The following is a 285,445-nucleotide window of genomic DNA, read 5'->3' as shown; positions in this document are numbered from 1 at the left end:
TCTTTATATTGATTTTCCTCTGCTTGAATTACTAATGTAGTTTCTGTCTTTTGATATAATGCAAGGGTTTGCAGTCAAATGCTCTGCCACTGAGCTATACCCCAGGGAGAAGCAGGTACCCCACTGAGCGGGGAGCCTGACTTGGGGCTTGATCCCAGGACTCTGTGATCATGACCTGAGTTGAAGGCAGACGCTTAACCAACTGAGCCACCCAGGTGCCCTAAGGGTTTGAAAAGAAGGGGTAAGTGAAAATCCTCATATTTGAAGGTGAGAGCCTCAGTTTCCTTCCTTCCTTGATGCCCCAAACACTAGCATCCAGGATTACATCCCTCAGGCAGGAGGATTCCCCCATCAAGAGACTGATAGGCCTGGGACGCCTGGGTGGTTCAGTCGGTTACACATCTGCGTTTGGTGCAGGTCATGATCCAGGGGTCTGGGATCGAGTCCCGCATGGGGCTCCCTGCTCAGCAGAGAGCCTGCTTCTCCCTCTGCCTGCTGTTACCCCTGGTTGTGTGCTCTCTCTCTCTCTCTCAATCTAACAAAGAAAGGAAGGAAGGAAGGGAGCTCCAACTATACCTGTAACCAGCTTTTTGTTCCTTGTTCATAAATACAAATAGATAACTAGAATCACCAGGCACCTGAGGAAAGTTTTCTCCCTAAAAGACAGGTTTAGTAACAAAATTTTAATAACAAAGGGACAGAAAAAAATAAACTGGAAGAAAAGAAAACATCCTGGACTTATCACCTAAGGCATGAGACATTGCATCCGTCAAGGGGAAAAAGCAATTAAATGAAAAATCAGAAAATGAAAATCAAAATTACAATAACGAACTTAAAAGCTCAACAGTAGATGGGAAGACAAAGTGGAAGAAATCCCATTGAAATTAAACAAAAAGACAAAGATAGAGAAAAATACAAAAGCTAGAGCATCGATTCAAGAAATGAAACTATTTTAAAAGGCATTCTGGAGAAAAATAATAGAGAAAGTTGAATAAGAAATTTTTTAAAAATAGTACAAGAAAATCTCTTGGGCCATTGAAAAGGGCCCTCTGAGTTCCCGGAAAAGTGACTCAGAGACATGTCCTTGCGAAATTTTAGACAATTGGAGAAAAGATAAGATCCTACAATGAACTGAGTGAACTGAAAACCAGTTAGACTTCTAGCAATCCTAGTCAGCGACCCAAGAAACTAGAGTACAGGGGAAGAAGAACGCCTTCAGAATTCTGAGGAGAAATGATGACGAACATGGAATTTCTACCCAACCAAACTATCAATCAAGTGTGAGGGTAGAGAAAAAACATATTTCCAGACACGCACGTCTAAAACATTTCACTCCCTTGTGCCACTTCGAAGAGGCTACTGGAGAATGTGCTCCATCAAACCAGGAAACAGGAAAACATGAGAGCATAAAACAGGGCATCCAACGCAGGAGAGAAGTGAAGAGAATTCCCAGGTGACACACGCACAGCAGGAGGAAACAGAGAGCCCTAAAGGGACAGATCAAAAAAATAATCATAATGAATAAATGGAAAGGACAAATTACCTCATGTAGTTGCCTTGCTGGGAGGAGTTTTAAAATGTTGACAGAGAGTTTAGAGGAAGAGTTAGTGATCGCACAAATAAAAAGACACCGTACTTATCACCAGGACATTTTTGAAAAAGTTGTAGAAGAAAGGAGATGAATCATAGTACAGTCATAGTAATACAAACACTGAATATTGATTTTTTTTATCAAAAATCATCCCTCACCCCCAAAAAGTTCTACGAGGATGAAAGAAGAGAACTTTTTGTGGGTGTGTTGGTGGTTGTAAGATAGTTAAATCCTCATTTTCCATAGTAGAAGGGCAATAGATAATAATTAAACTTGAAAAATCAAGAAATTTTAAGTATAAGCATATGTATCAATACAAATATAACTATCAGGAGGTTGGAAATGGCTCCCTATAGGGAGTAAACCGAGGTAGAGGTAGGAGGTGAGTAAGACACTGCCCTTCCGTATTGAAAACATTCTAGCCCTTTTGGCACTTGCTGTGTTTTAACTCTCGGTGCAAGTATTCTGTGAATCAATAATTAAATGTGAAACACAGAATTTCAGTGACTTGAAATCCATCACTATTATTTTTGCGGCATTAGGTTGGGGTCCCCGGGGCCACCTCTAGGTCCGGTGATTTGCTAGGAGGGACTCATAGGACTGAGCATATATCCAGTTGTACTCACAGCGATGCTTGTTACAGCTAAGGGAGCAAAGTCAAGTCAGCAAGGAGAAGAGGAGCAGGAGCAAAGACCAGAGGAGGCCAAGCACAAGCTTCCTAGAGTTGTCTCCCAGTGGAGTCACACAAAACGTGTTCATTCTTCCAGCAATGCCTTAAGACAACACATGTGAAATACTGTCTACCAGGGGAGCTCAAGAGAGACCCCATGTTCAAGGTTTTTACCTGGGACCCGTCACATAGACACCCTCAGCCTAGCACAGAGGAGACAAAATTCCAGACTCCGGGAAGGAAAGTAGTGTCCCGCACAAGCCCCATTGTTTACACAGTTTGGGCTCAACGAGCCAACTGTTATCAATCAGGGAAAATTTTCTATCAGTCTAGGGAAGGGTTTATCATTTAATTCCCAGTTGCCCACCGATGTTGCAAAGCAAGTGTTTCCAAGGACCGCCGTCTTCAGCTGCTACGTTAACTCCTCTGCACAGGCATTACAAGTCACTACAGATTTTCTTACGACACATGAGGAAAGTGCTGAGTGAACTGGAAAGACTCCCGCCTGCTGTCAGTCATCAGATCCCAGTTCAAATCTCATGCAGGGCCTCAAATGGTCATGAGATGTCAAGAGAGGAACTGAGACTATTTGAGACTTACTTTTTCCATAGCATGAATGGAAAGTTTGAAGGATATTATATGTAAAAACATGTGCCCGAGAAATGTTGACCATGTACGGTTCTGTGACTTTGCCTGAGTTTTCTCCCTTTTACACTTCAGCCTTCTCATTCAGCCTCCTCTACAGTATTTTTGCAGGAAAATAGGTGTATTCTACCCCAAGGAGTTTTTCAACATTTCCTTCACATAGTTTGTCTTTGCTACATAGAAATTCCTCCTAGCCTTCTTGTGTGCTTACCGGAGAGGGGCCGTGCAGCTTCCCCGGCTCTGGGTGAAGCCCTTTGATGGGTCCCTTACCGAGGAAAACCACATCAGTGTAACCAGCTTCGAGTGGGTTCCGCAGTGGAGACTCCCAGTGGCTTTCTTCCGTGTATCTCTGGTTTGCTTTCATTCACAGCAACGTCCTCCAGGGCTGAAGGACGAGGGAAGATTCCCCTGGTTTCACCATTCCTCGGTATGCTCCCGGTGCAGCCCCTCAAGGAACGTGTCTGTACAAAAGTCAGGGAGCCCATTGATGAGTTATGACTGTTCCCCTTCTGTTCGTTCCTATCTCGCCTCCCTGAATCCGCTGGTGTCTCACCACCTGCTCTGACGTAACACCACCAGCATCTTCGGTCCACTCTCCATCTGGCCTTAGAAGGCGATTTTCTGTATCGTAGGATTGTTCTGAAGATTATGTGACACAGGGAGTATGGAAGTGTCCTAGCAAGTGTAAAATGAGTGAGTCATGAATGTCATTTTCTCATGCGGTGTGAACGTTGTGCAGATCTGCTTGTTCAATGACCACGAACAGCACGTAAAGCGCCCCCAAATGACACAGTCGGGGTCCTGCAACCTCAAAAACTCCATGGCCAAAGTTTATTCCACTGTTTAAAAATATTTTTATTAGCAATAAATTCTTTTTATCTCCGTTAAATTCTTGGTCTGAATCCCTAATATTTTATTGGGTTAAGTTTTTACTTCAAACACATACCAATTATGTGGTATCAAATCAGTGAAAATGAGGCTGTTTTGATGAACACAATAACGTTAAATCAGAGATTATGGATAACAGTTTAAATCTCACATTAGCCAACTGACCCCTGTGTTTTGTTCTGAAGGCATAACATTGAGAAAATCCTAATTACACAGAATAGAAATCACAAAACATAAGTTTTTTTTTTAAATAGCTTGCCCAAAATCTAACAATGCTCTTTAATTAACTGCTCGAGAAGCTTGAAAAGGGAATAGAGTGTCTTGTGACTGTCTCAAAATTGAATCGTTAACAGTATCTAATAACCGCTGTCATCTTTAATTGGTTATTATTCTATGTGGACAGCATGAATGAGTGGACTCCTCAGATAATAGAAGTCTCCACTACTTGGAAGAAAATACATCTTAATTGTATAGTCACTTCCGATATTAGGATACTTTAATCTATGACCTTTTCCAAAGTTTTATATAACTTAGTTCTTGTCTCTGATAGACGTGTACACAGCTGCAAAACAGCGAAGCTAATTTATTTTTCATAGTGACTCCACGTTTGCTTTGGTTTATCACTGACACTTTCTGCAGCTAAAAGCCCAGCGACATTATTACTGGACAGTGCCACGATGACTTTATTGAATTTACTAAAAATATTAGTGAGATAGGCAAGCTTGCACAACCGTGTTATATTGCGAAGAGATTTAGCTAAAGGATGCATAAAGCTAAAGGATCGCTTTATAAGCTTCCCCCGAAGTGGTTTCTTGACTCATGCGAATTATTTGTACAAACATCCTGTCTCAAACTTCATTATGAAAACCTACAATTTCGTACTCACGGCCCACAGCATTATAAACAATGATGGAAAATCCATAGAGTGAGGAATATACCTTCATCAGGTCAGACCATTTGTGTGGAATGAGCCAACACTGGGACGTGGCTGCGTGTCCCCGTGGCACATAGTGATTCATTGAGCACCTTTCAGTGGCGACGTTTCTGTGTGTCATGACTTGTGCAGTTTCTCTATTACTTTTGTGCTCGGTACGTGCGGCACTGCTGCTTGGCCGGTTTACGTGCTGGAGTGTTAAAACTGATCCCCAAAAAGAAGTGTCTTCTGCTGTGATGTAGGAGACCTTGCGTGTTTGTACCCGCACGATCACATGACATAAAAACAATCACAAGGGTGGGACCCACGGCGTCCCTCCTCACTGGCCACCATTTTCACTTCCAAGTACAAACAAACTGTGACCGTGTTGAATTATCACACAGCGAATGTCTTCGAGAGTCTTAGGCTTACAATAACGGAGATATTGTCACTCTCGCAAACACCCGAAAGGAGCGCTTAGTAGAGAAATTGCTGAGAGCGTTCTCGGAAATCTTGGGGTCTACTTCCTCCAAGAAGTCAGAGAAACAGGATGCAGTGGACTTTCAATGAGTCATTAATCTGACAGTCATTGGCCCTTTTGTTGACAGAATTTAGAAAAAAAAAAGTGGTTTTATTTTCACGGCCGCCACTAGCACAAATTCTAGGGAGGGCATGAAATGCAGGGCAGCTGTCTAGAAAGCCCGGGCGACACAATCCTGTGCCCTCTCCTTACCAGTGGGGAGAGGGGAATGTGCTGTGCCACTGTAAATCCAATAGGCTCTCAAGAGATTTGAATTGACCCTCAGTCCTGGTGTCTGGAAATCCATCATTCTACATAGACGCGGGGGCTTGAGCGGAATGAATAATTAGTACGGTTTAGAGAATTCAATTCAACTAGTATTTATTGAGTGCACTGTGAACACACAGTGTTCGGGGCCAGGTGCTGGAAAAGGCAGCACACAAGGATGGAAGAAAATATGCCACGATATATGAAATGGCTCTAATCCTCGGGAGCTTTCAGTGTTGAGAGAGAGGCAATGCACACTTTAGGAGTAATGAGAAAATTCTAGAGACGGTGTCTGAGAGTTAAAAGCATATTCTGAATATAGATGAGTGTCAAGAGCATTCTGGGGGCTCGGCGTGGGACATGGGTGGGATGGGGACCGGGGAGGAAGGAGACCATCAGTAGGCAAATAACTGGTACTGGGAGAGGGGATGAGGCCGTGGGAGGGGAAGGCAGGGAAAAGGACAGCATGGTGATAGTGACAGAAGCGTCAAAGGGGGTAACGACTGGCATTAAAACCGAACTCTTATTTTGACAATGGAGATTTCTGCCAATCCTCCTAAAAACATATTTTAAGAAATTCTAAAGTCCTTTTCATCTCAAAGACAATCTATTTTTCCGGAGCCAATTTCAACTCTACTATTAGAACTTCAAGAAAAATCAAGTATAGCACTTCTCATTAGGATACTTCTGGAAATGATGGGATTATCAAAATAAATGAATTTCAATCTCCCTAAAATGTATACTTAAGCTGAGTATAGTTAGGGATATGGAACAGGACTATGAGGAAGAATAGGAAGGAGGGAGATATTTTAGTGATTAGTGATTACAATAGAAATCCTATTTTATTTTATTTTATTTTATTTTATTTTATTTTATTTTATTTTATTATGTTGTTATTTCTTAAAGATTTTGTTTATTTATTTTCCAGAGAGAGATCACAAGTAAGGGGAGGGGCAGGCAGAGGGAGAAGCAGGCTCTCCTCTGAGGAAGGAGCCTGATGTGGGGCTCGATCCCAGGACCCTGGGATCATGACCTTAGCCGAAGGCAGACACTCAACTGACTGAGCCACCCAGGTGCCCCAGAAATCCTATTTTGAGAGCATGTTTGTGGTCGACATTATTCTGTTCTCCAAGGGGTCTCCCCTCCTTTCGGACCAGTGGGAAATGATACTCTCCCGATCCTTCGAAGTCAGCCAGAGCCATACCCTGACTTTGAACGGTGCTGCCAGCCACCAGCGTGCTCTGGCCACTCCGGGAGGAAGCTTTAAGGACTGGTGGGCGGTGCACCGTGCTCTCCTCCTGCCACACTCACGGAGAAGTCACAGGCTGAGCTGGGGCAGCAAGCATGGCAGGCTTGCACTCCCTGAGGCATCTCACGGGGGACTGCTGCCCCGAAGGGCCGCCTGCCGCCTCGCGGATGTTGCACAAATGAGGTAAGCCTCGGCTGTGTTGCACCACGCGCTGTGCGGTGTTCGTTATCACATCACGGTGATATCCTCGCCTGGTGGGTACACTGTTTGATTTTTCCTTTAATTTTCAGTTAAAAAACCAAAACGGAATCTGGCTTAGGTAGCTCATTGGTCAGAGGACAGTGCTAACAAGGCCACGGACACAGATGTAATCTCCAGGCCAGTCAGTTAACTTCACGGAGAGGAAACTTTTTTGAGGAGCCTGTGGGACTCCAGCTTTGCGGGCCTTCTCAGGTTCCCTTGATCGCCTCTTTTTTTCCCCAGAGTCACTGCTTGCCTCCCTAACCGTACCATCACCATCACCGCTCCGCTGGCCCCTGCCAAGATTTCCGAGCCATCTGGAGACTAGTTAATACCAGCACAGTCTCCCCATCTCGCATACCAAGCCTTATCTGCTCCAAGTCACCTTTCCACTTCGGAAACCTGAATGAAATGATACACCACGAAGCCTAGAATCTGGTTCTCTGAGCAGCTGAGTGACGTCACCTAAATGTGCGGGGGGAGTGAGCTCCGCCTGGGGTCAACCTTGACCGGTAGGAAGCAGAGGCTGGAGAGAGCCAAGCAGACCAAATGTTCCCTTCTCTTCTCCCTTCCATACAATGCAAAGATCTGTTCCCCTTGGTAATGAAGCACATCACCCGACTTCGTTTTTTCCCTCCCTTCATTTCCCTTTGCCTCACCCCTAACACCGTGTGGGCTGGCGTCTTCTGGAAAGGAGGCAGCGCTTAATTTGCTTAGGTTCTGACGATGCATCACAGTCTCCGCTCCAAAGTCCAGATAACAAATTTACGAAAGGAAGCCCCGAACCTTTGCAAGAGGCCTAAATTAGAAAAGGTGGAAGAGGCTCCTTATGCTTCATTTTCTATCTCTGACTTCCCACCCAGCCTGTTTCTTGCTTCTTCCTGAAATGAACATATTTGAGATGTTTCTTTGGTAAGGAGCTCTCCAGGTTTGTTTGTTTGCCTGAAAATATCTTTATTTTAGCCTTCTCTTTGGTAAGTAATTTTGCCAGGTGCATTTCTGTTTGCTTTTTTTTTTCTTTTTCTAAGTAATCTATGCTCAACGTGGGGCTCGAACTTAGGACCCCTAGATCAAGAGTCACAGGCTCTTCCGACTGAGCCAGCCAGGTGCTCCCTTGCTGGGTACATTTCTAATTGGACTGCTTTTGTTGTTGTTGTTATTTGCTTGTTTGTCTTAGCAATTTGAAGATCTTGCTTCACTGTTTTCTGGCTTACTTCTCACTGTTGGCAAGTCTTCTGACAGTCCTTAGTGGGTAATCTGTCTTTATCTTCTAATTGCTTTTAAATTCCCTTCGTTTTTGGTGTCCCACAATTTTACTATGGTGTGTCTAAGTGTAGATTATTTTTTATTTATCCTATTCAGCATTTATTATGCTTCATTGATCTAAGAATTACAGTAGTCATCAATTGCGAAAAATATTAATTATCTCTTCAAATAATAGGAGGAGAGCCTTTGAAAGTAATGATCCTGGCCCCTTTTGGTCCACTCATCCTCTCCTCCCCTGGGTGGGAAGATGACTCATCCAGGAGGTGAGGCTGGGCTCCTGTCTGAGGTTTGCTCAGCCACGCCTGTTGTGCTTTTCTCTTTGGGAGCTGGCTATGGGGAGTACCTGCTCCTTTCTGTTCCTCTGCGTTTAAGTTTTTCAGGGCAGATCTTGTGAAGGAGGGGAAAGCAGACAGGGTGTCAGTTGTCCAGCACTGCCTATGATGGGGTGGGTAAGTTTGCTTAATTCTGAGATACAGAATGAGGAAAGCTACTAATGCATATTTATTCAACAGTTCCATCAGTAATAAATCTGGCATTTCTGTCTCCATCTGCCTGAATCCAATATACCATTTTCAACTGGTTCCAAACACAGTAGAGAATGGAATGTCATTTATTGGCCTTCCTCTAAAACTCCAATATCCCTTAATCCTACTCTCTTATTCTGGAATTCTTGCTTTTTTGTTTTTTTGTGTTTTGTTTTTAAGATTTTATTTTTAAGTAATCTCTACACCCAACATGGGGTTCGAACTTACAACCCCGAGATCAAGAGTTGCATAGTAAAAAATAAATAAATAATAAATAAATAAATAAATAAATAAATAAATAAATAAATAAATTGCATGGCCTTCTGATTGAGCCAGCCAGGTGCCCCAGAATTCTTGTTAATCACACATTAGACTCATTCTATGTCCCATGCTCCTTAACTTCCCTTGTATATTTTCCATCTTTCTGTCGTACTCTTTGCATTCTTGGTAATTTCTTTCAGTTCACCAATTCTGTCTTCCGCGGTATATAGGCTTTTGTGTGAGTATACATTTTTTTTGACAATACCTCCTTTTTTTGACGATCCCTTCTTCCTGGCTCACGTTTCCAATTTCTCTTAGCATTTTAAACTGTACTGTAATTCTAGTAGCTGAAGTCCTAGGTGGTCTCACTCGACTGTTTGCTATTTTCACTGACTCTTGCTTGTCACGGCCTATTTCCTTACGCCCTTTATAATTTCAGGATACAACCTCGTGTTTGGCTGAACTATATTTGTGGGGATCCCGAGAGACCTGGGTTGAGGCTATGCCTTCCAGAGGCAACCCGTGTTCCTTTCTACCCCACCACATACCCTACAAACGTGGAGGCACATCACTAAATTTCTCAGCTTGTGCCTTCCTGGCCAACACAGGCAGTGTACCACCAAGTGCCAAACTCAGAGTTTTAGGAGAGACTTTTTTTTTCCCTAGCCAGCTTCAGCACAGGCTGAACAAAACCCTGAATGACTCACTTTGCTTTTAAGCAGCTTTTCTATGGACACCTTGACTATGTCAAGATTACGTGGGGGTCTCTGTTCCAACTCTCACCTGGACCCAGGCCCAACACTTTAACCTTGGTCCTTACGCAACCCTCAAACCCAGAACTCTGGGTTACAGAGATCAGCAAGTCTCCAAAGGGAACCTACAGCTTCAGAGTCAGCTGATCTCCATGTTTTCCGGCTTCAGTTTTGTTTTGTAGATATTTCACTATCTTATTTGTCAAGGTCAGTGATGCCTTTCAGAGGAGTTCTTGATAGATTTTTTCTAGAATTCCTAGATGTCTTACAGTGGGGTATTTTCTGAGGCTGTGTGGTTTGCAGTCCTGCCAGAAACAGAAATCTCCAGAATGCGAAACAAATGAACCAGAATTTTATGTCAACCAACTTGACTGAGAGAGCACCACGGCACATGGCACAGATCCGTGTGGAGGGGAGTTCTGCCGCGCTTTGGGGCCACCCCCATGTTATCTGAATGGCTTCCTGCGTTTGGGGGACCTCCCGCATTATGGACTTACATTTCCCAAGGTGGAACCCCAAACTCATTGCCCCAGCTTCCCATGCAGGTGTAGGGGGCAGGCCTGCTACGTCACCTCTGCTTGTCTCGTGCACAGTACGAGACTTGAACTTGGAAAGGAGCAATGTGAAGAGCAGAACACCTGCAGGTATCTTGGGCAAGAAGGGCAGCAGGATGTCACTTTTCCGGAGGGCAGTGACAGAGCTTCTGTGCAGTGTCAGCGTCCCCAGCGGGCACGACAGCGCTGCCTGTGTGGTCTCTGCCCGTACAGAGCCCTGGTGTCATACACTTGGCAGTGGAGCTTCCAAGCCCAATCCTCTTGCCTTCCCAGAAAGTCTGCATGACACCTGATAGCCTGTAATGAATTCCCTCTCTGCCTAAACCAGCTAAGTGGGGGACAAGTTTGCAGTGAAGAACCCTGACTGATAGCTTGCGGATAGAGCAATGTACAGAGGTTAGTTATGAAGACTAATTCTGCAGGCTACATGCAGAAATCAATATTATGTAGAGCCCTGCCTCATTGAACTCTGTGTACTAATAAGGGGAAGACTCACACTCTCAGATTACTGGAATAAATTTGCTATTATATTTAGAAGAGAAATGTAATTTAGAATTTAAAAATATACCTTCCTTACCCATAATTCATGTTCAATGGCTGTTTAAAATTTCTTGAATTCTATTGTCTGGTTCAAAATTCGGGGTATATGTGGCGTGTGCGTGTGTTTCAAGTTTGGTTTGATCTACGGTTTAGTTAAAAATAAGAAATGAATATTTGGTTCCAGTTGGGATTTTACGTAAGTTCCTGCCAAGGTTATTATTACAAAGAGGCAAAGAGGTCAGCATCATGGAGATAAATAATCACACTGATTTTCCACATGATATCCCACGACATTCCTGATAAATAAAGACTACACATCTCATTTCCATTCCTATTTCACCTCTGCTCCCTCTGCCTGGAACTTCCTCCCCTTCTGTCTCCACAGACCTAGATTATAGATGTCCTTTAAGGCTCCTTTTTAATAACCTTCCCTCTGTCAAATCTTCCTTCCTTCACAGCAGAAGGTATTAACATCTGCCTTCCCTGAACCTGGGAAGCACTCTGTGAGACATTCTTTCCATTTCTGGATTGGTCAGTTACTGGGCCCACGAGTCTTCTGTGGAAGGTGGTAGCCCCACACAAGAATGGCCTTTGACCTGTGGGTCAGTCGGATCCAGGAAGGGTCAACTTCAGCTCCCCATTTCCTGTCTTCCCAGGAGTATGCTGGCCAAGGAAGACTGGGAGATGGGGTGCAATGAAGGGTGATTTATACAGGCATCGTTTGGTCAAACGCATAAATGGAATCACTTAGGATGTAAAACCAGCTCTTTCCTACTGTCTCAACCCTATGCTCCAAAGCATGCCCCGTCCTGACCCGAGCGCTAACCTTAACCCGAACCCTAACCCCTAACCCCTAACCCTTAACCCCCAACCCTAACCCCTAGCCCTAACCCTAGTTTACTTCACCTAATTTGTCTACACTGCAGGTCACAGGCAGAGGCCTCTCTGTTCAGCCTCTGGGCCTCCCTGCCTGTCTGTAGAGCAGCCTCTGTGGGGGGCCAGGTGCCCCCCCATCTTTCTGCTGTGGTCCCTTCCCTCCCAGGCAGTTATTTTAACCCTTTCTCTGCCCAGGACCACCCCAAGTCCGGCCTCTCCTGGGTCTGAGCTTCTGGAGACCTTGTTGGTTACTCTCTCTCTGTCTCCTGCTCCTGGTGTGGGGGAGAAGGGCAATTTTGGATGCTGAAGTAGAAAAAAGGGGAAGAGATGGTGAGGAAATAGAAAAAATCCTCATCCTTCCATCTATCACCTCCCTGGGCTAGAAATTTAGCATTTTGAGAGACTGAGCCGCTTCCTACACATTTCTCAGTCCTCGCACAGAAGAGATCAACACATATTTGTTTAAAGGACGGATGGACTACGGAGGTAATCTAGCAGAGAAAATGTCACGTTCTGATGTTCAATGGTACGTGACTTACACTGTCGAGACCTTTATACCCTCCTCTAATAAGACATGGACTACACAATCTTTATTTGTCCGCACAGCCCAGCGGGGTTGGCCCCGGTCAGGGGCTGAAGCCGGGAAGTTTGCTTTCGGCGTTTCTGCCCATCTTTTTGGTCCCCCAACCCCCAGAAATCTTCCCGCCCCCCCCAACCCCCCCGGGTCAGTGCCTTCCTACTTCTCAAAACCAGGAAAGGTCTGGTATCATATCTACTTTGACTGAAATTGCTTCAGGTGAGATAAGTAGATGATCCCCAATGTTGTCGATGCTGTCTTCCCCACATCACGGAAGAGTGACAGCCCAGAGAAAGAAGGTGCGGGAGCACAGGACTTGATCTCAGAGCCTAGAAATCTCGATGGACACAGGAGGCTGGATTAGGAACCAGGGCTGTGAGAGCCCAGGCCAAGCTCCCGAGCCGCAGCAGGAGCGGGGTGGCAGGGCTCTGTCTGGGACTGCAGGGATGATGCCAGCACCCACTCTAGCTCCAGGGACGCTTTGTCTCTGGGACTCAGAGTGGGGCTCGGAGTCGAACAACTGCTTGTAGGGCTCCCCTGAGTCAAACACCATGGCACTCGTCACTTCTGCCCTGTTTATCCCCCAGGCTGGTGAGACTCGGCAAAGAAGTGTTTGGACGCCCCAGCCGGATGGGGTGGGTTTTCCAGGCTAACTGTAATATTTTTCCATCTTCTCATACCAGGGCCTGATACAGTGCCTGGCATGATAGACGTTCACCATAAAAAAAAATTACCGGAGGGGTGGATGGATGAATGAACAACCGAAGGAACAGCACGTCTTACATTTTCCACGTCCTCCGAACTGAAAAATAAATAGAAATGAAATTGGGAGAGGAAGGAGGCAAGGTAGCTTCCAAAGGAGGCTGGGCAATTTCCTGAACTTTCTAAGAGATTTTATGTGTTCGTTAATACCAACGGAAATTCAGAATTGCCTCCTGTCACCCTCCTTCCCCATAGTTCAAGGTCTGGTCGTATTCATGTGGTCACAGAGCTGTCTCTCCACCAGTTCTGTGTGCCCAACGGGAGGCTCTATCTTGCCGAAGGGGGGCTGGGAGCAGGTCTTAGGGAGAGATGGACAAGTACTCTCTCTAACTCCCTTGCACGGCTTCATTGATTATGCATTTACTGACTAACTTCTGCAGGCAGGAAGGAAACAAGAGTCACTCAAAGAGCCAAGAGTCTGTCTCTTACATATATGGCAGGTCCAAGGTGGTCTTCCTGATTCATGAAGACATGTATGGTTGCTACAAGTAGTTGTGAGGCAGGGGGGTGTGCATAAAGAGTGAAAACACAAGGGACTGTCCTCTGTAATATATTTGATGGTGACACTGTACTTGAAGAATATACACACCCCATATAACGATGAATGTACTGCGTCTTCTCCACCTGACCTCGCGTCCCAGAATTCATTCTCCATCCTTCTCCATCCATCTGTGCATCAGGAATTTGACTGCTGTGGACTGTGTCACCTGGGTTTCCTCACCACTTGGCTGCTGGTGGGGCTGCCCAATGAGAAGCAACAGGAAGGGGAGAGAGGTTGGGGTTTCTTCCCCACTCCTTCCCTGCTTGAGTGCTGTGCTCTGACGGCAGCTGCGTCCTCCTGGGACTACTGCTCCCTCCTGGCGCCACCTTCCCCGCAGCTCTAGCTTTCATGATCCCCTGGTCTTTTCCAGTCTAGGGACTAACAGCTTCTTACAGTTCGTAACCTCTGCATACCTCGACACCCCTACTGGCTCTCTCGACCTTGCCCACACATGGTGAGTGGTCCCTTCCTTGGAGTCTCTTCAGTTGAGCCATCTGAATGGAATTCGACTTCCTGCCAGCGCCCAGCCTGGTACAGAGAAGAACGTGTAGAAGGCACATAAAGAGTAATTTTCCACGAAAAACAAGTTCTTACATTGTACTTGTTTTTTATTATTCAAAAGAGATTTCTGACTTTTCAATACCTTCCTGCCCAACCTGTTTTCATGAGGTCTTTTCACCGCGGCACAAGTACCGACATCAGCAGATGACACACGTGGTTTAAGGTGGATGTTCTTGAGTGCTCCTGCCTGCTGGTGGGGGGAGGGGAGGGGAGGTCGGGTTCCTGGGCAAGGGTTATAGTAGCTCCACGGTGCAGGGCTCCAAGCCAGGTAGTCTCACGCCCAGGGTAGCAGGCAGAAGAGAGGGATGATTACCTGCTCTCAGTTTCTCCAGGAGCCCTAGACGGGTGTAACACCCGGGACCACAGTATGGTTTGAAGAACAAAGAGAAGGGTTCTCAGGCAGTTCTTGCTGTGTTCCTTAAACCCTTGCTGACATTCTCAGAGGACACCAGGTTTCTCCATTAATTGTGCATGGCCTGGTGAGGGAAAGCATTGCTGTGAATGTGTGTAACTGTTTTTCAGTCAGGGTGTAAATGACAGTGTCTGATTCTGTCCTGCTAGGAAGCAGGAACTGATCTGGCTCGGAGAAAATGCTCCACGCTGAGGGGGAAGGGTAGAAGGGAAAGAAAGCTCCACTGAGAGGAGCTACCCCTGAGGAGAGTGTCCCTGAGGACTGCTCCCCCTGCAACACGCTTCCCCTGAGGACTTGCCCTAAGGGAATTCCCACCCCCCCAAAAATGCTCCCCTACAATGCATGCCCACTGAGGAGATCACCCTGAAGGACACTCCCCTAAGGACGTCCCCCTGGAGGAATGCTCCCCTTACATGCATGCCTACTGAGGAGATCCCCCTGAGGGATGCTCCCCCTGAGAAGTGTTCCCCCTGAGGGCTTCCCTGCTGAGGAGTGCTCCCCCTGAAATGCATGCCCACTGAGGAGATTCTCCCAAGGGATTCTCCCTCTGAGACGTGTCCCCCTGAGGAGTGTTCCCTCTGAAACACATGTCCACTGAGGAGATTACCCTGAGGGATGCTCCCCCTAAGCAGTGTCCCTTCAGCCTGAGGGCAACTCCTCCAGAAGTGCACCCCTGAAATGCATGCCCACTGAGGGGATCCCCCTGAGAGATGCTCCCCCTGAGCAGTGCTCCCCCTGAGGATTTTCCCCCATGGCTGCTCCCCCTGAAATGCATGTCCACTGAGGAGATTCCTTCTGAGGGATGCTTCCCTGGAGCAATGTTCCCCTGAGGACTCTCCCCCAGGAGTGCTCCCTCTGAAAGGCATGCCCCCTGAGGAGAATTTTCCCGAGGATGGCTCCTACTGAGCAAGGCTCCTTTGGGCCCTTTCTCACAGATTTTCCCCTAAGCTCTGGGTTGAGAAAAGACTCTCCTAGAACTGAGGATTAGCAGAGGACAGATTTCAGGCTTAGCAGAGGACAGATTTCTCTTTCACCTTCCTGGCAGCTCTTGGAGGCTACCAGTGGAGGCTCCATGGACCTGATGGGGGGCTCTGGAGAGCATCAGGCAAGCTGCCCCGCTCATGCCACCTCAGGCCCTCTGCTCTGGGGCTCTGAGGCCCAGAGTGTTCTGAGCAAGGCTGGTCCTAGGCAGAGTTCTGAGGGAGGAAAAATTGCCCCAACCCCCTCCCCACATTACTGTTCTCCCCTTATACACCCAATTTTATCTTACCATTTTCACGCCTGCAACACCCGGCCAACATGCTCTTCCTCCCACACAAAAAGGCTGTGCTCTTCTGGGAGGACTTGCATTCTTGCAGGGTTTGAACCGCTACGTCACAGGTGAGTGACCTTCCTTGTACTCAGGAAAAATGAAATGCACAGGGCCCCAGCCCATTTGCTTCCCATTGAAATGAAAGTATAAAAACAAACCAACAAATCAAAAACCCCAAACAAAATGCAATGTGTGATCTCAAGACCAAGAATACCTACTTTACTGATTAAATGATTGTCAGGGAGGAAACCTGCATGGCTCTTTATTCACTAAAAGGTTTGTGTCTGGACATTCATGCCAGTCTGACGGCTCTCACATGTAGGTCTCAGTCCTTACACACAGAGCTTTAATAGCGAAATTTCAGTTATCAGCCAGTGATGGGAGCCATCTACGGGAGCAGTGGGCCTTTCTAACCCCTCAGAAATCACACCAGTGGGCTCTCCTTGCCCTGGCTCTAAGACACGATCTCTGTGACGCATTGAAGGGGACTGACTTTCCTCCATGTTCTTGAAGCTTCGCAGGAGACCCCTGCCCCCCAGAGGTGAGTGGTATGATTACTTAGGATAGGAATTTCTATGGCTACCTGTTTCCTCTTGTATTCAGAGAAACATGTCTCTAAGGTATAAGCAACAGTCCCACTTGCATCCCTTTATCAGCTCTGCGAGGGCCGGTATTAATGCAGTGACCAGTCTGGGTCACAGACACCTTGTTCTTTCCCATCAAGGCTTGCCCCCCTTGATGAACACGCTGATGTAGGATCTATTCATTCGAACATTTATCTAGTGGTCTTGCTTGGGTCACTCTGGCATCTTCGGGCTGTTGCTGGTGTTAGCAAGTGAAGACCCATGTTGCCAACTTCGCCCAACAGCATCCTTTCAAGTCAGCTTTGAGGTGGGAGCAAACCAAAGCAGCTAGAGTCTTTGGGAGCTACTCACGGGCTCTGAGACTTCTGAGTCTACCTGCCTTCTTTCAAAGCTTCCCGAAGGTTGATGTTCAGTCGGCTGACACTGAGGGTGGAAGGACAAGAATATTCACACTGATGTCTTTGTTTTCCGGGGACTGTTTCCTATTTTCTCAAGTTCACTCCCTGAGGGGACTGCATAGCATGAGTGGGGAGCCTGGGGCAGGTCCCTGGGCTCGTCGTTGGTTGCCACCTGCCTGTCCCTCACAGATGGTGCCAGGCATCTCCTCACCTGGAGACACGGCCTCTGCCACCTGGCGCCGACTCGGGAAGCACCTACCACATGGATTATGTGAGACTTCACGTCCGTGATGTGGTTCCTGAGAGAGACCGCTGGCTCCCGAACCAGTCACGCTCATACAAACGTGTTTTAATGAATAAGTGGATGAACTTGTTTAAAAATCTTTAGGGAACACTGGTTATGTTTCAGACACCATGCTAAGTACTGGTGATTCCAGGCCAACCAGACAGACCCAGGACACATAGCCCCGCATGAAGGCAGACATGAGTAAGGGAACGCTCTAAAATGTTAGGAAGGTTGTAGGAGGGGACAGTCAGGATGTCATGAGGAATTCAGGAAGGGGAGCCTAGGACTCTAAGAGTTAGGGGAGATGTTTGGAGTTTCAGGTAAGAAGAATGATGTTTAATACGGAATACATAGAAGATGGCCACGTAAGATGGTAGGGCTGGCCTGTACAAGGCCGAGAAGTGAGAGAGTTCACATATGTTTAGATAACTGAATAGAGCTCAATATGCCTAGAACTTAGTGATGGATGTGAGCGTGGGAGATGCTTGAGAAGCAGGCAGAGTCGGCTTGAAGGGCTTCAAAAATGGGCTCCTGCCTGGGGCTGTGATTGTCTCGGCAATCCTTGGTGACAGTCCCGTCAGCTTGTGGTACAGAGGGGGAGGGGAGCTAGTCTGAAGGCAATGCAAAGAGAAAAAATAAACACTTGCACAATCAATTTTCGTTACTCATAATACTTACGCTCTATAAAGGCACCATGACACTGAATTGGCAAATAACGAGCCATCGCTCCCAGGAGAGATACAGGGTCGGTTCCTGTGAGCTCTGGTCACATTTTCAACAACTGACCAACACATAACCTGGAGTTGATTTTTTTTTTAAAGATTTTATTTATTTATTTATGAGAGAGAGAGAGAGAGAAAGTGTGAGAAGGGGGAGGGGCAGAGGGAGAGGGAGAAGCAGGCTCTCCCGCTGAGCAGGGAGCCTGACTCGGGCCTCAATCCCAGGACCCTGGGATGATGGCCTGAGCCGAAGGCAGACACTTAACCAATTGAGCCACCCAGGCCCCCAACACATAACCTGATTTTACTTTTGTTTCTGTTTAAAGACACCTTCTGTAAGATGCATGAACTAGAACTTATGGCCCACAGAGCTCTAACTCATGCCTCGGTGAAACTTATGTAACACACACATTTTCTCCATAAGGCACACCAGATCTCGTCTTTAGAAATACTAGATAGCACTTCAGCACCGTTACGGACGGTTTCATCCTCCAAAATCCATATGTGGAAGCCCTAATCCCTGTGTGACTGTATTCAGACATAGGTCCTTTAAAGGAGGCAATATAAGTTAAATGAAATTCAAAGTCTCTGACCCTAATCCAATAGGACTGGTGATATAATATTAATAATAAGAAGAGACACCAGGAGTACACAAGCCTGGAGAAAAGGCCGTGTGAGGACACAGTGAGGAGGTGGCCATCTGCGAGCCAGGAAGAGTGCTCTCACCAGGAACCAGCCTGCTGGTGCCTTGATCTTGGACTTCCAGCCCTCCAGAACTGCGAGAAAATACATTTCTGGTGTTTTGGCCACCCAGGCTTGTTGTGACAGCCCCAAGCTGACTAATACCGACAATAAGCTTTGGAGGCCATTTTAAATCATGAAATCACCAACAAGAAGCACGAAAGAAAAATCAAAGAGAGGGAAAGGAGACAAATTTCACCACTCTGATTTGGCTCATCTGGGAAACCATGCCCCACGCCAGCCAGAGCTCCCACATCTTTTATACTCTCGCGGCATCTTGCTTTTGCCACTCTTCTGTTTCAGGATGTGGTATCCTGGGATTGAATTCCGGAATCCTGTGTTGTTTCTTGACTGAATTCTCCACACAACTGTGTTTCTTTTCTGACATGGTCTGATTTCTCCAGCCTGAGGTCCTCTTGGGTTCCCATTTATATATCCTCTTTATATGCTTAAAAAAAAATCTGTCTTAACTCTTCTTCTTTTTTGGGTAGACTTAATTTTTATTTGGATCAAGATTTAATATGCTTATAGTTTTGAGTCAAGAAGTTCCACAAAGCTTATTCCCAAAAAGACTATGAACATTAATAGTAACCTCCTGATACCCCCTCCCTACAAGGCCCACTCTCCAGAGAGAACCAGCCTCACATTTTAAAACTGATTCTTTTGGGGGCGCCTGGGTGGCTCAGTCGTTAAGCATTTGCCTTCAGCTCAGGGCGTGATCCCGGCGTTCTGGGATCGAGCCCCACATCAGGCTCCTCCGCTGGGAGCCTGCTTCTTCCTCTCCCACTCCCCCTGCTTGTGTTCCCTCTCTCGCTGGCTGTCTCTATCTCTGTCAAATACATAAATAAATAAATCTTTAAAAATAAACAAATAAATAAAATAAAACTGATTCTTTTGGTATTTACATGCTTGTCTCTAAATATGATTGTATAGTTGTTTCTCGATTTTTTTCCATTTTAGGCATGATGTATGGACTCTCCACCCCTAATCCTACCAGCAAAGCAACATTATAATTTGGGATAGATCAACACTCAGTGTTTATATTATTAGTGGGCATGTAAGTGATATGCACTGCCAAGTGATATGGGATGCAGTGATTTGCTTTTCTGTGCAAGTTATTATTTTTCCTATGGTTAATTATTGTCTTTTGTTTGTTGAGTAGTGTGCTCTGTACTTATCCCTAATTTATTCTCAAACTCTCCCTCAGAAATGTAAATCTTTTCTCAATATGCTTAAATATATCAGATGCTTTATTAATTTCATCTTCTTGAGTAATTCTCTCCTGGTCCCTTTCTCTGTTCCAGTCAGGGCTTCTCTCTCTCTCTCTCTCTCTCTCTCTCTGTCTCGTCCTTCCTCCCTCCCTCCTTTCCCCTACCTGCCATTTTTGGTCCTGGTGTTCTGGAGTTTTATAGCTTGTTGTGGATTTATTTTCTTTCATGGTGCTAGGTCCTTAGTGAGCCCTTTCCCTCCATTCCAGAAATGTAAACTCCCTCTGCTTCCACTGTTCTCTTTCTGGATGCCCATTACTCAGATTTTGGACATACTAGAACTGTTCTCCAATTTAAAAATCTTTTTATAACCATTTTTTTCTTCTTTGTCCTTTTGCTCTATCATCTGAGAAGATTTTCAACATTATCTTCCAGTGCCTTTGCTGAGTTTTTCATTTCTGCTGCTATATTTGTAATTTCCAAGAACGTGCTATGTTCTCGGAATATTCTTTTTTCATAGCACTCTGTTCTTTTTTCAGGGATGTAGTATTTTCTCATCCCTTTGAGCACAATAAGGGTAGTGTGACTTTTGAGTTTTCCTCCCTCACCTCTAATGTTTATGGTTGGTTTTTTTGAGTCCTTGTCTTTCATATTGGAGGCTTTCCTCATTTCCATGGGGTGCTTGACAGTCTGCTCATATTTAAGAGAAGAACTGTAAAGACAACTCTTTGTGGGTAAGAGGGGCTTAGTGACTGCAGACTTCACTCTAGGGTCATCTAGCTGGGTGGTTTCATTGGGAAACCCTGGATGTTAGTGTCAGTCAGTCTTTTTTGGAAAATAAGATCTTTTTGATGAGATTTTTTTTTTGAGGTGTTAAGTCTTTTCTAATATCCTGCCTGAAAAATATAAATATTCTACTTGTGTCTGTAAGCTGGGTGGGATAGGAGCTCAGTCCCAACGTTCAGTAGAAATCTTTTATTGAATCCTCCTGTTTTTAATATAGTCCCCTTCAGTGAACTGTTCTTGGCATCCCCCCATCCAGAGAACAAACCTGTGGACCTCTGCTGGGCAGTAACTGATCTGCATGGAGTAGGGGTTGGAATCCGGGATCTAACCGTTTCTTATGTAAATCTTTAACCAGCCTTTCGGTTTTAGCCTCACCCATCATTCCTACTTCTGGAGATAGCTCGTGCCACCAATTCCTATGCCTTTCGAATATTTAATGGAGCAAATCAGTTTGCACCATGGCTTTTCCCATTGCTGCCTACAGGTTGTTGTAACTTTGAAGCCTTCTTAGTCAGCCACTGCCCTTCCCTCTGCTTTTTCCACTCCCCAAATTATGCCAACGGATTTTTTTTTTTTTTGCTGTTCTATTTATTTTTGTGGTAATGTCTTTTTTTTTTTTCTTAAAGTAAGCTCTCCACCCAACATGGGGCTCAAACTCAAGACCCTGAGATCACGAGTTGCATGTTCCACTGACTGAGCCAGCCAGGTGCCCCTACTTTTGTGGTTTATGTCTTTTATTTTTGTGACGGTGATGTTACTATTGTTGGGTTTCAGAAGGCAGTGAAGGCTGATGCATGAGTGAAGCTGTTACCCTTAACTAGAAATTTCCCTACCTTGTCCCGTCGTGGATAACAGCCTCCTGCAATCTAGGTATTGCCTCCCCAGTGCATGTGGCCGGGCTCAGTTGCACCAGTTCCTTTTGGACCTCCAGGACTGCCTGACTGCTTGAATCCATGAAGGTTGATTGCCCAACACAAACATTTGCAGTAAGCACCTCCCCTCTGCTGGTCCTGACCAGGGGGTAGATCTCACGTGGACGGGCAGGCTATCAGAAAGACCAGAATTTCCTCTGTCTCCCTCTCGCCTGCTTTGAGTTGCTGGGAATGAGCCACCAAGCTGTCTTATGGAGTCCAGATGTGTCATCAGGGTGGCCCTACTTAGGGGGCCGAGGAAGTGACAGCCAGGCTGGTGGCTCAGTCGAGGCTTTGTGGGGTGGTCTCACAGATCTGATCTTTAGCTTTTACTACATCCAGTATAGGATTTTATCCAACTGTCCCGTAGGGCCCGACGTCAGGAAGCTAACTCAGGTGAATCCAACTCCCAGCACAAGTCACCTTACTGGGAGCTTATTTATTGATTTATAATCCACTGCGTCTCTTTCCAATAAGTGGGCCATTTATATCTGCTATCCGGGGTCTCTTGCTCAGGTATCAAGCCAGGGGGAAAGCCCAGTTATCAGATGTCTTCTGCCCAGCAGGACACACCAGTTCCATTTACATACATTATTTCCAATGAATCCTCACTCTGACCCGGTGAGCTGTTCTCCCCATTTGACAGATGAGAAAACCAATATCCAGTGGGGCCGAATCCATTACCCCAGCTCTGATACCCTCCGCCTTCTCCCGCTCTGAGCTGGATGACCACAGAGGAAGTCGCAGAGATGAAATGGTCTCCCAAGCTCACGGCAGAGCTCGGGATCAGGTAAGGCCTCTCTAATGACCTGGGGTTTGAGTCCTGAAAGAAGACTGTGGACAGGCGAGCAGGCGAGGAGCCAGGGGAACCATGTGGGCAGAGGCTCTGAAGTGCAGGACGCATGACCAAGCAGGAGGAGCCGTGTGGCTGCAGCATGGGGCAGCCAAGGGGCCCACAGAGGATACTACAGAGAAGGAGGCTGAGTTCACTGCTGGGGTCCCTCAGAGCGAAGCTGGCCCGGCTGCTGGGGTTAGACTGCTCTTTAGGGAGGGCGGGGGACACAGGGGGCTATCAGAAAGATCCAATGTTGCCTAGCTTCACATGACACCTGAGGTTTTCCCATCCTTCGAATTACCTAGATATTTTTTCCGATTTGGTGGACTTCCTTGTATTGGAAATTCCCTGTGGAGGCTTATTTAACCATCACTGTTTTTCCTCCAATGTTGTATTATCTGTAAGTCCTCAAGTTTGGCCAGCCACTGATGAGTAATAATTTGAGGACCCAAAGACCTGTGGTTCCCCAGCTTGAAGGCCTGTCAGAATCACCTAGAGAGGCCGTTGAAAACCCAGGGCCTCGGGCCTCAGCCAAACCTACTGAAGCATTAGTATTTCTTTTACAAGCTGCATAGTCTGTTTTTTTTTTTTAACGTTTTTTATTTATGTAAGGATTCTTTACACACAGCATGGAGCTCGAACTCACGACCCCCAAATCAAGCACCTCACAGTCCTCTGACTGACCCAGGCAGGAGCCCCATTTGTTTTTCAAATTTTTTTATGCAGAGTCTATTCTTATGCAGCTGACCCGATCATTTCTCAGAAAGTCTGTGCTCCAAACAGGGTCAGTGGCAGGTCACCCAACACCGGACATGTGGGGTGACTGCAGCACAAATCTCGAGCAAAGCCCATGTTTTCGGCCTCACAGTGGAGATTCTAGAAGGGAGAGGATGTGTCTTACATCTGTTGATGCCTCATATGTCCACTGCCCTTCCCTTGATAGGGCTGTCCTCACCCATTCCGTCAAGTCACTAGTGACATTTTCAGTGCACGACGCTGAGAAATAGTCCTTGTCCTCAGAAGGCTTTCACTAATTCTAAAAAAGCATTTTTTTAATTTTTATTTTTTACATTTTAACATCTCAGAAATGGGGTCATACCTAAAAACTGTATCTTAGCACTCATTTTAATGCAACGAAGAGTGTTTTTTTCCTTGCGGTATGGCAAATACTGATGCCCCTTGGTATCAATGGTATCTTCAAGTTGATGACACCCAGTAGTTGAAAAAGGAATCGTATACTTGGGTACACAGGGAGCTGACACGAGCCTTGCTCGAGCTGGGCCCTCTGCACGGGTGATTCTGCCCAACAACTTCACCAATGCTACTGATTTCGTCTGACTCGATTCAAATGCCAACTCCTCCAGGAAGCCTTCTAGGTCACCCCAGTGCCCCCCACTCAAGGCAGATTCAAAGTCCTTCCTCTGGGCTCCTGTACTTGCCTCTGACCTCTACTTCCCAAGCTATGTTGCATTTGTCTGGTTATTGGTCCATCACTCTGTAACTAGACTGTAAGCTGAGTCTAGGCGGAGACGCAGTTGGACACCTCTGGGTTCCTGCTCCCTAGGAGAGGGTCCGGTACATCGACGTTCAGTGAATGCTGAATGACTGAACGATGAACGGTGGGGCATTTACAGGCAATATACATATATAATATGTAATATATATGTATGTATATATGTATACAGGCAATATACATATATAACTGCACTCAGGATTTCAAAAGAAAGGCAGAGCCTGGCCTGGAAAGGCCAGGGAAGGCTTCATGAAGGGCATTGGGATGAGCCATGCTGGCAGGATGGCTGATGGCATCGTTCAGGACCACTGGGAGGAAGGAGAAGGGGCAGTGCCAAGACCTTCATGTCTCCCACCAGGTGGGTCCTGTGATGACTGTTACTTGGCCGGATTTCGTGTTTGAATTTCAGGAGCCTGCGGGCCCTCATTCATGCTCATCCTTAATAATTAACTCTGGGTACTAACACAATAGACCCAGGGGTTCAGAGGCAGGCACGGTTCCGCCCTCAGTGAGCTCTCACAGGAAGTCCTGAGCATACATAGATGTTGTGGTTTAGACCTCAGAGCTTCCTGCCAGATCTTGACAAGGTTTAGCAAGTCTAAGAAGCCAGGAGAAAGAGGGCGGACGGGACCACAAACATGGCACCAAACATTTCAAAGCAGGTGCCTGCTCACCGCCTATTGTTTCAAACCTTAACTGAAAACTGTTTTGTTTTTCTTTCCACTTCCCCCAGTTCAGCTAGCGTGGCTGCTGGCTGGGGGTGGGCGATGATCTGTGCCTAATGGCCACTGAAGACACTGGGGATTTGATGCCCGTGAGGGGGCTCTCAGCCTGCCCTTCCGTGTTGTTTGATAGGCTCCTGGAACCTCCAGGAATCACAGATTCCTTTCTTTTCGAGGATGATTCTGCAGATCACTGTGACCGTGTCTGAACAGTCAAAGAAGTGAGACCCGAGCAATTACGTTTGCTGGTGCCTCTTTGTCACAGTTTGCACATAGAGGTTTCAATTCAGTAGACAAATCTACAAATAGCTTGTTGGGCGAGCTTTACATCTGAGACCTGGGGAGCATGTTCTGGTTGCTCTGGGGTGGGGGAGGGGATTCAGTGGTCCAGGTGAATTGGGGTGACCAAATTAGATACTGCTGTCACACCACCCAGCCTCTTTCTCATCCAGCAGCTCGATGCTGGGTTTCTTTCTACAATGAGCAGACACTGGGTCAAATCAAAGCTTTTATTTCACTTCTACTCCCAAGATGGTGGGCAAGTGTCCACCAGGCACGTCAGAAACTCGAGGGTCTCCTGAGCAGGTAGCCGCTTGCAGCGAGGCACAGGTGCGGCGAGACAACTCATGTCTGCGTGTGATCGGAAGGGGAGGCGAGGAGAGCTCTAGAACTTTGTGCCCGGTGGCCCATCATCCTGATGCTGGCACTTGGATGGCTAGCCCTTTCTGGCGTGACAAGGATCTGGGAGGAGGCCAGGGGCTCCAGGTGCTAGGGCACTTGAAGGAGCTAGGAGATGCAGACGTGGCCATGGCCCCCGGCCCAGGAGGTGATGATCTTAACTTGCAGAACGCACTGCATGAAAGCAGAGGTGCGGACCCCCCGAGTGGAGAAACCCCACTGTGCCTTGATGGGAAAGAACAATTAGAGAAAGGGGACGACCACATCAGGAGACAGAGTTACGAGTTCTCAGTGGCCCCATGGGGAGGTTTTGGTTGAACTCGAGGCCTAGGGAGGGGAGGACCTTTCTGCTGGTGAACTTGTGCGGCCGATGGAGGAGGAGCCTTCTTCTGCGGATGGTGCTGGACACGGTGGCTAGGAGGCGGGGGCCGATGACAGGGGGCCTGGAGCCGATGACTAGGTGGTGGAGGAGGTTGGGACACAGCTGGGTTTTGAGGAGCTGGTCCTGGACCCTGGCGGGGCTTCCGGTGCCTTTCCTTGGCGGTTGCTCGGCGTGCTCTTATCTCAAGCTCCTCATCTGCAAAAGGAAAACCTCTGAGAGCTCTCCTGGTGAGAGAGGGTCCGCTAACCAGAGCTCTCCTGGTGAGACAGGATCCGCTATTTATCGAGCATAGCGCTTGCATGCGAGAAGTCACGCTAGCTGTTTGGGGCGTGCAGTGAGGAGGCAGAAGCCACCTCTACCCTCTAAAATTTCCAGGCCCTGTAGCAGACACAGAAACGCCCACCAGCAGGGGAGAGTGAGAGCCCAGGGCTTTCGGGAACTCAGGGAGCCCGAAGCAAAGAAGCAGGTAGAGGGCTTGGTGCCTGGGTGTCCTGGGCGTGGAGAGGGCACTCAGACCTCAGAGCCCTGCCTCTGGGTGACCCTAGAGACCGTGCCCTGAGAGCACCTGGTGGTTAGAGCCCTTAGGACAGGAGATTCATCGTCAGAGGGGACGTTAGCAACCACCTGCCTTCAGGTGGGTTTCCCTGTTAGCTCTGCCTTTCGTCCCGTTCTCACTCTAAGGAAGCCCACATTCTGGTGAGGGGTTGGAAGACATGCAAGGGGCCTTTTAGTCCGCAGAAACTTACTAGTTTCTCGGAAATTCATAAGCCAGCCCCATTCTCTTGGGCTTGGAGGGACAAGGGTTTCTCGTCCTATCAGCCCTGTGGGATTTTCCATGATGTGTGACAGCAGTCCGTGGAGACAGGCCCACGACTCCCAATAATGTGGGTGTTCCTGCTGTTTTAAAACCACACAGGGAAACTGCGAGGAGGCTCAGCTTCTCCAGGCCTGAAGGGCCCCTCTGGCCCTCAGCCTTCTCTGGGCTACAAGGGCGGTGTCCCAGTCCCTCTGTCCAAAGCCATCCTTGCAGGGCTCCTGAGGGAGCTAGGAAGGGAACATTCTCCTGGGGCCAGGGAATGGCCCTTCACGTTGACATGGGCATGTCCAGCTTAGGAAGCCCTGGTCCCATCTGAGCATGGCCCTGTAACTTCCGGTGAGGATGGCAGGGGAACAACCTCCCCTGAGGGCTGGAAATCCTGGCCTCAGGCAGCTTTCAACGTGAAGACTCAGATTCCAAAGACGTGGATGTGACACAGGAAGGGCCAGAGTGCTCTAAGCACAAAAGGTAAAGGGTACGGAAAGAGAAGAACACGTCCTCGGTGCCATCTTTGGTGGCCCGAGGCAGCTGAGGCCGAGCCCGGAGGCTGTGGAGAGGACTTTGGCCAGAGCCCTGTTCCCAGCTGGGCGGTTTTGGAGAGACCTTTCTCATCCAAGCTCGGGCTGCCCGTTGGCTCAGCAGTCTGTTCACCCACCGTTTAGTACATTTGTCCTTCACACACATATTCCCCATCTTCTGGCTCTAGGTGCCATTGCTAAGTAGCAGCGATGGCTCAGATCGAATATGGTGACAGGACAAGATGCTGGCCCTCGGGAAGCCTAAAATCAAGGGACCCAAACCAGGACTGCAAACCACAATGTCAGTGTCTGGTAAGAGCCCAGAGCCACCAGACAGCTACAGACAGAGTCCCAGGAGCTCTGGGGGGAGGAGTCGTGTGCAGCCAAGTGGCCGAGCCCCCAGGCTGCCTTGCACAAACAGGTGAGCTGTGGCTCTGAGCTGCCTGCCTGGCAGAGCAGGACTGGGGGGCCCAGCGTGCCCACCCCCATCACTGTAGCCACTGCCCAAATGTCTGCTCCCGGGAATTCCTCCAGGCTCAGTGTCCTCCCTAATCTCCCCTCCTGATTCGGCACCCAGGGCCCAGGCCAGGGTGAAGCGAGCAAGGCAACCAGGGCATAGAATGGAAGGAGCCCTCACTCTCGGGGTTGAGCAAGGGCGGGGGTGGGGGGTGGTGGCAGGAACCCTGAGGGTGACGGTCTCCTTAAATTGCACAGAACCCCTTGCTTGTATCACCCTAGTCCTGACTCAGCCCACTGGCCATAATATTTGGGGGAAATCATTTAACCTCGCTGAGCTTAAATTTTGTCATCTGCATAAATATTATCTATCTCATAAGATCACTCGGGAAGTTGGATACAATAATGAATGCAAAGCATTATATTAGAGAGGTTAGTGCCTGGCCCAAGGGACTGCGTTGTCAACATGAACTACCGTGTAGAAAGCAGGGATTGCCTCGTCATGGGCTGGCATGTGAGGCCCACCTTGGAGGACTATGCGATCTTTGACCATCCAGCAATGGAGAAAGGGCCTTTGCAGGGGGACTTAGACAGAAAACAGCCTGAGCAGGGCACAGACGTGAGAGAGCCATGATGCCTATGGGACTCAGCAAGCAATTCTGCTCCATGCAGGCAAAGAGTGCTGGAAAGATGGCGGTGGAAACATGGCACCACGCTGGGGGCAGTGGCCTGAAAGGGACCCAAGGTAAGAAGTCTTAAGTAAGGAAGCCAAGTCCAAAGGGGGCCCAAGGCCACCCCTGCCTGGGCAGGTTCAGCCCAGGTCCTTGTTTGGGTGTGCTCCAGGCCACGGGCGTGGGCAGCCGGGCCCTCTCTGGGGAGACCCAGAGTGAGAGGACTCAGTCCTACTATAAATGTCAGATTGCACCAAACCCGAGGAGCCTGCTTACCTGGCTGCGTGTCTTGTTGTGGGCTGGATACACTTGCTGGACTCACCTGCAGCATGGGGTCCCAGCACCCCCAGAGCCCGCAGAGATACCTCATATGCCATTATCTCAACTCACTGCCTTGGGTGGCCTGTGCTCCTTGAGCCAGCTCCCCACTTACGAGCATAACCCTTCCATTCTTGCTGGGTTGTTGGACAGGCCTGATTTGAGGAAAACCAGTCCCAGCACTAGCATATCCCCTCTGAACCACAAATTGGAAAAGAGGGTATAACTCCCTGGTTTTAGACCCCATGTGTCCTGCGGGTCCCTGAAGTTTCACCTGTGTTCTACGAGCGTGGTTCTGAACATACCTCACTGCCCTCCACCCCCTGCCTCCACAGAGGACGAGATGTTTGTTCATGGAGATGATATTTTGAAGCTAATCATTCTACCCACGTAGAGATGTGTGGCTCATTCAAAATATGTCCACGCAGGCCTTCCACCGAGTCAGCCTCGGCGGTGGACTCCAGGGCCCGACCAGGATTCGGCTTCTCAAAGCTCTCCCACTGTCACCACTGAGAATTTGTTTTTCAAAGATGCAGCTAACCAGAGAATGGAAAAACCTGTAACCACTGGTTAGAGCCCTGACATTCTGAAAGTCCCCGTCTCCACTGTTCTCTTTCCAGACTCAGTGTCATCCTCATGAGTTGTTTCCACGGGGATTTTGCCCGGGGCCTGTGGGGGCACAGAAGCAGGGGAGCTTACCATGTTTCCTACTGTTCTGTCTTTTTCTCTTGTTGATGTAGAAGATGAGTAGTGTCATAAAGCTAATGAAGATGACGCCTCCTCCACAAATGCCAGCAATGAGATAGATGTCCAGACCCTTCTCTGCAAAAGGAACAGAAATGGATGCAGGCGAGGGGTCCTGGGCCGAGGGGTCATTTCATGGCTCTGGCCAAGGACCCCTGCATGAAGCAGATAGAAGAGCCTCGTGGGGCTTTTCAACCTCAGAAAAGCCGAGCTCGTGGAGGCTGTCGGTTGTGTCAATCTCTGGATAAGCCCCCCAGATGGCTCCTGGGGGGACTGCTGCTCTGCACAAGAAATGCCGAATTCTTCACGTGCCGCCCCCCACCCCCTCCCCAGTCAAGGAGCAAGTCACAGAAGTATAGCTCTGAGAAGGAGTCTGGAGACAATGTAGGGTCCCTTCTAGTTTCACAGGCCCAGAGAGGGAGGATGGGTTGCCTGAGGCCACAAAGTCTGTTCCTGAGTGGGGCCTTTAAGCAGCCCCTTGCGTCCATGTTTCTGCTCTATGAATCCACCCTCTTCTCTGGCTGCCCTCCTACATCAGGTGGGGTTGTTTTGTCTTGTTTTTGTCTTGACCAGGCGGTTTCCACTCAGGGTGAATGCTTCACTTGTCCAGCCCACCGGTCAGCTCCCCCTCCCAGATTTTCCCTGGCCTATGAGAGAAACTCAGACGTGCAGTGAGTTAGCGGCAGCGGTGGATTTGATCTTCAGCTCGCAGACCTTCAGTCGCCACAACGCAATGAGGATAACTGCTCAGTGTTCAGAGAAATGGGTTTGAATCCAGACTCTTCTAGGCAAGAGTTGTGTGACCTTGGGCAAACTACTGCACCTCTCTGAGCCTGTTCCATTCGGCATGAGAAGGAGATAATGAAACTTACATCACAGGGTGGCTGTTGGAGGTCAATCAGATAATGGATGTGAAAGTGCTTTGTAAACTGTAAAACAACACACAGAGGCGAGGTCTGGCTCTTAGCAGAGCTCTGTGTGCTGGCGTTTCTGGGAGCTGTGTCCCCACGACAGGGACTGGGCCGCCTGCCCATGGTGAGTCAAGGGCAGTTAGAGAGGCCGTAGCTGGGGCCGGGTGTCAGGAGACTCGTGCATCTGGAGGACAAAGTGGAGCTCGGCCAGCATCACAAGGGAACCCTTTTCCAGCATCCCTAGGAAGACCCTGTTACATGTGAAGCCCAGGATGAGCCCTGGGAGAAAGCCAGAGGACCAGAAACTAAACTGAAGAGATTTTCTGACAGCAACAGTCAGTTAATGCTTTCTTTCCTCTCTGCCCCACTCTCGGCCTGCCGGTCACACAGCCTCCCCTGCTCTGCGGACAGAGGTGCTTCCATTGGAACATTCCATGAGACCAAGAAAGCATTGGGGTCCTTGAAGGCTCCACGGGCTGGAGCCAGGGGCTGCTGGAGTCCCTCTCCGGCTGACCCTCCCAGGGTCTGACCCCGTGGGAACAGGTCAGGGAGCACGGGCTGAGCCATGCAGCCACCACTCAGCTTCTCACACGGGGTGTCCCACACCTCTCTCTGGGGCACTCATGGAAATGGAGGCACGCCTCACACTGTCCATTCACAGATCTGTCCAGCAGGGCCCTCCGAGTCACCTGGGGTGCTCTCGGCAGGGAACATTCCAGCTTGCCACAGAGGCAGCTGGGGCTCCATCATTCAAAACCACGTCCTCACCGTCTCTAAACCCAAGCATACCGCTTCCCACATGCCCTCGTGGAGATGATGTCCCCCTAAGTTCATGAGAGGCAGTCCTTCTGCATCCAAACCTTCTCCCTCCGTGTTTGAGTATGGTCGCTTTTTGCTGAGCCAAATCAATAGTCCTTTCCATGCCCCTCTCTGGCTCAAACCTTAAAGGTGATCCCTTGGAGGGTCTTCAAGAGCACCTGCCCCTCCCCCACCTCCCCCCGGGGATCCTGTCCATCTCTTCCATGGCCCTTTTCTAGACCTGCACCACTGGGTAAGGGACGTGAATGTTCTACCTTCGGACCTTGGCTTCTCCTGAGGCCCTTGCTGACTCCCTCCATCCCCGATGCACACACTTTTCTACACTGGCAGGATCTGGTTAGAATAAACATGAAGAACACGGCTGCCAGATAAACCACAGGAAATACAGTTACATTTGAATTTCAGATAAACAATGAATAATTTTTAGTAGAAGTACGTCTTTCCCAGAAGGGGGAAAAGAGGTCGTGAAGTCAAGGAGGGCAGCTTCGCTCACTGTGCCTTCGCGATGGGGGCTGTGGAGTCATGGCTGGTGGACCGATGAGGGTGAAGTGATGCCCATCTAAGCGTGTGGTTGGCAGCCTCTATGACGGTCCCCAAAGCCCCCCGCCCCCTGGTCTTCCCATCTTTGTGTGATCCCCTCCTATACATGCAGGCTGGGCTTACTGGGTGGCTTCTGAAAACCAGAATATGGCAGAAGTGATGGGCTAGTACCCCTGAGACTAAGTTACGGACAGATCCTGGCATTTGCCTTGGGCACTCACTCTTGCTCTCTCTTAGCCTGCGCCTGAGGGCAGCCAGTAGCCATATTGTGAGGCAGCCCAACAGTCCCCATGAGCAAGGCCTGATGTGGGTCCTCCCCCAGCAGAGCCTGGACCCAGCCCACCTGACTGTGGTCCCTGCCGGTGTCCTGACCGCAGCCGCATGTAAGAGCCACAACCACCCAGCTAAGACACTCCCAGACTCATGACTCACAGACACTGTGAGCAAGTCACCGGTGTTTCAAGCCACAAACAAATGTCATTTGTTATGCCTGGCAGATAACTCCTTCAACACGTATATAAGAAAGCCTCACGTCTAACTTCATGCCAGTTCAGGGCTGTTTCCTGAGGTAACTCACCAGCCATAGTCCCCATAGAATCTCAGGGCCTCTGGCCAAGGAACTACTTTTCTGTGTTCAGTCTCCCTTCAGAGGGGTTAAGCAGACAGCACGGGAAAAGGTAATCACAGAGATTCAAATGAGGAAACTGAGGGATTATGGGGCTCGTTCTCTTTGTGGACCAGGAGGCTGAAGCCCAGAGAGGCGAAGGAACTCTGACAAGGTAATCCCACTGAATTTGGACAGATGGGAACTAGAAGCCCAGGCCTCTGGTTCCCAGAGCTCCCCCTACAGCAGGCTGCCTCTCAAACATTACTTCCTGGAGTCATGTCAAGCAGGGACTCTGAGGGAAGAGCTCACACTCCTGGGGTTTCAGGACTTCCTGATGCGGGGCTGTCAGCTCTATGGCAGAAGAAACATTTCCTCACCATGTCCACTGTCCTTCCTGGCCTTGAGCTTATCCTCTCTCCATGCCCCCAACTTCTGGATTTCTACCTTGGCTCCTGATAGAAGGTACTGCCCATTTCCAGTCCAGAAAGTAATCTTTTTTGCTCCCTTCTCCATCATTACCCCGGGAGTACAATCCTGGTCACTGACTAGCTGAGGGACCTCGGGCAAATCAGTTGGCCTTTCTAGGAAATGGGGGTTTGCACGAGATAACCTCTACGGCTCCTTCCACCTTTTCAATTTGGCAATTCTTTCTCTCAGAAGAGGATCTTTGAGGGCGCCTGGGTGGCACAGTGGTTAAGTGTCTGCCTTCGGCTCAGGGCGTGATCCCGGCGTTATGGGATCGAGCCCCACATCAGGCTCCTCCGCTATGAGCCTGCTTCTTCCTCTCCCACTCCCCCTGCTTGTGCTCCCTCTCTCGCTGGCTGTCTCTATCTCTGTCAAATAAATAAATAAAATCTTTAAAAAAAAAAAAAAAAGAGGATCTTTGTAATTGCCTGGGGTTACACTGTGCTCTGCGGAAGGATGCCCACGATGGGTAACCATAGAACACCACCTTCTCTCTCCTCCAAGTCTTCCCTTGGAGGTTTCCAGGAGGAAGGAGGTGTGTTTTCAGTTCTCACCGTAAGCCAAGGCTGCCTCTCAGCCCGGGGAGCTGGCGCTGGAGTGAGTCTCTGCCCCGGACCTGGCAGGCTGTGTTTGCCAAGAGAGCTCGGGATGTCTGACCGGCACTCGCCACGCACCTGAACAATTGATGGTCATCCCTCTGCTTTGCTCGCTGACTTCGTTCTTTGCCGTGCAGTTGAATGACATACTCCGTTTGGTCGTCCACTTTTTTGGGGCGATCTTCTGAGAAATAGTTTTAGATACAGCCCTACCTAATACTGCTCCATCTAGATACAGAATTAATTCAGGGTTAGTTCCATTCTTTATCTCACAGGTCAGGTTTCTGTTGCTACAATTCCAGAACATATCCAGTGTTGAGATCTCCTCTGGAAAAAAAAAAAAAGATCCAATTCGTATTAGCCAATTTTCTGATTTTAATAGACACAGTTATTAATAGAGGGGGGAAGGGAGTTAGTTTGGGACCGAGGAACAATTTCCAAGACTACTAGCTATTTTTGAAAATAATTTGTATTTTCTTTTTTTTATACAGGACATTCGGCATAAATCTTTTTCTGGTGAAGTTCATAACTACATTACATGAGTGAAATACATACATGTGTGTGTGTTTATGTGCTATTTCATACCTTAAAATGTTTTCACATACATGATATCATTTAATCCTAACAAACAGAAGAGGTGGACGCTTTCTTGCCATTTACAGAGGACATACCCAAGACCTGAGAGGGTAAATGGTGGACTAAGGGCATCTACTAATAAATGACAGATCGGGGAGGAGCCCACTCTTCCAAGACCAAGTTCAGTAGCATGAGTAAGACAGTTAACACATGGGGGGTGGGGGTGGGTAATGCTTCAAAGCAGCCAGGAACCCGACCCTGGAGGCATTGTTCCATGTGTGGCCTGGGACCTCGATCACAAACAAACCCCACCCCCACCCATCTACTGGTCCTGGGAGCAGAGGGCCGGGTGTGCAGCTCAAGCTCTGGGGTGAGTGGGCACCAGCCCCTTTCCCCACTCGAAGCTGCTTGGTCCCTCACTGCGCCTCACTGGACCTCATCTGTAAGAGACGGGTAAGAAAGACATGCCCCACCTGTCGTAACAGGGCCAACATGTGACAGAGCCCTGGGCAAATCATTAGGTACTGACATTATTGGTGGCCGCTGTTACGTTCATAATCATAAACTCAACTCCCTGCCTCTCTTTTTCTGACACATAAAATGCCAAGGCTGTGGCATGAAAGACAAAGCCCTTAGCTTCAGATGGGGCCGGTCCAAATCCTAACTCCACCACTTCTTAGCTAGCATGACTTCCTCCTTTTTCTTCTCTTCTGTTCTGGATCTCACCCTTACTCTCCCTGGCTTGCCACCTTTCTCTCTCAATTTCTCTCCATTCGTTATGCAGCCAGATGGCTTCTTTTCCAATGACTCCCTCCCTCCCTGCTTCCCAGACAACATATTTTCTCCACGAACTTTCCCGTCAGATTTCATTTCTGCCCTAGTGTATCCACATGCGGAAATTTTCTTCCCATCCCAAGATTCTGTGTGATCCAGAATGAAGAAGATGGCAGTCAGTGTAGAGAGTAGGGGTCAAATCAAAGTGTTTACTTGCCTCTTCAAAATGGAAAAAATCTTTTTTCTATTTATAACAGTGACATCCAATCATTGTAAAAATTGATCGGATGCAGCAAAATATTTCAAGATTAAAAATCACATGCAAGGGCGCCTGGGTGGCTCAGTCGGTTAAGTGTCTGCTTTCGGCTCAGGTCATGATCTCAGGGTCCTGGGATAGAGCCCCACATCGGGCTCCCTGCTCAGCAGGGAGTCGGCTTGTCCCTCTCCCTGTCCCCCTGCTTGTGCTCTCTCTCTGTCAAATAAATAAAATCTTTTTAAAAAAATCACATGTAATTCTACTACCCAGAGCCAATAATTATTAATATTTTTACATATATCCTCACCAGGTGATTTCTATACAGAATACCTATATAAATAATGTTTTAAAAACTAAAACTGGATCATACGATTTTGTAGTCTGCCTTCTTTCTCCTTACTGATGATCTATTACGAAATTGTTTCCTTTAGGAACATCGGTAAATATCCCTCTCTACCATCTTTTTAAATGATGTACTCTTAATTTAATGAATAAGGTTATAACTGCTGGGGACTTTGCAATCCTTTCCAGTATTTCACGAATAGAAACCACACAGTGAGGAGCAGGGTCCTGAAGCCATGTCTTTGGAAATGCCGCCTCTGTAAGGTGGCTTCCCGGAAGAAGCATGGCTAGACCAAGTGGGGGCACATCACATCGATGAGAACTCCTTCATTCTAGGTTGCTAGGATTTATTCTCCCCCTAACACATGCTTCTAAGAGGGCTTCCAATGCCTCTTCAGCCAGGGGGAGCAGTGCCCTCACTAAGGAGATATGGGTGCAGAGACAGAAGCTACGAGAAGCATGAAGAAACGGATGGGGGAGGGCATTAGCACTCTGCAAATGGGTACTGGGTCCCAGGTGCTGCAGGGCACCTTTGCTTAGTTGTCTCATTGAATATCCCATGGAGTCATTATTACAAAGATCAGACTCAGAGCAGACAGAATTCACCCAAAGCCATGTGGCAAGTAATGGGGACCAGACCACACGCTGAATTAAGATGCTGTGTGACACTGACACGCACACACAGACACACACTCAGCAGGCGGCTGTTGTGTCACAGAAAGATCTGCTTTTTGGCCAAGGAATGTGGGGTTTATTGTGGGGGTAATGCAAATGTTCTAAAGTCAATTGTGTGCTAGTCGTGCAAGTCTGTGAATATACCAGAAGCCATTGAATTGTGCACTTTAAGTGGGTGAACTTCTGGTATGGGAATTCTTTCTTAATAAAGCTGCTTGGGGAAGGGGGGGATTGTCACCATCCTTGTTAAGAGAAGCCCTGGATTTGCACCCTGACTCTGCTCCTGTCAAGCTGTGAGATTTTGGGGAAGTCGCTTCTGTGTCCCTATAGATAATAAGAGGATAATAACAACTAGTTCTCGGGATTGTTGGGAACCTTAACCTGACACCGAGCTGGACAGCCGTTATCACTGCATCGCTAGACAAGACACAAACACAAGGCTCGTGTTCAGAAGGGAACACTTGAGCCCATATGGACAGGAGTCATGAGATCTGGGTTCCCGGAGCTCAAAAGCAGAGACCCCTCCAGCTCCATTCTCAGTCCTACCCTATTTCTGGAATGTGCTCTCCATTCAAGGTTGTAGGGGACGAGGGTGTGGAGAGTTGTCGTTTGCAGGGAGCTGGCACATCTGGGATTGCTGCAGTGGGGGGCTGCTGCCAGGCTCGCATGCTGAGAGCAGGGCTAGAGGGTGATCCTGGGGAGGGGGAAGGGGTCCTGCCTCTGCACATTTCCTGTGTGAAGCACAGAAATTCTGGTTTATTTGCCCGCTGAATCTCTGGCTTGTGCTCATGCGGGCGTTCCTGTCTTCCTCTCCAAGCCAGTTGCTTCTTCCCTTTCTCACTTCTTATCACCCCTTGCCAAGTATCACCCCTTTCAACTTCAATGTCATTTCAATTTCACTTTCTCTTCCTAGTCTCCTGCACCCAAGCCATCTTGCCCATCCTTTCTCCACCCAGGACCCTCCACGTACTCTACTTCCTCATTTTGCAGGCACCCCTTATCGATTCTGGGTGCCCTCAAATCTGGCTGCCCATTAGGTTCAGCTGGGGAGCTTTAGCACCTGCTGATGCCCAGGATCCATGACAGGGAATTCTGATTCCATTGGTCTGGGCTGGGACCTTGGCCCCAGTAACTTTTCCTAGTGTCTCCGTTGACTCTAACAGGCAGACTGAGTTCAGAATCCCCAAGCAGCACCCCACCCCCAAACCCCTCACTTGGACTGTAGCAGCAGCTCCCTGGCTCGTCTTCAGGGTGCACTCCAGCTCTCCCAGGGCATCACATACATATAGCCACACCTGGTATATTTTCTACAGCTGTAGAAAAATTATCTTCTGCTTTTGATCACTCTGATGTTAAGCAGATCTTAAACAAGGGCTGTTCATCTTTAAATTCATTACTTCCAGCCCTTCCCTGCCATATAACTATTCTTTCAGAGCATCCTGGCTTGAAATGTCTCTGAAAATGGAAGACCCACTGTTCTCTGGTGAGTCTGCCCCACACACAGCTTGCTCTTCATCGTCCACCTGAAATGACCACTTTTCTCTTCTGCCCACCTGTTCCTCTCCTCCCGATTGATGCCACCTTAATCTAGGTTCTATACGCAGTCCACATCCCCATAACCACTGAAGAGACCGTTTTAGGCAAAGAGAATTGAGGTTCTATCAGCTGTGTACTTCCCCACGTGGAGACTCCGTCTCTTCCACAGGACGGAGCCTTCACTGAGCTGGGAGAGATGCATCAGCTCTCCTTTAAGGCTTCCCCACGGCCAAGGTCAGGCTGGGGCTGTTCCATAAATGCTCTTTCCCAACTTGCTAAATAGCACCCAGACTGAGATAGAGGGGTTTAGGGAACGAAGACTTACCTTGAATCTTCAATTGAAATGTTTTGTCCAATACGTTCTTCCCATCGATCTTATATATAACCACCCTGTATGTATCACTGTCCTCTGTCTCCAGATGTTTAATTTTCAGAGCTCCATTTGTTGATACATTGTATCTTTCATCTTTAAGATCTTTAAGCTTGCCCTTTTTGACTCGTGCAACTATGGTTTTGTCTTTTTCCCATCGTATATCGTCTATATTATCATCCATTTGAAAACCAGAAATGTTCAGGTCAAAGTCATGACCCAGGGTACCCCAGACAACATTGTTTTCAGGGGCTGCACCTATAAAAAAGCAAGACAGTTCCTGAGATCTCGAGACTCACCACCAGAGAAAGTTGGGTTATGACCTCTTTGACTCCTATGCTCACATTAGGGTCTCCAATGTAGACCCTCACCAACTTACCTTTGGTGGAAACGATGAAAATCAGAAGGAAGCTGGCTAAGATTTGACATGCGAGGCTCATCTTTGGGGTTCGTTTCCTTGTTATGATTCTGAGCTCTTCCTGCAAAAGGAACTGAAGACAAACCAGTGGAATCCACCCTCTAAGAGCTGAACCACGTGCCTCTTTTTTGCTTCTTTTACAGTAGCATAAAACACACACACAGACACACACACACACAAACACTCACGCTCGCGCACGCGCTCACAGCAAGCCAACCCTGCTGACGGGCTCCTTTATCAAAGCAAGTGTGTTTATCACGCATGGGTGTCTTCTTATCACATTTGAATCCTCACAACAACCTTGGGTGGGTTTTATTACCCCCATCAAAGAGAAAAGAAACTGAGAGGCTAAATCACTCAGGATCCCCCTTTGGTTAACAAGGAGCCAAATTTAACCATACAGACTGCTTCTATCCATTCTGCTATGCTGCCTCTCACAAGACCACACAGAAATAGATGTTCATAAGAGAAGAGCAGCATACAAATATTTATCCTGTGAGTATAACTATCGGAGAATGTGTACATGTGAGAGAATTAGGAAAATGGATTTTTTTCTCTTCCTCAACAAGTGTTCTTTAGGTTCTAAAATTCTTTGTGATTAAAAAGAAATACAAGTTGAGTCTCAGCTGTAAATGCTTGAAATCCCCAGATCTTATGTTCGGCACACGTGCTACGACTCTGTTGAAACTCAGGTAAATAAAAAGTTGTTCCCAAACAAACAAAAATGCATGGAGTCTGTGGAATACTATCAAGCAACCAAAACGAATCATCCAGTGCATTTCCAATGGTTAATACCACAGATGGTTAAGGAAAGGAAGAGATAAAGAGAAAAGGGGAAGTAAGAGAGGACTCGGAGGGAAAGAGGAAAGAAATTTGTGATTCAGGGACAGAAAAAAAAATGCACTGAGAGAGCCTGCCGCAGAAAAAAAGGACACCCAATGACAGACCTCCAAAGTCAATGTCCAGTTTTGTGCTTCTTTAGGATAGAGTGAATAAAAATCTTAAAAATTATGCTTGCTTGCTTTTTTTTTTTAATTTAGGCACAAGTATGGATATTATCTCTCAGAAAGTTGCCCAGGAAATAAAATTAAGTCGAAGCAATGGATCTCAACCACTGGGTAAAGGGAAACCTACATAGAATATTTACTTCATGGTTGTGTAACAAATTCCTAAAGCGTATCATCTGCAAAAATAAACTATAGTTGTGTTACATCCTTAAGTGTTGGGATGGTGCTAAAAAACACACGTGGAAATGTATCTTCATATCTTTGAGTATGGAAGGCCTACCTACATAGGTTTGCCCATATATATTTGTATGTATATATATATGTATATATATATATATATATACATATATATATACACACATTTGCCCATGTATATATGTATGTATATATATGTATATATACATATATATACATATATATATGTATATATGTATATATACATACATATATACATACATATATATTATATATATACATATGTACATATATATACACATATATATATGCATACATATATATATATATTATAATTAGTGTATGCATGGAAAAAAGTCTGGAAGGGTTCATGCTGAACTTTTAACAGCGCTCTTCTTTCAAAACTTAGATTTCCAGGAGGCTGATTTGAAATTTGCACTTTTTACATTACCAGCTTCTGTGAAGTCAGAAATTCTGGTAACAAACACATTCTTTTTGCAATGAAAAGTTTTTATTTATTTCTTTAAAATCAAGGATACTTCAGGCACGCACGCATGTGTTTTTGAAAGTGTAAGCAGAGTCTGAGAAGCCATTAGCCTCTAGCGTCCCATTTGCAAGTGGCCTGCCCTCTAGCTACCCGCCCAACTTCAGACAGGTCCGGTCCGGACCACATCGTAGTGACCATTGCGTAACTTGCCTCAGCTTTTTTTTTTTAAAGATTTTTATTTATTTATTTGACAGAGAGAGACAGCCAGAGAGAGAGGGAACACAAGCAGGGGGAGTGGGAGAGGAAGAAGCAGGCTCCCAGCAGAGGAGCCTGATGTGGGGCTCGATCCCAGAACGCCGGGATCACGCCCTGAGCCGAAGGCAGATGCTTAACGACTGAGCCACCCAGGCGCCCCCTTGCCTCAGCTTTTAAAAGCAGTTCCCTCCCCTCCTTCCTCGCGTTTTTCTGATCATTTTTCCTATTCTTTCATGGAGCAAAGGGACAGCGGCTTTCTGTTCTTCTTTTTGAAACAACAATTTTCCCTCCCATCTCATTCAGTTCTGGGTAATGAGCATGGCTTCAAGGGCAAGAATTGCGAAAAAGGAAGGGATTGACGGAACTATGTAAAGTTTAAAAGTTTTGTACATAAAAACCCATAAGAAACATTAAAAGACAAAAGACTAAAAGGGGCAAATGAATTGCAAGATTAATATCCTTAAAATTAAATTTTTTGGGTAGATGTAGAAAGACAAGATGTTAAAAATGGGTCAAGGTCATAAGAGGGACAATTCACAAAAGAAGAAATACAAGTGAACAATAAGGCCATGAAAAAGTAGTCAATTTCATAATTTAAAAAGTACATTTTAACTTAGATTTTCATCTTTCATTTTAAAAAATTGAAATGTACAGTGTTGATGATGGTGAAAATAGACCTCCTTGTGTATGACCAGAAAAAATGCAGACGGATCTAGAATTTCCAATGGCCAATTTGCCAGTTTGAATCAGAAGCATCAAAAATACTGATATTTTGACCAAACAAGTCCACAACAATGATTTTACCCACATTTGTACACCATAGTATTCTTTTTACAAGTCAAAGTGGAAGCGATTTAAACATGCAAGAGGAGGAAGTTGGTTAAGCAACTCATGACGTGGACAAACTGAATATGGGGGGGAAGTTCACAATAAACAATATGATCCTATTTCTGCTTCTCAAAGTGCATTGGGTTTGTGTTTCGGAAGGCTGTCCACCAGGGGTTGATCCCTGCGTGGGGGCATCATGGCTATTACTCTGTGGACCTTGGTTGTTGTACTTCTAATATTTCTCACTTGAACAGATATTGCTTTTCAACTGAAATTGCTTTTGACTTTGAGATTCAGTGAACTCCTAGTTTGGTAAGATTTCCAGCACCGTGGGTGGGCTCGGTCCCTGTCTTCGAGTGAGAGGTTCCGGGAAAACCTGGCCGATGACTCAATCCGGTTTCTCCTTCACCATCCCCGCTGACATCTGGGGTTTCTCTCGTTCTATCTTCATGGACCCTTTTTCTTACCCAGCTAATACTCCTGAGGAAATCAACTAAAGGGAAGATGCTAAGAAGCGGATCAGGAGGAAGACGAAGAAAACATTCTGAGAGGTTGTTTTAGGACCAACTCCTACGCCTGACCAGTGCCATGCCTCCGGCCCTGACCCCCACCGCCCTCTCTCCAGGTCAAGGTAACACACCAGTGAGATCCAGGCTGTGGTGACTCTGTGGCAGTTCACACCCAGCTGAATGTTGTCAGTTGTCAGACTTCAGAGAAGAAGGAAACCCAGGGAGGGATCTGGCCTCCACATTTCAGTGGAGGGGCCTGCGCCCAGGTGGTGCAGGTCAACAGCCGAATCCCCAGCCTCTGGGACTCTGTCTGCTCCTTACTGAGACCTCAGCGTCACCTTGGCCTCCCTTGACTTAGGGATCCCTCAGTTTGGTCCTGCCTTCCTTCGAGACCTCAATCTCCTCCCTTTGGTGCTTCCCACTGTCCCTCTTCACAGCTTCCCGCAAGCTCAGGGGAGAGGTGTGGAAAAGGAGGCCGCATGTAGCATGTTCTAAAACCCGAGGGTGCCATGGCTTCAGGGACGATACAAAAGGCCACACCCCGTGTGTGTTGGCAGCCCGGACCTGCCCATGTCAGCTTGGTCATATCTGGACAGTCACGTCAGAACCAGCGTCGGCGTCAGCACCGCGGGCACTGAGTGGGCGTTCTCGCTAAGGAGGCCCCTGAGGCATATTCGTGGGGGGGACCCCCGTCTCTGAGAGCCTCTTCATCCTCGGGTAGGTATTACCTCCTCCAGGGTGAAAACTGAGTTTTCTTATCTTTTTGTGTCTTCCGCCCACGCAGCAGGGAGGACAGAATCAGCCCACGGAAACAGTTTCTGTGTGAAGTCTGGGTTCCTGAGATGAGAATCACCAGCCTGGAAGTCCCCCAGGGGGTAAAGGCTTCTAGAGCAGGGGTACCGGTGGTCGGTGGCCAACCGTGTAATCACGTGATTGCAGAGAAGTGCACTCTGAGCCAAGCGGACCCAGCCCACCACCTATCAGACACACGGACCCAAGCGTGCTGCTCGAGCCGCCAAACCTCAGTTTCCACATTTGTAAAAGGACAAAAGCTTCATTCTCCAGCTCAATTTGACAGTCAAATGAGGTGACGTGTTTGGCATCCAGGGAGGTGCCTGGCCCCAAAGAGACCCTCAACAAACATCAGTTTTCTTTCCTGTTTGCCACCATGTTCCTCATAGAGGGGCCTGCTTAAGTGAAGAAGCCAGGGGACAAACTTGAGAAGCTTCACCTTCAGAAATAAGCCAGGAAAAGCTCTCAGGGCCTCTGAATTCTCGCCAGCAAGCAAGTCGGGGATTTTAGACCAGCAGGAACTAGGAAACTTGATAAGATTTCTTAGGCATGGATTACTTGTCTCTGCTTTTGACTTTTGTAACTTTCCTTCCCCTCTTTCGTCCTCAGGGTCATTTAGCTGGAAGGCCAGCAGGACCTGGGAGCTTGTGATCTAAGGAGCTGTGAGGCAGGGGACACAGGGGGACAGAGCGCCTAGGTGGGGAACACAAGAGCCGGACACAAGGAGGAGTAGAGACAATAGACTGAGGCCTCCTGGTGGGAGCAGCATGGAGCTGGGGGAAGCGGGGTGTCCAAGGTGGCTTAAGTGGCCAAAAGCCCATGCAGTGCTCCAAAAAACAGCAAGAGCCCAATAAATGCTGGTTGTGGGGACAACTGAACAGAGAAGGTGAAGAAAGTGTTGGTGTGATGGAATTCCAGCTGGAAGACCCGCGGGTAAGGTTTGCTTTCTAATTTTTCCCACTTGCCAGCTGTGCGATCTCCAAAGTGTGAGCCTGGATCCTGTCTCAGATGGTGAGGTGCAGGAGGCGGCATCACTCTGCCTGCTCAGCTTAGATCAAAAGGTCGCGGTGAGGGCCAGATCAAGTCATTGATGAGAAACCTACACTGCGCCCCGGAAGGGTTTGAGCAGTGCCAGCAGGGCGGGAGTGGCTGTGAGAAACGCGTGGGGAGACCATCCAGGGCAGGTTTCTGGGATTGAGTTCAGCCTTGGCCAGATCCCACACCGGGAGAGGGGCTAATTGCTTCAGGGTCAGCTGCAGGAAAGAGAACCATCACCTCAGGGCAACCCAGTAAATCCACCCCCTTCCGGAGGCTTCTAGGGCTGCTTGATTTCTAAGGACCTTGAGGCAAAGTCCCTGCCTGTTTCTGCCACCCTCTGGTCAGAATCTGAACTGCACCCTTGCTAATTTCTCTGTCGATGGTTAGAACAAATAACCTTTGCCAACAGTTCCTATTTGCATAGTGTTTTCAGGTTATACGCATTCCCCCTCCCCCTTAAAAATGACATTCTGTCATTTTTGCAAAATATCGTTGCAGTATAAGCATTTTTATAGGTGAATAAAAGCTTGGGGAAGCTAAATGCATTTCTAGGGAGACTCACTCAGGAGATGAGCCCAGAGTCTCTGACTCCAAGACCTATGTTCTTTCTACTGTCATCAGGGTTGTGTCAGTTGGCTCCGCCACTACTCTGGCCATTGTGAGTCTGAGCATGGTGTTCTCCCGACCTCTCCCACCCCTTCCTCCCACCATGGCCCCCAGCTCCCATACCCCATCTGTATCTGAGGCTGCCCAGGGGCAAGGGGTGGTGTATGCAGCCCCCTCCTCCTGGGGACCTAGGACGGGGGAAGGGAGGGAGGAGACAGGCTCCCAGGAACCCAGGTACCGGTGAGAAGCGCTATAGACTGGTTCAGGTGGAATTCCCAGGTCAAAGGTGCTCCAGCTGGGAGAGGTGGTACCTGAGTTAGACCTTGAGAGACCAGCAGGATGCAAGTTCATAAAGAGGTCAATGAAAGAGAAGGAGGCACAGGGCTTAGCAGGCAGGCAGCACAGACATGAGGGAGACTTTGGGGGGGGGGTCCCTTTGGTTTAGCAGAGGAGAGAGGCAGGCAGGGCAGCCTCCATGGAAGGCTGTGGGGGAGGATGACACTCGTCGTATTTTCTAAAGGCTGTCCATTGTTCTTGTCTTTCACTCACTCATCTAAGAACTACGGACTGTGACAGGCACGTATTTGTTTGTTTCTAAGGATAACAGCAAAACTGACACTTGGTTCCATAGTATTCATGTATTTATTTGATGAGTATTTATTAGCTGGCTGCTGTCCTTGTGCCAGGCCCTCCCAGGCCCTGGGGGTGCATCCCCCCACACCGAACTCACCCTCTCCAGGGGACACAGAACATCAACAACATGGGCAAGTAACATCGAAGTATTTAGGCACTGATGACACGGGAGGAAAATGAGGTAGGAAAGGAGAGTGGAGTCCAGGCGGGGGCTTTGCTCTTTGAGAGAGGACAGCCACAGAGATGGTCGTGAGTGAGGACTGAAAGGAGCTGAGAGACAGTGGAGTGGGGCTATGGGGGAAGGAGTCCTCCCGAGCATGTGGGCAGAGTCCTGTGGCGGGACCATGCCTGGCGTGTATGGGGGGACAGGGAGGAGTAAGTGGGGAGAACAGGGAGGGGAAGGCAGGCCGGCCAGATGGGAAGTCACAAGGGGCTTTGTTCAATGCTGCCTTCCCTGCAGTCTGGTGCTTTCTGCAGAGTTGAGAGCCACAGGAAAGGAGGCTTCTTTGCAGTCTACTCTAGATTTGACTGAGGATGTGGGGGGGAAGGCTGGGGGGTCTGGAATGTACAATAAGCCACCACGAATGTAGTGGAATAAAACCACCACCACAGTATCGTGCTTGCAGAACCCGTGGGCGTGGCTCTTCCTTGCCCCACCTAGTGGAGTGACACTGGTGACTTTTGTGGTAGGCTCGATGCCTGCCTGCACTGGGAAGGGGGGGGACCGTGGACCGCAGCAGCCCGCGTGGTGTCCACATGGGCTCAGGCTCCCTCACAGTGTGGGGGGCTTTGCCCGAGAAGGAGTGTCCAGGCAGGAAGGCAGCAGAGAGCCAACATTCCAAGAGGAGCTTTTTGTGACTTAGCCTCGGGAGTCCCATAGCACCACATTTAAGGACGATTATATGGTATTTGTCTCTGTTGGGCTTATTTCTCTTAGCATCATGTCCTCAAGGTTCATCCATCCTGTCACAAATGGCAGGATTGCCTTCTTTTTCATGGCTGAATAATATTCCATGGTGTGTATGTACCACATTTCCTTTATGCAGTCATCCATCGATGAATGGTTGTTCCTGTGTCTGGCTAGTGTAGACAATGCCGCAATAAACGTGGGGTGCCTTTATCTCTTCAAGATGGTGATTTCATTTCCTTCAGATAAATTCCTAGAAGTGGAATTAGTGAATCACATGGTGGGTTTTTTTTTAATCTTTTGAGGAAACTCCACGCCGTTTTCTAGAATAGTTGTACCATTGCGTCAAGCGTTCTTATGACAAAAAACAAAGGGACACAAGAAAATTTTAGAAGGCGTTGGATACTTCTGTTCCTTTGATCATAGGATGGTGTCATGAGGGTGTTTGCATATGTCCAAACTCAGCAAATTGTGTACCTGAAATATGCATCATTATTGGTATATCAATTATACATTAATTTTTTTTAACAACAACAAAGAAGCTCTCCAGAAGGTCCCAGGAAAGAGGGCTGCCTCCGAGGCCTCCACCCCCCTATGGGTTTTGTCTGTAAACTTACAACTAATCCCTCCTCCCTCCCCACGGGGGCCGGGGCCGGGTCGGGTGCCAACGCGTGCCAAGCGTGTATTAATAAACTCTGAACCATATTGGCAGCTTTGTGGTTTGCTGCAGGCTTTTGCAGCCTGGAAAACGTTTTCCAATGAGAAGTCCCCGCTGTTTTATCTATTACATGTGAAACTGAAGAAGTCTCCACATGTCCACTGGGGGTTGGCAAGTAACATCAGAGTGTGCAGTGAGGGGAAAGGAATTAAAAAAGGAGCTAATGTTGTCCTCGGGGAATAGCTGGGGAGGGGGAACCACTCCAGAAGAGGAGAGCAGAGCGAGATTTTGCCGTGTATTATGGCCACTCGAGGCAGGAGAACATGTCTGTCATCCACGCCCCCAACATGTCAAAGGCAGCTGTAAAGAATGTGGTGCCATGGGCTGACTTACAGGGGGAATTTTTTTAATCATCTCACAAGGCAGATTTGATTTCCTGAGAGCCATATGCTTGCTTTTCTTTTTCCCCTCAAGTCCACAATCTCATGTGGGAAAAATTCAGTTTTATTGGCTTTCAGAGAAGAGGGAATTGGAAATGTTAGATAAATAGAGACCACATGGCCCAGAATTTCACAGCACTCCCCCAAGGCTGTGGGGGGTATGTGCTGCGAGGCTGCGGATCTGTGGACAGAAGTGCAAAACTGAGACGTACGAGGGAACAGGAAGAGTGACATCTGGTCTCTGCTCTATTGCTGAACACCTCCAAACCCCACTTTGCCTGGAATGTGAGGCAAGGGCCGGATTTGCCCCGTTTATCTGGCAAAACCAATGGGAGTACCTAAGGGAGTCTTGGGACTCAAAAGGGGCCGTCAGGGGCCAGGAATCGTTATTGTAGGAGATATAACTTACAATCTGACCAACACTAAGGTATTCATTTGTCCGCTTTTGAAGCAAATACTATTTAAACCATGTGTTAGAATACTTTATCTGCAAGTGGCACAAAGCCAACTGAAAATACCTTACTCAAAATACTTGAAGGGGGTCAAAGTGAGTGATAAAATAAATAAGTCATGGGGATGTAATGTACAGCATGGTGACCAAAGCTAATAATACTGTATTGCATATTTGAAGGATACAAAGAGCAGATCTTCAAAATCCTCATCACAAGAAAAAAATAAAACCTTGTGTGACTGTGTAGAGCGAAGGATGTAACCAGACTTACGGTGGTGACCATTTCGCACAATGTATCAATATTGAATCAGTATGTTGTACACCTGAAACTAATATAATGTTATATGTCAATTATACCTCAATAAAAAATGTTTTTAAGAAGGCTAGACGTAAAGTTACCATATGATGTAGCAATTCCACTCTTAGGTATTTACCTTCAAGGATTGAAAACATAGGTCCGCACAAAAACCGCTAAAGTCATACTTAGTGGTGAAATATTGAGCACTTTCCCTAAAAAAAGAAAAGACCTTACTCAAAATAGGGAGGTGATTAGCTCATTCAGTCATTCATTCAGTCGGTCAGTCAGTCTGTAAGTTGACGGTACTTTATTGAGTATCTGCTATGTGCCCGTTGCCGTTCTAAGAATTGCATATACGACAGCATTCAAAACAGCCCCAGTTTCTCATAGGATGTCTATTCTAATGGGGGAGATACAGGTAATCATAGCCACGCAAATAGACACATTTTCAGGTGGTGATAAGTGCTATAAAGAAAAATAAAGCAAGACCAGGGGATGCAGAATGATGCGGAAGTGCCATTTTAGGGCAGAGGGTCAGGGATGGCTTCACTGAATAGGCAACAGTGGAGCAGAGCCCTGCAGGAAAGGAGTCCGTCATGCAACGGCCTGAGGAAGAGCATTTCAGAGAGAGGGGACAGCAAGTGCAAAGGCCCTGAGGTAGGAGTTAAAGGGCTAGTGAGGATGGACTGGGCTGAGCTGGGGTAAGGGTGGTAAGAGAGGAGGTCAGAGGGGAAGAGGCAGATCAGGAAGGGCTTGAGAGTCAAGGTAAGGATCGTGGGATTGAATGGAGAGTTGTAGGGGGTTCTGAGCAGAGCAGTGGTATTATCTGACTTAGGGTTTTAATAGGGTCTCTGGCTGCATAAGGGATAGGAGTGGAGGCCCTGTGAGGGCTGTGGTGACAATCTGAGCCAGAGGACTAGGAAAATATCAGCAGGCACACAAGAAGGGGTTGCATTAGGGGCTCATCCAAAAGACAGTGCTGGTGGGATTTGCTTCCGGACCGGATGTAGTGTGGGTATGTAGTGAATGTAGCATATGATAAATGTCTAGGAGAGGTTTGGGCACTGCTAGGTCCATGAGTTCAAAGAACGAAATTAGGACTCTTTCTGTATCTCTTGGCTCTGCTTTCTTCTGTATTGTCTTCATTTTCAGGTGGGCCCTTCCACATGATGGTAAAGATGGCCACCAGCACCTCATGGCCCACTTGCGGGGCCTCTCTCAGAAGAGCAAGGAAGTCTCCAAGAAGTGTCCCTCTCTTGCCTCATTGGTCTGAACAGTGTCCTGTACTCACCGCTGAACCAATGAGAATAGCCAGGGGGTGGAGCTACGTTGACCGGGCCGGGCCTGAGCCACATGCCCTGTGCCCAGAGTGCCGGGTGGTGTTGGCTTCCCTTCAGCACCTGGAGAGATGCAGGGAATGGAAAGAAAACCAAGAGTCATCATTGAGAGAAAGGGACTGGAGGTGGGTCACCACCAGGGTCTGCTGCTGCCAGGGAGCATTTCACAAGGGCATCCAGTGAGAAAGGAAAGGGGTACACAGCAAAGATGCAAGCCGGTGAACTATCACAGATGGAGGCTGAGGGAGAAGGGAGGCGGGAGATAGTTCTAGAATAGTTCAGGCAATGATGCTAGTAGAAGTGGGTCCGTGGGATGCGAAGCCTGTTTCCGTTGCAGAGGGGTGAGGTGATGAGAGATGGGAGAGAGAGACACGTAAGTGGCTAACCACAAGTCAAGGCAGAATAAAATAGATGCGAAGTATGAAGAATAAGGAAAATACACGGGGAAAGTTCTAATTGTGATGCCTGCGGGTCAGAGATGGAGAGACAATAGTCAGGTAGACATTTAGACCTGACTCTTGGCAGCCCAGGAGTGGAGTTGCACTGTCATTGATAATGAGCACTTAATTATCCTCGGCCGTGACCCCGCGAGGTCTGGAGCATTATTTCAGTTGTTAGCTTCACCATCAGTCTGTGTACGGAGCGGCTAATAGATAGCCCGGCCGACTGCGCCGGTTGCCGCTTCCTTCTTGCCCCAGGCACAACCTTCTGTTCCAGCAGCGAAACAGCCGGGGGTAGAATTACCTGCCACTGAGGGGCAAAGAGCACTGGGTTTGACTGCGGAGGGAGGACTGGAGAAAGCTGGATGGTTTTCAGGGAAGACCCGTGTAGCATAGGGGGAGTCCCCCCTCCCCCATAATTAAAGCCCAACCCAGCCCAGCACTTCTTCTAAAGGAGAAGCAAAATGCAATCAGTGCAACTTCCCCAAAGACTGTTGGAAAGCTCTCGAGAAAGAAATACTCTCCTGTCTGCGGAGAAAAAGAAAGAGAATGAAACAAGAATCTGCGGCATCAGTTAAAGCTTCCCGGGAAAAGATAAGAGTGGCAAAAAAAGTCAGAATTGGATCACACCAGCCAAAGCAATTAAGGAGAATAAGATGTGCTTTTACAAATATCAGGGGAAAGAAGATTATGGAGAGGAAATAAGACTTAATAAATGCAGAGGACCATGAAATTAATGATGACCACAAACGGCTGAAATACCCAATTCATTCTTTGTTAGCCTTTAACTAGGAAAACAAAGAAAAGAAATGGAACAATTACAAAGTGAGGACAACTTGAGGAACGAGTGGGGTAGATGCTGGCAGGGAGGAGGGGTCTGCCCCCGTGCTTCTGAAACTTTGCGGACACCTTCCTGGGACCCGCTTCTCCGGGCGTGGGGCTGGGGGCTCCTGAAACTGTCCGGCCCTGTGCTCATGCTGGGCTGCCCAGCGTGATGCCCCATTTCCCGAGTTTCATGAATCGACAGAGCTGAGCAAAGCAAGTAGAGGGAGGAGAGGTGGGAAGGACAGACCCAAGCTAGGCACCCCTTGGCCGTGGTGAGTTTGGAACCATCAGCATGGCCCCAAACTAAATCACAGGGAGCTCACCTGGTCTTCAGCGTGGCCCTCTCTGCCGTCCTTCCCTATCTCCCTGTCTCCCTCTTCTCTAGCGCTGACTATTCAGTGATCAGTGGCTTATTCCCTGTGAAGGGCTCACCCACAAGGTTGTCATGTTTTTGAGAAATTGAGCATACGCTAAGCAAACAAGAGTGGCTCGTTCTTATTTGCTTAAGTGAGGAGATCAAGTTGATTTGTATGGCCTGCTACCAGAAGTCCTGACCGATACAGCCAGGTACGTGACAGGCCCTGGGGATAAAGGTGTGAGGGTAAGGGTGTTGCTCTGAAAGAGCTCACAGCCCAGTAAGGACAACATCATACAGACAGAGCTTTGCAAGATGATGTGATAAGCACCATAACGGCAGACGTACCGACAAGGAGTCCCGACAGCTCAGAGGACGAGGAAGGCACTCTGCTAGGGGAGGCCAGTGAAGGCTTCTACAAGCCTCCCGTGCTTGCTTCTGCTGAATGACTAGGATTTTGAGAAGAGACAGAGGAGCACATTTCAAGCAGTGGAACCACATGGGCAAAGGCCAAGAGGCACCAACAGTACGTAAGTCAGTCCCTTTCCTTTCTAAATCTTCCCAGTGTCTCCACACTCTGCAGCCTAGCACTCTTTTGTAAGTCAGACGTTTCTTGCTAGAGAGAGAATTGTAGGAATAGATTGAACTGTTGGCTAAACTCAAGCGTTAGGGACACTCTCACCTCCCTTACTTGCCTTACAAAGAAGACTGAAATGTGAGGACAAGGCTCAGCCAAGGAACAGACTTTCGGACTTGGTAGTTACAGAGGTTTGGGGGTGGTGGGGGAGGGGATCCAAGGGCTGGAGCGCCATATTGATGATAACCTCCTGTGTCTAGATGGCTCTTAAGCCTCTGAGAGCCACTGGAAGCACAGAGTACCTCACAGAGCTCCTGTTCACTCATTCATTCGGGGAGTTCCATGTCAAGCACACGGGCATGGCTCCCTCCATCCCAGAGACGAAATCCTCACAGAAACAGAGGGATACCTGTAAATGGGAGAAGTTCTGGGGAGAAGAGGTGTGAGCACTGTGGTCTTGGATCCCAGGGGGACATGATCTGATTGAGAGGGTGAGGGAGAGCTCCCTGAGGAAGCACCACTGACCTGGGATGGGAAGGACTGGTGAGCCTTTACTAGGCCAAGGGGGTGGAGGAGCATTTGCCCAAGGCAAGGACAAGAGCAGGGGCAAAGACCCCATGTGCGGAGGACTCATGAGTGAAAGAATGTCGGTGTGAGTGGGTTGAGAGGGCAGGGGCTGGGATGGGGGCATGATGTCAGCCAGACCTGGGGAAGCACACGGGTGCCTGGATAAGTAGGGCTGAGGCCAAGATTCTTCATCCCAGCAGTGGTGGGAGCAGTGGGGAGATAGAGGGGTTCGGATTTGCATCAACACATTGGAGGGAGCCCACGGGGCCTGGGTGCAGGTTCGGATGACAGATGGGGGAGGGGCTTGGAGAGCACCCAGGTTGTGCAGATGGATGGGAAGTGGGCAGGACATGGTGATGGACTGAGTATAGTGGGGTGGGGGTACAGAGAGGGTTTCTGGATGGGGAGAAGCGCCATTAACCAAGATGGGGACCCTTAAAGAGGACACATGGCCCCACTCCGCCTGGGCTGTCCTTGCTCTTACACGTGGAGCCACCCAGGGACCATTTGGAGGTCTGAGCGCTGTCCCCATCACCCTGACTGGGTTCCAGACGTCGACTTTGATCCTCAACAAGCCACATCGCCTCCTGCCTCGCCAGTGGAGGGAACGCGGCCCGTGAGATGACAATAAGACCTTGACGTTGCAACTCTTACTGTCATTCCACATTGTTTTCGCCAACTGCCTTTGTTCCCCCTCCCTTTGGTGGAAAGGGATGAGGCTAATGATGGAGACAGAAAGCCTAAAAAGGAGTATTGACTTGGTAAAACAGACCGAAAATTACAGGATCAATCAATCACACAGTGTTGGAATTGAAAGGAAACTTAGTATAAAAAACGAACGAAAGAAAGAAAGAAAGAAAGAAAGAAAGAAAGAAAGAAAGAAAGAAAGAAAATCTCTTCCAAAGCAACTTTGACAGGTGTTAAAACACCCCCTGCTCCAGTGTTTCCAATCCCTGGGAGCAAACTGTCTCAAAAAGCGCAGGTTCCATTGTCAGAGGGCTCTGATAGCAGGAGATAGGCTCTTCTCGTATTGAGTCAGAATTGATCTCTGAACAACTTCCACCCATCTGTCTCGGTTCCATTCTCCGGAGGCAGAGCAGGTCAACGTCCCTTTTAAAATGTGGTGCCCAGAAAGCGACACGAGACTCCCAATGTGGTCTGATTCAGTTCAAGCCCTGTGGGGAATTCAGAGGGGGAAAAAACACAAAGCCACCGAGTTAACCAGCTTTAAAAAAGTGACAGTCACAGAAAGGCCCGTGAGTGGACCCTTAGAATCCTAAACTAAAGGGAGCCTTTGAAAATCCCCAGCTGGCCCCTTCCCCCGAAGAGGATGAGGAAAAATAACACATAAGCCTGCCCAGCCCAGAGAAGGTGACCTATTTTTTAAGTTCTCTAAAAGCAAGAGTTCCATGGCTATTTACTGCAGAGGATTTCTTACCGATCCATCATTATAAAATATTTTCAAATCAGTGTTTTCTAGTAGACTAATTTGTTTTTACGTTTTCCCTCTCTCTTGCTATTATCTCTCCTACCACATAAATTGTCTTCCTAATGAAGCCGCTTATTGTATCATATTGCGGGAGTGCATGTGCTTCTGCTCCCTGTGTGTTTCAGTTTCTACTGCATTAATTAACCACACTTCCTCTATTATTTTCCTCTTTTTTGTATGGGACCCATGCTATTTATCCTTATATTGTTGCCTAATGCTTTGGGCGACGGATGTGTTCTCGGAATCCTGTGTAAATCTAATGTCTGCAAATTGAGTCTCTCTTCGGTTGAGAAGTGCCTTCCAAATGCATTTCGAGTGCTCCGTTGTTTCAAGGAGCTCTGTGGGAGGTGGCCGGGCAGCACCGGGAAACACGGGGCCTTTGGAGCCAGACATCTCGGTCCTGGACTGGATGCCTCACCTGTCTGAACCTTGGTTTCTCATCTGTGAGATGGGCATGATCATTCCGCCTTAAAATGTTGTAGAAAAGAATTCAGCAAAGCGAAATTCCTGGAACCCTAGGAAACAGATGTGTCTTCCTCTCTTTAAAGTGAAGAATCCATTTTTAAAGTGAATCATCTCAAAAGTTTATTTTGCCCCTCCAGATGTTTCTGATCACTCATTCTTCAAGCAGGACGCAAGCACGGATCGATTTCGCTCTCTGACCTTGGAACCTTTCTACTAAACGTCTTCTTGGGTTCCCCACTCTTGCACCCCCCCTTGTTCTGGGCACACCTGCTTGTCTGGATCAGAACAGAGGCTCACATCTGCAGTGCTTCCGGCTGCCTTGCCGCGTTCCTGCTTTCATCCACCGCGCATGGGTTCTCGAAACTTGGGTCACATTCCTGCCTTTCTCACTTACACATCTCTTCTGAATATCTTCACCTGCCCTTTGCCATGGTATCTGGGTCTTTGTGGTTCTCCCAGAGCTCTTCTCCAGAGGGGTAGAATTTTGCACGCACTCAAACTCTCCTCCCTCCTACCTGACTTTGAGCTCCTTGAGACAGCGTGTCTGGACTTTGAGCCAAGCAAGTGCAAGAATAAATGTCTAGTGACCCTCACTGAGAAGTTTTTTGGGATTCCATTCATCATCTGTAAAACGAGGAAATACAATGATATCAGTGGTTTCCAGGCTTGACTTCCCAGTCCTTAAAGATTCACAGTGGGAAAAATGGAGAAATAAAGTAAGCAAGACTCAGTGCTTTTAAAAGCTCAAAACAAAGCATACAGTTGGGGCTGCTCTGGTTCCTGTACAGTGTCTCCCCATCGGGCTGCAACGATAGCAGTTCTGTGTCGCATCACAGGTACAATCAGGTCGCTCACCAGGAGCATCAGTCAGGATTCTTGGTTGCAAAGAATAGAAACCAAGTCTGATCGACTTGAGCAAAACACAGCGCGTTGGAACGATGTCAGCCGGCTCCAGAAGAAAGAGAGAAGCAGGAGGGCCAGGCTCTGGAAATGGTCAGTAAGCAGAGAAAGCTGAGCAATGGGGCGCTCAGCCAGGGTCACCCCACAGCAGCAGCCTGGTGGGAGCGCCGCTGGGCACTAGACCCTGAGCCTCTGGAACCACCACTCCAGGGCACATGATGCTGCTGCACGAGAAATGAATCCGAAACCATGGCTGGTGCTCTGGGCCCCTCGCTCCGGATGCACGGCCCCAGGTCAGACCATCCAGCTGGCTCGTCTTCAGCCTTCTGTGCTCACGTCCGGCTCATGACAGGGACAGCAAGTGTCAGGTCCTCAGGAGCTCTATTATGTTAGAATTCCCCAAGTAGAGAAAGAGGATCAGCAGCTGGACAGCCCCCCAAATGACAAATGTCCATGATGATGGTTAAGTGTTTGTCATGATGAGTAAACCAATTATAACTGAATCAATGGTGGGGGAGGAGAGTGTATTTTGAAACATTGGATTGATAGAAGAGAAAAACAGCAAAACATTTGATGATTAAAAAAAAAAAAAAAAGATTGCCAGAATAGAGGACTTCTAATGTTGCAGGGGGCTTAGGTGCCCCCTGCAGGCGGAAGTAGGAAACAAGGACTGAAATGCTCTCGAGCTTTCTTTCATCAAATAGATGCCATCGAAACCTAGACTTGTAGAATAAAGCACTGCTCAGGAATAATTAGTCACAGCTGATATTAGGTTCGGCCACATATAAGAAAATAAAAGGGATAATGGCATAAACATGATACAAAGTTTTCTTGTATGTAAGAGAAATCTGGAGGTGAGTGGTCCCAGGCTGGTGTGGTGGTTTTATAGTGTGCATGAACCCAGGCCTCTTCTGTTTGCGCTCTTCCATCTTTAGTCTTTCTTCAGGGTTTTCATCCACAAGGACAGCTCCTCAAGGCTGCTGGAGCTCCAGCCATTATGTCCCCATTCCCAATGGAAGTAGGAGGAATGGTGAACGGACAAAAGACAAAAGGGCACGTACAGACTGAGGCCTCTAAAGACTTCCTAAAAGTCACAGCTAATATGTCTGCTTACATCTTATTGTAAGCAGGACAGCCTGGGAAACAGGTCTTTTAGCTGGTCACACTGCCACCCAAAGATTGAGAGAGCAACTAGCAGTCTTTGCCTCCTCAAAGATGACCAGAGGGAGTCAAAGGTCTGGTTTGGTGGCCTCTGGCTCTCCTTCTGCCCCCACCCCCCCTTCATCTCTCTCCCCAGTCAAATTTATGTGGAATCATGTGAAACCAGCACAGGTGCCTTAGGAGCGACCTTTCTGAAACATCTAGAAGGTGGGTATGGGTCCTGTGAGGAGCTTCCCAGAGAATAACAAACACAAGAAGCAGCAACCCCGTGTTCACCTTCTGGCAGGCGCTGTGCGAAGTGCTTTATCGCCACTCCCTCACCTCGTGCTCAGAGCTCCTCCACGAATAGGCACGATCGTACCCAGCCTGCAAATGAGGAAGCCAAGGGTAAGTGGCAGTAAGTATCCGGCCTGGTCACAGTCAGAGAGGGGGACGCCAGCACTGAAGCCCGGGTCTGACTCCCGCATTCCTAACCAACACACTGCAGCGTGCTGTCCCGCCCAGTGCTCACTGGCCACCAGTAGCTATGCATGTTTAGATACAGGGTCATTAGAATAGAATGTGGGGTTTTTTAGAGATCTTATTCATTTGAGAGAGAGACAGAAAGCAAGACAGAGAGAGCATGAGTGGGGAGAGGGGGCGGGGAGAGGCAGAGGGAGAGAGAGAAACCTAAGCAGACTTCCCTGCTTAGGAGAGGGAGCCCAATGCGGGCCTCGATCCCAGAACCCTGGGATCAAGACCTGAGCCAAAGGCAGACGCTTAACTGACTGAGCCACCCAGGCGCCCCTAGAATGTGGTTCAGTGGCCCAGTCGCACTAACTACATTTCAACTGCTCAGTAGCCACACGCAAGGGCTAGAGGCCATCCTACTGAATCGTGAAGATACACAACCTTTGCAACAGTGCCGAAAGTTCTGTTGGACAAGCCTGGGCCACACGAATGGATTGTTTCTGGCTTCCATTCCTCATCATAAATGAGGCGAGGAGATGTTCTCTTCCTTCCTCCGGCCTCCTTTTGTGTCCCCCAGTTGCTCTGCACTGTACAACTCGCCGTGGAAAGAAGTGGGAGAAATTCTGAGAAAGAGAATACCCAGAAAGTTGGAAAAGCGGCAGCTTGCGATGTTCTTGCTGCTACCGGACTGCAACTTCGGGGTGGGGGGTGCAGAGCAGGCTCGGCACTGAGGCTGTCCCCGGAGTCACAGCCAGCTCGGCTCACGGGGTGCCCGCTAGACTGGCAGGAAGGCCTGAGCACCACGCTGCCGCCCCCTTGGCCTTCCACTCCTCTCTCCAGCTTCTACTCTCCCCTTGCCCCGTCCTGGCACCTGCCGAATGTGTTTCGGTTTCCACTTGCTCTTCTAGAAGGTTGCAGAGCTCTCGGGGCTGCGAAGTCAGAGTTTTCAGAGCACATTTGCATCTTTTCTCAGTGGCTGCCTTAATTACACATAATAAAGGTATTTAGTTATAGAAGACTAGCTGCTGAGCGTGAGCTGTAATAAAAAGGGCTTGCCAAAAGCCATTTCCTTTGTCAAGAGAGAACTTGCTCAAAGGCAGTGGGAAGCCGTGATTCATTCTTACACCACAAGCGTTACTACGAGAAATTCAGTTCCCGGGGAGTGGCTGTCGCACAAACTTTCAGCAGCGACAGAGCCCTCGGTCACGTTCTGCACCCGCCACCGCTGCCTCGACCTGAGCATAGGACAGGAGAAGACTGGCACCATGGGACTTGGTGCGTCGGGGTCCGCAAACGTGGCCAGCTGACTGCCCGTTTTCGTAAATAGCGCTGTACTGGCCCATGGCCATGCTCGTCCATTTACATATTGTTTACGGCTGCTTTCTCCCAACAGCAGCAGGGCTGAGTCGTAGCAGACACCACGTGGCCCAGAAAGCCTAAAATACTCTCTGACCCTTTCCCCGGCCCCTGGCTGAGAAGGCAGGAGTAGGAGTCGATGAGTAGTCATAGTCCTGTCCTGTTTGGAGCTCTTTCTAGGAGGGTCTGCACTGCCCCTGCCCTCCCACCTGGTCCACGACTGCATCATCTCGCCCCCACAGGACCTCTGTAGACACTTCGAGACCCTTCTGCCTACCCATGCCCCCCCCCCCGCCCCGGTCCTCTGCAGTCTAGTCTGCACACTCCTTTGAAATATATGCCATTTCATGCCACTGCCTTGCTCCAAACCCTCTGAGGGCTTCCATCTCATAGAGAATAAAACCCAAAGTCCTTTAAGTGACTACGTCATCTGCTCACTGCCCATCCTGTTACCTCCCTGACCTGTTCGCTTTACCTGGCTCCCTCTGCCCCAGTCCCACCAGCCTCCTTACTTCACCTTGAACTGCCAGGCACGCCCCCCGCCTCGTGGGCAGAGGTGGCTAGCTGGCCCCCCCAGTATGCCCATCCACACTGTGGCCTTGTTGCTGGTAGGCAGGGCCCAGCCAGACCCCTGGAGTTTGGGGGGGGGGGGCTCCTGACCGTTTCCCCCCTCTGGTGCGTTACAGAAGTGCGGGAAGTGGGGCTTGTCACTTCCACCTGGAGGGGGGTGCACGTCTGAAGGACCGTTTGTGCCTTCTCTGCTCCCCATCTGCCCACTTCACTGGGGGGTCTCTGAGGCCCTTGGAAATGGGAAAACCACAGGAGAGAGGGCATGTGAGTCTCTGGACCCAAAGGAAGGACCCATCCGCCAGCAGCACCACTGGGCTGGAACATGAGCAAGGGATAAACAGTGATCGTGCCAGATTTTTATTGTCAAGTGTTGGGATTTGTTTGCCACCACAGTTAGTGTTACCCAAACAGAGGGCCTTTGCACTTGCCATTCCCTCTGCCTGGAATGCCCTTCCCCGAATATCTGCATGAGTTTTTGCATCCTTCAGCTCATTTGAAGAAATGCCATCTCATGGAGAGGCTTTCTCAGACATCCCTGAGTAAAAGAGCAGATCACCTGCTACCCCGGCTCCACCTGCCCTGCACTGCTTTAGTTTTCTTCATAATACACACCACCCCCTGCCATGGTCTTTATTTACCAGCTTATCGTCCAGTGCCTGAGCTGTCCGCCATCTTTCTTACTGCCCTGGACTGGAAATTCCCATGCACTCAGCACAGTGTCTGCTAAGTGTAAATGTTTGATGAGTGAATGAATGAATGAATGAACAGATGAACAATCCCAAGGGTCTTTAAGTAAAGTATCATTTGATAGCAGCGGCACTATGGGCACCAGACATGTGGAGCCCCTGCTGTCCTGGGAGTGTGGACCACAGGCATCAGCACACGGTGAGAACCACTCTGCTCTGTTGCAGGGAGCCCGGGCTGCTCAGAATCTCAGGGGCCAGGCCTCAGAATTCGCCCGAGGGGCCCGGGGACGCTTGCCAAAGGAGGCAACACCCAGGAGGGACTGGCTGTGAGAAGAAGCCAGGAGAGGTGTGTTCCTGGCCTAGGGGAGACCAGGAGACGTGCCACAGCCTGGTGGGTTTGCAGAACCCTGAGCCGCTTGATACAGTGTGAACCCAGGGCAGGTGGGAAGTGGGGTAGGGGAGGGCAGAAAGGCCGGTGGGGCCAGATCATGACCAGACTTGCTGGTTCAAGTGCTAAGCCGCTTGAACTGTATCCTGAAAGTGGTGGGAACCAGGCGGGAGAGGGGTAAGCAGGGCAATGGCATAATCAGGGGTGCGTTTTATGAGGCTCTTTCTGGCAGCAGCCAGGAGACGGGGTTGGCATGGGGGTGAGATGAGTGGCCAGGTGAGGCAAATATATGGAGACATCCTGGGGGTAGTACAGGACCCCAGCGCCTCACCGTCGGAAAACAGCACACCCCGTGGAGCCTCGCTCTAGCCGGGGGAGCCTGGGACGCTCTTCCTACTTTCTTCCTGCCTGTGCCAGGTGAGGAGGTGGGTGCCAGCCTGGTCTAGTTTCATAAAACCGTGGGCTCCAGGAGAAGGCAGTGGTTTCAAAAGCAGATCTCCGAGGGGCACCTGGGTGACTCAGTCGGTTAGGCGTCTGGCTCTTGATGTCAGTTCGTCTTGATCCCCGGGTGGTGAGTTCAAGCCCCATGTTGGGCTTCGTGCTGGGCATGGAGTCTACGTAAAAAGAAAAAGCGAATCTCTGAATCTTTATTGAGCTCTGCATTCACCTTCTCTCACCGTCCAGCAGGGACCCTGTGGAAACAGGGGATACTAATGGATCCCTCCCACCAACCAGGGCCCGTGAATGCACCAGGGGCCTGGAGCCACCGCTGAAGGGAGGATGTTTGGGAGGTCCAGGCATGAGGTCTGTCATGTTGTAACTTACCTGTTTAGGGTCCTGGCACCTGATGGGTATCCAGAGAGGGGACATGTAGGGTGTATAGACCATGCTGCTGGATATCAGATAAGTGCAGTTGACATTCTCCGGTGAGGTGAGGCCCAAGGAAGACAGGAGATGTTGGTGACGGGTAGCCGTAGCCACCCACATGTCAGCAGTGGGCCTTCCCAGACTCTTGGTAGCTTCCATGTGTTGGCGTCCCCACAGCAGCAGAACTCGTGACCCCTTCATTTCCATCATGCCCCAAGCTCCCCACCCCCCACCCACGGAGCACTTGCTGAGGATTCCAGGAATAGGAGGAGGGGCAAGTGGGGTCTTGCAGGGGTGCAGATAATATGTGGGGCTGAGCAGTGGGTGAACTCTAGGAGTCTGGCTTCCAGCGATGGGTCTCGAAAGCTGGGAGAGGAGTAAGACAACCCTGTTTCTCCTGTCGTTTGTGCCGTAGGAGAACCGACTGCCTTCAAGGAGCTTCGAAACGTTCTGAGGACGAAGGGAGGAGTGTGGGTGGTGGGTGGCCGGGTGGGTGGGTGTGGCTGGAAGCATGGTGAGCGTGTAGCGGAGCTGACAGGTACCCACAGCAGAGGGTATTCCTATCCAGGACGGGCTCTGACAGGCCCTGTGTGGTCCTTGTTCGGCAGGAGTGGAGTGGGGGGGGGTAAGCTCTGAGCTTAGATGGGCTTGCAAGCTATGCAGCTGGAAAAGGGTGGGGGGGATGGTGTAACTCGGTGATGGGCATTAAGGTGGGCACGTGATGGAATGAGCACTGGGTGTTATAGACAATGGATGAATCACTAAACTCTGCCTCTGAAACTAATAATACACTATATGCTAATTAAATTTAAAGTAAAAAGGTGGGGCACCTGCGTGGCTCAGTCAGTTAAGCATCTGCCTTTGGCTTATATCATGACCCCAGGGTAGTGGGATTGAGCCCCACATCGTCGGGCTCCCTGCTCCGTAGGGAGTCTGCTTCTCCCTCTCCTGTTCCCCCTGCTTGTGCGCTCTCTCTCTGTCAAATAAATGAATAAAATCTTTTTAAAAATTAAAAATAAATTTAAAAAAAGAAAGAAAACTGCAAAAAAAGGGAAACTGCAAAATAAAGAAATAAATAAAGTGGGCAGGTGGTGATCCGTCTCCCCAAAAAGGGGGAGCCAGCCTTCATCTCCAGCCATTTGTTGCCATGGGCCTGGGGGCCCGTGTCATCCATCTTCCGACTCTTTAAGAACAGTGAAAGATTCAGATTCTTATGGGATATCTGCTCTGTCGGTCAAGTTCTCCAGGTTAGGGCTGTAGTAACAAACAGCCCCAAATATCAGGGGCTTATACTAGTAAAGGTTCATTTCTGTTCCTGTTGCGTCTTGGCAGGAATGGCTCTGCTCTGAAGGGTTGCCCCTTCCCAGGGTCTGGGCTGAAGAGCAGGCCCCATCCTGGATGTGCCCTCTTGTGGCAGAGGGAAAAAAGGGCCTGCAGACCCACGCGGTGGCTCTTCAAGCCATGGCTCCCAGGTGGCACGCGTCACTGGCGCCCGCACTCCGTCAGCCCAAGCAGGTGCCCTGGCCAAACCCGAGAGAGGGGAGAAGCCCGAAGGCCTGCTTCTCCGCCTTTCCCGAGGAGACACTGCTGATCACATGGCCGCTGGCGGGCAGGGCTGGTGGGGGTGGGCAGGGGACAATGGGGACAAGAATACGACCTACCACACAGCCTCTTCTTAAATGTTGGCAACTGAATCAAAAGCATCAGAAATGCTGGGCAGAGCCAAACAAAACACAGGGCACCATGAGCTGCCAATTTACAACCCCTAATTTATTTATAGGGTTAGGGATGGAGTGAACAATCTTGCTCTCTTCCTGAAAAGCAGACCCCTGTCTCAAAATCCCCTGAGCTCAGTAGTCCTCTCAAAAAGCAAAGAATGGTTACCAGGCCTTAACATGATAGGTGACTCTGTACGGGCTCCTAGAAATCACTATTTCCTTTGATAAGTGCTCAAAAATTCCCTTTCAACAGTTTACTCATGAATATTAACCCAGAAGCTAGGTTGCTTGTCGTTCTGTACTCTTCAGCTTTCACCCTCTTCCATTGTTTGCACTCAGGACCTTGGCCTGGGTCTAGTCTTACGGCACCAGTTTCGCTCCCCAAATCCCTTGAAGATTATTATTGGCAGAACTCAGCAATGACATTTGCAAGATGTCTCTGCATCCAAGGGTTAAGATAGTTTCAGGCCAAGAAACTTGTCCCCATTTCCAATAGTAAGACGCTCTTTTAAATTCCCATCGTTATTTCTTTGTGATGGGCATGTCCTGGATGAAACTGACACCTGCCATGTTCTTTGAGAATCCTGTGTATGGATAAAGTCTGAGGAAATTACCATTCAAACCTGTGTCCATCTTTGTCCAGAAAGAAGACAGTGGGTTGAATCCATCTGGACAATCAACACTTTGGTCACACTTTATGAATCATTTTGTTACACACACACACACACACACACACACACACACACACGAAGCAAGTGCCTTGTGTGTGCTCTTTGGAACCATTAAGTCATTATTAGTCTGGGTGGTGATTTTAGGTGTGGATGATAAATGTTTTGTTTTGGTGGTGTCTGTTTTTGTCCATGCTGACGTCTGAGCTCAGTCTCTGTGATCTTGCTTTCAGAGAAGGGGAAAAATGTTTCTTAACTTTGTGCAAATGCTGGGAATTACAGTGTTTGCTTATTCTTGCAGAGTGGAGAGAATTTTTTGCCTGAGCAATTGTTTGCAGCAGCTGAGGGCCCAGAAGACTGTCAGGGACATTCAGGCAGAGTGCTAACCTCTCCCGGAAGAGACACTGTAAGGAAAACGAAGGACACTCAGAACAGCATGATCGGGGCAGACAGTTCCCGTCCTCCACATGGCAGGACGGAAAGCCCTCTGGACTACTGTGTTCTGGACTGTTCTACTGGTCACCGCAGGACAAGATCGCAGACCTCAGATGAGGGCTGGTTTCCTGGGGAAATGGATGCCTATCACCAGGCACCAAAGAGCAGGTGCCGAGACAAGATATGAGCGCAGGGAGGCAGGCCCGAGAACCCCTTGCCCTTTCCCCACCTTGGATGGGGTGGGGCTGGCATTCTAGGCAGAGCTGGCCTGACTGCAGGAGCCTTGCAAACAGGCAGCTGTGTTGGCTCCTGCCACACACTGGCACGCCGGGAGCCCCGTCAGAAGTCTGCGTCTTGTGCACAGAGCGCAGGTGCCTGGCCAAGGGGTAACACCAAGCCACATGTCCAAGAACGGGGCTGTCCACTCCGTGTGGGGCAGCCCCTGCTGGGAGAAAGGCAGGCCTTATCTTTCTTCTTTTTTTGTTACTTCCCCTCTTTTTATTTGTCCTTCCCAAATGTAAAAATGTGTGCTACGTGTTACAGGCTTATCAAAATCATTTCATCAGGAACATCGCCATCATATCATTTTCGTAAGAACATTACATATAACAATGATAAAAGCCATGTCAAGTTTCTGGGGCCTCAAAATATGTCTATTTCTTCACCCAGCTGGAGAAGGTGTGTCAAATATAATTCACGACACCCGCTCACAGGGAAAAATTCTCCATTGTTTTAAGAGGCAGTCCCACCCTAATCGTTCCATGTTTTGGTTTAGCTGTCGCTCAGCGCTTTCTTTCTTCTTCTTTTTTTTTTTTAAGAGAGAGAGAGCGCGCGCGTGAGTGGAAGGGGGGAGGGGCAGAGGGAGCGGGAGAGAGAGAATCTTGTAGGCTCCATGCTCAGCATGTAGCCGGGCAAAGGGCTCCACCTCACGACCCTGAGATCATGACCAGAGCTGAAATCAAGAGTCGGCTGCTTAACCAACTGTGCCACTCAGCACTTTCTAAAAAGGTAATCAGCAGCTTCAGGACACTTAAAAAAAAAAAAAGATATTATAACATTGTTAGCACATATTTCACCTTATTTTTTTATTTTTAAAAAATTTTAAATCCCGTATAGTTAACATACAGTGTTATATGTTAGTTTCAGGTGTACAACAGAGTGATTCAGCATTTCCATACATCAATGGGTGCTCCTCACAAGAGCTGTCCTCAATCCCCATCACCTGGTTCGCCCATCACCCACCCACCTCCCCTCTGGGAACCAGCAGTGCGTTCTCTAGAGTTAAGAGTTTTCCTCTCTTTTGTTTCACCCTAAAGTCATTTGTTCTGTTTCTTAAATTCCACATGAGTGAAATCATATGGTATGTGTCTTTCTCTGACTTATTTCACTTAGTATTATACTCTCTAGATCCATCCATGCCATTGCAAATGGCAAGATTTCCTTCTTTTTTGTGGCTGAGTAATATTCCATTATATCTATTATACCACGTCTTTTTTATCCATTCATCGGTCGAGGGACACTTGGGCTGTTCCATAATTTGGCTACTGTAAATAGTGTCACAATGAATACAGGGGTGCATATATCTTTTTGACTTGATGTTTTTATATTCTTTGGGTAAACATCCAATACTGGAATTACTGGATCATACGGTGGTTCTAGTTTTAATCTTCTGAGGAGCTTGCATACTGTTTTCTACAGTGGCTGCACCAATTTGCAGTCCCAACAACAGTGCACAAGGGTTCCTTTTTTGGCACATCCTTGCCAACACTTGTTGTTCCTTTCATTTTTGATTTTAGCCTTTCTGACAGGTGTGAGGTGATGGCTCATTGCGGTTTTGAATTGTATTTCCCCTCTTGATGAATGACGTTGAACATCTTTTCATGTATAGTTGGCCATCTGTATGTCTTCTTTGGGAAAATATGTGTTCATGTCCTCTGCCCATTTTTAAATTGGATTATTTGAGGGGTTTGGTATTGAGTTATATAAGCTCTTTATATGTTTTGGAGACTAACCCTTTACTGGATATGTCATTTGCAAATATCTTCTTCCATTCAGTAGGTTGTCTTTCAGTTTTGTTGGTTGTTTCCTTCCCTGTGCAGAAGCTTTTCATTTTGATGTAGTCCTAGTAGTTTATTTTTACTTTTGATTCCCTTGCCTCAGGAGACCTATCTAGAAAAACGTTGCTATGGTCAATGTCAGAGGAATTACTGCCTGTGTTTTCCTCTAGGATTTTTATGATTTCAGGTCTCACATTTGGATCCTTCATCCATTTTGAGTTCACTCTTGTGTATGGTGTAAGAAAGTGATCCAGTTTCATCCTTCTGCGGGTAGCTGTCCAGTTTTCCCAACACCATTTGTTGAAGAGACTGTCTTTTTCCCATTGGATGTTCATTCCTGCTTTGTCAAAGATTAATTGACCATAAGATTGTGGGTGCATTTCTGGGTTTTCTTTTCTGTTCCATTGATCTATGTGTCTTTTTTGTGCCAGTACCATACTGTTTTGATGACTACAGCTTTGTAATATAACTTGAAGTCTGGAATTGGGATGCCTTCAGGTCTTTTTTTGTTTTGTTTTGCAAGATTGCTTTAGCTATCCAGGCTCTTTTGTTGGTCCATACAAATTTTAGGATTGTTTGTTCTAGTGCTGTGAAAAATGCTATTGGTATTTTGATAGGGATGGCATTAAATCTGTAGATTGTTTTGAGTAGTATACACATTTTAACAGTATTTGTTGTTTCAATCCAAGAGCATGTCTTTCCATTTGTTTGCGTCGTCTTCAATTTCTCTTATCAAGGTTTCACAGTTTTCAGAGTACAAGAATTTCACCTCCTAGGTTCAGTTTATTTCTAGGTATTTTGTTATTTTTGGTGCAATTGTAAATGGGAGTGTTTTCTTAATTTCTCTTTCTGCTGCTTCATTATTAGCGTAGAGAAATGCAATGGATTTCTGTATATTGGTTTGTATCCTGTGACCTTACTGAACTCATTTATCTATTCTAGGAGGTTTCTGGTGGAGTCTTTAGGGTTTTCTATATATAGTATCATGTCATCTGCAAATAGGGAAAGTTTTACTCTTCCTGACCAATTTGGATGCCTTTTATTTCCTTTCGTTGTCTGATTGCTGAGGCTAGGACTTCCGGTACTGTGTTGAATAACAATGGTGAGAGTGGACACCCTTGTCTTGTTCCTGACCTTAGGGGAAAGGCTCAGTTTTTCACCATTGAGCATGATGCCAGCTGTGGGGTTTTCATATATGGTCTTTACTATGTTGAGGTATGTTCCCTTTAAACCTACTTTGTTGAGAGCTTTTAACATGAATGGATGTTGTACAGTGTCAAATGCTTTTTCTGCCTCTGTTGAAATGATCCTATTGTTCTTATCCTTTCTCTTGTTGGTGTGATGTATCATGTTGATTGATTTGCAAATACTGAGCCACACTTGCATCCCAGGAATAAATCACTTGATTGTGGTGAACGATTATTTTAATGCACTATTGGATTTTGTTTACTAATATTTTGTTGAGGATTTTTGTATCTATGTTCATGAGAGATGTTGTCTAGTAGTTCTCTTTTTTTGTAGTGCCTTTATCTAGTTTTAGTATGGGGGTAATGCCTCATAGAATGAAACTGGAAGCTTTTTTCTTCCTCTAATTTTTGGCATAGTTTGAGAGGAACAGGTACTAACTTTTCTTTAAATGTTTGGTAGAATTCCCCTGTGAAGCTGTCTGGTCCTGGTCTTTTGTCTATTGGGAGTTTTTTGATGACTGATTCAATTTCATTGCTGATTGTTGGTCTGTTCAAATTTTCTATTTCTTCCTTTTTTAAAAAAAAAAAGATTTTTATTTTATTTATTCGACAGAGATAGAGACAGCCAGCGAGAGAGGGAACACAAGCAGGGGGAGTGGGAGAGGAAGAAGCAGGCTCACAGCAGAGGAGCCTGACGTGGGGCTCGATCCCAGAACGCCGGGATCACGCCCTGAGCCGAAGGCAGACGCCCAACCGCTGTGCCACCCAGGCGCCCCAAATTTTCTATTTCTTCCTGATTCAGTTTTGCGATGTTACATATTTCTAGGAATGCATCCATTTCTTCTAGGTTGTCCAATTTGTTGGCATATAGTTTTTCATAATATTCTCTTAAAATCTTTGTATTTCCGTGGTGTCAGTTGTTATTTCCCCTCTTTCATTTCTGATTTTGTTTGAGTCCTTTCTCTTTTTTTTATGAGTCTGGATAAAGATGTATGAATTTTGTTGATCTTTTCCAAGAACCAGTTCCTGATTTCATTGATCTGTCCTATTGTTTTTTGGTTTTTATTTCATTTCTTTCTTTTTTTTTTTAAAGATTTTATTTATTTGACAGAGAGAGAGAGCACAAGCAGGGGAGCAGCAGAGGGAGACGCAGACTCCCCACTGTGCAGGGGGCAGGATGCCGTGCTCAATCCCAGGACCTGAAGATCATGACAGGAGCCGAAGGCAGATGCTTAACAACTGAGCCACCCAGGTGCCCCTATTTCATGTATTTCTGCTCTAAGTTTTATTATTTCCTTCCTCTACTGGTTTTGGGTTTTGTTTGTTCTTCTTTTTCCAGCTCCTTTAGGTATAAGGTTAGGTTGTTTGAGGTGTTTCTTGCTTCTTAAGTTGGCTTTTATTGCTATAAACTTCCCTCTTAGAAGAGCTTTTGGTGCAACCCAAAGATTCTAGACTTTCGTGTTTTCATTTTCATTTGTCTCCATGTATTTTTTTTTTATCTCGTCTTTGATACCCTGGTTGACCCATTCATTGTTTCATAGCATGTTATGTAACCTCCATGCATTTGTGCTCTTTCCAGATTCTTCCTTGTGGTTGATTTCTAGTTTCATGGCATTGTGTTCAGAAAAGATGCATGGTATGACTCCAATCTTTTTGAATTTGTTGAGACTTGCTTTGTGGCCTAATGTGTGATCTATTGTGGACAATGTTCCATGAAAATAATGTGTAAGGGTGCCTGGGTGGCTTAGTTGGTTGAGCTTCCCACTCTTGATCTCAGCTCAGGTCTTGATCTCAGGGTAGTAAGTTCAAGCCCCATGTTGGGCTCCACGCTGGGTGTGGAGCCTTCTTAATTAAAAAAAAAGAGAGAGAGAGCGTGTGCGTGTACTCTGTTTTACAGTGGAATGTTCTGAATATATCTGTTATATCCATCTGGTCCAATGTGTCATTCAAAGCCACTGTTGCCTTATGGGTTTTCTGTTTGGATGATTTATCCATTGATGTAATTGGGTGCCTTACTATTATTGTGTTACTATTGATTACTTCCTTTATGTTTGTTATTAACTGCTTTATGTATTTGGGTGCTTCCATATTGGGTGCATAAGTACTTACAATTGTTATATCTTCTTCTTGGATTGCTCCCTTTATGATTATATAGTGTCCTTCTTTGTCTCTTGTTACAGTCTTTATTTTTAAGTATATTTTGTCCAGGGTTCCTGGGGGGCTCAGTCGGGTAAGCATCTGCCTTCAGCTCAGGTCATGATCTCAGGGTTCTGGGATCGAGCCCCACATTGGGCTCCCTGCTCAGTGGGGAATCTGCTTCTCTCTCTCCCTCTCTTTCTACCCCTCCCACCCTTCCCCCCACCTCATGCTCTCTCTCTCCATCTCTCTCTCAAATAAATAATAAAAAGTCTTTTAAAATATAAAGCCTGGGGGCGCCTGGATGGCTCAGTCAGTTAAACATCTGCCTTCAGCTCAGGTCATGATCCCAGGGTCTTGTGATCAAGCCCCGCATAGGGCTCCTTGCTCAGTGGGGAGCCTGCTTCTCCCCTGCCTGTCACTCCCCCTGCTTGTGCTTGCTCTCTCCTTCTCTCTCTGTCAAATAAATAAATGAAATCTTAAAAAACAATTAAAAAATAAAAAATAAAGTCTGTTTTGTCCAATATAAGTATTGCTTCCCAGCTTTCTTTTCACATCCATTTGCATGATAAATGCTTCACCATTCCTTCGCTTTCAGTCTGCAAGTGTCATTAGATCTGAAATGAGTCTCTTATAGGCAGCATATAGATAGATCTTGCTTTTTTATCCATTTCATCATCCTATGTCTTTTGATTCGAGCATTTAGTCCATTTACATTCAAAGTAATTGATAGGCATGTATTTATTGCCATTTTGTTACTCATTTTAAGGTTGCTTTTGTAGTTCTTCTCCACTCCTTTCTTCTTTTAAGGTAAGCCTGATTCTTTACACTAAGTTACCACCTACCAACCAAGCTCTCTGCCCGCGGCCATGCCCACTAAGTGGGGTCTCCTTCTAATGTACCTGGCCACCTGGCAGCAGGCAGAGGGGAAGCATTTTGTCTATTTTGTCAGGCCAGCAAACCCTTTGCTTTCCACGAAAGCATTTTCTTCATGCAAAGCCATGGGCCTGCTCAAGGGGGCAGGGGGACTTTTTATAATTTGTACAAAGGCATTCCTAAATTTGGGCCTGAGAACCCCCAAATTAGCAACATCTTTTAGCAGTTGTTGCTTATTCTCTATCTCACCTTTAATTTCGGAATATTTAGTAAAGACTGGTTAAGAGTTTACGATTTCCTGAGCTCCTGCTATCTGCCAGGAGCTGTTCTAGACCCCAGGGGGTACATAGCAAGGGTGGTGTGGGGTCCAACAGTCTCCTTGCCTTTGCGCAGCTTGTGTTCTAGAAGGAATGTCAGTTGGTGTCAGGTGGTCTCAGCTGTGCTCTGGGGGGCTGAGGGAAGGCTCTCAGCACCCCTCATCCTGACAGCAGGTACTGAGAGCGGTGGTAGGCCTGGCCGGCTGGGGCCTGCAGAAGGCTAGGCTCGTGAGTGTCATTAGCAGCAGGGGAGGGGATTGGAAGCGGTAGACAAGCCTTTGGAGACTGGCACCCTGGGCCTCCTATCTGAGGAACAGTTGGAGGGGGCTAAACCCTGCCGGGCCTTTAGGTATTTACTGAGTGTATGAAGTCTGCTCATGGCACTTTTATATGTGGCTTCATTCCCTCTCCCCAGAATTAATTCTGCCTTTTCCAGTCTGAAGATCCAGCTTCCTGACTGAGAATTTGGAAGTAAAGTACTATTGAAGTTCTGCTTTCTTGCTCTCATTGGTTAACAAAATACAATTAGTCCCAATTAGCCCCAATTAGCCTCCCTTCCTCTAAAACTGCGTGCTCACCGGGAGTCTCTGCTCGAGGAGACCTACTCTGCGTATTTCTAACCCTTATCTGGACATTTCTAAAACCTGCTTTCCCAGGGGGTTCAGGGCCCTCACCGGGTCAGGCCCTGGATGTCACCAGCTCTTTCGAAGGCTGGCTCCCCTCAGAGTCTCTGTCACGGGACGTCTACAGAGCATGACGCCCAGAGTCAGGTTCAGGGGAGCACTTCTTCTTTCTTTAAATTACAAAAGAGGAAACAGCGGCACAAGGAGGATTGATCAGATGCCCTGTGTCTAGTCAGATGAGATTTTTCTAGGTGTCTCCACTGATCTTGCTGCCGAGCCAGCCAAGGAGGTCATCTGTGCCATCGGGAGGCCCGCTCAACCCCTGGGCCCCACGGCAGAGCCACGCGCCTATGGACAAGCTGGCATGAAAGCAAGGCTTCGGCGCAGAAGCCACCTGCTGGAACTGCACCCGAGCCTTTGTCTGCAGCCCAGTGCCCGCTCGCCTCGACCACATGCACCCTGGGACCTCGCCACCGTCTGCCCCTGGGCACCTCCCTCTACCACTGTCTGACTCTTATGCTCTCTTTCTAGATCTTACTCACGTCACCTGGCTTCTGCCCTTAGATTGACCTTGAACCTGTATTCGTCTGCTCCCGAGTCCATTCATTTGGTGTCTAGGGTAGTCCGTGCCCCAGAGTACGCGTGCTGGCTGCTTCCTGGAGCGGCTCGCTGTGCTTTTAAGCCCCGTCCCTTGCTCCCAGGGAGTGAGCCCAGCACGCAGCCTGTGATGCTGCTCAGAAGCCCGCCGCCCCTTCCTTACCTCTGGCTTTCTAACCGGGAGCATGTGCCACAGTCTCGTTTCCCTTTCTGTCCTCGTCTTCTCCACGACCGTCTCTACCCTCGTTCTGTGTGTGCCGATGCACATGTCCTCATCTTCACAGGTGGTCACCCTCTCCTCCCCTGCCTACCAGGAGAAAGGAGCTCTTCTGTTGCTGCCGTCCCATCCCCCCCCAAGGCTCGCAACACCCACCATCACGTTTGTCTTCCTGAGCGAAAATTCCAAGGTCCCTTTCTTCAGATCTATACCCTGTACCCTGAAGTGTATGTGGATTTCCAAGACTGCAAATTTGACTGCCCCCGCCCCGGGGCTATTTTGTTCCTGGGAATTACAACATCTCCTCCATGTTTCTTGTTGTTCCATTTCCTCTATTTTATCGAGCTCTGTAATTCTGCTGCCTTATTTAGTGCTTTGTTGAAGATATTTTTGGTCTAAAAAAATGGGAGAAATTGAACTTTGACCAGCTCAAACCACACAGAGAATTTGTGGAGCCGTAATCCAAGCAAGAGGGGCAGGAAGAGGGTTGGCATCAGTGATCGGTAGAACTGGAATGTGGTGGTTCTCAGGGACCTTCTTGCCTCTCTCTCCTGCTTGCTGCACGGTAACGTTGTGCTCCTCGAGTGGCTTTCCTCTCAAGGAAGGAAGAATGGCTGCCAGCTCCCCAGCCTCACGTGCTCCCAGCCGTGCCATCAGACAGGGCGGGGCTTGCCTCCCGGTTCAAAAACCCCTGGAAGCACCAGGTTGCCATCTTGGATGATGACGTCATCACTGAGACCAAGGGCAACACTGGCCAAGGTTAAATACAAGGTCAGATGGCTCTCACCATCCCACATCTCTTCCCCTCTGAGTTCTCTTCCCCACGTCGGAAGGTCTTCTGGCCCCAAAGTCTCTCCATCCTCAACTATCATCATCAGAAGCATACTGGGTGTTAGAAATGCTTTTTATTGGTGTCGTGAGTGATGGTCAAGAGAAGAGGATTAAATAAAATATTATAGAGATGCGTCCCACCTTGCAGGGACAGGCTCTAAGAATCCAGCAAGTGCTTACCTCTCCCCTGGGCTCCATTCCTAAACAATCCTGGTGCAGTTGCTGATTCAGAGACTTGTTCTCCTGACTCCAAGTGGTTGGTTAGAATTCTGCCTCTAGCATAGTATTGTTTGCTGTGTATAAGCTTTCCGTGAAATGTCCTGCCAGAGCGCCTAAGAGGACACAGAACTGGGTCTTCACTGAGGTTACCAAACTGGTTTTGTGATGGTTCTTCTGCAGTCTTGATCATACATGTTTGTTATGTAAAGCAGAATTTAACCTGACTGGCTTTTTTTTTTTAAGATTTTATTTATTTATTTGACAGAGAGACAGGCAGACAGACAGAGAGCACAAGCAGGAGGGGTGGCAAGCAGAGGGAGAGGGAGAAGCAGGCTCCCTGCCGAGCAGGCAGCCTGACGTAGGACTAAATCCCAGGATCCTGGGATCATGACCTGAGCTGAAGGCAGGCATTTAACCCACTGAGCCACCCAGGCGCCCCTGACACTGGCTTTTGTTGTGATCTGGGAGCAAGGTTGTGAAGGGGAAGAACTGGTTTCTTCCCCTAGCTGAGGTCAGATCCAATATTTGAGGGCCTTCTTGGAAAAAAAAAAGTATTAAAAATAACAAATATAAAATTAGGCACAAAAGCCAATATTTATATAGAATGAGGAAAGAAATAGCAAATTCCGGATTTTGAACAGTTAACAAATGCACAAAGATCCAGAAAACAGCATAATTTTTTATTAATGGCTGATGTGTAATGATAGATATAATACAAATAAAAGCTGATATGTAAAATAGCGGTAATATAATATACAGATGTATATGATCTATATATTATAGATAGAACTATTATGTAATATTTCCCATAGAAATAAAATACTTCTGTTCTTCCTCTAACTTGGTTGATCAAGTAATTTTGTGAGTCATTAATTTTTAAAATTCATAAAATATGCAACTTTAATGGACATGTTCACTGTAGTTCTTCCATAAGACTTGTGCCCTATAAATAGAGGAATTCTGATAAACTTGATTTTGCACATTCTCTTCAAAAAAGAAAAAAATAGCAGGAGTGTTTATGATTGGAGACACTGCATATAGCGTCCATTCCTAACAGAATTACCCTCACTAAGAATTGATGAGAACCAAATCTTCCGATTATCATTTTATGTGTTTAATTGGAAAAACTCCCCACAGCTTAGCTTCTGGCTTTGCGCATAAAACCTTGCTCCTCTTCCTCTCCCCATATACACCCAGTGCGGGTGCCATAGACGAGATTCATTTCACGGTAGGCCCTTTGGTGCTGCATTCGCCTATCATGTCAATGGGTAAGTTTGCCCAGTGGGTGCTAAGACCATCCCTGCACAGGACAGATAAGAGGAAGTGAACTGTATGTGGAAATGTCTGCAGACCGCACAAATACACCCCGCTAAACCCAAACTAAATATATTACCAACTGAACTTTCCTTAGCCAGTTCCCCAAAATGCCCGTAGCACTCAACGTCCCCTGACAAAAGGGCAGTTTGGCAGAAAGAAATGCATAAAGGAAAGAGAGGTGCCTTAATTGATTGTGGTTCAAATATCTGTCCTCTGCAAAGTTTGTAAAAACATCCACCATGTAAACAGATGGCTAGGGACCCTCCAAGGACCATGGAAGAGGGCCATCAAATGACGAGTTCTCTACTTAGCTTCACGTGTTTTGTGGTGTATTGTCTCTGCACCAAGCTCTGACTATGGAGGGCTACCGTATTTAACTGATCGGAAACAGCCAAATTGGTGTAGGTGGGTTGGCAACAAAGGGAATAAAGCTCCTGCTTATAATCATCAGCAAAACAGTCATAAATTATGGCGCTTTCTAATTCATAATATATTGTTTACAATATTCCCTACAACTGTTCACAAAACCGTGGTTGAAAACTACACCTACAAGGATGAAAATAATTACACATTAAATTTGTATAATATGTAAATATGTAAATGAGGCTTAGTATTATTAGACCCATTTAAAAAATTTATAAATGAGGAGGCTGCCTGGCAAACGCATCTATTAGAGCCGGCTCTAGGCGATGAGGGCATGCTTGGGGAAGAGCAGACCAACGAGACGGCGGGATTAATAGGTGCACATTAATGACAGATCGGTTATAGGTAAGGAGGACAAGAAAGTATTAAAATAATTTTGAGGGTTATCGTGAGTCTGGGTTTTTGAAAGTGGTTGCTTTTGGGGGCACCTTGGTGGCTCAGTGTGTTGAACACCTGACTCTTGGTTTCTGCTCAGGTCATGATCTCATGGGTCAGGGGATGGAGCCCCAAGTTGGGCTCCATGCTCAGCGCAGTTGGCCTGAAGATTCTCACCCTCTGTCCCTCCCCCCACTGGCACATGAACACGCACGTGTGCACTCTCCCTCTCTCTCAAATAAATAAACCAATCTTTAAAAAAAAAAAACAAAACGTATTATTAAAGTGGTTGCTTTTGACCTGATGGGAAAATTGTAGAGAAATATTTATTTGGGCATTGAGAGCAGAGAGGTTATGAGTTTAAATTGCAACTGTTCAAAGTGATGCATCTCAACTTAATGAATTTACTTGGTCATCTTGTTAGAATATATAGATGGATTCAGCAGTTTGGGGCAAGTCCCAAGTTCCTGCAGTTCCACTAAGTTCCAAGGGATTCTGATACGACTGATTCAGGGAACACACTCTGAGTCGCAAGTCATTAAAAGTGACTAATCAATTTTTGAGTATAGATTTCTTTTGAAAGATAAGGGAAGGGTCCTGACAGGAAGGGCTTTTCATGCATTTGGAAGGAAGCAGTCTACTGGTCTTCTCTAGAGGCAAGGGAGCAAAGGGGAAATCCTCAATGCAGAGAAGAGGAGGATCCAGGGCCACCAAGGAGAAGAAATAAAAAGAGAACCAAGAGAATTTAGTGTCTTTAAGGAATCCTATGCAGCAGAGTTTCAAGGAAGACGTCAGTGGAATTCCAATATGTAACTAATGTATCCCACCATGTTCTTTGGCCCCCTTTCACTGCTTTCTTTGTTCTCTATTTTCCATGGTTCCATTTTTTTCTATGGTTATAGGATTGTCTGCCCAAAGCTTCCCCACCCCTTTTGCTAGGCCTCCCCTTGTTAGTATCACAACCATAAGAGCTGCCATGTTTTTATATGACCCCACACCCCTTCCCTCCAGTTGATTGGTCCAGGCATTGACACCCGATTCCTTTTGAGCCAATCATAGTTCTTCCCTGGGATTATTCAAAATTGGACTTGATAGTGGCAAAAGGTGTTAGGTACAAGATCCGCTAGTGGTTGCCAGCCATGTTAGAAACCAGCACAGAGAAAAATTAAAGACAGGTGATGGAAGAGAGCCCTGGCAGTGTTCCAGTCAGTTCCAGCTGTTCCCAAGCCCAGCTACCTGCATCCCTCCTTCCTCATGATTTGTTTATTCAGTACTCCTTTCTATGACCCAGAAAATTCACCGATTGCCTAAGTGATTTTGAGTCACTTGCAGCAGAATCCTGACTAACACCCAGCAAACCTTTTCCCAACACATTTCCTCTTGCACACCCCTTCCCCCGGGCCTCTGCACACTGCCGCGTGTAGCCTTCCCCAGGTGCTGGCACAGGATGACACCGGGCCGGAACCAGCTGCTGGGTAAGGACCATAAACCACAGTGCTGGTCTTGGTGGATGTGAATGTGTCACTGAACATCATTGTACCAGATCCATGTGATCAGGGCAACAGCTGAACAGAGCCCACAAAAGCCTAATCTTCAGTGTCCTGGGGCCTCCACTGGCAGATTGCTAAGACCCTGGGGGCAGAGCGTGATGCGCATACCTATTTGCAATGCACAATTTCCTTTTTACACGGTTAGTCTAAATTAAATTCATTTTGGAATTCTCCAAGTTCTCGCTTAGTGACTTCTCGCCACCTCACTTTACGTTCTAGGTACGTTTCCCCAGAACCGAGAGCTACTCCCATCTTTAGCTCCCTGGATGCCTCAGATCCCAGGAGAGGTCCTATCCCTCCACAGTCTGTTAGGGTCAGTCAACTCCTTACTTCCCATTCTTAACTCCATAACTGGGAAATTCGCAAAAAAAAAAAAAAAAAAAACCCACAAATAAAATCAGCTATTCTGCAAACAGGCAAATATGGTTAGAACTTCCTATTCTTTCCCAATATATGCATGCAGATACACACGCACACGCACACACACACGTGCACACACGCACACCAGTCCTGGCTGAGAGCAAAAAGCCCACCTCCCGCCACCCCTTCTGCAGACAGAAACGCTGGCATTCGTAAGCTGTCACTCTGAGGAAGACGGCAGCTGTGTTATTCTATGATTTATAGGACAGATTTGCATTCCCTTGCCTTTGAAGCTTGCCTATAATCTGCCACATAAATATTTGAAAGACAGGATGGTGGAAACAGACCTAAGCAGCTTAATCGAACTCTTGGCAGGTAGAGGACTTGGGCTGGTGTTCATTTCAAACGCCCCCATTGCCCCAGGGCCTCTTGGTGTGTGTGTACAAAATTGAAATTCAATGTTTAAACCCAATCCTACAGTCAAAATCCCACTTGAAGGAAAGCCAGAAGAATGCCTGTCGGAAGACAGGCTTCATTTCATGTCTTGTCTCCTGGGCCAAAAGCCCAGCTGGCTTCCTTAAACTCTGTTCCAGGAAGTGGGAGCAGGGAGCAAAAATGTCTCAGGCACTCCAGAAGCCCCACCTGTACAAATGGGGTGATCTGTGCCTTGCCCCGCCCTACAGCAGCCTTGAGGCCATGGAGAAGCTGTTTGGCTAGGTTGTAGGAACACTCATCTCAGAGACTAGGCAGAACTTTGGCTATCCCAGGAAACCAGAAGGTCCCAGTGAGGGAGCAAGGAAGCCTCTGATTTTCCATGTACCCACCCCACACAGCATTTCCCCAAATGTGGCACTGAGTATGCTTTCTGGAGTTGTTATAAGTTCATATCAGGTGGCCATCATCACAGCGCCCTTTAGCCTATTAGAAGCTCTAAGTTTTGCAGCAAAAACAACAATCCACATTTGCTTCACCTAGTGGTTTGGGCAGAAAATAGATATTTATTTTTCACAGCACTCCTGTTAACACACTATAGAATAAGGAGAAAATGGGAAATGGTGTCATAATCTAATTCCATAAATACATGTCGCTCTCCCTTTATGTGCTAGAAGGGAAAGCCACAAAGGTGGTCTTTGTCCTCAACACAAACCAGGAAGGCCATTCACGGCTGAGGTTCCTTATCAGACTGGGTCATGCAAGTTTGGGGGGGGGGGTGTATGGGGACTGAAGGAAGAGGTGTTCCAATCTAAAAGGACTTTTCACAAAACTCTGAAACTGGGAGGGCAGAAGACCCAGTGAACAGACCCAGTCTGAGAATCAGGAGACATGGGGAACCCTGCCCTGCCATGGGTTCTGTGGCCCACGTCCTGGGCTCAACGGCTTTGCCTCTCTGGACCTCGGTTTTCTCATCTGCAAAATGAGCCAGTTGGTCTTGACCTCCACTCTCCCTTTGGCACTACTATGCTATAGCAGGCTGGGGAAAGAGCTCAGATTTAGATACGCGGGATGGGACGTGACTTCTCTCCCACCTGTCCCCACCTGGGTTTCTGGAGCTCCCGGGGAACAACCCCACTGTGTCCACAATTGGAGTTGCCTACAGACTCAGAACAGGGAGGGGAGGGAGGTGGGGAGATTGGTGGCAAAAGTCAAACATGGAGCTCCCAGGACATGGCTCACCTTTAGAGAGAAAGGACTCGGAAGCACAGCTCCAAGTCAGAAGGAAGCAGGGGTCCCAGCTAGCGTGGTGGCCTCTACCACAACTGGCCACCTGAGGCCAGCAGCCAGTGGGGGCATCTCACCAAACTCCCAGTCCCCCGGATGCTGAGTGACCCTGCTCTAAGGCCCTGTGGTACTGTCACATGGGGAGCAGGAACCTGTTCTCCTTCTTCGACTCCCCAGCAGGGTGCCAGGAACCAAAGGTCCAGGAAAGCCATGTCATTTGCAGGCACGGGTGAGACATCCCCAGGGACTTGCAGAGAGGCTATGGGCCAGAGAAACACGGAGCAGGGTGGTGTCATGGGTGGGGTAGTGAGCCAGGGGCAGGAAACTGTGAATCTGGCCTCATCTGGGCCCCCTGTGAGCCTGCTCTCATTTCACCAAAGCGTCAAAGGAAACCAAGACTTGAGCTAGCTCTGGTGACCGCATTCTGGGGAAATGGCTGCCTGGAAACTGGAGGGAAGGAAACCGCCTCCAGAGGAAGCCCGGTGAGCATGCCTGGTGTCCCTGCTGACAGAGGAAGGAAGGAAGGAGGAAGACCTCACTGCTTTTTGTCCTGGCCTGGCCAGACTGGGATGTGCAGGGCTGGCTTGAACGTGGGAGAGGTGTTTGCTGTAGACAAAGGGAGGAAAAAAAGGGGGAATGACCAGGCTCAAAAATGGAAGAAGATTTGGGGACCCCGTTCATCAGTCAATCCTTGTGTCCCCCCAGCTGCCAGGTCATAGCAAGGGGTTGGTGGTCACGGGGAGATTACTATACCAACAGTCCAGAACACCAGCCCCCGCCTTCTCAGAGCTTGGCAGAGCGGCCCTGCCCTGCCCCCACATGAAAGAGAAGCAGCTGGCCCAGCCTGCCATAATGGGGGAGCTACCCCGGGAAAAACACAGAAAGACACACAGAGAAAGTAGTTCCATGCTTCCCTTGCCGCTGTCTTTCTGTACCCCGGGTAGGTGCGGCAGGGGAAATGGCTCTTACCTAAGCTAGGCATACCCAAAGAAGCCTTTGACCCCATTAGCGCGTTCTTCGTCAAAACCGTGGTGGCTTTTTGTCTCTTCACAGGGTTGAGCCCACAACCGAGCCCATTGTCCTGTGGACTCTGCAGCTGTGCCTTTGACCTGGGTGGGGCTGCAAGTCTGGGCAGGAGAGGCTCCGGGAAGCTGGAGTTGCTGCCCGTGATCTGTTTCCAGCCTGGGGCAGGAGCTGGGCTAGGCTCCAGGAGCAACTTTTGATCAGTCATTAAGCACAGACTTTGCTCTAGTCACACAGCCACCTCATTCCCACCTCAGGGCCTTTGCACTTGCTGGTCCTTCTACCTGAAATAGGCTTCCTCCTATTCTTCACCTGACTTGTGCTCCATATGCCACCAAATGTTACCTTCTCAGAGAGGCCTTCCCTGACCACCCAGGATAGTGTTGCCCCTGTTTGTTCTCTACTTATTTCCTTTTTGACACTTAAAACAATCTATAGTTATCTTGTTTATCTGTTTCCATGTTTACTGTCTCTTTCCCCACTGAAACACTAGTTCCTTTCAGGGACTGGTCTGTGTTTCTTGCCCATGGCTTTTATAAAAGCACAATGCCTAACGCAGACTAGGTACTTAGCAACCCTCTACTGAATGAACAAATGAATGAATGGACAGCATTGCAGCAAGCTGTGTGGTTGCTTATTCAAGATAACCTTACCCCCAGGCTTCTCCCTTCGTAACAGAACCCCAAATTTTGTTTGACAACCTGTCCTACTCATGACCGTGTGTTTTACAGAGCCATTCGTAGTATTCCCTTTCCCCGTGCTCGTAATTGGTTTCAGGAAGGACACACAATATAATCCTAGCCAGAATCATCAGAAGTCCACTGGGTCAGGGAAAGGGGTTCTAAAAGAGTTATTTCCTTCATAAAAGAGAAGCAGACATTGCCTTTTGATCTGGATACGATGCCTAGTGCAGCTGAAGAAACTGGGTCATTGATGGCATACTGAGGAACAATACTTGTTACGAGGCATAGTAAGTTTCCTCATTATTAAGCCATTGTGAGTGGCATCTTTTGTTACTTGCAGCCAAAGACGTCTGAACCATAGATACCACAGCCTTTGCTGGCCCTCGGTCTAGTGGCTGTCACTATGACTAAGACTGACAGAGAGAGACTGACAATCCAGACCACACCAGCCACAACAGAGGGGTGCCGAAGGTGCCACGGCAGAGCAGAAGGTAGGAGGAGCGAATGCCCAAAAGCGGGGGGCTAGGAGGGTAACTGAACAGTCTCACAAAAGAGATCGGACCCGAGCTGAGTCTTGGACAGAAAGCAGGAGTTGTCCAGATAGACACATGGTCAAGAGTCTCAGAGAACAACATCTCATAGACCAGAGAAGTAAAAGAGTAAGCAGGATCACCTGCTTATAAGCACCTACAATGCACCAGGCACTGTGCTAAGTGATTTAACATACGTTCCCCTCACCACCCTTAAAATCGGCAAGCAGGTAAATACTGTTGTGCCATTTTTTTAACACGGAAACTGAGGCTCTCAGTAGCTGTGACTCGCTCAAGGTCATACAGCCGGGGAGAGTCAAAGCCAGGCTTTGACCGCAGACCATCTGGCTTCAGAGCCCACAATTTCCCTACCACCCCAGCCCTTGTATGAAAGTAGACCCTGTTCGGGAAGAAGACACCTGTAGAATGACCCAGTGACCTGCATGTGGAAGACAGCAGAGCTCCATGAGCGGGACAGAGATGTGCGTGAACAGAGAGGCAGGAGAATGAACGTGGGCCCTGGGTGACGTGGTGGGGAGCTGAGTGGGAGATGGAGACAGGGACAGACAAGAGAAAATGTAGGTGGCCCGAAAGCACCAATCTCCTTGCACTGTTTATTTTAAATTCAGCGACTGCCGTCTCTTACCCGTTTCCTTTTGCGCGACCCTTCCAGTTAAATATTATCCCAAAAATTTATCAGCCCACAAATTTTTGTTAACCAGCCTTCTAGAAATGTTATACAGATGGCAAAATAAATAAAACCCATCGGTAGTTACGACTGGCCTCCCCGAAATGGTAACTGGCCTCGGGGCTCACAGGAACTCGGCTTCGAGAAGTCTGCCTTAAATAATGAACAAGAGGATGAAACAAGCGTTGGGTCTCTGGGCACCACGTGGCGCTGTAAGTTGGCACCCCAGATCCCGCGGACGCCTTTGGTTTGCAAGCTCTCTTTTTCACGAAACCAGGGGTATGGCAGGCACCCATCACCATAATAAAATAACGGCACCAGCTAATTTCCCCAAGCTTTCATCTCAGCAGGGAAGGATATAATATTGCAAGCCAGCAGAAGCCAACCAAGTGGTGATACAGTAGTTCTGTTTTACATTACATTAAATGTTACTATTTCTGAAGGGAATATCTGTGGAGCGCTGGTGTAACCCATAGCAACCAGCTAATAAATTGTAACTTACACTGCCTCAGCTTATTGTAGGGGTGGAGAACAGCAGGGGAAAAAAAACAAAAAACAAAAAAAAAAGGCAAATGCTGGCAAAAACCACCCCATTCCCTCCCCCACTACCTCCTTTACACACACACACACACACACACACCACACCACACCACAAATACAAGTGCATCAGCATTCCCTAATGAAATTATTTAAGGTGAAGTGGACAATTAGCAGCCAAGCTTTTAGAATTCTTCACCTTCATGTTTATATATATTTGATGCCTCTTTGAGGGCTCAGAAGGTGTATTCTAAATGCATCCGGCCTTCGGCCCTGCCCTCCAGAAGGATGACCCTCTGTGTCACTTCACAGCCTTTAGCAAGGGTGACAGTCTCGGCGTCAAGCCTGCACGCGGAACGGAGCCTCTGAACTCACCTTTTCTCCTTCTGTCTGCAAATAGCTCTTGCCTAATTGCTCCCATACTTCAAATTCACAGCAGGCTGGTGAGCCTTGCTCTTTGCTACGCTGAGCTACTCTCTGGCCTCAGCCCCCATAGATTCCGCCCCTCCATTAACTCCTGTTCCTCGGGCCATTCCGTCTTTTACACACTCAGTCAGTCCCTCTGAAACGTGGGCATTGGATCCAGATTTACAGGAATTATTCATGGGGCGCTTTGTGGCCTTGAGACAGTCTGTTCATCCGTGTGGGCTGTTTAACTGTGCGCACCCCCTATCTGTCTGTGTGAACAGTGCTGGACTTGATGAAATCGCTCCCGAGTCTGAGATGCCCACCACTCAGCGGGCTGGAAGGAAATGACCAACGCTTATGCCACCTGACTAAGTGTCCCTGGGACTTTTCTTCTGTCTAGCCACGTCTGCTTGGGTCCAGAGGAGGGGAGTCAAGAGTGCACCCGGGCACGGGTTAAAGGGGCTCTCCTTGCCTCCTCCCCTAGGAGACCAAAACAGGCCACAGAGATGCTTGGGCTAGGAATCAGGCACTCTGGACCAAGAACCTCCTGGGGCACTTACCCGCTGAGTGTCATCTGGAAAACTGATGCTGCTCCCGGGGACTTAATTTCCTTACCCACAATGAGAGGCCACTATGAGTACACGCAAGGGTGCATTTGGCTGCAATGACAAAACACCCAGCTGGCAATGCTTTAAAGAGGAGGAAATACATTTTCACACACGATAATGATAGGGCAGGTTGGAGACTCGGCTTCCACTTCCCTGTGATTCTCTCCTGGGTGGGACCCTTTCATCTCCACGTCCCCCCTGCCAGAGCGAGTCCCTCCACTGCAGTGCTTATTACCGTGTGCTGTAGTTTGTGTGTCCGTCTACTCACTGGATCCGATCCCCTCTCTCATCTTGGAAAGCCCCCTGCCTCTGGCTCAGCGCCTAGCATGCGGGCAGGATGAACGGACAGGTGAATGAGTGGGTGAATGATTCTAAGCTTCCTGTAGAAGGAAAAGGAAATGCAGGGAAAATAAAAAGCTGTGATATGTGCAAAACTGCTGTGCCGACGGTAAGATGCTACAGAAGCATTAAGAAAGTTATGCTTATTAATTATTACAGTCACGAAGCCTCCTGCTGCAGAAGCAGCCTCGGGGGGGCTGGTATGAACTCTAAGGCCCACATGCCAGCAGTGGGAGATTCTGACGGGACAGTGGAAGAGAGATGCTTTTTCCGAGAAAAGTTGATGGCTTTTGGCCCCTAAAAACAAACAAACAAACAAACAAGTAAACAAACAAACAAAAACACCCACAACGTAATTATTAGTTACAAAGGTCAAAAGTTGTCTTTACAATGGAGAGATCTGATGGACATTCCTTTAACCAAATAATGAAAGTTGGCATCACAAACAATGAAGCCGACTGGCCCTACAGCTTCTCGATACGTACAGTGGGAGGCACCCAATCCCCCTGTATGGTATTTCTGTCTCCAACACTCAGCCTGAATATAATCACGAGGAAACAACCAGCAAATCCCAGATTGCGGAACATCCACGGGGATAGCCAGCTGAACTCCTTAATACTGTCAGGGTCATTAGGACAAAGAAGTCAAGGCGGGGGACTCTTCTAGATTAATGGAGCCTATGATATAGCAAGCAAATTGCAACGAGTGAATTTGATTGGATCTGGGATTACAGAAATGCTACAAAAACATATTTTCAGATAATTAGACTACATATTGGATAATTCTGTTGCATCAATGTTACATTTCTTCAGCGTGATGATGATATTTTAGGAGTGTGTTTTTATTCTTAGTAGTTCCATAGTGAAGTGTCCTGGTGTCTGTAACTTACTTAGAAATGGTTTAGAAAAAAATACACACACACACACACACACACACACACACACACACAAATATACTCCTGTATACACACGCACTCATGGACACAGATACATACAGAGAAAAAGCAAATGTGGCAAAATGCTAACTAGTGAGTCTAGGGGCGGGGCACAGAAGCATTCATTACACTATTCTTTCCAGTTTTCTGTAGCCTTGAATATTTTCACTATAAAATACTGGGGGAGAAGACGTTGGCAGCATGAAAATCCTATTTACTCACTTAGACACTATTCCAATGAGACGTTTACATTTTATCCATTTTGATTCTCTCAATTTTTATTATTATGCCCTTGCCTTTGGACTTCTGTTACCTAGGCTAAATTAGAAAAATCAGGTTAACGTATGAATCCACATTCTTGTAAGGACGCATCGTGTTTTCAAAAACATTAATTGGGGTCCTGCTATGTATTCCTACTGTGGCTCTTTCTCTGTCTCTGTTTCTGTCTCTCTCCTTTTCCCCCCGTCCCTTGTCTCTCCACCAGTGATCTCAAATGCTCCATGCATTTAAGTGACCTTGGTCCTTGCCCTTCGACCCCGCATACCCTAGCTAAGACTTCCTTTGAGCAGAAGCAAGGAAAAGAACATCCATCACAGCCCTCAACCCCCACCTCCCATAAGCACACACCTGAGACTGACAAAAAAGGACAGCAGGATTAAAATCTAGCTTTAGTTTACCCAGTCCATAATAGAGGTGGCATTTGGGGCAGGGTCTTGGTGGAGGAGGGGCTCAGAGTTATGGAAGGCCGGGCCTGGCCCTGGCCGCCAAATTGTAGATCAGGCCAAGCCCAGGATGCTAGACCATCTGGCAGTTTCTAGAGAGGGCAGGTTCCTGCTGCTTACTGTCCCCGAAGCCAGAAAGGCCAGCCTGTCCCATTGACCATTGGCAAGGGGCCCTTTGCCTGCCTGAGTATCCAGTCCTGGCTGTGCTCACTTACCAGGAACACACACCTCCAAGGTCTTTGGCCAACGCTTGACTTTATTGCTTCTCTTCCTCTGGCACATGCCTTGCTCTCCCAAGAGGGCCAGATTTCTCCATAGGCAGAACCAGTGAGGTGCTTACGGTGACACAGAGGTCCTCTGAGACGTCACCTCACTGGATGCTGCCCAAATTTGTGGACAGTCAGGCCTGACTTACTCACTAGGCATCACAGGTGAAACACCTTAGGCCTCCCATACTTTCAGGGGCCCACAAAAATGTGTTAAGGTCTTTTAACATCAGAAAGGGGGGGAAAGGAACTATTAAGGATAAAGATTATATTCTTTTTTATGCCAACACAATCATAAAATGTAATTTGCAATTTGTTTTATAGAGGAGTCCCAGCACCCGCCCCCCACCCCCAGTGCCCTGAGGAAATGTGCCAAGGCTGTGGGAGGCCACAATGCTGCCCTGGGGTCTGGTCTCTTCTGCCCCCTCCCTTCCCCCAAATGCAGGGTACCCAGAGGCCTCAGGACCTCCCTCCCCGTTCCTTTTCTCTGCTTGTGGCACCTTCCCCAGCTTCTCTCCCCACTGCAGCTCTGTGGTTTATGTTTTCTGGAATCTGCAGCCAGATAAGACAATACAATGTGAGGAGCTTTTCCCAAAACCGAATTTATACCAATGAGAGGACAGTTCTTTTTTTCTAAAATGATACACTTCTCCTTTCTTTTCCTTTTGGTACTGAAAAGTCCGTCCATCTATAAAATGATGGTAATGGCAGATGATATTTTGAACGGCACTTATGTCACATATTGTAGAAGTTGGTGACTGTCTGCTGGTCCAGCCTCATCCCCCACTTCCATGAACATTGTCCTGGCTGTGAAACCCCACGCTCTGACAGTCCTGGCTTAGAAAACTGACTTCTCACGGCTCCTCCTCCACGAAGCCCCCTGTGGCTGCAGGCTCTCCACTCCGCTCTGCTCCGTAGGGCCCATCACACTCACTTCCCCTTGTCCTGTTAGCATTTTCTCATCCACGCCCCCTATGAGCCATCTTCTGGAAGGCAGGACTGCGCCTTACTTCCTTGTGTCTCCTCCGCTTGGCACGGCGCCTGGCACCCGGTAACCGCTCAATCAATCTTTGTTGGATGAATGAAGAAACATACTAATTCCCAGAAAAAATTAAGTTAATGGATAGAATTTCTCCAGCTTTTAGGTTGGTTTTTTTTTCTCTCTACATTTTTATTAAATCTTTGGCACCTGTTATTGCTTGTCCACTGGCCAGTGCTAGCAGATGACAGAAAGAATTAGCAAGTAGCAAATGAATATTAATGGACCCAGACATAGCCGCCGGTGCTTAGTTTGACAGCTTGTTTTTTCTGTGGACAGGTGTTTGGGCTTATGCTTGTGGTTTTATATTGTGTGTTAGGGCCTGTAAATTTAATTAAATTTAACATTTCTAAGCAACTTAAGCATACAGTCACTAAATATGTAATTTTGTGCTAAATCAGAGGCTGTATTTTGGACTTAAATATATCAATATTTCATGGTGTTCTGCAAAGGGTACTATGACTGATAGGAACCCCGTTGTATGAAAAAAAGAGACCAGAGGATAGAGAACCACTGTCCTGGTGTAAATTTGGGCTCCGGAGGCAGGTTTTAAGTGGAATGGGGCCTCTCCGTGGTTACAGAGAGCCTAAAAGAAGGGGGTGGGATGCAAGAAGTAAGAGTTGAAGAAGTCTGTAGGAGGCCAAGGCTAATCATGGGTCCCCGTTCCTCCCTCCCATCGCTTGGGACTGAGAACGTAATTCTCTCTTGTTTATTCTTGCTGAGGCTTTAGGTGGGTCTATATGAGTGTGTGTGCGTATTGAGGGTGCGGCAAATAACTAAAACAGTTATTATTGGGCAAAAAAAGAAATGCCTTTGGTCCCTCTGCTAAAGCTGAATCTTCCCACGCTCAGCTCTGATAGTGTTACTAGCCTGTTGAGACGCTCTCTCAGGGCTGCCGTTTCCAAGCTGAGCGAGCCCTTATTTCTTGGCCTCTCAAATTCTGACCCGATGTAACTTTCCACCATTAAGCCCACCATCCTCTAGGCACACTCCATAAGCCAGCTGAACTGAACTTAACCATGTGGTTTTCCAGAACAGTCTACCTTCTGGCCTCTACCTTTGTTATCGCAGTTCCCCACTTCCCACAGCTGGACAGTCCCCCACTCCATCTCCATCCCTCCATGTCCCCCCTACTTTTCAAGACCCAGCTTACATTCTAATTCCTTGATCAGACTACTTCCATTTCCCCAAATTGGTGTCAACACTATCTTCTCTGACCTCCTGTATCTTTTCTCAAGGCACTTATGTTCTGCTCTCTAGAATAGTAATTTCTGTATTTTATTATCTCCATTCCACAACCCAGACACACATAGATTTGTTATAAGACATTCGCCGTAAAGGAGTTTTATTCATCGGGGTATAATACCATGCCTGGCACATTGTTCTCGTTTTATCTATTTTGCATTGAATTGAATTTGTGTCCTCAATAAGGGCCAAGCTGAAGTCTGCATGCATTTTGCTGATAATCTGTGTATCAGAATTCTTCCAGTTGCAAATCACAGATGAACCAACAGAAAGAGACATAGTCAACAAGGAAAATACATAATAATATCACAAATATTAAGAAATCTGGAGGTAAGGAGGAGGCTCCAGGGTTGGGATCAGTGATTCAGTGACGTCATCCAAGGCCTGCCTTCTCCAGCGTGTAGGGCCCTCCCTTAGACCCGGTCACCATGTGGCTGCTCGGATCTGGATTCCACACACAGATACAACACTGGCGAGCAAAGAAAAGACATCATTCCTTCTATGATTCTCTTTCTATCATAAGGGAAAATCTTTTCCCAGAGACTACCAGCAGACCTCCTCTCACACATTGTCGATCAGAATTGCAGCCCATACTCATGCCTAAAACAAGTGCTGGCAAAGAGGACAGAATTGCCTTGATCGGCTCAGGTTAACCAAGATTCACAACAGTGGTCCGGGAAAAAGCTCAGACCCTCCTAAGCACATGGCCGCCAGGTATCTGCACAAACTTCAAGGTGGAAGTCAAGGTGACTTTGTCTACGCACAACAGTGTCAGTTAGTCGTTCTATATGATAGGCGTTGTAAAGTCTGGACATGCTGAAACAGGAGTCCTGAGCTCTTGGGTAGTAACGGATAGGATGGGAACCCTCACTTCCTACGGGGAAATAATAATGATTAATGATAGCTACCATGCTTTTCTATCCCCTTTCTCTCGCACCTTCCAATCCCCCCCCCCCCATCCTCAAGCTCAGCCAACAATCCTGCTGAGAAAACCTAGGCGAAGACATTCCATGTTCTTCTACCTACATCAACCCACCAACTTGCATCGGTGCCCACATATTTGGCCTTCCTTCCCATGTTAAGTGTGCCCCATCCTTGCTCCCAACAAAGGCCAGTGCCTTCACTTTTACCCCAGTTCCCGTTCCCACTCACCGACTCAAGGGCATCATCCAGCAGATCTTTGTTTCCTACACCACTTGATTTGCCTCTGTCTTCTAGATCATTCCCATCCATAAACAGCATGCTCCCAACCTTAAAACACCCTCTCCTGACTTCACATCCTTCTACCACTATGGATCCAGTTCTCTACTCTCCTTTGTAACAGAATCTCTCAGAAGGGTTACCCAGACCCGTGGCTAAACCCATTCCTGTCACGGAAACCGAGGGTGTTCATTGCCTAAATCCAGCAATCAGTTCTCAGTCCTAGTCTTATTGACTCAATTAGCAGTATTTGATATAACTGATTTCTTCTTTCTACCAGTAACACACTCAGTGACTGGGTTCCCAGGATGTCTCACGTGGCTGGCTTTTCTCCTGTCGCAGTCGATGGGCCTTCTCAGCCACCTTTGTAATTCCTCTTCCTTTCTAAATGTTACAGTATCCGGAGCTCAGTCCTTGGACTCCTCTGCCCCTTCTCAACTCCCTGGTTGAGAGGTACTCCCAGTACCCTGGCTTCACCTATCACCTATATGCTGATGACTCCCGGGACGCATTTTCAGCCTGGACGTACCAGCTGGATGCTAGACTCAGACATCCAACTGCCTATTTGACATCCTAATCTGAATGTCCATAAGGCATCATCAAACGTAATGAGCGCACCAGTTATCTATCGCTGCAGAACAAGCCCTAAAGCTTCACGGCCATTTGGGTTGGCTCAGCTGGAGAATTCGCCTGGCCTCACCTGGGGTCACTCATGTGACTAAGGTCCTCTAGAGGCTTTACTGGGACAGGATGGTTTAAGATGTCCTCATACACATCTGGCCATTAGCTGGAGCTTTGACCAGGACACTTTGGCTGTCCTCTGTTGATAGCTAGAGAGGACACCTGGGTCCTTCCATGGCTGAGGGAGTGTTCTAAGAGGGCAAGTCCCAGTACACGAGCCCTGATGCATGACTTACGGGGTGCTGTGAAGGTAATAATTTCTCACAACGTCCAGAACAGAATTCATAGCCTCTACTCCCGCCCACGCGGATCTGCTCCAACTACAGTCTTGCCGGCTCAGTAAACAGCCATTCCATCCTTTCAACTGCTCAAGCCAAAAGCCTTAGAGGCACCCTGGAAGTCCTTTCTACTCACACGCCCCCTTGAATCCATCATCACACTCTGTCAGCAATTCCTTAAAAAACATATCCTGAACCCGGCCACTTCTCACCACCCCGCTTTCTACCACAATCTCTCACCTGGAAGACTGCAGTGGCCCTTAGCTGGTTTCCCTACCACCACTCTTGACCCCTGCAATTTGTTTTCAACACATCGGCCTGAGCTATTATGTTAAAACATTAATCAGATTATATCACTCCTCTCCTTAAAAGTCTCCAAGGTTTTTACAATGCCCAACAAGTTCCTACAGGATTGTTCTCTGTGCTCCCACCCTCCCCTCCTGCACACAGACACCACTACCTCCCCAACCTCACTTGAGCTACCCTCCCTCCCTCCTCCCTCCCTCACCTCCTGCCTCACCTGCCTCCTTGATGCTTCTCACCGATGCCTGGTACACTGCTGCCTCAGGACAGATGGAATGTTCTATCCTCAAGCATCTGGGGGGGGGGGGCAGGGCCTGGCTCCTTCACTTCCTCTGGGTCTCTATTCAAACATTGGGGGTTGGGGGGGTGCCTGAGTGGCTCAGCCGGTTAAGCGTCTGCCTTCCGCTCAGATCCTGATCCCAGGTCCCTGGGATCAAGTCCCGCTTTGGGGTCCCTGCTCAGTGGGGAGTCTGCTTCTCCCTTTCCTGGTTCCCCTGCTTGTGTTCTCTATCTCATTCTCTATCTTAAATAAAGAAATAAAATCTTTTTTAAAAAGCCCCCCAAAACCAAAAAACATCACAGAGGGGTTCTAACTGCTCTATTTAAAATCACAATCCCTCCTTCTCCTGGGAAGCTTTACCCCCATCCAGGATTTCTTTTCCTCTTGGCACTTTCCATGACCTGATGTACCATGTCCTTTACTTATTTACTTATTTATCATCTGTCTCCCCTTCTAGAATGTGAACTCCCTGCAAGCAGAATTTCCTTTTTGCCTGTTTTTTCACTCAGGGCCTGGAATAGAGCCTGGCATTTAGGAGGTGTTTAATTATATTTGTAAAGTGACGAAATTCATTGAGCACTGACTGTGTGCTACAGACCTCAGCCAGTTTATTCCCGTGTATTCACCAAGCCAGCCCTGTGCAAAAAGCACTACAGGTCACCATTTTGCAGGTGAGGAGACTGAGACTGGTTGGTTAAATAAATGATCTGAGGTCACGTAGCCAGGGAAAGGGGAAGTGTGGATTCGAACTCTTGACCAGCAAGCTAAACAGTCATTGCTTCCTCGCATTCTCTCGTGGCCGAGGGGCGCACAGCTCGCTGGTCTTCCGGTCAGCATCTTTGCGGGGTGTGACTTCTGACTATTTGCTGGAGTGCCACTGCTGATCCAAATTCCTGGTTATGAAGGAGAAGGAAGAGAAGGAGCAGGAAGAGTGGGAAGAGAAGACAGTGAGGGAAGGGCCAGCCGTGGAGGTGGTGGTGGAGGTGGTGGGGTCTGGAACCATCCAGCTGCCTCCTGGGGCTACAGTGGATTGCAGGACCACCCAGAAAGCACCCTTGGCATGAGGACCAGGGTGTGTTCCCCACCACGTCCCCCAGCTCACGGGTGCTCCTTTCAAACGTTGCTAGGAAGTCTGTCCTCTTTTTCCCTCATGCTAACAACTGGATTCCCAGGCTGAAAAGAAGCCTTTGAATAAGCAGCAGTTGCAGACAACCCCATCCGGTCTCCACTCCCAGGCAGCTTTGCTCGTTCCCCTCCCCCCACAGATGGCCTTAGGCGAGTAGGCCTCTCTCAGACCTGCGGCAGAGCTCAGCAATGGTCGGGACCCCCAGCACGACACAGGCCAAGATGGCTCTGCAGTGGGTGAGGGCGAAAGGGGGCCACCGGCTGACATCTGGTGGCTGAGTGGGCTGGGAGGGTCCAGGCTGAACACCACAGGTCGGCCATTGTTGCAACAGAGATTTCTTTGGTCTCATGACTTGATTGACACGTACACATATTTTTAAAAAAGTGTTGTTTTTTTGTTGTTGTTTCTTTAAACAGTCTAGGACCAAGACAGACAGCTGTGGTTGATAGTGTCTGGAGAAAAACAGCAACTACTGTGTTTGGGTTATCATATGATAGCTCACAAAGAAAAGGGCTTTGTTCTATGATTGGTTTCTCTAGTCAATTAAACGTTTAATATCTGCCATGAAGTCCCTGCTGTTTTTAAGTAGAAATACTTCAGATATGCTTGGCAGCCACACGCTGGCTTACTTAATGTAAGGTTCCATCTCTTTTCCTTTCTCCCTCCCTTCCTTCCCTTTCTTTCTTTTTCTCTCTTTTCCCGCTCCCTTCTTTCTTGTTCCTTTTCTTTGCCTACTAACTCCTTCCTTCATTCCTTCCCCCTTCCCAATTGTCCTCTTTTGTTTCATCCTCTCTTTTCTCCCGTTTCTGCCCCTCTTCCATGGATAAGAAATTATCCCAGCTGGGGCGCCTGGGTGGTTCAGTCGTTAAGCATCTACCTTTGGCCCGGGGCGTGATCACAGGGTCCTGGGATCGAGCCCCGCATCGGGCTCCCTGCTCCACTGGGAAGCCTGCTTCTTCCTCTCCCACTCCCCCTGCTTGTGTTCTCTCTCTCGCTGGCTGTCTCTCTGTCAAATAAATAAATAAAATCTTTAAAAAAAAAAAAAAAGAAATTATCCCATGAGGAAAAGGAGGGGAGGACGAGGGAGTCACAGAAGTGTTATAGAAATTACAAGTGAAAGAAATCCGTCGACATCTGTATTATATTCTGTGTTGTGAACCTAAGACACACACATGGCCTCCTACATGTGTCAGCTTTGTCCAAAGCGTCAGGGGAGATGCTCTCCCTGATGAAGCCCCCAGGGCTCTGAGATCTGGGCTGGGCTGAGACTCAGGGATCCCAGGGAGATGGGCTGTGCTGCAGAGGGCAGATGTTCCCTGCCCGGGGCCTTTGCGGAGGGAACTAGAAGTGATCGCTAATGAAGGCTCTGGGGTACAAGTAGAAACAAAATACTGCCCTCCTACGTGTTTGTATGAACCGTCTACCCGAAGCAGCTTGGTGTCTGCTACACCCGGGACTAAACCGCCTGGGGGAAACTCATGAAATACCCCCATCCCCTGGCTGCTGGAGCTCCCTGGAGCCCAGGGCCTGGAGGTCCACTCTGTGGGCTTGAGGGTAGAGTCCAGCGTGTTCACTTGGCCTCACCTTCATCCATCCATAAAGCTTTAGTTGAATGTCCTCTAGGCACCAGGCGTAGTGTGGGGAGCAGAGGACACAATGACATTGGTCAGTCTCTGGCCCCAAGAAACCCACTAGGTAAAAATACATGTAAACAAATAACCAAAATCAGTGAAAAAGCACTACCCTAGAGGACGATACTAAGCACAGAGCTTTCATGGATGATTAACTCAATGCGCGGCGGAGGCAAGCATGGGGGAGGCAAGGAGGGCTGCTTCATAGAGAAGGTGATGCTTCCGTTGCTCCTTCAAGAAGGCTGGGAGTTTGCCAAGTTGATGGGTCGTGGAAGGAGACGAAGCACACCCGGCATATATTGGGTCTTACCTGGGAAAACTGAAATTCCCACAAGACTCAAGATCTGGCCTTTGCCTTCCTTTCTGAATTCACCTTCCACCTCTCTCTGAATAACAGCATATATAAAGGCCCAACCGGAAAACCATAGGTAACCAGGTAAGACCAGATTGTAGTTGGAAGAATCAACAGCCGAGAAAAGTTGGGGCAAGATCAAGGGTAGTTGAAGGCATGCTTGTCACCTCTTCTAAGGAATTTTTTGAAAGCAATTGGCAGCCCCAGAAGGGTCACATCTACACTTTGGGAAGATGTGCCCTTTAGAAGGACAGATGGGCAGAGAATGAGATCATGGCCTGGGAGAGCAGGTGGGCAACCAGGACAACAGTCTAGAAAGAGGTACTGAAACCTGAGCTAGGGCAGAGGCCACAAACCCAGAAAAGAACCGACAGTTTCCAAAGATGTTAAGAAGACAGAATTGGCAGCTCCAGTTACCAATTGGCCATGGAAAGTGAGAAGTCTAAAATTAATCTAAAGGCTCTGGCTTATATGATTGAGTGAAAAGTGGTATCATTAATGGAGATAGGAAATTGAAGAGGAAAAAATAGATTCGAGGGAAAAATAATGAGCTGCATTTGGGGCACGTTCCGTCTAAGGTCTGGTGACATCCAGGTAGAACATTTCAAAAAGCGGTTGGCTCTATAAAGCCATGAAGGGCTAGGCTGAAAGTGCCAGTGAGAGTCGTCTGCTGAGAGAGAAATAGACACCATGTGGGCGCTGGGGGGAAATGGGGTCATACAGAGAGTATATTGGGATTGGCAGCTATTCTGGCCTTTGTCTTATACCCTGTGTCTAATCCAACAGGAAGAGCGGTCAGCTCGCCCTTCAACGCACACCCTGAATCTACTTCTCACCACCTCCATCACCACCTCCCCAGGCAAAGCTTCCATCATCTCTCACCTGGGCTATGCCATAATGTACAAATTGGTCACCTGGCATCTATCTTTACTTCCCTATAGACTATTTCCTATACAACAGCCAGATGGGCCTTTTAAAAATGTAAATTAAGTCATGTTACTTTAATCTTCTAAACCACCCAATGGTTTCCCTTGACACATGAAATAAAACCCAAAATCCCACAAGACTCAAGAACTGGCCTTTGTCTTCCTTTCTGAATTCACCTTCCACCTCTCTCTCCCTCACTCTGCTCCTGCCATACTGACTTTCTAGCTCTCAAACATGCCAAGCTTGTTCCTGCCCCAGGGCCTTTGCACTTGCCTGCAATGCTCTTCTCCTGGATCTTTCTACAGATTCGACTTCTCTGACAAAATTTTCAAGTTCGAATTCAAGTTTGTATTTCTTTGAACAGAGTAAGCATAGGTGCTCCATTGGCTGTGTCAGATAACTCCAGTATCTCAAGATATTGTGGACCTGTTCCAGTTTTCTGTTGTTTCTGCTCATTCTCACTCACCTTGTCTTATTTCCTGGATATCTCTGACTGTAGGCTGAAAATTTCATTCTGGAATAATTTGAGGCCCAGGGTGATAGGCTTTTTCTTCTGAAAGGATTTTCACTTACTTCTGGAAGGTACCTAGTGCTGCTCCCAGTCTGGACCCACTTTAAGCCAAGTTCTAGGCTCAAGGTCTCATGTAGCGTCAGATGATCAGAAGCCAGGTTGCATTTCTGAGTAAGAGCTGATTCTGGTTCACAGTTACCCTGAGCACATAGGTCCTGGAAGATCCCAGCTTTAGGTTCAGAGCCTTCCACCTTCTTCCCGGGTTCTGATATCTGTCCCCTCACCCTCTGCGGCAGCCAAAAGCTCAGCTCCGTTTTGCAGATATTTATTGCATATGCATAGATGTCCTCGGGGCAACAGTGGCTCAGTGTGATGGTCCTCCTCTTCTCCTAGCTTCTGCCCAGTAATTCCTCACCACTTTAATAACTACCTTTGGCATTATTTAAATTTTGTCCAGGTATTTTAGTTGGCAGTGGGAATATTGGTCCAAATTTCCGGGTCCATTGTGTTACCAAAAGCAGTCCTGCTTGCCCCATTTCCTCCATGATTCGATTCCACATTCAGATCTGTGTGCAAATATCATTTCTTCAGAGAAGCCTTTCATGCCTATTCCATTGAAAATAGCTACCTCCATTCCCGCATTCTCTGCTTTATTGCTCTTTATGGAGCCTAATCATCATCTGATATTTGGTTGCATATTTATTTGCTTACTAGTTTATTGTCTGTCTCCCCAGCTAGAAGTTATTTACTCATTCATGCATCAAATATTTATTGCATTCTTCCTATGTGCTAGGCATTATTCTAGGTATTGGGCACGCACTAGAGAGCAAGGCCCATCAGATCCCAGCCCACAGAGAGCTTACGTTCTCATGGGGAAGACAAACAATAAACAGGAAAATAAATACAGAAAGTAAACTCCATGAGGATAGAAAGCTTGCCTGCTTTCTTTAGCACCTCATGGTGTAGAACCATGCTTTGTGGGGCGCCTGGGTGGCGCAGTCGTTAAGCGTCTGCCTTCGGCTCAGGGCGTGATCCCGGCATTGTGGGATCGAGCCCCACATCAGGTTCCTCCACTGTGAGCCTGCTTCTTCCTCTCCCACTCCCCCTGCTTGTGTTCCCTCTCTCACTGGCTGTCTCTATCTCTGTCAAACAAATAAATAAAATCTTTAAAAAAAAAAAAAAAAAAAGAACCGTGCTTTGTGGTGACTGAATATTTGTAATTTTTTTCAAAGGGAAAAAATCCTCCTCCCAAATGTTATTTTTCTGTATTGTTTAATCCCTAGTGTTTCAACTGTATTGTTGGTTTGCTGCCTTTTCTCTTAAATATGTATCATTTTAAGTGTATTAAGGGTTAAAAAGACTCGTGTGTCAGCCTGGAAATAGAATAATCATCTACTGTATTATTGTTATGGGGAAATATGTTCTGAGTTCCAAATAATTAACTTTCAAGTGAACTTTTGGAAACTGTCAGCTGGGCTCATATATATTTGGGTGAGATTTGCCAATGTCTTTGCACTCTTTTATAGAAAGAGGCAACATGCCAGCCAGATCAGGCTAGACAGCCCTGGCGATGAGTGGGATAACAGATGTCTCAGAAAGAGTGCCCTCACATTCAGAAGGCTCTCTTCTGCTATAAGCTCATGGTTGTTTGGATTCTTAGAATCTCAGACCCGTGGTGACACACCTTCCCTGTGGAGGGACAGAAGCTCTGTGATCAAACTCACATTTTTTTCACCAGAGGGGCCAAGCTCAAATCTTGAGAGTCCTCCACCTGGGTAACAGCATGGTTGAAAGTGGCAGCCAGCCCTGGCAGCCAGCCCCGCCGCCCTGGGACACTGAGAGCGAGCAAGGGTGGGGGGGAGGGGTTAGCCAATCCAACTCAGAGAAGTCACTCCAACATGACAGTGTCATGGCATTCAGCCTGAGCTCAAAATCTTTGCCTACGCACATGCTCTAGATTGTTCCATTCATTAGCAAGGGGAGGCAGCCCATGGAAGAAGAGCGCAGGTGGCGAGCCAGAGCTGAGTGTAGGAAGAATCAAATCTAAGGCTGCCATTGGGTTAAAAACAACAACAACCCAAAACCAAAAAAACCAAATCAGGATTTGCTGAGATTTTGGAAGAGAAAATGGAGAGCAACAAACCGCTCAAGGTTGGGGCTGGGAAGGATGGGGAGCCTCTTGAGTGTGGTCAGGAACTAAGTTCAGAAGGCAATGTTGTTAGAGAAATGAGCTCTTCTAATTCTTTTGAAGTGCGTAACAAACTGTACAGTTGAACTATACAATCAAAATCAGAAATGGACTTGGAGAGAGGACATGGGATCATGAGGTTGTGAAAAATCTATCCCAAGATTTTGAACTGGAAGAGCCCTTAAAAGTCATCTAGCAGGGGAGGGGAGGTGACAGTGACAGGTGAGTCTCTGTGCGTGCCCCCCTCCCCCCACCGCCACCAGTATCTGCATGGTTCCCAGAAGGAAGGGCAGGAGAACTAGGAGGGTGGGGAGAAATTTTTTTAAACAGTCTTCTAGTTCAGTCTCACACCAACGTTCAGAAACCAAATCTTCCAGATGGGGCCCGGGAATCTGTACTTTTCATGCTTCTGGAGTAATTCCTGGACAGCCACTTTGGGACCTTCTGACTAGTCTCACCAACCTCACTTTACAGAACAAGAAACTTGGGTCCAGAGAGGTCAAAAGACACCACGAGCAGCAGAGCCCAGACGGAAAGCTAGAATCTCGGGCTCCTAGTTCCTTGCTTCTTACACTATGCGAAGTTCATAATCAGCCCAAGCAATAGCCCATGAGTACTGAGAACTAGGACCGGGCATCTTGCTAAATTCTTCCTATGTATCAGCTCCTTTAATCCATGCAAGCTCCCTGTGAGGGCAGCTGTTATCATAATCCCGTTATAAACGAGGAACCCAGGGGACAGGTGTAGTACGTTGACCAGAGTTAAGTGGCAGGGGCTCAGATCTAGCGTCCTTCTCCAGGTACCACCGTTCTCCATCAGCCTGAGAACAGGTGTATCAGTGAGCACAGCTCTGGGGCTTTGTGGAGGAGGAAGAATGTTAGCTCCATAGAGTCTTACGCACCCCTGGGATAAACCAGTCTTCAGAGTTCCAGGGGGGCAACTCCAGACCCCTCGCTGACGCCAGATGGCGCACCTCAGGCTTTGAGCTCCCACCTACAGGGGAAGCCTTAGGGGCCTACTCTACTCCCTTGCCACCTTGATCTTGAGATGTTAAGAGTCAACTCTAATTTTTTTTTTTTTTTTTAAAGACAGATGGTATCCTGTATAAGCTATTCCTAGTCTCCAGCTCTGGGGATCCTCGCCCGTGTAGGAGGGTAATCACCAAGAAGAAAGCCTGCTATCAGAATTGTTTACCGGCTGTTCTGTGGGGTAAGGGGGCTTTGCTCTTTCCACTTGGCATTTTCAAAGCATGAAGGGCAATTAACGCTGGTACTTGCGAGCACAAGGTGTCAGGCTATCTTTAGACAAAATGCCTTGCCCTCAGCTTGTTTTCGGTTGACGAAAGAGAACTTGGCTAATGCCTTCTTTCCCCCCTGATTTTTAAAAACCATAACATTCTGTCACTTGTGATTTTATATTAGCCTTTTGATTACAGCTCTAGTAGGTCTGGAGCCCTCAAACTGAGAGAACCACTTGGCCATAGCTTCTCTACAAATTTTGTGGTGTTGTTTCCCCTACAGTGTTTACTCTCTTTTTAAACACTAGCTTCCAGTGGATAAGATTAGGAAAAATTGAATGAAGATCTGGATCTCTGGCTTTTCTTGAAAAGTAAGGAAATTAGGCAACACTGGATCTTTGCTCCTGACCATAACTGTTTGCTAAAGCCGTGATTCAGCCTGGCTTTGCAGGCTTCTGAATTGAACTCCCAGGGGCGGGGTAGAGAAGATTAAGGAGTCTTCCAAAATGTCCAAAATATCCACCTAGGGGCGCCTGGGTGGCTCAGTCGTTAAGCGTCTCCCTTGGGCTCAGGGCATGATCCCAGGATCCTGGGATCGAGCCCCACATCGGGTTCCCTGCTCCACTGGGAGCCTGCTTCTTCCTCTCCCACTCCCCCTGCTTGTGTTCCCTCTCTTGCTGGCTGTCTCTGTCTGTCAAATAAATAAATAAAATCTTAAAAAAAAAACAAAAACAAACACAAACAAAAAACCTCAAAATATCCACCTGATCCCAGGCCAGTCCAGGAGGGGTTTCAACATTCCAACATAAGCTGTTTTGAAGCAAGCTGCAAATGTTCAGCCCAGCCACCAGACACGTTTGCTGACTGGGGACTGACGCTTCTCCTTCCCTGCAGATTCTTTCGCTGTCTGTAGATGGTCTCCTGAAAGAGCCACCTTCATGCCACTGTTCAGCACTTCATTTAATGGCTTCTATGTCTGGAGGGCAGAGACAGTCTTTTCGCTGTATAGGTGTGTCCCAGACTCATCGAGGGTTAGGTTCCACACCGGTGCAATAAAGTGCAGACTGCCCCAAAAATGAGTCAAATGTAGTTTTGGTTTCCCAGTGTCTATTGTAGTCTATTGTATTATTGTAGTCTCTTAAGTACGCAACTGCATGATGTCTAAAAAATAATGTGCTCACCTTAATGAGAAAACACTTTATTGCTAAAAAATGCTAACCATCATCTGAGCTTTTAGCCAGTCACAATCACTGTTCACGCATCACCATAACAAATATAATAAAAATGAGAAAGTTTGAAATATCGCGAGAATTACCAAAATGTGAGTGACACAGAGACACGAAGTGAGCAAACAGCTATTGGTAAAATGGCACCAATAGCCTTGCTCCAAGCAGGGTCGCCACAGACCTTCCTTTTGTAAAAAACTGCAGTAGCTGCGAAATGCAATAAAGTGAATTGCAGTAAGACGAGGTATGCCTCTACTCTCCCTGCCCCACGGTTAGCACAGCCCTTTGAAGATCTTAGATGGTCCATCCATGTGAAAATTAGAATCACACGATGCTGGGAACCAGCCATAGCCCATCTGCGATGGTGTTGGAAGTCAAGGGTTGACAGATCATCCAAAAAGATGCAAGGGGTCTAGGTGGTAGGAGGTGGGGAAGGTGGAGAAGTTATAAATGAGAAGGGATACTTGAGTACAGGATTCAAGGGCAGAGGAAGTGGCCCAGGCCGAGGCCTGGGGACTCAATGCTTGGGAAGTGTCGTCTTGGATAAGGAGTCAGGCAATTGGGTGGGGTCAGAGAGCTCTGATACAGGCTGAAGTAGCTCTTCTTGCAGATCCCTTGACTCTCCTCTTTCTTTCCCTCTCCATATCCAATTCTCTAGAACATTCCATTGAACATACTTTCAAAATGCTTCTAGACTCCACCCATATCTCGCAACCTGTATCATTATCACCATGGTCCTAGCCGCGGTCATCTCTCACCTGCACAACTACAAGAGCCTCCTTTTCAGTGGCCCTCCTCCACTCGTAGCTCCCGACGCTCTATCCTTCCTCTGCAGCCAGAGGGACCCAAACTGCCTGCTAGCCTGTGAGGTCCTACAGGATTTGGCCTCTGGGACCTCTCTGATCACATTTCTCCTCCTCCTTTGCTCTTATGTCCCTTCAGGCATACCAACACACCTTTCATTTTCTGAGCATGTTAAGGGACTTTGCACCTGCTGTTCTCTAAGCTTGGAATGCTCTTCTTCCAGAAATCCCCAAGGCTCACTCATTCCTTCTAATCAGGTGTTGTCTTCCCCAGTCACCCTAGAACAGAATACTCCTCCCCACCCCACACACATGCACACAATTCCCTTCTCCCACTTTCCCTAAGAACATAATATATGTGTTATGTTATATATTTATTTATGTTTCATTGTTTGTGTTTTCCACTAGCATAAATGCCATGAGCGAGAGTAGAGACTTTTCTTGGCACGTAGTATATGCTCAGTAAATAAATGAAGGAGCCTAACAGATAAGAAGTGAGAGATGCCAGAGTTGGGGTTGTACTGGGGGAAAGAGGTAATATTTAACACACAAGAAGAGACTTTCCGTATAACGCTTGGTATATGTGATAAATAATTAATTCAATTCAATTCAATTGAAGTATTTATAGTGCAATTACTATATGCAGACCGCAAAGCCAAGAGATGTTTGGGATAAAGGATAATTAAGGTGCAGATCCTGCCTGCAAGGAATTCATAGGCAAGGAAGAGGGGTGAGGGCAAATAAGACCCCTTAGTCATTTTTTTTATCCCCCGTAGCATGTTCTTTATTGCCTTGCTCACTGGGAGAGAGGGTAACTAACTTTTTTAAAAAAATAAGTTAAGTATCAGTATATTCCTTCATGAAATCCTTTCATTATCATACTGTCCAATAGAGTGAACAACATCTTACAAGCCCACAGACCGTTTCTGAGTTCTGAACTCTGCTCCCCACAGCCCAATTGCTTTTTGGACATCTTTACTTCCATGACTCGTGGCATCTCACACTCAACACATCCAGCCTTATCCTATGTATCTTGATCTCAGTTTTTGAGGTGGAGCTGGTTTTTCTGTCCCATTCCTCACCTTCAACCTGGCAGTCCTTGGAGCCTACCTCCTGACATCCAGGGGATCTGCTCATTTCTCTCCCTCCCTGTTGCTACTTCTGGGGTCCTGGTCACCACCATCTCTTGTCTGGATTTTCAGCAACACCCGCTAACCTCCTGTAGAACTCCCCTCCTCCCACCCATCTTCCACATGTAGGCCAGACTGGTCTTTCTAAAATGTACATCTGATAATGGTACTGCCTTGCTTGGAACCTTCAGGGGCTTCACCATGGCCCTGGGCTAAAGTCCACCCTCCCTTTTTTTAAGGTTTTATTTATTTATTTGTCAGAGAGAAAGAGAGAGCACAAGCAGGGGGAGCGGCAGGCTCCCTGCTGAACAAAGAGCCCAATATGGGACTCGATTTCAGGACCCTGGGATCATGACCTGAGCCAAAGGCAGACACTTAAATGACTGAGCCACCCAGGCATCCCTAAAGTCCAAACCCCTTAACACACCATACAAAGCTCTCTAGGTTCTGGCACCAGATTTCTTCTCTGCCCTTCCTTGCCACTTTCTTGCAGCCTAATTCGTGCCCAACACAGAGATTTCTGGTCCTTTAACTGGACTACTCTCTCCTCCCTCTAGGTCTTGGAGGATACTGATTCAGGGTCTGGACTCAGTTACTCCTTCCCCCCCACCCCTCCCTTTGGAGCCTCCTTCTGCTCTTTTGGATTCTACCTAGTTTTCGCTTCCTCCAAGAAGCCTTCCTGGCCTCTGACCTGATCTGACCAAATCCTTCCTCCTCATGTCCCAACCCTGCAACACAGGGTCTGGGTCCTAGCCCTGCTTCCTCAACACTCTGTTCTTTTCTTGCCCTAAGTGTTTCATAGTCCCCCCCCCCCCAACTAGACTGCAAACTCCAGGGAGGCAGGAGTCCTTGATTACCTTTTGACCGTCCCTACCCAGAAGGCGTGTGTATTCATTAAGTACTGAATGGATGAAAATGTACTTGTTTGGATAGGACTGTTGCTCATAAAATAATTATATCTTACATTTACCGAGTGCTTAAGATGGGGCAGGCTCCATTCTAAGTGCTTTACAAGTGTGCCGCGGACATCTCCCATAACCCTATTTAGTAGGGGCGGGCTATTTCCCCATACAACAGACGGGGAAACTAAGGTACAGAGAGGTGAAGTAACTCGACCAAGGTCGGCAGCAAGGACATGGAAGAACCACAGTTAGAACCCAGGCTGTGTCCAGAGTCCAATTCGGCCACAACTTCTGGGAAGTTCTGCCCTAGAATGAAGCACAATATGGGGTTCCGCTCCATGAACAGATTCAAGTCTCCTGCTAAGGGCTTTGTTTTTGTTTCCCTGGGAGAGGACACGCTCCTTTGCCGCCTTATTCAAGGCTCATGGGTCCTTTGCTGGGCTTTGGGAAGGGCCTTGCGCTTCTTGCCCATGGCCCGGCAGCATGCGTGTGACGCCCTGCTTAACTTTCAGGGCTGCCGGGCCCACACGCCCCCTGTGCCCAGGCCCTGGGGTGGCTCTTGCACTTGGCAGGTGCGCCCGGGAGCGAGAAGCGGGCCCCTGCGTGCCCCCAGCTCCAAGGCCCTGGGCCCGGCCGCGCGTCTCCGGGGGCGGGGAAAGGGGCGGGACGGGGGCGGGGAAAGGGGCGGGACGGGGGGCGGGGCCTTTCGCCCAGGCCACCGCCCTCGCCCCGCGCGGCTCCTTCGGGTGCAGCGGGCCGGGCTGGAGGGGCGGGGACTCGGGAGGGGCCGGAGAGCGGCTGCCGGTGCGGCTGCGGGGGGGAGAGGGAGAAGGCGGCGCGTCCCCAGAGGCGTGCGCCCCGACTGTCGGCCGCCGGACCGACGCACGGAGGGAGACTGCCGGGGGCGAGGTCAGTATCCGGTGGGAGCGCGGGCGGCGCGCGGAGGGGCGGCGGCGCGGGCAGCCGGGAACCCGGGGCAGGGGGCGGGGAGGGCGGCGGCGAGCGCGGGGCCGGCTCCGCTTGGGGGTCGGGCCCGAGACCCTCTCCTGGCCGGTCCGGCGCGCGGCGAGCGTGCCCCGGCAGCGGAAAGCGCAGCCCCCGCTCGCTTCTCCCTCCGTCTCTTTTCTTTCCAATCAGCGAAAAATAAACACCCGGGAAGGTAAAACAATAGCGGGGCCACCTGGGACGCGGCGCGCGCGGAGCTCCCACGTTTGGCGCGGGGGCCGGAGGTGGAACCGGGAGTGGCGGCCCCACGTCGGAGCCCCCTCCCGCTGTGCCCCCGCGGAGGGTGGGGCTACCCGCCGCGCCGGGCTCGGCAGGAGGCGAAGGGAATTCCCTGGAGTGAGGCGTGTGGGCAAAGTATTGCAGGAACAATCGGGCTTCCCGCAGTTGCCCTTCTGTGGGTAGGGAAACTGAGGCCGGGGCCCGTGTAGCGACTTGCCCAAGGTCAGAACGCACGGTTGACTGTCCTGGTCCGGGAACGGGACCCAGGCGTCCAGAGCAGCCCAGCGCTCAGGAGCTCTCGGCTTTGCGGCGCTGGTGTTGGCCTTTGATACATCTCTGTTGTGTTTGTTTTAGAAATCTGCTGGCATTGTGGGACCGGCTTCGCTTTGGAGCCGCTGAACGTCAACTTGCTTCGTGTGTTCTGGGTAGGTGTGAGGCAGGTGGCAGCTCCGTGACCTACCGACATGGATGGAGACGGACTTTTTGATGAAGAAACCCAAACAGTCGGTGCCGTTCCAGGGCGATTTAGCTGTCAGAGGTTTTGACAAAACCTGCCCTGTTCCCTTTGGGGAATCCGAATGAGGGAGCTTACAGACACCTTCACTGGGAAGCCAAGGACATTTCTGTATAATCAGTGGATGAAAGGATTTTCTCAGACTCTTTTTTCCCTTTTCCTCGAGGATTAATTCACTGCAATCTACAGTTCCAGTGGAAGCCGCAAGGCACGGGATGTGGCAGAAGCCTAGAGGGCCTTCAGAATTGTTCTGGACCCTTCTTTTAGCATAGGGGAGTTCAACACAAGCCACCGGCCACCCCTCCCCCCCAGTCTTGCTGATCTCTTCTCTTTAACCTGTTCTCATTTTTGAGTTAAGTTCTGTTTCCAAAACTGTCCTCTGGAGCTATAAGTGGATTGCCAGAAATGAGAGATTAAGTGCGAGAGAAGAGGGAGCGTCCTGTGTTGTGTCTCTTCTCTGCTGCCGACATGAAGTGCTTTTTCCCAGTGCTGAGTTGTCTGGCTGTGCTGGGTAAGTGGCTCTGCTTATCAGTGCGATCGATGTGAAAGTTTAACCTGCTGTTGGTTCCTGTAATTCCTTGTGGCTCTTTCCCATCAACACTTGGCTTTGGGGGACACCAGGACACAGCCGATGTGTATCACAGGTTGGAATAGGGTACCAAGAGGCCCATTTCTGACCCAGGAGGAACGGTGAGATGTTGTTTGTTGTCTTTGAGAAGGAACATCTGCTGTCCTTGAAGTGTCTGTCCCCGGCCTTGTGGTGAGATCTCCCCATCTGCATGTCGGTGGTTTAGGGGCTCCATGTGGCTTATAAACTTCAGTGTCTTCACCTCTGTGTTGGCCCACATTAATTCCTAATCCGAAGTGGCAACGTTATTCTTACTGTGGGGAAAGTTGGTTTAGTGGTAATGATGGTGCGTTTTTTGTTTCGTTTTGTTTTTTTGCGGGGGGAAGTAGTCAGGAGTGGAATAGGGTGGTGAAGGAGTGCATCGCCCTACCTAAGTGGTCTGGAGACTAAAAATGTTTGAGGATACCAGTCTTATGTCCCCTCACCAAGGAAACTCAGAGCATAGTTCTGGAGGAAGAGAGACTGGAGGAGGGGAAGCTGCTTGCGTGGGGTGTGTGAGGATGGGTTTTGGTGCCCCTACCGAAGGCCAGAATGCTTAGAGCAGGATGAAGAACTGTGGCCCCAAGAGGTAAACCCTTGACACCTATCCTAGGGATTCCCTCTCCATTGCAGAGCCCCCCCCCCCCTTTGCGCATACTGAGCACCGTCTTCTGTGTAGTATGGGGGTACACATCTGGGTCTAGGATAAACTTCCTAGCCAGGATCCGATGCATCCTCTCGGCCCATCTCCTCAGACCTCGCACAGGAGCACACCCTCTGACCTTTCTGTGCGCTTCCATCCCCTGCGTGAAGAGGTCACCACGGCTTCCTAGGGTGTCTTCATTTCCAAATCTAGGTATTTTGCATTTACAGAGTTTATTCCTGACCTGCTGGCAGTGGAGACTGCTCTCACGCATTGTCCGTACCCTTGTAGGAGTTCACAGTTGGGTGGAAAGAACGGATTTTAGAGTTCGAGAGCCCGATTCGAATTGCAGCCTCATCGTGATGGCCAGATGAACCTCAGTAAAATGGGATGGTACCTCGAAGGGCTGTCTTGACAGTGAAAGGCTATACGGTGTCCTAAATATCTTGACTGCTTTGAAAAATGTCTGGGACACGTCATAAACATGTCCGGTTGGTGGTTCTCAAACTTGGGTGCCTGTTGGAACCACTGGGGGAAGCTTTTAAAAGTCCCGATCTCCAGGCAGCAACCCCAGACCAATTAAACCAGATTCTCTGGGAGGGTGACCCAGGCATCAGTCTTTCTGCTCTCCCAGGTAATTCCCAGTGAAAGAACCAGCGGGTGAGTTCATTAGTGCCAGCCTTTCCTGCCGCGGCACACACGCAGACGCCGGTCCCGCGGCAGGTTAGTCAGTGTTGTGCCCAGGTGTGGGTGAGGATACCGTGTCCCGTGTCTCCTGTCCAGGCAGAGTTGAGAAGGCAAGGTAGCTCTCTGCGCCAGTCCTGAATAGCCCATTGATATTTGTTCATACCGTATTTGTCATTCACTTAGTGTCTGGGTTTACATCAGTAATTACTGATTCATGTGGATTCAAGAGGACAAACAAGGAAAGCCCTGGGGAGTTGGAGGAGGGTGAGATGGCTAAGGCGGGATAGAGGGCTGGGTGGAAGGGTGGGGCCCAGGCCAGGAGAAGGAGCCACCAATGGCAAAACAAGGAAATGGGACATTTGTGCCTTTTGTTTCTTCTGGCTGCTTAGAAATGCGAGGCCTCCTGCAGGTCCCCCTGCTGTTCGCCCTCTGAGCCACTCTATGGAATGGAGCTTGGGCCCTGACACTGTTCTCTTCCCTCCACTCCCAGCCCCCTTCTAAACAGGTGCTGGGGAGGAAAGGAGCGTCAGGGTGGTGGTGAAGGGGAGCATTGGCAACGACCAGACGTGGGTGAAGGTGGGAAGGTTTAGAAGTGTGGGTGTGCCTGGTTTTTTGCACCCCTCTGCTGAAGTCTCATCTTCTCCCATCACCCCGAGACTGTCAGCGGGGTGGGGAGCAGTGGGTCTTGCTACTCTGCTGCTAACCTTGGAGAGCAGGAGGTGTTTGGGGAGGGAACAAAACCCAGGTTGGGGGTCTTATTTCCTGCTTGCAGTCTGGTGTGGGCTGATTCATGCGTCAGCGTTCTTGCTGTGTAATGTAAATTAATGTGTAATGTGAATTTCAAAGAGCAAAGAAGCCCAAGGTTTTATGCTCATGTGGGTCACATACCTAGAATCAAATCTTGTTTGTACAAAGTGGGATGAGGCTAAGTACTCTGCAAAGTGGCGCGACGCAGGTGCTGCCAGCCTCCAGAAATGGCAGTTTGAGTCAGAAAACCCTACGGTACATGAGAGTGTATCCAGGGTAAATCTCCCACATGCCAGCAACTCCCTGCACATCGTCAGACCTGTGCTTTCTGCCTCCTTCCCTTGCCAGCGTCTGGGATTTAGATCAGGTCCCTCCTTTTCTGCCTGTCTCCCTGCTGACTCCTGCCCTTGTCTTTGTCCTACCCGAAGCCACAGTGACCACGGTGTCTTGTCTCTTCCCTTGCAGGCTGGGTGCCCCACCCAACTTGGGAGCCATTGGCGGCCACGGCCACCCTTGTTCCAGTTCCAGAGCCATCTTAAGCCCAGGCCTGGCTGAGCCACGAGGGTTAGTGAAGTGTCCACTGCTGAGAATGGGTGGAGCCAGAGGGGCAGATGAGAGAGAGAGTAGAGGCTGCTGTGACCGCATGAATGTGGCCTGCGTGTGAAAAAGGAGGGAATGAGGAGAGAGAGAGAGGTGGCTGCGGCTGTGCTTGGCAGCAGCCTGCGTGAGTGACAGTGACATGGAAAGATGACAGCAGTGTGGGAGAGACAGAATAGGATTTGTGTCTGCAAGAACAGGAAGGGGACAATCAGGAAAGATGAATATAAGCGTCAGGCCCATAAAACAAATTTCGGTTTTGCATAGCCATGAATAGTTATGCCTCCTGGGCCAGTGCTGATGTTGCAAGCAACACGAAACAGCTTTAAAAACAGCTTTAGGAACGTAGGAGATTGGGACATCTCTGGATCAGCCCGGGAGAACCTGTAGCTGGCTCGTGACCATTGGTGTTCTCCTCCAGTGGGAGAGAATTTCATGTGCAAAGTTTGAGAAGCCTCTCGCTTGAGTAGGATGGGATCGAGGCCGTAATTACTTACCTCCCAGTTAGGGAAGAGGCCAGAGGGTTCTTCCTGAAGAGATTGAAGGGAACTTTGATGTTCTGATGGAGTGAGCTCTGTGGCAGGACTCACGATCAAAGGCAGAAGACCGAAGTGAAGCAGCTTGGGGCAGTCGGGAGAAGAGTTCTGAAGATCGTGATTTATGGGTGAACAAACACCATCCTGCAGTTGTCGTGGAGGTGGTACGCTTTCCCTTTCCTGGGGACCATTTGACCGGGGTGCCGGAGAAGGGAATTCTTGTCAGAAGAACTAGACGGGCTAGGATGCCTTTCAACTGTGTGAATTATTGAGCCACGCTGTGCACCCAGGGCTGTGTTAAGATGCCCCGGTCCCCAGCATTTTGCATTAAAATAAGAGAAGAACAGTAACCATACCACCTCTCCCAGCTCTGGCCTTTGCTGTGAAGCGAGCCCCGTCTCATTAAGTCCTGCAGATATATCACTGGATAGAGGACTCACATCCTCACCTTCCTGTAGATGGAGATATTGAGGTCCGGGGGGTTAAGGAACTTGCCTCAGGTAGACTACTATACCAGCTCAATCTGGTGCTGTGGTAGGGATCCAGGCCCCTTCTGTTTGCTCCATGTACATGCCTCCATTCCCAAGGTTAGGGCATGGTGCAAGATGGCTGTGCTAGCCGCAGCCACCATGAAGGAGGTAGGCATGGGCACGACCTCGTAATTTAAGGACATTTCCTCTTCTGCTTATACTCCTGTTGCCTAGAACTTGAGTGCATGACCGTACTTGGCTGCAAGGGAGGCTGAGAAATATCATCCTTAATTCTGAGTGTCCAGCTAAAAACTGGGGGTTCTGAGGAGAACCCTGAGGAGAGAACATCTGAGGAGAGAACAGATTTTGGAGGGACAGCAATGGGTTGCTGGCCGAGTGACAGAGCTGGTAAGTGGCAGCACAGGGTTTCAAAGCCAAGATCATTTGGTTCAAATCCTGTGTTCTGCCACCTCGCCGGCTGCCCCTCTGAGCGTGTGGCCCAGCCCCTGGCCTCTAAGAAGCCTTATCGGGAGGGCACGAGCCAGATGAGCCAACGCTTGCTACGATGGGAAGCAACATCAATCAGCATACGATTACACAGGCAGCCCTGTGGTTTTAGCAGGAGCGACTGTAGTGTTTTCAGAATGCTTATGTGCCAGTCACTGCTAGACACTTCGCAGAGTGAAGCCCTTCCGTAGGAAAGACCGTCTCAGTTGTGTTCTCTGCCGTAGCCCCAGCACTCAGCCTGACACCTGGCACAAAGTACGTAGGTGTTCAGTTAATTTTTTGACAACTAAATGGTTTCTACATTGGCTCCCTCCATCAAGACAAGGAAACTCAAGGCTCAGGGAATTTAAGTCATTTTGCTCAAAGGACAAGCACTAGAGATTGGCAGAGCCTGGGTTTGAAGGCAAGTTGGGCTCTAGGGCTTGTGCCTTTATGTCGCCAAACAGGGCTTCTTAACCCCTTCTGGGCCCTGGATCCTTTGGGCAGTCCGGTAAAGCCTATGGGCCCTTTCTTTGGAGAACATTTTGAAATGCGTAAATACAAATACATCTACTAACAAAGGAAATCAGTTATACTGAAATATAGTTATCAAAATATGGAACAAATTTATGATTATAGCAATATGCTTCTTTAGTAGCGCATTAAATAACACGCTCTAGCAGCAGGTCTAACAATTACTGTAATTATGGCATAGTGAGCCATGAAAACGGTATGTTGAGGTATCTGTGTCAGCTGTGATGTGTTATGAAAGCCTGTGTGATTTCTGTTGTGACAGAGTCACAGGTCCTGGAGACGTCGTCATGATGGCTGACAGCATTCATAATCAAACAGTCCACGTTCGCAGAGAGGTTAGTTGAAAATAAAGGCATCATCTTTTTTTTCCCCATTCAAGTTCACATAGCTCCTGAATGCTGTTCAGGGACCCCTGTGAAGTGCAAAGTAAGGTTCGGTATTGGCGGTGGTTGCTGGGAAGACATTGTGTGAGAGAACGTCATTAGCTTTCAGAAATGGGTAGGGTTTCCATGTGGGGAGCATTCTATTCCCAGGAGAAGCCTTAGAGTGCAGAGAAAACAGCAGTCATCATGGTGGTAGAGTGGCCCTGTAGGGTCTGGAGAAATGACTGTCAGTGGTTTTAGGGTCCAGTTCGCCTGGGATGATGACGCAGAGAACTGGCTTAGATTGTAATGAGTTTGGGATTTGGGCTTAGACTGGGTCCCCAAGAGCCCAGGCAGACCACTTCCGCTGAGCCCTGGCCTGGAAACTGAATGAAGTGGCTCCGTTGCTGGCCTCCCATGGTCCCGGGCCTTGTGCATCCTCCATTACGGCTCCTTGATTAATATTTTTAGGTTCCTTCGGGAGCTCTTCATTTGCCATGATTGGACACCTGTTTCTTTGCTGCTTGAAAGTGAGCACAGCTAACTCCTCGTAAAGGGTTGGTTTTTAATTTAAGGAAATTTAGGACACCTGTGTGTGAATGCCCCCTGATTTTCAAAGAAATGAGTGGTTGCGTCAAAATCAAGCTTGCATTTGTAGAAAATCACATGTTGCCAAATTCCCTCATCAAGAACGCTTTATTAAGTGACTAATTGTGGGCCACAGTGGTGGGCACTTAACAAAGACCATGGCAATGAACCTCCCTTAACTGGAACCTTCAATTAAGTGGGATTTTGTTTTTATTTTTGAACTCTGCTTTCCGAAAGGCGAAAATCACAAGATGTGGTAGCAAGGATTTATTCCAGAAATTAGCTTCCAGGCCACCATCCGTCCAGTCTCTACATCTTCCGCATCTATAATTATAGTAGCAGAAGAGAACGATGAGCCTCAGGGCACTGCAAGATCCTAAATCAAAGATGAAATTATATTAACTCTACTCAGGCTGGAAAGTGGTCAGATGTATTTTCAAACCCTTTATAACAGGCTTTGTAATAACGAGAGTTGAAGCGAAGTTTCCACCTAATCCTCTATTAACCCTTTAATTAAATTCCCCCTAACACCGCATTCCCCCGTCATCCAAGTGACCCAGGCTTTGCTGAATGTCCCTAACTTCTAGGCGAGGATCATCTAAGGCCAGCAGTGAGGCAAATGGTAAATCACTTTGCAAATGGACAGGAAGACAATGATATCATGTGCTGAGGACAGGCGTCTTTTGGGCAAGGAGGGGCCGGGCAAGTTTGTTCTTGTTTTCAGCTCAGCAGGAGTAGGGAGGGAACTCTCTGTCCAGGAGAGGGATGAGGCTGGAGTAGCTTGTGAGTGGTCAGTCTGGAAAGGTTTTCTGGAAGAGCTGGAATGTTAGGCATTTCTTAAGTAATAGGAGAGTGAGGTCCTGGAAGAATGGTGGGGCTGGGGGCCATCCTGGACACATTGGGGCTGCTTTGAGAAGGCTTCCCAAGGAGTGCAGAAGCCTCACGTCAGGAGCTGGGGCTTGAAGGAGCAGTCAGTTGGTTTGAGGTCTGGGTGTTTGGGTCTGAGACAGGAGGAAGATAACAGAGAGTTCTGAGTGGATGTCCTGGAGGACCCCTGGAAAAGTGACCAGGGAGGGTAAGAGGCACTCTTGGAGGTGGGGGTCTAGGGTGGAAGTGAAGTGGACCTGTTTCTGTACCAAGGAAAGAGCTTTCGTGTATCCATTGAAAAATCGTCAGGGCAAAGACATTCTAACAAAACTGTGAACTCAAAGAAATGGGTGGCCTCTTCCCCTTGACTTTCAGGTCCCTAGGCCTTCCCTTTATTAAAATGGGGAGGGGGGGAGTCTGATACCAGTTCTGTGTTCTTTCCCCAAATCTGATTCTTTGATGTGTTCAGGATTACCTTAAATTGGCCTTATTTTTGTGTATTTAATACTGTTTTTGTCTGTAACACCCATTTTACCATTCCCTGGAGTGCAGGCCATGCCTCCTTGTGGCGACTTCTGAGAACACTGTCTCTGTCCTCAGGGCACGGGATCCCTGGCCTGTGGTGTGTTGGTGATAGAGACGTGTCATGAGGCGAGCTGTTGACCTCCTTCTCACAGACCCCTTTTATTAACTTCCCTTCCCTCAGGAGCACCATCCGTTTGAAATCTTCTGTCTCTCAGCATTAAGCAGTAATTAATCTGTTTTTCCTACGTGGTAACCAGTATGATTGTTCACTCTTGCTCTAGTGATATAGTTGGGCTCTAAAAGAGCACAATTAATCTGGCACTCTGCATTGCCCATGACCAAAGGACACACAGGGCTTTACCTGTTTGGTACCTTAGCCCTGTATCTGCAGCTAGGGAAAGTGGTGTCATTGTTCGGTGTTTTGAAATGTCTGAGGCGGCCAGCTTTCCTACCCCACGTGTTACTGTGAGAACCTCCGGGCACTTGGATAAGCTAGGTGGTGTTTTGCCCATTCGTTGATTGCGTTGGTGACCTTGACTGACTTTGCTAGGAAGGACTTTCAGTAGGAAGAACAACAGGAGCCTGGAGCTGGGGAGCCAGCCATGACTGCAGGTGAGACCACACCTGTCCTGTCCAGGGACACCCTCTTCCTCTTTTTTTTCTTCTTCTTTTTAAGACTTCCAGAGAAGTTTCACGACCTCTTAGATGTAATGATCCCATCAATCTTAAATGTCACTGAAGACTTGATTGGAATTAACTCATAATTTAAAACAACAGATAAAGTGCTTTAGGGTAAACTGTATAGAAGTAAGATCATGAGAGATTGGTTTCCATTTCGGAAGGTAGCTGATGTTTGTTTGCTTTGTTTTTTGGATTTTAAGTCGTTGACAGAGGTAACAGGAGTATAGTTGTGTGGTAAAAAATCCAGACAGTACAGAGAGTAAAATGGGAAAGTCCCCCTCTCTACCCCATGTCCCTTATTGAGTCTGACATATATTCTTCACAGTTTGACATAAATTCTTCCAGATCTGTGCATGTATTCACACAAATATAGATTATTTTTTCTGACGTAAATGGAATCATACAGAACATATTGTTCAACAACTTGATTTTAAAGGGGTAATTTACCTCCCTATTTTTTCGGGCTTACTTTTATGGCCATATATCAGAACTGATTTGGTTATTTTATAGCTGGTCGGAACTGTAATTTGTGAAATCACTGGGGAGTACTGAGCCTCATTCAATAGCTACATCACGGAATAATTTTTTCTTGCCGTATCAAGAACAAGAGTCATAATAAAAAACACTACCCTTAAATTTTAATGTCCTTAATGAAAATAATTGATTTGTTTATTCTGAGTATTTTCTCCCCAAACACGTAAATTTAACAAATTAGGTACACACATATTTTGTTGGCTGTTTGAGTTATAATTTTGAAATTATGTTGAATTCAAACGAAGCCTGTTTAAAACTTGTTAAGAGGATAACCATAAATATTGAATTTGGGGTCTAATTCAGTCAAGTTTCGTGTTTGTTCATGGGCTAGGGGGAAAAAATGAAAGAAGTTTTCCTGCATTTTCAATTCCCAAGTGATTCTTCCATTTAGAAGGAGCTGGACTAGGGTAACTGCTGTGAGGCTGCCGGCTACCAGACATTTAAGACCTTAACCCAAAAGAGCACGTTTTTTTCTCCAGCCCTGCAGAAGCAGCTATTTCTGTAAAAAAGATTATCATTTCAAAGTGTTGGGTTACTTCTCAGGTTCACTGGTATGACTTTCTTTAAATCCCTAGGAGCAAATGCAGGTTTCTTGGATCGGTCACCTTTAGACCTGATTTTTAAAATAGTTACCATTTTGGAGGGCTGCTGGTTGGGTTCACATATCATAGTTGACCCTTCTTCAGCATCAGGGTTTGACGTGCTCCTCCCCATCCTGAGACCACCGTTCTGCTAGAAACCACTTACAGTACTTTCCTAACAAGACTCTTCGTCTGTTCATTCAGCCAACATTCGAGTGCCAGCTCCAAGCAGCTCCTCGTTCGGTTCCCCCACATATCCAAGAATTGACAGGTAAAATCGTGAGAAACATTTTTAAGAAGTCACAGGATCTGTATTTTAAATCTGAATAAATAGAAAGATTAATTAAAAACACTCTGACATGGGGGAACTCTTTTCTGTCCCTGCGGCGTGTCTTTTCTCTTACTGTTACTTAACATCTTTTCCTCCTGGTTTGTTCTCAACTCTTCTTCAGCAGCTGTGAATTACACACACTCCGTCAGCCCTGACAAAGGGCCTTTGAAGGAGTAAGACATGGATACCACTGATTGGGGTAGGTGGCCCCGTGAGTGCAAATTCTTGCTTTTGAAGATACACGAATATCCCAAGTCCTGGGTATGTGGAATGTCCTTATTAACTGCTGCGGATATTGTCTGTCTCTGGGAATTGGGAATTTCGTCCTCAGCTCTGAATTTGTAGGAAGCCAGAACAAAAGAGAAATAGAGCAGTCACATACTTCCCATCAGACTGGAGGCGGCATCAGGATTTCTCCACCCTTCACGTGGGGGCCTGTGGTGGCGGTAAGGTTGATGTGTCTCCTACCTCCTACTTCCCTACAGACTGGCTCCCCTCAGGGAGGGGAGGCTATGGGGACAGCTCACAACCCCGTCCGGTGTTGGGCCTGGGTTCCAGAAACTGTTGTGTCCACTTAGTGGGCTCCAGGCCCGCACCGTGCCAAGTGCCGTCCCCTGACCCAGGGCCGCTACCCCGAAGCACTCATCGATCAGTGCTTCCCCTTTCTCCACCGGTTCCCTAAGTCTCAGGTTCCAGGCAGGTTGGCCACTGTGCTGGGTGGGAGGCACCTCAGCCCCAAGGCTGGTGGCTGCTGCTCCCCAGAGCATCTGGACGGGGCCACCCTTCTCCCTGCAGGCAGCACTTCTCAGAGGCCTTTCTGGTGTTCCTCGTGGGTTTTGTTCCATGGTGGTTTTGTGTTGGTTGGGAGCTGGCTGCTTCTCAGATGGACAGGTCTGTTAGTTTATCAGAGAGTGACTGGCAGGTGGAGTCATTCTAGGCTTACCCTGAATCTAGACCACCCTTTAGGACGCTGCTTAGAGATGGTTTGCTGAACAGTTTCTTAAGGTCGTCTGATGTTTTAGTACCAAAGAAAGCGTGCTGGAGAGTTTTGCCATCTGTCTTCTGGTCTTTCATTACCAGCAAGCAGGATAGCGTCTGAGCGCCCTGCCCAGCCCTGGCCCTTTCTCCGTCCCTCTGTCGGAATGGGCTGTGGCCCCCAGCTGGGTGTCCCGGCACCTTTCTGGCCGGAGGGACGGCGTCTGTAACTCCTTTCTCAAACTTATGAATCCATCTCTTCGGAGCAGCTCCCCGCCAGTGGACTTCTGGAAGGGAGAAAGTAGATTGAGAACTCATGTGCCTCTGGGCTTGAATGTGTTTGAAGAGAATCCTTAGGGATCTCCTGTGTAATCCTCTTCTCTTAAAGGGGGAGTATTCTGGAGGTGAGGAAAAGACTGCCACAGGCCTGGGTTGGGGGAGAGTGGAAGGACTGGAGAACGCCGCTCACAGGAGAGGAAGGGAGCCTGGTGTACGTGGTCTTTGTTTTAAAATGAAAACATGACGTAACACAAACATTTGCCTTTCCACTTTTACCCCCTGCCACAGAAGAGCTGTAATTTCCCATATTTGGAGTTTGGGGAAAGCCAGATTTGAGGACAAGGCCAGATTCAATCTATGCTTCGGGGGAAAGTAAGGAAATACGAGAGCCTTGCGGGCTGCGGTATTTATGGTGAATCTGTGATTACTGCATGTGCCTCCTTGTCATAATTTATTCACCAGCCCCCAGTGTCCTGGAGCTGGTGCTGTGCCCATCAGTAATCTGACTCTTGTTTTCTTCTGCATATTTTCCCTTTTGCAAATGTATAGGCATTCAGCTTTAATCAAGTAGGCTTTTACTCTGTCATCTGTAACGGGGATGACTGAAGTCATGTGGAGGATTTTAAGTAACTAATCTCCTAAGACATTCAGAGCATAATCTCCTCCAACCCCTGATCTTCCTGCCTGCATCCGAGAGATTGCAAGGTTCTGCAAAGGAGGCAGGATGGGGACTTTGGCATCCTTCGGAGAGCCCGGGCGTCCTCCTTGCTGGCGACAGACTTTTGTTTGCCTCTGGCATGGGGACAGGGCCTGCTGATCGTGTGCCGTGTCAAGAGAGTTCAAGATGTTCCGTGAACGTGACCAGTGTGTGAGTAAATCTCAGAGCCGGTGCAGAGGACGAGAGGCCCAACACGCGTGAAGATACCGTCCAAGCTCTTTTTTTTTTTTTTTTAAAGATTTTATTTATTTATTTGACAGAGAGACAGCCAGCGAGAGAGGGAACACAGCAGGGGAGTGGGAGAGGAAGAAGCAGGCTCCCAGCGGAGGAGCCTGATGTGGGACTCGATCCCGGAACGCCGGGATCACGCCCTGAGCCTAAGGCAGACGCTTAACGACTGCGCCACCCAGGCGCCCCCCCCCCCTCCAAGCTCTTTGATGTCTGCGCAGTGCGTGGGGGGCTGGCTCTCACGGAGAGCCTGCGAGATAGATAAGAGGCCTGTTGGTCAGTGCTGCTCACTGACATTCGTCATTATGTTATAGCAGGTCAATCAGAAGATCAGGGTGCAGGTTCTAAAATTTTCATGTGCTTTGCTTAATATTGGAATATGACTTCATGTGTGCGTCACTTATTAGACTAAACTGGATTACGGTCGCTCTTCCAATGGACCTTTCTTGATTTGTTGTTTTCAATCCCTCTCGGAGTCTTTTCTTGATGCCAGAGCCCTGATTTGGTTCAAAGGTCCTGTCTCTCTCCCTGGTACTACTCAAGAGCTCAGGCTCTTGCCCTCAGAAGTGTCCTCCTGCAAAGGAATTGGGCAGATATTCCGGCAGGTGCATACTTTGGTGCTGTCTCTTCATATGATGGTAAAATCCCTAACAACGTAGACTAATGAGGAGGATTAGTTTGAATTAGTAAAATGTTTGAATTACCAAATATTTTTCAAGAACTTCGCTGTTACTACTTTTAAGTAAATGCTGTAACTCAAACGAGGCTAATAGAGCGCCTAATAAAGATCCTTAGGGGATCCTGCCTTAGTAGAGAAATAAGAATGATTTGCAATTAGCACACCAATTGTTTATGTAAATGGAGTTGCTGAAAAACTGGATTGTGCGTGGAAACAGTTTGTTCTCTTAAGTATTTTAAGTAGTCCCTATGAAACCCTGCGTATGTACACTGCCTATAAATTCTATGTGGTATAGAGACCTGTTTGGCGAAGACCTGATTCCACCCTGTTAGCAATATCGGAACTCCCAAGGTAGTCAAGTCCCTGATCTTACTCCCTCCCCCAAAGCTGTCACAGCAGCTGCACTTACCTATTTTAACATGAATTAATAAGTTTAGCAAATATCTAATGTGTTCTGCCCCGTGCTTGGCCGTGTGTTATACGGAAAAGACAACAGTCATCATCCTTGTGTAGCTCATAGCTTAGCAAAGAAGTCAAACAGTACGCCAGTAAGTACACGCATAATTAATCACAGGAGAGAAGCTGGTTGGTGTATTACTTTTTAATTCATGATCTAATGCATTAGACTGTAACCTCCATGAGGGCAGGGATTATGTTGGTGTTGGTGGCCACCGTGTCCCAAGCCCCTCCTTAGCCTGTTGCCTGGCGCGGAGGAGCTGTTAGGTTGAGTTGTAGGACGTTGCCACGTTTGTAGGTCAACAGCAGTGTCATAGGGTTCAATGTAATAGTTGTTCTGTCAATACGTATGGAATATCGCATACGTATTATAATCCGTGAGCTCTCAGAGTATGCTGCATTTAACACAGTTCTCTTTAGCCAAGGAAATGCCCACTACAGTATTTGAGAAGGAGCTCTAAAATTTCAAAGACCAAAACTTGTCAGGTAGATATGGTGCCTCCGTGGGATTTCAGAACCCTGCGGTCTGTACATTTTCTGTACAGTTCTTAGCACATTTCCCAGCCTCAGGTGGAGGCATGTGTATTTGGGGCCTGAAGTGCTGTCTGTAGGCCAGAGACTCTGGGAGAGGGTTCTGGAAAGCTGAGATGAAGACCAAGATCCGAACAGGGTGGCCCAAGAGGAATGCAGGACCAGAGACCCATCAGGACAGCTGAAGGGGCCGTCTCTTCAGTCCAGAGTGAAGGGAGCACTGGCTTTTGCAGCCCAGACCTCACGTGTTCTCACAGTCACCAGATCCGTGTGCGCCCACCAAGTGCTCGGTTCCTTGCCAGGCACTGATGGACAGCCTCATTGTGAGCCTCCTTCGTGCCTGCCAGGCTGTGGGCCGATCTCGTAGATCACTGGCCCATTGGAGGCGAGGGTTGAACTGAGGAGAAGGCCCAGCTGGGCCTTGCTGGGAGAAGCCCAGGGCTCTCTGTGGAACTGGGAGTTGGGCCCAGCTCGGCTGGGCCCAGAGCTTCCCAGACCTCCCCTGCTAACTACATTTTTTGCATCTGTTTGGATGTATTGGCCTTCTTTCCCGTTTCTCTGCACAAATGTCCAATTGTGCTACTCTGTTGTAATGCTCACTATTTTCTCACACCCACAGGATAATTTCTGGTTCAGCTCAATTCCGCAGCTCGTCGTCGAGCATCTCATGTGCCAGCACAGGGCGGGGGTGGCAAGTTCGGGAAACACACATGTGGGACGTTGGTCCCAGCCCATGGCAGACCCTTGGTGGCCTCCACAACAGCTGTTCTTTTCTTGATGCCAGAGCCCTGATTTGGTTTGAAGGTTGTGTCTCTCTCCCGGTACTACTCAAGGAAAAGGGACCCCACTTCTGGCCCCAGAGTAAAAGCCGACCGATCTAAGCCGGTCGTGGAGGCCCACAGTGTAGACAGGAGGGAGTGATGGAGTGGTGGCCAGTGAGGTGTGAGGAGAAGTCTGCTGTGGGGATTCTGGGGAAAATGTCTCCTCTTAGAAACACAGGACACCTCCGTCCACTAGATTCTTGGATATGAGGCAGCCATCAAGTCACCATGAGGGAAGTAAAGCTGTTGAGCCCTCGAGGGAGAGGAACCAGAGCCACAGAACACTGAGGAGGTCGACCTCCATCCTTCCTGTCTTCACTGTTTCAGTCAGTTGAGTTGATGTTTTCTGCTACATACAGTTGGAGGCCACCTGTATTAGACACTCCCGCAAAGGAGCAGGAAGTAGGATTTATTCTTATAAAACAGTGCAGTTCAGCTGATCATCTTAAACGCACACTCTTCAGAGCCAGGGCTGAGCCCTGGGGTAAGCCAGAAAGAAGAGCGCTAAGTCCATTGGTGGGCAAAGCTGGAGCGAGGCAATTGGGTTTGGAATGGATCCTGAGGTCGGATTAGGATTTGTGTGGGAAGAGCAGAAGGGCATTCCGAGCCGTGGACGGCATGAGCAGGCCTGCAGAGACAGGAGTGGACATGGCACTGTCAGAGAACAGCGGGATTATGTCCTGACTAAATCCACAGGCAGATCCTAGAGCACAGCCAGCTGCAGGCTGAGGTGACCCTTGACCCGTGCAGTGGAAAGGGCTGTGAGCAGGGCGGAAGCTAGGAAAGGGGACCCTAAGAGGCATGGGGAGGCAGCCATGTACCAGGTTGGTCAGAAGGGAAGACAGGAAAAGCCACGTGGAATAATTCAGTCCCAGATGGTGAGATCCTAGGTGAAAGCGGTAGGCAGTGGAGGAAGATATCAAAGGAAAACTGGCAGGGAATAAAATAACTGCTAAGAGATTGAATGTGGAGGAAAGGGGAAGTCTAGAAGCTGCCTCTAAGTGTTTGGGAAATGACATAACATGGAAATTTGAAAGGGGATCGATTTTGGGACGATGCTGTCTGGTCTGTTACTGGGGTTTTGAGATAATGGTGGAAGATCTAAGTAATGGGACCTTGAATTCTTCTGAAAATATGGGTTAGGGCTTGGGAATGAAAGGCCAGGGCTTAGGGTGGTGTGGCAGGGACAACACAGATCTGCACATACTCCTCCAGATTTGCAGTGTTGTGGGGTCATGTGACTAATCTTAGCCAATAAGATGCGTGAGGAAGTAACAGACCTCATCTGGTGAAAGCAGCTCAGAGCCGGTATTCCTGCATTTCTTCCCCCCTCCCCCTCCACCGCCCACCAGGCCGGAGCATGCTTGGGACCAAGGGCAGGGACTGTGGATGTGGCCACCAGGGGAGGAGGGCCTCCTCCCAGCAGCAGACTTCATGGCTCGCTCCACCTTTGGCTGGGACATCGTGGACATCGTCGCAGAAGCCAGATCTGCAGCTGTAACAGGGCAGCATTGCTAACTGCTGTTTGTGTAGGGTTCAGGTGATATGTGGTCTTCACGTGACATTTTTTTGAAAAGATTTTATTTATTTATTTGACAGAGAGAGAGAGTGCTAGAGCATAAGCAGGGGGAGGGGCAGAGGAAGAGGGAGAGGCAGGCTTCCCGCTGAGCAGGACCCTGAGATCCTGACCTGAGCCTAAGGCTGATGCTTAACTGACTGAGCCGCCCAGGCGCCCCTTCAGGTTACATTTTAACACCTACTTGTGACATGGTTTGCTCAGAGGTCTGCCTTGAATGGGCTAGAGCTTGCTGGCGGCCTCTCCTTCCCCCTCTGGGGCTCTTAGTGTTCTTGGAGGGTGAGTTCTTGCTCCTGTCCCCCCAGGCTGTTTAGCTCTCCAGGGTAGGGGCTCCCTGCTCAGGAGCTGTGGTGGGGAGGTGGCAGCTCTCTCCACAGGTACTAGAAATGTCAAATGGCTTGTGCCGCGAAGTGTTTTGGTGGCTGGTATCCACTGGTGACCAGCTCTAGTGTCTCCCTCATCCGTGGAGCTAGACGTGAAGCTTTAGGAAGAAGTTCCAGACCTCCAGATTAGACCAAGCACAAGGTGCTTTTTTACTCTTTCCTGTTCTCAAAAGATTGAAAATGTGCCTTTTCTTCAAGGCTCAGGAGTGTGGAGCTAGGCCCTTGGACGAGACCACTCTTTGTTACAGCACCAGGCTCATTTGGCCGGGCTGACTCACATTATTTTCCTTAGGGCAGGGGCCGGGGTGCAGTGCTGGGAGGCATCTGGCATCTGGTTTTCGTCAGGCAGCGAGTAAAAGTGCAGATGCCCAATCTGATCTTGCTTTAAACAAAGCAGAGTTAGTTGCAGGGGAAAGGCTTTTGTGAGGCGCCTCTCCTGCTCTGGGTGTGATCTCTCATATGCCCTGTTTCTCGTCTAACTGAAGACTTTGAGACCACGAATACCCAGGGGGAAACTTTTGAAGACAGGATGGGGGGGGGATCTGCCATGGGCCCCTCAGGATAGCTGCCATGGGCCTCTCGGACCCCACCCCCCAGAAGTTTCTAGCTCCTCCTAAATTTGAAAACTCAAAGGCATGGAAGGGCCATTTCTCTGTCCAATGTTTTTTGTAATTTGTCCTCACTTCCAACAACACAGAGGTGTCATAAATATTTGTCAGCGCCATTCTGTTCACGGGCAGCCGCTCTTGCTTTACCCGTTGCTCTCCCTGTTTCCTCTGACAAGCCTAGTAGGTCCAAGTGTCGTCCCAGGAGGAGGATGACACTGACGCCATCTGTCAGCCTGGCCTTTCCCTTGTCCATCTGTCCTTCCAGTCATCCTTCCATCTGTCCACCCAGCCAACATTCAATAAGCATTTGTTCCGAGCCAGCAGTAGGATTTGGGGCAAGCTACTTAACTCTTCTAAGCTCCCATTTATTGCCTCATCTGTAAGACAATAGGAGCCACTCATGGGGGTTCGTGTCAGAATCACGTGGGGCCACGGGAGGAGAGCGCCGGCCATGTGCCTGGCGCCTGGTACACGCTCAGGAGACGGTCGTTGGCGCTCGGGGCCTGGGTGCCTCCCTGGTCAGCTGACTGGCCGCAGGTTGCCTTGGACACGGCTGGCCGTTTGGAGATTGGATTTAGGCCACAGTACGTAGTTGCTGAGCCATAAATGCAAGACCTTTGGACCCCATTGTCGCATTCCTCGGGATATCTTGCTGTTCTTGTCTCAGTCTTGGCCGGGCCGCCATCGACGGGCTCTGGAAGTCTCGCAGCGTTGACTATATACGTTGGCCTCAGCGTGTTCACCGGCCTTGGTGTTGTTTGAAGTTGAGAGCGTCGGCAGCTCTGAGGGGTTCCTCACCCCGCTGATGGGGCAGCACCGCCTGGGCCTCACCTCCCCGTCTGCCTCACCTTTGTTTTGCCACCTGCCGCACCTCTGCCCTAAATGTTGCCTTAATATGAAATGTGAGCCATTTTTATCTCCAGCCTTCTCCATCTGCTCAAGCTCCTGTTTCTGTCGGGGCTACTGTTCTCTTGCCTGTTCTTCAGGATTTCCTTTATTTTGCCTTCTTTTCCAGTACTTTCAGGGAGCAGTGTTGATGTCATCTCATGCAGCATGCTGGGTCTTATGGAAGGAACCTGCGTTGGCATTTGAGTAGAGGTGTCCTAGGGACGTGAGTCGTTTGTCGCCGGATGCTATGCCAGGGGAGAGTTCGGGGAGACCCCTGTCTTCCCTGAGATAGTACCACCTGGAGGAGGGATGTGCTGGCGGGCAACCAGGCTTTCCTGCTGGTGGCAGTGGCTCGTGACGGGAGGGACCCACCGTTTGCTCCCCTACCTTCCTTTGTCGTCCCAACTTCGTTGTCTCCCTTTTCTGTCACTGACAACTCACTTGCTTCTGCCTCTGGCAACATTGGTATCCTGTAAATACCCTTCAGTGGCCACTTTCTGCCTCGTTCCTCCTCTCCCCCAGTGACTTGAGGAAATTCTCGCCTTCGCTCTTTATGAGCCAAAAACTAACCCTGTCTTGGCTGGTAAGTGTATTATGCTAGGAGGAACATTCGAGGTAAAATGAGACACACCGAGGAACTGGCACCATTCACTTCCAAGCCTTGTACGGTTCCTCGAAGTCTTGCGGATCCGTCGTCTCTCTGACCCCACCCCCCTAGAAGTTTCTAGCTCCTCCTGAAGATACCGATAAATGATGGCATTTACCCAGCAGCCAGGCGGAGGAATGCGCTGTCCTGGCGCCTGTGGGAAGTGCCAGGGAGTGGCTGAAGCTGGTGTTCTGTGTCACAGAGCCCCGAGCTTCAAACAGCAGTGGGAACAAGCCTCAGTGTGTTATAAAGGAGACTCTGTCCTGCTCCGGCTCAGCTCTGTGTTTACGCTGGCGACTGGAGACGATGCAGTTGTGGGCAGGCACTTGCTGCGTGACCTCTCATTAAGGTAGAGGAAATGAGAGGCCTGGAGGCCCCAGCCAGGCTGGCCTTGCACAAAGTGGTCAACAGCAGTCCGGCCCTCGCCACCCCCTCCGTGCAGGCCTCCCTCGGTCTTCCCTCCAGCCCCTCAGCAGCCGCATCTGCGAGCTTCCCTCCGCCCGCAGTGCCCCACTCAGGCTGCAGACCCCCCTCCTTGTCTGGCTGGGCCCAGCCCTCGTCCCTGTCCCTGGCTCTCCCCAGGGGTTCAGCACTTCACTTTTTCCTCTGACCAAGGCTGGCTGGAAGGTTTACGGATCAGTAGGGTGGCGCCTTTGCACTGAGGAAGGAAACAGAGGCAGACATGAATTGACCTCCCACGTCAGTCCAGGCTCTGTGCGTTCTCTCGTGTTCTCTGACTTCATCCCTACAGGTTCAGGTCTGGGGACTGTCACACAGCCCCCTGTCCAGATGGGGCAGTTGGGGCACAATAGGGTCATGTGACTTCTCCCAATCACGGCCAGCATGGGCCACTTCCAGCTAAGGGGCAGGAACGAGTATTGTTCTAATCTGCTTTATTGTGGTATAATTAACGTACAACAGAATTAAGTGTTCAGTATGCTGTTCTCTGAGTGCTGACAAACGTAAACACTTGTGTAAACCACCGTCACAATCAAATAGAGAACCCTCCCTCCTATCAGCCTAGAAAGTTCCCTCCTCACATGTCCAGGCACAGCAGCCCTGGACCTGGTTTCTGTTACTGTAGTGTTGCCCTGGCCGGAGCGTGGGCCCCACGGAATCCTTCAGTATGAAGCCTTTTGGATTTGGCTTCTCTCCCTCCTCGTAATGCTTTTCCAGTTCGTTCATGTGGTTGCGCGGATCCAGTCTAGTTTTTTGCTGAGTGGTATTCCGTGGTACGGATATATCACAGTTTATGATCTACAGAATGTCCCATTGATGGACATTTGGGTTGTTTCCAGTTGGGGCGATTATAAAGAAAGCTGCTGTTTCGTGTGTAAGTCTCTGTGTGGATATAGGCTTTCATTTGTCTTGGGTAAATACCAGGAGCGGGATTGCTGGGTCACACGGCGAGTGTACATGTAGCTTTATAGGAAACTGCCAGACTGTCTTCCCAGGGGACTGTGCCACACACATTCCCACCAGCAGCGTGTGAGGGGGACCTGACACTGTTGACTTCTAGTCTGGGGCCCTTCTGGTCACCCACCTCATAGGGTCACTAGCTGCTGGGGCATTAGTGACTCATGGTCACATTCATGTCTCCTGAGCTTATGCTTTCTCTTTACTTTTCTTTTTCTTTTTAAAGACTTGTTTGCCTTTAAATTTATTCAGATTAGAGAGCCAATTCCAGAAACCCCAGAACCATTTTAGGAAACACATAGGTTAAGATTCTCTTCTTCTAGAACCATCCTAGGTGCAAAAGTCGGTGTCAGATAGGGTCCCCTGTGACAAAGAACATCAGTATTTAAAGCATGAACATATGTGTGTATGCACGTGTACGTGTATACATATGTATACACATATGTATGAATGTCTATATGTTCTCACACAGAGACACACGTAAAGAGATTCAAATTTTGGGATTATTCTGTGGTTGTGGTGTTGGCAAGTTTGAAGTCTCTAGGGCAGGCCCACATACTGGAAACTCAACGGGATTTTACCCTGTGGTCTGAGGCTTGATTTCTTCTCCACTAGGGAAACTTTCATTTTTCCTCTTGAAGATTTCAGCTGAGTAGCTGAGACCCACCCACGTCTTCAAGGGTAAGATCCTGTAAAGTCAACGGATCGTAGATGTGTTTGGTTCAGTAACTGGTCGCTGTGGTGGCTAGGTTATAGGAACCAGTTACGGAGCCCACCCTTTCAATGCAGGATTTTTGGAAAAGTCTTCACCTTTGGAGCCAGTTGAAGTTCTAGAAAAGTAGAGAGGTTTTCTCCAGGTGGCCCTCAGGGATTCGGGGCAGCCTCCTTTTCTGACCGCTGCCCCCACACAGATGTCCTCCTTTGCTGGCTTTCTTCTCTGCCGTCGCCTCTATTTGTAATTTGCAGTCTGTCCTTAACAGGTGCCCAGTAACTGCGGTTTCTAGTACTTTCCCGGGTAGATCCCCGCTATTTTGACAGCCCCAAATGGACAGGGGCGCTGTCAGATTACAGTTGGCCCTGGTAATGAGAGAAGGAGTTTGAGGAGCATGTGGTTGGGTTCACTTTTCTCCTTATTTGCGGTGGCATTTCCTGTGTGGGGACTGCTGACAGGTGTTCTTGGGCAGGGGTCTGGATGGCGAAAGCGCAGGTCCTCTGCTCTAAGGCATTGGTCCGCAGAGTGGAGCGCTGAGCCCAGAAGTGTGCCCTGCAGCACACTGGTGGCCGAGCGACCTCACCCAGTCTGGCCCTGGGTTTGGGGAGGGCAGAGATCAGCTGGGGAACCTGCCTGCTAGGCTGAAGAAAGTCCTGTGCTTGGAATGGAAAACCTTGGTTTCCTGCCCTTTCCTTGACTCCCACTCACTTGATGACCCCAGGTGAATCATCAGACCTTTCTGGGCTTCAGCTTCCTCACGGAGGAGTAGAAACAATGGCCTGCATTGCGCAGGGGGTTGTCCGGTCAGCCACACCATCCACAGGAAAACTTCTTGTGTACACACGTGGCATCATGAACCTTGGCCTTGGCCACCGTTTGAGAGAGGCCAAGCTAACACCAGGAGGCCACCACCACCTCCTGTCCTCCGGGATCGCTGTGCCTATAGTCCCTGGAGGCCCAGGCGTGGGTGGGTGTGACTGGGGCAGGCTGGCCTGGGGCTGTGTCAGCTGAGGAAGGCCGGCCTCTGAGCGCAGGGCGTGGAAAGTTCCTGCTTGCTCCCACAGACTGACAGTAATAAATGCACAAGAGAGGCCAGAGCCACTGATGAGCGGCCAGGAGTCAAGGACACAAAGGACTGTCAGGGGAGTGAGTCAAGGCCCCTGAAAGTCACACGTGGAGTGTCCATCTGAAATGGGATTTCTCAGTGACACAGAGGTGTGAATATGAAAATAGCTGGATTCTAACCCCAAGGAGAATGGGTCTTTAGGAGGGGGCGGCCTTGTGGGGGGAGACAAGAGCACCAATCTGGGAGTCTGGAGACCTGAGTTCTCCAAGCCCCTTTGTCAGGAGCTAGCCATGTGACCTTGCACAGGGTCACCTCCATTTCCTTCCCTGTGAACGAGAGGGCAGGACGGCATGACCTGGCTCCAGAATTTTCGGATAGCGTTTGGCGAATGAGGCCCCAAAACCCCAGCGCCTCTTGCTGTTCACGCTGTGCTTTTCGGACCAAGACGTGCAGGCAGCCTCTGTTGTTACTGGGTGGTAAATCCCCGTGGTTAATGAAGAACTGCTTTAGGGGCAGAGGAGGGGGGAGTGGAGGCTGCCGGTGAAGGTGGGGGGGATGCAGGTTCCAGAGGTGGGATGATTTCAGGCAGCAATATGCAAAGGAACCTGAAAATGACTCCGCTAAGTGGTTTTTGCCGTGGGCTCACCGGCAGTTGGCCCTGGTGGCCCCCTGCTGACATCCGCCACCCTGAGCTCCCGAGGCCCAGCATGCGGTGATTGATGGTGGTGCCAAGGAGGCTGTGTCCTGAGGGGCTCTGCCTGCTGCCCCCATGCCCTTGGACTCGGGACACCTCTTCCCTGACAGCCCCGGAGCTCCAGCTGTAAACCACTGGCTCTGATTCTGGTTGACGCTTTTCCTTTTCCACATTTTCTTTAAACTTAGTATTTATTTGAGAGAGAGAGAGAGAGAGACTATGAGCCAGGGAAAGGGCAGAGAAGCAGACTCCCTGCTGAGCAGGGACCCCGCCCCCCCATGCAGGATTCCATCCCAGGACCCTGAGATCATGACCTGAGCTGAAGGCAGACGCTTCACCGACCGAGCCACCCAGGCGCCGTGTTCCACATTTTCTTACCCACTTGAGCGAATGTGCTTCTTCCTCCCCATGTGACAGGAGTTTTTAGCCTTCTCCCTGGTCAAGTTTTGCTCTGTCCCAAATCCCACTCTCTGTTTCTTTGAGGTTTATGTTTCGCATCCCAGGCCTGGGACCCCTGCCCCTGAAGCAGGGTGACTCAGGTCCTCCTGGCTCTAGCTGCTTGGAAGCATCCAGAATTCTAAGATTAGTCATCAAGACTACAGTTTCACTCAGAAGCGGGCAATACGAGCGTTTATCTTTACAGAAGTCACCCCAGACATCAAAAACGGAAGCCTGAGCACCGATTTCTTGTCATTCTAAAGTTTTCCGTGTCATAGGTAATTCTTGCATATATTAAAAAATGCATTTGGGAGTATGAAAATAAATAAAATGTTCTGTATTTCAAAGGAAAATTTGATAGAACAACATCTGGAATGGTTTTTAATGGTGACTGTTGTATCCCTGGTCTTTCCAAGTCCGGTAGCGTTCTATCCGGTTTTTAATGGTGACTGCTGTATCCCTAGTCTTTCCAAGTCTGGTAACGTTCTATCCGGTTTTTAATGGTGACTGTTGTATGCCTGGTCTTTCCAAGTCTGGTAACGTTCTATCGGGTTTTTAATGGTGACTGTTGTATCCCTGGTCTTTCCAAGTCTGGTAACGTTCTGTTGGGTTGTGCAGACTCATCAGGGGTGTGACTGCATGAATACTGGTCCTGACTTTTCTTCTTCTCCTTCTCCTTCCATTTATTTATTTGAGAGAGAGAGAGAGAGAGCATGAGCAGGGAGAGTGGGAGAGGGAGAAGCAGACTCCCCACGGAGCAGGGAGCCTGACGCAGGACTTGATCCCAGGACCCTGAGATCATGACCTGAGCCGAAGGCAGACATTTAACCGACCGAGCCACCCAGGTGCCCCTGTTCCTAACTTTCCTGACTTAAATCATAACAACACAGTTCAAAAGGCCTTCTCCAGGCTTCCTTTTGTCCTCCGCTGCCCTTCCAGCTCTGCGCTCTGCCCGCTCGGAAGGCTGTGCTCTGCTGTGATCCCTTCTCTTGTTCTGTGGACGTCCTTTGCTCTGGATACTGCTCCTGCTTTTCCTTAGTTGAATTCTTTATTGCGGAAAACTACAAATATATCCCCAAGCGGAGAGGATAGGATCACGCATCCCCACCCACCCATCACCCAGTTCCAGCCCTTATCAGCTCATCACCAGTCTTGTTTTATCAACACCCTCACTCCCTTTCCTACCCTTCCTGTATTATTTTCCAGAAAACCCCAGGAACACTTATTATTTGCCCATGTGTCGTGAAAACTCTTGTCTGTTAGGCTGCATTTATTAGTAATTTGTGTTTGCATTTAAAATTCATCTTCAGAATAACAAGGAGGTAACATTTTGTCCCCATCAGATTGGTGAAAATGTAATAACCAGACAATACCAGGGAGTTGACAGGGACGTGGAACAGAAGGAACACTTAAACCCTGACCTTGGGAATATAAATTGGTGTCCCAGCATTGCAGAGTGATTTGGGCAATGCGCAGCATGACTGCAGATACCCTTAGATGAACGATTACAAGAATATTTATTGTAGCGAAGGGTTGGAAACCACTTAAAAGTTCATCAACAGAAAAATGAATAGATAAATTATAATATATGTATATGTATAGTGAACATCCATACAAGGGACTGCGATATACAACAGTCAAAATGAATGAACCGGAGTGACACATGTCAACAGGGATTACTCTCAAAAATGGTCAAATAAACAAGATGCGAAGTGCATACAGTGATGCCATTTTAAACAATTTGGAAACGTGCAAAAACTCTACGTCGTTACACATACACAGTAGAGGCATAAAAACACACAGGAGTGGCAAATACTGTTTACCATGCTGTTGTTTTGGTGGATGGGTGGGGCCATGGGATGGGGAGCAGGGGAATTCAGACTTGGGCAGCGTCTGTGAGGCTTATTTTCTTGGAAAAAAGAATTTTAAGCAAGTGTGGCAAAATATGAGGAATTGACAGTCCCGGATAGGCACAGCTATTTATTATTCTGTATACCCTTCTGTATGTTTCCAGTGCTTCTTCATTCAGAAATTAAATTTAAGAAACGTGTAATTACTTTTCATCATCTGAGCTTGAGATGGCCACTGTTGTCACATGACCTCGTTAGCATCCAGACTGACGCTAAGACGCTTGTCCAGTCCTGAGAAAATGTGTATTTTGCCATCTGATGACAGTAGGTCATGGATCCCCCTAAATTTAATAGATTTCCACGTATTTTCCAGACACTTATATTGACAGTTAGAAAAAGCCACGTAATGAAAACCTAATGATTTGACTTAACAAGCGATAGAAGAAGAAATTACATTGTACTTTCTTTCTCCTTTTGGAGAAGGTAGGAACAGCATGGAGGGAGGCGTAAAGGGGGACCCTTCCTTCCCTATATGTAGTCTGGTCCTAGATGTGGTTTCCTCCCTCTTACCTGCGGTTGGTTAACGCCCGTCTCCACACCTGAGGCTTGCATCAGGGTAGGACAGATGGGCTGGGAGGAGGCAGGATTTGTATAATGAGGCCTGGGTGACTAGACGTATGCAGGATGAAGGGCCCATCTTTCCCGAAACACAAACCATGCAGACCTGGTCCCTACTCATCCATCTTCACAGTTCATACTGTCCTTCTAGCCAGGGCCCGCAGCAGTCCTCTCGGTGAACTCACCCTTTGTCCCCTGGCCTTGCCTGTGCCCTGTCCTCGCGTGTGGATGAGTGTGTCCCCATACCGGTCCCTGGGCTGCCTGCCCAACTCCTGTTATTCAGATCACGGGGACCTCCGTGAGATGCCCTCCCTGCTCCCCCAGGCCAACCCCACCCTCCCACGGTCCCTGTGCCATAGCTCCTCAGCTGCTTGGTGCTTCATTCCATGCCTTTCCCGGACAGCGATGCAGGTGGAATGGTTCAGAGCGCAGACGCCCTGTGTGGCCCTGGGCAGGTGACTCAGCCTCTCGGCTCTGCATTCATCTGCAGACAGGGATGAGGAAGGCACCAGCCTCACATGGTTGCTGCGAGGGTTAAAGGTGCCACACGCGAGGCACTCAGAACAGGGCCTGGCAAGACCCAGTGCTAGGAATTGCTGGTGCTACTATTATTTTTCCTGTGCCTCCGTCCTTTCTTCCTTCTACCTTCCCTCCTTCCTCTTCCTTTGTGCTCACTGTTGTTCGCCCACCAACACAGGGAGATGGAAGACGTTGTAAGCAGAGCCTGTCGGTGTGAATGACGCATGGCAGGCTTGTGGGGGAATTCTGGAAGGACTAGGGGGAGATCGGATGGATAGGGGAGTCGGCCCCAGGGAATTGGACACCCTGACGACCAAGAGGAGGTGTTTAGATGAGAAAGGGGAATGGAGCCACTGGAAATAACACATGTTCTTAAAATTTATTTGTATTTTTAAAATGTGTGGAATGGCTTAGGATTTGGCATCAAATTGCATTTGCTGAGAATGCCTACTGTGGGTGCCAGCAAGAAGCGTGGTGACGCGATGCGCTTACAGGCAGGACAGGAGCGCGGCAGGCTTGTGCCCAAGCCCCGCGTTCAGAGTTCTCTGGCTGCATGAGGGTGTTGTGGGATTCCGTCCTTGACCTTTCTGCATTCTTCTAGCGATTTATGATGAAGGTGAAGGTCATAGTCATGTCAAGTCCTTTAAAGGACTTTAAAACAAGAAGAGACAGCATGTATGTCGGTTGGTAAGGAAGATAAAAAACGAGGCCGGCTGATGGCCTGCCTTCTGTTAGGATGGCGCTGGGCTAAAGACAAGGTTTGCAATCCAGCTGCACACTGGCACGAGGGGGGCTGTGGGCAGGATGGCAGGCTGTAGTGGACAGGCGGTCCCAGGCAAAGCCGTCTTGTCTTCACTGAAAGAAATTCGGTGTCTAGAACCAGGGTGCTGGTCTGCTTGCTCTGTGCTGGTCAGACCACTGGTGGGTTATGGCGTGAGGTTCTGGGCAGCACATCTGGAGGACAGAGGAACTTGGAGCCTCTTTGTGAGGAATAGGGAAAAGAACTGAGTCTGTGCCATGCTCGCAGCCAGGCAAGGTCTCGGGCTGTCCAGCCTGGAGAGGAGAAGCTGCCGGGCTTCTGGATGGCAAGCTCCCTGAGCGTCAGGGTGGTTGCTGTGCGTTTCTCTGTAGCTTTAGTGCCTGTTTCAGCGTGTGGTGCCTAGAATGTGCTCAATTATTACCCACCGAGTAGGGGACTGGGAGACTGCGCTCATCCTGGGTCCAGGACCCCTGAGCCCCAATGTCAGTCCCAAGTAAAGAAGGGCTTTCTAACAGAGCTTCCAGGGATGGCAGCTCAGGTTGGGAAACTCAGGTCCCCCGCATGTGTGGGGTCAGGTGTAGGGGGATGGTTAGACCACTGGGCCCCAAGAATCATTCTTTACAACCCTGAGTCAGGACTTTTTGTGGAGGGAGGGAAAAGGAGTGGGTAAGAATCTGTGATGGCTGAGGGTGGCCAGGAACAAGGAGATTTGTAAATGAATCTGCTGGCAACTTAGAAACACACCCCACCCCCACCCCCAAACAATGCTTTTTATAATTTCTGGTTAAAATGCCCTAATTTGAAATAACGTCGAGTAGAATTTAAGTTAATAGTGTGAATCGCAGTCCCATTTGCTCAGCTTCATGGCCCAGATCTGCAGAGCCATTTGTCACAGTTTGTTTTAAAGCCAGGAAGAAAAATACTCCTGGACGCTGTCCAGGACTCCTTGTGGAGACGCTGTCTTTGGAACGTGGAAGGGGTGGGTGGTGAGAAAGCTGCGGTTGGGCAGAAGGAGGGCCATGTGCTGGGAGGCAAGAGCCGGGGTTCCACTTTCCCTCACTGGCTTGCTGGTGACCTTGGCTGAGTCATGCAACCTCTCTCAGTCCCCAGTGCCTGGCGGAGAGGAGCCCCGGCAGACCACACCTTCTCCAGGTCAGTGGCCAGGCCAGCGAGCTTTCCTTCTTGCATTCGTTCAGCTAGTACTTGGAGTTCCTCTTAGGTACCAGGCACCACTGTAGAAGCTGGGAATCCAGTGGTGCCAAAACTTTCCTAGTTTTAAGACCTGGGATGCAAAGAACGTCGTCCTCCATGCTAGAGAGCAGCATTTCTTCCAGGCCTAAGAACGACGTGCATGCAGACCGTGTGAGCTCGGGAAAAGTCATCAGCAGGCTTCCTCCTGGTGTGCTTGAGGCCTGAGCAGGGGCAGTAAGGGCCAACTCAAGTGCATGAAAATCAAGCTGTGGAGATTTGGAGAGCTGAACAGATGCTCCTCAAAGAGCCTCTGAGTGTGGAAGGAACCGGAAAGCGGGTGTGGGGAAGGTGGTTATGAAGCGGGGCTGTCTGTAGGGCAGGGACCCGCTTTGCTGGAGGAGGCTGAGGGGACTTCAGCTGGGGTAGGGAGGGTGAGGCACCCATGGGGAGGGTTGTTCTTTGGAGTGGAGGTGCACTGGGAAAGGAGGTTCCAGGAGAACGAGCGATTAGTTCATCCCACACATGTCCTGGGCCCCTGCCACTGAGGTGCAGAGGGACCCACAGAGCTGGGTTACGGCGGGGCTCTGACTTCGGCTGCCCGGAGGCCAGTGAGGCAGACGAGTGTGGAAACGTCTCTCCACGGTGCAGTTGGGGCACACCGCACAGGAGTGTGGGCCTAGCTGCCCCAGGGGGCAAGGAGGGCTTCCCAGCAGAGGTGACAAATGGGCTAGGCTTTCAGGAGGGACTAGGAGTGGGCTGGGTGTGGGGCAGAGGAAGAGCCATTCCAGGGAAGGGCTTTGGAATCTTCGGAGTTTGCTTTCATGTTGTGGGTGGAGGCAGAGACCCCATCACCAGTCATCGGTCATTTGATTCTTGGAACGATGGGGAATATGCTTCAATGCCCAAAAAAGAGGGTGGCCATCACAGTGTTCGAGGCTAAGAATTCTTTGTGCTTAAGCTGCCACAAAGTCTTTTCTGGAACACCGTGGGTGTAAAACAAAAAATAGTCCTTCCTGCTCTGTGTGTGGGGAGTTAGAGGGATGAGGGCTGGGAGGCGGCTGGCAGGCCAGGTGCAGAGGGTGGCAGGTGGTTGGAGGTGTGGCTGCAGGAGGGGGCCCGGGAGGGGCTGACAGTGACTGGGAGTAAACAGGATTCGGGGCGGTCCGTGGGCTATCCACGGGCCGTCCACAGTCGCGGGAGGAGAGAAGAGCAAGGACCATTCTCTGCCAGGAGGAGAGCTGAGGAAGGCAGACATCAGTGGGGATTGTTTAGGAGGGATAGTCGAATATGGGCAGATACAGTGAATTTATTTAAACAAGTTTCTGGAATAGATGGCTTGACTCAAGGGCTTAGCCAAGCTGTGTGCCTCAAAACCAGTAGGTGGGAACCTGAAGTGAGTTTGAGATGGGGCCTAGACCTTGGGGATTCTGTTGTGGAGAGGTGGGTTCTCTGTTATCTAGAGCTTGTCAGCCAACCACCCTAATCTTAGTGGCTTATGAGAATAATCCCTTTATTCTCTCTCAGGAATCCTGTAGGCCAGGATTTCAGGAAGGGTTTGGCCCGTGATTCTGGCTTGATGTCTTTCGTGCAGCTGTTGGCTGGGACTCCAGGAGGTGGAGCAGTGGGGAGCCAGCATCTCTCTCTTCCTGCGGTCACCCCTGGGGGCTGGTGTGGCTTCCTCAGAGTATGGCGGGTTCGGGGCACTCAGGCTGCTTCCATGGCTCCCAGGGCTCTGAGCGAGTGTCCTGGGCGAGCCAGGCGGAAGCCTTTCATGACCTAGCCTTGAAGTTACTTGTGTCACTACTGCCATAGTCATTAGCCCACCCAGATTCGAGGGGAGGACCAAGATCTCATCTCTCCATGGGGGCCATGTCAGAATCAGGTGAGCAGATGGAAGGTGGCTTCATGGCCAACTTTGAGAAACACTCGCTCAAGTAGGGAAATGGCAAGAGCAGTTGAACTCCCCAATAGGGCCCTTCGAGGCTGAGGGTGGGGGGCACCCCCTGTGGTCTGGTGGGCAGCCCACCATACTGGGCACGCGGGACAGGAGGCAGCAGATGATTGAGGCGATGGAGGAGGGACATCAGAGCTGTTTTGGGCCCGAAGCTGGCTGTAGGGGCTGGTCAGGAAGGAGGACCAGGGGGAGGTGCATTTGGCCAGAAGCATGGGGCTCTTGATGAGTTGTTTTCTTCACTATCTTGAGCCCTCCCCCAACCTTCCCCTTAGATTTCTAAACGACACTTAATTAGGAGAAATTTTAAGTAATCTTAGTCTTTTTTATTGTTTCCAGATTTTACTTTGGCATAGCATGCATTTTTATTCATTTACTTTTGAATAAGTGAATAGATGCACGTGTCTAATTTAAAAAGATACAAAAGGATGTAGACAGTGAAAATTAAGTCTGCTCCTCACCCCGTCCCCCCAGAGACCACCGCTGTTGCAGTGCACGGAGTATTCTCCCCTCCCTGGGTCTCAGTGATGCTGACTGCGGGCTCCTGCTCTCTGGTCTGTCGCTGAGGCTCTTCCCCAGCCGGTACCTCCCCTCCAGACCGACCCACCCACCTTCACCAGAAGGCCGGGCCTATGAACTCGGGTCAACCTCAGCCTGGGGCTCTGTTCAGGCTTTTCTGAACCTGTCATTTCAGATGTTGCTTCTAATTCAAGTTGGATTCATTCCACGTTCGTTCTTCATTTCTGCTTCGTGTGGTTTCTAAGTGTTCTTTTACTCCCAAGATCATGATTTCTGCTATCTTTTTGTTCTATCAGTTACACGTACATTTCCCTGGCAGAGGGAAATATATACAGTTGGGGTTGCCCAGGGGCGTTGAATTTTGGTATCACAGAATCACACAAACTTGGAGCTGAAAAGGGACTTTTAAGGATTGTCTAGGTGTTTTCCCTTTTTTGTTTGTTTTGGTTTAAATTTTTTTTTTCCCACGTAGGGAATTCAGCCCTAGAGAGGAAACTGAGAGATTGTCTAAAGTCCTCCCTGTGCCAAAAAAAACACTAAGCTCCCACAAAACCGGCTCTGCTTTACTTCCTGGGATGGGTGCTACCCGCAGAGACCCCCGAGTCCCTGGGGCAGGTGGTGGGACGTACCTGATCCAGCCCCGGACAGGAATGCTTGACCCCAGGAGATTCCACATGGTTTGAGCGTGGGACCTTGGCGCAGTGCCCAGGCCTGGGGGGACTTCTTAGCTGGCCTTCAGAGGGACAGACTGCAGCTGAACTCTGCATACCAGAACACAGCTCGTCAACACCAAAGGCTGTGTCTCTGCAGTGCGCAGCATCGATCCGTAGCATCTGAAGCTATTTTTTTCTCTCAGAGTGTCCACAAAATTCATTACTTTACAATGAGCCTGTCAGGGAAAGCTGCAGTGAAGAAACTCTCCACGCAGGTCCCCGTGTCTCATCCTTCTGGAATTTTGCCTTAGCGAGTAAATCAGATGTTCTGTAAACATACTAATGTCACCATCCCCACAGATGGGGATTTAAAACTTTTTCGGAAACCGTTTATATCTGTTACCTCTCACCTGTGCCTGGCTGCAGCCCTTTACTTTTCTGGGTTTGGCTGGAGGTTGCATAAAAAAGGTTTTTGGGGATTAAAAAAAAAATATTTTATTTAGCACGTGCATGCGAGCAGGGGGAGGGGCAGAGGGAGAGGGAGAGAGAATCTAAGCAGACTCGGTGCTGAGGACAGAGCCCAACACACATGGCGCTGGGGCTCGATCTCCTGACCCCGAGCTCATGACCCGAGCCGAAACCAAGAGTTGGACACTTAACCAACTGCGCCGGCCAGGAGCCCCCATAAAAAGGTTTTAAACAGCAGTTCCTTTGCCCCTGAAAAGCACGCCATGCACTGGATCCTGTTCTTGGCTCCACAGGTATGGTAAGTTAATCCTGCCAGACAAGGGGAGCTCCAAGTTAATGAGTACAATCTTTCTCTTCCCTCTTAGAGCATGGATTTCCTTTACGATCCTCGTGAGTTTGGGGAGACAGAAATATATGGCTGAAAAAGGATTGCTGGGCAGGATTAAAAACGAATCCTTCAGCTTCCACGTCCCCATTTGTTCCTTCCAGGTTTGCTTTTTTTTCTGCCTCTCAGAGCCCCTCATTCAGTGTGTTGCGTGCTTAGTTGCTCCACAGTTATCTTGAAAGTGGTTTCTGAGATGCTCTCTAAATCCTGGCGAGGATGTCGCCTCTCGATGGCAGTCTGCTATGCCGAGGGATGCTGGCAGCCCCCCACCCCCCGCCACACACAGATCCATAGCTCATCTGGCCGTAGACACAAAAGGCAACTGATAGCTCCACTTATCAGCACTAGGTGCATTGGAGACCTTTGGGGAGGGTCAGCGTTTTCTGGTTTTGATTACCACGTAACTATTTTAAATGTGCAGCCCTAGCAAAGCGATAACCTTCACAACCATATCATCAGGGCTCTCATTAATGGGATCATTTTCTATTTTGAACATCGGTTGTGTCTCCTCTCTTTTCTCAATCAAGCCTTCATTGATTGAGTTGCGCGAGTCTGGAATCCTTGACTGCCTTCCAGGAACACAGGCTCTGCCCTTGGTGACTTCGGCTCTGTCTGGACCTTTGTGGTAACGATGCCCATTTGGGAGCTGTGGGGTCTGCAGCTGACGGAGGTTTTGAGGAGGACTGAATGCCAGGTATTTGGGAGCAGTCTTGAATTAACGGTCTTCTGGCAACTTTCTCAAATTGATCGATGGCTTATTTTGGCCTTTGAGGCGCGTCCTGTCTGAGCGTTTGCCATCCATCAGCTGTGTGACTGTTCTCTGCTCCCTCGGTCCTGCGGAGAATTGTTGGAGGAGGTGATTTCTAGCTGCAAGTGGCAGGGTGGTCTGGAGAATTGGATGGGCCCAGGGGAATGGGCTCTCAGTCCGAAGATGACCTCATCAACTTCCCCCAAACCTGCCCCCTCTGTCTTTGTTCTGCACACTCACCCCATCACCCAGATCTGGGAGTTGCTCTGGACAGCTCCCTAGACACTCCTTTGGGCTCTTTTTTTTTTTTTTTAAAGATTTTATTTATTTATTTGACAGAGAGAGACAGCCAGCGACAGAGGGAACACAGGCAGGGGGAGTGGGAGAGGAAGAAGCAGGCTCTTAGCGGAGAAGCCTGGTATGGGGCTCGATCCCAGGACCCTAGGATCACACCCTGAGCCGAAGGCAGACGCTTAACGACTGTGCCACCCAGGCGCCCCTGGGCTCGTGACCACATTTCCTTAGCATCTCTTCTTCCAGACTGCCTCCATCCACCTCCTGGGACCTGCTCTAGTTGGGCCCTCAGCGGCGCTCTTCTGGATCACTGCAAGGATCTTCTGCTAGGACCCCTTTCCCATCATTCCCGCCAGGACCATCTTCCCAGGACGTGATTCGGAATATACATTCTCTTACTTACACCCCTCAGTGGCTCTTCACTGCCCTCGGATCATGGAGACTGAGCCCCACCGGGATCTGCTACCGCTTCGTCTCCATCTGACCCCTCTGTGGGCCCGCACCGGGGGCCCTCCAGCTCCCCGCCGTAGCTCTGGGTGTGGACGCGGTCTGCTCTGTGCTGAGGGCCTGGTCATGTCCTTCCAGCCTCACCAAGCAGGAATGTCCGCTCATCCTAATTAAAGCTGGCGCCAGGAAGCTCTGTTCTCTGGAGCGCCCCCGACTCCACACAGTTAGCAGGGACCGCTTGCCCCGTGCCCCCCACGTGTCCTTCACCGCGCTGCTGGCACTTCGGCCTTTGTTACGGCGAGGATGTGGGTCTTGTAGCTGTTCAGCCTACCACGGGGCCCGGCGAAGGAGAGGCGCCATCCGCGTTTGTGGAAGGGGTGGGGAAGGAGTGTGTGGTACTGGCTCCGTGTCCGCCATGGCGCTGTTTCTCTGAGCCTCCGTTCGCTCGCGCCATCCATCCGTGCCATGGGGACAGCATACTTCCCTTACAAGGCGGCTGTGAAGTTCAGAGGAGAACACACTTGGCGCAGATTTGGCCAACGCCAGGGATCTCGCAGGTACTCAGTCCTTATGGCCCCTTCCAGATGACCGCTGAGGGGAAACGTCAGTTTCAGGGTTCGGCGTCTCGTGACTGCCTGGTGGCTTCTGTCTCCTTTCCCAGAGGGCTTCTCCTGTCGCCTCTCATCAGGAGGGTGTGTCTGGGGAGCGCCTTCAGCCTCTGGGCCAGGTTTGCCGTGGCAGGGGTTGCGGGGGGGTGGGCAGAGGCATTTGAACCCTTCCTGCCTTGTGGGACCATTCAGCAAATGTTCACAGTCCCAGCCCTGAAATCTCTGTTCCTCGAGGCTTCTCCAGGGCCCTTGCTGGTGCGGCCAGCCTCACTCTCAGTAGGGAGTTACAGACAGCCGTGGGGCACGTGGCGCGTCCTTGGCCCTGGGTGAGTCAGGGGCAGCCTGCATGGTAATGGCTGAACTTGCGCCTTCTCAGGACTCCCCCAGCCGGCTGTCACTCAGGGGCCTTCTCTGTACCCTGGAAGGACGGCTGTCACCAGGGCACATGGTCTCCTTTCGTGCTGCACGGGGGTAACCAGTGGGAAGAAACAAGAGAAGAGATGCGTACGAGGACTCGGAACGGATCAACATGGAATTGAAAGTTTAATAACTCGGAAAATAAGGAGTTTTAGCAAAGTGACTAAATAGCTTGCGGGGGGGGGGGGGGGAAAGGAGATGAGGTCGAACCTGTTCAACCAGGCCCTTGAGCAAGTACCAAGCTCAAATAGAGGGCAACTGATTAACCAGGTGACATGTCACACCTGCCAGGTCCCCTGGCCAGCCTGGCTGTGGCCGATTTTGCCAGCTAGTCTCTCTCAGACCTTCCCTTCCCCCTCCCCCCTCCCCCCCGCTTCCCCCACTCACACAAACTTGGACTCATCTGCACAAAAACATCCACGCCTCTTGACTCTTTTTCCGGGGGGTGCGGGGGAAGGTGGTCTGAGAAATGCTTTGTGACCACTTGTCCTTATTCCAGGAGTAATCCATGCAGAGTGCAGAATGCTTAGGAAACACGACACGCAAGGAAAACCAGTCACTTGTGACCCTACTGTCCTTTAACATTTTCCTGCATGTTAGCCCAGTACTTTCCCTACACATATGTAGTGGGGTGAGGGGTTCTTTACAAAAACGCTTGCAAACCTTTTAGAGCTTTTCCCTCCTTCAACTTAGTAAGATGCTTTCAGCATTTTTAGGTGTTCATCATATTTAGCTCTGTGATTTTTGATGGCTGTGCAATATTTTGCCACCTGGAGAAAGGCTGTCATTTCTGTCATAGAGCCTTGCTGGGTGGACCTCTCCCTGCTTCTGCGAACCCCCATCCCCACCGCCCTGGGCTGCTCCTCGTGCCGCACCCTTTGGAAGGCCCCCAGCGCAGCCCCGCACACCTCCCAGGGCTGTGTTCCAAACTCCCCAGTTCTTGTCCCTGGGCTGTTGCAGAATGACTCTCCCCCTCCAGAATTGTGTTTTATGTGTTTCTACCCCCCGCCCCCAGGAAGGGCAAGCAGGGGACCCGGTGCTCACTCCGTGGTGACAGTCATGCTCAAAGTGTGTTCCTTGAATTAAATTGGAAAACTACGCAACCCCAGGGATGCCCACAGAGGAGGGCGCAGTGTAGGAGACCGAACCACCAACGATGAAAGTCAAAGCTGAGAGAGAAGGAATGACCACGAATTACTATGATAGAGGTGACAGGGGCTTGGGAAAATCCCCAGGGGCGGTGTCCATGCACTTGACTATTAATTTTTAGTTGATTGTGGATGTTGATTCTTTATTAGTGTGCTAGACATATTTCAGGGTGCCTGGCCACTCACACTTGAAGCAGGGGGTGACCCCCTCCCCCATGGTCGTTGCCGCCTTGTCTGTAGCAGGGACCAAGGGGGCAGTGGTTGTATGCCAGATAGTGGAATAGAAGCCCACCTGGTCAAGGCTGGCTGGACCTGGGTGGGGTGAAGTGTGTATCATAAATGACCCCCTAAATCTACACCTGAGCCTTTGAGCTTACTATGTGGGGAATTTGTACCGAGAGCCATAGTAGGGAGTTGCAGGTGATGCGTAGGTAGCGGTAGGCATACGTGAGCTGAATTGCTGGAGCACAGAAGCTTTGGCCCAAGTCAAGGAGGCACATCCTTGAAGAGAGGAGTGGAGCTGTTCTAAGGAAGTACTCTAGGTCACGTGGGTTTCCAGTTCTGGACCTTCCAAGGTCTATGACCCATACTCTTGGGTTGCTTTGAATTTCCGTGGTGTTGCTTGTCATACCTTCTTCACCCCACACACATACACACTTGAGCTAGTTGAATGGGCCCCTGGGCTCAAATTCTTGTGATTATCCAGCTAACATCCAAGAGGATGGTCCACATGTGTATGGGGATGGTCATGGTCAGGAGTATGGTCATCTCTGCTGCCAGCCCATCTGCTTCCCTTGCTGTCCTGCAAAACTAGCCTGGCGTCCAGAGGAAGATGCCCGAGTACCTCTGGAACTGAAGGCGAGTGTTCTGGGCTTTTCCTAACTTTGGAGAAGTGGGCCCTTGGAGCCTGCTGGACTCATTGGCTCATTGACTCATCCATCGGTAACATTTACTGAAGTGTCTGACAAGCCCAAGCACTGAGAGCACGGGGAAAAGGCTGTGGTCTTGGGTGGAGCTGGGAAAAGAGCATTAGTGGTTTGTACAGGAGTGCTCTCTGAGGGGGAGCTGGAGGGGCTTCACCAGGCGTAGGAAACTGCTCTGAGGCCCGTCTGAAGACCACCCATTCAAAACCCATGCATCCCTTGGCAGCTGGGCAGCCTCCATTTCTTATGTGTGTCTGTGGCCTTGGCATTGGAAGACAGAACGAGGAGGGGCTGGGACATTGTGTCCAGGGCCACGGCAGACCTCTCATGATCTTCTTGAGGCCGTGACCTCCAGTTCACACCCAGATCTTGGCCTTATTCCTGATGCACTGGACAAGGCTCTCGAGGTCTTCTGCGTTCCTCGTTGCCCCAGCAAGCTTACATCCTAATGCCACCCGTAGGAGCCCATCTGGCATTTTTCAGGAAGGACCTGGGCTTAGCATCCTCTTCCTGGGGCCACGAGAACATCAAGGGAGACATAGACAGGAAACCTGCCAGCTTCTAGGAGGAAGAACCAGGGGACAGGGTGTGATGGGGTAACCAAGGAGGTATTATCTTGCTCCTCATGGGGGATGGTGGTGATGGCCAGTAAAGAGGCTGTTTGGAGATCCAGCAGGTGCCTCTAAACCAGTCTGAGAACTTGGTGAAACTGGGGCATTCCGGGTCCAGAAATGCCCCCTTCTAGAGTGTCAGCAGCAACAGTTACGAGATGCCAGCTGGTGAGGAGGAGCAGGCCTTTGCTGGTTCTGAGCGACGGTCCTTTTACTGGAACTCATGTGAAGCTTGTGGCTCCTAGGCCACCAGACTTGGCAGGGGAGCTGTGCCATGAGGTTGCCCTCTTATTAAAAACAATCTGCCTGACATTCAGTCCATTTCTGTTATCTTTGAAACCGGTTGGAAGGAAACAGTGGTCAGTAGATCCAGGGTAATTACAGGGAGAGCATTTACAGGCAAGTAATCTGATTCCGTCTTTTAATTTTTTCTCCTCGAGAAAATAGAAGGCAAATACTGGTACCCATATTCAATGATAAGCATTTTCCACTGGATATGCTGCCTTCAGTCCTGTTGGAGTTGGGAACAGGGTAGGTTACCTTAGCCATGGGCACAGTTGGGTCAGGGCAGGCGGCAGGGCTCCCCCATCTGCCTTTCCAGATGCTTCCATGCTGTGCCGTTTTTAGGATGGGGGTGAGGGGGCCCTAGGTGAGTATGAGAAGGTGGGGGGGGACTCTGGGGTGTTAGCCCCGCCTCTTCTGGGAGGGCAGTGCAGAGCCATCGTGAGGGGTGAGTGACAGGAGGGTAAGGAGCTGAGGAAGAAGAGCAGGGAGATAAGGTCTTGAGGGCTGGTCCCAGTACCAAGCACGTTATGGGTGAAAGAGCCATGGACATCCTAGAAGTGCTCAGGTCTCCCCTGTGGGTTAAATGGTTAAGGAGAGAGAAGCTAGGGGATTGTGCAAATTCGGGTGAGCAGAGGCCAAAGACGTAGCATGCCCAGACAGAGAGCGGGTCCCAAATTCAGGTTCAGCTGCTCGCTGCTCGAAAACCAATACCTGACAGCCAAGTGATGGTGGGAAAGGAAAGCTTGCTTTCTTCAGGAAGCCAGCAGCCTGGGAAGGTGGTGGGCTAACGTCCCGAAGACCATCTTCCCCATCTAGGTGAGGCTGGAAGGGTTCAAAGGGGAAGGGAAGGGAGTGCGCATGTGGAAGAAGCAGGTTCCCTGGCGGTTAGTCTGAGGTGGACGTGACTCTGAACAGACTTGCTGGCTTCTGGGGCAGCTGTTTTCATGTAGCCAGACCTTATCTTCCTGGAAGGTCTGGTCTTTTACTCCTCAAGGCCAGTGGTCTGCAAATCTCAAGGAAAGTTGGTTAGTTCTGCTCCAGACCAAGGGACTTAGGGCAGCAAGCGAGAAGTGCGTAAGCTCGAAGCAAGTTATCCCTTAAGACCCATTGGAGTGCTGTTCCAGTGGGAGGCATGTGCAAAGAGAAGGACATGTTGGTTATAAGCAAAACAATTAGAAATGACATAAATATCCATCTATGGGGGAACAAATAAAATTTGGTGTAATCCCAGGAGGGGATACCATAGAGCTGTATAAAAGGAAAGAACTAGGATTATATTTAAATCTCAAAAACATCGAGGAGCAAAACCAAAGAACGTATCTGTATGGAACTAAAGTGTTTATGTAAAAAAATGGGGACCAATGCTGTGTATTTTCAATGATTATATAAATATATAAATATATATGTGTGTGTGTGTGTGTGTGTGTCTATGTGTGTGTATATTTGTATGTATGTGGATTTTTAAGAAAAGTCTGGAGGGGTATATCCCTAAATCCTAGCAGTGCCAGTCTCTGGGGAGTTGGGGAGGGGGGAAGCAGGATGACAGCTGGTAGTCAGAAGAGATTGAAGGCTTATAATATTTTCATTACCATTTGTTTTAAATATTCTATTTGAAGTAAATATTAGAATGTTTAAAGTATTTTTGCGGTGGTAGTTTAGCAGCGTTCCAAGGTGGCAACTTCAGCATTGAGGACCGAGTAAATGAGGCCGCAGCTGGGAAGCAGGGACCCAGCCCTGGGGCTTGCTCGCTGGGAGTCCTACCCTAGGCAGACAGCGAGGCAGCCTCATCATGACTCAGCAGGACACATGTCACGGAGATCAAAGTCGGTTTGGGGTGAAGTGAATCATTGTGTTTGCCATCTTCTTTGCTGGTTCTGAAGCAGGTAGTCCTACCTCCTTACAAGTGGCATCAATAATTTAACATTAACTAATCATCATCTTTAGACGAGCTCTATTTTAAGTACCACTGGGGATTTAAACCAAAAAAAAAAAAAAAGAAGAAGAAGAAGAAGAAAGAAGGAATGAGTGATATTTTTGTCCTTGAACTTAAAACCAGGCCAGGCCCTCATCTTGTCTCCCTTGACTATTAATTCACTCTCCCTGCTTCCGGTCTTGCCCTCTGCTCTGTCCTCCACCTGCCTCCAGAACGAGGACTCAAAAACACAAATCCGATCTGTGTGCTCGCTTCTCTGCTAGCTTCTTTCTCAGCTTCCCCTGTCCCAGAGGAGAGGTTTAACTTTATCCGTGTGCCTCTCGGTGCCCTTTCCCAGCTGGCACTCCTGTAGCCTCCAGTCATGTGACCAGAGACCTTGGCAAACTTCTCGCTGGTCCTGGAACGACGCTGTCGTGTTTTCGCGTGGCACGTGCTTCCCCACGCATCCCCCAAGACCCAGTTCAAATGCCTACTTCCGTGAAGCCTGTTTGGACCTCCTTTCTCCTTCTGAGGGATCTCAACCTTGCACTTTGCACTGCCATCACCTTCTGTTATATAATAACGATCACTTACGTGCATTTCCTTTGGGATTGTCAGCTTAGCATACAACTGTGTCTTATTAATCTCTCTTTCCGTTTCTGTCCGGGCCCCCTTCATGTAACAGGTACTCAGAAACTGTTGGTTGAAAGTGTAGCATATGTCCCAGTTGTCTTTGCCCTGTAACCAATTACTCCCAAACTCAGTTGCTTAAAACAACCATTTTATTATGCTCGCAGAAGCTGTGGGTCAGGAGTTGGGGCGGCCGTGGCAGGGATGGCCTCTCTCTTCCCCAGCATCTGGGGTCTCAGCAGGGGTGATTCAAGGCTGGGAGGCTGCTTGTGGCTGAGCAGTCCTATGAAGTTCACGTACGTGGCTGGCTGTGGCGCTGGCTGTGGGTGGCGAGCTCTGTCAGGCTCTGGACTGGGGGGCCCCCCCTCCCCGGGCCCCTCCATGTGCCTTGGGCTTCCTCATAGCACGGCAGCCTCGGGACACTCAGAATTCTTCCACGGTCACACACAGTGCCAGGTAGCAGCGCGGATGCTGCATCACCTGTTATGACCTGACCCTGATGCTCCCAGGGTCACATGCCCGCCCGGGTTCCAAGGGAGGGGGAGTAAAGTCTACCTCCGATGGTATGGTCACACTGAAGAAGAGCACCGGGACGGGAGCTGTTGTTGAGCTGTGTTTGGAAAACACGCCTTGTCATGGCCTGTGGGAGAAGTTGGTTTCACAGCTGGAGCTGGTATCACTCACTACCACAGCTCCTCCTGCAGTTGGCGGCTTCTTGCCCACGGAGCACTTACGATGGGCCACGTGCCAAGAGTCTTAAAGGAAGAACTCGTGGAATCCTTCAACAGCAAGGTGAAGATGATATCACTTTACGAAGGAGGCTGCTGCGGCACAGAGACGTTAAGTAACCAGCTGAGGTCTCACAGCACCGTCTGTGCCGTGTAAGGTCCAGGAGGGAGAAGGTTCTGGAATTCGCAGCATCCTTCAGAGCTGCTGCTGGGTTGTGGCACCGCACGTATCACATGGGTGTCCGAGGCTGTTTCAGGGGACATTTTCGACAGAAATAAGGACCGAGATAGAGGTCTTTGTGCCCGTGGTCTCGGGAAGCGGAGCAGACAGCTGTCCCAGCTCTGTGCTTTTCCTGCGTGTGTGTGCACACGCCTGGGTTAGGCTGCCTCCACTGGGCGGTGACACTGCCCTAGCGGGACCTTCTCTGTGAAGGTGCTTTGCGTGGTGCAGGTGTCTCCAGCCTGGCTGCATTGACGGGCTTCCCCCCTCTTGCCTCAGGTTCTGCGTCTGTAAAGTGAAGTCACTAAGAGTACACACCTCCTGGGGTTGCTGTGAGCATTGAAAGCACTTGGACAGTGCCTGGTACCTGATCGGGGTCCAGCACGTGCTGGCTCTTGTTGGCAAGGGCCAAGCTCCGTGTTGGTCTGTCCATCCCCGGTCCAGAAGGGGATCACACAGAGATTCTTTTAGCTCGTGCCACTGTTGTCCTCCCTTGGCTGACAAGTGGGGATCCACAGACCTTGTCACTGGAGTCGCCTCCCCGACTGCTCTCTCTTGGGAACTTAGGTTCTGGAAAGCTTTTCTCTGGCCCAGTCTCCACCCCGCAAAGAGTCTGTTTGGTATTTTAAACTTGAGGCAATATAGATTCTCCACGAGAGTCGAGAGTCGTCAGGACCAGGTCAGCAAGAAAAGCCAGTCTGTGGTTTATCCTCACTTATCTCTGATGTTCCCCCAGCACATTGAGCATGCGCCACAAAGAAAAGTATTAGTCACGTTCTTTGTCCTGGAGAAATTGGCTCCATTGACTCTAACGACCTCAACTTCCTTTCGTTGTGTGAGGATTAAATGAGATGATGTACGCCGAGCAGTGAGAGTACTGTCCCCCCTTAAAGTGCTAATCATTTTCATTCTTTATCTTCATTTTAAAACAACACATACTTGCCTACTTGAAATAATGGGAACACAAAAAGAAAAGAAGGGGACAGTCACCCGTATTCTCACCACTCAAAGATTCAGCCCAGTATCGTTGTTTTCTGGGGTCGTTTTTCTAGGGATAGTATTTTTTTAAACGTAACTTTACTACCTACACAGTTTTGCATTTTTAGCCATAAGTTAAACATTGGTGTTCCCTTTATGCTCTTGTACTTACAGAGATTTTTTTCCCTGGTTTTAGATTATCTCATGTGGGCAGAAATAAAATGAAACCTTGAAACATTCATTGGGTGGCTTTCATGATACTGTTTGATCTGTGGGGTTACCTGTGAGATCGAGATATGGTGCATTACATTATTCCCATTGTACGGATAAAGAAATATGCCAGCGTGGTGGAGTTGCATGTAGAATTTGTACCAGCTGGGCGCGGAGGGAGCTTTGCTGATTGTAGAGACCACAACTGGAAGAGCAGACGTGGAACGGTGAGCTAGATCCTTTGACACTTTGACGTGCTCAGTCATGCGTCTTGAACAGAACAGTTGGATCCTTTGCCTAGAGACATAGGTTCCCTGAGCCCAGGCGTGTTCCAAAAAAATGCATGAGAAGCTAGTTTTCACAGGCACAGTGACCCCTCCTGCTCACTGACTCCTGAATCATACTACCCCTAGCCAGTTTCATCTAGGACTTAGAACAAAGGAAAAAGAGTGTCCTTGAACATGCAGTATCTTGAAAAACTAGTTAAGTGATGGATATCGTGTGTTTGTTTATGTGACTGGAGACTGTCACAACTAAATCTGAAAGGACACGGCCAGTCCTAATGATCAGGCGCTGTCTAAAGCAATAGTCTTCTTTTTTGGGCCTTGAATTGCTTTCAGAATCTTTTAAAATTTATGGACCCCTTTTCTGGAAAACACATGCATGGGCAGGGAACACAATTTTTCATTAAATCTTAGGACTCACAGGTGATGATATTGGTCATATATTGGTACAAAACCAATTGTCCCCAAACTTCAGGCTGAAAACAACAGTAAATTCTTCTCAGTTGTATTGTAAACCTAAAATTGTTCTTTAAAAAAAATGTCTTAAAAAAAGATTTTGAAAAAAGAAAGATTTTGATTGCAGAAGCTGTGTGTGTTCTGCAAAAGCAGTTATTACTGCAGTTGTTGATAAAACTCTTAAAACGATACAAAAAGTCAAAAAACACAAAAAATAACAGCATTATCTCATACAGTTTCTGTGCATCAGGAATCAAGAAGCATCTTACCTCCAGTGGCTCTGACGCTGTGGCTCCCAGCAGGGTGCAGTCATCTTGGCTGGGCCTGGAGGACCCGCTTTCAGCGTGGCCCAGTTACATGCTGGTCATTGGCGGGAGGCCTCAGGTAGACCTGCCTAGAGGGCTGCTTGATGTCCTGATGCGGTATATGTGGTCCCAGAGAGCAAGGCAGAAACCCTGGTGTCTCTCTATGGCCTAGCCTTGGAAGTCATACTCTAGCATTTCTGCATTTCCAGTCAGTGCAGAGGGCAAGGTATGGACGGTAACTGCCAAGTCCTCTCCAGGCACGCCACCCTCCCTGCACATTGACCTGGAGGTTTTCCTAACCCTGTCATTTAGGGTTTTTATATGGGGGTTTTATTACATAGGCATGGTTCATTAAATCATTAGCCTTTGGTGATTGAACTCAGTCTCTTGCCCCTGTCTCCTCCCTGGAGTATGTGGGGTGGGGTTGAAAATTTCTACCTGATGAGCTTGGCCAGCTTCCCTCTTGAAACTGTCCAAAGCCCCGCCTTAAATCATTAGCATAACTCCTTAGGGGCAAAAGGGGCTCTTTAGAATGACAAAAGACATTGCTGTCACTCAGAAAATTCGGAGGGTTTTAGACGCTCTGGGCCAGGAACCAGGGACAAAGACCAAATACATATTTTTTTATTCTCCGTATTAGTCAATACAGAAGAAGTTTTATACAGCAGTCATACATTATTTTTATTTTTGGTTAAATTTTTTTCCTACTTATATAACTAGTACATACTCTTTGTAGAGGATAAGGGTGGGGAGGAGTAAAATATAAAGAAGACAATAAAATCACTTGCCATCCTATTACCCCGTATTTTCTCTATATACTTTTTTAGGTTTACAACAAAATCAAGAGGAAGATACAGCAATTTCCTATACCCCTGCCTCCACTCATAAATAGCCTCATCCGTCATCCACACCACTCATCAGAGTTGTGCATTGGTTACCCAGGGTGAACCTGCGTTGACACATCGTAGTCCCCTGAAGTCCGTAGTTTACCCTAGCGTTCACTCTGCCTGTGGTACACTCTGTGGGTTGGGATAAGTGTACACTAAAATGGGTTCATCATGACAGTATCGTACAGAGTATTTTCACTGCCCTAAAAATCCTCCGTGCTCTGCCCATTCATCTCCCTGCCCCCTGCAGCCACGGATCTTTCTATTGTCTCCGTAGTTTGGCCTTTTCTAGAACGTCCCATGGTTGGAAGCATATAATGTGTAGCCTTTTTTGATTGGCTTCTTTCACGTACTAGTATGTAACGTTCTTTCATGTCTTTCCATGGTTTGAAAGCTCATTTCTTTTTAGGGCAGAATACTCTTCTGTGCTGTCCACTGAAGGCCATCTTGATTGCTTCCACCTTCTGACAGTTACAGAGAAAGCCGATATCAACATTTATGTGCTAGTTTTTGTAGGAACAAAACTTTTCGACACCTCTGGGTCATACCGGGGAGTACATTGGCTGGATCCGTATGGTAAGGGTGTGCTTAGTTTTGTTAGAAACCCCCAAACTGTCTTCCAGAGTGGCTATGCTGTTTTGCATCCCCACTCGCAACGAATGAGAGTTCTTCTTGCTCCACATGCATGCCAGTGCTCCAGAGTTTGGCCGCTCTTACAGGCGTGTAACGGTATCTTTTCGTTGTTTTCCTGGAGACGTGATGTGGAGCAGCCTTTCATATGCTTACTTGCCATCTGGTATCTCCTCTGGTGAGGTGTCTCTTCAGATCTTTGGCCCATTTTTTAATCAGAGTTTTTTTTTTCTTATTTTTAAGTTTTAAAAGTTCATTGTGTATTTTGGGTAATAGTCGTTTATCAGATGTGTCTTCTGCAAATACTTTCTCCCACTCAGTGGCTCGTCTTCTAATTCTCTTGATTTTGTCTTTCACAGAGCAGAAGTTTAATTTTAACGAGCTTAGCTTATCCATTATTTCTTTCATGGACCATGCCTTTAGTGTTATATCTGAAAGGGCTTCACTCTGCCCAAGCTCATCTAGGCTTCCTCCTATGTTATATTCTTGGAGTTTTATAGTTTTGCATGTTACATTTAGGTCTGTGATCCATTTTGAGTTAGTTTTTGTGAAGGGAATAAGGTCTCTGTCTAGATTCGGGTGTTTTGCTTATTTGTTTGCATGTGATTGTACAGTTATGTGAGCATTATTGTTGAAGAGACTCTCTCTGCTCCATTGGATTGCCTTTGCCCCTTTGTCAAAGATTGGTTAACTGCATTTATGGGGGTCTATTTCTGGGGTTTCCGTTTTGTTCCATTGATCTATTTGACCATTCTTTCTCCATTGCCATGCTGTTTTCATTACTTTATAGTAAGTCTTGAAGCTGGGTAGCTTCAGCCCTTCAACTTTGTTCTCCTCTTTCAGTATAGTATTGGCTATTCTGGGTCTTTTGCCTCTCTGATAAACTTTAGAATCAGTTTGTTGATATATACAAATAACTTACTGCGATTTTTGACTGGAATTGCATTCAATCTATAGATAAAGTTGGGAAGAACTGATATCTTGACAATATTGAGTCCTTTTATCCAAGAACATCGACTTTTTCTCCGTTTGTTTAGTTCTTGATTTTGTTCATCAGAGTTTTGTAGCTTTCCTCATATGTATCTTCTGTATATTTTGTTACATTTCTACCTTTCATTCTGGGGAATACTAATGTGAATGGTAGTGTGTTTTCAAAATTTCAAATTCAGTTTGTTTCAGGGTTTGTTTATTTGTTTTTTGGTCAATCCTCTTAGGTTTTTTAATATAAACAATCATGTCATCTGCGAACAAGGACAGTTTTATGTCTTCCTTCCCTATCTGATACCCTTTATTTCCTTTTTTTGCCTTATTGCATTAGCAAGGACTTCCAAGTATGATATTAAAAAGGAGCAGTAAGAGGGAAGATCCTTGCATTGTACCTGATCTTAGTGGGAAAGCTTTGAGTTTCTCACCATTAAGTCTGATGTTAGCTTTAGGTTTTTCGTAGATATTCTTTATCAAGTTGGAAAAATTCCCCTCTGTTCCTAGTTTACTGAGACTTTCCCATGATGAATAGTTGTTGGATTTTGTCAAATGCTTTTCCTGCTTCTCTTGATATGATCACGTGATTTTTCTTTTTCAGCCTATTGATGTGATATATTACATTAATTGATTTTTATATATTGAACTGGCCTTGCATACCTGGGATAAATCCTACATAAACTTGGTGTATAATTCTTTCTGTAAATTGTTGCGTTTGATTTGCTAATACTTTGTTGAGGATTTTTGCATCTATGCTCCTAAGATATATTGGTCTGTGTTTTTCTTATAATGTCTTTGTCTAGTTTGAGTATTAGGGTAGTGCTGGTCTCAGAGAATGAATTAAGTGTTCCATCTGCATCTTTTTTCTGAAAGAGATTATAAAGAGTTGGTATACTTTTTTCCTGTAATATTCAATAGAATATACTCATCTGGGCCTGGTGATTTCTGCTTTGGAAGGTTATTAATTATTGAATCAATTTCTTTTATAAGTATAGGTCTATTGAAATTCTCTTTCTTCTGTGAGTTTTCACAGATTGTGTCTTTCAAATAATTGATCCATTTCGAAAGGTTATCAAGTTTGTAGGCACAGAGTTGTTCACAGTATTCCTTTATTATCCACTTAATATTCATGGGCCCAGTCGTGATGTCTTCTCTTTCATTTTTGGTATTAGATAATTTGTGTCCTTTCCCTTTTTTCTTAGTCATTCTGGCTAGGGTCTTATTGATTCTATTGATCTATTCAAAGAATAGCTTTTGATTTTGTTGATTTTCTCTATTGACTTCCTATTTTCAATTTCATTGATTTCTGCTCCGATTCTTGTGATTTCTTCTGTTTACTTTGGACTTAATTTGCTTTTCCTTTTCTATTTTCCTAAGGTGGAAACTTAGATTACTGATTTGAGATCTTTCTTTTTTTCTAATACATGCATTCAGTGATATAAATTTCCCTCTAAGCACTGTTTTGCCTGCATATCACACATTTGGTAAGTTGTGCTTTCATTTTCATTTAATTCAGAATATTTTTAAGTATCTCTTGAGATTTCTGCTGTGATCCAGGTGTTCTTTAGAAGTGTGTTGTTTAATACCCATGTGTTTGGGGGATTTCCCAGTAATTTTTCTGTTATTGATTTCTAGTTTAATTCCATTATGGTCTGTGAGCAGACACTGTTTAATTTCTAGTCTTCTGAATTTGCTAAGGTGTGTGTTATGGCCCAGAATGTGGTCTGTTTTGGTGAATGTTCCATGCGAGCTTGAGAAGAATGTTTACTCTGCTGCTGTTGGATGAAGTGGTCAACAGATGTCCATTACGTTCAGTTGGTTGATGGTGTTGCTGAGTTCAACTGTGTCCTTACTGATTTTCGGCTTGATGGAGCAGTCCATTTCTGATAGTGGGGGATTGAAGTCAGCAGCTCTGATAGTGGACTCATCTATTTCTCCTTGCAGTTCTTACAGTTTTGCTTCATCTAGTATGCTGCTCTGTTGTTATGTGCATACACGTTAAGAATTGTTATGTCTTTGTGGGCAATTGTGTAATGTCTTTCATCATCAGTGATAACGTTCTTTATTTTGAAATCCGCTTTGTCTGAGATTAACAGAACTACTCCTGCTTTCTTTTGATTAGTGTTTACATTGTGTGTTTTTCTCCATCCATTTACCATGAATCTATATGCGTCTTTATATTTAGAGTGGATTTCTTGTAGATATATAGTTGGGTCTTGCGTTTTGATCCACTCGAACAATCTGTCTTTCAGTCGGTGCATTTAGACCACTGATCGACATTCAGAGTGATTACTGATACAGCTGGATTAGTACCTACCATACGCATTACTATTTTGTATTTGTTGCTCTTTGCTCTTAGTTTTGTCTTCCACTCTTTTTCTGCCTTTTGTGTCCAGTCCTTTTTTATACAGTTATATAGGATCCTGTGTATATTTGTTTTTTTAAATTACAGAAGTGATATTTGCTTGTTGCAAAGTAATTTAAAAAGTATAGAAATGTCTAAACTGAAAAAATGTAAGAATAATAATAAAAAAAAAAAAGGAATCCCTGCCTGGGAGGAGTCTTCTGTTGTAGACTGAGAGGGGAGATGGAAGGGGCTGTGAGGCCAGGGGATGCCTTGGCCGGGTAAGGGACCTGGGTCTCTTTGAAGACACAGCGCTGTCTCGGAACGTGAGGGGCAGTGCCAGGAATAGGATTGTGCAGGGTGGGGTATAGAAAGGGAATTAAACTGAGAAGAAAAAGGTAATTTTTACTTCTGTGTTAGAGTCCACTCCCTAAGAACGGCATTATTTTCAGGCGTCAAAGGCCCTTTGTGGGGCAGGAAGGAAATGAAGGAGATACCGAATGAACAGGCGCGGCTGAATGTGTGTGGTTCGAGTCCAGTCCAGTGTTTATTTATTTGACAGGGCTGTTTATAACCTGCTTCTGACTTGAACAAGTTGTTTTGACCCTGATGCCCTGGCTCCTTGAGGCCACTTAATGCCGTTTCCTTTTCAGGGGGTGATGTGTGTGACCCGACATCAAGCGTTTGGTAAGGTCTGGAGGAGAATGCAGGCTGGCAAAGCTCCGGTCGTCTCACAATAGCCAGGATCTGACAGGCCTCCGCTACGCCCATTCGCTAGAGAAGAATGAAACTTTCTTGACCCAGATTCATGTGGAGTCTTTGCAGAAGGAAAGAGCTTAAAGCTACTGAGAACTTTATGTTAGGAGATGCTCTCTAATTTGGACGCCTAGTTGCCAGTATGTAGAGACCCGTGAAAGCAGCCGCTGATGACCCTGCCATGCATTTGAATTTTTTAGAAATGCTAATGCCCAGGCTGCACCCCAGACCCGTTACACCAGGGGGGGTCCAGACCCTGCTATGTTGTAAAGCTCCCCGGGGGATTCCAGTGTGGATCCAAGGTGGGGAGACAGCGCCTTGAAGAAGCCGGCTCTTCCTGACCTGCTTCTAGTAGCCTTCCTGGTGGCGGGTGATGAGCAGTTGTGGCTTTTGTGTCACAGAACACTGAGATACAAAGAGGCCTAAATGTTATGAATGTAGTGAAATTGTTTTCAGAGTTCTGTGTTTCCAGAGTCGTGCAAACGTTTGATTCAGAATGTCACCATATAGATATTTTAAGTTGTCATAGACAGAGTACACATAGTCAAAATGTTATACACCAAATTTTCACAGACTGAAAATAACTAATGAGCTGTCTTCTCAGTGACTCTCAGTGTAGTCATGAATGCTGTCAACCAGGATGGATCCATTAAATTCGCATACCACTTTGATCTGCTGATTTGGTTACCACCCTTCATTTGTTCAGTTTCCAGTTTCCACTCGTGAAGCCAAGATGGGGTTCCGGGTAAGATTTGGTTTGGGAGAAAAGGTTCTCCATGAATTCCAGTCCATGAGCCCCACGTCTTTCCTTGTTGGGTCTGTGGTAAAGTCTGTCACCGTGTAGATGAGGCCAGCTTGCTTGGAGGCGCAAACACTGCCCCCTCCCGGGCTGCACCCCTGGACTGGCCTTAGAGCTGCGTTCCGCTAGTCCTCGAGCTGTCCCAGCTGTTTACCGGCTGGATCCCCGTCAGAGGGGTTTACACTGGGGCAGCTGCGATGCCTTTTTGGAGAGGGAGAGGGGAAGCTTTCACAGACGGTGGAAGCGAGCTGCAGCTGTGGGGGGAGGGGGGTGGCCCAGAGATGCCGTCATTGTCAAGAAGTCCTTGGAATGTCCTTGGGTGATGCCCAGCCAAACCCTGTGGATTGAGAGCTGCAGAATGTTCCAGCCAGGAGGGGTTTTTAGCTAGCAGCCCCGTACTGAACAGTAGTTGTGGGCTAGCCCCTGTGTCAGGGGCTTTGCAGCTGTTACCTTACTGAGTCTTTTTGATAACTCTGCGAGACACACATTATTATCCCATTCTTACAGATGAGGAAACTGAGGCTCAGAGAGGTTAAGTAACTTAGCCAAGGTCACAGCTAGTAAGTGACAAAGCCAGCCCTGACATATGTGCTGCTCCACTCCCAAGCCTTCTTAGAAATCATTTTCTAGATGAAGAGATCAAGGCCCAGAAAGGAAGAGCAACCTGTCCAAGATGACACAGCCAGTCACAGTTGCTGGCAGACCTGTGGCTAGAACTCACCGGCCCCTTGCGCCTCATTGCCGTGCCCAGCTGCCGCTGAGGGGAAGGAAGGCCATGGCTGGGGGGGGGGGGTGCCCCCTCCTCCCTGCTCCGGGGCTCAGGCAGTAGGCATGGAATGAGAAATGAAGCTCACCATATTCCTCCGCTTCCACGTCTACAGAGGAGACCGTGTTAAGAAGAACACGGAGGGGGCGGTCAGAGCCGACCCCGGAGCAGCATAGCTCAGCCGGAAGGCAGGGGGACTGGTGGAGAATCAGAGCCTCTATCCCAAGGGGTGGGTCTGCACTTTCAGTACCCCCTCCCCCGCATTGCCAGCGTGCGGGCATCTGGGCAGCAGGGCTGGGCTTCAGCCCTGCCTGTACTTCCACATTCGTGTGCACTTAGCTTAAAGCTGCAGTCGCCCGCAGGAGCTTAGCTCTGCCACCGTGTAGGGAGGGAAGAGGAGGTCAGGGACGCTCCTCCACCTCCTGTCCTGGGAGCAGCTACATTTGCAAACAAAGGGTGCAGCACCAAAGCCAGGGCCCCAGGACCCTCTGACCTGCAGGCCCAGACTGCAAGAGGGTTGCTTTTATTTGCTTTCATTGGAATGGGTGCCGAGGATTCAACGTTTCTTGCTCATTTTATTAAAAACTTTATAAACAGCATTAATAAATATAAAACTGCTACACAAATGACAAACAGAGGGACTGAAGGAAATTCCCAAGGGTTCGGCCGTTGAATAAGTAACAGAACTGTGACTTTGCTCGGTCAGATTTCCATATATGCAAATTAGGGACAGAGCTTCACCGCAGAGTGTTTTAATTAATATTTATAAATCACAGAGCGCCTCAGAAAGGGCCAGTAAGCTATTTATATGATCATGTCATACAAATCACAAACCCTTTTGAAGATCGCTACCTACTCTGCATTTTGGTCTGAGAAGTAAGCATGCGTGTCCATGTGTCCCCCACAGGTGTAGTGCTGGCACAGCGACATGTCGCCGTCCAGGAAGGACCCCTGTACCGCACGGAGGGCTCCCACATCACCATCTGGTGCAACGTGAGCGGCTACCAGGGGCCTTCTGAGCAGAATTTCCAGTGGTCCATTTACCTGCCATCCGCCCCGGAGCGTGAGGTCCAAATCGTCAGCACCGTGGACTCTTCCTTCCCTTACGCCATCTACACCCAGCGGGTCCGTGGGGGGAAGATCTACGTGGAAAGAGTGCAGGGGAACTCAGCCTTGCTGCACATCACCGACCTCCAGGCCCGGGATGCCGGGGAGTATGAGTGCCACACGCCCAACACGGATGAGCGGTACTTTGGAAGTTACAGTGCCAAGATGAACCTCGTGGGTAAGGAGATGCCGGTTCCCATGGCCAGTGTCCCGCCCCAGTAAGTCCGCTCGGGCTACTATACCCAAATACCACAGCCTGGGCGGCTGAAACCACAAGCATTTATTTCTCACAGTTCTGGAGGCTAGAAGTCCGAGGTCAAGGTGGCGGGCATGGTTGGTTCCGGTGAGGGCCCTCTTCTGGGTTGCCAACTTTTCATTTCTCATTGTGTCCTCCCATGGAAAGGAAATGGGCGAGCTCACTCAGGTCCTTTTCCAAGAGCAGTAATCCCATTCATGAGGGCTCCCCTTCCATGACCTCATCGCCTCCCAGGGCCTCACCGCCTCCCAGGGCCTCACCTCCAAACACCATTGGGGTTGGGGGTGGGGCAGGGAGGAAGGATTAGGATTTACCATATGGATTGTGGGGGGAGGGGTGGAAATAAACATTGAGTCCAGATCACCGAGTCACTTCTTTTGTAGTGCAACTTTATTTGACTTGAAAAAATAACCCCAAAGCTACCCCAGATATCTTAGTGGCTAACCAGCAGCATGAGTGAACAAAGGTTCTGGGTTCACTTGTAAATAATAAAAGGCTGAGGCTAAAACCTATGAAGGATCGAGTGCAGATGTTAAGAATTCAGAGAAGTTAACTGACCCTATAGCTGGAGAAAGGGGATATGAAAACAGAAGGCAAGGACATCTGTGGTTGATCTGTCTGAAGAAATGACGAAGAGGGAGCCCATGACATCAGCTAGCAGAGAAGGAAACCGCTGGGCAGTGGAGGGGCTCTGAGACCCCTGGGGCGCTGCTGAATCAGGAAGCGAATGCACCTGAGGTTCCTTGCTCACACCGGGAGCCCATCCCTAGTTCCTTTGGGTACACGAGTAAGGAATTGTGCCCCAGCTGTCTCCCTTGGCCCTGGTACTCCCTGAATGACAGAGGGAGCTGGCGGGAGGGGAGGGGACAGATTTCAGTGTGGACGGCTGGCTGTGGGCCACCACGCTTGCTGACATGAAGGGTCAATGATATCAAGGCTGTTCTGTTTTTCTGCCCAAGTCTTAATTTCCAGTTTTTATTATCACAATTATGCTTGGAAATTATGACTTGAGCAGAAAAACAGAACAGCCTTGATATCGTTGACCCTCCACGTGGGTGAACATTGCAGCCGGGTGCTGCCCACACTGAAATCCCCCCTCCCCACCCACGACAAGTTTGCTTTTCCTTTATCTTGGTCTGCGTCCCATCAGGAGGCCTGAGAGACCCAGGCCTGAGACGATGCAGTGAGAAAACACAACCCTGGTTAGGACTGGTGTGTCCCCATCACACCCCATCAGGCTGAGAAGGGGGGTGTTTAGTCTCCAGAGTACAGGTCTGACCGAGGGACCATGGGGCAATGCCCTCACATGCCCGAACTAGGCTTCCTTCTGGCACGTACCACTCTGACACACACATTATAGGAAAATTCAACCTACCAGACCATCGAGGATGCTGTTGCTTTCCTCTACCAGAGATTTTTTTTTTTTTACAACATAGCCTTCCTGGAGCATTGCATTGCTGAAGTGGGGGGGGGGGGTATGGGGGGGCAATGAGAGGGGAGGAAGTCAGCAAGGTGCATAGACACGTAAAACTGCTACTTCTAGGAACTATTTCCTTTTGAAGATCGGTCAGAAGCCAAGTGAAAGTATCTTGAAACAGTACCAAAATGAACAACAAAATCTCATTTGGCCTAAAAGAGAACTCTTTTTTACACGGTGTTTTCAGGGAGTTCATTTACCATGGGGAAAGAAATAATGTCCCACGTGTTACCTAAGTGTTATTAAAATACCAAACAGGTAAGCGTAAGTGCCAAAAGAAAATTGCAGTCCAAATCCAAGCGGAAAACTTTTTCCTTCTGTTTCTGTGCCATCCAGGGTCGCCCGTGGCCTCACAGTGAGGGTGGAAGGCCCTGCGGGGTGGCTGGCTAGCCCTCTGCGAGGGTGATGTTCTGTGGCTTTTGTGACCCAGCTCCCGGGACGTTTCTGTGTTGCAGTGATCCCCGACACCCTGCAGACCACGGCCGTGCCCCAGACTCTGCACAAGGTGGAGCAGGACGCCCTGGAGCTCACGTGTGAGGTGGCCACGGAGACGTTCCAGCACAGCCACCTGTCTGTGGCCTGGCTCCGGCAACGAGGGGGCGAGAAGCCGGCAGAGGTCATCTCCCTGAGCCGCGATTTCGTGCTTCACTCCAGCAGCGAGTACGCCCAGAGGCAGAGCCTGGGGGAGGTGCGGCTGGACAAGCTGGGGAGCACCACCTTCCGCCTCACCGTCTTCCACCTGCAGCCCTCCGACCAGGGCGAGTTCTACTGTGAGGCTGCCGAGTGGATCCAGGACCCGGACGGCTCGTGGTACGCCATGACCCGAAAGCGTTCCGAGGGCACCGTGGTCAACGTCCAGCCCACGGGTCAGTCTCTGTCTTGTCCCCACTCTCTACCTGGTGGGGAGGGTTGTCCAACACTGGGAGGGTGTGCAGACTCCTCTGGTGACCTCTGAAAGTACTAGGAGTATAGGGGTAGCCTACCTAAGGTCTGACCTTCTAGTGAGTCTTGGAGAGGAGCAACCCAGACCGAATCCGGCTTACAGACACGGTTTCTTGGACCCACGTGGAATTTTATATTTGTTCTTGAATTACAAATTCATTTTACAAAATTGGGAGATTTCACATAAACCGTTTGTATCGGATGACTGGGTTCCCAGCAGCTGCCCCCTTTGATGACGTTGCCTGTTTCGGGGACCAGGCCTGTTTCATTTGTAGGAGACATTTGAGATTATGAGCCTTCCATCAGATGTATGAAATTACGATCTAGAGAACTTTTGGCTCAAATTATTATTTTTTATATTAGTACCATGTCTTCAGTGGTGTTTTATAATTTCCAAAATGCTCTATCACGTATTACTACAGGGTCCCTCAGAAGTTCTGCGAGGTCAGTCCGCGGTGGGACAGATGCCAGGGGGAGTTGCTTTATGGTGGGGCCCTGGAACAAGTCACAGGGTGGGTCGTTGAGGCCAGCCTGGCGAGTATCAGATTCTCCCATAAAGGCTTTCTCCCATGAAAGATCTAGAAAGGGGGTTCCCTGAGGATGCTGAGTGACGTGTTCATAGCTGGGGCGAGAAGATGGTGGCACAGTGTGCTGAGATCTTCCCTGACTCCTTGTATTATTCCCCCAACAATCTCCCACTGCCCCATGCCCCCGAGTCCAGCCATGCTCCAGATCAGAGCTGACTCCTGTCGCTGGCTGTCTTGGCCAGGCACGGGCAGACTCTCCATGAGCCTTCAGTGCCCTGGCTCTGGTCGTTGTGCCATCATCAAGGTGCAGTAAGTGGCCCGAGGAACCTGGTGAGAGGCTACAGTTGGAGGTGTGGTTTGTGGGAGATGAGTACGGGTGGGGTCTCCTCTTCAGGACCTGACCTTGACCTCACTGTCCCATTTGCTACATACAGTCAGGGGTGTTGGTCTTCTGCCACTTGTGCCTGTGTCCTTTTAGAGCAGCGCTTCCAGCCTACCTAACAGTACAGATTCCTGAATCAGGCTCCGGGGGTGGGGGTGGGGGCGGGGGGCCTGGGAAGCTGGATTTCCAGTAACGTCCCAGGTGATTCTTCCGCTGCCTACATTGTTCAGCACAGGTCTACAGGTAATAGGGCAGAAGAGATTCTTTGGACATCTGATGGGCTTTTATGAGAAGGATCGACTCCAGGAAAGAGAGCATTTTATCTGCTCTTGTCCGGCGCAGAGCAGTTAGCAGCTTCTAGATCTTCCAGTACTAAGACATCTGGGGAAGGCACTTCATTTCGTATGTATCCTTTCCCTTTCTGGATGGCTTTCAGATCAGCTTCAAAAGTCTGGACCAATTTTTGAATCTTAATGCTTTTAAATTAGGTGGCATCAGTTAATCTTCTTTATTTTAATCTTACCAATTTGGGATTAGGACTTTCTGAATTTGCCCAGCAAATGTGTTCAGACTAAGCCAGCAAAGGGAAAACTAGACACACACAAAAAGTTGATGACTCTACTGTGTGCCCCCGAGCTTTTCAGGTTCAATGGTTGCAGCCCCATCTTGGTCCTTCCCTTAATTCCTTTCAGTAAACACTCTGTAGGCCTCTGCTGCAGTGAAGGTCTGGCGAGAGCCATTGGGGATTCAAAGATGAACAGCTCTTGGGGCCTGCAGTCAGGGAAGGGGCAGCTGGGAAGGCCGGTGGCTACGTGGGGCGTGCTGCGGTCTGTGATGCTGCTGTGTGGACAGTGCCCTGGGGCACGGCGACTAGGAAGTGTTCTTGCAACCTGAGGTTTTCCCTGGATGGGGGAGAGAAGGCAAATCCAGGAAAACCAGTGCATTTGATAAGTCTGAAGCTTGAGGAGACCCATCAGAGGGACAAGCAAAAGGGCACAAAAATGTGTCCGATGTTCGGCCAGCAGAGAGGAGTGCAGTGTGGGTAGAGGTTGAGTCCCAGAAATGAGTGACAGGAGAAGAAGGAGAGGTGACCTGAGGCCCCACGTGCTGGAGTACGGAGCTTGGCCTTGACCCACTGTTTGCAAGCTGTCCTTCTTGGGATCTTAGGAGCCCCTTAGAGGTGCCTGCCAGGAGGTGCCAGAGGAAGGCATGCAAGTTCCCTCACTTGCCTCAACCAAAAGTTTTCTATATCGGGCAAGAAAAGATTTTGTATGAAGAAACTGCCCTTTCCTCTGCTCCCTCCAAGGATTGTTTGAAAATCACTGGTGCAGACACTTGGAGGGGGCAATAGAGATTTTAAAGCAAGTAGTGACACAATGATATCTGGGTTCTAGAAGGAAAAGACTGTGGAGACCAGCTGGAGGTTGATTAAACAGGTTGGTCCTGCTGTGGAGAGACCAGGTAGGAGAGAGCTATAAGGCCAGGGTGGGTCGGCGGCAGTGCCTGAAAAGCAGGCAGTGGGTGCTAGAGATGGAAGAATGGGGGACACCACCATGGAACGGGAATCCACCTCCTGGGCACCCTGAGGCCAGGGCTCTGGCTGATTCCTTGAATCGGGAGAGGGAGGAGGGGAAGGAAAGGTACCGAGAGCGTGCAAAGTCCTGCTTCAAAGCCTCTGCTTCCCCGTTGGTGGCAGCCCTGGTTGTCTTTTCTTCTGTTTTTGTCAGTTTGAGTCAGGACCCCATCCGGCATCACAGAGACGCTCAGTAGATAAAGCACTGTCTGTGCTGAACCTGGGAGGGATGAGGGCCCGGGGGAAGCCCGTGGGGTGGTAAATGCAAAAGGCCCAGGAGAACAGCAGCAGTAAGAGGTCAGAGGAGCAGGTTTCAGTGAGAAAGAGAGAGAAACCCAGTGGTCAGTCAAGCAAGAGGAAAAACAGGAAGGAAGGCATCATGGAACCCAAGGGAGGAGAGTGGGTCCAGACCGAAACCTGCTTAAGAGAAGCCTTTGGTGTGATTGCGGGGGTGGGGGGGGGGAGTCACTGGTGACATATTCGAAGTCAGCGGAGCGTGGGAGAAGGGCCAGAAGCCAAACTGCAGGGAGCTGAAGAGTGAGGGGGCATTGGAAAAAGCATAAATCAGTTTCTAGAGGTTTAATGGACTGGGTGTCATCACCAAGGACCAATTGCTGTACAGGAAGGAGGGGGTACGCTGTTAGGTCTTGTGTCTTCACTCTGGGAATGTGAAGGCTTCACCGAGCTGTGGGGATCGTCCCACCAGACTAGAAGAGTCTCTGGCTGCCATGAGTAGAAAGCCACAGCTGTAGCCAGCCTAACTCTAAGGAAATGGAAAGTTCGGAGGTCTCGAGCACCTGTTTGCATGTTTTCCATGCCATTTATGTGGAAGGGGTGCTTTTTTTTTTTTTTTTTTTTTTACATTGATGTCAAGTGACTATAATTGGGTTTCCCACAGAGCCACTGTCTGGCGGATAACACAGGCACAGTTCTTTGTGGGTGTGTTCCTCTAGGTAGAAGGTGCCAGAGCAAAACCCACTTTCAACTCCTGCCCTGGGAGTCGTTGAGTGGGGTTTGCTTTGTCGGGAATCTGGGGTTATAAAGGAAGGAGTTAATTTGCTGACGAGAATGGGTATTTGGAACAAGACACTGGGCCATGTGGGAGGGGAGGTGGTGGAGAGTCTGGAGAACAGGGAGATGCAAAGCCAAGCTTGGGCTGGAGAAGAGGATGTCGAAGCAGCATACTTGGGATTCCCGTGATATCTCAGGGAAATAGGATTTCTGTCTGCTTGAAGGGTGCGTAGGATAGGGGGACAAAAATGGGGCAAAGGTCTTCAAGATAGTGGTAGAGGCTTGGAAATGGCAGCATAAGGCAGGCAGTTGAGGTCAGAGCTAGCCAGTCTACAAGGAATTCAAACATACCTGGAATGTGATCTCCCCTCTTTAGAAGGACAGAGCTAGACCCGAAAGGAGGAGGGACCTAGCTCCAGCCCTCCTACCCAAAGCCCTGCAGTTCTATTTTCTCCAGTCCTCCATCCTTTGTCTTAGCCCCCATTTCTGCCTTGGGTGCCCGTGAGGGGTGGTCAGTGTCTCACTGTGTGCGGGATGCTGTTCGTGGCCATGAGCCCTTCTCTGACTACCCTCTCATCCTGGTCAGACAGCGAGTTCTCTGGAGGTTGCTTGGGTTCACTGACCATTTCAGTGGGCATTCACTTTCAGCAGAAGTTGATATCTTCCCTCTCCATCCTTCTTGAGATTTGATCTGACAGGTGGTGACTGGTGGAGAGACATTTGTTTTCACTTTGCCTGCAGAATTTTGTTAGAGATTGTCTTACCTGTGTCTTATTCCCAGTGTGCACATGGGGCTGGAGAACACATCTCAATTACATGTACATTTTTGAGTATTTGTTAGTATGGGGGTCAGCGCCTAGGCCACTGTGTCACTTTGTCTCTCGCATCTCAGTGGGGCGGGTCCTACCACATCTGCAGAAAATGTCCGTAGTCCTGTTGCTTCAGTGGAGTTCGGGAGTATAGGTCAGGGCTAGACTTGGGTAAGTGATGTCAGGAATGATGTTCCTTACTGACCTCTGGGGGTCTAGTCCAGGGCACCCCAGGCACCAGACAGAGCCCATTCAGTCTCAACTGGGATGACAAGCCCGTTAGACCGTCTGGGTCTATCAACCGGGATGACGAGCCCGTTAGACCGTCTGGGTCTATCAACCGGGATGACGAGCCCGTTAGACTGTCTGGGTCTATCAACCGGGATGACGAGCCCGTTAGACCGTCTGGGTCTAGCTACCTTGGAGTTTGCTCTGTGACGTTCAGGAGTTTCTCTGGTCCTCAGATCCGCTGGGCATGGGTTGGGTTTTTCTCCCAGGACAAGGGAGAGGGGGTGCCTTCCCCGTGGTTAGCACTACACCGAAGGCACAGGTGGTGGGAATTTGCTGACGCAGTTGGGATGGCCGGGGGCCCCCACATTCACCCGGAATGCATCCGTTTTGTTGTTTGTTTTCTTAGACAAAGAGTTCACCGTTCGGCTGGAAACGGACAAGCGGCTGTACACGGTGGGTGAACCGGTGGAGTTCAGATGCATCCTGGAGGCTCAGAACATTCCTGACCGTTACTTCGCCGTCTCCTGGGCCTTCAACAGCTCGCTCATTGCCAGCATGGGGCCCAACGCCGTGCCGGTGCTCAACAGTGAGTTCGCCCATCGGGAAGCCAGGGGCCAGCTGAAAGTGGCCAAAGAGAGCGACAGCGTCTTTGTGCTGAAGGTCTACCACCTCCGCCAGGAAGACAGCGGGAAGTACAACTGTCGTGTGACAGAGAGAGAGAAGACGGTCACCGGGGACTTCCTCGACAAGGAGAGCAAGCGGCCCAAGAACATCCCCATCATCGTCCTCCCCATCAGTAAGTAGAGAGATGTGCTGCCGTCTCCTGCTCCCCCTGGTCTGCTCTGGGGCTGGCATCACTTAAGGGAAGTCGGGGGGATGATGAGCTGTGTGGGGGGAGGGGAAGGCAGGGCTCGTGGCACTCAAGAGTTCAGTCAGCGCTGGCAGAGAAACCCGCTCATCTCTCTCCCTTCTCCAGCTCGCCTGCCCGTGCTCAGCCACCCCCCAGTTAGGCAGAGCACGGGGGTGTGTTTGCAGGCTGGAAGAGGCATCCCAGAGCTGACCATTAGCAACCCTCTGTTAACGCCAGCCGTGCCAGCTCCGCTTGGAGGGAAATCAGGACTCCAGGAATGGCTGTTTGCTCCCACGTGGGAACTAAGAGCCCAGGAGAAGAGGGTAGATGCCTACCTTGAAATCTCACTTACAGGGTTTGGTCTTTTATGGGAGGATTTTCCATCATAAAGCACGTTATTTAAAAGGATTTGCTGTCTGGGTTTTTGGGTATAAGGGTTGGCATTTCCCTAAGTGTCTCTTCCCTGTTGAAATTGCGCTTTCAAAAGTCAGTGGATGGGACCTCTCCTGTCTTCCTGGAGCAGAGCCTTCCTCTTAAAGCTTAGCTGGTTCCCAAGGCTCTGGGTGGGCTGCTGTCTCCATGGCAGCTGGCCTCGTCTGGGTGGGGAGCGGCTGTGGCTGGGAACTCGGGGCACCACCTGAGTTTGATCCTACGGTGTTTACTCATCCCCTAGTATCAGGATGTTATTAACCTTTCAATTCTCTCATAGTTCTGTTTTTAGTAAAAAGAGAATTACAGCTTACCATGCCTGATTTTAAATAAGGCAGTGACGTTTTTAAACTAACCTTTAACCTTTTCTCAACTGCTCAAACTGTTCTTTCCCTTAGCCTTGTAATGGTTCCCTCTACGTTTTGATTTACACTTTTACATTTTTAATATAGTTCTCCTCAAGCGAGAAGGAAAAAGTAGACATAGGGGTCTTGCCCCTCTTTTCTTTTCTCACCAACAGGATTCCTTTCTTCCGTACTTATTTATTTTTACAAATCTCTCACGCACACCTGATTATCTCGAAATTATTTTGTTTCTCAGACTTTTTTTTTCCCCTTGCAATGCCTCGCATGGTGCTTTGCATAGGGTAGGTGCCTGTGGAGTATTTGTAGAGTTGAAATTGTTGAATTGAATGCCCACTCTCTTGACTGTTTTCTGTCGGTTTGTGCTTGCCTTAACCACGGACTCTCTACTTTTAAATCTGCAACTAATCCCTCGTTGTTTTGTAAGGATCCAGTGAAGGGCAGCCACGCGGTTTACTCCCTATGTCTTTTGTACTAAGAGATTTCCCCCAACCCCTTCCAAGAACTTGTTTGATGACCTGTGGCCTGCTATATTGCTTTTCCAGCAGATAACTGGGTAGTTAAAGTCCCTCAGCACCACCAGATCCTGCCCCAAGGCCACTTGGGTAAGTCTACCAGAGTACAACGGTCACATCGGGAATGGTGATAATACCTCGAATTTTAATGGCGCTTTTCCTTCCAAGAGCCCAAGTGCTTCCGCATAGATCACCTCTTTCTCCGCTCCTATCCCTGAAATTCCTGTAGAGGCCCAAATCCTATCCACCCTCTGAACGAAGAAGCCGGAGCACTGTGCGGAGAAGTGGCCCAGGCAGTTCCGTTAGCGTGAGCGGTCGGGCGTGCGTGGCGCTAGGAACATTCGCTTCTCACTCCGGACCCACGGCGTAGCCTGTGCTGCACCACCCGCCTCCTGACTGGACATTTCACTGGCACCCACGCAGTCAGAGTCTCATTAGTCTGTCCTAGTTTTCACTTAATCCAGAGAATTTTAAATTGTCGGCTGCCTTTTTCTCAGGCCCGGGAACGCTTGGAACGGGTCTTAACAGGCCGTGCAGCCGCTGGGTTTGTATCTGCCTTTGCCTGGGCCGCCGGCCGGGTTTTTCTTTTCAGAGGTCCTCATCTGACCGTGCGGTTCTTCCAGGCTTGCTCGAGCCGCAGCCCCTCAAGCAGCAGCCCCCATCGTAACCCAGCCAGGGCTTCTGGAAGAGTCCACTGGGGTGACAGGAGGGAGTGGCAGGGACGCCCTGCACGGCATTTCTTCTGCTGGAGGCAAGCGAAGGGATTTTTATCCCTCGATGCGGAGTTGTCCTTTCGAGTCCCCACCTGGAATGATCATGCTGGGGCTGAGTATTTGACCTAAAGAGGAATTATTATTAATGAGGAGGATGATGAGAAATAATTACCTCCTCCAGTACTGTCAGTGTCATGACCCCGAGAAGAACTCTCAGCACCTCCATTTTGCACACGAGAAATGAAAGTGTGGAGAGGTTAAGGGAGAACCCCAAGATTACAGAGTTGGGAAGCAGTAAACCTGGGCCTAAAGCCCAGGGCTGCCTGCCTCCGAATCCATGCTTCTAGCCTCCTAGTGCTGTAGAGGGTAGCTAACCTGGAGCCTTCTCATCTCCATAAATCATCTTGGTACGGCTCCTGGGGAGGTTGCCCTCCTGGGAGAACTCCTCTTTCCCACCCTGTCCAGACCTATCTTTCCTGTGAAACAAGCCAGTCCACAATGGATAGCAGGCATCCTCACCATTGCACAAACTACCTGCTGGGGCTTGGTGCTCATCGTTGTCTGTTTCTGCCTGTGGGAGAAATACAGGGGAGAAGAGATCGATTCAAATGCATGGTTATGGGTGTCTGTGGGTCCCCCCCTCCGCAATTGGGTATTGATCTGGGATTTGATTTAATTGATTTTAAATTGTTGCATTTCATGCGGGTAGTACCTGAAAAATGGAAGCCGAGTTAGTTATGGTGCTTTGTATTCTTTAATACTTGTGGGTTTTTTTAAACTCGGTATAGACAATTACACAAAATAATGTATGCATAATTGAGGCAGATTCGAACATCCAGGGTGTTTATAAAACCAACAGTAACTGGGAATAGTAAACTTAATCATGATCACGGTGACCCCTTCTGGAAACCTCCTGTGTGCTAGGTGATTTGTATACATTGTCTTGTTTCCTTTTTAATCTTTAAAAAGTGCACAATATAAATACCACCGTCCCTATCTCACAGAAGAAGGCACGTAGAGTTGAAATAATTCGATTGAGTGACTTCATAGAGCTAAGTGAGGAGCAGAGGAGCAAAGGGAGTGGATCCTTAGCCCGAACTGTGATTGGCAGGAGGTGTTAAGGTCAAAGCAGTGGCACCAGGCCTGAATGTGGGCGGCAGGATGGAGAGCAGGTGGCCTTGGTCTGTTCCTCTGCGTTAATGACGAGGCTGAGAGCTTACTCCCCACCCGTCTGTGAGACGAGGCGCCTGCTCCGTTATTACCCACAGCCAAGCAAGCTCATGTTTACCTTCCAAGTACGTCCCATCACTTCTGTGCTGCTTGCTAATAACGTTGTCCTGGAGGGCTCTCATGGCACGTTATGGACGTCCCGCGTTTATTTGACGGCGCAGGCACTGAATGAGAGGAAGATTGAGGTGAAGTAGAATTCCTGAGTCACTCAGCTTAGTGAAACTCCTCCTGAGTTGACAAATCTTTGAACCCCAGTGGAACAGATTCCCTGATAAATGCCTTTATGCCCCAAGTGTATGGTCATCGTGTTGTGTTTCTTAGGTTCTGATTCAGTGTCAGGTCTTAGACCCTCCTTATCCCACACATTATCCTGGTACCCAGCAAAGGGCCTCCAAGGTTATGCATCTTAAAATCCTGGGGAGCAATGCCCAGAACCAGCCAGGGCTTGCGGCAGCTAGTGTCAGAGGGCTTTTATCCTCCAGGGGAATGGCACCTGCGTAGCCTGACCTCTGCACCCGTCCTCCTTTTACGTCCGCGGGGAGGGTGCAGGAGAGGCCAGCAAGCCCCAGCGTGGCCCTCTCTCCCTCTTCCCAGAGAGCAGCATCTCCGTGGAGGTGGCCAGCAACGCCAGCGTCATCCTGGAGGGTGAGAACCTGCACTTCTCCTGCAGCATCCGCACGGCGGGCCGGCCGCAGGGCCGCTTCTCCGTCATCTGGCAGCTCGTGGACCGGCAGAACCGCCGTAGCAACATCATGTGGCTGGACCGGGATGGCACCGTACAGCCAGGCGCGTCCTACTGGGAGCGCAGCAGCTTTGGGGGCGTCCAGATGGAGCAGGTGCAGCCCAACTCGTTCAGCCTGGGCATCTTCAACAGCAGGAAGGAGGACGAGGGCCAGTACGAATGCCACGTGACTGAATGGGTGCGGGCCGTGGACGGCGAATGGCAGATCGTCGGGGAGCGCCGGGCCAGCACCCCCATCTCCATCACGGCTCTCGGTAAGTAGGCATCTGGCGGTCTTTCTTTTCTTTTCTTCTTTTTTTTCTTTTTTAAGATTTTATTTATTTATTTATTTGAGAGAGAGAGAGAGAACAGAGAGGGAGAAGCAGACTCCCTGCTGAGCAGAGAGCCCAACGTGGGGCTCAGTCCCAGGACCCTCAGATCATGACCTGAGCCAAAGACAGACACTTTACCGACTGAGCCACCCAGGTGCTCCAACATCCAGCAGTCTTGCTATGGGGAGACTGCTCCCACGTCAATAACCTTACCCCGACTTTTATCAGAGTTCTGGCAGGAAACGGATGGCACCTTCCCAAGGGCTTAATTGAAGGGACTGTTACTGAGGTGCAGGTAGGGTTGACGGGGCCAGTGGTGCACAGCGGGGCCCTGGGGACTGGTGGCAGCTGGGGGCACTCACTATTCCTGGGTCTGTGTGGTAGGAGTGAAGTTCGAAGAACTCTGGCCAAGGGATTGAGGCCACCCAGCAGGAGCGGTAGCCCTGGGGTGGGAACGTGGCCACTGCCAAAACTGCCCCCCGCCAGCAAGGCCTCTCTCGCCTGCCCCCAGGCTCTCTTGCCCTGCAGCCCAGGGGCTCGGCCCCCTTCAAAAGGCCAGAGCAGGGCAGACAAGGGTAGAAAATCCCCTTTTGCCATTTATTTAGCATTTACTATGTTCCTGGCTGAGTCTAAGCACTAAAGCTTAATTGTCCCTTTGAATTTTCACCTAGCCAAGAGCTAAACCCGATTTTACAAGGAAACTGAGTGAGAAGGGTTAACTCATTTGCCCAGGGCCACAGCTTTTAAATGACAGACCCACAGTCGGACCAGGGAAGCCAGGAGTCTCTCAATTTTTTTTTTCAAAGCCTGTGCTTTTATCTCTTCCTCTATAAGGCACCTCCTTAGGAAAGCCACTTCCTCATTAGCAAGAAATTAAAAGATACCTTGAGATTTGCTAAAACCAGAGAATTAGATTTGCTTGTCACAGGGCAGTTAAGGAGGGTTCTATCAATGTCTGTCTGCCTAATATAATCGGTATATTAAATTGTCAAAGGCCAGCCTGCTACTTGTTGTCTTGTCAGGTTTTCCTGTTTATCAGGACAGCTGTGACATCAGTTGTGCTCAGTGGCTCTGGGTCCCACTTCCTGGGACCACGTGGCCCACTGTCCTCCATCCTCATAGGTAGAGCTGGTGGCGCGTTCGGACCCAGCCCAGTGAAGATGGCAGCCTGGCTGGTTTTGCCCTCAACAGACTACTCTATCCTCCCCACCCAAGATTAGAATTACAATTTTTTTTTCTAAAAGCTTAATCCCCAAGATTGACCTGCTTCTTGCAGTCATTGTATTGCTTAGATTTCCATCTGTGGGAACTTCGTCCAGTGGTTGAGTTTGCCGACTGGCTCCATCAGCATCAGTGTGGACCTGGGGCAATGGCACCTGTAAGGAAACATCTGGCTGTCCGGTCACGGGCATTTTCCCCACACCATGAGGTCAGGGACATCCAAGGAGTGGTTAGGATGTGCTCGTCAGGAGTGCTGCTCTAGAGGTCACCTCACAGACTCCGCTAATCCCCTGAGATTTTTCCCTCTCGCCATATGTCTGTGGTTCCCCCAGTCAGGGTCACAGGGGCTCTGACCTGGGATGCCGGGGCTTGGTTCCGCTTCCCTATTCTCTACCTCCGGGGCGCCTCTGGCCAAAGCCATAATCAGGGCGGCCCAAGGGGGTGGGGCAGGGAAAGGGAAGGGTGCCGTGCTGGGGTCAGGTGGCCTGTCAGTCTAGATAGTGACCCACTCGAGTTTTCATGTTGGTGCAGTTAGGTAGGGCTCGCTCTCAGCAGGTGCCCCTGCCAGATAACAGGTGGGTACGTCCTCTAGCTGCCCCTGGGCCACTGTGACCAGTTCGAGTAAGCCGGGTGCTCCGTGCACGGTGATCATGGTGTGTGCTCTGTCAAGCCTAGACAGAGTCGCTTGCTTGGAGAAGCTCTCATTCCTTCAGGTGTTGAGGCCAGGAACCCTGGTGTGTGTCCTCTCCCAGAGGTCCTATGTTCCGCCACCCTCGGGGCAACATACTGTACGCAGGGGCACAAGTGACCATCACAGCCACTTCAGGCGTAAGTGTGGGTCTCTGAGTCTTAACTTTTTTTTTTTAAGGGTACATAAAGATAGCTTATGAAATCTGAATTGAAGATCCAGAGTTTTTAGCAAATTATGTCAGCCTATTTTCTAACTTAATCTCTCCACATAATGCCAAAAGATTAATTCTGTGCCTGGTCTTTCACCCATGGAATTTAAAGTACTTTCCTTTGTGTGTATTTTGTTTCTTTGGCAAGTGACATATCCAACAAAATATGGCATGTGCCAGGTACTATCCCATGCCAAGTATGTTGCACATAGCAACTCATTTCATCCTCATAAGGACCCATTTTACGGATGGGGAAATAGAGGCAGAGAGAAATGAAGTAATTTGCTCAACATCACACAACTAGAAAGTGTCACAGTCGGGCATCTGGCTCAGGGGTCTGTGCCTTTAACCACGTCCCTGGGGTAACACCACCTGATAAGAGCCCTGACTGCCACCGACTAGCAGCTTGTCCGTGGGCAGTTCATTTAGGCTCTCCACGCCTCTTCCTCGTCCATAAGAAACGGATGGTGCGCCTTCTTGTCCTACAAGGTCATTTTGAGGATTCGGTGAAGTGTGGCGGAAGAACAGCAGTTGGCACGCCTGCCACACGGTGCTCAGTAAATGCTGGCTGTTCCCAGTTTTATGACCATAACCAATGCATTACTATTAAGCAGCGTTTCAAGGTGAAGGACCTCAGATCACCCCCACTGAGCAGTTGGTATCAGGGATTAGTCTGCTGCCCGTCCATAAGGAGTCTTGAGAGCCACATAGCCTACTGTGACTGCAGAAGCCCACGTCACCCCAGGTCCCCACCTGCTCAAGGTCAGACCACCTGCCGTGGCTCCCTCACTGCCCATCTCCCCTGGATTTCACAAGGAAAGTAGAAAGAAGACGGGTGAGCAAGCCTCCGCTGCCCAGCCCAGGGAAGGTGGGACATGTCCTCCATCTGCCTCCCCTGTTCAAGCCCCAGTGCGCTGCAGACCAGACAGAGGAGGCGTCGGGGCTGGAAGCTGTGTCCACCGTGCAGGCAATGAATGAAGTTGCCCTGGGGGCTTTTTTTTCTCCTGTTTTAGCATGGAGATCCTAAGATCTCCAAGATTTCTGGAATGGCTCTGCCCGCATGACCTCAGTCCCTGGGAGGGGACTGTTGAGAGGCAGGTCGACATGAAGGTTTCATTGGAAAGGATTTGCTTAGTGCTGCTCAGGGAGAATTGCCTCTGGCCTCTATGTGTGGGGTCTTGCGATCTTTTGGGCTGGTGCTTCAACGTGAGAGATAAAGTAACACTGGCCTGGGCAGCAGGAGAGACCCAGAGCCTTGGCTCTGCTCCGCTAGCTTTCCCAACAGCCGCATCACTGTGGCACACTGCCCTGGGAAAGCCAGCTGTCTCCCCTAGCCGGAGTCTCTCTGCTCTCTCTCCAGAAATGGGCTTCGCGGTCACAGCAATCTCCCGCACGCCGGGGGTGACCTACAGCGACTCCTTCGACCTGCAGTGTATCATCAAGCCCCATTACCCTGCCCGGGTCCCCGTGTCAGTGACGTGGCGGTTCCAGCCGGTAGGCACCCTCGAGTTCCATGACCTGGTGACCTTCACCCGGGACGGAGGGGTCCAGTGGGGGGACAGGTCCTCCAGCTTCCGAACCCGAACGGCCATCGAGAAGGCCGAGTCAAGCAACAACGTGCGTCTGAGCATCAGCCGGGCCAGTGACACGGAGGCGGGCAAATACCAGTGCGTGGCTGAGCTGTGGCGGAGGAATTACAACAACACCTGGACGCGGCTGGCCGAGCGGACCTCCAACCTTCTGGAGATCAGGGTGCTGCAGCCAGGTCAGGGGCTCGGGGGGGGGGGGGTGTCGCGGGTGCTTGCCCCTGGGTGCCAGCCACGCGGGGAGGGAGGGGGTGCACATCGAACCCTCAGCAGGGCTGCTGTCACGTCCCAGCTTTGTAGGTGGAGAAATTTCAAATCTTCAGGTGGCCGCGAGATTGCCATTCGCTGGTCTAACTGGTCAGTGGCTGACATCTTACTGTATTTGTTTCCTCCTCTGGTTGGTTCGTGTCATTGGTTTTGAACCATTCGAGGGTCAGTGGTAGGGGTCAGGTCTCCTGCTCCTCAGTACTTCAGTGGGTGCCTCCTGAGAACAAGGACACTCTCCTGTCCAACGAGGACACTGCCGTCAGGCCCAGGAATTCAACACAATTGTGGGGTGTTACCAGCATTTCCCTCATTGTCCCTATAATATCCTGTATAGTTTTTCTTCTTTTTTTCTTCCAAACCAGGATCCAATCAGGGATTACAAACCACTTTTAGTTGTCATGTCTTTTTAGACTCTGTCTCTTTACTTAATGTCATCTCCTATAATCCTTGCAACAACAGCGTGGAGGAAGGACCGTGGTCCCCTGTTGGCAGATAAGGAATGTTGAACGTGAGAGGGAACGTGAGAGGCACTGACTGAGTATATCTCCTTGTGGCAGGTGCTTAGGCTCGCTGGTTTTATGAGAATTTCACAACAAGCCCAGGAAAGATTCCATGACTAGGCCAGGATCACATAACTGGTAAAGGGTGGAGCCAGGGTTTGAAACCTTGTGTGTCTTTCTCCCATGCCATTTCCCGACCCTGGCTCTGGCTTCCCACACTGCACTTGAATGAATTCCCTTCCCCTCTGGAGGCAGGGTCCCTCACAGCAGTCGGTAAGGCCACACTAATTTGGGAAGCCTCCGTGGGGGTGGGGGAGGCGGGACACTCTGCAGTCGTTCCTTCATTGGACCCTTTTCCTAATGCACGGGAGGGGGTACGTACATGTGCTTTTATGGTGTCCCCAGTGTCTGTCCCCTCTCCTGCTTGGTTGGAAGCTGGTGGCAGGTTGAGTCCAGGCTGGAGGCCCTGCTTTCCTGCTCCCTCCGGGGCCTGGAACAGGAAAGTGCAGGCACCCACGCAGTGAAGGGTGGTTTGGATAAGAAGTGACTCTGCAAAGATGTTTTTCTGACTTTGTGACCCACCCACTTCGCAAAGATGGTTTGAACGCCATGCAAGGAGGACTTTCTGCCCGCTCACAGCTGTGGTTAGTGTCCAACCTGGTCTGCTCCACCACATCATAAGGTCACAGTGGTCTTGTCTGAACTTGGCCTCTTCTAACCCCATAAAAGCTCTGTTCTGTACTCAAGTTTGGAACAAGCAGGTTGTGTAAATGATGGGAAGGGGTTCCTTGGCCAATTAGAGCCTAAGCCCGGGCCACAAGAAGCTCAGAGAAGACGTTGTGCTATGTAAGTGGATTTTTGGGTTAATGGAGGGTTAAGCAGAGACCCCATTTTGTGTGACCTCGTGTTGTAGAATTGCCGAGGGACACACTTGCCTGCCTCACTGACTAGGACGTTCTGATTGTAATTGCACATTTTGTGGTCTCCTCTGGCCCTCGAGGTCGGTGTTGTGAGCCACGGCGCCTGTCACGTGGGTCTGCAGCTGTAAAAGGTAGGCTTAGTGCTCACCCCAGGACCTTGCCTGACATTGCCTTTTTGAATCGGTTCCTAATACTTGCTTGTTTCTGTCCCTATTTGGAATCTAAGGCTGGAGGACATAAGGAAAGGCTCAGGAATTCACTCATCAAAGGTTCCAGTTATTTGGATTCTGATTAATTTATGGGATTACCAAAGAGAATAAGGGATAGAGATGTGTTAAGTACCTCTTGGGTGCCAGGCTTTGTGCTCAGCACCGATGGGTTTGTCTTAAAAATTCACCCATCAGTGAAACGATGGAGATGTTTGTATCCCCGTTGTGGTTTCTCCGTGAAGAAACCCACACTCCTTAGGAGACGTGATGGCGGCCAGCCAGCTTGTCAAGTGCAAAACTGAGATTGCCGCTGCCGGTGGGCCTTGGTCTCCCCAACTTCCAGGGGTCTCCATTTTCCATCACACCATCTCATTCGTCCTGGGTGGAAAATGTAGCTGGAGAGCCAGGGGCTAAGGATCTGCTCTGAGGACTGTCTTGCGTCCTTGTGGCTTGTGCCGAATTGGTTTGTGCTTTCAGTGTTGAGCGAGAAGGAGCAGACTGGCGAGGGCACCTTGGGAGGGGCTGTTGGTCCCGTGGCCTGTGCTCAGAGGTGAGCAGTAATGCGCTCCCAGAGGCCCTCTGGAGGCTGCAGAGATCCGGGTGGGTGCTGGGGCCCCGTGCCACCGCGCAGGGAGTGGCTGACGCACTGGGGAGAGTGCATCCCTCTTAACGTTACCGTCTCTCCTCTATTAAATATTTATGCAGTTAGCACTTCATCTTTTCCAAGGAGCTTCATGTTCGTTTTTCCTCCCTGCCCCCCACACTCTGGTTGGTACTGTGCCTTCGTAGGGGGAAAGTAGAAGCAGAAAATACCAGGGGGCTGATGGTGACAGACACTTGGTGTGTGTGATCTCATGTCCTCATCACCCGCTACCCTGGGCGGAGGCTACTGCTGTCCCACTTTACAAATGGAGTAACTGAGGCTCAGAGAGGTTCTGCCTTGCCCAAGTCAAGTACATGACAGGTGCGAGGTCGGGGGTTGAATCCACGTGCGCGTGGTTACAAAGCAGTGGGGCAGGATGATGAAAGGGGGACTTTGACTTTACGGCCATATAGTCCGAGATTATGCTTTCCGCATTCCGTTAACAGTCAGTAATAGAAGAAGTTTCTCTTTGGAGCTCTCCGGCGTGGAGGAGTCCCAGCACGGGCGGTTGTAGTCATTAAAACAGTAACAATGACAGGGCAGCTAATCTTTATGGAGCATTTCTTGTGTTTCCGTCATCATCCTGAATGCTTTATACGCAATAGCTTCCTTGGTTCTTACAATACCATGTTCCACCCATTTTATAGATGAGAACACTGACACAGACGTTAAATAAGCTATCCAACGATGCATAATAAGAGGCAGAAGCAAGATTCAAATCCAGACAGGCAGTCTGGCTCCAGAACCCAAGCTCTTAATTTTATTATATTGCATATTTTCTGGACAATTATTTATTTTTTTTCTTCTCAGGGATCCTCTTTGGGACCAGGTACTTTTATTTGACCTCTCCTCTCTCTGGTTTACCATCCTTGATTTCGTGAAACCCGTTAGCAAATACTTAAATTTGCTTTTTTCAAGTGGGGGTCACAAGGTACCCGGAGAGGTTCCAGTCTGCTAATGGTGTGGGAGTTTAATTTATGCCTCCTCTAACTCCCGATTCTTCAAACTTCTACCACAAGATGGCTCCTAAGACTTGGGGATAGCAGAGCTCAAAACCAGCACTGGCTTCTCTTCTTTTACTCCCCTCCATTCCTTGCCCCTCAAAACACGGCTTCTTATCCCTGCTCTGGTGTTTTCCATGGGAGAGTCCCCCACTACCTGCCCTCACCCCCTTTTAAGAATATTTTGTCAAATACTCTTATTCCAACAGAATCATAGAGAAACTCAGGGACTGTTGGCTCTCTCCTGCTGGTCCGTGTATCGCCTTTCACTGTTCATGTCACCTGCTCCCAAAGGGCTCTGTGTGATCTGTGCCCCAGACTGGTCCTTGCCAGGGCCACCTGTTGACCTGACCACATCACAGGTATTTGATTCATTAAAATCTCTGGCTGGATGGCATGATCGATTGTGGATCGATTATTGACCATTCTTTTTACCTACTTCCTGTTCCATTTGCGTGTCCGCAAGGAAATCTTCAAGGAATGCCATCACTCCCATTTTGTTGATTTAGCTTAGCCTGACTCCCATCGATCACAGAGTGTGACCCCCAAGGGGCATTTAGGCAAGACTTTAAGCCAGTTCAACATATTCGATTCTTTGCTCTTAATCAATTCTTTTCTCTTTTAAGAATTTCCAAGTGTTGCTTTTCTTCCTTCTGATTTTCTTTAGCACCAAAAAACACCCTCCAATTACATATCCCTAAATACAGAAGCAATAAGGGAAATGTCAGCACTCATTTTCCAAATGTTTACGACCCTCTCTTGGTCTGGCTATTAAATATTGCACATTCAAATTGACAAAGCAATAAACAAGCTTCCAAGAGGAGAGCCTCCGGTGTAGAAAGCCGACTTGTCAGTGGGTGTATTCTGCTGGGATTTTACTGATGGGTAGTCAGGATGAATATTTAATACCCTGTGGATGCTGCCAAATCCGTTTTCTCCAATTTCTTATTGCTGACCTGGCAGATTGGGAAGGCTGAGCGCTTTTTTCTTTGACTTGCATGGGCCCAGGGCATGTGAACAGTAGCTGTCCTTGTCACAGTCTGGTAAGTGACAGCCTGCCTCATCCCAAGTGGTATTGGCCCCTACGTTTTTTTTTAGGAGAACCTGGGGTTCATTCTCCTTGCATGCCGGGTGCATGTGGCTTCTGCCTGCCGAGTGCTCAGAGACGGAGCAGCAGTGCCAGAGCCCTAGGGGAGTCCCCAGCCCTCCCCCACCTCCTCAGGCCTCGTTGTCATGGTGATGCCAGGTGCGCCTGTTTGCAGTCACCGCATAAGGGTCACTGCTCTGTCTGCAGACAGGTGAGACAGACAGGGCATGTCTGGGTTACTACTAATTAGCTGTTTCCGCTTCCAGACTTTTGCTACTTTTTCCATGCTCCTCCCTCCCGCTGCCTTCTGCAGGCATGTTTGAGCACCTACTGTGTGCCAGTTTCCATGCTGGGTGCTGCAGCTGCAGACAGGGGTGTGTGTCCGTTCCTGCCTGGCTGACTGTCCTGCGGCCTGGAAAGACAGAAGCTCGGGGAAGAGTCACAGGGGTGGTGGGAGAGGTGGCCTGGGGGATGGGCCCGAGGAGGGAATTGGCTTGTGTGGGCGTGGGCAGTGGGACAGTTCAGGCTTGGAACAGACTGTACAAAGAACATCATTGAGGGAGGAAGCAGCATGCGTGTTTTGATGTGACTGAAGCATGGGGTTAGGGAGGGCTCTGGCCCCAGGTATGTTGGCGAGGGCCAGGGGAGCCCTAAATTTTAGTCACCGAAGCGTGGAGGGTCATCATATGTGATGGTTGAAAGCAAGGACAGACCAGGCAGCCTGGGTTTGAATCTTGGCTCTACCATTCATCAGCAGTGTGACCTTGGCCAGTATCTCTAAAATCGGGGATAATAATACTTATTTCATAGATCTGGCAGGGAGCAAATAGTCAATATTTATGAAGTGCTTACAACAGTGCTCAGCACATAGAAAGAAATCTATAAATTTGTTAAATAAGAACATTCTAAACTGAGCAATCAGGAGTTCCGATCATGCTCAGATCATATAATCCTTTTTTTTTTTTTTTAAGATTTTTTATTTATTTATTTGACAGAGAGAGAGAGAGACAGCCAGCGAGAGAGGGAACACAAGCAGGGGTAGTGGGAGAGGAAGAAGCAGGCTCCCAGCAGAGCAGGGAGCCCGATGCAGGGCTCAATCCCAAGACCCTGGGATCACGCCCCGAGCCGAAGGCAGACGCTTAATGACTGAGCCACCCAGGAGCCCCCATATATATTTTTTTAATTTTTTTAAAAGATTTTATTTATTCATTTGACAGAGACAGCCAGAGAGAGAGAGGGAACACAAGCAGGGGAAGTGGGAGAGGAAGAAGCAGGCTTCCAGGGGAGAAGCCCGACGCGGGGTTCGATCCCGGAACGCTGGGATCACACCGTGAGCCAAAGGCAGACGCTTAAGGACTGAGCCACCCAGGCTCCCCCAGGTGCCCCCATATAATCCTTTTTATAACAATTTAGAATTGTCCCTTTACTATTAAAATGAAATTCCTAGACAGTATGACATTCATACTCACATAATCTTCAAAAATTCTTACAGTGTCCTAATTGTGGAATAAAGGATGAGTTTTTTTAAAAAGTAGCTCATAACACAATGATGTGTTGTAATGCTGGGCGGACACACTGCTGCTCTGTCCCTAGAAACACTGACCGACCGTCAGGCCTGTCAGCCCAGGCGGCGCTGCTGTCCCCGACACGGCTTCTGAAATCCCGAGCGACTCTTGCAGCAGTGCTGAACAAAACAAAGGAAAGCCCTCCCATCATTTACCTGGCATACATTAAAACCATGCAAAAAAAAAAAAAAAGGCATTGTGATAGTAAAATGAAAGTAGGTTCTGGGCTCAGGGACAGCGTTTTCCCCCACACGAATGTCATTTGAAAGTCATGCAGGACTTGAGGCAGAGGTTTGTTGCATGGAGCCATCCCAGACCTGGGTTTACATCTATCGCCGGCTCTAGTCCTCTAAAGACCCCCTGCCCCCACTTCTTATCAATGTGCCCAGGAAAGACCTGCCCGCAGAGTTCCCTGATGTACCTGGGGGCATCGTGGCCCTGCTGGGAACTGCTGTCTCTGGATGCGACAAGCAGGCCCTAAGCGGGGAGCAGCAAGCTCCTGTCTGAGGTTTAGGACACTCTCCCTGGTGGGGGCGGGGGCCGAGTGTAAGGTTGGGCAGAGATTCTAGGGGCTCAAGTGGGGCATGACGGCGAGGAGAGAGAAGAGCAGGGTGTAGGGTTAGGATGTAGGGACTGTAGGGCGTAGTACTGCTTGACTGGCAGGTGTCTTTGCCGTCCCCTCTGAGAGAGGGTGGGACACACATACACACACACACACACACCCTCATTCATTCCTCCTTCGGCTCCCCCCGCCCCCAGTAGCTTTCCCTTCTTGGCTGACTTGCTTCCCTCAACTTGACAGATGTCTGCTGTCCAGCCACTGGCCCCCTCTATGCCTCACTGTTCTGGTCACTGGCACACGTCTTTAATAAAGCACAGTCTTCCTTCTCTCTCTCTCTACTCCTTCACTGTCCGAATCTCCTCACCTGCTCCCTCTGCGTGCCTCCTGGGTTACCCAGGGCCACCTCACCACCCCACCTCTGGCTTCTCGAACTTGGCGAGCCTCCGACTTCACCGAAGCACTCGTGAAACCACAGGTCACTGGGCCCCACCCGTGGCCTTTGTGAGTCGGTGGTCTCATCAAGACCCCAGGTGATGCTGATGCCGGAGGGCTCCAATGGCCCAAGATGGCCCCAGATGGCCCCGAGAGCCGCGGAGGGTCAGCGTCTGGTACGCGCCCAGGCCCCTTGCAGTCCCGCGGAGGCTTACTTTTCTAACCTCATCTACTGCACTGACCCCTTGCTCCTTCCCGATTACGGTGCACAGAGCAGTTCTCACCTTTGCTCCCCTGCCCCCCTCTCTTGGGTGCCCTCTCTCTCCCCTCCTGTGCCTGGGCAACACCAGCTCCTTGTTTTTCAAGGGCTGTGTTCAGATGTCACACGCTGTGAAATGCGCCGTCCCTCCCGTTGCAGTCAGGATTAAACGCCTCTCCTTTACGTTCCCATACCTCCAAGAAAAGATCAATCACCTATTTATTCAGTCATCCATTTCTTAATTACTTAGCAAATGGTTGGGTCACCGTCCCTGCCCTTCAGGTGCTTATAATTTCGCAGGGAAAGAAAGGCCTTTAAAAAATGAACCTCAGCGCCAGGCGGCCTGTAACAGCTCTCGCAGGGTCTAAGAGAATCCTTTACTGATGGAAGAAAGGAGTTCTGTGTGAAGGGGGTGCACATAAAGCAGGGTCCGCAGGAGGGGCGTTTGGCCAGTGAAGCCTCGGCTCTTCCCTGCTGCCGAGTTCCCCCAGATGCCTCTCACCGCCTACCATGCTGTCCTTGCTGTAACACAGCAGCCTCTCCCAGAATATTCCACCAGATGAGAGGCCTAGGAACGGAACTCTCCAGATGCAGAAAGAAAGGGCCCTTCCCGCAAACAAGGCACAGCCGGGTCCTGGGAGCCTGGGGCGCCCCCTGGAGGCAGCACCAGCTTGAGCCTGAGCCTGTGAGGGCCTGTGGGGCCTTGCCCTGAAGCCTCTCTTCCTGCCCCTTCCTTCTGCTGACTCACTGCTGGGGATTAACCCAGCCTCCGCCCCTCCCATCACCTGTGAGCTGTTGCGCTCCCTAAATCCATTCACTCGCAGGGCCCCGTCCAGGCGTTCTCAGGCTCTAAGGGGCACATGAATCACCCAGGGATCTTGTTGTTAGAGGCCGATTCTGAGTCAGGGGGCTGGGGGTGGGTCCGGGAGTCTGCATCTCTAACAAGTTGCCGGGTGACGCTGATGCTGCTGGGCCCAGGCCAGGGGCCCCACGTTTAGTAGCAAGTTTGCCACTTAGTTTGACAGTTCTGGATCTCATGGTGAGCTCTGAATGTGGCACTGAACCCAGGGACCAAAATGAAATGGAAATAGTGAAAATGTATTGCACGTTTATGTTATCCCAGGCTCTGTGCTAAACTCTTTCTATAGACCGTTGCCTTTAGCCTACACAACACTCCTCTGTGAGGTGTTGGCATCATGCAGATGAAAATTCCTCCAGTCCTAAAGTGGGCTGGGCTCCCCCCTGCCTCTACGGAGAAGGATGGTGCAGGCAGGCTTCACACTGCCCAGGGCAGTACTGGACAGGACTTGTGAGATCTTCCTAATTAGGCACAGGAGCTGCTGGCTCTCCTGGGTTTCTGGCAAGGCCCTCCTTGCCCCTGAGATGCCGGAGGAAATCCTGAGTGCAGAATAGGAGCTGACCCCTCGCCCACCTGTCAAGCAGGCACCAAATTTCAAAAGTGCCTCTCTTTCAAGTTTTTCTACACTTCACAATATTTTGACATGGGAAGGAAAGAAAAAATGGAAATGCTTTAAAACATCTCTCTTCCTTGGATTCTTGTTCTCAGACCACGTGACTGAATTGAGGCTTAGTCATAGGATTTCAGTTTAACATATGCAGTTACTATAGCAATTGAGGTTTCCTTAGTAACAGTTGCAAAAATAATCCAGCCCCAATTAATAATACATTTTAAAGCTCTTTCTACTCTACACTGAACAACCCAGTTTTTTGGACAAGAACCAGATAATTCAGGTGGTATCATTTGTGCTGATATAGATATCATTTGCATGTGGTGAATTGGGTTGGAAGGGAATGAAAAGGGAGCTGGTTGTTTCAAGTATTGCAGGAATCGGATCTGAAAAGTCGACTGGCAAGCTAAGTGCATCTAGTTTGCAGAGCTGGGAAGCTTACTAGTAAACCCTGCCCTGGATTCCCGGGTGCCCTGGAGGACTTTGTGTGTTTGAAGAAGGGAGAAGGCAGGGGACTGGGCTTGTTCACAAAAAAGGTGAAAAGAGGGGTGGGGCGTGGGACGTAGGATTTCTCTCTCATATTGGTGTGTTCTTTTTTTTTTTTTTTGGAGAGAGTGGGAGAGGAGGGGTGGGGGAGGAGCAGAGGGAGAGGGAGAGAGAATCTTAAGTGGACTCCAAGCCTAGCTCAGAGCCCTTCGCTGGGCTTGATCTTACGACCCTGAGATCATGACCTGAGCCTAAATCAAGAGTCAGACGCTCGACCGACTGAGCCATGTAGGCGCCACTCATATTGGTGTGTTCTTGATGGCTTGGGAAGGTCTCTGGGAATGTGAATTCAGCAGTCCTTTGTGAAGAGTATCTCCTGATTCACCACTGGGTTGGTTACTTGTTCTTGGAGTTGCTTTTGCAGTAATGGCACTGGGTATGAGATCCCACCATCCCTTGGCTTGCTGAATCCTCGCTGCCACCCAGAATGTTTATCTGCATGTGACCAGGGTGTCCAAATGACTGTCTGGGGCTTTCAGAAATTTCAACTGGGGTGTCAAAAGCTGCTTTCACTGTTAGCTCCCTAGGAGGAACTTGGAGCTGTGTCTTTTTCCTTTATTTAAAATTTTTTCAGTAGGGGGACGATGGTGGGTAGGGGAGAAGCAGAGCCATGTATAATAAGGATGGAGTGGGGATGATCCCAGATTACCTTCATAAGCTATATATTTCCTTAGACCTTGGCTTCTTGCCACCTTAAGGGTGAGCCTTGTCATTAATTAGCAGGTGGCACTCTGGAGTCTGCCCTCCCTCCGGTTTTGGAGCTGGCAGGGGGAAGGACACTGGAGTTAATCCTGTTCTGTCCCACTGCTCACCGCTTTCTTCTCAGCCTCTTCCCTCTGTCTGCCCCCAGGAAGGTCACCCCAGCAATCCTGTAACTACCTGCTACTGTATTTCTCTGGCGCGCTCTCCCCCACATATCCCAGCAGACATTGATCGAGTACTTTTTGAAGCCCAGGCACTGTGCCAGGCTCTGGGGGGTGCAGTGAAGAGAACGTCCACTAGGCATGATGATGTTGTTCTTTAGGGTGTCCCTAACACTTAGCATCAGGAGGGGCACACCAGAAATATATGCAGACTGCCGGGGAAAAGGTTGATCTCTGCTCTCAGGGAGCTCACGGACTAGGGTGAAAGACTAAGGGAAAACAGCTGGAAGATATGCAGAGGGTGCTGATGCCTGCACTGAGAGGGGCTGCTGGCCCAGGACGGGAAGGGCGAAGGGGGAAGGAAAGACGAATGCACAGAAGGGCCAGAGGGGAGATGGTGGAAGGAGACAGGCAGAGAGGTCGACTGAGCAGAGCTCAGGGAGGAGGTGCAGGGGGACTAGGGGAGAGGAGGGGCTGGGGACTGGAGGGGTGAGTCATGGAAATGAGCCAGGACAGTTGGGCAGGAGCCGGATCCTGGAGGGACTTTGTACTGTGAAAAGGAATGATTTTTTCTTTGTAGGCTGTAAGCAGTTGGGAGCCATTAAACTTTCCAAGGAGGGAAGTGATTGGGCAGATCTGAGTTTTCGCTGAGTCCCCTGGAGGCTATGTGATATGAGAGGAGGCAGGGAGGATGCAGGTGGCGGGATGCTGGGGTGAAGCTGGCTCCGTGCTGCCTCCCTCACACCGAGCCCGGCTTCGGAGGAAGCCCGACCGCGTTCAGTCCTCCGGGAGCTGTGCTGGGCACAACCAGCCTGGAGGCCACAGGCGAGGCCGGGCACGGCCACATTCCTGGGCGGGGGTGGGGCGCTCCCGCCAAATTGCCCCCTTTGCCTCTGCAGTGACAAAGTTGCAGGTGAGCAAGTCGAAGAGGACCCTCACCCTGGTGGAAAACAGGCCCATCCAGCTGAGCTGCTCCGTCAAGTCTCAGACCAGCCAGAACTCCCACTTCGCCGTGCTGTGGTACGTCCACAAGCCCTCGGACGCTGACGGCAAGCTCATCCTGAAGACCACGCACAGCTCGGCCTTTGAGTACGGTACCTACGCCGAGGAGGAAGGCCTGCGCCCCAGGCTCCAGTTCGAGAGGCACGCGTCCGGGGGCTTGTTCAGCCTCACCGTGCAGAGAGCCGAGGTCAGTGACAGTGGCAGCTACTACTGCCACGTGGAGGAGTGGCTGCTAAGCCCCAACTATGCCTGGTACAAGCTGGCCGAGGAGGTTTCGGGGCGCACGGAAGTCACTGTGAAACAGCCAGGTAAGGACCCAGGGCGTGGCCGTCCTGGGCCAGTGTCTTTTGTGCAGAGGGACTGCCCGGGGGGTGGCAGGGCTCTGCGGGGCCCACGTTGGGGCTGGATGCAGGTGCAGAGACTGTAGTCCTACTGCTGTGCGGGCTGCTGGCTTTGCCGAGTGCCCAGCGCCTCCTGGTGCTAGAGGGCAAACTCGGGAGAGCGCCCTCCCCTCTGCTGTTAGGGACGGCATCTTCCTCACCAGGTAGAGCCCCCCCGGGGGCAGCGGTGCTGAGCAAGAGGCAGTGAGGCCAGGTCGCTGGCGAATCCTGAATCTCCTTCTGGGTTTGCACGTTGCTCCCTGGATCTCGGGCTGGTGCCAGCTCCACACCCGGCATTCTTGGCTGGAAGGCACTTTCTGGTCTCCCTCCTCCACCCGCCCTCTTCCTTACCACCCATTTCAGCCCAGGGGGGAGGGCTTCCTGTCTCCAAAGTGGAGCACCCCTTGGCCCCGTCTCAGAGCCTGTGGGTGCAGCCCTCATTCTGCTTCCAGACAGACCAGGCATGGCACCCGACCTCTGCAGGCACGTTTCCAGGGAGAGTGCGCTTCCTGCCTCTGCAGGACTGCGTTCCATCCACTGCAGGGCAGCCCTGCTCTTCGAAAAACCCACTCCATGGAATTCCCCTCCAGGTTTTAGATCTGCCCGTGGAACAACCCAGAATAAGTTTGGGTCATATCTTTTCATGCATGAAGGGGGCCCCTGTCAGTCTCCCCTTCTCCTTGTTAAAGAGCCCTAGTTCTTTGAACTCTCCACATGATGCAGCCTTAAGCTCCCTCTCTATCCCTCATTCCTGCATGGCCTATAATCTATTGTGGCTAGCCTGTCCTTCCTGATGGGCCGGGGTGCTCTGTTGCGCCCACGTCCCATCTCCATACCTTCATTTATGTTGTCCTCTCTGTCTGGAACACCCCTCTCCTGCTGCTTCTCCCCTCTCTTCACTCCATCCCCGAGACTTCACTCAGCACCACCTCCAGGAAGCCTTCTCTGCTTTCTCCCATATCACCAGTGGTTCCTTTTTCCTTATAAAATACCTTGCATAATAATTATTTGTTTGCAATTCTTTTCCGCAGTTCTTTAAGTACTTTGAGGACAGGGCTGTGTCTTTGTATTTTCAGCCACTGGTATGGCACCCTTAATAAATACTGATTGAATAAGGAACGAATGGCTGCTTTCCTCGAACACCCCAGGGCCTTTGTACTGACTGTTCTCTTAGCCTGGAACATGTTGACCATAGATATTCATTGATCTCATTCTTCCTCAGAGGTGTTTCTAGCTCATTTTAATTAAAATAGCACCCTAGTCACCCTGTACCCCTTTCCCTATCCCCTGCATAGCATAGCTCACCACCTGGCATTCTGTTTATTTACCCATTCGTATGTGAGTAATTATGAACTGCTTGTTCGTATTTATGGAAATGCATTTATGACCAGATATTATGTATTATGTAGAGAAGTAAATACGCGCGTGTGTGTATATATTCTTCACCTTTCTGTTCCCACGGCTTGTCTCCCAGGAGGCCTCAGTAAACATTTGTTCAGACAGCACATGGAACCAGATGCAGGGGCCAGGATGTGGCCTGGCCCACAGTGAATGCAGAGGGGCCATTCCCCATCTCTTCCCTCGGGATGTTGTATTGCTAAGATTGCCCCAATGTGGGATTCTCAGCGCCTCACGGTGACACTCCCGTGAGCCCTTCTGCGGGTGCATTGCGAAGGAAGCTCTGGTCTGCATTATCCCTCTTGGTTTTTCCAGAGACCTCAGGCCAGTCCTTGGGGCTTTTGGAAACTGCCAGTTGTCATTTGGCCCACAGATGTTCTTTTAGGTTTCTGTTCTTCCTGTCTGTTTTCAGTTTTGGTCACTTTCTCTGCTGGGAGGACATGATCCCCCACCCACCTCGAGTTCCCCCTTAGTCACCATTCATCCTTTGCCTTTGCTCAGTTGTGCAGAAACTAAGAGATTCTCAGTGGATCCTAAATTTATCGAGGGAATTTCCCCATCTGAGACTACAGACTTAGAGCGAGCTAACTGGGCCAACGCACAGGGCTGCACGGATGTTTGTCAAAACACATTTCGTGAGATCTCTGTTTGTGGGAATACTAACACTATAAACAGAAAACTCACAGGACACTGATGAAAACAACACATCCCTCCTTTTCAGTGATTTTTTTGTTTGTTGTTTTTTTCTTCCCCTGCTTCTAGTTCTTTTTCTCCATGCACCACCCCTCTCCTTCTTTTCCTGATGACAAAGAATATGTCTTTAGAGCTTTTGGAAAACACACAAAAAGAGAAGAAAATAATCTTTCAACCCAGAGACAACCAGAGTTAGTATCTTCATACACATGCACACACGTGCACGCATATATGTACATGTATATTTTCAGGAGACTGGTTATTTAAAATATTTTTTCTGTTATTTTTTTTTAAGATTTTGTTTATTTGAGAGAGAGCGAGTGTGCGGGGCGGGGGGGCAGAGGGAGAGGGAGAGAGAGAATCTCTAGCAGAGTCTGCCCTAAGTGTGGAGCCTGACACGGGGCTTGGTCTCATGACCCTGAGATCATGACCTGACCCGGAACCTTTACCAAATGAGCCACCCAGGCACCCGTTTTTTCTGTTATTTTAATTTTTTGACCTTTTAATTACAAAAGTTACTGCATTGCATGGCAAAATATTCCGACAGTTTTGAAGTGTAAAAAAAGTAAAAAGGGCTCGTGCATGGCCCTACCCCCTCCTTGGGTATTACTCAGGAGGTGTCCTTCCCCGGGTGCTTCTATGCTTTTACAGTTTTGTAGGTTTTTGACCCCCCTGGTCCAGATAGGCTCATCAGCACCTTTTATGAAATCACACGCACGTCATCAGGTATACCATCATCAGTGACACTTTTTCTCTGGAGGAGAATCTGATTGGCTGAGTTTTCAAGTCACCGGTTCCATCAGTATCAGGCTTCTCTTTACTAAGGTCAGATCTGTTCTGTTCTCACCTTGAGAGAGAACCCGAGAAAGTAAGAACTGCAATTTGTAAGCCAACTCAGGAACATATTTAACTGTCTCGTCTGCAGTTCTTTTGTGGTGGACAGTCCAGCATATTCTAGCCATCATGTGGTCAGTTTTCAAAATTTGCTCTTGGTTCAAAAGGGGGTCTCACCATGCCCTTTCCTGCCTGGCCCTTCCCAGCCGGCCCGTAGGCTCACGGGGTTCTCTTACTTGGATGTGGAGTTGTCTATACCTCGTGCTCGTCCTGTCCTATGCATCTGAACCGATGAGACAGAAATTGGGGGACAGCGTTTCCATGAACTGCTTGCAATCCGCACACTCGGACATGTGATCAAGGGACTCAGAACATGCAGGGTGCTGCACCTGGGAAACGTTTCTGCTAACTGAGTGGGCTGCTGCCCTTCAGTACGGGGAAGGCATCCGTGGGCTTGCACGTGGAAAGGGTGCATGCGAGTTGCCTGTTGTTCTGTGAAGCTAATACATCTTTCCTTGCCTTTCTAGACAGCCGCCTGAGGCTCAGCCAAGCGCAGGGGAATCTGTCAGTCCTGGAGACACAGCAGGTGCAGCTGGAGTGTGTGGTGTTGAACCGCACCAGTGTGACCTCCCAGCTCGTGGTGGAGTGGTTTGTGTGGAAGCCCAACCACCCGGAGCGGGAGACTGTGGCCCACCTGAGCCGCGAGGCTACCTTCCACTATGGGGAGCAGGCGGCCAAAAACAACTTGAAGGGGCGGCTGCATTTGGAGAGCCCTTCCCCCGGCGTGTACCGGCTCTTCATCCAGAACGTGGCCGTGCAGGACAGTGGGACCTACAGCTGCCGTGTGGAGGAGTGGCTGCCCAGCCCCAGCGGCGTGTGGTATAAGCGGGCAGAGGACACTGCTGGGCAGATGGCTGTGACGGTCATGCGGCCAGGTGAGGGTTCATGTCCCCAGGCCCTCAGTGCTCTGAGTATTTCCCCTCTCAGTGTCATACTTTGTGCACTGCACAAAAGTAGAGTATTAATACATTGTTCACAGGTAAATATATGAGCGTTTACATTTTACATTTGCATTCAGAATTGTTTCACATTTATTCCCCTAGTGAATGGAGAATGGCACGTCTGGCTTTGGCCTAAAGCGATTCTGTTTCTTAACCAGAATAGCATTTTTTCAATTAATTGTTTCAGAACATAGACTATTTTCTTTTTAAAGAGTACATTCCAACTCAGAAGGTGATGTATCGATATGCAAAAATCTTGAAATAGTAGCCATGTGGCTTAAAAAAATTAACCTTGTGGATATTCAGTGGAGAGGAATTGGTTCACGTGCTTTAAATAGAAAGAGTATCCTTTAAATAGGAAAAGATGAAATTCAGTCACTCGCTTCCCAATAATTTTGTTGGTACCAGTGACGACTCTGGGTGGCCTTTCTTGTCCTTGTTGTCGTTAGCTAAATGCACATAATTACTCAGTATCCTTATGGTTACACATTTCAACCCATAGTGAAAGCAGAGGTAGGGCTGGAGTCCTGGGTCCCCAGTGACATCGCACCCTCATTCATCTTAGTCCCAGCAACAAGTCAGTGGTCCCCCGGAGGATATGGAGCAGAAATGAACTGGTGGCCTGTGTCAATGTGAGCACTTTGTCTCGTTCGTTTCCCGCGCATCCCGGCGTTCCTATTTGTGGTCTGTTGGAAGCGTTCGTCATATTTGCACATCTCCCTAGAGCGGCCCTTTTTTGTGGGCGGGACACTGGAGCCCCACAGCTGCACCGCCCCATGTGTCATGGAACACACTCCGGCAGTGAATACGCCCTTTGTTCCGGGAAAGGGGCATTATCTCACTGCTCTGTGTCTTGCCTACGCTGGACGGGAAATCACCTCTGCTTTGAGTTACTCATAGTTCCCATGAGCTTTATTTTTTTTTCTTTTTACCATGCCTAGAAACTGCTACGTGTCTTCTCCTCCCAAAGGTGAAACTGTAGAGAGGTGGCAGCTGAACACACTTCTCCCCCAACACCCACCCATTTGCACGTCCCCACACCAGGGCTGCAGGGAGACCAGGGGGCGACAGACATTTATGGAGCACCATTTGCCTTCCTGCCTAACGTACAGGGGAGAGGAGAGGCAGACTTCTTTTGGGGGGCTTATACCTGAAACAGGAAAGAGCGCTCAAGTCTGCACAGGGAGGTGGTTTGGCCTATTCTAGAAGGGGACAGACATGGGCAACCAAATTAGTAGAGAGGTATGTTAAGGGGGAGGGTGTAGGCAAGTGGACATTAGTTTCATTCAGAAAACTTGCATTGGGTCATTACTGCAGACAAGGCACTCGAACGAGCCAGGAAACTTAAGTTAAAACTCAAATGCTTAAATTGTAAGCATTGATGGGGGACTGGGTGGTGCACTCCTTTAAGCGTCAACTCTTGGTTTCAGCTCAGGTCATGATCTCAGGGTTGTGAGATCGAGCCCCGCATTGGGCTCCACGCTCAGTACAGTCTGCTAGAGATTCTCCCTCTCCTCCTGCTCATGCTCTCTCTCTCTCTCAAATAAATAAATAAATCTTTAAATTGTAAGCATTCAGACGAGAAGAAAACAAAGGGAAAGTAGATGGGGAAGAGGCCCTTCCGGGGAACTAAACGTCCAGTGGTCTCTGATCATCTTGCCATTGTGGGTGCATTGCATCTCGTTGGCCAGCCGCCAGGAGCTTTAGGACAGTGGTGTGGTAGACTCTGCAAAGCAGAGGTGTCCTAGGCCACCCCTTGATCTGCACTGTTTCTCTCTGATGGCTCTGGGGTTGCAGTCGGCCATGCTGTCTGGAAGGATGAGCCCATAAGCCAAGGAGTGTGTGTCGCCTACGAATGGATATTCTGCGCCCTACCACCTTGCCCTCCAGCGTGCTCTCCCCCATGGGAGCTGGGCCGAGGCGCTGTTCCCATCCCCTGTAGCTGGTTCCCAAGCCTTTCTGTGCCCGCGATGCACACCGAGATTCTAGATGGGCCATGGGGGATGAGGAGGGGCTTGGCAGAGCCCCACAAAGCTGGGGGGGCCCCCAGCTTTGTGTTCACCTGTGAGCAACATTAAGCCAATTCATTGAAAGCCGAGGACAATACCTGGGAAATGCTCCTATTTGGTCTTCATCCAGGCAGAATCCGATTTGGTATCTCTACTTTTCTTGCCATTATGTTGGCATCTTTCATGAGCATTTCATAAACAGGGCCAAATGGGCCATTTAGGAGGTAGGGAATGGATTATTTGTTTAGTACCTACCCCTGTGAGCCAAAAAAAGAGGGCAGCAGCAAAATAAAAAAGCGGATTATGGCTGCCTGGTGGTGTCTGTGACGTGTGACTCACCTGCTTGGGTACCTCTCCCTGGCCGTTCTGTGTCTCCCGTCTCAGTCGGGAGGATGCTGTCTGTGCCATCCTTTTGGGGCGGTCCAGGCTCAGGGCGAGGGGCCCTTTCAGGTTTCGGGCTTGAATCCTTGGAGAATACTTACCTCCCCAGGTCCACTGTGGCGTAGGTAACGGTCCACATGTGCACAGTTCAAACTCAGAAGGTGCTGAGGGGTGAATGAGTTTCCCAGGGCTCTGCCGTGACAAATTAGCACTGACTTCGCAGCTTAAAACAACAACGGTTTATTCTCTGAAAGTTCTGGAGGCTTGAAGTCTAGAAGCAAGTTGTCAGCAGAGCCAGGTCCCCCCTGAAGCTTCTAGGGAAGAATCCTTCCTTGCCTCTGCTGGCTTCTCATGGCCCCAAGTGTCCCCCGGCTTGTGTCTGCATTGTTTCAATCTCTGCCTCTCTGTCCTTCTCTCTGTGTGTCCCCTTGTCTTCTTATCGGGACTCCAGTCATTGGATTAGGGCCCACCCTAAATCCAATGTGAGTTCGTTACATCTGCAAAGACCCTATTTCTAATCAAGGCCACATTCTGAGGTTCCAGATAGCCATGAATTTTAGGGGGACCCTTCAGCCCCTGCTAGAGGTTACAGTGAAGATAAGTGTCCCTTCCTCTCCGAGTTCCCATAAGCATCCATGCTAAGAGCTTGTGAATTCTTCTGTGGATATTCAGCACAAATATAAACAGATACATGTGTCGGAATAAAATGTATTTTCTCCTGCATACAGTGCCTCATAGGGTACTCAGTGTTCTACAGCCTAGCAGTCTTTCTTAACTCTCCTTCCCCCTCTCCAGGCACATGGCCCCACCTTGCTCCTTTCAATAGGTGTGTGTTGTATAGTACTATGTTACTAGAGTGTATTTGGTGATGGATATTTAGGTTATTTTGAGCAAAGAAATTAAAACAGCCTCTTCTTCCTTTTTTTGCCCCTCGTCTCCCCAGATGCTGCCCTGCAGGTGGACACAGTGGTCCCCAACGCCACCGTGTCTGAGAAGGCAGCTTTCCAGCTGGACTGCAGCATTGTTTCTCGGTCAAGTCAGGACTCCCGCTTTGCCGTGGCCTGGTACTCTCTGAGGACTAAAGCTGGAGGGGAAAGAGATGGCCCTGGCCTGGGCGAAGGGGAGGAGGAAGGGGACGAGGAGGAGGAAGAGGACCCAACGGAGCGGACAGCCCTGTTGAGTGTGGGCCCAGATGCTGTCTTTGGCCCGGAGGGCAGCCCATGGGAGGGCAGGCTTCGCTTCCAGAGGCTCTCCCCCTTGCTCTATCGCCTCACTGTGCTGCAGGCGAGCCCCCAGGACACGGGCAACTACTCCTGCCGCGTGGAGGAGTGGCTGCCCAGCCCTCAGAAGGAGTGGTACCGGCTGACGGAAGAGGAGTCGGCTCCCATTGGCATCCGGGTTCTGGACACAAGTGAGTGTGCCCAGGTTACAGGGGAAGGTTGTCTCTGTTGGTTCCAACCGTTGCTTCCAACTGTTGATTCCAACGGTCTGGAAGAATAAATTCAGAGCTGGATTATGGGTTAATAAGCAGTTTTCCATACCAGTTAATAAGCAGCTTTGCCATACCAGTTTGTATAATTGACCCTTGAGGATCGGAGTTAAAGTGAGAGCGTACCATCCAATAACCTGCCTAATCAGCTTGATGTTCCGCCAGATTCTATTCTAGTAAGATTTCATTATCTAAGTGTCTTGTTAGATGTTACGGGGTCGCTCTTTAGAATATCCAGCCTAGTCCCACTTTAGCCAGTTGGCGTGTTGCAGACTTGTAAGAAGGACAAAACAATGAAGCCCGAGTACATCACTGCTCTGTTTTTCTCCAGTTCCTGGCTCATGTGTAGTTTGGAGGGTGACTTGGAGGTTGGGCTGGATTTTGCATGATTGGCTGGGATGACCAGTGATCCTGCAGGGCCCTGCTCACCATCAGCTGTTGTTCCAGAAGGTTCAGAGCTCAGACTTATCAGATCAAGGGACTCCATGGCCAGAGCCTGGAAGAAATAATTGCTGACCTGAATGATTTGTTCTCACAAGGCACTCTTTTAAGTTGCCCTCCTGTCAGAGTGAGCAGACTGAAGATAACGTTTGTCATTGTAGAACTGGCCTGCAACACAGAAATAAAAAATCTGCTAGAAATCGTAACTTCTTTTCCGTTTCAGCCAAAACATTTTACCGGGTAATTTTGATTTGAGGTTTTTCGTTTCGTCAGCTTTTTCTTTTCTTTGACTACCTCCTGTTTAGGAGATGGAACCATATGAAATGGAGGTTTTGTAGGTCAAAAGTGGGTGACTATCAGTAATTTCATATACTTTGGAAATCTCATAAGTTTAAGTGTGTGTTGCATTTCTTAATAATACTGAGCAACAGCTGTACAGTAGAAAGGAAAGCAGAGAAAAGCCTAAATCATACTCAGACCCCCTAATAATCTACTGAATAACCCAAAAGTACAAGCGAAGAAACTGTTTAGACTACATTTTATCTGCCCACTGTGGATGTCCCTATTAAGTTTTATAGCACATAGCGGTCATCAGCAGCCTTATTTTCCAGAGAAAACAGTCTCCTACTCCAGAGCAGACCTCGACTGGGTCTGGGGCATGGGGCTTGGTGGGGGGTGGGTTTCATTCCTTTCCAGATTCAGGAATAACTAGCACTGAATTCTATGCAGCCACAGACACACTGTGGACATTTGTAAATGGTCCGTAATGGCATTTCAATTGATAATGTTAGGCAGGTAAGGATCCTTTCTGGTAAAACTGCTCTCAAAAGCTGGCGGGGGGAGAGAACGTGTCCTGTCCCAAAGTAGGACGTTTGAAGCAGAACTGAGTGCAAAGGGACATGTAAATTATCACTGGGCAGGCGGCGCGGACTGGGGCGGAGTCAGCTGCCCCACCATCTAGACGCAGTTGGGTTCACAATCGATAAACTGCATTTGATTCTGTGGCTCTCCGAGCAGCCAGTACTGGCTCCCGGCAGGAGATGGAGGCATTGCTTTGAGTGAACTTCCAGCTGTGATGGGAAGAGACGCAGCTGTGAGAGCAAGGCTGGGGGGGAGGGTGCTCTCCCCTCCCTTAGCAGCAGCCGGGGAAGACAGGGTGGGTGCGGGGGTTGGGTTGGGCGGGGCGAGGGCTTCGGGAACGAGGGCCGGCGGTCCGGGCTCCCAGCCCTCACGCTCTTGCCTCTGTTCCAGGTTCCACGCTGCAGTCCATCATCTGCTCCAATGACGCGCTCTTCTACTTCGTCTTCTTCTACCCTTTCCCCATCTTCGGCATCCTCATCATCACCATCCTGCTGGTGCGCTTCAAGAGCCGGAACTCCAGCAAGAACTCGGATGGGAAGAATGGGGTGCCCCTGTTGTGGATCAAAGAGCCACACCTCAACTACTCCCCCACTTGCCTGGAGCCCCCTGTGCTCAGTATCCACCCGGGAGCCATAGACTAAGGGCAGCCCAGCGGACCCAGCCACGGAGGAGCTGAGACCCTCCCTTCCTGCCTCTTGCTCTGTGATCGCGCAGCAGACCGCACCCAACCTCTGGAGCGCTCTCGCCGAAGACTGTCAGACTTGAGAAGTGTTTGAAGTCCCCGATCGGTCCCAGAGACAGACTGCCTCTAGGTGGCAGTCTTGGTTGGTTAGCTGTTCTGGAGCAGATGTCCTTATCCTGCAGAATTAGGCTCCTTGTTTTTGTTTTCGGTAATGTAGTGAGTAGCTCCAGGTGCCACGTCTACTCACCGATTTATATAGTATTCTCAGATAGATGTTACAGGGGTTCTTATTCTTTGTAATGGACTCTTTTTAATCCCTTTGGTTTACCCTTTTTGGATTCCGTAATGTGACGGACGAATTTCTCTTTAACGTACCACTAGTGGCAAAAGGAAGGATGAACTTTATGGCACAAAGGAATCTCTTCCAAGACTTATTGTTTTTGCATACTTGAAAACGCTACCCATGGATCAGAACACACCCGAACTTTTTTACTTTCTTAACGAGACTTGAAAATTATGTGTAGTGTGGGCCCAATTTGTATCTTATCTTTTCCCTCAGCTGGAGTCGTTGGGACCACTTTGTAGTCAAGATGAAAGTGTTGAATTTTGCTTCAAAGAACTGTGTACGTACAGGAGAAATCCGGCATAACCCCATTAGGAGTAGATGGTGCCTGACTAGCCTGTCAGGGAGGCAAAAAATAGGCTTCATCCCAAGCTTGCCAAAAAAAAGAAGAGAAAAAAAAACCCACTTTGTTGGAGAATAAGTCAAAAGCTGCAAACAGCACACGCTTTGCCAGCTAAAGTGGGCAGAGGGCTGCTTTTAGCAGCTACTGACTTTCAGGTTGATCAAAGCCGGTGATTAGCGAAGGAGGGAAAAGAGGCTAGTGGTTGGCTTGATCTGTATGCAGGAGCCGTCTCTAACTGATAACTGTGAGTGGCTGGGCTTCTATCCTAAGGTGCTTTGCCAAACTCTTAAGGGAAAGTGGCCAGGGAGCCTGAAAGGGGGACAGTGCTGAGCTGAACACATCAGGGCCCAAGCAGCTACCACAGGACACCTTATACCGGAGCGCACGGGGCAGGCTGGCAGCTAAGTTCCTGCGAGGGTCAGTGGTGGGACGGGGTGGCTTCCAGAGCCTGACCTTGGAGACCAGGGGAAGAATGCCATGCTGGAGATATGAAGACTAGGTTTTTCTTCTTCCCTCCAGGTAGATTTTCCTCCAAGAGAACGATGTCTTCCTTATTCACCATTTCTCTCGGCCTGTATCTTACTGCCATAGAATATCTGCCCAGGAGAGGTCAGACACAGCCCTTTTGTGACCCATTCAGATGACCTCATCTCAGTGGGAAGTGGTCACATGCCTGTGTGGGTGTTTGCCCTTCCCCTTCTTAGATCTTGTTTGTAGTTTTGGGCGATTTGGTTGTTCGTTGGTATGGTGGCAGTTCATTCCAATGCCCACTAAAGCCCATCAAGGCCAGTGTCACCCCTGTTCCTTTACACTATGGGGCAACGTGCTTGGCTCCCCTGGAGCACCATTCGTGGGTTACGAGTGTTGCCTCTTGCTTACTCCATGGGAGGAGTGTTTATGCCCTGGGGCTCCTCTGTTTTGCCAGCCACAAGTACCATTTCCTTTCCTCTTAAACTTGCATCTTGAATCCCAAGGGAATTCCCAGTTTAGAAAAAGGCCGCCAGGGATTCTGGAGCTAAGTCTAACCAGAGAGATTCCTGTCTGTTCTGAGGCGTAATGGACTCCACGGGAAGCCATGGGGGTGCCGATCCGGATTGGGGTCTGTGGGGGGTACAGGTGGCATGGGTGCTCAGCAGATGATCTGCGATGCCATAGCTGTGGGGAAGCCAGGCCAACGACAGGCTTGCGTAGACCTGCCTCCTCTCCCCCGCTCCCCCGCCAGTGCTCTCCTATGAGACCATGTGTAGGCGCCACCACCTGCATCCCTCTGTTACAGCCTGTGTGCTCATTCGCATTTCTTACGTATGCTGCATCAACGCTGCGGGGGTATGGAGTCCGCCGGCTCAGCGGTGCAGGAAGAAAGCAGTCCTTTGCCCCATTGCTTCCTTTCAGGCACGTGGGCTTTCTGTGGAAAATCGGCCCCTAATTTTTAGCCTGAGTCAATGAGGGAAGATGACTTACTTTCCTCTGGGACATGGGAAAGATGCCAGAGGGTTGGCTGGGACTGGGTGCGTAACGGACTACGAAGAGTTGACTTTGCTTTGGTTCACAGCTGTAGGAAAGTAGGTAATGCACGGAATTAAATATGTGAAGCAGTTGCAGGAAATTTGAAAGGAAGAAAAGAAACCGAAGCCAGTATTTTGATAATTGGGTTTTTTGGGGTTTTTTTCCCCCTGTGTATTTTCTATTGGGCTGGGGGATACCATCAAAGGGTGAGCTTTTCAGCTTTCTGTGAAAATCCCCAGGACCTTATTGGGCTGTTTCTATGGAAATGTGGTGTCAGATGAGTGGTAATGGTGCCCTCCAGTGGCTGGAGACCTCATTGCACAGGGCCTCCCGGAGTTGTAGGCCATGGACCAGGAGAGGAAAACTGCCAGCTGTTCTCTTGACTTCTCTACAGCTACAATGTTGCATTCATGAGAAACTACACTGTGCTAGGCCCATCCCAGGACGTGGATATGACCACACCCTCCTTCATCAGGGTGTATCTGTAGCAGGTTTTCATATTCTTTTCAAACAATGGTTTCTCTGCGTTTATTGTTGAAAAAACAGGTAGGGTAAGGAAACTACCCATGCATGATGTAGAGAGCTGTTGATTTTGTTTTTGTTTATTTTGGTTTTTGGTTTTTTTTTAAAGGAAAACTATTTGTAAAATGTTGCACTAAAATGTTTTATATACACTTCAGAGACCTGTAGTAAATTATGTTGAAAATATGGCTGTTTACAGTTACTGGAGCCCGCTGTCCTTTCTCTTAACCGGCCTCTCTCCTCCATGAAACTGTGCCCTGGGGGTGTGGAGTTCTGCCCCTGGCATTGGCCTGCTAGGCTCAAGGGTCAAGAATTGTAGACTTTATTATGCTGCCCTGCTCCCAGCCTGAAGAGTGCCTTTGTACAAATGATGGGGGGGGGGGGGGAACGGGACAACAACCTTTCCTAAGATGCTTTACTGCCATCTGAGGAAGATGAATCATAATAAATGTACACAACTACTTGTCAAGGCCATGCTGCCCCCAGATCTGTGCGCACACCATACACCTGGAGGCCTGATAGGCAGATTCAGAAGGCAGAGCTCCTTAACCAGCTTTCCTTTTTGGGGGAGGGGGGTGGAAAGGGTGGGAGGAGACTGATGGAGAAGGAGGGCAGGAACGGGGAACAACCTTCCCCGTGGCTACGGAGGGCCTCTGCAGCAAGACCACACCACCTTTCTCAAACGATGGAGTATTGTCCGGACCATGGAATTGTCAGCAAGCATCTGCCAGGAGGCAGGAACCCAGCAGGAGCTGTGTCTTCCTGCTCAGGGGGCCTTCCTGCACAGCACACCACATGTTCCCCGCGCCACCCGAACGCTGGGATGGTACAGAGGAGTTCACCACTTCTGCAAAGTGAGAATGATAGAATGATTAAAACCACAGCAGTGATACAGGATTCGGCAGAACCCATCTGTAATTTTTTACATTGCACTGAATATGCAAAAGAAACTAGATAGCGTGTAAGAAGCAGAGGGAGGCGCTTCCTTCTCTCTTAAAAAATCAAACCTTTCAAAGGCTTTAATATGTGCTTTCCTCTGCTCCACGGCCCCATCTGCTGCATCCTTATCAACTTCTTGCAGCTGCTGGCCTGGCCAGGAGTTGAAATGGGATTGTTTATCCCTTGGGTACCCACAATGGTTCCATGTTATGTCTTACGTATTTCTTTTGCCTAATTTTTCTCCCAAATGCTGTCTTTCTGCCAGGGAACATTTTAAAAAGGGAAATGGAGTTATTGTGGAAGAAGATTTTCCCATCCATGCCTTTGGTGCAAATCTGCCCAGTGTTTATATAAGTGAAGTGAATGTACATTTCCAGAAGAGGCAGGGACAATTTCCATGTATGCAAGATTAGGAGCTGTGTTTTGCTCAGTTCATTCTGGGATTTCTAAGCTTCCTGGGGGGTAGTTCCAAGGTTGGCAAAAACCAGAGCCAGAGGACCAGAGAGGGACACGCTAGGAAGAGCAGCAACCCCATGCCATGTGAGCAGGCTGGAGGAGCCCTCCTTTCTTACCTCGAGTTCCTGATTTATCTACAGTGACAAACAGGTACGTCTGGACCTCAATACCGGCCACAGGACGAAAAATACATCCACTCTCCTTTTGGGGGCAAGTCTTCAGTATAGAAATAGAGACTTTTGGGCCCATTGCCTAACTCAGGTCCACCTTTTGGAGCCATTTTTGACTCCAGATGAAGTCTTCTAGACTGCGTAGAAGCTCCTCTAAAAATGCTTGGTTTAAGGGGCACCTGGCTGGCTCAGTCGGTAGAGCATGTGACTCTTAACCTTTGGTTTGGGGTTTGAGCCCCATGTTGGGTGTGAAATAAATATTTCAAAAAAATTGCCTGATAGAAGCACAACATTTCTCTTAATGAAAAAGCTGGCACTGCACGCTGGTCTTGGTCAGAGCAGCATCTAACCAAAGAAGACCTAATGAATCATTCCTCACCCAAAGGCTGGAGACCATGACCTGAGACATACTTCCCAGCCCCATGTGACTGGGCAGAACTTTCCCCCGCCCTGCTGGGTCGGCAGCGCCGGCTGGCCAGTCCAGTCAAGAGCATGGCTACCTATCCAAAAGTTGCATCCTAATCCTGTATGAGAGGGTAAGAGTGGCGCTCTAGATTTAACTTCAGTTGGACTCCCAGTTCTGCCCCTTACTGTGTGTCCTTGAGCAAGTCATTTACCTTCTCTGAGTCTCCATTTCCTCATCTGTGAAAATAGGGACAGCCAGAAAATTAAATTAATTCAGGTAATGCCCTTAATACAAGGCCTGGCTTAGTAAGTGCTCAGCAGATGTTTGCTGTTATTATCACTTCTTAGTTCAAAAATATTCAGAGGCTCTCCACTGTCTAAAAGTTTGACCCCTCCTAACTTTCTCAATTGGCCTGAGCTCCCACCAGTCCAGAACAGAACAAAAACTTGATTTTCTCACATTTTGTGCTGTACACTCCACCTGCTTCATGTCCCCAGTATGTACGGATGGTAGGGAATGTCTTAAGGTAGGATGCTTCCTGATACATGACATTGGTCCCAGAAATTTCACTGATAGAGATACCCTTTTAAGATGTAAGGTATTATTTTATTTTTTATTTTTACTTATTTTTTTAAAAATATTTTATTTGACAGACAGAGACACAGTGAGAGAGGGAACACAAGCAGGGGGATTGGGAGAGGGAGAAGCAGGTTTCCCACTGAGCAGGGCTCCATCCCAGGACCCTGGGATCATGACCTGCGCCGAAGGCAGGCATTTAATGACTGAGCTACCCAGGCGCCCCTAAGGTATTTTTTTAAAGTAGGTTCCACAACCAGCGTGGAGCCCAGCACAGGGCTTGAACTCACAATTCTGAGATCAAGACCTGAGCTGGGATCAAGAGTCAGGTGCTTAACTGAGCCACCCAAGGCGCCCCTAGATACCTTTTAGGATTTTATGCCTGACCTAAGAACTAATGAATTCTTACAGTATAGTTCAACTGTCTTGAGTGGTTTTAGGGTCCTCACTTGAGGATGATAGAGATGACAGCAACAATAAAGCACATTTCCCCTCAGTTTCACAACTGACATGTTGGTGTTTATTAGGACATCAGGGTGTCCTGTTCACCGGAAGAGCTTCAGAGTTCCCTTAGCTCCCACAGCTAGCAGGGGAATTCATGTGCTTCTCTCTGAAAGGGGGCAGACAGGAAAGCCATGTGAGGAGCTGATTCTGGGAGTCATTTGGTCTGGGGCCCGACAGATTTGAGGGACGACAAGCCAATCAAGAAGACTAACCACTAGGAGGCGCCTGGGTGGCGCGGTCGTTTAAGCTTCTGCCTTCGGTACAGGTGGTTCAGGTCCTGCACCCCCCGGCTCGTTTTCTCTCTCTCTCTCTCTCTCTCTCTCTCTCTCTCTCTCTCTCTCTCTCTCTCCCTCCCTCCCTCCCTCCCTTCCCCCTCCCAATCAATTCTTAAAAAAAAAAAAAAAAAAAGACGATTAACCACTAACATGGGGTGTTCCAGGAGCCTTTTGCAGCTTGGGGTGGGGGGGGGGTGATTTCCGAGGAGGACGAACAGTGAGGGGGCGACCAAATCTGACTCCTCAGCCTAAGGGAAAGTCCACAGCTGAGATGGAGGAAGAGGAAAACAGAGGAAACCGAGAAGGGAGAAACCCAAGGCTAGAAGTCCCGGCTCCGGAGAAAGGGACGGTTGGGGGTGGGGGCAGGCTTAAGGAAAAGATGGCCTGAACTTGAATGAGACAGGCGGGACCGGCTGCACCAGGTAATCCCGCACGTTCTAGCAATTGCCCAAAACGTCCCGTTCCCTTTCGTTTTAATGTTCCAGGACAGTGACTGGCAGGGGACTCAAGTTCCGCGCTGCTGCTGCTGCTGCTGGAAAGAGCTGAAGGAAGTGCTTCGGAGCCTTCCAGTCCTTTGGCAGAGTTCTCCTGTCACCGCAGGGACTTTGCGGGGGGGGGGGGGGGCGACAGTTCCCCCTTCCCCCCTCCCCGACACCCCCAGTTACAGAGTTGCCTCCGTCAAGTCCCAAACGTCCAGGAAAAGTGCTGGAGCAGCGGGAGGAACGAAGATAAGCCTGGTTTTAAAGACGCAAGCCACTTTGAAGGAACAGCTCCATAGAGCAGACGGGAGGAGACCGAGTCACTTTGGGGACTTGCGGGAGGAGAGGAAGCTGGCGCGGCGGGCGGGCGGGGCGGGGCCAGGCCGGGAGGGGCGGGGCCTGGGCGGTACCAGGGGCGGGACCCGGGCCGGGCGGCGCGGGGACCCGGCGGCGCAGGGGCGGGGCCGCGGGAAGCTGCCCGGGAACTAACTAGTAAACTCCTGCGTAGTCCGGCCCTCAGAGGCCCGCGGGACGCGCCATGACCGCTGGGAGAGCCTGGGGCTGGGCCGCGGGGGTCTTCGGAGTGGTCTGCCTGGTGCTCCAGTTGGGTGAGTGGAGGCCTCCCCCGGGCCCTGGCCGGGGCTGGGCAGCGCTGCGGGTGTCGGTGGCTTCAGGGCTCCGAGGCTGGGTGGACGGGCGGGGCTCGAGGCGGCCACTACTGGCTTGAGGAGAAGAAACGCAGCCAGCGGGACCTTGTCCGGCAGAGTTGTCACTTCAAGGCTCCTGTGAGTAGTCAGGAAGCAACTTTGACCTTAGGCACCGGAATCCTCGTTTGGAAGAGGGATGGGACTCCGGCTCGCTCACTTCTCCGGTAGTTTCTTAAGAGTCCTTAACCCCCAACTCCCCCAAGCCCTTTCACCTCCCCACTTTGGTGTTCCTCCGGAAGGGTGTGCCTTTGCTGAGGTTCCAGTGACTGCTAAGCCACTTGCCCCCACCACCACCCCCGGGGTGCCGTCGCCAAGCACTTGGACGGCCCTTTCACTGCTTCCGCAACCGGTGAGCTCTCCCAGACGGGTCGCCGCAGCGGGTTCCACCTACCCAAAGAACGCGGCTTATCCGCGGCGCGCCGGGTGGGGCGCAGGAGCCGCAACAGCCGAATGGTTTCCGCGTTCCCCTTTCTCCTCCGATGCCCCGCCGCGTGAGTTGCGCTCCTGTGGGAAGGGTACCCCGGCTGGGACAGGGACCCGCCAAGAGAAATGTCTGAATCGCTCCAGGATTCCGAAGCAGGGCGGCTGGTGCTCCTTTCTCCTCCCTTGAAAAACGTAAAAGAACTCTGTGCATCTAGAACTGCGTTCATCCCTTTCCCACTTCTTCAGCCAGATTAACAGCCCCATGAAATAACTATCTGTCACCATTTTTACCTCCCCACCTTTATAACCCCCCCCCCCCACACACACACGCACTCATAGCCAAACCCCTGGAGCATAGTAATAAACGCTTAACTAGTTCTTCCTTCCTTGAGGATTTCCCGCGGGGGCCCCCTTTGCACATACTACAGATCAATCTTGCAGTCCTCATTCTGCACTAAGCTTCCATTGAGTACCTATGGGGTTCGGGTCTATGGAGGACCGCCTAGCGGGGAGGGGTTGAGAGATCTCAAAAGTGCCTACGTTCTAAGGCACAAAAGTAAATGTCCTAAGACAGGCTGAGCATAAAGTGCTATGGGCGTGCACAGGGAAGGGAGCAACGTCTTTTGTGAAATCAATATCTCTTGTGAAGCAAAGACTTCATGGAAGAGAGGGTATTTGAACCTGGCCTCTGAGGATAGATGGTGTGTGGACGTGCCATGATGTAGGAAAAGATTCCAAGAGGTGAAACAGACAGGGGAGCACAGTGTACAGGGTGAACCTAGGCAGTTGAGAGTCACTCAGGGTCCCTGGAGCCTAAGTGTGCCTATGGGAGCTGGAAGACCCAGGGCGGAGCCTGAACATCCCTTGTGGGAGTTTGGATTATCTTCTGCGGGCAAAGGAGAATTCTTTCTGGGCCTCACAGAATTGGAACCATGCGTTTAGGAGGAATAATCTGAAAGCAGTACAGAGAAAGGATAGCATCTGGGAGTCATAGGAGGCAGGGAAGCTGTCACAGGGCAGATGCCATCAGAGGGCAGATGCCATCCCAGGACCCCCTGAGACTTTCCGATGCTAGTGTCTGGGAAAGGGGGAGGTACACTACAGGCAGAGGCTGACTCAGTGGGAAGCAGCCCGCTGGTGATTAAGAGCATCAGCTCTCCAGTCCAGTGCTTGGCTTCCCACCCTGGCCCTGCTCCGCACCTGAGTTACAGTTTCCATGAGTTACCTAAGTTGTGCGAGCCTCGCTGTCTTTGCCCTGGAAGAGAGAGAGAGCGCACCACTCACTGGTGAAGAAGGGTAATGATAGCATGTACTTCCTAGAATGTGAACCTGAGTCCCGGAACACATTCTTACTGAGGGTCAACTGTGCGTTGGGCACTGTACAAGGGACTGGGGTTACAACAAGGAGGAGACTTCCCTGCCTTTGCAAAGCTTACGTTATAGTGGGGGAGAGAGACAGAAAGTGAATAAATGAGTAAATATCTAGATATTGGGTGGTGGTAAAGTAAACATTTACTAATACAGAGATTAGTCATGCAGAGGAAAGGGGAGTGGGCATGGTTAATATTTCTTTTTACTTCTTTAAAACTTTGGAACATCAGAAATCTCTAGAATAGTTGCCAAAAATAGTATGAACACGTACACATTTTTCTCCTGGAATCCCCAGTTATTAACATTTTAACGCATTTGGTTTACTTCTATTTATACACACACTTAATTTTTTTTTTGTCTAAACATTTGAGAGTTGCAGATCTTATGATCCCTTACCTGTAAATATTTCAACATATGTCTTCTAAGAATAGTATGTCTCCAGAAATCCATGAAACCATGATCACAGTCAGGAAATACACCATCAATATAATACTGTTTTCTGATAGAGTCCAGAAGCTGATTCTGGATCACACATGCATTTGGTAGTCCGGCCTCTTTAATCCCCTTTAATCTAAAACTTGCCAACTCTTTTTTTTTTTTTTTTTTTTTTTTTTACTTTATGACATCACTGTTTTTGAAAGGTCTGGACCAGTTTCATAGAATGTCCCTAGATTTGGATGGTCTGTTTCCTCATGATTAGGTTCTGGTTAAAACTTTCAGGAATGTTCCATAGGTGTGTCGTGTCCTCTGTGCATCTCATTAGGCAGTAGATGCAGTCCATTTGTCCCATTATTGGAGACCTTAATTGGTTAAGGTGATCCCCCAGATTTCTCCATCACAGAGGCACCTGTTCCCCTTTGTAAATAATACACGATTTATCAAGTGACACTTTGAGATTGTGTGACTCTCCTGTTCCGCAGCAATCTTTATCCAGTATCTTAGCTGTTTTATCATCCAGTGGTGATTCTCCCCTAAGTCCACTAAAATATTTGTAGACGGCAATTTTCTATCCCTATTTTTCTTTATACATCATTGACATTCTTCACTAGTGAGGAGCTTTTGCACCTCCTTTTAAATTTTATTTTTTTTAACTTCTTAAGGTGGCATTTTTGTCGTCTGTTTTGATGCTCGGTGATCCAGATTTTGGCAAATGAGAAACTCTCTGTGCTTCCATGTGCTTTGCCTTGTTTCCATCAGTTTTTGAGAACTTACTACTTTCTGACACAGAAGGATGTCTTGGGCTCATTTTGTACCATTTCTGCCTCAGCCTGTAATCATTAGATTCTCTCATAACTTTTAGTGGGAGGTGGGATTTAGAAATCAATATCTGGGTGATAGGTGTGCTCAAGACTACTGGAGTCATGGTCTCTAGGCTGTCAGTTCTCAGAGCTGGGAAATAAAGTTTTCATAAAGTCATGAGTTTATCCTGTTACCACTAAGCCTAACCTAACCATTTGGTTCATCTTTCTCTTCCTCCATTCCCTATTTGTATCTCCCTTTGCCACAGCAAGAATTCTATTCCTCATAGCACCAGTATGTTTTCCTAATATACATTGAACATGAAATAGTTTTGTTAATTGCTATACCAATACCACTACCAAGCACAAACTTGACTAAATACAGTTCAAAGTTTCTTCACAGTTCTTTTTATTCATCCGTATGTCCCGCTGAATATATACAGAATACTGTCTTTTAAAAGTTACTTGGATTAATTTTTTTTCTTCTGGGTGGTTAGGCTATCAACTCAATATATAGTTGCATTAATTCGTTTTGTTTCTATTCAATTTTAGGGTTCCCCCCTTGATTTAATTTTTAAATATGTAAAATATTAATATGGTGCCAGTCAAACCACATAGAGATATGCTCAGAGAAATCCCCTTTCACCTTCTCCCTCTGTCATAGCAGGTACTGTTTGTTTCTGTTTTATCTTTGTTTCTTTGTGTAGATACAAATAGATAGTGCAATAGTAACAATAGTAACATACTCTATGTACTCTTTATTTTTTAAAGATTTTATTTATTTATTTGACAGAGAGAGAGAGAGAGAGAGCCAGTGAGAGAGGGAACAGAGGCAGGGGGAGTGGGAGAGGAAGAAGCAGTCTCCCAGCGGAGGAGCCTGATGTAGGGCTCGATCCCAGGACTCTGGGATCACGCCCTGAGCCGAAGGCAGACGCTTAACGACTGTGCCACCCAGGCGCCCCTCTGTGTACTCTTTTGTACCTTATTTTTTGTCTCTTAACCGTATGTCTGGATAATCATTCCATATCAGTTCATAGAGATCATCATCATTCCTTTTTTACAGTTACATAGTCCTCCATGGGCTGAATGTATGATGTTTGCGTCAGCCACCCTACTCTCTAGTGGTTAGTGTTCTGCACTGTGTAGTCAGGGGAGGGTCTATTTAAAAGGGGGGGGGCAGCTGAGTGTAGCCTTAAGTGGACCAGGCAACTGTCTGGGGCAGTAGTATTCCAGGCAGAGGGCTAGCAGCAAAAACCCTGAGCCAGGCTTCTGCATTTAAGGGATTTCAAGGAGACCATTGTACCAGAAAGCAGTAGGAAATGCAGTTGTAAACACAGTTGGGGCTAGGTGCTAGAGATAAAATGTTGTGGGCCCCTTTAAAGACTGCGACTTTTTTTTACTCCCGGCGAAATGGGATGTTTTGGAGGATTTTGAACAGGAGTGAAATTACAATGACTGGAGTGTGTAAATGAATTATTCTGGTGGCTCTGTGGAGAGCAGTCTGTAGAGAGAGCAAAGGAGAAGCAGGGGGACCAGCTGGGGAGGCCATAGGAACAGTGCAGGTAAGAAATGACTGCAAGAGAGGGGGACTGAATGGGAGGTAGGGGGATATGTTTGGAAGGTCGAGCCAGCAGGACAGGGCAGGTAGCAAAGCTCATTAAGAACTGTTGTATTAGCTCTTTTTAGCAGAGGCTTCCTTATTCTGCTGCTGCTTTGTATGGTTCCTTTACCTCGCCAGCTATCTCCCCAGCTAGAGTTTCTTTCCTTATATGCAGAAACAAAGCCGTATACTACGTCTTAAAAAGTTCCTTTCACCGATTTGTTTTCATGTTTTTTTTTTTTAACAATACAGCGTGTTAAATCTGGACATTAGATAATACAGTGTTTGTCTAGCATTTCTCCTTTTTAAGTTATTATCTCACATTATTATGTGAGACCTGTTCATGGTTTGTTTGGTTTTTGTTTTGTTTTGTTTTGCTTCAATCAAGATTCAGAGTCTGTGTGTTTTTATTTGGGAAGAAGATGATCTAAGTCAAAATAGTGTCGTGTATTCCTATGAGAAAACTAGACCCATTGTTATAATAATAGCCGTCATGAATTGATACGTGCTCTGTGCCAGGTTCTGTGCTCAGTATTTTGGATTTTTGTTTTCATTGAATTGTCACACCAGTTTTTTTAGGTAGAGACTATCAAAGAGGAGCACAAAGGTTAGTTAGGTTAAGTACCTTGTCCAAGTTCACACAGGATAGGAGTGAACGCGTGATAGAAGTCACATTCATCTGACTCAGAATCCATGCATTCACAACCCAAGATTAGGTAAGCAAATTTTATGAAGATTTGAAGAGCCATAGGTGACCTCTCTCTTTTTTTAAGTTTATTTATCTTTTTAGTAATCTCTACACCCAACACGGGGCTCGAACTCACAACCCTGAGATCAAGAGTCACACGTTCTTCTGACTGAGCCAGCCAGGTGCCCCCATAGGTGATCTCTTGTATGTGACATGTGTGTATTGTCCAGTGTAATTTTGCTAAGACATGTGAAATTATATAGGACAGCACAGTTACCAATCACGCAGGATTGTTTTCCGTATCATCATCTGCAGAAAGCGGTTAGGGAAACCTTTGTTGGGGCTGTAGAATTCAGGATGGGGATTTATTTACATATTTATGAACATTTTGTTATAGTTATACTCTCCCTATACACCCATACTTTACTCCCTAGTACTTTTGCACAATCCTGATAACATAATATTTATGAAAACTAACAGTAATCTCATCGTATCATCATATCCCCTAGTTTCTACCCTTATTCTGGTTTCCCCAGTTGTCACAGATTGTCTTTTTTAAAACACCAGGATCTGGGGCACCTGGGTAGCGCAGTCGTTAAGCGTCTGCCTTCAGCTCAGGGCGTGATCCTGGCGTTCCGGGATAAGTCCCACATCGGGCTCCTCCGCTGGGAGCCTGCTTCTTCCTCTCCCACTTCCCTGTTGTGTTCTCTCTCTTGCTGGCTGTCTCTCTGTCACATAAATAAATAAAATCTTTAAAAAAAAAAAACAAAAAAACAACACCAGGATCTAATCAAGTTTCCCACATTGCATTTGTGACTGGGTTTTTGGTTTAATTTTGATGGGTATCTTTGAAAGTTTTTTAAAGAGACTTAGAAGCACGTTTGGAGAACTCGATCTAAGAATTTGTTTTATTGCCCTTTTGAGCACTGTAACGTTTCTTGAGTGAAAGCAGGCTTTCAAGGTAGGTATTGGTTCCTCTGTTTAAAAGCAGAAAGTTTGCCTGCATACATGAGGCACGAGTGTTTGTTTGCAGAAGTTTTCTGTCTTTTGATTTCCTCTCACATTTCTTCTCAAGTGCAGAAGGCTTTTTAAAGCTTTTACGTGGGGATACAGCCCCCTACACAAATCAAACCTGTCTCAGGATTGAAAGTGAAACCAGGATACTACCTTTTCCATTTGTTCAGACCAGTTGAGGTCTGAATAGGAAGTGCAAAATACTGAGACTAGTCCCCAGGAAAGTGCTAGAAAACATCTTAGCATTTCTCTGGAGATGGCTTTCAGTGTCTGTCCACCAGCGTCAAAAGAAAATGTCTTCCAGTTACTTTATAGACAGACGATCTTCTCCTTTGACCTTTTTCCTGTTTTGTTTCCTTGTTTTCTTTTTCTTTTTAAAAATCTTCTTGCCATTGTGCCCTTTGGTCTTTCTTTTCCTTCTCAGCTGCTGCTGGTGCCTGTGCCAATGACCTCATAGCCCAAGGAGTCCAGGGCTCCAAGGAAGTCCAGTGGAAGTAAGGAGACCTCTTGGCCAGAATCCCTGCAATAAGTTCATGTCTGCTCTCCGCCCCCAATGGGGAACCCCTAGTCCATAGGTCTTCCCTTTGTGACCTTGACCAAGTATCCATCTGAGGGAAACAAATTATTTTGATAGGCTTGTTCTCAAGACCCATTTCAGGTCCTAGTGGATTTCACTTCCTTTTCATAATGTTCCCCAAAATGTCTGTGGTGATTAGTGTCCGAATTTCTACCAGGCTCACTGCTGTGTAATTTTTTGAACACTTTTCCCCTGTAACAGTTAAAAACTAGGAAGAAAAAATGCCATTTTATATACACATTCAGAAAATAATAAGAAATTCAGATTCATAAGAAACTAATAAGGTTGTGTCATCATAACTTAGTTTCTCAACTATGAGCTGAATAACCTGAAAATAGTAGGGATTATAAAGAAATCCTTAATGAAATGATCAATAGTGTATAGAAATGCCTTGAATCAGACTTTGGAGAATAGATTTTAAAAGACTCCCAGAGTCTTAAATAGCTCTAGTAAAGACCTTGTTCCCCAAAGTGTGCTGTAGATCTCAGATACATCCTCCAACAAAAACATGTGGCTTTTGAGCCTAATGAGCTCACAAATGGGGCTTTTGAGCAAGATGGTATGTGGGTATCTTGAAAGGACAGGCTGGAGGAGTGCGGACAGTTAGAAACATAATATGAAACCTGCGAAATTGATTTTGATAATATATTGTATTTAACCTAATAGAGCCACAATATTTTCATTTCAACATGTAGTTGATACAGAAAATATTAATGAGGGATTTTACAGTCCCTTTTTCGTATCAAATCTTCATCCTGGTGCGTCTTCTTAAACCCGCAACACATCTCCTTGCGGACAGACCACATTTCATGTGCTCGTGAGCCATGTGTAGGTGCCGGTTATTGAAGCACACTGTACAGATTGGGAGGGAAAGGAAAAGGACTTGAAGTGTCAGCCCAAGGAGTAAAATGGGGAATGCTTTCACCTGACGGACGACAGAAAAGCTCAAAAGGAAATTGGTTTAGTCGGTTCCAACATCTCCATTCCAGATGAGCTCATCCAGGAGGCAAGGGTAGCTTGACAACTGAGAGCACATGTAGAGCAAGTTCTGGGGGGTTTCTGGGACTGGGGGGCTGGGGGGTTACAACCTGCAGAGATTCAGGTGGCTGCCGTTTCAGGCTGACATCAAAGAGCCAGGGAGGCAGTTGTGGTGTAGCTGAGCGCAGGAGAGTCCTGTCTTTAGCAATCACAGCAGCACCAGTGATTGGGCCTGGACAAGAGGAGACTAAGGCATCTCATTTCCTGGCTGACAGTGCAGGCTCTGGAGCCGGCTGCCTGTCTCTGGACAGCAGCTCTGTGTCCTCTGCGTGACTGCAGTCAGCTTCTGAACCTCTCTGAGCCCTGGTTTCCTCATCTATAACCTGGTGGCTCCCATTCTTTGGAATGTTCCTCCCCATATACTCAGGCCCACGCCCTCACTTTTTCTGGGTTGAGTTGGCTTAGGGCTCATTGGGAGTGGATTTATAAAGAACTAGGTTAAAGAAACGAACTGCTTTGCACTTCTTTGAGTAAAAAGACTCCCATTTCCTCTTTATTATCTATATACTTGGTGAGCAGATTTCCTACCCCAAAACTGGGACATGGGCCTGACTAATCTGAGAATATCTGTGGACAATAGGACAGATTATCTGATAATGGACATTTTAGGAGAGTGGCCACTCCTCTGTGTTGTAAATGTGTGTATGTATGTAGAGAGAGACTTTGTCTCCCAAAATGTCACGACTTTCACACTCCAGGTAGATGTCAGCTGAGAGTGTGCCATGATACAGAGAAGAAAGGTTATGGTCGCCCACCCCCCACCCCCCCCACCCCCTCACCCCCTCACCCCCTCCCTGGTCTGGAGAAGAGATTCATCTGCTCACTTGGGTTCAGAATGCCCCCAGATCCTGCTGTCTTCACGCTTGAAGGAGTCTTTAACTGAAACACCGTTAGAATGTTGAACATAGGGGGGAAATACCAAGATTTATATATTCAGGTACTGAAACTTTTAGGGGATTTTTTTCATCAAATGAACTTTGATCTTAACTGCTAAAATATGCAGGCCATCCTTAAAAGATATTTTAGAGAGAGAAAAAGACTTTAAACTCACATTGTTCATTTCTAAGAAATGGCATCAATAAACAAATTGCATCTCCTCAGACCTGCCGCGGGCTATTTACCTTTGATTCGGAGCTGCATCCTGGGTGGGTCCAGGCTTACCTGGTGCAGGAAGTAGGCGGAGCCTAGTTAAGCCTGAAGGGGAAGCAGGAGACAAAGGGGGGTATCTTGAAAGGAACAGCAGTTGGGGAGAGATGGGAGTGCGAATCCAGCAGCGCCTCCAGTCTGGGTGTGGCGCTGGTGACAGGCATTGGGGGACGGGGACTGTTTCACCTGCACACCCCGGGGGTGGGAGGGAGGAGAGGGGTCCTAAGCCACTTATTCTTTGGTGCCAGTTGAACGTTTCCACCTCTCCTAGCTGAGTGATGATGATTCATCAACCAACTTCCACAGCACCTTAGGACCTTGAAAAGCTCGGGATCTGGGGGAACTGCTAAATTTTGTGGTTCTATCAGGAAGCCCGGCCTTTTGGACTATAGTCCAGTTGTATTTAGATTACTTCACTCACTCAAATATTTATCGAGTGCCCTTCCTGTGCCAGGCAGCGGGGTACAGCAGAGACCAAGCACCACCCTGCTTTGTCCTCACGGGGTTAGCCTGGCTGGGGGTGGGGGGGATGAACTCTGATCCATTCTGATTGGAATCAGTTACTGCCTTTAAGAATGAGAAGTTTTCACACAAAATTTGAACATCCAGCATTTCTTGGAAAATCAGAAGTTCTGCAAATTGCACGCGCTCACGCGGCTGGGACTGGAGGAGCGGGGCTCTGGAGGAACGCATGCGCGCCAGTGCCCACGTGCCTCTGCTCGCTGGCCGGTCCGCCCAGCGCCTCCTGCAGAGGCACGGTGGCTCTCTATTCATGCCTCATCTCCCCGAGCTCTCAGGCTTCGCAGCGGCTCCTGTGGTGTGGTTTCCCTTGCCACTTCTCCATTTATTTCTTGTTTTCCTTTTCTTTTCTTTCTTTTTTTTTTGGCTCCGGCTTTTCTTCCTCCCCGCATTCAAGCTTCTCTTGTCCTTTCTCTGCGTCTCGCATGGTACCTGCCATTACCCATGAGGAGTGCAGACTCTTAGGCCCTCCCTTCAACTTCATTTCTCATGGGCTTTAATTATGAAGCCCCGTCCCATGTCCCTTTGTCATATCTGAAGTCGCTTGCAAACTGCAACACCACCATCACAAAACTCAGGTTGTCACATTTTGGGGATTTGGGTTTACCACTTTCTTGCTCAGTCAGACCTCAATTTCCTCGTGTATATGAAGTGAGGGCATTGGGGGCCACAGACTCTTGTTCTCTCAGGACCCCTCGGGCCCTGACTTTCAGTGATTTGGGGACCACTGGGCCTGGTACCTTACCCGTAGGTTTCAGAGGCATGCTTGAGTCTCAAGTAGAGCCGTCCCAGTACATTCTAGAAACCGCATCTGTACAAATCCTGTGTCATGTACGTCTTTAATAGCCATATGCTGCATAGCAGGCCAAATAAGAAATAGTGGTTATGAGCATTCTGGGCTCAGACCGCCTACGTTCAAATCCAGTTTTACCACTTCACTAGCAAGTCGCTTAATCTTCATGTGCCTCAGTTTCCTCATCTGCAAAGTAGGGTCAAAAATAATGCCTGTGTTGTGTGGCTTTTTTTGTGTGTGTGTGAAGATTTTTATTTTATTTATTTATCTGACAGAGATAGAGACAGCCAGCTAGAGGGGGAACACAAGCAGGGGGAGTGGGAGAGGAAGAAGCAGGCTCATAGCGGAGGAGCCTGATGTGGGGCTCGATCCCATAACGCCGGGATCACGCCCTGAGCCGAAGGCAGACACTTAATCGCTGTGCCACCCAGGCGCCCCAAGTGTTGTGTGGCTTTTAAGAGGATTCACTGGGTACCTATTTGTAGAACTCTTCCAGCAGTGCCTCACAGATCGTAAGTGCTATACAAGTGTTTGATTACTAAAAATAGCAGTCAATGACAATCCTAGGACCCAAGTGAAAACACGCAGAGGAGTTTGTGGCTGGAGTGGGAATCCCTCCTCTTTAATTCAGTAGTTATGGTGACCATATTTTCTAAGTCAAAAATCAGGACACATCATCTGCAAAATATTTGAGTTCCAGTTCTGACTTCAAGCGATATAAGAAGAATCATTAAAATTGGGTGTGATGATTATGTTTTGCAAGGACACTGCAACAAAATATTTGGAGTTGGAGCTGTTTTTAGATATATGATTTCTCGATCTGTTCGTATTAGGTACCATCCTATCTTTAAAAAATCATTCAGTATTCTTCAAAACAATTAAAAAATGCTGGCTAGCATGGACTGTCTGTTTGGGCCATCACTAATGCATTTTTTTCTCTTCCTCTATCTGTAAATGATGCAAGCTCACACCACGCTTAGTGGTCACACAGCCAGGATCACATACAACAAAGGCATTGATGTGCCCTGACTCACTGCAAGAAAAGGAGGGAAAGCCCTGTTGAAAGCCAACTTTATTTCAGCATTGTGTTAAGACTCTCAATCTTATTCAAACCTCAAAACAATCGTTTGTGGTGGGCGTTATGATTTACATTTTACAGCTGAGGGAGCCTTGTGTGGGAGGCTTTTGAGAGTTCCGCTGGGCCCATCTGCCTGAGAGTCAGGGCACTTACCCTTCTGCCCCTGGCATGGGAAGTTGGCATCCTCTCTCACCACTCCGATAGCAAAGCAACCAGCTCACTGCTGACTCTTTTCCTTTGCTGCTGTTTGTGTGCAGATCCATTCGTTCATTCATTCATTCATTCATTCATTCACGGTGTGTGACCTTTGAGAAACAACTCATTCCCCTTTCTCCTGTTCTTCTTGTTCATTGGCAGTTATCCTATCAGCAACTTACTTCAGGGTTAGTCTTGGAAATGCAATGGAAAAACTTTACTGTGGGAAGGGAATGCTAGACAGTAGCCACTACAAATGTGATGATCCCCAAGTCTGTATCCTCTCCTGTGAGCCCTTGACCTGTGTACCCAACAGCCTACTGGACATCTCTACTTGGGAGTCTTACAGACCCCACACAGTGTCTGAAACTGAAATTAGGATCTTCGAGTCCCAGCCTGGCTCTCCTCCACATCCCCTGTCTTAGGGAACGACACCAACCACCCACCTTGGAGAAAAATTATAATACAGATAACACAAATTTCTATAACATGTAAGGAACTCATTAACTTTGATGGGAAAAAGACAAACAACCCAATAGAAAAAAAAGGCAAAGGATACAAAAGGACGGTTCTCAGAAAAGAAGATCCAGATTACCAACAAACACAAAAGATGCTTAAATTTCTAGAGGTCAGGAAAATGCAAATTCAGATAACAATGAGATGTCACTCTATGTCTGATAATTAAATGTGCAAAAAAAAAAAAAAAAAGAAAGAAAGAAAAGATCACCGGATGCTTACAGAGTGCAAGGAGAAGGTAACTCAGGTGTTTCTGATGGAAATGTACATTGCAAATGCAAGCAGTGTGGCAGCTTCTATCAAAATAAAAAATCTGGGGCGGTGGGTGGCTCAGTCAGTTAGTGTCTGCCTTCAGCTCAGGTCATGATCTCAGCATCCTGGAATTGAGTCCCACGTCAGGTTCCCTGCTCAGTGGGAAGCCTGCTTCTCCCTCTGCTTTTTGTTGCTCCCCCTGCCTGTGCTCTCTCTCTCTCTCTCCCTGTCAAATAAATAAGTAAATAAAACCTTAAAAAAAAAGAATTTTAAAATAAAAAATCTGTTTGCCCTTTAATTCAGCCCCACTCCAGGAACACTGTCCCACAGATATGAAACCATACATACACATTTCTGTACACAGGAATAGTCGTAACAGTTACTGCAGTAGAAGCAGCTAGGGACCAAAGGGGTGTTCAGCAGGGGTGGACAGGTAATTAATTACGGTTCATTAATACCCTGGAATAACATGTAGCCCTTAAAAAGAATGAAGTCTTGCCATGCCAGTGGATTTGATGTGAGTTTTATGAGGTATTCTTAATGGGAAAGGCAGGATGCAGAGACGTATGCGTAAGACCATTTTTGTTAAATCATGACAAGCCATGTAATTATATATATACGCATATATATACACACACGCATTATGTGTGATATAGCTTCGTCTCTATTTGATGATCTGAGCAGGGAGAGAAAAAGCAAAGGTTATATTCTGAGTTGTCAATGGAGATTCCCGGACTGAGGGTGGTTATAGGGCTTGGGGGATGGGGTAAGGCATCCAAGCCACACACATACACACACACACACACACACGCACACACACACGCGCGCGCACACACACACAAACGCACACACACACAGGCCAGAAAAGACTGCTAAACGTCTATATCACCATTCTGCGTCTATATAAAATTACATCTATGTCTATGTATATTTTGTTTTTAAACACATTTTTAAAATAAAGAGTTCATCTTCATTGTCGCCACCCTGTCTGAAACTCTTTGGTCGCATTCCCATCTCAATATGCAGGGCAGGATTTTGTCTGTGGCCTCCAAGGCCTGGCCCCGGCCTGTGTGTGTAGCCCACTGGCCCCTCTTGTCATGGCCGGGCCCTCCTGCCTTCGGGAGCTGTTGTCCCTGGACATGGGCCTACCCCACCCCCACCCGCGCTTGGTGGGGCTCGCTGCTCCTCCTCCTTTTCACAAGCCGTCTCTAACCCTCATGGGCTCCCCAGGTGGGTCCTCTTTAGTGACGCCCTGTGCTTCTACTTGCTGGCCCTGAGCACAGCTGCCACAGGGTGTTGGTCCAATTATTTGGATCAAGTCTGACTTCCCTAACAAAAAGTGAGCTCCAAGAGGGCAGGGACTGTGTCTGTCCCCACATGGTAGAGTTGCCCAGTGACTATTTCCAGAATGAGTACCAGGACCAGCCTGCTGTGAAAGGCGGAGCTGCACAAAGAGTGGGCAGCTCTGCGTTCTGGCCCCTCTGCTGCCGTGAGCCGGCCCATGTGAAGCCTGTTTGCCCCTGTGTGACGTGGTCAGCACCGCTACTGCAGTGTGTGACAGGCGTTAAAAGGGACATAGGGTGCGAGACTACACCGCTGGCAGCAAGGGGGCATTCAGTGACCTTGTCCTTCAGTTTTCTTGGTGCCCTGTCACTTCGCCTGTGAAATGGGTTGTTTGACTCAATGATTTTGAGAGTTTCTTCTAGCTCAAAACTGAATTTTTCGGAACTGGTCTCCCCCCTCCTTTCCCTTGCTTCTTGCCAGCACTAGCTCCATTCCTGACTTCTTTCTTCCTCCTGTTCTCAAGCCCAGGAAACATCTCCTCTCCCTGGGAAGACAGCAGCCATCCACCTTTATGCAGCCAAGGTTCATCTCGTACTGCTTCTCTTCCCCCAGCAGCCCACCCACTCCCATTCATGCATTCATGCATTCACTCACAAGACATTTCGAGCCTCCACTAGTGGCTGTGGATAGACCCTCACTCCTCAGATCCTGCCCCCTCTCATCCACCTTCCCGTGGGCTCTGGAGGAGTGTGAGAGGAGAGAGGGCATGATCAACACCGCCACGAGGGCTGTGGGTGTAGTCCTGTGGGCAGTCCCCCTTAATTAAGGGAGATGGTTCTACAAATCCTCGCAATAGACAAATGGGAGATATTTACTACTTATTTGAAATTACTGAACACATTTGCCTACAATTGGACTATTTTAATAGTCTTGATGTTTCCCATGCTCTTTCAATTACCCTGATTGCTATTAGGCAGAAACTTCAATCAAGTTTTAATTTATCTTTAATGTCTTTCCCTTAACAGCTGCACTTCTTTCTTAACAAGTGAGTGAAGTCTGGAACCGGGTGCATTTAAACCCATGTTGGGGTATTGAGAGTATCCCAGTCTAGTGGTGGTAGTAAATATTTAACAACCAGATTGGTGCAGAGTAGGCAGGAGTCTCCGTTTGAAGCATGAGTTCCTTTGCTGTAAATACTCCCCCATGTGGATTTCAGGCTATCAGCCAGGCTTGGCAGTGATGCTAACAGTTGAGTCACGACGGGGGACAACTGGAGCCAGCTCCCCCGTGCTCCCCATGCCACTGAACCTAGTCCCATGTCCTGAGTCTGTGTCTCACCCCCGCTGGCTGGCTTCCCACTCGTTGTTTCTGATCTCAGCTGGTAGCCCCTGGCAGGTAGCCAAGAAGGATGCCTGACCAACACCAGGAGCTACCCCCTCCCTCACCCGCCACCTCCAGTCACTAAACCCTGTTGCTCTCTTGAGTCTGCCCTTTTGTCTGTCCCCTCCACCCACACCTTGCTCTGGTCTGCCCAGTCGGCCACCCTCTCATTGCTCCGGCACTGACCTCAATTCTGGTTTCCCTGCCTGCATGCCTGTCCCCAGCCTCCTCTGTCCACTCCGCAGGTGGTGTCAGCCTACCAACACTTCAGTGACTTCATGCCGGGCTTGTGTGGAAAGCCGTCCTGTGGCTGTCCCTTGCCATTAGGTTCCATCCCAAACCCTTAGCATGTCTTACCTGACACCCCCACGCCCCCACTCACGTACGCTCCAGCCTAACCCCCCACCTGTGACCCGCTTGCTTGCTTCCTCTAAGCCATGGGGAGCTGCTTTTATTTCCTCAAATACACCCAGCTCCTTCTCGACTTGGGGCCTGCTTTTTTTTTTTGGAGGCTCTGCTTCCTCTCTCAGTACAATTACCTCTCCTCCCCCCCCTCCCCCAGCCCTTGGGTGATGCCCCTGGGGAGCGTCAGCCCGACTTCCTGGGGAAAGCCCTCGAGGAAGTGGCTCCCCGGGCCTGCTTTGTCGTCCCTGCACAGTGGGGCTTCTGGAGGGCCTCGAGTTACACCTGTCTGGTTGGCTGTCATGTTGTCAGCGCTGCCCGCAGTCCCTAGCGGGGACTTGGTGGTGCTCCATCTGAGTTGAATCCACTTCCTGCATTTACGTGGGCCCCAGTGCCCCCACTAGAGAGTAAGCTCCGCACGGTCAAACACGTCCTACTTGCTTGTTTGCCATCAACAGTGTATCGGCTTCGTGCGAAAAGTAGCTGATGAATTATTTTTACTGCTAAATTTAACTTTTTTTTCCCCAAAGAGCATCTTGGAGGATGGTTTTTTGTTTTCTATAAAGTCATGTTGGTTTTCCTAACCAATTTCTTTTTCCCTCCTAGACTCCATCAGCTGTGAGCGCAAGGTGGTGTTCGGAACTGTGAACGAGAGCGTAACTTTCAATGTACAAAGGTCCGTACACTTTAAAGAGCTCCTGTGGACAAAAAGTAACGATAAAGTCATCGAATGGGAAGAAGGCACTTCCCCTCATGTTTTCCCACCTTTTGAAAACAGAGTTCATTTAGACACCACATCAGGAACCCTTACCATCTTCAATCTAACATCATCGGATGAAGCTGAGTATAGAATCGAACCTTCGAGCATTGACATCTCGTTCTTTCTGCATGTGATTGGTGAGTATTCCATAAATCGGTTTGTTTAAAATGGCAACTTTCCAACTGTTTTAAGAGATGAACACAAATGAACGGTTTCTGAGAAATAAGAGAATTCAATCTCTGAGGCTGTCGGGGTTGTCCTGCCTGGCACACAGGGGCCAGTGTCCATCCCTTCGTCCTCCTCTGAGTGAGGAGAGGGTGTGACTGAGGTGGAGGGAGCAGCCCCAGCTGGGCAGAGTTGTTGCCAGCAGCATCAGTTGTCTTGCTAGGAATATTCTGGAAAGGGATGTAGTGGCAGCAATGAACTCAGAACTCTCTGAGCTCCATTGAGAGATGATGCTCTAGGAATTACAGTGCCTGCTTGCACCTGCACCACACCCTGGGAAGTGGATTTTTTTCTCTCCTGCATCACTTTACACGGGAACTGGAGATGGAGTCCAGGTTCCTCCACACTTACCATCGATGCTTCCAGATTATTCTCCTTGTCATCTACAGGCCAATGGATACATCCCAACGTTTCTGGATCATTGGAATCCCTGACTCACTTTTGCTGTTTCTGATGTTCCTGCTGTCATAATTCTTAGAGATTATAATATTTAAATATATAATTCCAATATCCTGGCTTCTGAGTCCTTGCCCTCCTCTCCTGTGATGGTCTTGTCATCCATCCACCCCCACCCCCCTTTCCCCATGGATAGAACCTAGCAGTTGTCATTACCACTCATTCAGAGCCCTCCACTGTGTCATGTTAGGTGTCCCCCGCTGTGCCCACACTGCCACCCCTTCACCTCACATGGCCCTCTGTCCTCCTTGGCAGCCAGAATATGCTCACTCACTGGGCTCACGCACTAGAAGACTTGCTTAGTTTCCTTGATCCTTTTAGTTTTTTAAATTTAATGTTTTAAATTATTTTGTATCGATTTTGTTTATTTATTTGAGAGAGAGATAAAGCACAAGCAGGGGCAGAGGGAGAGGGAGAAGAAGGGACTCGATCCCAGGACCCCGGGATCGTGACCTGAGCCGAAGGCAGACGCTTAACCGACTGAGCCACCCAGGGCGCCCCATCCCTCTCCTTTTTAAATGGGCCGTACTCCTATGGCCTGTGCAAGCAGGTCCAGTCCAGTGCACTGCCTATTCTGAGCTCACGCACTATGGCTGCAGAGAAACTCATCGCCCCGCAGAGCCCCACACATGAAGCTTCTGGTCACTTGCCTCAGTCAAATCCAACATGTCCCCCAGTGTCCTAGCAATTATCCTTCCTCTCCTCAAGCCTCAGAGACCCTCTTCTCCAGACACACTCCTCAGCTGAAGGCTTTGCTTCTTGTTTTCACTGGGGAAGAGAAGTGCTCGGAGGAGAATCTCCATAGGCTGTCCCCCTCAGTCTTCCTGCCCTTAAGCACGGGTACCCTGCTCACAGAGGGCCAAACCCTCCGCTGTGCCCTGAGCCCTGCCTCCTGCCACTGCCCTTGGGGACACCACTTTAGTGGCTGCCCTTGCTCTGTTCCTGCAGCAGTGTCCTCCATGAACTGTCAGCCTGACCCCACCAGCATTCAGTATGCTGTCAAACATTCACGCCAGCCCCGGGAGCCCTCTGATGCCCCCTCCACCCCTCCAGGTACCACCCACTTGCCATCTTGAGTTTGTAGACAATCTCCTGGAAGGGTTGTCTATGTTTGCTTTCTAACCCCTTTTCTCCTATTTACTTTTAACCCACCCCAAACAGGCTTTCATCCCCTCACTGTACCAGAACCCTTGATCTCCTCCTTAATGAAGCCAGTGAGCCGTTCATGTTCCCCCCACCACATCTTTCTTGGCCACTCAGCAGCATCTGACATAGCAAGCAAATCACTCTCTCCTCTGAAACACGGCCTTCTCTTGGCATCCAGGACACCACCCTATTCTGGTTTTCTTTTAGCTCACTAACTGGTCCTTCTCGGCGTCCTTGGCTGGATCCCTCATCTTGCCAACCTGCAAGCATTGGAGACTGGAGGGCTTGAGCCACCCCGCTCTGCCTGCATCCACACCCAGCTGGGGGAGCTCATCCTGTGTTTGGGCTTTAAATATTATTTTGATGCTGATAATGCACAGATTGAGATCTCTCGCCCGGAGCCCCACTGCGCTCCTTGTGTGTGTTTCTGACCACTTCCTCTGTATTTCCACTGGGATATCTAGCTGATGGGCTTCTCAAATCATGTGTCCCAAAGTGAGCTCATCAACTTTCCCTTAAATCCTGTTCTTCCCCAAATCTTTCCCCCAGCTTGGTTAACGGGAGCCCCTCCTTTTCACTTGCTCAGGCTAAAACCTTGATGTCATCCTTGACGCCATGTTTCTCTTCCTCTTTCTCTCGAACACCATGTTTATCCCACCAGGAAATTTTGCTGGTTTTACAGCCTCTGACCACCTCTCACCACTTCCTCTGGGGCTGATCCGGGGCTCCTTCGTCCTCATCCAGAGGACTGCAGCAGCCGCCTGATGGCCACCCAGCTTCTACCATTGCCCCTTATAGGAGGCATTTTGTGTTCTTTACAAATTTAATTACATTTAATTTTTTTCCAGTTTTTTTGAGGTATAACTGACCTATATCACCGTGTAAGTTTGAGGTGTACAGTATAATGATCTGACTTACATATATTATGACCACAGTTCATTTTTAAACACAGGCAGCCAGAGTGATCTTAAAACAGAGGTCGGAGCATGTCATTCATCAGCTTAGAACCTTCTAGTGGTCCCGTCTCACTCTGAGTTAAAGCTGAGATCTATAGTGCAAGGCTGTATGAGATCTGGCATCCATGATCAGCTCTTTCTGTTTTTGGGCATCCTAGTGTTGCCCTAGTTGCTGCCTTTTCTGTGCTCCCTCCAGCATTTGAACCTGTACCCATCTCTCCCCTCTGTGGGGTCCCAGGTTCACTGTTTTCTCCTAGAAGAGGGTGTTGTTCTAGCCCTACCTCCTCTAGGCCAGAGGTGTTCAAGAAAGATCCAACTGGTAGAAAAGTGTGTAAGATGGTTTGCAGGGAATGGAGAAGAGACAGAAAGTCCGGCGTAGAAGTTCAAGTCGGAGCTCTCCAAGTCCCGTTAGAGGCAGTCTCAGTGGAATGGGACGGGGTGATGAGCTGGATGAATAGCTGTTATTCACCAGTTCACCTGCCTGGCCTGCTGGAGACATTGGAAGGAAGACAGAATGTCTCTCTTGTTCATCATTGTAGCCCCAGAGCTCAGCAAGGGACCTCAACAGGCACTAGGCAGTCAATACATTGAACGAGGCGACTGGGAAGTGGGAGTTGCAGTTGACAGAAATGGGGGCTCTCAGACTGGGTGGCTGGTTTGTCCAGAAGATGATCGACTCCATTTAGAAGAGTGAGGCTTGTTAAGGTTTGCGGGCATCCCATTCGAAGAACCAGTGGATGCCTTTGAAGAAGCAGAATTTTTAAAACATGCAGGTTGGGGATCTGGCCGTTTATAGAGCCAGCAACTAATAAGATTGATTTCATATTTAGATAACAATAGAATGTTATTTTAAGAGCCCTACACTGAGTTCAAACTTTTGAATACACTTATCTTTTTAAACTTGATGAAATGTTTAAAAATAATTTGGTTTTTATTTTTTATTTTTATTTTATTGTATTTTATTATGATATGTTAGTCACCATACAGTACATCATTAGCTTTTGATGTAGTGTTCCATGGTCACTCAGCTAGGGTGCTTGATTTCAGGAGTCAAACCATCTGAATAGCCCTTAGGAAGCCTAATTAGCAAAGACCTACAGAGCATCAGAGTCCAGGGGACGTGAGTTTTGATCAGGAGATAGTGATCTGGACAGCATGAAATGTGGGACCCCAAGTCCCGGCTTGAGCGTCTGGATTTTAGCCTGTGACGGTGGGGAGACACTGTATCTAATGCGGGAACAGAGAAGTGACTTGATGAAGTCTATTTTCAGACGATTAATCAGATGGTAGGTGTTGATGGTGGATTGGGGGGGGGGCACCAGGTTGGAAGGTACTGTGGTCTTCTAGGGAGACAGGTCCTGCTAGTAGATGTTGGGAAAGGAGAGAAAGAGAAGATGCTTCTAAGAAAGAGTCAAGCAAATTTAGATTTTGGTTATAAAAAGACATAAAATGGGGGCACCTGGGTGGCACAGCGGTTAAGCGTCTGCCTTCGGCTCAGGGCGTGATCCCAGTGCTCTGGGATCGAGACCCACATCAGGCTCCTCTGCTATGAGCCTGCTTCTTCCTCTCCCACTCCCCCTGCTTGTGTTCCCTCTCTCACTGGCTGTCTCTATCTCTGTCGAATAAATAAATAAAATCTTTAAAAAAAAATAAAAATAAAAAAAATAAAAATAAAAAGACATAAAATGACTCAGGATTTCACACCTGAATGACAAAACGATTGGTCATATTTTTTTTTTTTTTTTTTTGAAATGAGGAAGGCCTACTTCCTCTGGGGTATGTTAATGCCTAAGTGATTTGGTGATCTTCCGGAGACACCAGGCCTAATGGGAGATTTTCAGAAAGGATATTTTAGACAGGGGGATTTCCTGGCACCCCCTCAATTCAGGCCATCTACTTCCTTCTGGATGTATGTTGGTACTTGGTTTCCTTCTTCCCTCAAAATCCCCTTCAAATTTCCACCGTCAATGTTTATTAGTTCTTTCTCTTGTTAGTTGCATTGAAGATGGTAATGTTCACATAAGTAGAGTTAACTACTCTACCCTTAAATGATCCGAAGTGGTATGACTTTTTATTAAAGTTAAGAGAAATACGCAAATATCATCAGATCTGTATAAGCAGTTCTCAGTCTTACAGAGTAGTGCACTGAATTCATTCATTATAAATTAAGTTGTCTTAAGGATGACGTAAGTACATTTCCTGCCAGTTTCATGCTGCTTAAGGTATAGGTGTAACTAATATTTGTCGGCTATCGCTGTGGGGAGTCCCATGGGCAGTGAGAGAGTATGAGGATTCTAGACGCCAAGTTCTGAGCCAGATGAGGCAGGAAGGTGTCTATCCTTTCCCATGAGTGGGATGGGCTCTTCCACATTGGCTATCTGGTGACCGTGCTGAAGTGAGACCACCAGAAAGAGCTCTTGGATAGTGAAGGGAGCTCTAACCACACAGAAAATTATGCTAGCTTTTCCACGCAGGCTCTTTCAAAGTACGTTCATACCCCACTAGACCTTTCCAGTCTTTTAGAGTATTGTATTCCATTTTACAGGTGGAAACGACACAGATGTAGCAATGGGCTTCTCTGTAGAAGAGGCCTGGGCTGGATGATTTCTTAAACGTGTTCCAGCTCCCACAAGAGCTGTGGGCCACGGTCACACAGCCAGCCAGAGTGCAAGTTCACACCCCCAACTCCTGGCCATGTAACGCACGCCCATGGGGGCCCCTGCCTTCTCGCCATGCACTCTATGATAGCTGCCGTGACTGTGCAGGCAGTGCGCGTTAATCCCTCTGTCAGGTACTATCCGTATGACCTCATTTGACCCTCGTCTCCATCGTGAAGGGGAGGCACTGTGTGTTTCTCTATTGTATAGGAGAGGAATCCTAACCACGGGGATTCGGTGACTTGGCCAAGGGCAAGTGGCTCTTCCTGGTGATGCTGCCGTGTGAACGCAGGCAGTCGGGCTCCTGAGTCCAGGCTCTTAGCCACCACACCCTTCCTTTTCGCGGGGGGGGGGGGGGGGGGGGAGGTGCCGATTGAAGAATTTACCTTTTATACAGTGGAGAGAATAATTTGAAACCATCTCCCTGAATTTATGCATCTATCCACCCATCCCTCCGTCTGTCCAACATACATGCTCCTTACTGAGGAGCCACCTGTGCGCCTTGCGTTGTGTCCAGCGCTGTGGGTAAAAGGTGAGGAGTATCTAGTCTTTACCCTTAGAGATGTGCAGCCCGAGGGGCTCATGAGGTACCTCTGTTGGGTTCAGAAAGTGTTGAACGAAATGCTAGGCGTTGGCCGAACTAGAATCTATGACAGAACACACAGAGCACCCCCATCAGCAGCATCTGGGGGTGGTGGGGCCCTGGAGTCTGTATTTTTAACACACACTCCTGGTGATTTCTTGTGCCTGTTGATATTTGAGAAATGCTTCTATGGAACATTTCCAAGGAACCAGAAAGCTCGGTTTCAGGCCCCTGAGAAATGCCCAGCCTAGTTGCAGCGGCAGGCATGGATACATGCAGAATCTAGAACCATCAGTCCCATTTCTCAAGTGCATGGGGACGCTCGGGGTTGCTGGGAGGTGCTTGCTGGGGCCACTCTGTGTGTGCGGTAGGCAGGACGGACCTGAGGAGGCTTGGGAAGGAGGGCTCTGGGCTTGCTGACTTTGAGTCAACGAGAGCAACTCCTTACTCTTTTGAAAGCTATGGGTCTGTTGCTTACAATTTAATTTGGAGAAACGTTTCCACTGCTTAGTTTCAGGCAACGCATAACAAGTTATGTGAACTAGATTAAACCAGACAGCTGAAGAAGTCCCAAGCAGAAAGGGAAGTCATGGGTGACTCAGGTCTCTAACCGGGTGTGTTACTTAACTGAGTGCGAAAGTAGTCTAGAGAAGATGGGGGAAAGAGGAGTTGAATATTTTCAGTTTTTAGATGATTTTAGATTAATAATTAGATTGCAAGCATTCCTTTGCCTTAGAAAATACCGTTTTAATAGCAGCATGGTGTTCTATCATCTCAATGAACGTTACTTTGCTTTAATTTGCTTTTTTGTAGATGTTCATAAAGCATTAAAATTTTATTATCCAAATGCTACCATGACCATTTTCTGGAAAGTCCATATATTTGTACATGTCTTCTCAAATTTTTTTTTAAGTTTTATTGATTTAAGTGATCTCTACACCCAACTTGGGGCTCGAACTCATGACCCTGAGATCAAGAGTCGTGTGCTCTTCCAAGTGAGCCAGCCCAGGCGCCCCTCAAGTTTCTTATGATTGGTTGTTGGAGCAAAGTAGAGATGCGAGAAGGCCTATGAATGAACAAATACATGAGTATCTAATGGGGCAAACTAGCATTGTGGTTCTTAACCCATCCTTGCAGGTTCAGGCTGCTGTAGCCGATAGGGGGCACTTGCCAGAGAAAGGCTGGGCCTGAGGCCTCTAGACTGATAGGTCTGTGACAGGTGCCATCCCCTACTCTGCCTATTAGCAGAACCTGCTCACAGCACGACTCCACTGTATGCTTTGCAAACACTGTAAGTCAGATATCTTTCAGAATTAAACATTTTTAGATTTTTAGAAAGGTAGTATAAACTATTTCCTCTATGTAAAGAAGCACCCCACTTAGTTTTGGGGACCACCTTATACTCAAGCACAAGAATATTTTTAGTACAACAGGATAATGAATATTTGAAGTAAGTGAGAAAAATATGCAGCACCTGGCTGGCTCAGTCAGTAGAGCATGCGACTCAGTCTCAGGGTAATGAGTTCAAGCCCCACACTGGGTGTAGAGCTTACTTAAAAAAATAAATAAATAAAAATAAAAATGAAGTAAGCGAGAAAAGTAAAAACTGTTAAATCCTCACGTCAACTCAGATGAGGCTTTGCAGTGAAGTGACTTTGCTGCTATCCTGTGGGAAATCTTTTGGCTTTCTCAATTGAGGATAAGGGATTTGGTGCCTGTGTGTATTCTGAATTTGAGCAGGTAGACCTGACCCAGAAGAAGAGAGAGTTCTCTCCCCTGGGTGCTCAAGGACGTGGTACGCTTGTCTTTTCCAGCTCATAAGGAAATTGGGAGTTCTTCATACCTTTGTAGACAATGAGTCTAAATGTTACTCTTTCCTATACTAAATATTATTTTTTTTATCCAGATCCTCTTCCATCTCCAACGCTGAATTGCACATCGACTGCTGAAGAGATTACAGTCCGTTGCAGGATCCCAGACTCTTACAACTACACAGAATTACTAAACTACTCATGGAATTGCTCTTCAGGACTGTGTGAAAATAGCTCTGATCCATCTGAAGTGTTGATTAAGAAGGAAAGTGATCTCTCACAGGAAATACAGTGTATTGTTAGCATTGCCTTGTCCAAACAGACGTCATCGCTTGTTTTAGCAACCTGTGTCCCAGGTGGTGAGTAAACACCCCAATGTGTCATGGCGGACATACTATACACAGGTGGGGTCCAGGGGCCACGCGGGTGGTTCGAGAGTTTCAAACCAGAGATGCTGACACGCATTTCACAAATCCACAATGTAAAATGAGGTGTGGTTTTCACAGACACTGCATTATAGATGTATAGCTAACGTTTCTTAGCCTTTTCTGTGTCAAGCACCGTTCTGATACATTTGTTAATTAATTCAGTGCTCACCCAACTGTATGAGTTGGGTACTTGTCATGATCTTTATTTTATGGGGAGAAGCCCGGACACACGGAGTTTAGTGGGATCGCCTCAGGTCAACAGATAGTAAGGAGCAGAGCCTGGTTTTGAAGTCAGGCCATCTGGCTCCGGAGCCCATGCTCCCAACTCTTCACGACACTACTTCGTAATGTTCTTAGTAACCGTTGTGTTCGTAGAGGCTGCGTGCGTGCTGCAAGAATGTGCACTTGGTACGTTTATCTGGGCTACTCCGTGAATGGCATGACAATCTGTCTTGGCTGTGGTCCTTTTGTTTCGTTTAACTGGCATGTACCTTTGTAATTTGCAACTTTTATTCTCGGTTTTTTACATCATATTCCCAGTTTACAGACAAAAGGATCGGTAATTTCATAGTGGGTCATTAGAACATAAAAGAAGAGATGAAAATAATGAACCCTGTAATGCAGAACAATATCATAACTGTAAATAGTGAACAAATTTGAGGGCAAATACAGACCCTGTGAGTCTCCTTGGACGGCCATAGGGTGATTCTGTGAATCAGTTTTTTCTGAACAAGCAACTGAAACAGAAAAAGGCAATTAGTAATATAATGAATATAAAAAACCTTGGATTATATTTGATTAGTGAGCCCTTCTCCCAGAGTCTCTGATGTACTGCCCTTTTTGAAAATTTTCTTTCCTCTCTCCTCTCCTCTCCTCTCTTCTCTCCTCTCTCCTCTTTCCTCTCTCCTCTGTCCTTTTTCCTCTCTTCTCTCTCCTTTTCTTAGTAGGTTCCATGCCCAGGGTGGAGCCCAACATGGGGCTTGAACTCACAACCCTGAGATCAAGAGTCAGACGCTTAACCGAGCCACCCAGGTGCCCCCAAAATTTTCAAATAATGACATGGAGGCATTAAGTTCATTATATCATTTTCAGGCTAAGCAGGGTGACTTCCTGGGTAAAACAAATACTTACAGATGAAGTGCAAAATGAGTTCCAGTTCATAACTGATGGTACTGATTCCTAAAGGCAGAGAAAAGACCAAACCCACAGAGGACGACTCAAAGCAGCACCCTTCGTGCAAGTCACACAATTGTGCAGAAGACTCAAAAGCCAGCTGCAAAGTCAACGACAGTTGTTATGCTTGGAGCAAACATTTCTTTATTAATTCCGCTTAGTGGGGGTTGCGTAATATCCAAGGTGTGGAAATGCAATTTGCATGCTAGCGGATAGTTGCCTTATCGTGGTGACAAAACACAAAAGCAGTGTGCTTTTTTGGCTTTGGCGTGTGTGTGTTGCACGTAACCAATGAGAGAAAGTATTGTATGCAGAATGAACAAGCAGGTTGACATCCTCAAAAGCTTCTTGTGTCCCAAGAGTCAAATGCTTGAAGGAAATAATTTCTGAAGAAGATTCTCTATAGACGTATATGGAATATTTTAAAAGATTTCCAGCATTTTGCCCTTGCATAGGTCTTCACTTAACCTTTACCATTGGAATTGAATGTCCAAATAAGAATCCCTTCCCCGTAGACACCTTGATAAAACTGTCATGATCACATCCCTCTCACTGATGGTAAGAGGTTGTTAATTTGCAAACAAACCCTCTTTGTTATGCGATAATGGTGATTCATCTTCCTTTTACATTTCCCCCCAAATTGATAGTTTACATTGCATCGTAGATTTTGGAAGTTTGAGAAACATTGCTGGTTCTTAGGTCATTTAAATCCTGGGGCCCCTGGGTGGCTCAGTCGTTAAGCCTCTGCCTTTGGCTCAGGTCATGATCCCAGGGTGCTGGGATCAAGCCCTGCATCCATCTCTTTGTTCAGCGGGGAGCCTGCCCCTCCCCCTGCTTGTGCTCCCTCTTTCTCCCTGACAAATAAATAAATAAAATCTTTAAAAATAAATAAATAAATCCTGGAATAGTGCTGACATAGGAGACCCACATCTGGGGTCCCACTAAGCCAATGTTGGAGGACGTTTTTCTTTCCTACCCCATATCTGGGACCCAAATTTAATGATCTTAATGGTTCTTTTCAACAATAAATGTCTAGGATCTCTTTTTTTACCATGGTGACTTTCGAATACTTTTCTATAGAGTTGCATGCATCATAACAGATAAATTCGTGTGGGTGTAATGGTTAAATATTGGATCTTACTTTTAAGTGCTTGATTTTTTTATCCACACTTTTAATATTTTATCAGTGAAACATAGTAACTCACACTGACCAGCATGCAGCCCTTTGGCAGACCCCCCAAATAATCATCTTGTTGGCTGTTCACCATCACCATTCCAGTCTGGCCACAGTGTTGTTTACCTTTTAAGAGTGAGGGAACAGGTTCCACCAGATGAGGCAACTTCCCCAAGTTCACTTATGTAATGGACATAGAATTAAATTGAGGTCTTTGGCTTCTGGAGCCCTTTTTTTTTTTTTTTTAATGACATCATCGTGATTCTGTATGTCTTAAAACAAGTCAAATTAAGGAAAAAAATTGATTCATGCACAGGAATTGGCTGGCAAAAACCATACCATGTGGAATGATAGTACAGACTAGACGTGGGGGATCTATAGTCCCAGTGATCAGGTTTCTTTAATAAATAAATTATAAGGGGAAGAAAAAGAGAGGTGAGGGGGAGCTTAGAAAGTGAAGAGATTAAAGAGGCCTATAATTAATTGCAGTATACAGACCTTGTGTGATCCTGATTCAAACAGAAGAAAGTGAAAAAATAGAGATTTAAGTGGTGACTGTATATATGATTATATCAAGCATTTAATTAGTTTTTTAGATATGATAATGGCATGGTTATGTTTTATAGATAATCCTTATCTTTTGGAAATATATACTGAAATGTTTATGGCTTAAAAATTGTGCTCTCTGGAGTCAAACGGGTTCACATCTCTACTTGCCTCATGGCAAGTGGGAAGGGAGAGGATGGATCACAGTCCTTCCCTTTCAAGATTGTGACCCAGTGTGGCATGCGTCACTTCCAGTGCCAGCAGCTTGGCCAGACTGAGTTCATGGCCACAGCTGCTGGGGGAGGCTGGGAAATGTCCTCTTTAGCTGGCTGGCCATGCACCCCCTTAAAACACAGGGGTTCTATTACCAAAGGAAAATGGGGAGATTGGGTATGGAGACCAACAGATGATTCTACCACAATGAGTATAACTTATACCATTTTATTTTATTTTTAAAGATTTATTTATTTGAGAGAGAGAGAAAAAAAAACCAGTGTAGGTTGGGGGAGGGGCAGAGGGAGAAGGAGAGAGAACGTCTCAAGCAGACTCCCCACTGAGTGCAGAGCCCGGTGCAGGGCTCAATCTCATGACCCATGAGATCATGACCTGAGCCAAAACCAAGAGTTGGATGCTTAATTGACTGAGCCACCCAGGTGCCCCTAACTTGTAGCATTTTAAAACAGACAAAATCGGAAGAACTTAAAGACTGAAACAGGTAGCAAATGTAAGTAGATGTTCTCACTTTTTTGCACCTTCCTGGTCATTTCGTGTACTCCCTGGGGTATACGCACCCAATCTAGAAACTCTGGGTCTCAGCCAGTGGTTATGGTGTCTCAGAAGACCGTGATAGCAGCAGAGATTGGGAGAAGTGGTTCAGGTTTGGTACGTGTTGAAAATACAGCCACAAGGAATTCCTAGTGGTTTGAGTTGGGGAGAAGGGTCCCTAATAAGAAATGTGCAAATGACCCCCAGATTTCTGGCTCAAGCCACTGGATGAATAGTGTCACCATCTACTGAAACTAGAAAGTGGAGCAGCAGGTGTGTGGAGGCTATGAGAAGTTTGGTTTGGGACGTGTTTGAGTTGCCAATTGGATTTCAAATGGAGACATTAGGTAAGGCACTTTGATTCACTTGTCTAAGTCTCTGGTGAGTAGTTAGCACGGGAGACATAAGTTTGGGCAGAATCAGCACAGAGGCGGCACGTAAAGCCATGGGACTAGGTGAGATCACCTAGTGAGAAGATATGACAGAGCAGTGGACTGGGATTGAGTCTCGGGAGTGCCAGCATTTAGAGGCTGTTGAGGGGATGAGGTCCAGCAGAGGAGACTGAAAAGGACCTCCAGGGAGGCAGGAAGAAAACTCCAGCAAACCGGTATCTCAGGAGCCAGGCCAAGAGGGGTCGAGCACCAGTCAGCGCAGCAGGTGCAGAGGGAGAGCAGACTTAAGAACTTGTATTCATTGTTATCTCCCCTGAGTATCTGCCATCTCAGAGTGGTGGCAGCATCTGGCATCAACCCTGGGAGAAAGGTTTTTGGAAGGGACTGGATCAAGTACCATTAGATTCAGCCGTTTAAAAAAAAAATTTTTTTTAAATATCGGTGGCTTAATAATGTAGATGACTTCTTTCACATTAAAAAAATATATATACACACACATCCGAGGTGTGGACATACTGCTGCTTGATGAAGTTGTCAGAGACCCAACAGCAGCCCGGCTCCTCCTGCCTTCCCCACTATTTCAGGCAGAAGGATCCAGAAAGGGGAGACTTTGGAGAAATCCTGCAGAGCCCTTCCTACAGCTCAGTGCCCAACGCTTAGTCACGTGGTCAAACCTAGCTGCAAGAAAGGCTGAGGAATTCATCTTTGAGTGCAGCGATGGTATGCCCAGCTGAAAATCTGAAGTCTGTTACTAAAGAGAGCCAAATGGGTAGGGGGCATAACAGGGAGGTAACTAGCAGTTTCTGGTCAGGGGCCTCTCAGATCAAATAGGTGCATGACTTTCTGTTTGTTCTAACCCACCTGTGTTCCAAATAAGAGGAAAGGACATGTGTTCACGTTCTCCTTCTCATTTATTCATTCACTTTCTCTCCCCCTCGCGGCTCCTTTCCCCAGCCTCTCCCTTCTTTCTTAACCCTCAGTGTTTTGTTAGTGACCCCACCCTTCCCTTAGCCGCTGCACTGTGATCATTTTGCCACATGCTTGGGTATTTTGCCTTTGTATTTTTAGTGGCTGGATGGAGTCCGCCATGTAAACATGTCATACTTTCCTGTTGAGGACACGTAGGTTGTTTTAGCTTTTTGATATTGTCAGGGACGCTGCAGTAAATATCCTTGTGCCTTTTTTGGAGGGAGAGGAAGGGCACATCACTGATCGTTTCTGTAGGTTAAAATCTTAGCAATGGCCTTGCGGGGCTAAAGGATGTTGGTAGAGATACCAATAGCATCTCCTCAATAGGGTGATGGGGATAGCTAATAGCGGTTCTCAGGGATATTAAGTCAGTTGATGCTCACAGCTGCCCTCTGAGAAAGGCATATTTATCAATCCCATTTACAGTTACGAGACTGTGGGCATATCACTTAGCACCGTGTCTGGCTGCTTTATGATGAACATTTTTACTGAGCACCTGTTATGCATTTTTGCCAGATTGCCCTACCAGACACATGCTGCTAAGTTAAGCTCCCCTGGGCAGTGTGGGCTAGCTGAAAACAACACTTCTAGTGTAATATTTGCATCTTTTAATAAATAACACTGGACTTGCTGTGTATCAGCCTTGTGCAGGTACGTTTATTTATAAATACAGTCGGTTCTCTTGATTTGCGGTAGTCGTGTGTCATAAAGTCACCGTGAATACAGAATTAGTAAATACTGAATGTTGCTTCTGGCAAATGCAGGGTTAGGTTCCTGCAAGCTTCTGGTCACATTTTTGGCAAAAAATCAATAAATAACCATGTGTTATGTGTGTTTCTATCTAAAGAACCCTTATTATACATGTGTTGTTGATTCATGAACATTGGACTCCCGGCCAACAACTCCACGGCTTATGCCTAGATGAAGCGTGTCTAACATTATTTCTCTGAAAGGCATAGCCCAACCTTCTTGCACTTAGGAACGCTACACAGCACTTTGGCACTGCGTTAGGGCTATTTTAGACAGTGAAATAGCCAACAAAAAGCACAAAAGTGTGAAAAATGTGGCAGTACACAGACCAGGCATAGGACACTTGCTTACATTAGGGGAGAGGACTCAAGAAGGCAGAGTGTTGCCTTGTTCGGCCTCAGCTGGGGACATGCGCACCAGATTTTTCACCATCCTGGGGCGCCTGGGTGGCTCAATCATTAAGCATCTGCCTTCGGCTCAGGTCATGATCCCAGGGTCCTGGGATCGAGCCCCACATCGGGCTCTCTGCTCAGTGGGAAGCCTGCTTCTCCTTCTCCCACTCCCCCTGCTTGTGTTCCCTCTCTCGCTGTGTCTCTCTCTGTCAAATAGATAAATAAAATCTTAAAAAAAAAAAAAGATTTTTCACCATCCTGCTGCATGTGTCCTCCAGGGACAATGAATGTGCTGTGAGCATTGACATGGGGACAACACATACATTTTAGCAAGTAGGTAGATTGCAGATATGGAATCTGCAAATAAGGAGAATCACCTGGATCTCTGTTTTGATCAGTCAGCTAATTGTATTTCTTTCTTTCTCACTGGCTTCCTTTTTTTTTTTTTTTTTTTTTTTACAGGGCATTCAAGGCACAATTTTGTGATTATACCAGCAGTAGTCGTGGTAGCAGGAGTAACTTTTTTACTGTTTAGAAAAGGTATGTATACTTCCTTTCAAAAAAATAAGTTTCCAAACTTGAATTGGTTTCTCAAAGGCCAGAAAATTAATAGTTTAGAGACTAAAGCAAAGTTTGAAATTTTAGGTGTTTGGAAAGAAACCAAGCCTTTTGTTTCGTTTTGTGTTCCTTGCTGTCCGAGGTTGCTGGGTCTGCCAGGGTTGCCAAGATTTTGCATGATCTATGGCAGAAGGAATCCTCAGGCCGTAGGGGCCTTTACAGATGTGGGAACACGGCTGGATGTTCCCCAGCCTGCTTCAACAGATTTTCTATCTCTGGTCTCCAAGCTAGATTTTGCAAAAGACCCCTTGCTCTTGGCTTCCAGGGCCATACTTTCCACATCTTCTAGCCCAGAAGGAGGGCCAGGGAGGAGGAAGCTGTTGTTGGTGACTTGGAGTGGGTCATAATAACCTGGTATTACCTGCGCTGCCTTCCTGAGCCGTCCTCGGTCCGGTAGAGATGTGGGCCATGCTGGAAGGCAGCCCATGTGCCCTGGAGAGCAGGTAACCTGTCCCCCATCCTCTTCTTTCCTGGGAACAGGAAACCCCTCCTCAAGCCCCAGGGGACACGGACCAGGCTGTAAATGTGAAGACTAGATGTTCTTGCAGCCCCGACACTCTCCATATCTGCTTTCTCAAGAGTGCTCTTTGCAAGACTGATCTGTCCCTGCCACAGGGAATGTGAAAGAATAAGCTATCAGCCACGTGCTGGTGTGTAGGACCCATGTCATTTCACATTCATGTCTTGGACCAACTTAGATTTCAGGTTCCTAGACCTGCACTGCTCAGTACCGTAGGCACTGGCCACGTGCAGTGGTTTAAATATAAAATTCAATTCATTATATTTAATGTAAAATTTCTTTCTTCATTTGAACTATCCACATGTCAAGCGCTCAGTAGCCACACAGAGCTAGCGGCTACCATAAGGGGACAGACCAGATAGAGAAGAATTCCATCGTCACAGAAAGTTCCATCCGCCAATGCTGTCCTGGACTGCTGTTGGCACATTGCCACTAGAATATGGCGTCCCAGGGATACTGTTTCTGTGTTATAGGTTGCAAATACCGCGGAGATCCGTAGGTAGGAGATTATGAGTCAGTTGACTCTCCTCTAAATAAGATATAAAAATCAGCTGAAGAAAGTTTTGAGGCTTCATTACCAATGAGCAAAATATTTGGGAGCTCACATGTTCTTATAAAAGATTATTTTTAATCCCCAAATAGCAGCATCGTTGTTAATCATCTCCTTAACAGATTGGTCCCCAGAAACCAAAATCATTTTCCACTCAGAGTTCTTGTGGGTCTATTACCAGAATCCCTGAACCAAAAACAGGTGGTACTGAGTGCTCATATAATTCCAAATCAGTTGGTTGATTTAACTTTAAAAAAAAAAAAAAGTTCATTCAATGGAGAGAAAATTACTCCCATGGTCAGGACCAGTATAACCTGGGGAAAAAAAAAATGCCTTGAAAAATATACTTACTTCAGCTGGCTTCACAACCCTAAAGCCGTAACTTGGGAAAGAATGAGGCATTTGGCAGGGAGCCTTCTGAGGGGGACAGGGAGCGTAAGTTGTAGTTGACAGACACAGGGACAAGCTCAGTCAAGCCTGTGGACTAGGCTGGGGGACCTCTAGTCTGGCCCCTGACGAGGGCTGATGCCTTTTATGGGAGGCCACCGATGTGTACGTGTGTGGAAGCCATAGCTTACTGTCCAGAACGGCACTGTCCAAAATGGTAGCCAGGAGCCGCCTGCGGCTGTTGAACCCTTGAAACGTGGGGGTCCAAACAGGTGTGCCATAAATATAAAATGCACGCTGAATTTATAAGACTTCGTGTTTAAAAAGGACTGCAAAATGTCTCATTAGTAGTGTTTATTGTGATTACATGTTAAAATGATAGTATTTTTGACGTGTTTGGCCACTAAATAAATTGAGAATTATTAAAATGTCAAAATTAAACATTAAAATTAATTTCAAAATTAAAACATTTTGAAAATGAATTTCACCCTGTTCTGTTCACTTAATGACGTGACTGCTAGAATTGTTAATTACCTGTGTGGCTCCGTGTTCCTGGGCAGTGCTGGCCCACGCCGTGCGAGCCTGCCCTGCATCTTTAGCCTTATGCGTGAGCTGCTGTAGAAATACCCGTTTTTGTTAGCAGTGTGTGTTTTCTTTTTCTGTCTTCTGATGAGCAGTTTTGGAACACCTCTCTGGACCTCTCTGCAGTTAGTTTGACTTAAGCAACGGGAAGAGCAGGAAGACCAGCGTGACGGGGCTGTGGTTTAGAATGTTCCAGAATCAGGTCTTCATCAGGCAGGCGGTAACTGCAGATTTCAGCTTTGCTTTTCAGTCCTTTAACTGAGTTGCAAATTTCTTCATTTGTAGCTTGTCTGAAAGGTGGAAGAAAAACAGAGAGGACCGAGTAAGTACCCTGCGGACGGTGCGGTGGATAAATTATGTATCGTGTAAGCAGCACCAGAACAGCCCTGATGTAGAGCACCTCTTCCCTGGGGACCACGTTCTGTGTATCTGTCACTTGTCTTGAATGGTAATAAGTGACATCAGCGCTGGGCTCGGCACTTTCCGTGTATCACCTCCTCACACCCTCACAACGGGCCTCACACGGGGGTGGCATTACCACTTGCTTAGAGAGAGTGGCTATGAGAAGTCAGGTTCCATTGCTAAGAAGTAGTCGAGCTGGGATTCAAATCAGGGTCTTCAGACTCCGAGGGTTATACCTTTAGCCTCCTTCTCCCATCCCAGGAGAATTGGACCAAGGATTGGGTTCACTTCGGGAGCCAGGGTCAGGGCTGGGCCAGTATCACAAACAAAAGCTAGGATCCAGACACAGTCAAGGGCAGCAATGCTGACTAAACTGCCATAAGGAGGCTCCAGAGGGACCCCGGTGCCCCGCCAGGTCCTTGGCAGTCAGGAGGCAGGGGCCCAGGAGCTGGGCGTTAGCAGGTGATAGGAAGAGTACAGGCTCAGGGCTATAAAGGGCAAGATAGGGAGTTAAGAGTCATCCTCCTTCGGGCACCAGATGTCGGTGGATAGAGGGAGCTGGGGCTGGCCTGGCAGGCTGGGCCAAGCCAAGATACCGAGAGGGAGTTGCCAAGAGGTCTGTGTCATTTTTTTCTGGGAAACCACTGAGGATGTCTGAGCAGAGCTATGCATTAGACAAAGCACAGGAGGAATTAATAGGCAAGAGGCTGGAGCTGGAGACTCTGGTTGGTGGACAAATGAAACAGTGCAGCCGCGCAGAGAGGGCCTGAATCATGGTGGTCGTCGTGGCAGAGCCGCCATGGAGGGCTAGGTACAGGAGGTGTGGCGGTCATATTGACGAACATTCCAGCTGAGAGGGCAGGCTCCCCAGGGCGGGGGTGGGGGGTTCCCTGCCAGCTCATCTCTCATGGGCCTCAGACAAGTCACTTCAACTCTTTGTGCCTCAGTTGTCTTCTGTGGAAAATGGGCATAATAAGAGTAGAGAAATCAGAGTAATGGTGTGGTAATAATTGCATAGCAATAGCAACATATACAAACATGTTAATGAAAATAAAATGCTTCGAACAGTGGCTCAGAATGGAGCTTAATAAATGTTATTGTGCTATTCTGGTTATGAATAGTCTTATTATTATTCAGGAAAGAAGCCAGAAGTGGCAGGAATTCCGATGCTGGGTGCCCAGAAGACGGCGGAACTGCCAGGCCTAGTGGAAGAGTCAGGCGGGGCTCTGGGTGGGGAAGCCGAGTCTGAGGCTGAGTTTGGGGTCTGGGCACGTTACTTGGGTCATGAGGTCCGGCACATAATTGCAGAAGTGGCTTTAGGGGCTGCAGCTGGAGCTGCAGATGGGGGCACATCTTCAGGATAGTAACTGATGCCCTGAGCGTCTGAGGTCACCAGGAAAGCCAAGCCCAAGGCCCTCAGGTGATGAGCTGAGGTGAGGAGCCCGGGTGGAGCAAGCTGGGGAGGAGAGCCAGGGTGGTCCCCTGCTAGAGACGCTCAGGGAGGGGGCTGCGTATTCAAGGTGAGGAGAAGCTAAGGAGGAGGGCAGGTGGTCAAGACCTTTGGCTTTGTTGAGTGAGTTGCTGGTTTTCCAGAAAGCCACAGGGTCATGGTTGGAGTGGGAATGAGGAAGGGCCACTGAGCAGCAGTGAGCACCTGCGTGCCTGGGGCCCATGGGCTCAGAGCTTCCCTTTCTCCCCAGCTGCCGGCTGGGACACGCCCAGGTTACCAGGGAAGTTGGCTGTGGCAGGAGGCCCAGGGCATTTCTGTGAGCCTCACAGCGAGCCTGTGAGGGCTGATGGGCCAGGAGGCCATGCAGAGAGGGTTGGAGAGGAAGTGAGCAATGGCAGGTGGGGTGAGGAAGAGGTGTGCCAGCAGGGAAGCAGGGAGAGGAAGAGGACAAGGGGCTGTGCTCAGAGGTGGGTATTACAGATGTGCGGCAGTAAGTATGAGTGCCAGGGGAGGGCGAGATTCCAGGGGGTTCTCTACGGAGACCCACCTGGTTACAGCAGAGGGGTGGCCATCAGAACCTGACTGCCGACACCGTTCAGGGGATGCTGTGAGCCAGGGCCGCTGGGAGAGGCAAGGGACTCTCCCGGAGCTCCTGCCTCCACCGGCGGCTCTCTTCACTCGGTACACTACCGGAGATTACTGCAGTGAGGTCAGGCACTGTGTTAGCCGATGGCGTGACATCATGGACCCGGGGAAGCCTGACACTGTCAGGACTCCCACCCTCGGGCAGCTCGTGGGCACACGGGAGAGAGAGGACAAGTACATCAGCAGAAGGGCTGAGGCACGGGGTCATGGGCCGGAATGTGTGGTGGGGATGGTCGGGGCTGGGCAGCCAGCGAAGGCAAGGCGAAGAGGCCGGGGTGAGCATGAAGACCCTGAGGGGGCAGGATGTGAGCTAGATGTTCAAAGCAGGCAGAGGCAGAGTGGAAAAGGCATTCCAGCCGGGAGAAGCAGCAGAGGCAGAGACATGGAGGGGAACTAAACCCTCGTGGTTTATTGGACAGAGAGATTGGCCTACTTAGCATCAGGCTGAGCAAGTGGCAAAAGAGTGAAGTCAGGGGCGTTAAGATGGAGCGATATGGGAATAGGGAGCCATTGTAGGTTCTTGAGCAGGAGAGTTCTAAAAAGCACGAAAAGCAGTGCTTTGGGATAAGTCTAGGAAGGTAGAGGTGACATCTGAGAGTGACATCCTGGGCAGAAACCTGGGTAGCTTGGGGCTGGGTGTGGGAGTTCACATTTCTTGATGTATTTTTTTTTACCATCCAGATTTTGTACTTTGTGTATTTACTACCTATTTAATAACAATTTTTAAATTTAAAGAGCCCACTGTGGCTGCAGGGGGACTTCCTTAAACTCAGTTATTCAAGAGTTATATATATGGTGGAGGGGGAAGGGTTGGAAGAGTAGTGGGGGCGGGGACAAGCATAACGAGGAACAAAGGCCAAATTATCACGTTTCTGTGAGGACAGTGTCTGAAAGAGCTAGACCCAATTAGAAAATATCCAAGGACAACCAAGTAGATTTCAGATCACTGAGAGAAAAATGGACATAGTATCATACTTTTCACCTGCATAGTTCAGTGTTGACAATTTCTGGGAGTGCTCATAGTCTCCGTTTTTGTGTAAATGCCTGGAAAACAGGTCACAAAGTCGACCAAGTTAAAAAGGGAGCAGAGAGCCCTGTTTTTCTGGGAAGACAGATTTGCAGGCTGGAGGCGGTGTCTCGGCCTGAAGGGGAGCTGGAGAGACAGGCCCGATTCGTTGGCAGGACATGCAGCGATGTGGGCGTGGGTGAGGAGAGGCTGGGGGTGGGGGGATGTGGGGAGCAGCAGGGCACCAAGCCTTGCCCCTGCAGAGCTGCTCTGAGGAGTGCTGTGCCTGCCGGGACACATTTGAGAAGCACCTCCCACTTCATCTCCCTCAAAACTTCACAGCACCCATTTTCACATTCTGTTAGATTTTTTTTTTAAGATTTTATTTATTTGTTTGAGAGAGAGCACAAGCAGAGGGAGAGGCAGAGTGAGAGAAGCAGGCTCCCTGCTGAGCAGGGAGCCCGACAGGGGGCTCGATCCCAGGACTCTGGGACCATGACCTGGGCCAAAGGCAGACCCCCAACTGGCTGAGCCACCCAGGCGCCTGTCAGATTCTTAATAAGGAGAGCTCATTTGCTCCCTTTTAGCTAACCCTTGTGACTCCAACGCTCTTTATGATCTCTGGTCACCAACAAGTACACATATTTTGGGGACCCTGGTGTGGTCTGGGCCGCGCCTGGAGGATCTGGTCTGACCTGTGAAGTACAGACTGTAGGGAAGGCACGAGGCAAGAACTGGGACCTGTTTGAAGGGGCGTGTCTAGGCAATTCCGCAGCTTTGTGCCCGGGCTCATTTCCTCCGAGCTAACCCCGGGTTGGTCCCGTCATCACTGCAGGGATGACTCACCAGGAAGAGAAGCTGAGGAGGGGTGGAAACGGACCCCAGGAGACGCATGTGGCAAGGCGCAGATAACTGCCGGAGGGAGTGACAGCTCCCCTCAGGGTTCTTAAGGTCTCAGCTTTTTTCTTTGGGGATTTCGGTGACACTCAAAGACTGAGTTGGCTTGAGGAAACGGGGCTGTTAACGAGTGCCTACCACTGAAGGCGGTACTTCCTGGGGGCCTCCAGCTACCATCCCAGGAGGGCTCAAGGCCAGTCTCCCTCCATCTCTGCTCCCCCGGGCCCTTGGCTTTGATGGGTTTATTGTAAAAGGGCTACTCACATTAGAATAGGAGGGTAACCGGGTCTGCATTTTATAAGTTACTAACACGAGATCTTTTTTTTTATAGCCCCAGTTGACTGGTACTACAAGATGACATCACATGTATAGTGACTAAGTTATTTAATAATGGAATAAAAAGCCATTTAATTTACCATTCAAGTATTACGTCATCTTGGACACTGGTTTGGAATTCTAATGTGAAGTCATCCTCCATCAGAAGGTTCTTTTTTGGAAGAAACATCAACAAACAACCTGCACCAGTATCTGTCCCACCCTTCCTCTGGGCTATGACTAGATACTGAAGATGACTTCCGCCTTTCAGTTTTTTACTACAGACTTTCTGTCACAAAGAAAGTTGTAAATATATAAATAAATACCGAAGTGATAGGTGATTTGGCTTTTTTTTCTCCTCTTAAATCAGAAGAATATTCTGAGTCACATACCTCAGGAGGTGAAGGCTTTTTACTAAAATCTATCCACCTGTTCTCTTTTGTTTTAGAGGGAAAAGAATTCATTGCAGGACTGGCAGTGGAGTGAGGGAGGAGGTGGACAAGATACGTTCCGCATGCTGGGTCCGTGGCTCTTGACGGGAGGCGAGAACACTCGGGTCTTCCGCTTATTTTGCTAAGACCAGACCACCGCCACCCACACGCAGGGAGACTTGTCTCGGGAAGGTCTCTTCACTCACTCGGTGTCCGTTGTTAGCTGTCACATGGGCAGGGAAACGGCAGAGAACTCTTAAAAACTGTTGAGTCCGATACCAGTGTGGGGCAGCAGCCTCTGCTGAATGAGGAAGTGGACGGCCCTGCTGTCCCTCCGGTCGCCCTCGTCTGTACCAGCATCCCAGGCCCTTAGCTCCTGAGCCCACACTGCCCCTGGAGCTCCTGTCACGTGAGAGTCTGCAGCCTGAAAGAGGAAATACTGCTTTTTCACACCAAGGCAAAGTGTGCTGAAAGGAGCCCCATGAGACAGCTCTCTCTGGACCCCTCACAACTATCAGCAAGAATGAGGCAGGGGCCTGGAAGCCCTGAGTACTCCTGGGAAGACCCCCTACTTCTCCCTGGTCCTCCCACCTCGGGGCAGCAAAGCTTCCTACCAAAGTGTGTGTCTGGCTCATCATGTGAAACCCTGTATTCCAGGCCCTGTGGGGAGCCTGGGACTCCCAGACCATCCTCTGTCTTCCAGACCGTCGTCTCTAAATGCTCTGTAAGGCCCTTTCTGATGCCTCCATCAACAGCAAAATTCCTAATATTCTCTGCTATGAATGTTCCTTCCACCTTTCTCTTCTCACCGGAACCTGACTCTCCCCGAGGATGCTGCTTCCTGAGGTCCTCTCGAGGGCCGGCTGCTTCTTCTCCTGCGCCCCTTGGACGCTGGGTAAGAGGGAGGGCCGGCATCCTCCTGGCTCCTGTCTGCTTCCAGCCCATGCCTCTGTCCTCAGTTCCGAGGGCAAACCGGCAGATCACCCCCACCAGACATCCCCTTTTCTAGTTATCTTTTGTTCCTCAGCTTGTGAAGATGTTAGCGCTAGGTCCAGATCACCCTTTCCTAATGCTCCTCCCTTCAGAATCTGAGTGTGCTTTCAGAACCCCCAGCTTCAGTGCCCCGGCATGGTCTGCCCCAAGCATCTTGCCCCCGTCCCTTCCCAGCAGCCACCGCCCTGGTCCTGCCCCTGACCTTCCATCACCAATGCCCACAGTCCCTCAGAGTCCCGGTTACAAGTGTCCCTGCTCCACTTTCCTCCTGAGGGCCCGACTCCACACACCCCACAGCCCCACCAGGTCCTGCAAGCCAGTGCCCCCACTGGCCCCCACTGGCCCGCAGCTGCTGTACTTCCTGTCCCCGGAGCCATGCTGGGTCTCCATGTTCATCATGGAGCCACTCTGCTGCCTTCACTCTTTCACCCTCCCATTCATGCTCCTCATTTGGCCAGATCCCAACTGTGGGCAGAGTCACCTCTGCTGAACCCCTCCCCACACCCAAGCTGCTGAGCACCCCTGTAGGCAAAGACCCCCCTGGGCTGAGTAGTGTTGTCTCAGTGACTGCAGACCCCCAGGTGGCTCCAAGTGGCTCTCAGATGGCCTCGCAGCATTGCCCTGGTCTGCTCACTGTCTCCTCATCTCTTTCTAGACCTGCAGCCCTGCGTCCTCATGCTCGGCTGCTCGCTTCACTTCCTCTGTCAATGAAACAGAAGCATCCACCAGCACCTCCTGCCACATGTCTACACAGCCAGCTGCATTGGCAGCCATGTCCTTTGCCTCCCCTCCTGTGACTGTGAATGAACCCTCCTTGCTCCTCCTGATGTCAGTCTCCCCCCTTGTCTTAGTCTGCTGGAGCCACCATGACAAAATACCAGTGACTTAAAAACCAGAAATGTATTTCTCAAGTTCTAGAGGCTAGAAAGTCCAAGGTCAAGGTGCTGGCTGGTTGGGCTCCTGGTGAGGGCTCTCTTCCTGGTTTGCAGGCAGCTGCCTTCTCACTGTATCCTCGCGTGGCTGGGGAAGAGCCCTGGTGTCTTCTCCTCTTCTGAGGGCACCAGCTCTATCAGAGCAGGTTTCTACCCTCATGACTTCACGTAACCTTTGTCGCCTCCTTACAGTCCTGTCTCCAAATAGAGTCACACGGGGGTTAGGGTCTCAACATGTGAGTCTTAGGACAAAGTGTTCCATCTGTAACTTGCTTCTGTGTGGGATCCCACCTGCCCTCATCTACGTAAGGAGATCCCTCCTTGTCTACCTCTCTCCCACATCATCAGCATTCGCCTTTCTGCGGCACCATACAAACAGACTGTCCTATCCCATAGCTTCAAAAAACCAAAATCCTCTTGATTCACTTCCCCATCTTGTCTCATTTTTCCACTATCTTTAATGGAAAAGTTTCTCAAAAGAAACGATCTGTACTTCCTTTTTTCTGACTTCTCTGCTCCTTTCTTGAACCCATTTCAATCAGGCTGTCACCCCCATGGCTCGTCAATGTTACCAGGCACCGCCCTGCTGTAGGACACCCCCCCCCCCCCGCCGCCCCACTGTAGGACCTGGTGGGCAGCTCTCCGGCCTCATCTTGCCATGTCTGTAAGCAGCCTTTGACTCACTGGAGCACCTTCGACGTACTTAGTGCTTTGGAGGTGCCTGGTTCTCCGGGGTGTGCAAGAGGAAAGCTTGTATTGTGACAGGACGTGCAGACCAGTGAGCACTTGTGGCCAGTGTCCCAAGTCCTAAAATGGAAGTATATACAAAGAAGGAATTATAACCTTACGATGCAGCTGTTCCACTCCTTGGTTTATACCCCAGAGAAATAAAAACATGTCCACACACAAACTTGTGTATGAATGTTCATAGATCATTATTCATAATAGCCCCATAGTGAGAATAATCCATACGTCCTTCAACCAATGAAAAGGTAAATGTGGTCCATGCAGACAATGGGATAGCAGTCAGTGTAGAAAGTAATCGGTGGCTCAGTCGGTCAAGCAAGTGTCCAACTCTTGATTGCAGCTCAGGTTTTGACCTAGGGGTCATGAGTTCAAGCCCCACGCTGGACTCCCTGCTGGGTGTGGAGTCTACTTAAAAAAAAAAAAAGAAGTGATGAGGGTCTGATACGTGCTACAGCATGGGTGTGCCTTGAAAACGTGCTCAGCGGAAGAAGCCAATCCAAAGAGACCACGTACCGTATAATTCCATCCGTACACAATGTCCAGAATAGGCACATAGAGCTAAAAAGTGGATTCCTAGTGGCCCAGGGCTGGGAGGAGGATGTGGGGTCAGGGCAAGGAGTGACTGCTAATGAGGGCATGGTTTCTTTTTTTGGGTGATGACAATGTTCTAATATTGTAGTAATTGTATAATTATCGGACTAAAACCATTAAATTGTACACGAAGTGAGTGGCTTGTACTGTGTGTGAATTATGTCCTAATAAAACTGTTAATTATAACAAAAAGAACTAAGCAATTAGAGGAGGGCTGGCCCTGGGAAGGTTGGGGGCCCCCTCTCCCGGGAGCCGGCCTTCCCCATCAGCTACTTCAAACCCTGGCTCAGCCCTGGAGGCTGAGGGGCTATGTGGGCGACTTCCCTAATCGCAGGACCCTGACTACAGTTTTCCCCGCTCTGCCTGGGGCTGAGAATTACCGGAGGAGGACAGAGCAAACTTCTATTTGGAAGTCAGAGCAAAGAACAATCATTTAGCCTCCAACACCAGCCAGTGAGTCTATGAAAGTGTCACAAACTAGAGTTCAACTTAGAATCTTGAGACAGGGGCGCCTGGGTGGCTCGGTCAGTTACGCATCTGCCTTCGGCTCAGGTGGTGATCTCAGGAGCCTGAAATCAAGCCCCGTGTCAGGGTCCTTGTTCATTGGGGAGTCTGCTTCTCCCTCTGCCCACGACCCCACCCCTACCCTGCTCATGCTTTCTCTCTCTCTCTCTCTAATATTTTAAATCTTAAAATAAGAAAAAACAAGGAATCTTGAGACAGATCATCCCGCTGTGTGTCTCCTCCCGGCCGCCCTCAGCCGTGCTCTGCCCCGCGTCCGCATCCCCTGCTCATCCCTCGTCTCCTGCATTCCCATTCCCAGTCCTGCTCCCCCTTCCGGGCTGTCCCCCTGCAGAGCCAGTGGGACAACCCCCCCCCCCCCCGCCCTCGGCCTTGTCTCTGCATGCCTGGTGCTTCTCCCCGAGGCCTCTGGGAGCCCTCCCCTAAGGGACAGGCAGGTGCTATTGCTTTCTCTGAGTCACGCATGAGGAAACCCACAGGCACCTGTCCAAGGTCAGCCGGTCACAAGTTGAAGAATCAGGAGTCCAACCCAGGCAGTGCAGGCCCAGAGGGCTCTCCACCACCAAGCTCTGCTGAGAGAAGCTAGAGGCATGTGGTCCTCTTCCCCGGATAGTGAGGAGACCTCTGAAACCCTCAGTTTTAAACCCCTGCCCCTCAGCTAAAACGTCAGGAGTGTGTGTACACCAGCCTGAGGAAGCACAGCCCTGGCCACTGGGCCATGCAGTGAGAGGCCTGGCGGCAGCCCGGCAGCCCAGCCAGGGCCTGTGTGGTCAGAGCGGGAGTGGCCGGGGATGGCGGAAGTGAGAGTGAAGCAAGCAGATGTGTGGGTTCCCTGGGCAGCCTATGTTAATATCTGACGTCTAGGGACTTAAAGTCCTTCCTCTCTCTCCAGCCTCTTCCTCTTCTTGATCTCTCTTTCTTCTTCAAGATTTATTTTTCAAGAGTTTTTCATGCAGAAAGAAAACTATTGATTAAAGTAATAGGCTTCTGATCAGGGAAATACAAATCAAAACCATGAGATACCACCTCACACCGGTCAGAATGGCTAAAATTAACAAGTCAAAAAATGACAGGTGTTGGCCAGGATGCGGAGAAAGGGGAACCCTCTTGCACTGTTGGGGGGAATGCAAACTGGTGCAGCCACTCTGGAAAACAGTATGGAGCTTCCTGAAAAAGTTAAAAATAGAACCACTCTACGATCCAGCAATTGCACTACTAGGTATTTACCCAAAGGATGCAAGCATAGTGATTTCAAGGGGCACATGCACCCCAGTGTTTAGAGCAGCAATGTCCACAATAGCCCAAATATGGAAAGAGCCCAGATGTCCATTGACTGATGAATGGGTAAAGAAGATGTATATATATCTTGCCATTTGCAATGATGTGGATGGAACTAGAGGGTATTATGCTAAGTGAAATACGTCAGAAAAAGACAAATATCATATGATTTCACTCACATATGGAATTTAAGAAACAAAATAGATGAACATAGGGCAAGAGAAGGAAAAATAAAGTACGATGAAAACTGAGAGGGAAGCAAACCGTAAGAGACTCTTAATCCTAGGAAACAAACTGAGGGCTGCTGGAGGGGAGGTGGGTGGGCGGAATGGGGTAATTGGGTGATGGGCATTAAGGAGGGAACGTGATATAATGAGCACTGGGTGTTGTATGCAACTGATGAATCACCGAATTCTACCTGAAACTAATAATACACTATATGTTAAGTAAATTGAATTTAAATAAAGAGTTTTTTTTAAAAGAAAAAAAACAAGAAACAAAACAAAACAAAAATAAAGTAGTGGACCTATGTGTGTTGATTTGGGAATCATTGAAAAGCACCCCAATCAAGACCGCTTCCCTCACCAACCTCTTGAAATCCGCCCCCCTTCACTCCTTCAGAGGTAAGCAGTTCAGGCCAGGACAGTTAGAGGCCTGTTTAAAGATGACTCATGAAACCCCTTAATCAGCACACCTCTCCTGGCCAACTCATTTGGAGACCGGAGCAAAAGAAAAAAAATGCATGCTCCTGTATACACATCTGTATGTATTTTCTTAACGAGCAAGGTTTTTCTAGTACATTACAGTAACTAAAAAAAAAAAAGAGAGAGAGAGAGAGAAAAATAGGTATATTAAAACTCACCAGTATTTTGAGTTTAAATATTTTATTTATATCCTAAAATAGTGTCTATTAGAATGGTACTTTCCTGGCTTTAACGAAAAACTCATTAGTAAGGATTCAAAGTCTATTTCTTTGCTTATCTTATTTTCAGTGGATAACATTGCCATGTTTAAGAATTTCTCTTGACCAGGTGGGCTGATGACAGCTACTGAGGCCCGCCCCTGGGGCTGGTTGTACCCCATGGTGCTATGCGACCCTGGCCAGGCCTCGGAGACCAACACCAGCCCGGCCCAAGCACTCAGGTTTGCCTCACCCACAGGAATTACAAATGTTATCACCCCTGCTGTTCCCCGGGGGTGGGGGGGTGGGGGTGGGGAATGTCTCTTGACCAGGGGATGATCTGAATTTTCCAACTGACTTTAGCTCACTGCAAAGCCCTTCAGCTCATGTGTTTATTTAAAATGCTGAGATTTCGTTCTTCACAGATTTTTTGCATTAATTTTGAATCTTAAAAATATGGCATTAAATATTATTTATCGTGATTACTGAGTTCTTTTGGTACCCCCTTAAATTTTTCACCCTAGCTGAGGGTGTCACTGGCCTCACCCTAGTCCCAGCCCAGCTGAGAATCTTCTGATAGCAGAAGTATCATAGGAGGAGAAGAAAGAAAACCAATTCATTCATTCAACAATGAAGTCATTCATCCGTCCATCCATCCATCCAACCATCCATCCCTCCATCCATCCACTCATCTATCCCTCCATCCATCCAACACGTTAACTGAGTGCCTACTATGTGCCAGGCACTGTTCTGGACGCTTGGGACATAACAGTAAACAAGACAGATGAAAGTCTGCCTTCAGGGACCTGCATTCTAGTGGGTAAGACAGACATGAAACAGGATAAATAAGGGAAGTACAGTATTAAGGGCTAAGAGAAGAATAAAACAGGGAATTGGGGGGAGTGTCAGAAGAGGTGGAGGTAACGCTGTAAGAGAGCGAGGGCCCACGGTGTCCACAGAGTAGGAAAGAGTCGGCCCATGGGTGTGCTTTGTGTAGCCTTCACAGTGTTAATTTTTTTTTTTAACTTGGACATCTTTAGATGCGCACCACTCTCCGTTTCCCGTTTCATCATGGACTCTATGCTTCCCTATTGTCTTGCACCCATTTTTTTCTTGGCTCTGTGCCCCAAGCCATGGAGACAATTGTGTGCTCTAAATATGCCCCAGAAGCAATAGAGAGCCACAGGACAGGTGGACAGGACAAAGAACAGCCAGCCCCAGCCTGTGTGGCTGGGAAATCAGCGGCAAGTATCCTCCACCCCGACATCCCTTACAACGTGAAGTCACAGTCCACAATGCCACAGTGGGGGCATTCCCCGAGAAAGGCTGGGGTTTAAGTTTTCCACCAACAGAGAGAAATGAGAGCTCAGAGTCAGAAATAAGTTGAGGGGCCCCTGGGTGGCACAGCAGTTGAGCATCTGCCTTCGGCTCAGGGCGTGATCCCGGCGTTATGGGATCAAGCCCCACATCAGGCTCCTCTGCTATGAGCCTGCTTCTTCCTCTCCCACTCCCCCTGCTTGTGTTCCCTCTCTCGCTGGCTATCTCTATCTCTGTCGAATAAATAAATAAAATCTTTGAAAAAAAATTTAAAAAAAATAAAGATCTATAGAAATAAGTTGAGTTATGGACACTAGAGGACATTCCATTTCTTTCATGTCTTAGTTTGTGGACTAAGAATCATGTCCACAGGGGCGCCTGGGTGGCGCAGTCGTTAAGGGTCTGCCTTTGGCTCAGGGCGTGATCCCAGTGTTGTGGGATCGAGCCCTGCATCGGGCTCCTCCACTATGAGCCTGTTTCTTCCTCTCCCACTCCCCCTGCTTGTGTTCCTTCTCTCGCTGGCTGTCTCTATCTCTGTCAAATAAATAAATAAATAAATAAATAATCTTTAAAAAAAAAAAAAAAAGAATCACGTCCACAAGAGCAACATCTGCCGAGCCTTTCCTGTGTTCCAGAAGCCTTTGGACTCAGAAGCTCCCTGTGATCCTGACCATTGCTGCTCAAGGAAAGTGTGATCTTCCCACTCTTGTCCTCCATTTCCAGGTGACAGGTGGATGCTGAGAGAGACAAAGTGACCTTCCCGAAGACGAGCAGTGAGCTCCTGGTGAAAGTGTCCCCAGACCCTGTCCCTCTGCCCCAAGAGCAAGTTCTTTGCTGTAAACCTTGCTGCCTGTGGAAGGGATGGAATGCCCCCTCCCATCCTGTTGCCACAGATGTTCACATCTGGAAGCAACCTGGCCGGTCCTCTCCTGGTGGTAACAACTTCTATGAAGACCCATCTCATTTGAGCCTCAGGAAAACTCTGTGAGTGAGACGGTGTCGCCGTATTTTGCCGAGAGGGGAACAGGTGTAGTGACCTAAAATGACATGTCCAAAGTTACCTAGCAAGTTGGGAGATGTGAAGCTGGGCCAGAGTCCTGTCCCAACGCTGTATCGCCCGTCCCAAGACACGATTGCAAACCTGCGGGCTGCCCGCCCCCCCCGTCGAGCCACTTACCCCCAACTTCTTGCCGTATCAACAAAATGTATGGTAAGGGGTGGGACCCTCCTAGTCTGACTCCCACACTCACTCCCAACCCCCGATATTTCAACCACCGAATACCTGACTGCGTCACACAGAGAGCGGGAGATGCCCCAACAGGGCAGCCCCCCACTTTCCAACTGACACACGTGACGTTCTGCGTCTCCTGACGGACTCGCCCGGCTGGGTGACCCCGTGCGCTCTCCCCGCAAAACGACGGCTGCCCTTCCCTCCCGGCGGGCACACTGAATGCGCAGGCCAGAGGGTGCCGTGGCCCCCTGATGCCGCAGACGCTGTGTCTACCTGTTGACCTGAATGTCACCTGCAGCGAGATGTGTTTGTTCCCGAGCCTGTTTTATGCTGGAGTGCTTCAGTGAATGTCACATAAACTGGGGAAATGTGGGTGTGAAAGAGAGAGTTATTGTTTCTCTAAGAACCAGGTTGACAGTTTGGAGAGACTTAATAAAGGAGAGATCCTAAAATAAGGTTATTGTTGAATTGGATGTAGGCAAGGCAACGGGAAAGATCGGAGGCAAAGCATGGTGTCTAAAAGGTTCCCGTACTCAACTTGTTTTCAAGTGGCTAAGTTCGTGCTCCGCTCTGCCTTGTAGACAAGGCATCAAGGGTGTGATTTTTGTACAAGGGCAGGGAGGGCAGAACTCCAAAAAATAGACATATTCTCAATGCAAAGGCCTTGACTCTACGTCAAACTACTGGTGAAGGAATGTTCATGTGTATGTTTTGAGGTTAACAAAAATGTTCAAGATATGTATATGGAATTTACATTTTCTTCTCACATATACCCACATACATGCTTTTACATTAAGGGAGAAATGGGATTATGTTATATATATATCGTTTTAATTTTGACACAGTCCTTTTCTTTTTTTCTTTCTTTTTCTTCTGATGGGGTGCTCCCTCACTTTCTCCCATCCACCTCCAAAACCAGGATGACAGCTGGGGCTGGTTTCCACCATGTTTCCTCCATGCTCCTGCATGCTGGCTCACATACACAATGGGGCCAGACGGTGGAGAATGGTATCATATTTCTTCTTAGAAGTGGGATAATTTTATGTACAATTTCCTGCACTTCACTTTTCTCACCGATTACTCATGGTAATCCCTATGAATCACCGGTTATAGGTCCAAATGTTCTTTATAATGGCTGCAGAATATTTCCTCACATGTCCTAATATATTCACCCTCCCCCCTGCCGAAGGACTTTTGCTTTGTTTCTAGGTTTTGTTTTCCACCATAAGAAACAATTTATTATACATCCTTGTGCATGGAGTCATACATTCTGACAGTTGACCCTTGAACAACACAGGGGTTGGGCCACTGACCCCCACGCTGCCCAAAATCCATGTATAATTTTTGACTCACCAAAAATTTTACTAAGTAGCCTACCGTTGACCAGAAGCCTTGTTGATAACATAGTCAATTAGCACACACTTCGTACGTCATATGCATTATACCGTGTACTCTGACAATGAAGGGAACCAGAGAAAAGAAAACGTTATTAAGAAAATCATACGGAAGAGAAAATACATTTACAGTACTGTACTGTGTTTATGGGGAAAAAATTGCATCTAAGTGGACCCATGCAGTTCAACCCATGTCGTTCCAGGGTCAACTGTCTTTTTTATTTCTGTGGGGTCGATTCCCAGAAGTGGAACAGATATAGGTATTCTTAATTTTCATTTTTAGTAGATGTTGCCAGATGGCTTCCCAAAGATCGCTGTGCCACCCGAGAGCAATGATTAAAGTAACCTTTTCCCGCAGGTCCCCCCCAGCAAGAGGCAGCATCAGTCTTAAAATCTAGGTCACTCTGATAGAGGCAAAGAAGTATCTCATTGCTGCTTACATTTACTTTCCCTGATTGCTAGAGTCAGAAAGCTTTTTCTGTTGTTTGATTATCGGGACTTGCTCTTCTGTGACTTGCCTATTTGCATCCTTCGTAAGGTTTCCTTCCTTTTTAAAAAAAATCCTTCATTGCTTCAGTTAATTCTGCAGCTAGTCCACCAGCTTCCACTCCCCGTCCCATTAGACAGGACTGAAAATGTTGTAAATACTGATACGTTGCTATTGCAGACCATTTGAAATGAGCAGGAGACATGAAAGCCACAAAGGGCTAGGAAACGGGTGTGGGAAAAGAGGTTAGAAAGCCATAAAGCAAGAGGAAGGATGAAATAAGAAGCCAGGATTTTTGAAAAGGTAGAAATGATGTAGCCCCGTGGTGCTCGAAATGGTAGATGGCAAAAAAATACAGCGAGGGAGTCAAGACTCAAGAGGGATATACACATTCACATGCGCGTGCTCGCACACACACACACACACACTCACGTCATTCACTGAACCTTTGCCACGTGCCAGTGGCTGTGCTAAGGGCATTGCCTGCTGCACCCCACCCTTCACTAGCAGGTAGATAGTAGTAGTATCCCCATGATACAGATGGACAAACAGAGGCTCACGGAAGTTTCGTAACGTGGTTAGGCCTGCATTGCTCATAAAGGGGTAGAACCGGGACCGGGACCCAGGTCTGCCTGCCCCAAGCTCTTAGCTGGGAGATGACTGGCTTGAGGGGTGTGGACAAAGCTGCCATCAGGGGGCTTGGGCCCAGACCAGGGTTCCATGCTGGGCCCGAGAAGGGGTTACAGACCAAGCGGAGACAAGTTAGAAATGCTGCAGCCTGGGTTGGGTGGTTGGTTTCTTGAGAAACCGGTGTGGTCAGAGGGGCCTGTGGTGGCAGGTTTCGGCTCCGTAGACGATCAGGGGCCCTGCGCTGGGGCAAGGAGGGCTGGTGGGTGCAAGAGCGCACACCCCGGATGTAAGCCCCCAGTGGATGAAGTGACTCACGCGCCCTGACATCACACCACATCCTCGGCTGCAATCACAGTGAAGTCCATGTCACAACCAGTTGGAGGAAGTGCATATTCAAGGAGCTTCCTGTCTCAGTCCCTGGAGAGAACGAACAGCCTTGTTACTGCTGAGTTTCCAGGTGCTTTGCCACTCAGCCCTCCCCACGCCTTGGCTTCTGGGTGACAAGAACCCCTGGGACAAATGGCCGAGTGGCTGGAGGAGTCACGCTGGTGCCAGCCTGTGAGGGGATGCACCAGCAGGTGCAACGAGCACTGGGCCCAAGCTCCTGTGGGCCCCCTGCCCCCCTTCCCCACCGCGAGCCAGGGAGTTCCCCGCACCTATTCCCAGCTGCAGCATCAGGACAAAAATAACCCCCCTCCCACCTCACAGCGGGTAAGCGAACCCCTTGGGAAGCACTGAGGCACCAAAGAAAGAGCACTGTTTGCCATGCGTTGGGTGGTAACGCTAGAAACGCCTTGACTGGCCCGAGGAAGCAGCCGAGAGATACCCTTGTCCCAGGTGGCTGGTGAGGCCAGTTCCACTGGGGCCAGAATGAAGGGTGTTCCGAGAACAAGGGGAGGTTAAATGTGACTTGGAGAAACAGTGGGGCTTCCCTGAGCAACCCCCAAGCTGAACCCCCTCCCAGCAGATTGCGGCACCAGGGAATCTGGGAAAAGACGATTTGGGGTGGGATCCAGCGGATAGAGGTTCAAATCTCAGGTCATCCATTTATGAGGGGAGGCCACTGTCTAGGCTTCCGTTCTCCCTCTGCACAGCGGCAGAGCCCCACCCGTGCGTGAAAGACGAAGATGCGTGTTTGGTGCTGGAAAAATGCTGGATGGATTTCAGTTCTCAGCTAACTCCGTCCTGCACTTTGGTCATTCCCGAACCCAGTGGGAGGATGGATGATTTGTAGGAGTCCTGCCAGGATCTGTGCTCTGTATTCTCTCTGTGGAAACTCCTCGAACCCCGTGAGTTGTGCTCTGTGATCCTTCTTTTACAGATGAGGCCTCCGGTGCTCAGAGGGGGTGAGCCGTCTACTTGAGGCCTTACCCTTTGAACCCTTGCCTGACATCAAGATCTGTGCCCTTTATCAGAGACAACACGCACAGTCAACTCAAATCTACAGTGATTTTTCTTGTGAGTGACAAGAAAATCTCAAGGTACAAAATCCATGCGGATGAGGTCAGCTTCAAACAGTCTCCTATCGGTCAATGAGTCTGCTGTTGAATTACCTCTTGGATGGCTCCTGAGCACCAGGTCCTTTTTCTTGTCTCGCTCTGCCCACACCCCTAGGCCCAGGTTGGAGAAGCATCCAAGACCATTCTACCCTGCCTTTCCCTCCAGGGGGGGGCGGGGGGGAGTGAAGAATGAATTGGGAACATCAGGTGCCCAAAGTCGCCCAGGAGAGGGCTGCTGCGTGCCAGCCATGCCCCTTGGAGAGCCCCCTCCCTCCGTGGGAAGCTCAATGCCTCCCCTCTCCCCTCTGGGCCCCTTTCTCCGAAGTAGGCATCTGAGACACCCAGTAAGGACAGGGTCATTTCACTGCATTTTCCTGGACTAGACGACTGGTCCCCTGGACTGCATTTTCTTCTTCCAGATCTAGGACCATTGAATGAATGTTTCCATATAAGGTGGAAATTAAAATTCCTTTTTGCTAAAAATAGCAGAGAGGAAGGAAGGGTGTGGCCTGAGGAAATAGGACAAAGCATGGAGCTCCATGCATACAATGGAGGCCTCCTCCATCCAGGCCCCTCTCCTTCGCTCCTCTGTCACAGCCCTGCTGCATTCTTCTCCTTCTTCTCCTCCTCCTCCTCCTTCTTCAAGACGTTATTTATGTATTTGAAAGAGAGAGTGAGAGAGTACAAGTGGGGAGGAGCGGCAGAGGGCCAAGCAGACTCCTGCAGAGCAGGGAGCCCGACGCAGCCCCAACCTAGGACCCTGATCATGACCCGAGCTGAAGGCAGATGCTCAGCCGACTGAGCCTGCCAGGCGCCCTGCATTCTGCAGGTCTCGGCACCAGCCAGCTCTTCCTCCTCGGGTCCCGGGCTCTCCCGCTCCCAGGGCCAGCAACCCCCTACTGAGCCTTCCACCAGGAGGCTCGCTCCTACGCCCTCCGGCCCTCTCCTTATTCTTCATACACTGAGTCCTTACATCCTGTACTTTTATGAAGTCTTGCGCATTCTCTTCTTTATCCAAGGCCGTGCTGCATGGTGGAAAAGAATTTGCTTAGAAACCTGACAGGCACATCAGGTTTAAAAACCCATTCTTGCGGCACCTGGGTGGCACAGCGGTTGGGCGTCTGCCTTTGGCTCAGGGCGTGATCCTGGCGTTATGGGATCGAGCCCCACATCAGGCTCCTCCGCTATGAGCCTGCTTCTGCCTCTCCCACTCCTCCTGCTTGTCTCTATCTCTGTCGAATAAATAAATAAAATCTTTTTAAAACAATAAAAAAAATAAAAACCCATTCTTCCCCGGACTACCTGTGGAAGAATTCTGGCGGCTCAGTCTCTGGACCTCTTTCATCATCTGCAAATGGGGAGAATAATATGTTTCCGGCAGGTCTCATGTCAGAATCACCAAATAGAGTCCCTAAAGCGTTTTGCCCATGGTAAGGGCACAGTAGATGACCCCTTTTCTTCTAGGGATTAGCCTCCTCTCATGCTCCTGCTACGACCATGCCTAGCGCCCCAGGGGCCCTGCTGGGGTGGCGCCAAGCGGGAGATGTCTTTCTGTGCCCCAGAGGTCTGCCCTGGTGCTCACAGCCCCCCTCTGCCCCTGCACGTGGCAAAGTGACCCTCCCACAAGCTGATTCTACTGCACCATCTGTGTCGGGAGCCAGACTGGGCAGGCCTCCAAAGCCATCATGATTTCCAGGGCGCGATTACTCATCACAGCCCCAGGAGGCCCGCAGAAGCCCCAGAGGCAAGAATGACAGAGTGCAAAGAAAATGTGTCTTGGGAACTGGGGTCTAACTTTCGGCTGCATCCTTGGGCAAGTCTTTTAGGTTCTCACTAAATTTACTCATTTTAGATTCAACTAAAATTCCAGCAAAAAATTCCTCCCTTTCCTCTTCCCCCTGGCTATAAACTCAACAAATACAGGTTGGACCTGTAGGCACTAGGGATACAAGTAAAGTCCCACTACGATGGCATCATGGAACCCATCCTCTGATGCGGGCACAGATGTGTTCGTTAAATAAATAAACGCAGAATTCTGCCCCTGAGGAGGGCTTCGTGGTGCTGGAGTCTGACCATGACCTAGACGGAGAGGTCGGGGGATGCTTTTGGATGCAGCTGTCATTGAACAGAGATTGAAGGACCAAGAGGCGAAGTCACTGGCCACCATGGGGTGGAAGAGATTTCCAGGCAGAGGACGAGGTCAGTTGTACAGACCCAGTAGCTGGAGGGGACAGAGGTGTGGGAGGAATTGGAAGGCCAGTGGCAATGCTGGGTGGGGAGGAGGGCTGGCGTGGTAAGGATTTGGGCTTCAGTCTCCTATGAGCCCTGAGATGGTTTTAAAAGAAGGGGATGGATACCCCCAGGTGGGTGTTGGAAGAGTGAATGAGTCTATCAGCACCTTGTCTCCCCATCCATTTCTCAGATTAATTTAGCAGTCACTTAACAAGAGCTTGACAATTTGGGACACGGCAGAAGACGTTTTGATGGAGGATATTTTGACACACAAAAGGGGATCAGAAAATCTGGAAAGTGAGGTGATGTCTCAGAGTTTAGGCCCAGATGCTGTGTCACAGTGGGGTCCCTGGGCCCCTTTCGGGGAGCTCAGGGCACTGGGCACGTGGCACCAGAAGGGGGTCAAGACAGGGGTCCTAAGGAAGGAAGAGAATATTCCAGTGTCTTCCACACCAAAGACCAAAGATATCTTGGCCACTTCATAATCAGGATCATGGCTAGCCATTCCTGAATATATTATGGGTAGAAAAAGAGAAAAACCTTGGGATTGTTCGGAGCCTTTGCTGAGCCCATGGTGCCCTCTAAACCAATGGGAGGAGCCTGTTACCTGACGAGGAGAAATGCATGTGTCCATAACCGAAACTCAGTTCAAGTATGTGGCTCGGAAAGACATTTTCTGTCTATGCAACCTAACTTTCTACTATCTTAAGGAATCCAAGCCAGCTCTCCTGCCTACCTGGTCACAGCGGTTAATTGCACGGGGTAGATACTCGCTGTCCGACCACAGGCAGATCGCTTAGGGATGGTGAATCCCAGTGGCTGCATTATGAGTTGGGAACAATGACACCTACTCCCCTGGGTTAGATGAGAGAATGTATGACCACGTGCAGCATGGTGTCTGGTCCCATGGCAGCAGCTATTATGGTGGCAATCGTTCTGTATGTGGGATGTAGCTGTGAAGCTTCTATAGGGACCGGGAAGGCAATGTACTCAACAGCACGGCAGGAAGTAAGGGACGATAGGGGATGGTGGGGACGGCGTCAAACTGAGAACCCTTGCCTGTCCAAAGAGGGTAACAATTCTTCAGCTTCAACTGTTGGCTGCTGCACAAGATCTCAGAACAAATGTGGTCTGACTTTTCCAGAAAGGCTGGGAATTCTAGTTTATGATTTTGGTATTCAATTCAAATAAAAACCCCACAAACAATAGCAACAAACAAAACTAACAATATCGTAGGACACGCAAAACAGGTCCTGGAGCAAAGCTGCACTGAAAGAAGCTAAAACAAAGCTTCACAAAGGCCAGCTATTCTCAGGAGTCGGATGTGCCCCACAGATAAGACTAAAAGTGCAGGTGATGGGTAGTAAGGAGGGCACGTATTGCATGGTGCACTGGGTGTTATACACAACTAATGAATCATCGAGCCTTACATCGGAAACCGGGGATGTACTGTATGGTGACTAACATAATATAATAAAAAATCATTTTAAAAAATTAAATAAATAAATTTTAAAAAAAAAGACTAAAAGTGCAGGAAAGGCCGTCAAGGCAGCCCAAAGGAAGTGCTCCTGACACAGTTGGGGAAATGGCAGCATTGTTAAACAGGTATACTGTCCCAACGCCCCTCAGGGAGGATTTCGAGGAGGACAGCTCTCATTTACCTGCTTGTCCTGGGGCAGTTGCTCAAGGACTATACCAGTGACTTACACTCCCAGCCTAAGCGGTGAACTGGGGGCCCCAGCCGCGTGCCGGAGTGTCTCCAGGCGGCTGCAATACCACCCATGTCCACTAGGGATCTCTCTCCTACAACTGATGGCATCCCCATCCCCAGCTTGAGGGGAAACGGCTGCCCTGGGCCTCAGCGCCTGGCAAAGCCAGTCCCAGCCCCCTGTGGAAGGATTGCCGTGCCCTTCACGGGGATGTGACTACCTGTTAAATGTTTACAGGAGTCAAGCTTGGATTTTAAAGGACAGCTCTCCTGCCAGCCACGCAGTCTGTCAAAGTAGTCTTCCCTGTGCGCAGAAAGCCCTTGGAGATACTCTGCACACGAGGATCTCAGCACAATCATAGGAGTTCGTCTATAGGTCAGCTAGGTGGCTTCCCACGCCCAGTCTCTCTCAGACGCTGACACCGAGGGACCTGCTGCCTCCTTCCCCAATGGAGCCGAATAAGGACAATCCCAGGCTTCAGAGTAGCTTTATCTGGTCAAAAATCCCAGCTGAGAGGTCAGAGATCTGGTCCTGCCACTTCTTAGCCCCATGACCATGGCTAATACCCTTTCTGGTCCCCAGTGTCCTTGTCTGTGAAATGGGCCTAATAGTAATCTCAAAAAATTGTTTCAAATATTAAAGAGGAGTGCACATGAAACGCTTTAAAAACGGAAAGATGTATGAGTCATCTACATTGTTACCAGAGGGCAGGACTTGGCAAATGTTTCCTGTAGAAGGCCACAGAGTAAGTATTTCAGGCTCTGCTGGCTTTACAGTCCCCGTTGTAGCTACTCCATTCTGCTGGTGTAGCCGGAAAGTAGCCACACACAGTCATAAACAAGCTAGTACGGCTGACTTTCAATAAAACCTCATTTTGCAAACACAGACAGGGGGCTGGATTGGGCCCATGGGCTGTACTTTGCCCACTCTTACAGCCTGTTTTTGTGAGGCTTGTGAGCTAAGAATGGTTTTTGTATTTCCAAAGGGTCCTAAGAAACCAACAGAGAAGAGATGACAGAGGCCAGACCGTTTGTGGCCCATGAAGACTATGTAGGGTCATGTGCCACCCGGCCGTTTATAGAAGTTGGCTGACCCCTGCTCTTGAGCACGTTGGGCGCGCCTCAGCCCACGAGACAGCAGCTGGTCCCTGGGCGTGGGGTGACCTGGCTGGTAAATCACGACAGCACAACCAGGAAACGGGTGGCCCCTGGGGCCATCACTCTCATGAGGCTGCAGGGCAGTGGGGCCACGTGGCTTCCCAGTTCTCTTTTCAGATGGCCATTTCAAAGAGGAGCAGAAAGCATTCCATCCGGAAAGGAACCAATAGTCAAGGGCAAAGAGCTTTCATGTCCTGAACTGTTTCCAGGGTACAAGGTGGTTCCAAACACGGGCACTGAGTCCTGGGATCCCCATCCTAGGGAGCCAGGGGCTCGGACACAGAGACCAGCCCTGGAACCATGACGCTTCTTCTTTGTTCTGGATTCAGTCACACAGATGAGCAGAGGCAGCAGCCACCCGGCCCAGAGAAACAGTGTGCAAAGAAAAGGGAGAGAAAACCTGGCTGAGGAAAGCACGTTGTGCCCGTGAAATCATGGCATCTCCTACGGGGAAGGCCTGGAAGCCTGGACCCTTGGCAGGAGCTGTGTTGGTGCCCTGGGCAGGGAGAACAGGGGAGGTGGCAGAGTTGTTATGGGTCTGTTTTACTTCTCTCCCCCACCTCCCACCTTCCTCTCACTGACCCCAAGATGCTGTTAGGTAAACAGGCTGCTTGGCCCCCACCGAATCCTCTTGTCTCCCAACAGGAAACTGGTGGCTCTTCTCAGCATTGTTATGGCTCCAAGGAGCTCAGGATGGACCTGGTGCCACTCAGACCCTGGGTGGGGGGAAGGCTGAAGTCATTTTGAACAGGAAAGGGTTAAGGTGTAGGCAGGGAAAGATAGGGGGCCCCTGACTGGGCTCTGAGACTATTCCTGGCAGGCAGAAGCGCTAAGCCAGAGTGAACAAGAGATAAGGAAACAGACCCCTGGCCTGGGATGTTAGGGATATTTTTTGGGGGGGGGGGCGACTACAGTGTATCATAGAAAATGGCCAAACCTCAAAGAATTAAGTCATTAAGGGTGTTATCAATAGTCTGCACGCAGATCAAGACGGCACCAGAGACTCCAGGCCACAGGCTTCCCCATCAGTTCAAGAAGACCCATTCGGGACCCCTCTCCCTCTAAAGAGCTTCTTCTTTGCCTTCTGCTCTCACCTTGTCCATGAGATTCACTCTTTGACTCTGTGGGACAAGCACCCTGCGACCCTATAACAATTTTAAGTCAGCCCTGGGTCTCCCAAAGATGGGCCTGGAAAAAGGCCTCTGTCTTTTTGTATTGCTTTTTCTGACTAAATATGATAGTTACTGCAGAACATATGGAAAATGTAGACACGTACAAAATAGAAACGTACAGAATGGTTTTAGGCTGAAAAGCACCCGATTCATCCAGGAAACAATTACTTAACTGAGCACCTAGGACCTGCCTGGTGCTGGTCTTGGTGCTGGGGTTATTATAGGAGCAAGCGGGGTCCCCACCCTCTTGGAGCTTCTATTCTAGTCAGTAGAGCAGGGGAAGGGGCTAGAAGCTGATGGAACAGGGCACCAGTTTTGACATGGGGCTAGGAAGCCAGGAAACGGGGAAGCTACTTGGTGGGTACCTGGGGAAGAGTGCTTCAGGCAGAAGGAGCGGGAGCATGGCAGGACCCTGCCTGGTACGGTCAGGGGTGCGAAGAAGGCCAGCATGACTGGAGGCGGGTTTGGCAGGAGAGGGGCAGGGGCCGCTGGCCGAGGGCACGTGGGGATTTGTTGACCATGGTGGGGGCCTCGGATTATTAGCGGGTGAAACAGAAGCCCCACGTAGGCCCTCGAGCAGCAGAGCAACCTGACCAGCCTTCTGTTTTGAAATACTCACTCTGGATGCTGGATGGAAAGTAGACGGGGGCTGGGGCCCCGGGGGTTGGCATGGGTGGGAGCTGGGAAACCGGTTAGGCTACTGCGGTTGTGCAGGGAGAACGTTTTCCTTGACCTCCTGGAGTCCCTGGCTGGGGCTGAAAATTAAACTCACAAAGGCAGGTCGATAGGAGAAAAGCACACACGTCGTGCTGAACTTTTACAGGGGCACGAAAGCCTTCATAAGAGAACGAGGACCCGATGTAGTGACCAGAGCGGGGAGCTCTGATACCCTTTAGACAAAGAAACAATACATTTTGAAGACTTGACAAGGGTTTGGGCCGCGGGTAGTAAGTGGGGAAGAGACAACAGGTTTGCTCATGCGGCCTTCTTGGCTCCAACTTCCCCGTCCCTGGAGCTAAGGATGTCTGCCTTCCTTCATCTCCCCCTTTCAGGAGCACAAAAAGCCTCAAGGCGTCTTTCTTGCAATCAGCTGTTTCTTAGGTGCCTTTAATTAAAACAATATGCTGAGGTGGCGGATCTGGGGGCGACGTACTCTGCTCCTCTTTGTTAGTAATACAGCTCTGTAAAAGTGGGGGGAGCTGCCCTGGTGGAGGCAGGAAGCCCCTCCCCTTGGGCTTCTGTTCCTCCCTCTCTGTGGTCTCTGAGGTCCCACTCTGGAACCCCAGGGTGCCTCAGAGCACAGTTTGAAATCCACTGGACTGGAAGGTCTCCGGGGGCCCTTCCGGCTCTCGGCTCTGTGCTCTTGTGACCCAGCTTGCCAGGTTGTTTGAGGCCCGGACCTGATTCCGTGAGAGCCTGCCCGGTTTCCATTATCCGGGCCTCTGAACATGCCAACTTGAAAACTGGACAGGCTTCAGGGCCCAGAAAGGGGAGAGATTTTGAAAATGAACTCAGCTCCCATGTACAGACCATGGCCAGCCCTCTGTAGGGATTGTAAAGATGAGTAAAACAAAGTATCTGCCCCAAGGGACTCCCTGGCTGGGATGGGAGATAGGAAGTCACACAAATGACCAAAGAACACGGGGAGGGGTCTATGACTTGCCCTGACTTTCTTCCCTGTGCCCGGGGCCGGCCCCAGGGCATCTGGAGAGCTTTAGACCACACCGGCTCCCAGAGGGCTCTTCCACAGACCGAACCTAGTCAGCCCCAGCCTCCTCAGCCACCCAACCCATGCTTGGGTTAACTCTTCAGTGTCTCTGAACCTCTCTGCTGGGCTGCGCTCTGGTCTGTGAAACCACTTGGTGCCCTGAAATATTATCCCCAGAACACAGCCAACATGGAGGGAAGTGTTCTTACAGAGCCCCACAGATCCCAGAGGGAGAGCCCTCGCAGCAGAAACAAGTATGAGGTGAGGCTTGCTGAACAGGTGGGACCCTAAACTTCACTCCAGGACCTGGAGACAATTAGACATTTCCAAAGAGAGAGAGAGAAGCACAGGGGAGGGGACGCCGGGGGAGGGGAGGAGAGAATGAAGCGTCTGTGAGTGAACAGTACTTTTCTCACAATTACCGGGAAGAAAAAAAAAAAACAAACATCAACAAAACCAGACCGAGAGCCGCCAACTAAAAAGATTTCTCTGAGTCAGACTGCTTTCCTGGAAGCTGTGAACTTTATCCTCCGGCAGCCATTAATCTAATATGAAGGCCCTTAACCTTCTTAATTGTTCTCTTTCAGCGTCGGCTGGTTTCATATTAACCTTCCAGGCTTTCCCATAATGCAGTTACCTCCACCTCCCGCCAGACCTGGCCCAGGAGCGCCCGCTGGCCCAGTGCCTTCCCCTCCCGGGCTGCACGGCCCCGTCCCCACTGCCCTGCCGCCTGCCCGTCTTTCTTCCTTCCTGTGCCGGGAAGCGGCCTACCAGACGCAGTGGGCAAGCAGGCCCGTGGCGGCCCTTCGGCTACTGGACGGAGCCTGGCAGGGGGAGAACACAGCTCCCGCCGTCAGGGCTCATCAGGCTCGGGGTATTTCTGTGGCTTGCTACTTGCGCTCTGTTGCCCTTCTCTCCTGTGAAGATCTCCCTGACATTGTTTCTTGGGAAGAGACAGCCCCTCACACAAATGCTGAAGGCACACTCAGGAGCGGCCTGCATGCCTACCCCAGGTTGCCCGCTGTGCCCCGTGAGGGCTGAGGGCCGCTGGGTGCTGCCTCCAGCGCCGCCAGCTCAGGAGTGCCCCTGCTGTGACCGGCCACCCGGCCTGAGCTTGAGTCCTGGCCTCTCTGAGAGGTGTGTCCGTCTGGGAGAGGGCCCTTGAGTCCTTGGGTAATTGCTGAGGGCCAGGGTAGGGGCGTGTCTTTGGTCCCCCAGGAGAGGCCACCAAGGTACTTTCTCTTCTCTTCTCCAGTCCGAGCAGAGCTACAAAGAACCTTAACATTCTCTTTTCAAACCCTTATTTCATGAGGAATGGAGGCCCTGCCTCGAGGTGGGGCTGCAGAGTTCAGTCAGAAGCAGAAGAGGTGAGACCCTGCGAGAAGGCTTCCGCCAGCCTCACCCCACCCACTCTGGGCAGGACAGGGGCAGTCAGTTGTCTTCCTCACACAGCACAGGAGTGGCAAGGGGAGGCCAAAGGGGTGGAGGTAGCAGCTTCTTCAAAGCCCATCCCCGCCAGAGGCCCTTCTCCCAGTAAGCATGGACCAAAGCCAGCTCTGCCAGGCCCTCCTGCCTGGGGGACTCCAGATCTGATGTTTGTTTTGGGCTTTGGCCTGGTGAGGACAGCCCACCAGCATCCCCTCAAAGATTGGCACCAACGCCAATATGGCCTCCTTCACCGTGTGGCCCGGTGCAGCTCTGTTTGCCTACCACCACACACGGCAAGGAGGGTGTCCCCCAGCTCTGGACTCCCAGGCTCCCGCTATAGGGAAGGCCCCAAACCCACACCTCGTTTGTGAGCTTAACCTTGGCCTAAAAGGCACTCTGGAAGAGATCCAAGTTCTCCCAGCCACGAGTAGATGCTATTAGTTTGGGCAGTCATGCACGGCCCTTCACGTGAAAATACAGAAGAGGGTCTCTGGCCATGTGAACCTGTGGGGGTCACCGGCCCTGGAGGCGGACCTTTCCCTGGATTTGCCCCAGGTGACAGGCAAATGGGGTTAAAAAAAACAGCAACAAAAACCCCCTTGAAACATAAACATGATTTAATAACTACAAAAATTAAACACTTCTAAATAACAAAACACTGTCTTTTTATTTTTCTGTATTTTATACAGAATTTTATTTTATACAACTGAAGCTTTAGAGTTTTTTTTCCTTTTATTAGGTTGCCAAATGCTCCAAAATGATATCCAGAGCTGTCCAATTTGCCTGTCACTCCAGCTTACTGACCTCAAGAAGAAAGACTGAGTAGGTTTAATTGGAGGGCTCAGGGCTGAGCCAGGCGTCTCTTGGAGTCAGGGAGCAGCATTTGCCAAGGACCTGTGGTCCGTGGAGCCTCACCTGGCATCTGTGTGAGGCTACAACCAACCGGCCCAGACATGCTCTCGTGGGGCCTGGATACTGTTGGGAAGATAAAGTATATGGGCCTGATAAGAAAAAAAGTCACAAGATGAGGACCAAAGCATGTGATTCCACTCAAAGGAATTAAGTGCAAACTCACTAGGAGTGGGTTTGGGCTGCAGAAGGGATTAGCCAGGTGTGGGTAACCATGGATCGAGGGGGCAAGCTCTACACTGGATTCGGAGGTAGAAGGGAGAAAGTAGGGGGAGGTGTCCATATTTGGGAGGAGTGGTTAGTGGTGGGGGGCGGGGGTAAGTGAGGAGGAAGAGGAGCAGAGGGGCCAAGCCGGCCTGGAGAAATCAGTCAGTGGTCTAAAAAGTCACACTCAGGATATGGCAACACCTCGTCCCGCCCCCACCCCATGCGTACAACACCCCTGCCTCTCTGGAGTGCAGGCCTGCTGCCTGGGGTGCCACGCTCATTGCCATAGCAACCAATTGTTCTGTCTCAGAGACATGACTCTGACTCCAGGTGGGTTATGAACAGAAGGCACACAGGAAACTGCTAAGTGACAGAGATCCAGTTTTCCAGCAAGTGCCCCTGCTAATAAAGAGGAGAAAATGTACAAACCAGAAGACAAATGGAACAGGGGTGAGCAAAGGCTACATTTTGCGTGAGGCACCAGCTGTTTGCTGAAAATAACAAGAGCAGTCTAATAAGTTCAGCAGGAATGACGCCGGCAAGGGCAGCCTCCGTCAGCCTGCAGTCTAAGGGGCAGGGCCGGGCTGGCATGCGCAATGCCAGGCTTGTGAGACAGGGGGATGCCTTCAACGTGTCCTCTCAATCTTGCACATATTCCTGATGCTTTCCCTGGGAACAGCTGCTCTGCAGCCCCTCACCGGATCCTCGCTTTCCTGCATGCGTGTGTGCGTGAATGCTCTCAAGGAGGACTCATCCGTGCTACTCAGGACTTAGTAGCCCATGTACAATCCTTACTGATTAGAAAGAACTGGGGGGAAATTAAGTCCGAGTTCCCAGGTGTCTTAGGAGCAAAGCACATTACTGCTCTGAAGGTATGACTGACGCAGTGCATTTTTCAGACCACGAGTGAGGTCAGCCCAAGTCTGCTCTTTGCACTGCATGACTGAGGGCAAGTCACTTGCCTGTCCTGGTCCCCATCTTGCGGGGGGGGGGGGGGCGCTGGTCTCTATGAGCTCCGATGCAATGCTTGCACTCACCCTTGTTTTCCAGCTCTGTTCAGAGCAGAGGCCGGCTCTGAGGGACGCAGCTGTGAATGTCAGGTTGATTTCCCGTGCGGAGTGTTTCCATCAAGCGGACGCAGGCCCACGTGCTCGTCTGCTGTTCCGTGCTGCCTTCCATTAACATTGATTAGCCACCTACCGTGTGGCAGTCTCAGGGCCAGGCATCCGGAATCGAGCTGAGAAGTGAGGGTGCCTCGGGGGGGACAAGCAGGTACATGCTCCCGCCCATGGGGTACAGGCTGGCATCCACAGGTGGGCAAGCACACCCAGTGTGGGGAACGGTGGCTCTGGGCACAACCGCAGAGCTCTCTCCATACCCCGGGCGTGCGGGAGGCAGCTGTGGGGAGGAAAGCAAGCTGCACAGAGGGGCAGTGCTGGGAAGACCCCCAAACGACCCGGGAACCTCAGAGCGGCAAGAGGGGGTGAAATTGAGAGCCGACATGCCATGCCAATGCTAGTGCTCTCACATCTTTGTTCTTCTCAAAAAGCTCGAAAGAAACAGACCACTCCAAGAGGAAAGTCAGTAAGTTAAGGGAAAAGAAAACAGGCAGAGTCCCAGAAGGGAAGAGGATGAGATCAGCAGTTTGCACACTCAGAGGTGTCCCTAGAGGAGATTCAAGGTGTTGTTGGTGGCCAACGTCACAAAGGCTCTGGGGAGGTGCTGGGCGTGGGCACCCAGACTTGGGGAAAGACAGAAGGAACAGGTAAGGCTGCCAGAAAGCCTCCTGGACACAGCGGGCAGGGAGGGTGTTCTCTCCCTCCCCACCAGCACTGGCAGATGGCTGGAGGCATGGGTTTAGTGCAGGGCAATGGTGGTCTCCCTGGAAACCCACAGAAAGGTGGGGAGAACATTCTAGACTAAGGTACAATGGTGAGTCTTGACCAGGGAGACAGAGAGAGCAATCACCTGCCTGAGATTTCCACGCTTCTCCACTTAAAGGAATCAAAGACTCGCATAGCCTCTCCCTAAAAATCCATCGCTTAATCATTCAGTACATGCTTACCAGCACCTACTTGGTATTATGTGATGCTAAGCGTTCCTGGGGCTCGAGGCTTTGTCCATGCCGTTGAGTTATGCAGCTGCACGTGCACGTTTGTGTGAGCAGAGCTAAGCAAGGGGCACAGGCCGAGAGCTCCGAGAGAAAGAGCAATCTCCTGGGATTGCCTGCTTGGGAAATCTTCACAGGGAAGTGCAATTTGCGAGGGCGTTGCAGGGCATATAGGTGGAGAGAATGAGGTGAGAACAAAAGATACGTCTGCGAGGAAGGGCAGAGCCCAAGCTTGCAGAGGCGTCCTACCAGTAGCTGCCACCAGAGGGCGCCTGTCTCAGAGGCCGGGGGGCCACCAGCCAGGGAAGGGGGAACATTTTCTGACATTGGCCGTTCACTTCGGGTTTGAATCCTGGGTCTGCCATTGAATAGCTGGAGGGGCCTGGCCGAACTCCTTAACTTCCACATGCCTAAATCTCCTCATCTGTAAAGTGGGAAAGGGAATAATGCTCCTCTCCTAGTTGGGAGACCAGAACCAACCGTGACAATGGGCAAAGTCCCCAGAACTTAGCAGGCCTGCAGGAATGCTGGTTCCTTCCCTTTCTGGCCTTTCAAGAAGGCTGCATTTGAGACTGAAGGGAATAAATATTCCAGAAGTCCTCTGACTGCCCTTGTAGGGGTAAATACACAGATTGATCAGTGGGGAAAAAATGTTCTCTTCCAGCCTGTGGGGTGAGTTGACCATGCACGCTTGTCTCCGGATGTTTGACTTCCTGAATCTTCCCCGAACAATGCCATCTCTGTCTTGCACTGCTGGCAAGCAGTCCCATGAGAACCAGGTTCTTGTCACATGTCCTTTTCCTGGAGTGAGTCACTAGAGAATTGGGCTGTAGTTATAACCTTCACCAGCTCTGGGAGGTGAAAGTGGATTGGAATGAACACAAACACCGTGCAACTTGGTGCTTAATGTTCCTTTCCATCAGCATTTTGCCCCAGGCCTTAACCTTGCCACTCGAAAAAGTAGGGTCGCATAATGAATGAGATAAACTGAGTGACCCCTTGTAATTCACAAAGGACCTTTCAGTAGCCGGAGGTCCAAAGTCTTATCTATTGCAATAAAACCCAGCCAGTGACAAACCGGAGGCAGAGTGGGTGATCCTAGTGAGACTTCTTAGCCCCAACAATCAGAAAAGGCATCTTGGTCCTTCCCCAAGGATAAAGGGTGACCATGAACAGAGAAGGGGAAAATTCAAGTAATGGATGGAATGACAAACAGAATTTAATCTTTGAAAATCTAATGCATGTCTTCCTTCTTTGGTTGTATAAACATAAAATCATTTTATGATGGCAAGCATAAAAGTAAACACACAAATCTGTATATACCTTGTATTTCCCAAAACTTGATGTAAGCTTGGGAGCGATGGTGTGTTTCACCCGGGCAGCGGGTGTGGTGGCTGGAGATGGAGACGGTCTACGTGCACCCTCCACTCTGGCCACGTGACCTTGGGCAGGCCCCTTGCTCCTCTGGGATTGAGGTTCCTCAACTGAAAGTTGAATGGCTTGTCTAGATCATTGACAGTTTCCTTTGACACCCCTCTCCCACCCCAAAGGCTTTGATTGCCATGGCTACTCATACTTTGAGCTTTAAAAATCAAAGGAAGGGGAATGACATCAGTCCTGACCAGCCCCGTGCATCACCCCGTGAACCCCCTCAAACACAAGCCCAGAAGGGCAGAAGGGCCTCCTCTTTTGTGGAAACTGTGAGCTTACATTTGTGTATTCCAACGGAGCCCAAATGTTTGCTCCCAGAGGGGTGTAAACGGTCACCCAGGTTTCCGCCGTGCCACTGGCTCACAGGTCATTCCATGAGTTGTGCAAATTCGCACCCGGTGGAACACTGTGGAACACTGGCTCCACTCTGCAAGCCAGTCTACAAACCTCTGTGTCACTGCCACAGCCGGTGTTAATGCCGGCTGCTGTTGGGGAGCAAAGATGAGCAAGTGAGCATGGCCCCAGCCCTGTGGAAGCTGATACCCCAGCCGGGATCGCAGAAGCGCCTGCGGTCAGAGCCTAACACAAGCACAGAGCACCGGGACAACACTTGGGAGGGTGAGAGAGCAATCCCAGCTTCCTTAAGGCTTCATGGAGGAGGAAGACTTTGACTTGGATCTAGAGATGGGCGGGATGGAGACGGGCTGAGCCGGAGGAGCGTGCCCGCGGAAGGGAGTGCGGGAGTAAACACGGTGGCCCAGGAGCACGAGTCCTACTCAGGAGTGGCAAGCCACTCACTCTGGCTGGAGCTTCAAGTGTGTGGGGGAGATGATTATAGACACTCAGACAAAGTTGATTCATAGAAAGTCTTCAGAACTCCAAGGAACCTGGACTTTGGGGCAGGACCTGGGATATCATGGGCATTCTTTTTTTTTTTTTTCCAAGATTTTATTTATTCATTTGACAGAGTGAGAAAGCATGAGCTGGGGGTGGGGGGGAGTGGCAGAAGGAGAGGGAGAAGCAGGCTCCCCGCTGAGCAGGGAGCACGACTCGGGGCTCCATCCCAGGATCCCGGGACCGCCACCCCAGCTAAAGGCAGATGCTTAACCAGCTGAGCCACCCAGGTGCCCCTGTCATGGGCAATCTGGAGTAGGGATGTGTCTTGGTAAGCCTTGTACCTGGAAGAGGAATCTGCCCGCAGGCCGCAAGCCGGATTGAAGGGGAGCCAGATGGGGGCAGAAGGAACAATGAGGGGATTATTTCAGTAACCCAGATTGGTGGTGGTAGAGATCTGAGCTGCAGTGGGGAGACCAGGGTTGGAAAGGGGGGACATTTGGGGAAGGTGCTGCAGAGGCAACAGAGTAGGCTCTGTGCCTCGTGGGATGTGGAGGCCAAAGTCACACCAAGGCAGAGGGAATGTTACAGAGGAAATTCAGCTGCATGCCCTGCCTGGACTCACAGGACAGCTTATCCTGGAGGTGGTGGCGGGGGATGTGGAGGATGGTCCAGAGGTGCCCTAAGGCCAGGAAGTGAATAGGCTTAAGAAAACCCACTGCTATAGTGACTGCAGGTTCTCCCTCCAATATTTTACATGCAGAACCCCTCATTTTTAGCCTCCTAGCCCCAGTCTGAGTAAAGACATTTCACCTTCCTCATGTCTAGTAATCTGTCAGTCACGTGATCACATCGATCTGTAATTAGAAGTGTCAGACCTTTGGGAAATATGGTTTTCCTGCTGGTTAGAAGGCAAGATGAGTTAGGAGGAGTTAAGTCTTGTAGTTACAATCAGATTTGAGTCCTGCCTTTTCTGAACTTGCACATTGGATGTCGTGTGTGTGTGTGCGTGTGTGTATCTGTGTGCGCACGCATGCACGACTTATTTATTTTATTACTGGAAGCTTGTACCTCTTAATCCCCATATTCAGATGTGGGGTAACCCACATACTGGACATCTTAACTGGCCAGGAATTCATTGACAAAATCTTTTTGGTCACTTCTGCCTGCTTTTACATTCAGGGAGTTACCCAATCACTTCGTGTTCTAGGAGATTCTCTGTTCTAGGTGCCGACTGCAGGGCACCAGCACGAATGAGTAGCCATACGGAAGCTGATGTCAAAGTTTAGCAGCTGGGGAGGACAGAGGAACCGATCCCCACCTCCCCACCCGGGGAAGGACACCCAGAGGTGAAACTGGGTTTAGGAGGAAGGTGCCAAGATCGACTCCCTGCCCGCTGAGGCTGTGATTCTAATCGATAACAACTGGTAGTAATTAACATATATTGAGCACTTACTTTGTGCCTGTCAATATTCTAAGATTTCGATGCATCCCCTCACACGTCCATTCAAGATAGCTGCTACTATTACCCCGACCGACCTGCAGACAGGGAGCCCAGGACCGAGAAGGTGAGGCTCATTGTCATGCAGTTACGGCTGTCACTCAAACCCAGGTGTTTCTGATGCAGGGCCCTTAACTGTGACATTAGCTGTTGCAGGGGAGTGTAAAAACATTTCTTCTCCACGAATTCCCTTTTACCTGAATGTCTCTCTTCTCAGTGACGTTGATTCCATGCTTGGTGGTTTATCTGAGACAATCCCTGTGAACAGGCTACTTGCTCTCTCTGGGTTACAGGGTTTGAAGTTTGGCAGGGACTTTGCAGAGCTATGCTGACAATTCCACTGGAGGGGGGTGGGGCGGAGAGACCTGTAATTTATAGCGTTTGCCAATTTCCATAGTGAAAATGCTCTCACCATGACCGATTTGAAGTTGCCATTGCAGCTTGTAAAAATCCCTGAATATTTAATAATCAGCTCTGGTACAACCCCTTCCAGCCCACCCCTGGGGCCCATTGGATTGCATGATAGCTAGAAGCGTGCCCTTGCTAGCTGGGAATTTGAGAAACACATGGTGGAACTGAGCGCAGGCACTGGAGACCTCCTGGTGCTCTTCCAGATGTGCCTTCGAGTGGGTCCCCAGGTGCTGCCCACTGGAGGTCTGGCCCAGGGCACTCTGTGGCCGGGGCTCGGCAGTACCTGGGCTCACCTGTCCCTGTCGGTGCGGAGGCCTCCGCTCGCCACCTGAAATAGCTCCCTCCGCCAGCAGGTGGCAGCACTCTCGCATTCAACTCTCCGCGTCCCGGCAAAATGAGGAGCCTTTGTTCCGAGCCAGAGGCCGTGTCATGAAGAGAAAGGCCCAGAGGGGCAAGCTAATCAGCCTGTCCTTAGCTGACCTAGGCCTCCAGAGCCAGCGGACGGGCTCCCGCAGCTTGATTTAATGAAAGCAACCTTAGCAGACAAGAGACAGCGGTCCCAACTCCACCGCCCGCCTGCCCATCCCACAGGCTTCGGCCCGGCTTGGGGCGGCACCATGGAAGCAGGCCCTGGGTCCTTTCAAGACCGGAGCTAGGTGCCAAGAATGTGTCTCCAGTTCTAAGGAGGGAGGCTTTTTACTCCTACCTGCTGCTACTACCCACAAGCCACCCGTGCTTAATTATTTTATTGACTCTTGACTCTCCTGGACGGTCAACTCCTACTAGGGTTGGTGGGAATCCCAGTAGTTTGCCTGATTTGGGCACTGAAAGTCCCATGTCCTAGCCGCCAGTCCCTGGCAAATAGGACAATAAGCCACCACACTCCTAGTCAGAGTGCCCACCCGGCACACAGTAGGCGCTTTCCATGATGGTGATGCTGAAGGAGGGGGCAAAGCGGAAGTCGCATGGGATCCCAGCGCTGACCAAGTCCACCAGAGAGGATTTGATTTCATTCATCCCTTTGCGTTTTGTCAGAGGTGAGGGCTGAATAGGTGAGGGGGAAACTTGGGAGCGGTCCTCTCTCCCGCTCATGGTCCATCTTTGACCTCCCGCCCGGTTTCCTTCCCTCGCACTTGCCATCTGCCTGCTACAGCCCTTCGTGTAGTCCAGGGCCCTCCCAGAGTTGGCAGCAGACAACTCCCTGTTCTAGGGCAGGGTGGGGCAGGGACGGCGGAGAGGCAGGCCGGAGGAGGGGTGAGGCAGATGGCAGGCTCTTCAGCCACCAGCAGGATGAAGGCTGCCCAAAGAGCCTTCCACTTGATCCCCAACACCAGGCAGAAACATGCGTTCCTCTCTCCTCCTGTAGCTCACGCCCCATTGTGAGGTGGCTTGTCTGCTTCTGTCACTGTAGAGTCCTCGAATGGTTCCTTCTAGACCAAGTGCTCAGCTCAGGAGAGTCAGGCTCCGCAAACACAAATCGCAGTGTGGCTTGAATCGGGGCAGAAAGCTTGGCTTAAACCAATGTGAGCAATTTACAAATTTCCCTCCCTGCTCTGGACGTTGGGATCAAGAGCAAACCTCTCACTGTGGCCCCTAAATTCTGCACGGGCAGGTTCTCAGTGACCCCCCAACCCCATCCTGTGCTGCTGTTCCCAGCGCTCACTGTGGCGGTCACCCCGGCCTTCCGCCAGCCCCTAGCGATGCCATGCTCTTTCTTGCCTCAGAGTCTCCACTCGGCCATCCCGTCTGTGTGGGTGAGAATTGCAGCAGGATCTGGCTCAGATGGGCTGGCCCCAGAAACATGTGAGAGGGTCACACTGAAGCTTCGACCTGAAGGATGAGAAGGGATCCTATCCTCCAATGGGGAACAGGGTTGGATGTACGAATACTTTCAATGCGGCAGGTGTCTGCTTCTCCCGTCATCCCATTAGGAAGGAGTTATTGGAGCTTAGAAATATAGATTTTTCACGGGCTTCATGTCTCAGGTTTTCTGAATAACAGTCTATCATACTCAGGGGGCTCATATTTACATCCCACTAGTAACAAAGCAATGCAGGCATAGCCCTATTCTAAATAAAAATGCCCATGCAGGTGAAATCCTGCTGACTCCCATCTTCCAACCAACATCTGGACATGCGGGAGTCTAGGATCTCAGTAGAGCTGCTCGGGGCTTGAGGACTTGTATTAGTAGGCACGGTCTTTCACCTTACACAACAAAGGCCAGGAGTTTGGGCTATTTGTTCATAGCCCAGGAACATGGAGTTTATTGAAGAAACGCTGAGTTTGTGACATGGAGATTCCCAGGTAAACCAAGTCCTAGATCGAATGCACAGCAACTCTGGTTAGGAAGACATGGATATCTCCGAATCTCCAAAGCTTTGAGCGGATGGTGAGAGTCATCACTGGTGTCAGAGAAGGGCCTCCCCTCCATCTCCAGAGCTGGGGGGATCTTAGTGCTTCCATAGAGGCCACAGCTGACCCTCAGTGGAAGTGCCACGAAGGACCCCGGGCAGGGACGCCCACACAGAGATGCGGCTGCCAGCCCCTCACAGACACTTTACTGAGCTATGAAATGACTGTCATGGGAGTTGGTGTGCCCTGCCCCTCTCTGAGCAGTCACCTTTGGGATCCTGAAGGTGGGCCAATCCCTTGGGTCTAAACAACCTTTCTCCTTTTCAAAGAGTTCATGTCTATGACTGTGTCCTGTCCAGATGCGTTCCAGCCGTATTCTCCTTATTCTTCCCAGAGGAGGGAGCTAAGCAGCTGGGAACAGTCCCAGGATCTGAGGCCTCAAGGCAGTTCCAGGGATGTTGGGGCCCGACTGTTCTTTGCCTCCATCTATGATCGAGAAATGCCAACTCTTCGGGTTGCCCATGGAAGGAGTCAAAGACTGGGACGTGAAGGTGTGGGTGCAGGGAGGGGAAAATGGAGGGAAAGGCTCCAAGCTTCCTGTGTCCTATTTTGTTTTGTTTTTCTAGGCAGCTTTGGTCCTGCACCTTCTCGTCTGTGCCTGGAGAGTGCTCTGAACCGCCTTCCCTCGGCCGCCACCCTCCCCAGCATGCCTTTTTCACCTCCTCTGCCACTTGCTTTGAGGTAAGAAGCCCCACCCCACCCAGAACACGGAGTTCTGTCCCAGAGTCTGGGAGACAGACGGTGGGTGTGAAGGGAGGAAGGGCCAGGGCAGTCAGAGCCAGAAGTGAGGAGGAAAGAGAAAGGGACTGTTTTATTGTTTCTCCCTGACTCCAACCTGCTGTCAAAGAGCCGAGGTGGCAGGGTTTTGAAATGAAATGAGAGGACGTCTTGCTCGCCTGATTTGGAGATCCTTTGTAATCCCCCCATGACTTGGCCCATCTGCTTCAATGCCACCACCATCCGTAGCAACATTCACTGAGTGCTCGGGGATGCCAGGCACAGGGCTGGGCACGGGGGCTGGGAGCTTCTGTTACACTGGGATGACAGTCATGGAAATGGTCAAAGGCTGCAGTGGGTAGGAGAAATAGAAAAGCTCCCTCCTAAGAATTGGAAACATCATGTTCTTTTAAAAAGGATTTTTATTTATTTATTTATTTGAGAGAGAGAGAGAGAGAGCACAAGCAGGGGCAGTGACAGAGGGAGAGGGAGAAGCAGGGTCCCCACTGAGCAGGGAGCCCGATGTGGGGCTTAACCCCAGGACCTCGAGATCATGATCTGAGCTGAAGGCAGATGCTTCACTGACTGAGCCACCCTGGCGCCCTGGAAATACCATGTTTTTTGAACAATGGCTTAACTTTCCTTTTTAGAGGAGCCCCAGCTGCCTGTCCCATGATGCCACCCAGGCAGTCTCAGCACTTAAGGTGGGAGAGGAGGGGTCTGGAGTCTGTGCCAGTTCTGGGGACTGATGGTGTCCCCATTGTATCCTCCTACCTGTCCTCTTGGGTCCCCACAGGTGAAGGACAGCAGGCCAAAGAGCTTGCCCCATAAGAACTTGTTCTTTAAGGAAACACAGTCTGTGGCCCAAAGGTTTTTGTGTGGGCGGACACCTGGGACACACGAGTAAGCCTCTGGGATGGCAGCTCCTAGTGGCCACATGGGAATCAAGTCTGCTTACCAGTGGTCTTAATGCAGACAAAGAATTGAACAGTTAATTAGTTAAGATTACGGATAAAAATATAATCAGAACTTTGCATCCCTATCACGGAATACTATTCCGTAATAAAAGCAACTAACTAGAGATACAGACAGCAAGTCCGATGGGTCTCTAGGCAGTTATGCTGAGCGAAGAAAACAACCACAAAAGGTCACATTCATATCATTTCATTTATGTAACGTTCTTGAAATGAAACATTCTGGAGCCGAAGAGCAGTGTCATGGTCGCCAGGAGTTAGAGGTTGGCGGTGGGGAGAGCGGGTGTGGCTGTAAAGGGGTAGCGCGAAAGAGCCCCCTGGGGATAAAATGGTTATGGACCTGGAATGTGGTGGCGGCTATGCAGGAGAGAACATTGCACAGAAGTGTGTGTGCGTGCATGTGTGTGCACGTTTGCACACACACGTACATGCACACAAGTGCTCGTAACACTGGTAAAGTCTGCACTGACTCTGGATTGCACGAGGGTCCACGCTGTAGCTATTCCAGGTGTTACCGTTGGCAAGGCTGAGTGAAGCGGACGCGGGACTTCCTTGCACGCTTGGTGGCAGCGGAGGTAAAATACAATAACACAATTTCAATTTCAATCTACTTTCATGTAGCGTGCGTGGTGACGTATAGTTCAGCGGTATTACCTGCATCCACATTGTTGTCAACCGTCGCCACCATCCCTCTCTAGAACTTTCTTTTTTTTTTAAAGATTTTATTTATTTATTCGACAGAGATAGAGACAACCAGCGAGAGAGGGAACACAAGCAGGGGGAGTGGGAGAGGAAGAAGCAGGCTCCCAGCAGAGGAGCCTGATGTGGGGCTCAATCCCACAATGCTGGGATCACGCCCTGAGTCGAAGGCAGACGCCTAACCGCTGTGCCACCCAGGCGCCCCTCTCTAGAACTTTCTGTACTGAAACACTATGTCCGGTAAATGCTAACTCCCCAACGGCACAGCCAGTGGCAACCTCTTTGTGTCTCTAGGAGCTGCCTGTTCTGGGCACCTCATGTCAGTAGAGCCCTACAATGTTTCTTCTTTGTGTCAGGCTTGTTTCACTGAGCATAATGTCTTCAAGGCTCATCGACACTGTAGTATGTGTCAGAATTTGCTTCCTTTTCAAGGCTGAATAATAGTCTATTGTATGTGTATAGTACATTTCGTTTATCCAATCATTTGTCAGCAGACATTTGGGTTGTTTCTACCTTTTGGCTATTGTGATCCTAGAGTATGTGTGTTTTTTGCAACTTTCTTTGAAGGTAGAGTTGTCTCAAAATGTTAAAAAATACAGTCAGAAATAACACCTGTGAGTTAGCTAAGGCTTTCCTCTGCTGAGTATGTAGAGCGCTGTGTGCTGTGGACCTTTGCACTGTTTTCCAGTCTCAGAGACAATTTCACTTTTATAGGGCATATAGAACCCAATTGTTCCCCTCTGCTTTTCAGGAGGTAGCATCAGTATGTGATGGTCCACAGGACAGCACACGGGGTTCTGTAAATGGGAATCACTCTGGCCCCTACCATGGTTTACAGGTGTGGATCAAGAAACGGGAAAGAAAATGTCTAGCCCTGTGAAACTGACAAACGATTTCAATAAGCCAGTGACGTTTGCACAGAGCCAGCTTTTGGTGATACAGAATATGGAATCATTATGATACAACCTGATAAAAATAATCACCAGGAGAGGCGAAAACTTGGCTCTGGAGGACTCATTTGTGTCGCAAATGTTTTTCTCATTGGTGGTTTGGCCGCCATCCCTTGGTCCATCTGTGTGCTGGTCTCAAGGACTCAGAGCAAGTTGGTGAACAGAGTAGACACCACTTCTTGGAGGGGCAACTGGATGGCCCGGAGTGGATGAGGGGACCCTGCAAGCGTGGGCCCCTGGAAAGCTGCACTGGGGTGGGCCTATGGGAAGGAGGAGAGGGTTGCATTCTTCTAGGGCAAGACCGGCTCAGCAGAGAGGACGCGCATGGCTAATGCCGTTGTCATCTTCCCAAACCTATTTCTGGAAGGTTCACATTGCAGAGGGGGGCTGTTGGAGATGACACAGTCCCCGCTGCTGAAACACCATCATCTGGACACAGAACTGTTGTGTTTTTGTTTTTTGTGAAGGTCTAGAACTCCAGAACTCCCTGACACTGGGTGCAAAATTTCTCTCTGTGTGTTTTTCTTGGGAGTAAGCCCATCTCTTTCCTCCAGTCCTCAAGGGTCCATAACCCCCATAACATAAGCAGAACCTTCTGCTAATAACTGCTTCTGGGGGCCCTCTTCTTAGGAACTGACTCACCTGACTTCCACTATGTGGTCCACGGCAGGAGGGGACCCCTCAGTGTGCTCAGGCTTGTTTGATCCAATACAGCCCTCGGGAGAAGGGCCGCCTCCCCCCACCCCTCTGTGCTTCCCTTCTGATTCTCCCCACTCTCTTTTCTGCTTTGTGTCCTGTCTTCCCTTCCCGCTTTTCCTCTTCCCCCCTCCTATGCTGGCTCTCAGTCACTTCTCTATTTGCCTCTCCCACGGTATTGATTAGATGTATTAGTCATGACAATAACAGCTAAAAATTTCACTGTGCTTCATTAATCCAGGGGAAAATAATGTGTCGCCAGCAAGTGCAATAGGGCACACTCATACGTTATTCTGGGGGTCGTGGAAAATAGTGGAAATTTCTCACTTTCCCTCCGTAATGACACAGGAGGCCATTATGGAAGGCCCCGGCAAGCCTGGTGCGGGCTGGGCAGGGGGAGGGTGGGAATGTGGGTGGGCTGGCTCCAGTCGTGATCACATTAGTCACCCATCACGGACCCTGACAGACCTTGGGCTATTCAAGGACTCCGGCTGTAGAGGCTGAGTTATAAAATTCTATTAAGGTTGCCAAGACCAGAACAGTGTGACTTTAATAAGGTTAAAGTTTGGCACTTTTACGGCTTTTATAATGATAAGGTTCTTAGTCACATGAGGGGGAAAGAACTAGAGAGGGTCTGCCCACACCTAGCTGGTCAGTGCTAGGGACGTGGTCAGCCAGGACCTCCTGCCAGGCCCCCGAGGGTGTCTTTGGTTGTGTCCAGGGTTCCAGGCACAAGTTCTACCCTGTTCCTCAGAAAGCCTGTTCACCCATGTCTGGCCCCTGGGACTGTTAGGGGAAGTAAATTCGAGCATCGGTTTCCAAGAAGAGCCCTTGAAACCAGCGGAGTTTATTAGAAATAAATGCCCTGTTCCCCAGCCAAAGGTGTCCCCCATAGTGGTCGCCTCCCTAAAGCACTGCCGTATTTCAATGCCTTTGTTAATATCCTCTGGCCTAGAATACTCTACTGTCCATCTGGATCTGTCCATCCTTCAAATGGCCTTCCCTACCTTTGTCCTCCCTTCTTGCCCCCGGGAGGAATTCGTCTGCTCTCTTCTTAACCCCGGGGCCCTTAGACCAGTTTTCTAAAGCAGCGCTATGCCCGTGTAATGAGTTTGCTGTGGACATGACCTCACCCTATCAGACTGTGAGCCCTCGTGCAGGGCCAACCTGGGCCTGTTCTCCTGGTGTACTCAGTCGGCATACAGTAGGCGCCCATAAATGTCGAAGGAAGGAAGGAATGATTTAACAGGAGGCCCATGCCTTCCGCTGGGAAGACAGGTGAAATCCCATATCTTCCACGCATGGATCGTCTTTGCTCACAAAGAATAGTAGGAAGCATAATTTCTGAGTAGGTCACTAGTTCCTTGAAGGGGAACTTGCATCAGTCCACGTGTCCACAGCGTCAGCCGCCATACGTCCATTAGTGTAAGTGTCCAATGCATCAGGATCTTGTCTGTGTCCATTACGTCATCGCACTGAGTCATTTACAAAGACCATCCCTCAAGTGGGACAAGTCAAATGAACAACACCGATAACGTACTTATCCTGTGTCAGGGCTGGCCCTAGAGGCCCGCAGAAAGGCAGAGATGAGAAGTGCTGCCTGCAAGGAGCCGAGCCTAGGTGCCGAAGGGACGTGTTGAGTGCCTGTGAAGTCCTTGTGTCCATGCCAGCTGTGAGCCACCGTGCGGGGGTACAGCCTGGTCCCTTATGGTCCAGCTGGGGAGCTGAGCCATTTGTGGCTGGATGAGCTCTCAAAACGCACCTGAGTATTTGCTAGGTGACAGAGGCCCCTGGCCTACATCCCTCAGGAGCCCACACGCTTGTAGCAAAAGAGCGGAATAGGGTGTAGGGAAGGGAAGACACCAGTGGGAAGGAAGACCTAGCGCCTTCCTGCTTCCCAGAGCCTGATGGGCTCCAAGTGCCACTTTGTTTTGGGGCCAGAGCCGGAGCCTTTCCCCCAGGCCCAAGATGGTTGGGAACTATCAGGGCTGCTGTGGGGTGAAGCTGACTCTCCAGCTAGGCTCTGGGAGCCCCCTTTTAGGGATTCTTGGATGAGGGGTGTCCATGCCTGGGCCGGGCCTCCCAGGGCTACTTGGGACCAGCATCAGGGCCAGGCCAGAATTGTGTTTCACTGCATGGCAGGAAGGAGGGTGGACAGATGGCGTCCATCTCCCATGGAGGCTGGTGTCAGGCATGGGGCCCTCTGCCGTTCCGGCCTGCAGCGCGGGAGCTTGTGAGATGGTGTGGCCAAGGAGAAGGTAGAGCTGGGGGAGCAAGGGGACATCTGGGAGCTGCCCTCCCGTGCTGCTCCGATCGGCTTTCTCACCTGGGAAACCCAGGCAGTTCCGGGGCAGCCTAAGCCACGAGCGGGCCGGACTCCTGCATTTGCCCAGGGGCCTGGATGAAGGGGAAATTACGAAGGGTCGAAGGAGGCACCGCTCCAATACGGAGAAGAATCAGGCTGGTATTACTAAGGAATGTGCTCTCCCGATCCTAAGCCCTTCCCATCGGGGGAAGGAAGTGACCTTGGAAATGCCAGTCCTGGCCCCGCATTTCCCTCAGCTGGCCCGGAGAAGCAGTTCCCCTTTGCCCCCAGCCACCCCTTGCTTGGGAAGGGGGAGCGTGACTCACATCAGCGGGGAAGGCAACGCGGTTAGGTGAGGCTAATTCAAATGCCAGGCAGACGCAAATAGCAGGCTTTCCTATGAATAGCTTCCCGCTGTCGCGCGGGAGGCTGGCTGGTTCTTTCCCAAAGTACATTTGGTCTTATTCACGAGCCGCATCAGGCACCACTGGCTGCCTGCTTTTGGCCCCTCAAGGCCAGCTCCACGTTCTTTGTTCCCGAAAGTCTCACCAAAGTGAAACATTAACTCGTGGTGGGACAGAAGGGCCCGGGAGCCTCCGAAAGCAGGGCTGATGAAGAAGGATACCTGGAAGGGCTGTTGCTCACTGACCTGGAATTTTCCATTCCTCTGAGGCTCACATGATTGGGGCAATGTTTTCTTTAAGCCACGCAGAGATGGGTGCCAGGGTGACATGTGCTAAGTAACTGGGTGGGGGGTGACCACAGCTGCTTACTGGTGATACTAATCTTAGCGATACGGGGGTGGTGGAAATTATTAGACCTGAGAGCCGGGAGACCCAGGGCTTGGCCGCGACTCTGCTTCTAGAACATCCTGGGGCCCCATGGGAAGCCACTAGCTGTCTCAGGGCTTCTTCTTCCTCAGCTGTCCAGGAGGGGCTGGGTGAGAACACAAAGGTCCTTTCGGGCTGGAACATTTTCTACTCTAGATGCTGACACCAATCAACTCGGTTTATAGCCGGTTGTAGTAGCTGTCTCTCCTTATCTCCCAGGAGAAGTTACTAGGGCCCGCCCTCTGCTGCCTTTGCTTCTCTTCTTTCCCTTCTCTCCATCTGCCTCACATTCCCTTTATCGCACTTCCTTTATCTTTATCTTAGGGCTGAGGACGTCCCCTGCAAAGCCACGATGCAAGTTAATCACCTGATGTCTGAGTCACGGGGACCCTCACTTGCCACTTTCTACCTCCGCCACTTTCTAACTATGTCATCTTGGCCAAATTATTTGCTTTCTCTGGTTATCCACTTCCTCATCTATCAAAAAGGAATCGTATTAGGGTTTCTTTAAGAATTATGCAACATGCCTCGTCCAGGAAGGCTTCATAAATACAAGCCATTATACGGTTATAACCTAAAAGTTGGCACACATAGAAAACTCATTCCTCTTCCCAAAGAACTTTCCCTTTAGTCTCTGTTTCTGTTCCCAGGGACACTAGGCTTTGGTTTAATGTCACCTTGACTTTTCTTCTTGTTTGTTCTGTGCAAAAAGTATCTCTGGGAATTTTCCTTTCAGCTTCCCTGGGGTATGACATTTTTGGAGAGAAGGCCTGCAGGTCCAGGGCCGAGCAAGGGCTCAGCCGTCGGCTGAGATGGGAGTACTATCTTTGGGGATTCCAGGAAATGTTATTCATCCAGGTGCTTTTCTTGGAGGGGGGATTAGTTTTGAATCATGGTTGATGGGCCAAGATTTCCTGAAAGTGAGTGTGGACCTTATTGGTGGGGTCAAATGGACCAAGCTTTCTTGATGTCATGATGCTGATTTCTTGACCAAGCTACTCTTGTCGACCTCCTTACCATGCAGAATCTGCCCTGGCACAGATTCACGTTCCCTGGGCACCACAGGGGGTCATGGGCATCTCCCAGAGTGACATTGGCTTGAAAAGCATAGGGGAGGTGGGCACTTTTGCACAGCCCCTATAATGCTTTGGGAAATTTTAAAAAATTGCTTCTTCCGGAGGATGCAGCTCTGTGGGCACATAGCTTAGTGGAATGTGAGCTGAGTTTTAGTTTTTACTCAGCAAGCAGCCTTTGCGCAAGCCCAAAGTACCCAGCCTTAAGTGGCAACCCGGGCACTCACCCATTAGATTCCAAGTTCCATGAAGACACAGTTCATGTCTCTCTCATCAGGGAAGCCTTGGTGCCAAGCGAGAGGCCTGGCGCAGTGTAGAGAGACTCACTAGGTGTTGCTGAGTGTTGAATGCATGAATGAAAGGTGACGTCTAGCTTGGGGTGCCTGCTGTCATTGGTGCCCAAGAGCTTGATGTCAACAGAATGCAGTAGTTAAGAGGATTTGCTATGGAGTCAGACAGAACTGTTTGGATTACGGCCCCCCTCTTAATAGATGCATGATCTTGACTTCTCTGGCTCTCATCTTCTCCAAAGTAGGCCTACAATAACACCTGCCCCATTTGTGTTGCGGTGTGGGTGATCTGCGATGACTTCTGTCAAGCGCCTGTACCAATATTTGACAAAAGGTTACGTTGTAACTGATGAGCCCGGAGAGAGCACCGAGGATGGGCATTCCTCGCCTTCCTAAGCTGCATTGCTTTAGGGTCGCCCTATCGTGGAGTCTTTCCAGTCATTCTCACTGGGGATCTCAGATATGGATTGAGGTGGCTTGTGGTCACAATGATTTGTTTGCTCCTGGCACTCACCCCACACACTTACTGGGGCCTCCAAACCCATTAGGCACTCAAGCATTCAGCACTTCAGTTTCCCAGAAAAGACACAACTTCTGTTGGTTAGATTACAAATATCTTCTACCATGTACCGCTTCCCATTACTGTACCCCCAGTTGCTCTCTCGCTTGGTCTTGGAGATCTGCCATCATTATGGGGCTGAGCTCATGCTAGCAGCAAAGGCAAGGAAAACAATGGGCTCTCTGCAGGCCTTTGCCCTCCCACAAGCTCCGGGACCATGAAGCCTGCAGGCTGCGGTGGAAAACGAATGTCCCAGGCTTCTGAGGATGTTCAGCCGAGAAACATAATACACACGTACTCACTGCTGTTGTGTCTGTGTTTGCAAAGCGCGCAGCAGTCCATCACAGAGATAGTATTGGTACATTTATTTCCTCCTTCCGCAGTGCTGCAAGTGGGAATTTATAAAAGGCTCTGCAGAGGGGCTGGAAAGAAGTTGCTGAATAAATTCATGCACGAGGGAGCAAGTGGGAAAGTTTTCTCTCGGTGGTTGCATGTGTCTACAGGGACCTACAGCGTAGCTCGACCTTTTTAAACCTAACAGTTTGCTACTCAGAAGCATCAGTCTTGGCCTGCGCTAATTGCTCCAACCATCAGGTGATTTCCTGGGGGAGGGTGTGGGGTTCGGAGGTGCTAGAGGGGCGAGTTCATGGAGTCATGGAATGAACACAGGACTGAGGGTCAAAAACCTTAGGCTTAAATCTCTGGGCTGTCCTCAGTGGGTTGTGGGATTGATGGATATACCTTCATCTGCCAGCGCCTTCGGTTCTCTGTCATATGAGAGCAGCACAGGGACGTGTGGAAATCATCCGAGCTTGTGGAGTGGAGCGTGCACCCAGCGCGTGGTGGGGAGGAAGCCACGAGAGATGGGACAATGTGGCCCCCCTGCAGTCAGCCCATAGTCTTGTTCTACCACCATTTGTGGGGGCCAGGGGACACTCCTGAGGGAGGGAAACAGAAGAGAGATCTGCAGATGATTTGGAGCCTTTCTCCGGGGGAGAGCCGTCTCGATTCCACAAATGAGCCTGCCCTTTCCTGCCCAGATGACGGATTCATGGCAGCCAGGCATTTAAAAACGTCTTCTGTTAAAAATAAGCCAGTCACGAGTGGAAGGGAGGGGAGAGGTAGATAGAGCGGAGTACAAGGAACACAGCTGGGGTGTGGCTGTAGAGGTGAGGCGGTGTGAAGGAGAGAGAGTGAGTTTGGGGAGAAGTAACTGGAAGAGCGTCATGCGGAATGCTTAGCCTGCGGGCGGGGGCGGGGAGGCAACTGCAAAGGCAGGAGAGCCAGGGAAGAGATGGGCGGCGCCGTGCAGGTGCTCGCTGCCATTGGTGCAGGTGCTCGCTGGCATCAGGCTCCTGCACCGGAGCTACCACATGCCACACGTGTCCTGGAAGACAGACCCCGCGAAGCTTCTGGCGAGGAGCGCAGGCACAAAATGGAAGGGGAAGGGCCAAAAACAAAAAGCCTCAGTAATCAAAATGAATGCTATCCTAATGCAACATTGTTACTGTAGCAATATTTTTTTTTAAAGATTTTATTTATTTATTCGACAGAGAGAGAGACAGCCAGCGAGAGAGGGAACACAAGCAGGGGAGTGGGAGAGGAAGAAGCAGGCTCATAGCGGAGGAGCCTGATGTGGGGCTCGATCCCAGAATCCGGGATCACGCCCTGAGCCGAAGGCAGACGCTTAACCGCTGTGCCACCCAGGCGCCCCTGTAGCAATATTTTTAAATAGACTTTAGGTTTTAGGTTCCCAGCAAAAATGAACAGAAGGTACAGAGATTTCCCATCTATCCCCGGCCCCACACGAGCTCAGCCTCCCCACAGTCAACACCCTCACCAGGGGTACATTTGTTACACCTGAACCTGCCCTGATGGGTCATTATCACCCTCGGTCTAGAGCTTACATTGGGATTCACTCTTGGGGTTGCGCTCTCTGTGGGTCTTGACAAACGCATAATGACATGTACCCACCATTGTAGGATCACTCGGAGTAGCTTCTTCATTGCTCTAAAAATCCTCTGTGCTCCACCTCTTCACCCCTCCGGCCCCCCCGATTCCTGGCAGCCACTGATTTTTTACTGTCTCCATAGCTTTGCTTTGCCAGGATGCCGCGAGGTTGGCTTCTATGCCGTCTGTGCAGCCTTTTCAGATTGGCTTCTTTCACTCGGTAATGCGCGTTACAGTCTCCTCTAGGTCTCTTCATGGCTCGCCGGCTCGTTCCTTTTTGGCGCCGACCAGCATTCCACTGTCCGGATGGACCGCAGTTCATTTATCCACTCACCCACTGCAGGACATCTTGGTTGCCTCTAGGTTTTGCCAACTATCAATAAAGCTGCTATAAACACCTGTGTGCAGGTTGTCGTGTGACCTGCATTTTCACCTCCTTTGGGTCAATCCCAAGGACAGCAATTGCTGTATTAAGGCAATATTTTTTTTAAAAATCAAAATTAATGAAAACCATATGAAGAACAAACTATCAGAATTTGTTTTAAAAAGACAGACTCTGAGCAGGCACCTGTCAGACTTGGCCCCCTCCCATCCCTCCAATCCTGACCCTGTTGGGTTTTAACCCTGCCACTGAGCAGCTTTTTAATGGAAACTTTCTGCCTCAATCCACATTTCTGATAGACTCCACCCACAGGAGCTCCTAAAGGCTAGAATAATTTAGCCTTTACTGGGGTGGGGTAATCCCGTTAGTGATTCCAAGTGATTCCCAGACAGCTCCCTTACTGGAGATTAACCAGACCCAGCAGGTGAGGGCCGTGTGCATCCTTCAGGAATATGTGTGCTTGGGTAAGCTGTGCGTGGTAAAGAAGGCGTGGTTTTAGACAACGTGCGGGGGGACACCTGTGAGGGACGATGAGGATGTGTATGGGACGCTGCCAAGCACGGCGCTGGGCCATCTAACGTGACCCTGGTACAGCGAGCGCTGGAGACCTGTGGGCACTAGAATTTAGCTCATGGGGGGAGGGGAGGAAAAGGTTTCAGGCAGAGGGAAGTAGAAGCGTAAAACAGGGACGCCCTACTGCCCTCAGTGAGCCAAGGGGTGTGAGGGCCAGGCCTTCCCCACACTCCCTGCCGGCCACCCCAAATCAATCTACAATCCACTTAAGAGCAATGGGCCCCCCGATGAAAATGCAGCTTCCTGGCCACGGCCACTCTGGCCTGGCTGGCTGGATGCCCTTTGTGAGTGTGCACGTGACACCCTGCCCCTCGTACTTACTGCATCCACACCCCCTGAACTGTGCGCACCCCCCACTATGCCATTAGCTTCGTGCGCAGGGGTGCGTCTGTCCTGTCTACTGTGGCAGCTCCAGGAACCAGTCACATGTGTGGTTCACAATAAGTGCTCAATAAAATATTTATTCTATGAATGAATGACGGTAAGGAACAGCAAGTTCAAAGACTCACAAGTCAGCACTTGGATTCTCTTATATTGCTTTTATATTGTTTTAATATTATCTACTATGTGGACTTTGGATACAGCCAGTGTCCAATAAATACTGTGTGTGTGTGTGTGTGTGTGTGTGTGTGTGTGTGTGAGCTCTGTGCCTGACGTGGGGCTTGAATTCACAACCCTGAAATCACGAGTTGCATGCTCTCCTGACTGAGCCAGACTGGCACCCTCCAATAAATACTTTTAATTAATTATGATCCAGTGACTGCTAGTAGCCTGGGAAAACAGTACCTATGGCCTAGGCCTCATCCAAGAACTGGGAGCCCCCCTTTCTTCCCTCTCCTGCCATTGGGGTCTATCCAGCAAAGCATCCCTTGTGGGCTGAACCCTCGAGGCGTTTAAATGTATTCTTCGCAACATGATAAACTGCCACTGTCTTTTATTTTAGCTTTCAAAATAAAACTTAGAGGAATTATGAGCTAGTCTATAATTGTGGACAAAATCAATGCAGTGAGTAAGTGGTAGGTTCACCCCAAACAGCTATGTTGAGTAACAGATACCTAAATGAAGCAAACATAGTGTTTACTAATCAGCACCATTCAGAGAATATAGGTTTGGTAAGACAACAGCCTGGGAAAGTGCGATAATGAGGTAGAGGTGGCAAAAGAATCTGTCATTTTCAGCCCTGGGGACTCTGTTTACTTTCCATACGTCCCTAGACCCGTTACTAGTTCTCTCCGAGCATTTCCTCATCTGGAAAATGGAAACCGAGCTGTTGTGAAGATCAGACGAAATCCTGGGAGTTAAGGTATTTTGTGAAGCAAAATTTGTGTGCTGTACAAATGGAAAGAAATGTTAACGGGAGTTATATTCTTACAAAAACGGAGATGGGAAACAGTAACCCTACAGGATGCAAAACTGCTAGACTTCTAGGAAAGCAGAGGTGGCTGTGACATCTACCCTCTACATCCCTTGACCCAGAACCAGGAGAGCAGGGAAATGGGAGAGCCTTCTGGAAGTGCAACTGGCCAGATCTCTCTAATGGATGTTAGGTCATCTGCAGTCATAAACCAAGACGATGTGAATATTTCACTAAAGGGTTTGGGAACGCTCAAACTCTGATCAAGGTAAATCTTGATGTAATCTCGGGAAGATAGGCCTGCATGTGATTGCAAATTGTAAGGCAAGAACCTAATGGCGTATTACTCAGTTTACCATACCAGGTGTGATGTGACATCATGCTTCCAGGCGTGGGCTACAGGGGACCCACATAACAGTTACCTGGGGATCGTGCATGTATGGGTGTGGGTTGCTGCAGTCCATGCCCCAGGACTACGAATCCAAATCACTGGGGATGAGGTCAGGGAATCCGTACTTTTCATACATACCCCAGGTTCCAGAAACTTCAAGTCTGTTTGATAACAATCCACCCAGGGGCATCTCTTCATCTTAAGGCAAAAGCAACTCTGGAAAGATTTCAGAAGAGGAAATAAATGATTTAAGGAGAATAGGACTTGTTTATAAAGGAAAATTAAATATGTATGGGATTGGCTATATGAAGTCATGACTACGGTTTATAAATATTTGAAAGGTACAAATTCAAGTGCTGGAATCTTGATGTTTTATTTCAGTACCAGACAGCATAAGTAGGAATAATGGAATGACACAAGCAAAGAGAACCCGGGGCAGACATCAAGGAAAACATCCCGATGGTGTTAAAAAAAAAAAAAGTTAAAGAATCATTTCACATGGTTCAGTCAGCCAAAATACCAGCCCCGTCGGTGGAAAAAAAAACAGCTGGACAGCATTTGAAAAAAAAAACCAAAACGATTGAGGGGTTCAATATTCTCCCTCTTTCTTTAAAAATGGTTGTTTTGATGTCTGAAGCTTTGTTATCCTCAGTCACAGGAATCAGGATGATTCTTAATAAATGAAAACGTGGCTCCTGAAAAATGCTTAGGACAGGAAGTACCCACTGGTTCTGGCTGAGGTCTAGGACAAGGAAGGAGAAGCAGAAAATTAGCATAAAAGTGCTTCGAGCATCCTGATTTTGCCTTGGACCCCATCCTGGACGTGGGGTGAGCACCAAAGACACGGACCTGTATCAAGAACTATGCGTCAGCCCCTGTCTTGTATAATCTGTGTGGTCTTGTCGGGTAGGCGGTGTTCCGTTTCACGAAGGAGGAAAGCAGACTTAAGAGTAGAAAGTCCTAGGAAATGAGAAGCCTGGGGTTTGAGCTCTCATCTAGACGGCTCCAAAGTGCAGCTTTTTCTCAAGTAGATACTGGGTACAAAGTACTATAGTCCTCCTGGTATTTCTTTCTGTATCTAAAGATTGCTAAGGTGAGCGAACGAGAAATGACTCACATAGACCATCCAACTCTCTCCAAGTGACCTTGATACTGGGAAGCTCTGTGAGAAATGACTACCTTCGGCTCGTTTCAGGTCCCGCCGCTGACCACATACGCTCAGGGTTTCCGAGTGTGTGTAAAATCAGAGTGAATGGAACATCGGGGGAAGGGGATGCCATTTGGACGATGTTTTAGGCCCAAGAAGAGGTCTCAGAACCAGGAGCGATGACGTTGGAAATGTGTCTTTCTCTCTACCACACCTCCTCCCGTTCTTCCTCCTTCTCATCTTCTTCCTCTTCTTCCACCACCCACCTCATCCCCACCATCCCAGCCACTACTGCCGTCACCAGCGCCACCGCCATCCTGTGTCCGTGAGGAAAAATGTGATATTTATCCAACGTTCATCCACGCTTCCAACGTAAAGCCCCAAAGCAACGTTCTGTGCTGGATAGCCCTCCCTCTCATCCCAGTCACACCCGGGGAGCATGAGGTAGGCCGATCAGGCCAACTTAGGAACAAAACCAGAGCCCATCATTCCTTCCTCCAAGCCTCACAGGAGGACAGCCGTGTCCTCAACCATGTACCCAATTCCTAAGGCTTCGAGACCCCTTGAAAATGAAAGCAGACAGAAAGCAGATAGAAAGGGAGCTCAGCGGTCTTCCTGCAGCCCCTGTGGCCGCCCCCGAAGCTACAGAATCACAGGGTTGGAAGAAAGGAGTAAGCCCAGACCTCGCAGTGCCCTTTGTGTCTCTCCTCACGTCTGGCCTGACTGGCAGCTCAGAGACACGGTCTGAGAGGGAGCCTCAGAATCTGCCTCACACACAAACACATGACGGATATAGTTCTGCCGTGAAGGCTTAGCTCCCCCAGGGAATCTCAGACTCGAGAGGCTGCTGACAGAAACAAGCGGAAAGGCTGGGTCTCCAATCGGAGGCTTGTTTTGGGAAGCGGAGAGCTGACTTGGGCCACAATGGCTCTCCACAGCGCCCTAATTGTGCCCTTGCCGGGAGGCCTCGCCAGCCCTCCTGGGGCCCCTGGGGCTTGGAACCAGCTCTGCTTAGGTAAGAGCTCTGTGCAAACAAGCCCCCTTGGGCCTGCAGACGCGTAAACAGCTCTCCACATTCAGACACCAAGTCGCAGTCAGAGGAGCGGCCTGCAGACCGTGAGCGCCCTCGGGCCTGAGGAGTGGGGCGGGAGCAGGCCTCCCCGGATGCTGGCCATGTCTCAGCACAAGACAGGAGACCCGGACCAGCCCCGACAGGATTCCGAGGGGATGTGTAGTCCATGTAAGGGCTGAGATTGCCCCCCTAAAGACACGTTTCGCTGACACAATATAAGGAGAGGAAAAGGAAAGAGAGAGGAGAGAGAGGAGAAAGGAGGGAAGGGCGAGGCTCGGTAAAGAGCCAAGGGAATCAGTCAAATGGTTTTCAAGAACGTATTGTTGTGAGGGGCAGGGTGAGGTTTCTTCTTTGTCCACCCGATCCAGAACTATGGCACAAAATTA

At 49.1% G+C, this 285,445-nt stretch overlaps 3 protein-coding genes across 10 annotated transcripts; 2 read left to right on the top strand and 1 right to left on the bottom strand.

The window, feature by feature from the left end:
- Positions 1-25,119: 25,119 nt before the first annotated feature.
- On the bottom strand, positions 25,120-38,201 carry CD2 (CD2 molecule). Its single transcript, XM_045801419.2, has 5 exons — positions 38,055-38,201; positions 37,631-37,933; positions 33,225-33,473; positions 29,164-29,286; positions 25,120-25,879 (listed from the first exon to the last, which is right to left on the bottom strand). The coding sequence occupies exons 1-5, from the start codon at positions 38,113-38,115 to the stop codon at positions 25,581-25,583; spliced, it is 1,035 nt and encodes a 344-aa protein (XP_045657375.1). The 5' UTR covers positions 38,116-38,201; the 3' UTR covers positions 25,120-25,580.
- A 63,634-nt stretch (positions 38,202-101,835) lies between these two features.
- Positions 101,836-194,528, top strand: IGSF3 (immunoglobulin superfamily member 3). Of its 3 annotated transcripts, XM_045801421.2 has the most exons (12): positions 101,836-101,961; positions 102,631-103,301; positions 153,869-154,246; positions 156,257-156,667; positions 161,683-162,072; positions 163,463-163,522; positions 165,970-166,371; positions 169,909-170,313; positions 181,357-181,767; positions 185,292-185,699; positions 189,099-189,566; positions 191,337-194,528. In XM_045801421.2, exons 2-12 carry the CDS (start codon positions 103,259-103,261, stop codon positions 191,585-191,587), a joined length of 3,627 nt encoding a protein of 1,208 aa, XP_045657377.1. In that variant the 5' UTR covers positions 101,836-101,961; positions 102,631-103,258; the 3' UTR covers positions 191,588-194,528. The 3 variants fall into 3 exon arrangements, with proteins under 3 accessions (XP_045657377.1, XP_045657379.1, XP_045657378.1); XM_045801423.2 differs by lacking the exon at positions 163,463-163,522; XM_045801422.2 differs by lacking the exons at positions 101,836-101,961; positions 102,631-103,301 and adding an exon at positions 104,048-111,051.
- Positions 194,529-198,595: 4,067 nt separating this feature from the next.
- Positions 198,596-240,753, top strand: CD58 (CD58 molecule). Of its 6 annotated transcripts, XM_045801424.2 has the most exons (7): positions 198,596-198,755; positions 214,975-215,265; positions 223,058-223,321; positions 230,014-230,091; positions 232,494-232,530; positions 236,547-236,662; positions 236,940-237,257. In XM_045801424.2, exons 1-6 carry the CDS (start codon positions 198,686-198,688, stop codon positions 236,659-236,661), a joined length of 855 nt encoding a protein of 284 aa, XP_045657380.2. In that variant the 5' UTR covers positions 198,596-198,685; the 3' UTR covers position 236,662; positions 236,940-237,257. The 6 variants fall into 6 exon arrangements, 5 of the variants coding, with proteins under 5 accessions (XP_045657380.2, XP_045657381.2, XP_045657383.2 ...); XR_006780301.2 differs by lacking the exon at positions 236,547-236,662 and having other exon boundaries at positions 232,494-232,656; XM_045801425.2 differs by lacking the exons at positions 236,547-236,662; positions 236,940-237,257 and adding an exon at positions 237,372-240,753.
- The last annotated feature ends 44,692 nt before the right edge of the window (positions 240,754-285,445 follow it).

This window comes from Ursus americanus, chromosome 12, assembly GCF_024610735.1.
Source record: "Ursus americanus isolate L20-20 chromosome 12, mUrsAme1.1.p, whole genome shotgun sequence".
Lineage (NCBI taxonomy): Eukaryota > Metazoa > Chordata > Mammalia > Carnivora > Ursidae > Ursus > Ursus americanus.
The sequence above is the reverse complement of the archived record's forward strand: the minus strand, read 5'-3'. Positions and strand labels throughout refer to the sequence as shown.

Excerpts from the sequence above, each read along its gene's own strand:
- CD58 (XM_045801424.2), top strand. The coding sequence starts at position 198,686 with ATGACCGCTGGGAGAGCCTGGGGCTGGGCCGCGGGGGTCTTCGGAGTG. Across the intron at positions 223,322-230,013 it reads AGCAACCTGTGTCCCAGGTG|GGCATTCAAGGCACAATTTT; the intron begins GTGAGTAAACAC and ends TTTTTTTTACAG. Across the intron at positions 230,092-232,493 it reads TTTTTTACTGTTTAGAAAAG|CTTGTCTGAAAGGTGGAAGA; the intron begins GTATGTATACTT and ends CTTCATTTGTAG.
- IGSF3 (XM_045801421.2), top strand. The coding sequence starts at position 103,259 with ATGAAGTGCTTTTTCCCAGTGCTGAGTTGTCTGGCTGTGCTGG. Across the intron at positions 156,668-161,682 it reads GGTCAACGTCCAGCCCACGG|ACAAAGAGTTCACCGTTCGG; the intron begins GTCAGTCTCTGT and ends TTGTTTTCTTAG. Across the intron at positions 181,768-185,291 it reads AGTCACTGTGAAACAGCCAG|ACAGCCGCCTGAGGCTCAGC; the intron begins GTAAGGACCCAG and ends TTGCCTTTCTAG.
- CD2 (XM_045801419.2), bottom strand. The coding sequence starts at position 38,115 with ATGAGCCTCGCATGTCAAATCTTAGCCAGCTTCCTTCTGATTTTCATC. Across the intron at positions 37,934-38,054 it reads TTTCATCGTTTCCACCAAAG|GTGCAGCCCCTGAAAACAAT; the intron begins GTAAGTTGGTGA and ends GCTTTTTTATAG. Across the intron at positions 33,474-37,630 it reads ATTTCAATTGAAGATTCAAG|AGGAGATCTCAACACTGGAT; the intron begins GTAAGTCTTCGT and ends TTTTTTTTCCAG.